The sequence below is a fragment of the Pristiophorus japonicus genome, chromosome 1, assembly GCF_044704955.1.
Source record: "Pristiophorus japonicus isolate sPriJap1 chromosome 1, sPriJap1.hap1, whole genome shotgun sequence".
In the NCBI taxonomy this organism is placed as follows: Eukaryota; Metazoa; Chordata; class Chondrichthyes; family Pristiophoridae; genus Pristiophorus; species Pristiophorus japonicus.
The window spans coordinates 60,626,549-60,914,906 of NC_091977.1; the positions used below are offsets into that span (position 1 = coordinate 60,626,549).

Below are 288,358 nucleotides of genomic sequence, written 5' to 3' on the forward strand. Positions count from 1 at the left end.
ATGTTTCTATGTTTCTATAATACAGGCTGACACTTAAGTGCTGTACTGAGGGAATGCTGTCTTTTGGATGAGATGTTAAACTGAGATCCTGTCTGATCTCTCAGGTGGATGTAAAAGATCGCATGACATTATGTAAAGATGTGCAGGGGAGTTGTTCCCTATGTCTTGGCCAATATTTATCCCTCAACCAACGTCATTAAAACAGATTATTTGGTCATTTATCTCTTTTCATGTTGTTGGAGCTTGTGTGTGCAAATTGGCTACTGTGTTTTCCTACTTTACAACAGTGACGACATTACAAAATAACTTTCTAAATTGGCAGACATCCTGAGGTGGTGAAAGGTGCTATATAAACATAAGTTATTTATTTAGCTGTACATGCCACAAACATTCACAAATTGGCTATTTTTTATCCAGAGTTTACACAAATTCTGATCCATTTAATTATGATTGAAATATAAAACTATTCGGGCTAACTCAAAGTAGCACTTTAAAAGTCACTAAAGCAGATTGATGGAAGCAGAAATTACATCTGGAAGGGGCCCAACATTCCTCACGGGTAATCTGTTCTACTCTAGCTAGATTGCATCAAAAAGCAAAATCTGATTATACTAAACCATCTGGGAACAAGTTATCGGGACGGGGAAACTGGGATCTCTGCTCACCTTTCTGAAGAGTTCAGCAGTACACAAAAAACTGACCTCTTCATTTTTTACTTTTTTACTGCCCAATATAGTTTCACATTAATATAGCACAGTGGTTCTCAAACTTTGCTGGTTGGCCGACCCCTTTTTAAATCGATTATTAATCACAGACCACCGAAGTACCTTGTGAAAATATCAGAAAGAATTCACGATTAATAAGAATTTAATTCATGCTTGAGGGTTAAACCAGTAGATTCAGCTACCCTTGAACTGAAAACAACAGGCACTTCAAATAAGATGAGGATAAAAGCTCCTGAGTAGTAAAGCCAAATTCAAAGGAGTCACCATGTGTAAGAGAGTGTATGTGAATAAGGAATGTCAGTTAACAGGGTCCCTAGAAACGCTAGTGAACGAACAAAAGGTCAGTTGCAGGAATAATAGATGTAGGGCAAATGGCAGAGGGAAGTTACCTTAGCAGAAACACACTGTAGGAAACAGCAGGGGGTGGGAAGAGATGAAAAGACCTAACTGATCAAGATATGGGACACACACAGTAACGAAGACACCAATTTGGTAATAACTCATGGAGGCAAGACAGAGTTATGATAACAGAAGGATGTATATGTACAAAGATGAAATGTCAGCAGAACTGTTGAAACTGACGTGTTTAGTGAGACCGAGGGTCTAGTAAGAAGGAGGAACTGAAGGAAATCCTTATTAGGCGGGAAATTGCATTAGGGAAATTGATGGGATTGAAGGTCGATAAATCCCCAGGGCCTGATAGTCTGCATCCCAGAGTACTTAAGGAAGTAGCCCTAGAAATAGTGGATGCATTGGTGATCATTTTCCAACAGTCTATCAACTCAACATCACAGAGAGGCCCAATCTAGCCTGTATGTGAAAGACTAAGCACAAAAGGACATTGCAATTACCAAACTAATATTTCCATCAGGAAACAGTTTTCGAACATCAACCCACCCAAGACATATCAACTTTAACGAGTCCAACAAAATATTACAAAGAAGAACCAAGCCCGCCAAAATTATACAAAGGATTGTGAACAGATTGGGCGGCAAGATTAGAACCACTGAAATCGTATAACTGGCCACTGTTTTCAACAGAGGTTGGGGAGAGAGGTGGTTATTACTACCTCATCAAGACAAGTAGAGAAACCAATGCGACAGTTGTAAACTAACTTCTCCAGCCTCGAAGTCTTGAAGTCCTGAAGGAAGGAAGAACATCACCCTCTACCATTAACTATCAAAAAGATTGATAAGCATAAGTCCTTGCCTGCCCTGGAGTCTAACCTAGCTAGAGTTCGGTATTGGGAGGTGGGAGGTATAATTTTACTGCAACCCCCTTTGAATGTGTAGTGTATGGTACTTTATTAGAGTGATTTTAAGTTTGACCTTGTACCTTTCCTTATATTGTCCTTTATTAGAGTGATTGTAAGTTTGGCCGTGTATTTTCTTACTAGAGTAATAAGCCTGTATTACCTTGACTGTAATAAACCAAAGTTCTTTGCATCAAACCAGTGTCCTCTGCACTATTGTCACCCCCCCCCAAATAAATCCAGAGTACAGAACCCAAGGGAGTGGAAGCGATTTGAACCGCTCAAGTTGGTCAGAAGGGAACCTGACCCCCTCATAGAGACCACACAAACTCTCCCCCCCCCCAACCCCTTACAAAATGGCGACCGCGGTAAGATTCTGGTACACAGGGTGTGATGTAGAGAGTGCTGGTTTGGGGCAAAAATGGAAGAGAGGATTTCCTCCTATGTGTATAAGAAAGTGAATGTAACTAAGGAATGGGTGCTTAGTCTATTGCATGCTGAGCGTCCAGCTGATGCTGCAGCCCAGTGGACAGCAAGTAAAGATCACAAAGAAGCAGTAGAGAAAGCAATTTGGTTGGTCTGTCTACAGCGACAGGTCCAACTGCTAGACAGAATGAATGAAACATTACAGGCAGAGTATGGGAATGCGCAGGGAACTACCAGGAAAGGGTTATGTCAGAAGAAAGATTATCAGGAGAACTCACTAAGCTAAAACAGGAAAGGACCCAAATAATGGAAAGGTTTAAAAACAGTCAGGACTATTTTCAATGTCAGGTCACCGAGGCCAAAAGTAATGAAAAGTCACTGAGGGAGGAAAGCACTCGCCTCACCCTACAAGTAAAAGAGCTCCAGGAAAGATTAAAAGATGTGCAAGCAGCGTATAAAGTAACTAGCACTAATGGGTTTGAATCGGGAGACCATGGTCCCTGCCAGCAACAAGTTAAAAGTTTAAACCTTGCTCTGTCCAAGGCAAAAGGCATAGTATGCCTAATAAGCCCAGGTATGCCCCAGGTAAACCTGGAAGAGAAGGAAGAAACTACCTGGCCACTACCTGTGGCACCGGTCACTACACCGGTGCAGCAGCAGGAGGGGAAAATCAGTTGTGGGGCAGACAGGGATAGTGAACCACCACCACCTGTAGCACTGAGTTTCAGCTCGGCTTGGCCGCAGGGAAGAGAGGGAGGCGAGCCAGAACAGGGAGAGCCAGAACCAGGGCCAATGTGCCTGGTCCGGCAACAGAGGTTTGGCCCGCCCACCCTTAACGGGGGTTCAGGGCCCCTGGAAAGTCAGTTTGTGGTCCCCCACACTCTCCACCAGCTTAGGGCTATGATAAGCCACCTGAGAAAGCTAACTCCAAAGGGAGACACCTCAGTTCACTTTGTGGAAGTGGAACAGGCAGGGGATATTAATGGGTGCGATGATGCAGAAATGGCAAAGATGCTTCACCTATCCCTAGACAGCAAACTGTACCAGTCCCTCTCTACTGAGAGCAAAAGAGGACAGAAAACACTTGCTGCCGACCAGAAAGACATTTTAGAAGCTATGGGCTGCAATGACGGGAATCCTGTCTCTACAGTAGAGAAAACGGTGCAGCTCACAGGAGAAACCCCACAGGCTTTCGCAGACCGACTGTGGCCGGTGTACAAAAGCACCTGTAGTGGAGACATAGACAGGGATCACTTAAACCCGGATGAATTAGCACACTGGCTCCAAAGCCTAGTAGCTAACAATTTACCCAGAATAAGAACCAAGGCTGAGGCCTGATTCGACCCAAGCGATCCCTAAGCCACAGAACAGGGAGTGCTTAGACAACTGACCCTAGCTTACAGAAACTGCAGAGGGACAGAAGAGCACCCACAAAAGGGAAGGGTTCACGAAATCCGACCTAACCAAGGTAAGAGGGAATGGTGCCACGACGGGTGAAACCCCTCTGATACAAAACATACCTGCTTTGGGTGCGGAAAGAGTAGGCACTGGAGAAGGGATTGTAAAAATCCTTGGAAGAATAGCGCAGGAAAGAATTCACCAGCCCCTGCCCAAAAGACCGAGACAGATAAGCCAGTCCCTCCCCACTCGTTCGAGACCTTTTTAACTGCGCTCCGAGCCATGTTAGATGGCCCTGGAAAGGTAGCCACTGCCACCAGTACCGAAATCCCATCTGCCCCCTCCCAACCAAAACCGTGACTAGGACAGGCACAGCCTGTCCACCTGTGTGCCCTCGAGCATGATGCGTGGGGGAGACCGACCGTATAGATGGAAGTGGAAAAGGTGAAAGGGACTTACCTGTTGGACACCAGTGCCTCAAGCACCCTTATCTATGCAGCTAACCCCGCTGCCTCACCTCTGTCTAACGGGGTCCCCTACAGCTTGGTGGGTTTCACAGGCACTGAACAGACTGGCTCATTCTCCGTACCGCTCTCCATTCATTTAGGTACACTCCACACTAAGTGGACTTGTGTCTTGATGAAGTAGGAGCAGGAAGGGAGAGGAATCCTGGGGGCTGACTTCATCCTAGGCCATGGGATCCTAGTGGATTTAAGAAACCACTGTCTTTGGGGGTCAGTCTGTACGGGACAGGAGAGTGAGATGATGGTTATCCCGGGAGAAACCGGGAAACGGGACGGTGTGCACCATGAAACCAAAGGAGGGTTACGACCTTGAATCGCTGGTCAGTAACACCCCTGCAGAATATCAAGAATATGTGAGGAAAAACCTTGCAGCTTTTGCCACTCACAAACATGAATCTGGGAGAATAAATGGGGTCGAGGTTAGCATAGATGGGGACCCCATGACCGACCACAGAAACAGTACAACTTCCCCAGGGAGGCGGAGGCAGACATGGAAACAGCCTTGGGTTCGCTGGTTAAACAGCGGGTATTGAGACCAATAGCTACCCATGTGAACTCTCCATTGTGGCCAGTTAAGAAACCGGACAACTACTGGAGAGCCACAGTGGACTATCGAGTACTCAACCGTAACATCCCCTCCTGTGCACCCACTGCTGCTGCTGTCGCCGACCTCATTGGAAGTATCCCAGCCTCCGTGACCACCTTCACAGAGCTGGATATTTCCAACGGGTTCTGGTCCATACCGTTAAGAAGGGAAAATCAGTACAAGTTTGCTTTTACCTTTAAAGGACAGCAATACACTTGGAACTGTCTCCCTCAGGGCTTCCACAACAGCCCCAGTATTTTCTATCAGTGTATGGTCAACTGTTTAAAGAGTTTCAGCAGACCCCAGCAATTAGTTCGGTATGAAGATGACCAGCTCCTGTTCACTGCTGGCTGAACTGCTGGAGCTGCTGAAAGAAGAAGGATTTAAAGTAAACCCCAAGAAGGCACAGATCGGCCTGAAGGAAGTAAAATTCCTGGGACTGGCTATGCGTGCTGGGGAGAGAGCTATTGACAAAGCTAGAAGGGAAGCAGTGCAGAAGTTACCTGCCCCCAACACAGGAGTAAGATCTTTTCTAGGGCTAACCGGGTACTGCAGAGATTTCATTGAGGATTATGCAGCCACCGCAGCCCCTCTGCTCCGATTCCTACACAAGGGAGTGGAGTGGGAATGGGACAAAGGTTGCGAGGCAGCATTTATCCAACTCCAGAAAGGTCTGCAGACCGCGCCAGCTCTAGGGGCCATAGATGGGGGTAAAGAGTTTTTCCTGGAGGTAGCAGCCAGTGGGGACAGCCTGAGTGCAGTACTGCTCCCAAGAGTGGCACGGCCCGCTGAGACCAGTGGTCTACTCCTCCAGGATACACACGGACGTGGAGAAGGGATACTCCAACTGTGAGCGGCACCTCCTAGCCACTCACTAGGCTGTGAAAGGATCACTGATCTTCACAGGGGTTCCCCATCACATTCCTTACCCACCATATGCCCACCCAAATGCTCCTGGACAGGAGAATTAAGGATGGGACAGTGAGCAGTGCCCGCATTGCTCACTGGATCCTGCTCCTCTCTCAAATGGACCTAAGGGTAAAGGGTCTCTGCGAGCCAAGACTCGCAGCCAACATGATTTATCCAGGGGCAGTCCACCGGTGTTGCGTAGAAGAGGTATGGTAAATTAACATAGGCTTTCGGGCTGGGTTATACCCGACAGGCCGAGAGATCTATGTGGACGGTTCAAGCACAGTAGCTGCGGGTGAACGACTCACAGGCTGTGGAGTTTATGACCCCGAGGCAGGCATTGCCCTGGCGATTAAACTTCCCAGTACTATGAGCGCCCAGCACGCTGAACTGTCTGCGGTGGTGTATGTAGTCACACACCCCGAAGAATTCCCTACCCCATACTCAATTTGCTTGGACAGTATGTTCACCTACAATTCGTGTATGGAGTACCTGGCTATTTGGTCCCGCCGCGGATACGCATCCGCAGATGGGAGACCCCTGGCAATTAAGCCCCTACTGGAAAATATAATAAAGCCATAGGGGAGGAAGGGAATATCTACATACATAAGGTGAAGGCACATTCCACCACAGAACCCCGTAGTGAGGGAAACCAGCAAGCTGACATGTTAGCCAAGCAAGGAGTCCACACGGGGAAGCTCTGGGATCCGTACAACTCAGGACCCATAGCAGCAGTCAGGGGCAGGATGGGGACGGCAGGGAAGGCAGTGATAGCTTTACCCCCGGACCTAAAAACGGTTCAGACCCAAGACCCCGTCCTCAAAACTGTCCTGAACACGCTAGCTAAAGGGGAAAGGACAGACAGCCTGTACGGCACCGCAGCAATTGCCATTAAAGAAGGCATGCTGTTCAGGGGGGAGCAATGGGTAGTACCGCAACAACACCAGAGAGAATTCCTCCAGCTGGCCCACGAGGGTCCAGGAGCAGGACACCTCGGACCTGAGACCACTTGGCAACGAGTGGAATAGGCAGGGTGGTGGCCAGGACTCCGGGAAGACGTCCTCGAGTTCTGTGCTAGCTGTCTGGTGTGCGCGGCCAACAACCCCAACCCCCAGAAAAGAAAGGTGTCTATGGGACATATCAGGAGGGTAGAGGGACCCTGGCAGTCGATCCAGATTAATTATATCGGGCCCCTCCTCACTGCCCAGGGAGGTTACAAGTACTGCCTAGTATTAGTGGATGTATTCACCAAATGGGTGGAAGCCTTCCCATGCCGAACAGCCACTGCCCTTGGAACAGCTAGGATCCTGGTCAGAGAAGTGTTCTCCTGATGGGGACTACCGCAATACGTGGAGTCCGACCAAGGGAGTCATTTCACCGGGCAGGTGATGCAGGAGACCCTTAAGGTACTCCGCATCAGAGGAAAATAGCATGTAGCCCACAACCCGCAGTCATCCAGGCCTGTGGAGCGTTTAAATCGTACTATCAAAGAAAGGCTGCGCAAAGAGACAGGGGACTCACCCAAAGGGTGGGTAGTGTTCCTACCACTGGGCCTCATGGGGATCCGGGCCAGCCAGTCAAAGAGCACGGGGTACTCCCCGTACGAGCCATGCGAATCCCCATTCATGTGTTAGCCCCGGTACTCACAGAAGGTCAGCTTAGGGAAGCGAAACGGGACAGCTTTTTAAAAATATTTTTTTTTTTTGGAGTGTTTTTGTGGGTTTTTTTGGGGCATTAAAATTATATATTTTACAAATGCCCCCTATAAAAAGGGAGGGGGGTACTAAAAATCCGACAATTAAAACAAATTAAACTTTAAAACATGTAAAATCAAATTAAAATTTGGTTGCCGGGGGTAACGATGCACTCCAGCCCCTCCGGCGTCCACCTCTCATGGAAGGCCGCGAGTGTACCGGTGGACACCGCGTGCTCCATCTCCAAGGACACCCTGGCCCGGATGTAAGCACGGGAGAGAGGCAGGCAGTCGGGCTGAATGACCCCCTCGACCGCCCATTGCCTGGACCGGCTGATGGCACCCTTGGCCGTGCCCAGGAGCAGTCCTACAAGGAGGCCCATGGACCTACCCGCTCCCCTCCGCACAGGGTGCCCAAAGATCAGGAGTGTGGGACTGAAGTGCAGCCAGAAATTGAGGAGCAGCCCCTTTAAATAATGGAACAGGGGCTGTAACCTCGTGCATTCAATAAAAACATGGAACACGGACTCCTCCAGACCGCAGAAATTGCAGGCGGCCTGGGAGCCCGTGAACCGGCTTAAAAATTTATTGCACGGGACTGCTCCGTGCACCACCCTTCAGGCCAAGTCCCCGATAAATAGTGGGAGGACTCCCGCGTAGAGTGCACTCCATCGGGGACCCCCGCCTCCTCCGGACGGCAAGATGGTACGCCATGGCGTGTCTGGACGGCAGATGAGGATGGCAAGGTTGAGAGTGTGCAGGAGCAGCCCGTACAGGAAAACCCCTCCGCGCGGAACTGAAAGACGTGGAAGAATCCCTCATTGAATGATGTTCAGGACGAAGAGCACCGATCGTAACCGCCGGGGGTGGCACCCCAGGCGTGGATGAACTCGCCCATGAGGGAAGATGGCCAGGGTGGCAGGGATCTAATTCTACCCGCTACTCCAGCCAGGAAGGTTTTATCTCACTTCCATGCCCCCAGATGCAGATCATCGCTGCCCGAGTCAGTGTTACAGAGGGAAAACATGTGTGTTTGACTTGCAAAGGGAACATTCCCCTGGGAGGATGGTGGTGGCTCAGAAAACTCAACAAGGATGCATGGGACCAGGAATCGGACTGGGAAAGACTTAGTAATGATACATACCGCACCATCATGGGGACACGGGGAGGAGTAAAAGTGTGTTGGGACAAATGGTGGGAATCCGAACAAGGAATTTATGTTTGCATGTGGGGATCAGAGAGTATTTTTCCCGCAGGCATATCGATCGCCTTCGCCAGGCAATGGCAAGATGAAGGGGAAGGGATGGGGTGGGATTCTAGCCTACACGGGTGCGCGGTCCCACACTCCCCACTCCCAATTAATGCCACCGAACTCAGAGCACACATTAAGAAACACCTACCAACAACCCCGCCAATATGCACAGTAATAGAAAGGTGGCCGACCACCAGCAAGGGACCTGGAAATGGATTAGTATTGGTACTGACCGAAAAGGTGTTATACGAGGGGATACATTATGCAGTAGCTTCAGTAATATTAAACCTTACCGAGGTACACCTGCCTGCATGGTGTCCGAAGGAAACAGAGCTGCAATACCAGGCCCTACTTAGAGACATGTTCAAGAAATTTTATGAATTAGATTTTGGTTTTCACTACCTACAATACAGCAGCCTCTGTAATAAATAGCCTAGATGATATAGAGCTGCAAACACAGATAAACAGTTTAAAGACCCAATTGAGAAAAATTCTAAAATAGGAGAACACCGTAATAGGTTCAGAACTACACGAGGACCAAGCTATATGACTATTGTGTTCCTAACACAGATGAGACTGCACATAGGGAGGTTAAAGTAACAGTGACCTCAGTCTTTATTAAGACACTCCAGAGTGAGGAACAGGCCTTAGGGGCCGGCTTATATACAATGCTCCCAAGGGATGCTGGGATCCCTTGGGACTTCAGGGGATGCGCTTCCTGGTGGCGCAATATGGGAGTGCATGCTTTACAGATACACAACATCATTTTCCCCCCCCCGCCCCCAAAGTCAAAGTGAAAACTATTTACAAGGTGAGGCGGTCGGGAGCCTTTCTTTCCCTGGTGGACTGCCTCGGTACAAATGTCTGTTCTGGTGTGTTGGCTGTGCCCTCGCTGGGCTGGCGTGTTGTTGGCCCTGCAGAGGTGCTGGGTGAGCCTGGCCTTGCTGGGCTGTTGGGCGTGATGGGTTCAATTTCCTGGTCCGGGGTGGTGTAGTTGATTCTTTGGGTGTGTGTTGTGGGCTCGAAAAAGGTGGTGTCTGCTGTGGGTTGTTCAGGGCAGTCTGTGAACTGTAGCCTCGTTTGGTCCAGGTGCTTTCTGCAAATTTGTCCATTGTCTAGTTTGACTACAAACACCCTACTCCCTTCTTTAGCTATCACCGTGCCCGCGATCCACTTGGGACCATGTCCATAGTTTAGCACGTACACAGGGTCATTCAGATCAATTTCCCGTGACACAGTGGCGTGACCATCATTTACATTTTGTTGCTGCCACCTGCTCTCTACCTGATCATGCAGGTTGGGGTGCACCAGCGAGAGTCTGCTTTTAAGTGTCCTTTTCATGAGTAGCTCAGCCGGGGGCACCCCTGTGAGCGAGTGGGGTCTCGTGCGGTAGCTGAGCAGTACTTGGGACAGGCGGGTTTGGAGTGAGCCTTCTGTGACTCGTTTAAAGCTCTGTTTGATTGTTTGTACTGTCCGCTCTGCCTGCCCATTGGAGGCTGGTTAAAACAGGGCCGAGGTGGCATGTTTGATCCCATTGCGGGTCATGAATTCTTTAAATTCGGCACTAGTGAAACATGGCCCGTTGTCACTGACCAGTATGTCAGGCTGGCCTTGGGTGACAAACGTGGCCCTCAGGCTTTCAATGGTGGCGGTGGCGGTGCTTCCCTACATTATGTCACTTTCAATCCATTATGTCACTTTCAATCCATCCACCACCACCAGGAACATTTTACTGAGACACGGGCCTGCATAGACAACATCGATCCTCGACCATGGTCTGGAGGGCCAGGACCACAAACTTAGTGGTGCCCCTCTGGGCGCGTTGCTCAACTGAGCACACACGCGGCATTGCCGTACACAGGACCCTAAGTCAGAGTCGATACCAGGCCACCAGATGTGGGATCTGACTATCGCTTTCATCATTACTATACCCGGGTGTGTGCTGTGGAGATCCAAGATGAACATCTCCCTGCCCTTTTTGGGTACCACTACACGGTTACCCCACAAAAAGTAGTCTGCCCGAATGGACAGCTCGTCATTTCGCCCCTGGAATGGCTTGATTGGCTCTTGCATTTCAACGGGGATGCTGCCCCAGCTCCCATGCAGTATACAGTTTTTTTACTAGGGACAGCAGAGGATCTTGGCTGGTCCAAGTCCTAATCTGGCGGGCCGTGACAGGTGATTTATCATTTTCATACGCTTCCATGACCATCAACAAGTCTGCGGGCTGTGCTACCATCAACAGGTTTGCAGGCTGCACCATTTCTACCCCCGTGGTGGGCAATGGTAGCTGACTGAGAGCATCCGCACAGTTCTCGGTGCCTGGCCTATGGCAGATGGTATAGTTATACGCTCATAGCGCGAGTGCCCACCTTTGTATGCGGGCTGAGGCATTAGTATTTATCCCCTTGTTTTCAGCGAACAGGGATACGAGGGGCTTGTGATCGGTTTCCAGCTCAAATTTGAGGCCAAACAGGTACTGATGCATTTTCTTTACCCCGAACACACATGCTAATGCCTCTTTCTCAATCATGCTGTAGGCCCTCTCAGCGTTAGACAAGCTCCTGGAGGCATAGGCGACAGGTTGCAACTTGCCCGCAACGTTAGCTTGTTGTAATACACACCCGACTCCGTACTACGATGCATCACATGCCAGCACAAGTCTTTTACACGGGTTATACAATACAAGCAGCTTGTTGGAGCACAAAATGTGTCTGGCGCTCTCAAAAGCAATTACTTGTTTTTTCCCCATACCAAGTTCTCACCTTTACGCAATAACACATGTAGGGGCTCTAAGAGGGTGCTTAACCCTGTTAGGAAGTTACCAAAATATTTGAGTCCCAGGAAAGGCCGCAGCTCCGTGACATTCTGTGGCCTGGGCGGGTTCCTGATAGCCTCTGTCTTGGCGTCTGTGGGCCAAATGCCATCCGCCGCGATCTTTCTCCCCAAAAACTCCACTTCTGTTGCCATGAAGACGCATTTCGACCTTTTCAGCCGCAGCCCTAAGCGATCCAGTCGCTGGAGGACCTCCTCCAGGTTTTGTAGGTGCTTGACAGAAAAGTTTCCAATACCTGGCTCAAAAAGGGAAGGAAATTTGTTGAGAACCTGGGTACATGAGGCCTCATCGACATGAGATAGTGCTCGGATGTCATCCCAGTTCCAGCGGATTTTGCCCAGCCAGCTCCTTCCAAGCAGTGTGGGGCCATGCCCGGGACAATCCAGAGTGGCAGTTCGTGCACTGTGCCCTTGTAGGTGACCTTGATCATGGCACTGCTCAGAACAGTGATGAGCTCTTTGGTGTATATTCTCAGTTTTGTGTGGATGGGGCTCAGGGCTGGTCTGAATGTCTTGTTGCACCACAGTCTCTCAAACATCTTTTTACTCATGATGGATTGGCTAGCGCCAGTGTCCAGTTCCATGGCTACAAGTAAGTCATTCAATTTTACATTTAGCATTATGGGTGGAATTTCGTTGGAAATGTGTGCACCCCATGTACTTCAGCATCTGCCTCCTCTCTCTAAGGCTCGAAATTGCTTTGATCCACCATGGACCGATCTTCCTCTGCCACGTGGTGGTTAGCAGGTTTTGCAGAGCTTGCAGCTCGTCTGCAAGCTTGTTGGAGGTGCCCCATTGTTCCACAGCTCTTGCAAACATACCCTTTGAAGCAGCACGAATAGGCTGAATGGAAGCCACCACAATGCCAACAAGGTGTGAATTGCCTTGCATTCATCCTTTGTTGCGGACTCTGAGTTCTCTGGGTCACCTGAGACCTGCTGGCAGTTGCAGACTCGTAGTTTCTGCCCTGTACATTTCTGCTCGCAAGCACAGTTCCAGTTATTTTATGAACATTGCTAGCACTTGTGTGCTGACAGATTTAAGTGGTGTTATCACTGGTGGACATAAACGTCTGTGCTATCGCAATAGCCTTACTGAGGGTTAGTGTCTCTACCGTCAAACGTTTTCGTAGGATGTTCTCGTGGCCAATGCCCAGTACAAAAAAGTCTCTGAGCATCTGCTCCAGGTAGCCATCAAACTCACATTGTCCTGCAAGTCGCCTTAGCTCGGTGACGTTGCTCGCCACTTCTTGACCTTCAGATCGCTGACACGTGTAGAACCGATACCTCGCCATCAGCACGCTCTCCCTCGGGTTAAGATGCTCCCAAACCAGTCTACACAGCTCCTCATATGACTTATCTGTGGGTTTCACTGGAGCCAGAAGATTCTTCATGAGACTGTAGGTTGGTGCCCCGCAGACCATGGGGAGGACCGCTCTCCTTTTTGCAGCGCTTCCTTCTCCATCCAGCTTGTTGGCTACAAAGTACTGGTCTAGCTGTTCGACATAGGCTTCCCAGTCCTCACCCTCCAAGAACTTCTCCAGGATGCCCACAGTTTGCTGCATCTTTGCGTTGGATTCATATACTCGTCGCCAGTTATTGTGTTCCTAACACAGATGAGACTGCACACGGAGGTTAAAGTAACAGTGACCTCAGTCTTTATTAAGACACTCCAGAGTGAGGGGCAGGCCTTAGGGGCAGGCTTATATACAGTGCTCCCAAGGGATGCTGGTATCCCTTGGGACTTCAGGGGATGCACGCCCTGGTGGCGCAATATGGGAGTGCATGCTTTACAGATACATAACAATGACTGTCCATTTAAAAGAAATACTGGCTGAGCTGGAAAAACATGCACAGACAGTGAATGCACTTATACGGGAGGATAGAAATGCTTCAGACCAGGTTGCACAGAACGAGCTGTGCGTACTATATGGGGCATGGTTGTTGGGCAAGGGCCGCAATAACCTGGAGGATTTAAAACAAGGTGTAGTCCCCTCTTGGATCAGCAACAAGCACCTCACAGCCCTCCACCCATACAGCAATTCACTAAGCCCATGCCAGCTCTGTCTAGCTTCTGAAGCCTACCCTGTCTCAGTAGACTGTGGGAAATCTAACCACACTATTATGGGAATAGTATTAAGGATGCCAGTCATGGGTGGGACAGCCCGACCCGCACCGGTATACCGGGTGGAGAACATTGGAGGTTTTCAGGGAGGTGCACACATTCGTTTCGCAGCGGTCCCAAACTATGTCATAAAGTGGGAGCACTCTGTAATGGGTACTGACCTCTCCGGGTGCTGGAGCCGGGCTGCACATGTAATACTGTGTCCCCAGTACTTGAGTGCCCATTCAAAGTCACAGTGTGGATTTAAAGCTGCTGGCGCACAACCTATTAACTGCACCATGGAAGTAATGGCACAAGACCATGTCCCTCCACAGGTAGCATACATAGAGGTGGGACATATTGTGTCATCACCAGTGCGCCCCACTACCAACATGGACACTTGCAGTTTTTGCTTCAAACCTGAGGCATCAGTTCAAGTGGCCCAGGAACAGATTGTTCCCATTCCTGAACCCTCCACTGTCCACCTCACTTTGAAGGAAAACATTACAAACCTACAGGATTATGTTGTACATTTTGGCTATGCAATTCCCCCTCTACCCGAACATCTTACCGCTCTGCTAAAAGCTGTAATTATCTCACAAACACTTCTACACTCTAGAACAGAAAACCATTGAGATAGGGAAAAAGATTCTCGATCACCATTCCACCTTGGTGGGACCTTTTCAGAAATATAGAGGTCCCAGTCTGGATCTGAATCGCTTCCCAATGTTTAGTTATTTCTCAACTCGCGATTGTACTTTACTTATGGTGTCTCATCTGTGTCAGGCACCAAACGTTCCTTGGCCGAACTTGGGAATCGCGCAGGAAGTGGGTGACACCATACTACCATGTTTAATTTGTGTTTGATTTTACCTGCTGTAAACCGCAACATCGCGAGTGTTCTAAGAGTGTTACTTAAATATTTTGACTATACCTTAATTTTACTGAACTTAAACGTGTTTGACTATGGACCTTTATGCTATTGGAGAATGTGTTACTATGTGTTTTTATTTTACTTTACTTAAAGTTGTGTATGACTGTATACCATCATTTTACTGTGAAAATTGAGTAAAAGAGGGACATCAAAACCCCTCTATGCTGTAACCGAATTGTAATGACTGTGTTCGCTTATATACTGCATTGCATTTCAACGGCTGATGCAGGGTAATGTTTAGCTAGTATAAATGCAGGGAAGGTTGACTCTCAGGAGCAGGAATTTTGCTGGAATGTCAACAGGGGGGAAAGAAGGAATGCAAAATTAACAAGAAACCCCCTTCTGTGTTTGGGCTCATTCGAAAGGAAATTTAATTTGGGACTATCTACCGAAAAGTTTGGAACTCTAAAGTGCTTATAGAAAAAACCATGAACTTTAATAGAATTATGAACTTTTACAAGACAAATTCAAGCCTGTGGGCGGACCTCGGGAACAAAAGAAGTCCACTTGATTATTGGAACTGTCTGGGTGTGAGGACTGAGTTAATCTATCTGGAAGAATGAGTATTTGAAAATCCTTCTCCACAAGAGACATTACCATCACAAAATCACCCAGAGGTAGCTCCCCATCAACATGGGTCTGGACAAACCATTTCAGCATATACATCACAAAGAGGCCCAATCCAGCCTGTATGTGAAAGACTAAGCACAAAAGGACATTGCAATTACCAAACTAATATTTCCATCAGGAAACAGTTTTCGATCATCAACCCACCCAAGACATATCAACTTTAACGAGCCCAACAAAATATTACAAAGAAGAACCAAGCCCGCCAAAATTATACAAAGGATTGTGAACAGATTGGGCAGCAAGATTAGAACCACTGAAATCGTATAACTGGCTACTGTTTTCAACAGAGGTTGGGGAGAGAGGTGGTTGCTACTACTTCATCAAGACAAGGAGAGAAACCAATGCGACAGTTGTAAACTAACTTCTCCAGCCTCGAAGTCTTGAAGTCCTGAAGGAAGGAAGAACATCACCCTCTACCATTAACTATCAAAAAGATTGGTAAGCATAAGTCCCTGCCTGCCCTGGAGTCTAACCTAGCTAGAATTAGGTATTGGGAGGTGGGAGGTATAATTTTACTGCAACCCCCTTTGAATGCGTAGTGTATGGTACTTTGTTCGAGTGATTTTAAGTTTGACCTTGTACCTTTCCTTATATTGTCCTTTATTAGAGTGATTGTAAGTTTGGCCATGTATTTTCTTACGAGAGTAATAAGCCTGTATTACCTTGATTGTAATAAAACCAAAGTTCTTTGCATCAACCCAGTGTCCTCTGCACTTTTGTTACCCCCCCGCCACCAAATAAATCCAGAGTACAGAACCTAAGGGTGAAGGCCAATAAATCCCCGGGGCCTGATAGTCTGCATCGCAGAGTACTTAAGGAAGTAGCCCTAGAAATAGTGGATGTATTGGTGATCATTTTCCAACAGTCTATCAACTCTGGATCAGTTCCTATGGACCAGAGGGTAGCTAATGTAACACCACTTTTTAAGAAAGGAGGGAGAGAGAAAACTGTTAGCCTGACATCAGTAGTGGGGAAAATGTTGGAATCAATTATTAAAGATGAAATAGCAGCGCATTTGGAAAGCAGTGATGGGATCGGTCCAAGTCAGCATGGATTTATGAAAGGAAAATCCTGCTTGACAAATCTTCTAGAATTTTTTGACAATGTAACTGGTAGAGTGGACAAGGGAGAACCAGTGGATGTGGTGTATTTAGACTTTCAAAAGGCTTTTGACAAGGTCCCACACAAGAGATTGGTGTGAAAAATTAAAGCACATGGTATTGGGGGTAATGTACTGATGTGGATAAAGAACTGGTTGGCAGATAGGAAGCAGAGAGTCGGGATTTCAGAATGGCAGGCAGTGACTAGTGGGGTGCCGCAGGGCTCACTGCTGGGACCCCAGCTATTTACAATATACATTAATGATTTAGATGAAGGAATTGAGTGTAATATATCCAAGTTTGCAGATGACACTAAGCTGGGTGGCGGTGTGAGCTGTGAGGAGGACGCTAGGAGGCTGCAGGGTGATTTGGACAGGTTAGGTGAGTGGGCAAACGCAGATGCAGTATAATGTGGATAAATGTGAGGTTATCCACTTTGGTGGCAAAAACACAAAGGCAGAATATTATCTGAATGGCAGCAGATTAGGAAAAGGAGAGATGCAATGAGACCGGTTGTCATGGTACATCAATCATTGAAAGTTGGCATGCAAGTCCAGCAGGCGGTGAAGAAGGCAAATGGTATGTTGGCCTTCATAGCTCGAGGATTTGAGTATAGAAGTAGGGAGGTCTTACTCCAGTTGTACAGGGTCTAAGTGAGATCTCACCTGGAATATTGTGTTCAGTTTTGGTCTCCTAACCTGACGAAGGACGTTCTTGCTATTGAGGGAGTGCAGCGAAGGTTCACCAAACTGATTCCCAGGATGGCAGGACTGACATATGAGGAGAGACTGGATCGACTGGGCCTGTATTCACTGGAGTTTAGAAGGATGAGAGGGGATCTCATAGAAACATATAAGATTCTGATGGGACTGGACAGGTCAGATGCAGGAAGAATGTTCCCGATGTTGGGGAAGTCAAGAACCAGGGGACATAGTCTAAGGATAAGGGGTAAGCCATTTAGGACTGAGATGAGGAGAAACTTCTTCACTCAGAGTTGTTAACCTGTGGAATTCCCTACTGCAGAGAGTTGTTGATGCCAGTTCATTGGATATATTCAAGAGGGAGTTAGATATGGCCCTTGTGGCTAAAGGAATCAAGGGGTATGGAGAGAAAGCAGGAACGGGGTACTGAAGGAATGATCAGCCATGATCTTATTGAATGGTGGTGCAGGCTCGAAGGGCCGAACGGCCTACTCCTGCATCTATTTTCTATGTTTCAATGTTTCTATGTTTAGCTGAGATAAGAAAACTAGACACAAGGTTTTGAAGGAAGTTCGCGAGCAGGATCCTGGGTTAAAATCCCTAAGCTCAAGTCGGATGGAGACTGATCACTTCGGACCGAATCGGGTAATATCTATATAGGTTGTGAGTCCTATATTCTGTAGTAACTAATGAGCAGTGTTTGTTAAAGCATTTATTAAAGATAAGTTGGCTTGTGAATCTAGTGTCATCGTCATTTGTTCAGGTTAAGCTGACTGTGGGAACCCTAAAAGGAAAATTGCAAACCTATTTGTTCAATCTTTCGAACATCTAGCGAATTCGGCACAACAAAGTGGCAACCCCAGATAGGACATTTAAAATATTGTTTTGGACAAAATATATCACAGTCAGGGTGTGAACAATATCTGTTAGAGTCAGATAAGGTGTAAAGCAGTAGCTATGGCGGACATGACGCGACTAAGGGGGAGACCTCCCAGGATTGGGAAGAACAGTTTAACCAGTTAATGGTAGAGAAATATAAGGACTGGGCGGTGATGATTTCCGGTCCAAGTTTCAAGGGAGGTCAGACCTTCTTTGAATACAACAATGAAAAGGGAAAAAAGAAACTAAAAGATTTTCAATATTCTCTGATGGCAGCCTGTTACTCTGAACTAATGAGCGAGCGAGCATTAACGCACAGTCAGGGTCAGACCCAACACCAATTGCAGTCTGAGTTAGACCAACTCCGGAATCAGGTTAAAAATTTGCAAAAGGCAAATGAGGAGTTACGTAGTGATAAAAGATTGCACACTCTCCATATGGCCTCTAGTATGACTACAGTCGATGCAAGTAATCAAAAAGTACGCCGAATGCAGGAACAATTCGACGAGTCCGCTATGCCCTAGAAGAAAAGTGTCAGGATTTGAGATCAGCCCTAAAGGTCATACAACAGTCTCACCAGTGGGAAAAATATGATAAAACGGATCATACCCACTGTCGTCAGGAAAGTATTAGAGTCACAATTATCTTCAGACAAAGGCATAATATGCGCTTTCTCCAACGGAGGCGGAGAGGGTATCGACTACTCAAGTCTGGCCAAGGCGCCCCAGAACTGTGAGAGGAACCGATCAGGGGAAGGGGACTACGGCCCCTCTGACCCATCATGGTATGGTCCCCCGCCATCCTATAGAAATGATAAAGGTCCTATTGCTCCAGAGGAGCTGCAACCCCCGCTGCCCATGAACCCTATAGTCACTGTTCGGAAACAGGAAAGGACCGACGGTCAAGTGGCAGATGCTGCGCCCAAAGGACCTATCAATTATGCCATTCCTTTTTCCCTCTCCCAATTGAATGATATTGCTAAAAACGTACCTAAGACTAATTATGATTTATGGAAGGCCGTGGTTCTCCAGGCCTCCGAGACTCGGGGGCTAGATGAGGGAGAGCTGAGGAAACTAGTGACCCTGTGTTTGGGACCCATTCTATTCGGGGCCATGCCCCAAATGCAGAGAACAGGGCTAGGGCACCCTAGTTGAAATGTGGATTGCAATAAAGGAGGCGGCGAGAGTTAGCGGCAAGAATCCCGTTATGGAACGAGCAGAATTTACACAGGGGAATGAAGAACACCCCTGCGCTTATTCAGAACGCTTGTGGGTGGTTTTCTGTAACCTGATGGGAACATTGGACTGTGCCAATCTGGACGATGGTCCTCGTGCCACATAGTTTAAGTCCCTCATTTCCCATGCCTCCGAGTCCGGTAGAAGGGCAGTTAGGCTCTTCGACCCTACCGATAATACCCATAATGAAACCTGGATCTTGAGGCGCATGACCAGAGCTTGGCAGGATGATCAAAATCAACCCCCTCCTTAACCAAAAGGTAGAACCCATGCTATCCGATCCAGCCCAAGTAGAGCTGACCCTCCAGCATGGAGGACTGAGGGACCTCCAAGGTACCCAGCAGCAAACCAGGGAAATAAGGGATATGGGCCACCAAGGGGGCCCTGTTATATTTGCAGAAAGGCGGGGCATTGGCAAAGGGAGTGTCAGGCGCCAAAAAGAAGTAACCAGTCCGGCGCTGTGGGAGGCGCCGGGAGAATGGCACCTTCCATGAGCGACCGGGACTCGAGCCCGGGGACCACCAATGACTGGGCCCGACCTCGGAGATCGTGTGTGAGGCAGGATATGACAATCATGGACGGCCTATCATCCCAGGTGTCGAAGGAGGTCATGACACAATGTTTTTATGGGATACAGGCGGATCCAGAACGTGTCTGGGAAACCAGCACTCTCTCTCGCACAACGACTTAACTAATCAGGAAATTCTTCTTAGCGGCTTTACCGATCATGAGCAGACTGCTACAATCACTCAGCCATTGGAGATTTAATTGGAAAGTTTTAAATTTAAGCATGCCTGCCTGTCGGTGCCACAGATGCAGAGGGAATTGGCAATAATTGGTATTGACTTCATGAGAATATATAATTTGGCTTATGACCCAGCAAACCGCTGTATTTGGAGAATGTGCGAAACTTGTGTTGACGGACTAATACCCACGGGGTCGTATGATGCGTGTGCATGCTGCATGAAAACTCTTACTTTTGTTCCTTCTACCTAACAGAAGACCCAGCGATACAGCACACGTTAACCCAAAACTCAAATGTTTTTGCCACCCACAAACACGAGTGTGGCCGGATGGCAGGACCGGTCTCAGTCATGGGACCCGATCCCCCGTCCCAGAAGCAGGATAACATTCCTGTCGAGGCAGGAAAGGACTTAGATAATATTATTCACAGTCCCTTGAATCAAGGCGTGCTCCGATCCATTGCTTCTACCAATAACTCACCCATTTGGCCCGTTCAAAAACCCGATAAATCATGGAGAATGACTATAGATTACCGAGCCTTGAGTAATGTTGTGCCGTCTGTGGCACCCACTGTTGCCACTGCCCCTGAGACCGCTTTACAACTCTTCCCAACTGCGAGAATCTTTACTATTGGACATCAATAATGGATTTTGGTCCGTTCCCTTAACAAAAGAGTGCCAGTACAAATTTGCTTTACTCACAAAGGACAGCAGTATACTCGGACCCGGTTACCTCAAGGGTTCCACAACAGCCCCTCGATATTCTCAACCCTACTGGCCAATAGTTTGAAGGAGTTTTCCCAGTCTTCAGCACTCGTTCAGTACGTAGATGATATCCTCCTCCAAACTGACACCATGGGGAACACAAGATCCTGTTACAAGAACTATTAGAAACCCTCCACCAGATCAGGGTAAAAGTGAACACTAGAAAGGCGCAGATTGCCAAATGGTCAGCGCATTACCTAGGAATGCACGTCAGCGAGGGACTAAGAGAGGTGATGGACGGACGAAAAAGGTCCATCTCCAAGTTGCCTGTCCCCACAGATGTAAAATCCCTCTGGTCCTTTCTGGGGATCGCCGGATATTGCCGGGACCATATTGAGGACTACTCTTTACTGGCAAAACCATTTTATGACTTACTGAAGAAGAGAGTGGCATGGAAATGGTCCCAACCACATACGAATGCTTTTACCCAGCTAAAATTAGCGTTGACTCAAGCCCCTTCCCTACTCAGTCCCAACATGTCTGAGTTTTTATCTAGAGACTGCCGCCTGTGAGGCTGGCTTATCAGCAGTATTATTACAGGAACACTCTGAGAAGCTCCGGCCTATTGGGTCTAGAGTTATGACCCCTGTTGAGTTAGCGTTCTCACCCTGTGAGAAAACCTTACTCAGTGGGTTTAGGGCTGTGCACAAATTATCTTCAATCATTGGACTTAACCCTTTGATTATCCTAACCCGCCTATTAAAATATTTATGGATGGTAGCCTTAAAGATGGCTCTGTCAGTTCACAACGATTAGCCAGATGGACATTATTCCTTCAAGGGAGGGATATCAATGTTAAATACTAGCCTAAATTAATGAACTTAGCGCAGAACATGCTGTACCCAGGGGACCCGCACGAATGTAAAATTTTGTCATCAAGTGACCTTGATGGCCCCTTTCAGACAAAATTTAGGGAGGGTGACGGCGACCAGAAAATAAAAACCCACATCTGTATAGATGGTTCATCAGCTGTGGTTAACGGACAACAATGTACCAGATTTGGGGTGGTAATTATGACTGAGGATGGGAAAAGAGTTATAGAACAGACCCCTATAAAATTGAGCGGACACAAGGGAGCGTAAATAGCCGAATTAAGTGCCATTGCCTATGTAGTAATGCACCCCGAATCATTTCCTCCACCAGTGATAATCCATTCAGACAGTAGTTACACCTGCAACAGTTTGACAGACTTTTTGCCCACTTGGCAAGCCAGAGGTTTTATCTCGGCAGAAAGAAAACCACTAACAACCGGCTCGCTCCTCAAGGTTATCTTTGACGCAGCCATCTAGAACTAAGGACAGTATGTAATCAAAACGGTCAAATCTCATACAAAAACCACTCTGTTAGGGAACCAGTTAGCTGATGGGACAGCAAAGCAAGGAGCCATCGATGGCTACCCATGGGACCCCCTACCAGGGAGCACGAATATACCAACAGAAATTCTCTCGGCTGTCAAGGTATCCTCCAAAACTGTTATAGATTTAAAGGAAAGTCAAGGTACAGATCCAGACTTAAATGCTATTCAGTTGGGAAAACCCTATCCTGACCCCTACAGTCACCATAGAACAGGTCTAACCTTGCAACAAGGTGTGGTGCTGAAAGAGGAAAAATATGTCGTCCCAAAGATAGAGAGGGCCGAAATGATTTACCAATTCCATGATGTGGGAGGGCACCAGGGAACAGACAGGGCTTTGGGGAAGTACAAAAACTAGGCCAAGTTGGGACACACTCGACAAGGGACTCAACTCCAGATAGATTACATAGGCCCATTGTTCCCTTGCTCGGGAGGAAAGAAATACATCCTGGTAATTGTAGATGTGTTTTCAAAATGGATTGAGGCCTTTCCAACTAATAACAATTTGGCTGCCATCACCACAAAAATCCTAATGGAAGAAGTATTCTCCCAATGGGGGGAATTGCCGGAAGGTATCGATTCAGATCAGGGGACCCGCTTTACAGGAAAAGGTATGCAAATGGTCATGCAGTTAGCTGGGATAAAACAGAAATTCCACGTCGCATACCACCCAGAGTCCAGTGGAATAGTGGAGAGAATGAACAGAACTTTAAAAACTATGATGTGCAAAATGGTCCAACAAAATCACATCTCCTGGAATCGGGCACTCCCCTATGTATTAATGGCTATCCGTAATACGGTATCTGCATCTACCAGCTATTCACCACGTAAATTAATGACTGGGAGAATTATGAGATGGATCGAAGCCTTCATGGGATTAGACTTAAATGAAATCCAGAAAACCTCCTTGTCCTCCGAGAAATACATGTCCAATTTGGTAAAACACTTGGAGGCCAACAAAATGATGGCTGCAGTAAACATGGGAAATAGGCATCAAAAGAGCAAGGCCTACTTTGATGGGAAGTGTAGGGGGTGATCGATCTGTCAGCTTGCCTTCCTGACCCAGAGCGGTTGCAAGTCGCTCACACTCCCTGGTTCTCGAACTTGGATTTAGTGCAGCAGACAACTGTTTTGTACAAAGCAGGTATGGATTTTATTCAAGAAAGCAAATAACACAAATACACTCCAATAAAACTTAAAATCTTACAAAAATGTTCTAAACAATGGGGAATACTACACAACAGAAATACCTCCCACCTTCCACTCACTCTCTAACTAGGTCAAACTCTAGGGCTCCAGGGATTCATGTTCACCAAATCCTTCCTTTGATAGCTAGGCTTCGGGGTTCCTTGGTTATAGCTAGTTTGCCTTGCCGTACCCCGGACGTGGTAGAAGACCTGTGCTGCATATTGAAGCCAGTTGGGGCGAGTTCTTTTCTCCGATGTTTCTTCCTGTGGTTTCTCGCCGTGTACTCTCGATCTTGTTGTTCCGAAATGCTTGGTCAGAAAAGTTCTTTCTGTGATGGTCAGAACAGAGAGTTTCCTCTTCTTTGTCTTTCTGATACGATAGGCCCTCAGTTTATACTCTGAGAGGCTCCTTAATCTTTGCGCCAAATTTAAAGTTTCCTTTGTTTAAGTTTGCTGCCCAGCTAACTGAAACTTGACAAAGTGTTGTTAATCTGGCATTGATAGACTTTTCTGAGCTGACGAGCTCTTGTCAATTGTTGAAATTATCCTTTGGTTTCTAGTCGCAATATTAAAGTTAATTTCTGGTGTCGAGTTGTCTGTCTGGGTCCCAGCTTTCTATACAGGCCAGAAAGGTGATTAGCATTATGCATGTGTTGGATGGGTTTTTGTGCTTGGATTGAAACTGTACTTCCTTGGGTCGATTGTTGAAATGTAAATGTCTTCGAGGGGGCAGGTTTCGAGGGTAAACAGTTCCCCAGACAATTTGATTAACACAAATGTCCCCAGACAGCTTGATTAGCTTCAATATCCAAATTGGCCTTTTAGAGGTTGAACCCACCCCTTTTCTTGTAGCCCTTTTCTCACAAACCCAAAATTCACCTTTTAAAAATCCCAAACTTGGTTAAAACTCGTAGATTTCTTCCATAAGCATGTTAGGACCCCAAACTTTCTGCTTAATAGTCCCAAATCTAATTTCCTTTTCAATGAGTCCAAACACTGGGGGGTTTCCATGAATATTGGAATCTTGCAGAAGGCCCACCCCTGGGAATTAAAGGTCCAAAGGGAAGGAACCTTTTTGACCCCTAAATACACTGGACCTTTCAGTGTCATGGAAAAAGCTAGCACCTCCGTGTATAAGATTATGGATGGACACGGGAAATACTAACCAGTTGAAACCTTTTGGGAAAATGGGCTCCTTCCATATGCACCATGTCATGTTGGACGCAGGGGAGGATGATGCTGAATGCCCAGCCAATGCCGGGCTCCCCGTGCTGGGAGTTCTCGAGCCGGCGAACATGAATAGGGGGCGGGGCCCAGCACTGAATTGGGATCCAACTCTGATGATTCAATTGAAGTCCTTGCCCAGGAATTAGAGGTTGTTTTTGGAACCTCCTAGGATGGCTTCCCGAATTCCATTTTTAATCCGACCTGTCGCCTGGACTAGACACCATCCTCGACACCCGTCCAGTCCAGGGTGAACCAAATGGTTGCATCGGTTATCTAAATAAGATAGAACTGTAAATAGGAGCATATAGTACTCTTGATTTTCTTTTTGTTGAAGGTTAGACCCTGGATCCAAAAGTCAGGACATTGCATGAATCCGAAAGGCGCAGAGGAAATAGAACATGAAGGAGATCCTGATCCTCATCCTACTCTGAATAGTTGAGGGCAGGCCAGTCAACCTATGCTCCAACAAGCTAAACAGCCATGATGGTCGGAAGGTGGTCATAGAAGGTAGCCAACTACCAATATGCTTCACTTGCCGAGAAGAGCCAAGTACCCTACAGTTACACAAGAGCATGCAGGACATTAGTAAACAACAAGGATTAAGCAATCCCTCATGCCTACTGTCATGGAACCAGACACATTTGTGCCACAACTTCACCACCAACACTTTAGCACAACCAGTGACGGTGTTGTGTGAAAGGGTGAATGACTGTGTAAACATGTCCTGTTATAGAATTCTCAATTATGATAATCGTAGAATACCTCCACCGAGGGGCTGCACGGACCTGGGAAAACAGAAAATAGAGATACGCAACCCCCCGGCAACTACCACTTTGGCCCCGGTTATGCCCACACCTACACCCAAGATTTTGGAAAGCCCCAAACACGAGCTTGGACCCAAGGGAGGAGTAATATTAAAAAACATGACTAAAGTTGTTTATGATAATGTACAATGTGAATTAATACCTATTGTACTGAATATAACTAATGTACAATTACCCGATTGGTGTCCGAAGGGAACTAAAAGATTGTATCAGGACTTGATTTCAATGTTGCTCAAGGAAGAGGTAGAAGGGAATCAGGGAAATGAAACAAAGGCAGCTAGGAAAAGGAGTAAAAGAGAGTTATTGAATGATGTAGGGACAGTCTATGGAGCAGGAATGGCCACCGTAAATACTCTAGATATAACTAATTTGAACTCCAAGGTTGTAACCTTAACCCAGCAAGTCAAAACATTATTGGAGGAACTGAATAATAACCAAAGACAGGAATCACAGGCAGGACAGGAAAGTATAGAGATCCAAACACAACAGGTGATGGTCTTAGAAGGATATGCCCGAACTATTAATCAACTTATTAACACAGCCAAAAAGTCGTCGAGCAAAACCCAACAACAAACACTGTGCGTGATATATGGCAATTGGATGTTGGAGCAGTTGAGAGAAAACTTAATGCTGGCAAAATGCGAGGAAGTGCCCACTTGGATCAACAATACTCAAATCCATGGTCTGATAAAGCAGAATGTTCCTGCTGCAATTAGTGACCTTGAACAATGAAAACTCAGCAGGTTATGGTTCAATGAGGAATGTACCGGCCCCCGTGGAAGAACTGCTGTAGGGATGGTGATAGGAATCCCCACGATAGGACGCCAGGAAGGGATGCCGTTATTTGAGGTGCAAACCATAGGCACTATACAAAAAGGAATATGGGTGGCCGTGGCACAAATGATGCCATATGCTGTGAAGCAGGATGGTACTTTAGTGGGAACTGCATTGGTACAATGTGCCACTATGGAAAGGACAGTGGTATGCCCATACAAACTTTACCCATCCCACACCGCTCGATGCGGATTTAAGGGAAGCATGGCCGTAAATTGCTCCCTTGGGTCCCAGCTCGTGTTTGGGGCAGTCCCAAACCTTGGGTGTAGGTGTGGGTGTAACCGGGGCCAGAGTGGTAGTTGCCGGGGGATTGCATATTTCTATTTTCCGTTTTCCCAGGTCCGTGCAGCCCCTCGGTGGAGGTTTTACCACCACCGAAACTAGTTGCCACAATAGAAATAAGGACTGTCATATCCAAAACCCAACCATCTGCACGCATCCCCTGATACCGATGAGAATAGGGAATGAGGAAATTATCAACATCCAGAAGCATGCAACTATCAATCTTAATGCATCAATAGATCTGAAGAATCGCTTGACAGAATATTTCACAAAAATCGACATCAATATCCAGTTAGAAGAAGAACATTTAATGGAAATTAGAGATAAGCTTGATCTTGTTTATAAAATCTACGAAAGAGTGGAAATGAATACCCAGGACGTTGACCGAAAGATTAAACGAATCAAAATCAATACTTGGTGGGATGATCTTTGGAATTGGGGTGAAAATGTGAACATACACCCCTAGGTGGAGACTCGCATCGCACCTGACTGTAATCACGATCGTTTTGGTGTTCGTATGCCTATGTATTACCTGGGTTAGCATGATACGACTGGAGAAAAGATTAAAGTTCCGAGTCGAGTCAGTGGAAGTGTATCAAGCATTGAGACAGTCTCAACAGAAGTGGCAGTCAAAACCCAGGCCAACAACGAAGGAAATGGACGATGAATATGATGGTATGAGGGTGTAAAGAGGAAGAAGGGTCTGTAACAGGAAAAGGGAAAGATGCGGATGGTATAGAGGCAGTGCGATGATTCGATATGAATTACGAAGACTCACTAACTTAAAGAGTTCAGCCAGACCCAAAACCATGGTGATCAAATCATTTGGTCAAATGATAATGAGCAAAGGGAGGAATGTGGAAATATCAGAAAGAATTCACGATTAATAAGAATTTAATTCATGCTTGAGGGTTAAACCAGTAGAACACAACAGGCACTTCAAAGGAGATGAGGATAAAAGCTGTCAAATAGTAAAGCCAAATTCAAAGGAATCACCATGTGTAAAAGAGCGTGTGTGAATAAAGAATGTCAGTTAACAGGGTCCCTAGAAACGCTAGTGAACGAACAAAAGGTCAGTTGCAGGAATAAGAGATGTAGGCCAAATGGCAGAGGGAAGTTACCTTAGCAGAAACACACTGTAGGAAACAGCAGGGGGTGGGAAGAGATGAAACGACCTAACTGATCAAGATATGGGACACACACAGTAACGAAGACACCAATTTGGTAATAACTCATGGAGGCAAGACAGAGTTACGATAACAGAAGGATGTATATGTACAAAGATGAAATGTCAGCAGAATCTGTCGAAACCAACACGTGTTTAACTGAGAGAAGAAAGGGTATAACTAGGCACAAGGTTTTGAAGGAAGTTAGCGAGAACCTAGGAGCAACACTCGACAGCAGGAACCTGAGGTAGAATTCCTAAGTTGAAATTGGACAGAGATTAATCACCTTGGGCTGAATCGGGTAATATCTATATAGGTTGTGAGTCCTATATTCTGTAGTAACTAGTGAGCAGTGTCTGTTAAAGCATTTATTAAAGATAAATTGGCTTGTGATTCTGGTGTCGTAGTCTTTTGTTCAGTTAAACGTACTGTGGGAACCCTAAAAGGAAAATTGCGAACCTATTTGTTCGATCTTTTGAACATCGAGAGAATTCGGCACAATATACCCCTTTTCAAATTGATTAGTAATCGACACTGCCCCCCCCCCACCCACCTAAATGATAATACTATATAATACTCATAATATGAAAGCGCTGCATGTAAAGAGTGTTTTAATAATTCTTTTAAGAAAACAGGTATTTACTTACAGATATCGGTGAGATGGGTGTGCCTGCTTTTCACTGCAGAGTCTGTCTATCCTTGTGTGATGTTTGACAACTTATTTCTATGTCTCCTTTCGCTAACATCTCTTCAACCTTCCAGTAAGCCAGATGTCACTTGAGCTCCTCCAGTTACTCCCATCATCATCATAGGTGGTCCCCCGAACAAGGATGACTTGCTTCCATGAGTTCACAGGTGTTTCGATGAAGGACCTAATGTTTCAGTCCTGAACTCCAATTGAGAGGGTGGAAGATGCCTGTACGTGAATTTTTTTAATGTGTGGTGACCGTTGCACACCAGCCACCACACGGGCTTGACAGTGCTAGGTCTTGGTCCAGTGGCAAGATTAACCAAGACGACTAGAGACCTGCTCTGCTGCACGGACCTAGCGCGCACACATATCGCAGTGTGGGCTGGCCCGTGCTGCCCCTGGGCCCTCAGCTCTTCTGGGTCCTTCACCCTCATCAGTCGCACCTCTGCCATGATCTCTCGCCGCTCCTCCGCCATAGACATTCACCGCATCTTGCCACAAACACTCGCCGTTCATCCGCCCTGACCTTCCCACTCCTCTGAACCTGGGTCCTGCTGATTTCCCTGCCCATGCTCCAAAATGGCGACCAGGGTTTTGATGACATTGCCCATCTCAAAATCGTCGCACACTTGGAGCAGCTCGCGCTGGAGGTTGAAGTGGTATGCTGCTCCAGCTCTTATACTTGCCGACCTGAGGAGCTGTTCTCTCACAGTACCCAATGCAATCTTAGTAAATCATGTTCTATTCACTAACGTGGCCTTTTTACCCAGCATTCCCATTACTCCAATGATTCCATGGTTAAATACAATCACATGTGTGACACTCTTCCCAGACCAGGAAGGTCTGAGGTTAGATCCATGGTCTCCAGTGACTTGGTTGGTGTCAAAGAGTGCAGAGGATCACTACAATTGGTGTCAGTATCCTACCCCAAGAAGAGAAAAGGGGCAAAATTTCCCAATCCTGATTACTATCCAAAGACTCCTGCTGGAAGTGTACTTGTGTGGGCACTGACGAGGACAACATCAGCCCAGCTGTAATAGCATAACCAATACTTAGTATCCAGGTTCACACAAAGAATGGACATATGAACAAAGTACCGCAGGGCAGACATCACCTATGCCACAACTTGGTAGCTTCAGGTCAGGAAGGGAGAAAATTAGATGACAATCAAAATACACCTAGTTACTCCTTCATGTTTCATTTTGGTAGGTGTCCATTTACGATTCAGCACCCAATTACAAAGATTTGTTAATTTGTGGCCCCTATCCCTAAAAACTCTTTTGATCATTCCTTTTGGTTCAATTTAGCTTGGTCCCCCTTTAGCTAGATCTCTACACTCAATTCTAAATGCTTGGATTTGCCCACCCCAAAAATGTTTAATTTCTGAAAAATGCCATTTCAGCAAATCGGAAATATCAATTCACGTACATAAAATTTAATTCAACGATTTGTTTATGTTTGCTTGCTCAACTTGAAATAGCTGATTCACCAATTCAAGTAGGCTGCTCCTCAATGGATTAAGAGTAATAGTATCAATTTCATCCAGGACTCAGTGAGGCGGATTGATTTGGAATCATGTTTGGATGCTCAGGATGATTCAAATTTTACTTAATGCAATCTGAAGGATGATACATGCTGCATTTACCAGCCGAATTTAAGCCCATGCATTACATAGTAGGGGTGTGTGTAGATAAGATCTAATCTCTCTGTACAGTTTTGGTCTCCTTACTTAAAAAAATGATATACTTGCCTTAGTGGGAGTGCAACAAAGGTTCACTAGACTGATTCCTGGGATAAGGAGATTGTCCTATGAGGAGAGATTGAGTAGACTAGGCCTCTATTCCCCAGAGTTCAGAAGAATGAGAGATGATCTCATTGAAACATATAAAATTCTTAAAAGGTAGATTCAGGGAGGATATTTCCCCTGGCTGGAGAGTCTAGAACTAGGGGCCACAGTCCCAAAATAAGGGGTTGGCCATTTAGGACTGAGATGAGGAGAAATTTCTTCACTCAAAGGGTTGTGAATCTTTGGAATTCTCTACCCCAGAGAATTGTGAATGCTGAGTCGTTGAGTATATTCAAGACAGAGATCGATAGATTTTTGGATACTAAGGGAATCAAGGGATATGGGGATAGTGCGGGAAGGTGATGTTGAGGTTGAAAATCAGCCATGATCTTTTTGAATGGTGGTGCAGCCTCGAAGGGCCGAATGGCCTACTCCTACTCCTATTTCTTATGTTCTTATAAATAATGTAGGACATTTGGGTGGAAGTCACTATTTATTCAGCTTTAATAAGCTTTCCCTCAGTTTCCTTGACATTTTTGAGACCTCTTGCGATCCACCAGCCTAGTCAGGAGGTGATTAGTTGTTCAAGTTCTACAAGAGGCTCATGGGACTGAGGTAGTCTCTCCTCTCATGACAGCTTGTCCATGGCCAGGAGCCAGTGCTAGATGCTTCTCTGGAGCTTGTTCTTGGGAAGCCTGGTGTTGCCTCTCACACTCCACTGGTATAGGGTGCTGAATGGGAAGGTCGTAAACCTGTTATCTGCTGCAATCCTGGTAGACTCCAGCCATTGCCATTCCACTGGACCCAGGATCCATGGGATGGCTGAGGTAATGGCAGCTATCAGTTACTGCAATCCCTGAGACACAGCGTTCACCACGGTTCAGAAGCCGCAACTCATGCTATGCTCCATTCTATGCCCTATTGCCTAGAGCTGTAATCTGAACTTCTGTGGCGATGCAAACACCTATTTGTCTCTGGTCCCTTCTTAACTAGAGCTCTGATTTGATTGAATGGTGGAACAGACCTGAGGGGCTGAAAGGCTGTAACTATGCCCGTATGGTCGTGATTTCGGGAGTTCCGAGAGGTCGTGAATTCTGTGAGTTCGGGAGTTCCAAGGGATCATGAGTTCGGGAGTTCCAAGAGGTCGAGAGGTCGGGAGGTCTGAGGAGCAGGAGGCCCGAAGGTCGGTAAGGATTTCAATTCTGACGAGTCGGGAGGTCAGTAAGGCCCTGAGGTCGGCGAGTCGGTAAGGCCCTGAGGTCGGCGAGTCAGGAGGTCGGTGAGTCGGGAGGTTGGCGAGTCGGTAAGGCCCTGATGTCGGCGAGTCGGGAGGTCGGTGAGTCGGGAGGTCGGCGAGTTGGTAAGGCCCTGAGGTCAGCGAGTTGGTAAGGCCCTGAGGTCGGCGAGTCGATAAGGCCCTGAGGTCGGTGAGGTGGGAGATTGGCGAGTCGGTAAGGCCCTGAGGTCAGCGGGTCGGCGAGTCGGTGAGTTGGGAGGTCGGCGAATAGGTAGGCCCTGTAAGGTCTGCGACTCGGGAGTTCGGAGACCGGGAGTTTGGAGGCCTCAGAGGTCGGTGAGATGAGTTGGTAAGTAGCTCTCTTTTCTCTATTTCTTTTAAGTTGGGAGTTCGGAGGCCGAGAGGTCGGAAGCCACAGAGGTCGATGAGTTCGGGAGGCCACTGAGGTTAGTGAGGTGAGTTGGTAAGTATCTCTCTTTTCTCTATTTCCTTTTAAGTAGATTTTAAACTAGATAAGTCTAACTAGAGAGATGGCAGTGCAGCTCAGTCCCGTGGAGTGCACATCCTGCGGCATGTGGGAAGTCCTGGACGCTTCATGCAGCCTAGATAACCATGTGTGCAGGAGGTGTCTCCAGCTTCAATTGCTCGAGCTCTGTGTTTCGGAACTGGAGCAGCGGGTGGAGTCAATAAGATGCATCCGTGAGGCTGAGAACTACGTAGCTAGCACGTTTCAGGAGGTGATCACCCCGCAGCTTAAAGGCATACAGGTAGAGGGGAAGTGGGTGACCACCAGATGTAGTAAGTGTGCTATGCAGGTAACGCAGGAGTCCATCTCGCTTTCAAACCAATATTCACTTCTGAGTATTGGTAAGGATGATGGTGCCTCTGGGGAGTGCAGCCAGAGCCAATTCCATGGCACCACGGGTGGCTCAGCTGCACAGGGGGGAGGAATGAAGAACAAAAGAGCCTAAGTGATAGGGGATTCTATAGTTAGGGGAACAGACAGACGTTTCTGTGACTGTAGACGTGATTCCCGAATGGTTTTATGCCTCCCTGGTGCCAGGGTCAAGGATGTCACAGAGCGGACGCAGGGCATCCTTCGGGGGGGAGAGTAAACAGCTAGAGGTCGTGGTCCATATCGGGACCAACGACATAGGTAAAATAAGGGATGAGGTCTTACAGGAAGAATTCAGGGAGCTAGGAAGAAAATTAAAGGGTAGGACCTCAAAGGTAGTAATCTCTGGATTACTACCGATGCCACGTGCTAATGAGTACAAAAATAGAAGGATAGAGAGGATGAACACGTGGCTGGAAAGTTGGTGTAGGAGGGAGGGTGTTAAATTCTTGAGGCATAGGGACCGCTTCTGGGGGAGATAGGACCTGTACAAACTGGATGAGTTGCACCTCAACAGCGCCAGGACCAATATCCTCACGGGGAGTTTTGCTAATGCTGCTGGGGAGAATTTAAATTAGCTTGGCAGGGGGATGGAAACCTGAGAACGAATTCAAAAGGGAAGGACGTAAAGCTGAAATTGGATAGCAAGAATCTGGAAAGCAAACCTGCAAGACAGAGGAAACAGAGTTTAGTATGTAATAAGCAAGGAGGTCTTCCTGTGCTGAATGGTATATATTTTAATGCAAGGAGTATAGCGAATAAGGCGGATGAGCTAAGAGCACAGGTAGACACTTGGGAATATGACATTATAGCCATTACAGAAACATGGCTGAAAGAGAGACAGGTTTGGCAGATCAATATTCCTGGCTATAGGATTTTTAGACAAGATAGAGAGGGGGGTAAAAAGGCGAGGGTGGGTTGCGGGGGGTTGGGAGGGGGTGTTGCGATACTGATTAAAGAAACTATTACAGCGGTGAGGAGGAATGATATGTTAGAGGGATCATTAAATGAGGCCATGTAGATCGAATTGAAAAATAAAAAAGGGGAGATCACACTGCTGGACATGTATTATAGACCCCCTAATAGTGGGAAGGGAATAGAGGAGCAAATATGTAGGCAAATTGCTGTGAAGTCCAAAAACGAAAGGGTAGTAATTGTAGGGGAATTTAACTATCCTAATATTGATTGGGACAAATTTAGTGTGAAGGGTATAGAGGGTGCGGAATTCTTGAAATGCATTCAAGAGAACTTTTTTAGTCAGTATGTAGCAAGTCCAACATGAGAGGGGGCAGTCTTGGATTTACTTTTGGGCAATGAAGCTGGGCAAGTTGAAGGGGTATTACTGGGAGAGCACTTGGGTGACAGTGACCATAATTCAGTCAGATTCAAGTTGGTTATGGATAAGGACAAGAATAGGCCTGGAATAAAAGTTCCGAATTGGGGAAAACCTAATTTTGCTAAGTTAAGGAGTGATTTGGCCATGGTGAGCTGGAAACAGCTACATGTGGGTAAATCAGTGTCGGAACAGTGGGAGACATTCAAGGAGGAGATCCGGAAGGCTCAGGCCAAACATGTGCCCTTAAAGAAAAAAGCTGTGAAATATAATTCTAGAGCCCCTGGATGTCTAGGGACTTACAGGGGTGGGTTAAGAAAAAAAGGGACTCTTATGTCATATATCAACGGCTAATCACTATAGATTCTTTAGAGGAATAAATAAAGTTAAGAGGCAAAATTAAAAAGGATATTAGGAATGCTAAGAGCATGAGAAATTCTTGGCCAGTAAAATTAAGGAAAATCCTAAGATGTTTTATAAACATATTAAGAGTAAGAGGGTAACTAAAGAAAGGGTAGGGCCTATTAGAGACCATGAGGGTAATCTTTGTGTGGAGGTGGAAGATGTTGGGAGGGTTCTTAATAAAAATTTTGCATGTTTTCACATACTGCTATCAAGGAGGAGTGTGATATTCTGGATGAAATGAATATAGTGAGAGAGGAAGTATTAAGGGGGTTAGCAGCTTTGAAAGTTGATAAGTCCCCAGGCCCGAATGAAATACATCCCAGGCTGTTTAGCAAAGTAAAAGAGGAAATAGCAGAGGCCTTGACCATCATTTTCCAGTTCTATTTGGATCTGGGCATGGTACCGGAGGATTGGAGGACTGCTAATGTAGTACCCTTGTTTAAGAAGGAAGGGATAGGCCTGTCAGCCTAACCTCGGTGGTAGGAAAATTATTGGAAAAAGTCCTGAAAGACAGGATAAATCTGCATTTTGAAATGCAAGGATTAATTAGGGACAGTCAGCATGGATTTGTTAAGGGAAGATCGTGTCTGACTAACCTGATTGAATTTTTTGAGGAGGTAACCAAGAGGGTCGATGAGGGTAGTGCGTACGATGTAGTATATATGTACTTTAGCAAAGCTTTTGATAAGGTCCCACATGGTAAACTGGTCATGAAGCTTAAAGCCCATGAATACAGGGTAAAGTTTCAAGTTGGATCCAAAATTGGCTTGGAGGTAGGAAGCAAAGGATAATGATTGATTCTGACTGGAAGGATGTTTCCAGTGGGGTTCCGCAGGGCTCAGTACTGGGACCCTTGCTTTTTGTGGTATATATCAACGATTTAGATTTGAATATAGGGAGTATGATTAAGAAATTTGCAGACGACACTAAAATTGGCTGTGTGGTTGATAATGAAGAGGAAAGTCATGGGCTGCAGAAGGATATCAATCTACTGGTCAGGTGGGCAGAGTAGTGGCAAATGGAATTTAATTCAGAGAAGTGTGAGGTGTTGCACTTTGGGAGCACTAATAAGGAAAGGGTATATACATTAAGCGGTAGGCCACTTAATAGTGTAGATGAACAAAGGGACCTTGGAGTGCTTATCCACAGATCCCTGAAAGTAGAAGGCCAGGTGGATAAGGTGGTTAAGACGGCATATGGAATGCTTGCCTTTATTGGCCTAGGCATAGAATATAAGAGCAGGGAGTTTAAGCTTAAATTGTATAATACTTTAGTTACGCCACAGCTGGAGTATTGCGTGCAGTTCTGGTCGCCGTATTATAGGAAGGACATGATTGCACTAGAGAGAGTGCAGAGGAGATTTACTAGGATGCTGCCTGGAATGGAGAATCTTAGTTATGAGGACAGATTGGATAGGCTGGCTTTTGTTCCTATTGGAACAGAGGAGGTTGAGAGGAGACCTCATTGAGGTGTACAAAATATTGAGGGGCCTGGACATAGTGGATAGTAAGGGTGTATTTCCATTAGTGGAGAGGGCTATTATGAGGGGGCATAGTTTTAAGGTGGTTAGTGGAAGATTTAGAAGGGATTTGAGGGGGGGCTTCTTTACGCCGAGGGTTGTGGGGATCTGGAACTCGCTGCCTGGAAGAGTGGTGGATCCAGAAACCCTCACCACTTTTAAGAGATGGTTGGATGGGCACTTAAAGTGCAGTAACCTGCTGGGTTATGGACCTAGAGCTGGTAATTGGGATTAGATTGGATGACCTTTTGTTGGACGGAGCAGACATAATGGTAAGTACTGCAGGGAATAGAATATGGTCAGGGTGATCTCCTGGACTAGTTTCGATTGCCTGGACGGGTCGGAGAGGAATTTTACCAGATGTTTTCTCCTTAAATTGGCCTGGATTTTTATCTGGTTTTTGCCTCTCCCAGTTGGGGTGGAGTGCAGAATGTTTCAGTATAAGGGGTATCGCAGTTGTGGGGAGGTGGATTGGTTGGGCTGGGTGCTCTTTGCCTTTCCGTCATTGTTCATAGGTTTATATGTAACCTTTAGGGCTGCTGACCAAGGGCCATGTGGCTCTTTGTCAGTCGACGCGGCCACAATGGGCCGGAATGGCCTCCTTCTGCGCTGTAAATTTCTATGTTTCTATGTTTCTATGTTTCACTTCAGGTTCCAGTGAAACTGCCATTTACACCATCAGTGCCTGTAAGAAAAGCAGCGCTTCTGTGAGTTACTGCATAGACTCGAGTATCACATCACATCCAGGAACATAGGAACAGGAGTAGGCCATTTAGCCCCTCGAGCCTGTTCCGACATTCAGTGAGATCATGGTTGATCTGCAACCGGACTCCATATACCCACCTTTGCAACATATCCTTTAACACCTTTGGTTAACAGATATCTATCAATCTCAGATTTAAAATTAACAATTGACTCAGCATCAACTGCCATTTGCAGAAGAGAGTTCCAAACTTCTACCACCCTTTGCATGAAGAAATATTTCCTAACCTCACTCCTGAAAGGTCTGGCTCTAATTTCTAGGCTATGTTCCCTAGTCCCAGATTCCCCAACAAGTGGAAATAGTTTCTGTGTCAGCTGTGGCTTAGAGGGTAGCATACTTATATCTGAGTCAGAAGGTGCAGTGCTGAGGGTGCTGCACTGTTGGAGGTGCTGTCTTTCAGGTAAGATGTTAAACCGAGGCCGGTCTGCTCTCTCAGATGAACGTAAAAGATCCCTTGGCACTATTTCGAAGAAGAGCAGCGACGTTATCTCTGGTGTTGGCCAATATTTATCCCTCAATCAACATAACGAAACAGATAATCTGGTCATTATCACATTGCTGTTTGTGGGAGCTTCCTGTGCGCAAATTAGTTGCTATGTTTCCCACATTACTTCAAAAGTATTTCATTGGCTGTAAAGGCTTTGAGACATCCGGTGGTCGTAAAAGTCACTGTAGAAATGCAAATCCTCCTTTTTCTTTCTTTACACTATCTGTTCCCCTTAATATCTTGAAAATGTCCATCAAATCACTCCTTAATCTTCTAAATTCCAAAGAATACAACCCTAGTTTGTGTAATCTGTCCTTGTAAAGTAACTCTTGGAGTCCAGATATCATTCTAGTAAATCTACGCTGCACTCCCTCCAAGGCCAAAATAACCTTCCTATGGTGTAGTGTCCATGAATGAACACAGCACTCCAGGTGTAGTCTAACCAGAGCTTTGTATAGCTGCAGGTAGACTTCTACCCCCTTGTATACTAGTCCTCTAGATATAAAGGCCAGAATTCCATTACCATTTTTGATTATCTTTTGTACCCGTTCATGACATATTAATGATCTATGTACCTGGACCCCCGTCTTTTTGGGCCTCCACTGCTTCTAGCTTTTCAGCATTTCAAAAGTACTCTGATTTATTCTTTTTAGTTCCAAAGCGGATGATCCATTTGCCACAGTTTTGCCCATTCACTTAATCTATTAATATCTCTTTGTAATGTTATGCTTCCATCTACACTGAAAAGAAAAGAAAGACTTGCATTTATATAGCACCTTTCATGACCACTGGATGTCTCAAAGTGTTTTACAGCCAATTAAGTACTTTGGAGTGTAGTCACTAGTTACAATGCCGCCTATTTTCGTGTCATCGGCAAAGTACATAGAGATATGTAGCTCTCTATCCCATCATATAAATCGTTAATAAATATTGTGAATAGTTGAGGCTCCAATACAGATCCCTGTGGAACACCAGTAATGACATCCTGCATATGCATATGAGGCTGTTACCGTGGAGGAAGCGGATTTGTGTATGTAATTGCTGTGAGGGGAGATGTGTGGTCATAGTAAGATGCCAAGTAAAAGACACTCTTAAACAGGTTGCATTGTGAATGGTTAGTTGAGCAAGTGTTACTTTGTGAAGGTGAAGAGTGCGCTGATGCCCAGGGTTGCCAAGGAAGAAAAGGAGAGGGTGTCAAGCATGGTACCTTGCCAGCCCTGTGAGGTCAATTAACATTTTGCAGCACTGGTCTGCAATCCTAGGGTTGAGAGATGCCTGCGCCAACTTACCCCATGTGAGATTTCTGGGTGGTTTGTGGCATGCATGCCCAGGAGTCAATGCCTCTTGCCTTTAATTTCCACCAGTCACATCCTGTGGATTGTGGAGTGGGTGAGCATGTGAGCTCATTAAACTTCTTCCTGCACTGCATCCAGGTCCTTTGTGCTAAACTGCTGGCATTCACCACAGCGGCTATCTGCTCCAAATGGACTATACACATTTGCCTGGAGGGTCTCCTAGCCCCCTGTGGAATCAACACCTCTCTCCTCAAATTAACCTACATAAGAACATAAGAAAAAGGAGCTGGGGTAGGCCATTTGGCCCCTTGAGCCTACTCCGCTATTCAATAGGATCATGGCTGATTTGATCGTGGGCTCAACTCCACTTCCCTACCTGCTCCCTACAACCCTTTACTTCCTTATCGCTCAAAAATATGTCTATCTCCGCCTTAAATATATTCAATGACCCAGCCTCCACAGCTCTCTGGGGCAGATAATTCCACAGATTTACAACCTTCTGAGAGAAGAAGTTCCTCCTCATCTCAGTTTTAAATGGGCAACCCCTTATTCTAAAACTATGCACCCTACTTCTAGATTCCCCCACGAGGGTTAACATTCTCTTTGCATCTACCTTGTCGAACTCCCTCAGTATCTTTTATGTCTCAATAAGATCACCTCTCATTCTTCTGAACTCCAATGAGTACAGGCCCAACCTCTTCTGAAGTCAACCCCTTCATCATAGGAATCAACCTAGTGAACCTTCTCTGAACTGCCTCCAATGAAAGCATATCCCTCCTTATATAAGGAGACCAAAACTGCATCCAGATCATTGGTGCTAAACTGCTGGCATTCACCACAGCGGCTATCTGCTCCAAATGGACTATACACATTTGCCTGGAGGGCTTCTTGGCCCACTTCGTGCACCAAGACCTCTGCATTGGAGAACCTTGGCGCAAATACCTCTCTCTCCCCTGTTGTGACAATTTTAGTTTTCTCCTCCTCTCACTCTCTTCTCCAGCCAGTTCAATGGGCTGCTGCAGGCAGAATGCACCTCCCCTTTAAGAGCTGTAGACTGCCTTTAAGATGTACAGGCTAGCTTTCATTGGTGCTTGCCTCGCATGAACTTGGGCCCCCTGATGAGCGTTCAGCCACTCAACAGTACGTTCAGCACTGGGCTGAAGGCTGCGATCATTCTAATCAGCAGGCAGCATGAAGTTTGCATGCTGCGTGCATTCCTTTGAATGGGTATGAGATCATCATGCATCGACATTCCTAGCAAATTTTTTGAGGGAAACAGATTTCTAGGCCTTTATCTCTATCTACCCTATCAACTTCTTTAATCATCATAAACACCTCAATTAGATCACCCCTTAATCATCTATATTCAAGGAACACAAGCCTAGTCTATGCAACCTCTTCTCATAATTTAACTCTGTTAGCCCTGGCATTATTCTGATGAATCTGCCCAGCACTCTCGCCAGTGCAGTGAAATTATTAGAGTGAAATGAAAAAGTTAAGGACTGTTATTCTCTTACCTATTTGTCCCCCGATCCACTGCTGAAGATGGAGGGCTGAGCTGTTTATTTAAAGGCTGCACTCAAGTTTCCATATAGTTCAGCTGCTTACACCTGTTTTATACGGGTTTTACACCAATGGGTATGCAAATGAGACATCCCAGTAAACACACATGCAACTCCCTCTGCAGGCCACTGTCGGGCAAGAATTTTTTTTAAAGAGGCAACAGTGGTGTAACTGATTTTGAGGAAACTCTTGACCTTGTTCTATGCTGAATTTGCCTGCTGAATGATCGGGCTGCTACATTTTGCCTCAGTGCTCCTGGGTTTAGTCAGGACTCCTTCTCCTGATTATCAGCGATTGCTGCTAGAAGTGCATATGTGCAGATGTCAGGTGAAGACAGGATTGAGCTTGGTTGTGATGCTTCATATAGTCACTCTAGGTCACTTGGGTGAATTTTTAGAACTGCAACGTCTTCAGCTTGAGAGTGATTTAGCTAAATATGAAACTAGGGTCCTAAATCTGTACAAAGCAAACTACGTAGGTATGAGAGGCGAGTTGGCTAAAGTAGGTTGGTAACTAGATATGACAGCAGAAAAGCAATGGCAAACATTTAGAGCAATAATTCATAATTTGCAACGAATAAAAAGAATAAAAACACCATAGAAAAATAGTCCACCTGTGGCTAACAAGAGAAATTAAAGATAGTATTAGATTAAAAGAAGAGGCCTATAATGTTGCCAAAAAGAGCAGTAAGCCTGAGGATTGGGAGGATTTTAGAATTCAGCAAAAGAGGACCAAGAAATTGATAAAGAAAGGGAAAATAGAATATGAGGGTAACCTACCAAGGGACATAAAAACAGACTGTAAAAGCTTCCATAGGTATGTAAAAAGGAAAAGATTAGCTGAGACAGGAGAAATTATAATGGAGAATAAGAAAATAGCAGAGAAATTAAACAAATACTTTGTGTCTGTCTTCACAGAAGAATACATAAAAACATTCTGGAAATAGCAAAGAACCAAGGATCTAGTGAGAATAAGGAACTGCAGAGAAATTAGTATTAGTAAAGAAATAGAACTGGAGAAATGAATGGGACTGAAAGCCGATAGATGCCCAATGACTTGATGGCCTACATCCTAGGTTTTTAAAGAGGTGGCTATAGAGATAGTGGATGCATTGGTTGTCATCTTCCAAAATTCCATAGATTCTGGAATGGTTCCCTCCGATTGGAAGGTAGCAAATGTAACCCCGCAATTTTTTTAAGTTGGGAGAGAGATAACAGGAAACTATAGACCAGTTAGCCTGACATCAGTAGTAGAGAAAATGCTAGAATCTATTATTAAGGACATGGTAACAGGGCACTTAGAAAGTAATAATAGGATTTGGCAGAGTCAGCATAGATTTATGAAAGGGAAATCGTGTTTGACAAATCTGTTAGAGTTTTTTGAGTATGTAACTAACATGATAGATAAGGGGGAACCAGTGGATGTAGTCTATTTGGATTATCAGAAGGCATTCAAGAAGGTACCACAAAAGAGGTTATTAAACAAAATTAGGGCTCATGGGATTGGGGGTAATATACTAGTATGGATTAAGGATTGGTTAACGAACAGAAAACAGAGAGTAGGAATAAATGGGTCATTTTTGGGCTGGCTGGCTGTAACTAATGGGGTACCACGAGGATCAGTGCTTGGGCCTCAACTATTTATAATCTATATCAATGATTTGGATGAAGGAATCAAATGTAATATATCCAAGTTTGCTGATGATACAAAGCTAGGTGGGACAGAAAGTTGTGAGGGGGATGCAAAGAGGCTTCAAGGAGATATAGACAGGTTAAGTGAATGGGCAAGAACATGGCAAATGGAATATAATGTGGAGACATGTGAAGTTATCCATTTTGATAGGGAAAATGGAAAAGCAGAGTATTTTTTAAATGGTGAGAGATTGGGAAATGTTGGTGTTTAGAGTGGCCCGAGTGTCCTTGCACATGGATCGCTGAAAGTTAATATGCAGGTATAGCAAGCAATTAGGAAACATAGAAACATAGAAACATAGAAAATAGGTGCAGGAGTAGGCCATTCGGCCCTTTGAGTCTGCACCGCCATTCAATCAGTTCATGGCTGAACATGCAACTTCAGTACCCAATTCCTGCTTTCTCGCCATAACCTTTGATCCCCCTAGTAGTAAGGACTACATCTAACTCCTTTTTGAATATATTTAGTGAATTGGCCTCAACAACTTTCTGTGGTAGAGAATTCCACAGGTTCACCACTTTCTGGGTGAAGAGGTTTCTCCTCATCTCAGTCCTAAATGGCTTAGCCCTTATCCTTAGACAGTGACCCCTGGTTCTGGACTTCCCCAACATTGGGAACATTCTCCCTGCATCTAACCTGTCTAAACCCATCAGAATTTTAAACGTTTCGATGAGATCCCCTCTCATTCTTCTGAACTCCAGTGAATACAAGCCCAATTGATCCAGTCTTTCTTGATATGTCAGTCCCGCCATCCCGGGAATCAGTCTGGTGAACCTTCGCTGCACTCCCTCAATAGCAAGAATGTCCTTCCTCAAGTTAGGAGACCAAAACTGTACACAATACTCCAGTTGTGGCCTCACCAAGGCCCTGTAGAACTGTAGTAACACCTCCCTGCCCCTGTACTCAAATCCTCTCGCTATGAAGGCCAACATGCCATTTGCCTTCTTAACCGCCTGCTGTACCTGCATGTCAACCTTCAATGACTGATGTACCATGACACACCAGGTCTCGTTGCACCTCCCCTTTTCCTAATCTGTCACCATTCAGATAATAGTCTGTCTCTCTGTTTTTACCACCAAAGTGGATAACCTCACATTTATCCACATTATACTTCATCTGCCATGCATTTGCCCACTCACCTAACCTATCCAAGTCACTCTGCAGCCTCATAGCATCCTCCTCGCAGCTCACACTGCCACCCAACTTAGTGTCATCCGCAAATTGGAGATACTACATTTAATCCCCTCGTCTAAATCATTAATGTACAATGTAAACAGCTGGGGCCCCAGCACAGAACCTTGCGGTGCCCCACTAGTCACTGCCTGCCATTCTGAAAAGTACCCATTTACTCCTACTCTTTGCTTCCTGTCTTCCAACCAGTTCTCAATCCATGTCAGCACACTACCCCCAATCCCATGTGCTTTAACTTTGCACATTAATCTCTTGTGTGGGACCTTGTCGAAAGCCTTCTGAAAGTCCAAATACACCACATCAACTGGTTCTCCCTTGTCCACTTTACTGGAAACATCCTCAAAAAATTCCAGAAGATTTGTCAAGCATGATTTCCCTTTCACAAATCCATGCTGACTTGGACCTATCATGTCACCTCTTTCCAAATGCGCTGCTATGACATCCTTAATAATTGATTCCATCATTTTACCCACTACTGATGTCAGGCTGACCGGTCTATAATTTCCTGTTTTCTCTCTCCCTCCTTTTTTAAAAAGTGGGGTTACATTGGCTACCCTCCACTCTATAGGAACTGATCCAGAGTCCATGGAATGTTGGAAAATGACTGTCAATGCATCCGCTATTTCCAAGGCCACCTCCTTAAGTACTCTGGGATGCAGTCCATCAGACCCTGGGGATTTATCGGCCTTCAATCCCATCAATTTCCCCAACACAATTTCCCAACTAATAAGGATTTCCCTCAGTTCCTCCTTCTTACTAGACCCTCTGACCCCTTTTATATCCGGAAGATTGTTTGTGTCCTCCTTAGTGAATACCAAACCAAAGTACTTGTTCAATTGGCCTTCATTGCAAAAGGATTTGAGATAAGAGTAAAGATGTCTTACTGCAATTAGAAAGAGCCTTGGTGATACCACACCTGGAGTATTGTGTACAGTTTTGCTCTCCTTACCTAAGGATATACTTGTCACAGAGGGAGTGCAACGAAGGTTCACCTGACTGATTCCTGGGATGGGGGGATTGTCCTATGAGGAGAGATTGAGTAGACTAGGCCTATATTCTCTTGAGTTTAGAAGAATGAGAGGTGATCTCATTGAAACATACAAAATTCTCATTGGGCTTCACAGGGTGGATGCAGGGAGAATGTTTACGCTGGCTGGGGAATCTAGAACCAGTGATCACAGTCTCAGAATAAAGGGTTGGCCATTTAGGACTGAGATGAGGAGAAATTTCTTCACTCAGCGGGTGGTGAACCTTTGGAATTCTCTACCCCAGAGGACTATAGATGCTCAGTCATTGAGTATATTCAAGGCAGGGAATGATAGTTTTTGGCATATTAAGGGAATCAAGGGATATGGGGAAAGTGAAGTTAAGGTCGATCAGCCATGATCTTATTGAATGGCCGAACAGGTTCGAAGGGCTGAATGGCCTACTCCTGCTCCTATTTCTTATGTTCGTATGTTCTCATTATGTTCTCGAGATATCCCAAAGTACTTCACAGCCAATCATTTACCTTTAAAGTGCAGTAGCTGTTGCAGACAATTTATGCATGGGCAGATCCCACAAACAGCAACTGAGATGACTAGCATGTTGAAGCTCTATTTGGTAGAGGGAGAAATGTTGTTCATAGCACCGGGGAAACTCTTTGCTCTTCTTCCAATTGTGCCTGATCTTCCTTTACCTGGGTAGATACAGAGAGATGATTTTGTCTGGTGAGAGAATTCAGAAAAAGGGAGCACAATCTTAACATGAGAGCTAGATCATTCAGGGGGGCAATCAGGAGCAATTTTTCACACAAGGGGTAGTAGGAATGTGGATTCTCTTCACCCAAAGGCTGCGGATGCTGGGACAATTGGAGCTTTCAGGGCTGAGATTGATCGATTTTTCTTACTCAAGGATACCAAGGGACATGGAGCAAAGGCAGGTAATGGAGTTGAGGTATGGATCAGCCATGAGCTAACTGAACGGCGGAGCAGGTTGGAGGAGCTGAACAGCTTACTCCTGTTATTCTGTTCCAATTTGAACAGCTCGACTGGGTTCAGGCTATAGGGTTGATGCCGAGGAGATCGTCTGGAACAAGACAGTACTCCTCAGTGCAATCTGAAGTGTCAGCCTGGAATATGAGCTCAAGTCCTAAGGAATTAACATTACGATGTTATATCAATACTGTTAGAAACATTCACTGAGCTAAATGCCATTTACGAATTCACTCATTAAAAAATTAATTTAATTTGGATTGAGATACAGCTGCTATAATATTGCTTGTAGTTCTCGGAGGATGAAAGAATTGAAGGTACTGAGTGTGGCTGGAGCAGAGAGCTGCCAGTTTATAGGAATAAGACTGCCCCCCACTCTAAACACACCAAAGTACCGTTTGAGAGGGTGACTATTTATCAATCTTCACTCCTAACATCTGTCCTGTTTATGGACTGTTCTCAAATGCTTTCATTTGCAGAAAGCCAGCACCACTGGTCCAACAGGTCACGGGTAAGAAGTTCGCTGCTCTCCCTGCGCCGATCGATCTGTAGCCCGGCTTTTGCACCGGCTTCTGCGGGACAGGGAGTGTGCTGCCTTCTCTCGCTGCCTGCCGAGTGCAGGCTGGGGGGTGGGCTCTGGCTGATCTCAGCCTATCCACTCCCAGGATGTGTCATTGCATCAAACTACGCGCTCGCCCCCTCCTCACGGAGATTTAAAAGAAGCGGGGTCTGCTCTTCAGTTGGAGTCCGGACTTTGCACTGGCTCCAGTTGATGGCAAGCTAAGAGAAGCCGATCCACCACACTTGGCATCGCGCTCACCTACAACCACTGGGCATCCCACCATCCAGAAGACTCGGAGCTCATCTCCCAAGAAGATGGGCACTTTGACACCGAATTACACCAGCAGTTGGGTCAACCAGAGCCAGGCAAGTTCCGACAACCAAAGTCGACTGCCTCTGGCCAACTCCACCAACCAGTTCGTGCAGCCCTATTGGCAGATCACCCTCTGGTCCATAGCCTACGGCTCGGTGGTGGCCGTGGCGGTCTTTGGCAACCTCATCGTGATCTGGATCATCTTGGCTCACAAGAGGATGAGGACGGTGACGAACTATTTCCTGGTAAACCTCGCCTTCTCCGACGCCTCCATGGCCGCCTTCAACACCTTGGTCAATTTCATTTACGCCGTTCACAACGATTGGTATTTCGGGGAGACTTACTGCCGCTTCCACAACTTCTTCCCCATCGCCGCCGTGTTCGCCAGCATCTACTCCATGGCCGCGATCGCTGTGGACAGGTAAGGGCAGGGGAGCTAAAAACAGAAAAGGCTGAAAATACTCAGCGGGTCAGGCAGCATCTGTGGAGAGAGAGAGAGAGAGAGAGAGTAGTTTCAGGTGGATGGGTGGGGAGCTGCCCCTCCAACTCGCAGGCATGGGTCGGGAAGCCCATAAATAAAGATCGCCAGTTGTCCTTCCATCCCACAGCTGAAGGTGTGGAATATCCTATCCCCCTCTTCGTACAGGTGAGGGTCGGTTGACTCTTCCAGGTCTGCAATCCGCCGACTTGTTCATTTCAGGTCAGTTGCGATCTATCAACAAGCGCTTGGGTCACTGGGCAGGACTGGCCAGCAGTAAAGCACAGACCGACAACTCACTGCCAAGCCGAAATAAAGCGTCCTCAATATTTTTGCACAAGAAAAATGGGATCTTCGAGAATTCCCCAAAAAGGTGACTTTTTCTTCCCCCCACAATAGCGCCGAAAGTAGAGATCAAACTTCAATACTCCCGGTGTGTTTATCCAACGGAGGGATTCTCAACACTCTGAGTTTCGACGGAATCTGATTAAAGAGGATTTTGTCCAAAGACCAGAAATGTAACCTCGACAATTGAAAATGTAAACATGCTCTAGTTTAGAGAGTAATGAAGAACAAATCAGATTATGAAGAGTTTTGAGAGGGTTTAGCAGTGGTTTGCAGTGGTTGATGAATCTGTAACAAGGGGAGACAGACTGTGGATTACTGCTGGAAATATGGAGCATTAGAGCAGGGAATGGTTTACCACAAGGGGCTACTGAGGCAGAGACAATAAAAGGAATTTGAAAAGGGAATTGGATAAGGATTGGAAAAGGATTTGGGCAAAAGGCAGGTTAGATAGAGGGCTCCGTTGACGAGCCCATCAGCTGAACGCTTGGCGATCGTGGCATTCCTTTTATAAAGTCAATGGTCCAGCAATTGCATATTTAAATCCTTTTCAAAAACAGTATCCGACCACAATACAAACATCCACTTTAAAAAGCTGTTTCTTTCAGTTTCTGATCGGTTTGCTAAACTAAATGGTCCAGGTGCTGCTGGAAAAATAACTCGTGTGTTAATGACGCGGGGCATTATTAATGTAGAAATTTGGCCAGCAAATTCAACAACAGAAACTTGTATTTATATAGCGCCTTTAACGTAGTGAAACGTCCCAAAACGCTTCACAAGAGTGTTGAGGAGAAATTAGGGCAAGTAATCAAAAGCTTAGTCAAAGAGGTAGGTTTTAAGGAGCGTCTTGAAGGAGGAGAGAAAAGTAGTGGTGGAGAGGTTTAGGGAGGGAATCCTAAGCTTGGGACAGAGGCAACAGAAGGTGCCACCAATGGTGGAACAATTGCAATCAGGGCTGATCAAGGGTTCAGGGGGTTAAGATAAACTGAGTTGTGAATCTCTAGAACATGTTGGTCGATTTATGCCGCTCCGCCGTTTGCCTTGCATAATTGGCATCTTGCCCTCAACCACCCGGTTATTTTTAAGAGCTTCCTGGATTTGCACATTAATTACCATTAAACTTGCCATAGAAAGTTTAAGTCTGGTAATTAAGAAAGAAAAACTTACATTTGTACAGCGCCTTTCACGACCACCGGACATCACAGCCGATGAAATAATTTTGAAATGTAGTCACTGTTGTAATGTAGGAAATTAAGAGTGTAAGTACATTTTTACCAATGTGATAATTGTTAATCCAGTGCTGACTCTTCTTACAGGCAATTGTCTATGTAAGAATCAGCATGTGCCCCATTTTATAGAGGCACAACAAATAAAAACTATAAATTAACAGAAATTTTAATGGAACCTTTGTAAAGTAACTTAAAATGTTATTGTCGGGGGTGATGAAGCACCCCAGTCCTTCCGGTGCCCAGTGGTCATGGAAGGCCTCGGGCGTGCTCCATCTCCAGGGACACCCGGGTGCGAATGTATTAATGCAGTGCTGGCCCAGATAGGGAACAATATAAAGGGGGAGAAATTCACACAGTTTGTACCCGCAGGGGCGCAAACAACTTCTTGCGCGGGGCCACTACCGACTTCCGTGAAATACCACGAGAGTTAGCGGAGGAACTAACTAGTAGCGCCCTGGGCCGCTGTGCTAGCGATGATGATGTCATCACCATGCGTAGCGACCTGTTTTGAGCCGGACTGAAAATTCGGTAGCGCCCCGTGAGGCTTCCATGGGCAATGCCCGCTCCAGTCTCGCAGGTCGTGAACTGGGCTTCAGTCCGCTCGTAGGGCGAAAATTAAAGGGGAGGTGCGGCGCTGACTTTTTCGAAAAATGGCCTTGCCCTCCTGAAATCGTGGGGTCTGTGCCATGATGTTGCAGCCCAGCACTCTGCTTCTGTGCTGGGCTGCCACGGCACCCCACTCCCCAGTGGTATAATGGTGGCCCCATCTACCTGGTGCAGAGTTGGCAGGGTGCCCTCCCCTTTAACGGAAGGGGAGGGCCCTGTGCTCGCGTCACATGGCTCTCCGCAGTTAGCGTCCCAGTCCCGTCCCAATTCACGTGGTTAATGTCCCAGTCCCACCCCAATTCCCACGGTTAGCGCCCCAGTCCTACCTCAATTATCGTGGTTAGCATCCCAGTCCCACCCCAATTCCCATGGTTAGCGCCCCAGTCCTACCTCAATTACCGTGGTTAATGTCCCAGTCCCACCCCAATTCCCACAGTTAGCATCCCAGTCCTACCTCAATTACCATGGATAGCATCCCAGTCACACCTCAATTCATGTGGTAGCGTCCCAGTCCCACCCCAATTCCCACGGTTAGCGCTCCAGTCACACACTAATTCCCAAGGCTGGCGCCCCAGTCCCACCCCAATTCCTGTGATTAGTGCCCGAGTCCCACCCCAATTCCCATGATTAACATCCCAGTCCCACCCCAATTTCCATGGTTAATGTCCCAGTCCCGCCCCTGAGAAGAAATGGAGCACGCGACATTGCGCTCCACTTCTTGTCAGGGTCGGTAACCCCAATTTCGCTGCCGGGACGGGACCTCTGCGGCGGGCGCAGACAGTCCCGCCTTGCAGTGGTTACTGGGGTGGTACCAAATTTCGCCCCCAGGGTATTCAATCTCATTCATGCATGCAGTAAATTGTTAGGGATATTACAAATGCCATGTTTAAAAAAAAAATCTTTCTATTCCTTTCTGTCTCTTTTTTTCTCTCCTTAATCCAATCTTTCTTTCCCTCTCATTATTTATTTTTCTGGATCTGATTTTGAATCTAATTCACCTTCTCCATCCTTCCTCTGTTTCTTTCTCAATCCTTAAATCTCTTTGGTTAAGGAGATACACTGTTGGTCTCAGATGCCATGGTGCCTCACTATGTTGTTATCAGTTCACGCTTTCAGTAAGTTAAGCTGCAAAAAAAGTTTGTGCTTAAGGGTGCGGAAAAAAGTCTTAACTAACGAAGCACTCCAGCGAGATCTGGCCCAATATTTTGCAGTTTGAATCATTGCTAAAAGACACGAGTACAGCGAATAAGATACACAGCACTCCTTCAGGAAAAATAACTCATCAAAGTAGGATACCAGCTCGAAAATAGGCACTTCATAAGAAATTGATAGATTAGGAGAGAGAGAATGGAAGGGGCGACTGGAAGCAAATGGGCTTGTTTTGGAGGTGGGAATGGAGATAGCGAAGCAAAGTGATCTGGAGAGGATAGCAGAGAGAAGAGAGAGGCCGACCACCCGACCATATGTTTCTGTACGGGGAGGGCGTGTGCCCTCCAAAGCTGATTTCTCAGTAGCTTGATTTGAACACTCGTAAACATAGTGCTGGGTTTCCGTAAAGAAAAGAAAGACTTGCATATATATCGTGCATTTCATGACCACTGGACGTATCAAGGCATTTTACAGCCAATGAAGAACTTTTGGAGTGTAGTTACTGTTGTAATGTAGGAAATGTGGCAGCCAATTTGCACACAAGCAAGCTCCCACAAACTGCAATGTGATAATGACCAGAAAATCTGTTGTTTTGTTATTTTGATTGAGGATAAATATTGGCCAGGACACCAGGGATAACGCCCCTGATTTTCTTCGAAATAGTGCCATGGGATCTTTTATGTCCACCTGAGAGAGCAAATGTTTAACTTCTCACCCGAAAGACGGCACCTCCAATAGTGTAGCATTCCTTCAGCACTCTACTGGAGTGTCAGTCTAGAATTTTGTGCTCAAGTCCTTACAGTGGGACTTGAACCTATAACCTTCTGACTCAGAGGATAGAGTGCTACCCACTGACTCTCACCAGACCAAAATAACGCCAGAAACTGGTGTAACAATGCAACTCTGTAAAATAGAAATATAGAAAATAGGTGCAGGAGTAGGCCATTTAGCACATCGAGCCTGCACCACCATTTAATATCATGGCTGATCATGCATTTCAGTACCCCATTCCTGCTTTCTCTCCATACGCCTTGATCCCTTTAGCCGTAAGGGCCACATCTAACTCCCTTTTGAATATATCTAACGAACTGGCCTCAACAACTTTCTGTGGTAGAGAATTCTGCAGGTTCATAATTCTCTGGGTGAAGAAGTTTCTCCTCATCTCGGTCCTAAATGGCTTACCCCTTATCCTTAGACTGTGACCCCTGGTTCTGGACTTCCCCAACATCGGGAACATTCTTCCTGCATCTAACCTGTCCAGTCCTGTCAGAATTTTATATGTTTCTATGAGATCCCCTCTCATTCTTCTAAATTCCATTGAATATAAGCCTAGTCGATCCAGTCATTATTCATATGTCAGTCCTGTCATCAGTCTGGTGAACCTTCGCTGCATTCTCTCAATAGCAAGAATGTCCTTCTTCAGATTAGGAGACCAAAACTGTATATTCAAGATGTGATCTCAGCAAGGCCCTGTATAACTGTATTAAGACCTCCCTGCTCCGATAGTCAAATCCTCTCGCTATGAAGGCCAACGTGCCATTTGCCTTCTTCACCGCCTGCTGTACCTGTCCACGCACCTAACCTGTCCAGTCACCCTGCACCCTCTTAGCGTCCTCCTCACAGCTCACACTGCCACTCAGCTTAGTGTCATCTGCAAGCTTGGAGATATTACACTCAATTCCTTTGTCTAAATCATTAATGTATCTTGGAAATAGCTGGGATCCCAGCACTGAACCTTGCGGTACCCCATTAGTCACTGCCTGCCATTCTGAAAAGGACCCGTTTATTCCTACTCTTTGTTTCCTGTCTGCCAACAGTTCTCTATCCACATCAATACATTACCCCCAATACCATGTGCTTTAATTTTGCACACTAATCTCTTGTGTGGGACCTTGTCAAAAGCCTTTTGAAAGTCTAAATACACCACATCCACTGGCTCCCCCTTGTCCACTCTACTAGTTAGATCCTCAAAAAACTCCAGAAGATTTGTCAAGCATGATTTCCCTTTCATAAATCCATGCTGACTTGGACTGATTCTGTCACTGCTTTCCAAATGCCCTGCTATTACATCTTTAATAATTGATTCCAATATTTTCCCCACCACCGATGTCAGGCTGACCGGTCTACTCTCTTCCTCCTTTTTTTTAAAAGTGGTGTTACATTAGCTACCCTCCAGTCCATAGGAACTGATCCAGAGTCGAGAGAATGTTGGAAATTGACCACCAATGTATCCACTATTTCTAGGGCCACTTCCTTAAGTACTCTGGGATGCAGACTATCAGGCCCCGGGGATTTATCGGCCTTCAATCCCATCAATTTTCCTAACACAATTTGCTGACTAATAAGGATTTACTTTCGTTCCTCCTTCTCGCTAGACCCTCGGTCACCTAATAGATCCAGAAGGTTATTTGTGTCTTCCTTAGTGAAGGCAGAACCAAAGTATTTGTTCAATTGGTCTGCCATTTCTTTGTTCCCCATTATAAATTCACCTGATTCTGACTGCACTAATCTTCACTAATCTTTTTTTCTTCACGTATCGGTAGAAGCTTTTGCAGTCAGTTTTTACGTTCCCTGCAAGCCTACTATCATATTCTATTCCCCACCTCCTAATTAAACCCTTTTCCTCCTCTGCTGAATTCTAAATTTCTCCCAGTCCTCAGGTTTGCTGCTTTTTTTGGCCAATTTATATGCCTCTTCCTTGGATTTAACACTATCCCTAATTTCTCTTGTAAGCCATACTTGAGCCACTTTCCCTGTTTCATTTTTACACCAGATAGGGATGTACAATTGTTGAAGTTCATCCATGTGATTTTTAAATGTCTGCCATTGCCTATCCACCGTCAAGCCTTTAAGTATCATTCGCCAGTCTATCCTAGCCAAATCACATCTCAAACCTTCAAAGTTACCTTTCTTTAAGTTCAGAACTCTAGTCTCTGAATTAACTGTGTCACTCTCCATCTTAATGAAGAATTCTACCATATTATGGGCACTCTTCCCCAAGGGGCTTCGCACAACAAGATTGCTAATTAATCCTCTCTCATTGCACATCACCCAGTCTAGGATGGCCAGTTCTCGAGTTGGTTCCTCGACATATTGATCTAGAAAACCATCCCTTGTACACTTCAAGAAATCCTCCTCCACCATATGGCTACCAATTTGTTTAGCCCAATCTATATGTAGATTAAATTCACCCATGATGACTGCTGTACCTTTATCGCACGCATCCCTAATTTCCTGTTTGGTGCATTCCCCAACCTCACTATAGAAACATAGAAACATAGAAAATAGGTGCAGGAGCAGGCCATTCAGCCCTTCGAGCCTGCACCGCCATTCAATATTATCATGGCTGATCATGCAACTTCAGTACCCCACACCCGCCTTCTCTCCAGACCCCCTGATCTCCTTAGCCATAAGGGCCACATCTAACTCCCTCTTGAATATATCCAACGAACTGGACTCAACAACTTTCTGGGTGAAAAAGTTTCTCCTCAGCTCGGTCCTATATGGCTTACACCTTAGCCTTACACTGTAACCCCTGGTTCTGGACTTCCCCAACATCAGGAACATTCTTCCTGCAACTAAACTGTCCAGTCCCGTCATAATTTTATATGTTTCTATGAGATCCCCTCTCATTCTTCTAAATTCCAGTGAGTATAAGCCTAGCTGATCCAGTCTTTCTTCATATGTCAGTCCTGCCATCCCGGGAATTAGTCTGGTGAACCTTCTCTCAATAGCAAACACGTCCTTCCTCAGATTAGGAGACCAAAACTGCACACGATACTCAAGGTGTGGTCTCACCAAGGCCCTGTACAACTGCATTAAGACCTCCCTGCTCCTTTACTCAAATCCCCTTGCTATGAAGGTCAACATGCCATTTGCTTTCTTTACTGCCTGCTGTACCTGCATGCCTACCTTCAGTGACTGATGTACCATGATCTCTTTGCACCTTTTACTAATCTGTCATCATTCAGAAAATATTCTGCCTTCCTGTTTTTGCCACCAAAGTGGATAACCTCACATTTATCCACATTATACTGCATCTGCCATGCATTTGCCCATCCACCTAACCTGTCCAGGTCACCCTGCAGCCTCTTAGCATCCTCCTCACAGCTTACACTGCCACCCAGCTTAGTGTCATCTGCAAACTTGGAGATCTTACATTCAATTCCTTCGTCTAAATCATTAATGTATATTGTAAATAGCTGAACCTTGTGGCACCCCAATAGTCACTGCCTGCCATTCTGAAAAGGACCTGTTTATTCCCACTCTTTGTTTCCTGTCTGTCAACCAGTTCTCTATCCACATCAGTACATTACCCCCAATACCATGTGCCTTAATTTTGCACACGAATCTCTTGTTTGGGACCTTGTCAAAAGCCTTTTGAAAGTCCAAATACACCACATCCACTGGTTCTCCCTTATCCACTCTGCTAGTTACATCCTTAAAAAACTCTAGATTATTTGTCAAGCATGATTTCCCTTTCATAAATCCATGCTGACTTGGACCGATCCTGCCACTGCTTTCCAAACGCGCTGCTATTACATCTATAATAATTGATTCCAGCATTTTCCCCACCACCGATGTCAGACTAACCGGTCTATAATTCCCTGTTTTCTTGCTCCCTCTTTTTTTAAAAAGTGGTGTTACATTAGCTCCCCTCCAATCCATAGGTACTAATGCAGAGTCCATGGAATTTTGGAAAATGATCACCAATGCATCTACTATTTCTAAGGCCATTTCCTTAAGTACTCTGGGATGCAGACTATCAGGCCCTGGAGAGTTATCAGCCTTCAATCCCATCAGTTTCCCTAACACAATTTCCTGGTGGATTGGAAAAATAGATTAAAAGGTATGGTAGTAGATAAGCAGTGGCTAGCATTTAACGAACTATTTCATAATTCTCAACAAAAATACATTCCATTGAGAAACAAAAACTACACAGGAAAAGTGATCCATCCGTGGCTAACTAAAGAAGTTAAGGATAGCAATAGATTGACAGAAGAAGCTTATAATGTTGTGAAGAATAGTAGTAAGCCTGAGGATTGGGAGAGTTTCAGAAACCAGCAAAGAATTACCAAAAATTTGATAAAAAGTGAAAAAATAGATTTTGAGAGATAACTAGCAAGAAATATAAAAACAGATCATAAGAGCTTTTACAAGTATGTAAAAAAGAAGAGATTAGCAAAAGTAAACATTGGTCCCTTAGATGCTGAGGCAGTAAAAACTATTATGGGGAATAAGGAAATGGCAGAAACATTAAACAAATATTTTGTATGTGTCTTCATAGTAGAGGATGCAAAAAGCATACCTAAAATGGTGGGAAACCAAGGGTCGAATGAGGGTGAGGAATTTAATGAAATTCTTATAAGTAGAGAAAAAGAACTAGAGAAACTAATGAGACTAAAAGCCAACAAATCCCCTGGACCTGACACCGACCTCCTAGGGTTCTAAAAGAAGTGGCAGCAGAGATAGTGGATGCATTGGTTTTGATCTTTCAAAATTCCCTAGATTCTAGAATGGTCCCAGCAGATTGGAAGGTAGCAAATATAACACAGCTATTCAAGAAAGGAAGAAGGGAGAAAACAGGAATTATGGGCCAATTAGCCTGAAATCATTGTCAAGAAAATGCTGGAATCCATTGTTAAGGAAGTGATATCAGGGCCCTTAGAAAATCACAACTTTATTAGGCAGAGTCAGCATGTGAAAGAAAAATCACAGTTGACAAATGTAGTTTTTGGAGGACATAACTAGCAAGTTAGATAAAGGGGAACCAGTGGATGATTATTACACAAGATAAAGGCTCATGGGATTGGAGATAATGTATTAGCATGGATAGAGGATTGGTTAACGGACAGAAAACAGACAGAAGGGATAAACAGGTCTTTTTCAGGTTGGCAGGCTGTAACTAGTGGGGTGCCTCAAGGATCAGTGCTGGGTCCTTAGCTATTTACAATCTATATTAATGACCTAGATGATGGGACCGAGTGTAATGTATCTAAGTTTGCTGACAATACAAAGCTCGGTGGGACAGTAAGCTATGAGGAGAATTGCAAAGGGATATAGATAGACTAAGTGAGTGGGCAGTAAGGTGGCAGATGGAATATAATGTATGGAAATGTGAGTTTATTCATTTTAGTAGGAAGAATAAAAAAACAGAACATTTTTTAAATGTTGAAAAACTTTTAAATGTTGGTGTTCAGAGAGATTTGGGTGTCCTTGTGCAAGAAACAAAGAAAGCTAGCATGCAGGTACAGCAAGCACTAAGGAAGGAAAATGTCATGTTGTCCTTTATTGCAAGAGTATAAGAGTAAGGAAGTCTTGCAACAATTGTATAGGGCCTTGGTGAGACCACACCTGGAGTTCTTTGCATAGTTTTGGTCTCCTCATCTAAGGAAGGATATACAGGTACTTGCCTTGGAGGCGGTGCAACGAAGGTTCACTAGATTGATTTCTGGGATGAGAGGGCTGTCTTATGATGAGAGATTGTGTAGAATGGGGCTATACTCTCTGGAGTTTAGAAGAATGAGAGGTGATCTCATTGAAACATAAAAGATTCTGAAGGGGGTTGACAGGGTAGATGCTGAGAGGTTGTTTCCCCTGGCTGGAGTGTCTAGAACTAGGGGGCACAGTCTCAGGATAAGGGATAGGCCATTTAAGGCAGAGATGAGGAGGAATTTCTTCACTCAGAGGGTTGTAAATCTTTGGAATTATCTGCCCCAGAGGGCTGTGGATGCTGAGTCTCTGAATATATTAAAGGCTGAGATGGATAGATTTTTGGGGTCTAGGAGAATCAAGGGATATAGAGACCGGGCGGGAAAGTGGAGTTGAGGTTGATAATCAGCCATGATCATACTGAATGGCGGAGCAGGCTCGAGAGGCTGTATAGATTACTCCTGCTCCTATTGCTTATGTTCTTAATCGTGGGCTGGATTCTATCCCACAATGACCCCTTGTTCAAGACAATTTGACATTACATACCAGCTCAAAGTACTCACTTTCACATTTTATTTATCCAACTTTACACTGCAAACTGGAGTGATTAGGCCATTCAATTACACTCAACAGGATGAGAGATAATCTTCTGATTTTGGCTCCCAGGTGTATGATTTTCCGAGTGTAGAAGATCGTGCCTGGAATTCCATGGAATTTCCAATATGAGGTCTCAGCAAGTGAGGCTCCCTGTTGAGATTGCAAAGCTGGAAAATTACTTCAGTAATGTACTCTGTGTGCAATGTTGAAGAAAAATTATTTTACTAAGCTGTAGATAGTGGCTAAAACTTGTAATGACAGTGTGGCAGATGACATAGCCAAATTGAATGGGAATGTTTGCACAACAATTTAGATTGATAAAAGTTGACCGGAAAAGTATCACCAAAAATAATGAACAGGAAGCATGCATCCTTTTGTATGATTTTCAATATAATATATAGTTAAACAAATCTTCAATTTTACACGGGGCAAAATATACCTCCAAGCTATGGTATATCTGCATAATTCATTTGGGTCTATTGATTGGATCAATATGAAATACGCAACATATACCATCTATGTGACACTGTTGGGTAGAAATTACAAGCCCAGAGGAAATGTTGCATTGAAACAGTGATGTTGCTTTCACAAATGATTCCTCACAGCTGACTTTTAGAACAGCAAAAAAGAGAACTCTGGGCTGATGAGTTATGATGTTCTTTGGCACAAATGAAAGTTTCTGTGAATCATATTGTTTATTCAATGGTTCCTGGAATCGTATGCAAGCTTTAAATTATATCTAAAGTACTGTGCCAAAACCCGAGTTACAAATCCTAACTGCGTGTGCACCTACATGTGTATATTGGTATGTATGTGTGTGTGCGCGCTATTGGCTGCTGCTAACTGTGATTTCCAAATGATAGCAAAGTAACAATCACCCCTATTAATCCCTCCCACTAAATAAGTACATTTCTTTTGGTGACATAGCATCTGCTATCAGTATTTATTGTCGACATGTACTTACTGTTTCTACGGACCCGGGAAGGCATCGGAAAAGTTGGTTTTCAGTGCGCAATACACATGCGCTGAAAACCAGCTTTTCTGATCTGTCAAGCTGGAAGTTTGGGCTATTTACCCATACCTTGCACGGCAAATGTCCTCAAAACTCTTGCACCTGAAAAAGAAGGTGCATAGCCTACTTTTACAGGCATAAGAGTTTAAAAATATAGAAAAAACATGATTAAAATAAAAATTTTAAAAACACATTTATGTTAAAACCCTGCCCACTCAGATAATGCTATTTTAAACCCTAACCGTAACTTTTTAAAAAAATGGGTAATTATTTTTCTTTAAAAAACGTGTCACATTTTTAATTTCTATTAGTTTATTGTGTGAGGTGTTTTAAAATGTTTTATGTAGTGTTTGTGCATTTTGGGCTTTTCCTCATTCATTGTAATTAATAATTAATTCTAGTCACTGGCAAGGTCAGCACTTACTGCCCATTCCCAGTTGTCCATAAGAAGGGGGAGGTGGGCCGCCTTCTTCAAGCAATGCAATCCGTGTGGTAAAGGTGCTCCCACAATACTGTTGGGTAAGAAGTTCTAGGATTTTGACCCAGCAAATGAAGGAACAGCGATTATATGCCCAAGTCAGGATGATGTGTGACCTGGAAGGGAACTTGGAGGTGATGATGCTCCCATGTATCTGCTGCCCTTATCCTTCTAAATGTTGAACGTCATTGGTTTGGAAGGTGCTGCTAAAGAAGCCTTGGTGAGTGGCCGCCATGCATCCTATAGTACAGCCACAGTAAGGCAATGGTAGAGGTGGCGGATGAGATGCTGATCAAGCAGATTGCGTTGTCCTGGATGCTGTCCAGTTCCTTGAGTGTAGTTGCAGTTGCACTCATCCAGGCAAGTGGCGAGTATATCAGCTGTACTTGTCCAGGTAAGTGGAGAGTATATCATCATACTCCTGATTGTGCCTTGTAGGCGATGAAGAGACTCTGGTAAGTCAGTAGGTAAGGCTTTCGCCACAGAATACTCAGCCTCTGGCCTTTTATTCAAATTCAACAACGATAACAACATAAGAATTAGGAGTTGGCCTTACGGTCCCTCGAGCCTGCTCCAACATATCCATTTATTCCCGAGACTCCAATATTCTAGCTATCTCAGCTTTGAATATACTCAATGGGCCCAAATTTCCCCAAGAGTTGCCTCGTTTTTTTTTGGAGTAAGTAACTTTTTTAGGAGTAACATAAAAATCGCAAATTTCCCCATTTAACTTGCTCCAATGTAAGTCAGTTAGTTAGGTTTTTTTCTAGTTTAGTTTGTTCTCTCCAAAAGGAGGTGTGACAAGCCACTTATGCCTCTTCTGGCCATAGAAGCAAATTTGGCCAGCTGAAAGTTACTCCAAACTAACTTAGGCCAGTGCATGTGGCCACTTTTGTAGGCACAGAAAAACCTTAACTACATTTAAGAAATCAGCGCAGGTAGCCAGAGATGGAGGTGGGGGGGGTGGCTGCGGGGGGAGGTGAGTTAGAGCATTCTAAAGCATTAAAGACCTTCAGTTGTGTACAGACCTCCAAACATAGTAGTGATGTTGGGGAGGGTATCAAACAGGAAATTAGGGGTGCATGCAATAAAGGTGCAGCAGTTATAATGGGTGACTTTAATATGCACATAGATTGGGCTAGCCAAACTGGAAGCAATACGATGGAGGAGGATTTCCTGGGTGCATAAGGGATGGTTTTCTAGACCAATATGTCGAGGAACCAACTAGGGGGGAGGCCATCTTAGACTGGGTGTTGTGTAATGAGAGAGGATTAATTAGCAATCTCGTTGTGCAAGGCCCCTTGGGGAAGAGTGACCATAATATGGTGGAATTCTGCATTAGGATGGAGAATGAAACAGTTAATTCAGAGACCATGGTCCAGAACTTAAAGAAGGGTAACTTTGAAGGTATGAGGCGTGAATTGGCTAGGATAGATTGGCGAATGATACTTAAGGGGTTGACTGTGGATGGGCAATGGCAGACATTTAGAGACCGCATGGATGAACTACAACAATTGTACATTCCTGTCTGCCGTAAAAATAAAAAAGGGAAGGTGGCTCAACCGTGGCTATCAAGGGAAATCAGGGATAGTATTAAAGCCAAGGAAGTGGCATACAAATTGGCCAGAAATAGCAGCGAACCCGGGGACTGGGAGAAATTTAGAAAGCAGCAGAGGAGGACAAAGGGTTTGATTAGGGCAGGGAAAATGGAGTATGAGAAGAAGCTTGCAGGGAACATTAAGACGGACTGCAAAAGCTTCTATAGATATGTAAAGAGAAAAAGGTTAGTAAAGACAAACGTAGGTCCCCTGCAGTCAGAATCAGGGGAAGTCATAACAGGGAACAAAGAAATGGCAGACCAATTGAACAAGTACTTTGGTTCGGTATTCACTAAGGAGGACACAAACAACCTTCCGGATATAAAAGGGGTCAGAGGGTCTAGTAAGGAGAAGGAACTGAGGGAAATCTTTATTAGTCGGGAAATTGTGTTGGGGAAATTGATGGGATTGAAGGCCGATAAATCCCCAGGGCCTGATGGACTGCATCCCAGAGTACTTAAGGAGGAGGTCTTGGAAATAGCGGATGCATTGACAGTCATTTTCCAACATTCCATTGACTCTGGATCAGTTCCTACCGAGTGGAGGGTAGCCAATGTAACCCTACTTTTTAAAAAAGGAGGGAGAGAGAAAACAGGGAATTATAGACCTGTCAGCCAGATCTCAGTAGTGGGTAAAATGATGGAATCAATTATTAAGGATGTCATAGCAGCGCATTTGGAAAGAGGTGGCATGATAGGTCCAAGTCAGCATGGATTTGTGAAAGGGAAATCATGCTTGACAAATCTTCTGGAATTTTTTGAGGATGTTTCCAGTAGAGTGGACAAGGGAGAACCAGTTGATGTATATTTGGACTTTCAGAAGGCTTTCGACAAGGTCCCACATTAAGAGATTAGTGTGCAAAGTTAAAGCACATGGGATTGGGGGTAGTGTGCTGACGTGGATTGAGAACTGGTTGTCAGACAGGAAGCAAAGAGTAGGAGTAAATGGGTACTTTTCAGAATGGCAGGCAGTGACTAGTGGGATACCGCAAGGTTCTGTGCTGGGGCCCCAGCTGTTTACATTGTACAATAATGATTTAGACGAGGGGATTAAATGTAGTATCTCCAAATTTGCGGATGACACTAAGTTGGGTGGCAGTGTGAGCTGCGAGGAGGATGCTATGAGGCTGCAGAGTGACTTGGATCGGTTAGGTGAGTGGGCAAATGCATGGCAGATGAAATATAATGTGGATAAATGTGAGATTATCCACTTTGGTAGTAAAAACAGAGAGACAGACTATTATCTGAATGGTGACAGATTAGGAAAAGGGGAGGTGCAACGAGACCTGGGTGTCATGGTACATCAGTCATTGAAGGTTGGCATGCAGGTACAGCAGGCAGTTAAGAAAGCAAATGGCATGTTGGCCTTCATAGCGAGCGGATTTGAGTACAGGGGCAGGGAGGTGTTGCTACAGTTGTACAGGGCCTTGGTGAGGCCACACCTGGAGTATTGTGTACAGTTTTGGTCTCCTAATTTGAGGAAGGACATTCTTGCTATTGAGGGAGTGCAGCAAAGGTTCAGCAGACTGATTCCCGGGATGGTGGGACTGACCTATCAAGAAAGATTGGATCAACTGGGCTTGTATTCACTGGAGTTCAGAAGAATGAGAGGGGACCTCATAGAAACGTTTAAGATTCTGACGGGTTTAGACAGGTTAGATGCAGGAAGTTGGGGAAGTCCAAAACCAGGGGTCACAGTCTAAGGATAAGGGGTAAGCCATTTAGGACCGAGATGAGGAGAAACTTCTTCACCCAGAGAGTGGTGAACCTGTGGAATTCTCTACCACAGAAAGTTGTTGAGGCCAATTCACTAAATGTATTCAAAAGGGAGTTAGATGAAGTCCTTACTACTAGGGGGATCAAGGGGTATGGTGAGAAAGCAGGAATGGGGTACTGAAGTTGCATGTTCAGCCATGAACTCATTGAATGGCAGTGCAGGCTAGAAGGGCCGAATGGCCTACTCCTGCACCTATTTTCTATGTTTCTATGTTTCTATGTAACATCAGCACAACATTACAACATCTTCAGCACAACAGCTGCACAACATCATCAAAAATAAATGAAAGATAAATCAGCTGCTGAAAATAGAGCAGTCCTACCTTGCCGACTGCAGAATGCACCGGCTAGCCCTCCCACCAGGGTTCGGGGTGGCAGACATGCATGACTGTAGAGGTGATGGATTTTTACTTTTTACAGTGGGCCCTAAATATTGCGTGGTCCTAATGGAGCATGATTCTGTTTTAATGCAAAATATCTTTTATTGGAAATTTTACAGTGCACTTCAACGACAACAACAACAACAACAACAGCAAAGAAAGGCTGCACCCTTCCCTCACCCACATCTCGAGGGAAGTGCACTTCCTCATCGGGTCGGTGATGGTGGTGGGGGGGGAGGGGGGGGGGTTGGGGGCCTGGCTTGGGTCCGACCAGTGGCTGGTGCGTGGATTGAAGTGAGAGTGGCATTTGAGTCTCCGGCCTTTGTGCCCTTATTGCAGAAGCTAGCTCCCTCATGGCATCTGCCATCGTCTGCACACCCTATGAAATGATCGCCCTCACTTCCCGTCTTAGTGCAGAGATTTCACCCGGCAGCATTGCGACCTCATCACTCACCCCACTGACGGCCGCCACGAGTGATCTTGTGAGGGCATTGGTCTCCTCACCCAATGGAACAACCTGATTAACCTCTGCTGAGGGCTGCATCTCAGGAGAGACTGGTTGGCTTCTCCTTCCCCTCACCGTGGGTCTGCCTAGTGGCCCCCCTCCAGTGCGAGGGGCAGGCTGGGGCGGTGGGGGACTGGGTGTCCCAAGATGCATTTCCCGACCGCCACTGGGACACATGACCTCGGAACGTGTGAACCCATGGAATGTTGCCGAGGAGCTCATGGAGGGTTCTGGCCGTGTGATGCCCTGTGCTGTGTCCTGATCCATATCGCGGTCAGCATTCTTCCGTGAACACATTTCCATGGACTCCTCCTCCCCCCACCCGCTTTGGTCTGGAGCGCACGCATCTGGATCCTCTGGTGGATCTTCAGGATCTTGAGGAGTGTCTTCTTCTTCTGCAAAATACAACAGAACAGTCAAATGGTTAGCAGCATAGAAGAGGACAAGATGGGTGGCATGAGTAGTCTCACGCATAGCAGACCAGTCAGCAGATTGATTTGAAGGGCAACTGTGCATTTTAATACTCACCCTCACCTTCGTGTGTGGGTCCAGCTTGTGCAGAGCTGATTCTTTTTCTACTGGTACGACTCAGCAAGACAGCAACCCTCTGTTCCAGGGGTGTCAGTTGGTGCAGATTTGGCGGAACTCCTACTGTTCTAGTTCTCTCCCTTTTGTTCTGGGTCAATTTCTTCTGCAAAGATAAAAGTATTAATTTTCGGACATGGTGCGCTTCTGATGGGTGGGACGCATACAGATGGTCACATTTTCCATTGCAATTCAATTTAAAGATGAAGATATTACTTACACTCACTACCTGATCAATGTCCTGCCATTTCTTCTTGCACTGGCTTCCAGATCTTGCGGTGTTGACCCCAGCAGAGTATTCTTCTGGAACGAGTTTCCATTTTTTTCTCATTTCCTTGGATGAAACTTTTGACAGACCACTCTTGCTGATATCCAGCTCCAGCCATTTCTCCTCAATTACAGTCACTAATTTGTCCACTTCCTCATGGAGGAAATTCTTGGTTTGTCTTGCACACTCTTGCGCAATTCGTCTATTGGACTCAAACGCAGGTAATGTTCAAAAATCATACTTTGCACCTTTCTTCCACCTATCCAGCACTCCTTTCCACTCTCTCAGCAACACAAAAGTCAATATCAAAGCTTACCTTTTATATATGCTCCATTACCAATGATTCTGAGGACGCTCTCCCTTTAATTGGCAGATTGCCAAGCTTCCTGTTGCACTGCGCATGCGCGGAAGCTGGACCGCCCATTGCGCATGCGCGCACACTCCAACGGTCATGCATCCCCCTGCCGGCACTCCACAAAACGCTGAGTCCAAGCACCGCCCCACCCGCGTTGAGCAAGTGCGGCCGAAGCTCCGTACCTCTCCCTCCCCCAGGCTCTGCAGTGCCATGTTGATGGATCCGGACAACGAGGGAGCGGCCAAATTGAGAGGTAAATTTTTGGCGCTTTTTTCCCCCATGAAGTCAGCGCACCATATCTAACTACGCCGCTCTAAGCGGCTGGGGAAATTTGGGGCCAATGACTCAGCATCCACAACACTTTGGGGTAGAGAATTCCAAAGATTCACCACCCTCTGAGTGAAGAAATTCCTCCTCATCTCAGTCTTAAATGGGCACCCCTTTATCCTGAGATTACCCCCCCCTCATTCTAGTCTCTCCAGCCAGGAGAAACAACCTCTCAGCATCTACCCTGTCAGTCCCCCTTGGAATCTTGTATGTTTCAGTGAGATTAACTCTCATTCTTCTCAACTCTAGAGTGCAAAGGTCCAATCTGCTCGATCTCTCCTCATAGGACAACCCTCTCATCCCAGAAATCAATATAGTGAACCTTCGTTGCACAGCTCTATGTAAGTATGTCCTTCCTCAGATAAGGAGAACAAAACTGTGCAAAGTACTCCAGGTGTGGTCTCACCAAAGCCTTGTACAATGTTAGCAAGCCCAACATGCCATTTGCCTTCCTAATTGCTTGTTGTACCTGCATGCTAACTCACTGTGATTCCTGTAGGAGGATTCCAAAATCTCTCAACATCAATATTTAATAGTTTCTCACCATTTAAAAAAGATTCTGTTTTTCTATTCTTTCTTCCAACGTGAATAACCTCACATTTCCCCACATTATACTCCATCTGCTGCCTTATTGCCCACTCACTTAACCTGTCTATATCCCTTTGCAGGCTCTTTGTGCCCTCCTCAGAGCTTACTTTCCCGCTGAGCTTTGTATCATCAGCAAACTTGGATATATTACACCCTGTCCCTTCATCTAAGTCATTAGTACAGATTGTAAATAGCCGAGGCCCAAGCACTGATCCTTGTGGCACCCCACTAGTACCAGCCTGCTAACCTAAAAATTATCCCTACTCTCTGTTGTCTGTCCATTAGCCATTCCTCTATCCATATTACCCCTAACCCCATGAGCCCTTATCTTGTGCAACAACCTTTTATGTGGCACCTTATCGAATGCCTTTTGGAAATCCAAATATACGAGATTCAGTGGTTCCGCTTTATCTATAAACATAGAAACATAGAAAATAGGTGCAGGAGTAGGCCATTCAGCCCTTTGAGCCTGCACCACCATTCAATAAGATCAAGGCTGATAATTCCCTCAGTACCCCTTTCCTGCTTTCTCTCCATACCCCTTTATCCCTTTAGCCGTAAGGGCCTTATCTAACTCCCTCTTGAATATATCCAATGAACTGGCATCAACAACTCTCTGTGGCAGGGAATTCCACAGGTTAACAACTCTCGGAGTGAAGAAGTTTCTCCTCATCTCAGTCCTAAATGGTCTACCCCTTATCCTAAGACTGTGTCCCCTGGTTCTGTACTTCCCCAACATCGGGAACAATCTACCCGCATCTAATCTGTCCCATCCCGTCAGAATCTTGTATGTTTCTATGAGATCCCCTCTCATCCTTCTAAACTCCAATGTATAAAGGCCGAGTTGATCCAGTCTCTCCTCATATGTCAGTCCGGCCATCCCGGGAATCAGTCTGGTGAACCTTCGCTGCACTCCCTCAACAGCAAGAACGTCCTTCTAGTCTACCCTGCTAGTTATATCCTCAAAAAAGTCTAATAGATTTGTCAAACACAGTTTCCCTTTTGTAAAACCATGTTGGCTCTGCCTAATTATAGATGATTTTTTAAGTGCCTTGATACCATCTCCTTAACAATGGATTCCAGCATTTTCCTGATTACTGATGTCAGACTAACTGGCCTGTAGTTCCCTGTTTTCTCTCTTTTCTCCTTTCTTGAATAGCGGGGTTACATTTGCTACTTTCCGATCTGCTCGGACTGTTCCAGAATCTCAGGAATTTTGGAAGATCACAACCAATGCATCCACGATCTCTGCAGCCATCTCTTTTAGAACCCTAGGACACAGGACATCAAGTCCAGGGGATTTGTCAGCTTTTAGTCCCATTAGTTTCTCAAGTACTTTTTCTTTACTGTTCATTAATTATGTTAAGTTCCTCATTCTCATTAGCTCCTTTGTTGCCCACTATTTTTGGTATGCTTTTTATGTCTTTTACTGTGAAGACAGATACAAAATATTTGTTGAAAGTCTCTCACATTTCCTTATTCCCCATTTTAAATTTCTCCTGTCTCAGCCTCTAAGGCACCAATGTTTACTTTTGCTACTCTCTTCCTTTTTACATACTTGTGGAAGCTCTTATAATCTGTTTTTATATTTTTTGCTAGTTTACTCTGGTATTCTATTTCTCCCCTTTAATCAATGTTTTTTTTTGGTCATCCTTTGTTGGTTTCAAAAGCTCTCCCAATTCTCAGGTTTACTGTTATTCTTTGCAACATTACAAGCATCTTCTTTTAATTTAATTCCATCCTTAACTTCTTTAGTTAGCCACGGAGGAACCACTTTTCTTATGGAGTTTTTATTTCTTAATGAAATATATATTCAGTGGGAATTTTGGTATAGTTCTTTAAATGTGTGCCACTGCTTATCTACAGTCATATCTTTTATCTAATTTTCCAATCTACCTTAGCCAATGCACCGCTCATACCTATGTAATTGGCTTTATTTAAGTAGAAGGGGAAGAAATTGCCCCTTCCCTTGAGGTCTGTTACTGCTGGAAATTCGGCGGCCGTGCTACGGAGTGCAATGGCCGCTGATTTTTCGTGTAATGGCCGCCATTTTGAAAATTCTGCTCCTGCGGTATCCCGGTGGTGACCCACTCCCCCTATTACCGTTCTGCTGCCACCGATCCGTCCTAAGTGCATCATCAGAGCGCGCACCTCTCATGTTCCCCCGCCCCCCCGCCGATGGCAAAATTCCGCCGAAAAAGTCTTGCTCCTGCCGCTTGGTGCTACCAGCAGCTTTTTCTGCCGTTGCACTGAGCTTGGAGTCCTCCTAAAATGGCGGTGCAGCTGCCATTAAAGGGGAGGACCTACTGCTGCTGCCGCCATGTATTTTGTTTTGTCAGCTAACTGCCATGTCGAGCCAACAATTATGCTCCCTCCCGCTGGCCCGGCCGAAACCCTCCCTGGTGGCCCAGTGGACCGAACTTAAAGAATCATGCATGCCCTTCCCTTTAAGAGAAGGGGAGAGCTGTGGTGACACGGTGCCATGATGACGCCATATGCTGATGGCTGACAGCGGTGGCACTACACCGGTCCCCAACTTCCGCCCCTCTAGACTGCGAACTTCCGCTTACTACCACACATCATCCCCCATTATGACCGACTTACGGTCCGCTGAAAAAAAAGCCAAAGATCGGAATTTCACTCAAGTGGCCACTGCATCCACCGCGCCGGTAAAAACAATAGAAACACAGTAGGTGCGCCTCGTTTCCATCAGTGGGCAATTTCGGCCCCAAGATTCTAGTTTTGGATTTAGAATTTAATATTGAGATTCAGAGTGAAATATTATATTATGATCACTCCTCTGTAGAGGATCCTTTACTATTATAGAAACATTGTTTCTTGTGCCCACCCACACTGATTCTACTTCCTGATCTTCTGAGCCAAGATCCTTACTCAGTACGGTCCTTATGTCATCCTTTATTATCAGGGCTACCACACACCGCCATTTCCATTCTGTCTGTCTTCGAAACATCAAATACCCTGTAATATTTAGTTCCCAACCTTTGTCATCTTCCAACCACAACTCTTTAATGGCTATTTGTGCCACTAATTTGTCTATCTTATTATGAATCGTTCATGCATTCAGATAATGAGCCTTTAATGTTAACTTTTTATTATTATTCCCTGCTTTCACCTTATTCACTGATGCACTATTATATAGAAACATAGAAAATAGGTGCAGGAGTAAGCCATTCGGTCCTTCGATCCTGCACCACCATTCAATAAGATCATGGCTGATCATTCACCTCGGTACCCCTTTCCTGCTTTCTCTCCTTCCCTCTTGATCCCTTTAGCCGTAAGGGCCATATCTAACTCCTCTTGAATATATCCAATGAACTGGCATCAACAACTCTCTGTGGTAGGGAATTCCACAGGTTAACAACTCTCTGAGTGAAGAGATTTCTCCTCATATCAGTCCTAAATGGCTTGCTCCTTATCCTTAGTCTATGTCCCCTGGTTCTGGACTTCTCCAACATCGGGAGCATTGTTCCTGCATCTAGCCTGTCCAGTCCCGTCAGAATTTTACATGTTTCTATGAGATCCCGTCTCATCCTTCTAAACTCCAGTGAATACAGGCCCAGTCGATCCAGTCTCTCCTCATATGTCAGTACTGCCATCCCGGGAATCAGTCTGGTGAACCTTCGCTCCACTCCCTCAATAACAAGAACATCCTTTCTCAGATTAGGAGACCAAAACTGAACACAATATTCCAGGTGAGGCCTCACTAAAGCCCTGTACAACTGCAGTAAAACCTCCCTGCTCCTATACTCAAATCCCCTAGCTATGAAGGCCAACATACCATTTGTCTACTTTACTGCCTGCTGTACCTGCATGCCAACTTTCAATGAGTGATGTACCATGACACCCAGGTCTCGTTGCACCTCCCCTCTTCCTAATCTGCCGCCATTCAGATAATATTCTGTCTTGTGTTTTTGCCACCAAAGTGGATAACCTCACATTTATCCACATTATACTGCAGCTGCCACGCGTTTGCCCACTTACCTAACCTGTTCAAGTAACCCTGCAGCTTTTTAGCATCCTCCTCACAGCTCACACTGCCACCCAGCTTAGTGTCCTCTGCAATCTTGGAGATATTACACTCAATTTCCTCATCCAAATCAGTAATGTATATTGTAAATAGCTGGGGTCCCAGCACTAAGCCCTGCGGCACCTCACTAGTCACTGCCTGCTATTCTGAAAAGGACCCGTTTATCCCTACTCTCTGCTTCCTGTCTGCCAACCAATTCTCTATCCACGTCAGTACATTACCCCCAATACCATGTGCTTTAATTTTGCACACCAATCTCTTGAGTGGGACTTTGTCAAAACTCTTTTGAAAGTCCAAATACATCACATCCAATGGTTTTCCCTTGTCCACTCTACTAGTTACATCCTCAAGAAATTCTAGAAGATTTGTCAAGCAGGATTCCCCTTTCATAAATCCATGCTGACTTGGACTGAGCCCTTCACTGCTTTCCAAATGTGCTGCTATTTCATCTTTAATAACTGATTCCAACATTTTCCCCACTACTGATGTCAGGCTAAGTGGTCTATAGTTACCCGTTTTCTCTCTCCCTCCTTTCTTAAAAAGTGGTGTTACATTAGCTATCCTCCAGTCCATAGGAACCGATCCAGAGTCAATAGATTGTTGGAAAATGATCACCAATGCATCCACTAGTTCTAGGGCTACTTCTTTAAGTACTCTGGGATGCAGACTATCATGCCCCGGGGATTTATCGGCCTTCAATCCCATCAATTTCCCTAACACAATTTCCCATCTAAAAAGGATTTCCTTCAGTTCCTCCTTCTCACTAGACCCACGATCCCCTAGTATTTCTGGAAGGTTATTTGTGTCTTCCTTCGTGAAGACAGAACCAAAGTATTTGCTTAACTGGTCCGCCATTTCTTTGTTTCCCATTATAAATTCATCTGAATCTGACTGCAAGGGACCTACGTTTGTTTTCACGAATCTGTTTCTCTTCCTATATCTATAGAAGCTTTTTCAGTCAGTTTTTATGTTCCCAGCAGGCTTCCTCTCATACTTTATTTTCCCCCTCCTAATTAAACCCTTTGTCCTTCTCTGCTGTATTACAAAATTCTCCCAGGCCTCAATTTTGCTGCTTTTTCTGGCCAATTTATATGCCTCTTCCTTGGATTTAACACTATCCTTAATTTCCCTTGTTAGTCACGTTTGAACCACCTTCCCTGTTTTATTTTTACTCCAGACAGGGATGTATAATTGTTGAAGTTCATCCATGTGATCTTTAAATGTTTGCCATTGCCTATCCACTGTCAAACCTTTAAGTATCATTCGCCAGTCTATTCAAGCCAATTCACGTCTCATACCATCGAAGTTACCTTTCCTTAAGTTCAGGACCCTAGTTTCTGAATTAACTGTGTCACTCTCCATCTTACTAAAGAATTCTACCATATCATGCTCACTCTTCCCCAAGGAGCCTCACACAACAAGATTGTTAATTAGTCCTTTCTCATTACACATCACCCAGTCTAGGATGGCCAGCCCTCTAGTTTGATTCGTCGACATATTGGTCGAGAAAACCATCCCTAATACACTCCAGGAAATTCTCCTCCACCGCGTTGCTAACAGTTTGTAGATTAATATGTAGATCAATATGTAGATTAAAGTCACCCATGATAACTGCTGTACCTTTATTGCACGCATCCCTAATTTCTTGTTTGATGCTGTCCCCAACCTCACTTCTACTGTTTGGTCGTCTGTACACATCTCCCACTAGCGTTTTCTGCCGTTTGGTATTCCATAGCTCCACCCATACAGATTCCACATCATCCAAGTTAATGTCCTTCCTTAGTATTGCATTAATTTCCTCTTTAACCAGCAACGTCACCCCACCTCCTTTTCCTTTCTGCCTATCCTTCCGAAATGTTGAATACCCCTGGATGTTGAGTTCCCAGCCTTGGTCACCCTGGAGTCATGTCTCCGTGATGCCAATTACATCATATCCGTTAACTGCTATCTGCACAGTTAATTCGTCCACCTTATTCCGAATACTCCTTGCATTCAGGCACAGAGCCTTCAGGCTTGTCTTTCTAACACACTTTGCCCCTTTAGAATTTTGCTGTAATGTGGCCCTTTTTGCTTTTTGCCTTGGATTTCTCTGCCCTCCGCTTTTACTTTTCTTCTTTCTATCTTTTGCTTCTGTCTCCATTTTACTTCCCTCTGTATTCCCTGCATAGGTTCCCATCCCCCTGCGATATTAGTTTCACCCCTCCCTAGCAGCACTAGCAAACACTTCCCCTAGGACATTGGTTCCGGTCCTGCCCAGGTGCAGACCATCTGGTTTGTACTGGTCCCACCTCCCCCAGAACCGATTCCAATGTCCCAGGAATCCCTCCCTTCTGCACCACTCCTCAAGCCACGTATTCATCTGAGCTATCCTGCGATTCCTACTCTGACTTGCACGTGGCACTGGCAGCAATCCTGATATTACTTTGAGGTCCTACTTGTTAATTTTGCTCCTAGCTCCCTAAATTCGTCTTGTAGGACCTCATCCCATTTTTTACCTATATCGTTGGTACCTATATGCAGCACGATAATTGGCTGTTCACCCTCCCTCTTCAAAATGTCCTGCACCTGCTCCGAGACATCCTTGACCCTTGCACCAGGGAGGCAACATACCATCCTGGAGTCTCGGTTGCAGCCTCAGAAACGTCTATCTATTCCCCTTACAATAGAATTCCCTACCACGATAGCTCTCCCACTCTTTTTCCTGCCCTTCTGTGCAACAGAGCCACTCACCGTGCCATGAACCTGTCTGCTGCTGCTCTCCCCTGATGAGTTATCCCCCTCAACAGTACCCAAAGCGGTGTATGTTTTGCAGCGGGATGACCGCAGGGGACCCCTGCACTACCTTCCTTCCACTGCTCTTCCTGTTGGTCACCCATCCCCTATCTAGCTGTGTACCCTTTACCTGCGGTGTGACCAACTCACTAAACGTGCTATTCACGACTATTCGTGCTATTCGTGGATGCTTCAGAGTAAATCCACCCCCGGCTCCAGTGCCGCAATGCGGTCTGTCAGGTGCTGCAGGCAGATGCACTTCCAGCAAATATAGTCATCAGGGACACTGGAAGCGTCCCTGACTTCCCACATAGCACAGGAGGAGCATAACACGTGTCTGAGCTCTCCTGCCATGACTTAACCCTTAGATTAATTTAATTTGGCAACAACAATGCCAAAAGTTTCCGTACTGATAAAGAAAAGAAAAAGAAAAACTACTCACCAATCACCAGCCAATCACTTACCCCTTTGGCTGTGATGTCACCTTTCGATTTCTTTCCACTTCTTTTTTGCTTTCTCTCCCTGCAGGCCTCCCGACTCGACGCTGCTCCATTACTGTTAATCTCTCTGTTCCTGTCGCACTCTGCTTATCTTTACCCAAATTGCTACACTGCTCCATTGCTTTGACTTTTCTCTTTAGATTTCTAAATTTCCCCTCACTTGACCCCTCCTACCCCCACCCCACATTTTTGTTTAAAGCCCTATCTACAGTCCTAGTTATTCGATTCGCCAGGTTTGAGTGGAGCCCATCCCAAAATAACAGCTCCATCTTTCCCCAGTACTGGTGCTAGTGCTGAAACTGAAACCCCTTCCTCCCACACCACTCTTTGAGCCATGTATTTAACTCTCTGATCTGCTTGAACAAATACTTGGTTTTGTCTTCACTAAGGAAGACACGAATAACCTCCCGAAAATACTAGGGGACCGAGGGTCTAGCGAGAAGGGGGAACTGAGGGAAATCCTTATCAGTCAGGAAATGGTGTTAGGGAAATTGAAGGGACTGAAGGCTGATAAATCCCCAGGGCCTGATAGTCTGTATCCCAGAGTACTTAAGGAAATGGCCCTAGAAATAGTCGATGCATTGGTGATCATTTTCCAACATTCCATGGACTCTGGATCAGTTTCTATGGATTGGAGGGTAGCTAATGTAACCCCACTTTTTAAAAATAAGGGAGAGAGAAAACGGAATTATAGACCGGTTAGCCTGACATCGGTGGTGAGGAAAATGCTGGAATCAATTAAAGATGTAATAGCAGCGCATCTGGAAAGCAGTGATAGGATCGGTCCAAGTCAGCATGGATTTATGAAAGGGAAATCAGGCTTGACAAATCTCCTGGAGTTTTTTGACTATGCAACTAGTAGAGTGGATAAGGGAGAACCAGTGGATGTGGTGTATTTGGACTTTCAAAAGGCTTTTGACAAGGTCCCACACAAGGGGTTAGTGTGCAAAATTAAGGCACATGGTATTGGGGGTAATGTATTGACGTGGATAGAGAACTGATTGGCAGATAGGAAGCAAAGAGTGGGAATAAACGGGTCCTTTTCAGAATGGCAGGCAGTGACAAGTGGGGTGCCACAGGGTTCAGTGCTGGGATCCCAGCTATTTACAATATACATTAATGATTTAGACGAAGGAATTGATTGTAATATCTCCAACTTGCAGATGACACTAAGCTGGGTGGCAGGGCAAGCTGCAAGGAGGATGCTAAGAGGCTGCAGGGGGACTTGGACAGGTTAAGTGAATGGGCAATGCATGGCAGATGCAGTACAATGTGAATAAATGTGTGGTTATCCACTTTGGTGGCAAAAACAGGAAGGCAGAATATTATCTGAATGGTGATAGATTAGGAAAAGGGGAGGTGCAAAGAGACCAGGTTGTCATGATACATCAGTCACTGAAGGTAGGCATGCAGGTACAGCAGGCAGTAAAGAAAGCAAATGGCATGCTGGCCTTCATAGTGAAGGGATTTGAGTATAGGAGCAGGGAGGTCTTAATGCAGTTGTACAGGGCCTTGGTGAGGCCTCACCTGGAATATTGTGTTCAGTTTTGGTCTCCTAATCTGAGGAAGGACGTGCTTGCTATTGAGGGAGTGCAGCGAAGATTCACCAGACTGAATCCCGGGATGGCGGGACTGACAAATGAGGAAAAACTGGATCGGCTAGGCTTATACACACTGGAATTTAGAAGAATGAGAGATGATCTCATAGAAATTTATAAAATTCTGACGGGACTGGACAGGTTCGATGCAGGTAGAATGTTCCCGATGTTGGGGAAGTCCAGAACCAGGGGTCACAGTCTAAAGATAAGGGGTAAGCCATATAAGACCGAGATGAGGAGAAACTTTTTTACCCAGAGAGTTGTGAACCTGTGGAATTCTTTGCCACAGAAAGTTGTTGAGTCCAGTTCGTTGGACATATTCAAAAGGGAATTAGATGTGGCCCTTGCAGCTAAAGGGATCAAGGGGTATGGAGAGAAGGCAGGGTTGGGATACTGAGGTTGCATAATCAGCCATGATCATATTGAATGGCAGTGCAGGCTCGAAGGGCCGAATGACTTGCTCCTGCACCTATTTTCGATGTTTCTATGTCCCTCTACCAATTTGTGTTTGGCTCGGGTAACAATTCAGAGATTTTTACCTTTGAGGTTCTGCATTTTAACTTGGACCCTAGCTCGTCAAACTCTCTCAGCAGAAACTCATACCTAGTTTTACCTATGTCGTTGGTTCCTACATGGACCACGACAACTGGATCCTCTCCCTTCCACTCCAAATTCTTCTCCAGCCATAAGGAGTATCATTAACCTGGGCACCAGGTAGGCAACGCAGCTTTCAGAATTCCCGGTCACATCTGCAGAGAACAGCATTTATTCCCCCTGACTAACCCGTACTCTACCACTACAGCATTCCTTTTCACTTCCCCCACTTGTATTGCCTCCTGTACCACAGAGCTGTGGTAATTTTGCTCATCCACCCTGCAGACTTTGTCTTCATTCACACAGCTAACAAGACCCTCGTACCTGTTGGATCAGGGCAAAGCCCGAGGCTCATCCAGCATTGCACCTGGGGTCCCTTACCTGCCTGACTAGCAGTCACACCTGCCTGACTAGCAGTCACACCTGCCTGACTAGCAGTCACCCCTCCTGTCTCTGACCACTAACAAGACCTGTACCACTACCTAACCTAAGTGGTGTGACTGCCCCCTGTGTTCAGGTAACCCTCCCTGATGTCCCATAATGTCTGAACCTTGGACTCCAGCTCAACAACTCTGAGCTGAAGTTCTTCAAGATGCAGACACTAATTGCAGACATGGCCATCTGGGATCACGACGCTCTCAACAAACTCCCACATGCTGCAGTTACAACACATCACCTGTTAGAAATTAGGGATGTCCAAAATGTATATGGTTATGCAAACAAAACTGTGACATGAATAATGCTGTGTTTACATGATTGTGTTAGGACTGGAGACAAAAAGTCTCTTCAGATAGTATTAGAATAATTAGATAGATGCAGGCGCCACTTTGTAGAAATTAGCCAATTTGTTGATATTAGCTTATCTCTGATCTTTTAAATAATCAGGATCGACTGCAAAACAATATGGTGTGTATATTGTGTTTAGTCAGAGTTTAAGATGGAATATAACACATTAGTTAAACAGCAAAAACATATGACCGTGACAAGCAGCTGGTACCGGACCCGATCGTACAGACGGCTGGCTTACGGTCTTTCTTCCTCTCTTTTACAGCCTCCAAGAGTGTTAACTAAGGGAGTTCTCCACTTCACCGTCTGTGAGAATAAGCCTTCATGGTGTTCCTTTTATTCTCTTTTTAGGGGTGGGCCTCAGATGGAATATTGACAAGACCATTTAACCTTTCGAGGTTCCCCTAAAAACTCAGTACCCAATGGGTCGTCAAGTTTGTTGTCTCAATTCTTGAAACAAATCCTCCCCTAAAGGGGTCTCATGATCTTGTTCACGTGTCGTTCCTGTTTATACTTTCTGAAGGTTCCTCCATTGGAATTCATCTTGTCTCTCTTGTCTGGTGCAACCAGTACAACCTTAAACCCTCTTAATTATCTTCACAAGCAGTTCTGTTAAGCTAACTCCAATTCCTACCTTAGCAATATAATTTGACTATTTGTAATAATAGAAGAACTGTAGGCATTGTGCCTACATATTAGAGATACATAAACAAAGTTGAAATCCTACTTGAAAATAGCAGATAGTTGCTTGGAAAGAAGATTATATATAGCTATCATAGTGCAGAATGCTATAACTTCTGCAGGGAACCAAAAACATAAGCATACTCTAAGCATCTATCTAGTTATTCTAATATTAATCTGAAGAGACTTTTTGCCGCTAGTTCTAACACAATCATATAAACTCAGCATAATTTGTGCCACAGTTTTGTTTGCATAACCATAAAAATTTGGGACATACCTGCACTGTCGTCCCTATATAACCTTGTTTTATTTATTCAATGAATTACATTTATGCATTTAATTAACTTAGCTTGCAGTTTTTTTATGAATTACTAGTTTAAGCTATTGGTAGATTAAATTAAATATTTACCTGTAACACAAACCACTACAAGTATTGGAGGCAAAAAACAATCCCTCCTTTCCCCCTATGCTCCAAATTCCCAGCTTTTAAGTGCACTCGGTTAAAGACCACTCTATGCAGACCACTCAACAACTTGCATTTAACGAATACATTTGGCATGGAAAGATGTGCTGAAGTGCTTATCAGATCTTCCATAAGTCGCTAACTTCTAGAATGGTCCCAGCAGATTGGAAAGTAGCAATTGTAAACCCGCTATTCAAGAAAGGAGGGAGAGAGAAAACTGCAAACTATAGGTCAGTTAGTAGGGAAAATGCTAGAATCTATTATTAAGGACGCGGTAACAGAGCACTTGGAAAATCACTATGATTAGGCAGCGTCAACACGGTTTTATGAAAGGGAAATCAGGTTTGACAAATGTACGAGTGTTTTTTGAGGGTGTAACTAACAGGGTAGATAAAGTGGAACCAGTGGTTGTAGTATATTTGGATTTTCAGAAGGCATTTGAGAAGATGCTACACAAGAATAGAATTTATGGGATTAGGGCTAATATTATTAGTATGGATTGTGGATTGGTTAATGGACAGAAAACAGAGAGTAGGAACAAATGAGTAATTGGCAGGGTGTAACTATGTGGAGTGCCACAAGGAGCAGTGCTTGGGCATCAGCTATTTACAATCTATATTAATGACTTGAATGAGGAGACCGAGTGCACTGACATTGCAAAGCTAGGTGGGAAAGTAAGCTGTGAGGAGGATACAATGGCCCAAAAATTCCTTACCTTATCGCCACTAGTGAGTTAGCGCCGCAATCCTGGCAAAAACCGGCAGCCGCCACTCTAACACCCTTCTCTGGTGCAAGACTCAGCTGCCACCATCTTGCTGAAGGCCTTAGTGCTGCCGATAGCAGTGCTAGCCCTGGAGGTGCAATTGTCGAGAGCTTAACATCACACTCTGCATACTTTGGCTTCAGCGCTGGGTCCTAAGCTCACTCTGAAAAGCAAGCGTGCAGCAGACTGATAGCGATGCTGTCAGCACTTCTTAAAGGGACATACACATTTTCAGATAAATTTCCATTTAAGCTTTTGGACTTTTTGGACTTGTTTTATAATGTGATTGAAATAGTGGCTTAGTGCGATACATGATGTTTTTTAAGTGTGCAAGGAGTGCTGCTGGATGCTCAGATGGTAAAGGAAGGCCTCTGAGAAAACAGAAAATGCTGGAAATACTCATCGGGTCAGGCAGCATCCATGGAGAGAAAAGCAGATTTCACATCCCTGGTCAAGATGCTGCCTGACCTGCTGAGTATTCGCAGCATTTTATGCTTTTATTTCAGATTTACAGCATCCGCTCGCAGAGGGAAGAGGAATGGAATCCAGACAGCCCGTTCCTGGCCGGGATATCTGGGATGGAATCATCTGCCTGCGATACCAATGACCACAACCACAATTCCATCTTCAACATTTGTCCCAAACCTTGTCTTCCATTTGTTACTGACCATCATAGCATCTTCTTGGCCACAATACTGAAATAAAAGCCACCACAAAGCAAACTTTCCAATCCACCTATATACGTCTATCCATCCAATATGACATCAAGAAATCAATACATTAAAATTATGATTCCATTAGTTTTGTGTATGCCATTGCCTATCCTACTGATGTCATGCAGTGCTACCCCAGAGGCTGCAGCATGGCCAATGGAAGGCTGCTGACTTCTAGTGGGGGGGCACTGCAAATGGCCTTGCTCATCGACCTTGAGGAGCTGGTGGCTGGGAGTGTTAAATTGAGTGACGGTTCTCCTTCCTCTTACTCTTCTTCCTCTTCTTGCTCTTCTTCTTGTTAGCCAGAGGTGCATCCGAGGAGGATAACGTATGAGGATGCAAGCATCGTGTATCCTTTCAGCCCCGCCACTGGCCAAGGGCTCAGCTATATCCCTGCCAAGAATGGCCAGCACTGTCTCCTCCAAGGACTGAAGTGAAGCTAGCAATGTGAGGTGTGCCTCATGTTTGGTCAGGCTTGTTGGTCAGCGAGTGGGGGCGAAGGGTGGAGTTGTACACTGAGCAGTGTGTGAGGCTAGTGGTGCAGTTGGTAGGAGACGGCTTTTGAAGATGCATTCATTGACCTTGACCACTGCACAAAGCTAGGTGCCCCTACCCTGGCTTGCTGAGCCATTTGTGTTAGTGCTGAAGCACTTCTAACATTTTTTGGGGAAGGCAATTCAGCTTTAAGATCTGAAGGCTCCAATTTGAGAATTGATTTGAGCTGTAAAGGCTAAAATCTGCCTATTTTTACATGATTTTAAGTTTTTCATTTCAGAAGGCAGTTTCCCTTTAAGGGACTAAACTGCTTTCTGAAATAATGGCGAGAATACTTTTCTTACTGCAATGATGCTGTGGCCATGCTACATTGGAGCCTCTTGCCGGGACTAACGCCACTAAAACTGCCTTGCCCGGTAAGTTTAGTGCTGGGCTAATGTTAATTAGCCACCGGTGCCAATTTACCAGTCCTACCAGAGCCATCAATTTCGGCAGCTGTTAACACTGGCTCAAGGTGGCATCAACAGGTTTTTACCGATGTTGAATTTCTCGGCCAATGAGCTTGCAAAGGATATAGACCGGTTAAGTGAGTGGCCAATAAGGTGGCAGATGGAATAGAATGTGGGCAAATGTGAATTTATCCACTTTGGGAGGAGGAATGGAAAAATAGAATATTTTTTAAAAGGTGAGAGACTAGTAAATGTTAGGATTTAGAGGGATTGGGTGACCTAGCCCAGCAGTCTGCACGGCCCCCAGTCTGCGAGCACCATCGGAAGGAGCAGTGAGGAGGCATACCACTCCAGGGAGCAGTACGTGCTGGAGCAGGAGAGCAACGGCAGTGATGATTGATGTCACCAAGGTCCAGGTCGGTGATTGGAGCGTGGGCAGGTACAGCAGGAGCGGCGAGGTCGGGGCGAAGGAGCAGCAAGGTCGGGGCGAAGGAGCGGCGAGAGATTGTAGAGGGACATGATCGGAGCCCAGGAGAGGTGTGAGTTCGGGGCCCAGAAGAGGCTAGGGCTCAGGGGCAGCACGGGCCAGCCCACACTGCGATATGTGTGCGCACTAGGTCCATGCAGCAGAGCTGGTTAATCCTTGTTACTGGACCAAGACCTAGCTCTGTCAAGCCCGTGTGGTGGCTGGTGTGCAATGGTCACCAGATGTTAAAAAATCCAAGCTCAGGCATCTTCCACCCTTCAAGATTTAGTTCAGACCTGGAATTTTAGGTCCATCGTTGAAACACCTGTGAACTTTTTGATGTGGAAGCAAGTCATCCTCAATTCAAGGGATTGCCTATGATGATGACATAAGTCACAAAGTTAACATGCAGGTACAGTAAGCAATTAGGAAGGCAAATGGTATGTTAGCCTTTATTTCAAGGGCATTGGGGTCTAAGAGTAAGGAAGTCTTGTTGCAATTATATAGGGCTTTGGTGGGACTACAGTGTACAGCTTTGGTCTCCTTACCTAAGGAAGGTTATGCTTGTCTTAGAGGGGGTGCAACAAAGGTTCACGAGACTGATTCCTGGGATGAGATATACTATGAGGAGAGATTGAGTAGAATGGGCCTATATTCTCTGGAGTTTAGAAGAATGCGAGGTGATCTAATTGAAATATATAAAATTCTTAGAGGGCTTGACAGGGTAGATGCTGGGAGGCTGTTTCCCTTGGCTGGAGAGTCCAGAAATTGGGGTCACAGACTCGGGATAAAGGGTCGGCCATTTAGGACTGAGGAGGAATTTCTTCACTCTGAGGATTGTGAATCTTTGGACTTCTTTACGGCAGAGGGCTGTGGAGGCTCCGTCATTGGGTAAATTCAAGACAGAGACCGATAGATTTTTGGGCGCGAAGGGAATCTAGGGATATGGAGATAAAGCGGGAAAGTGGAGTTCAGACATAATTTAATTGAATGGTGGAGCAGGCTGGAGGGGCCATATGGCCTACTTCTGTTCCTATTTCTTATGATCTTATGTAATTGATATAAAGAAATGCATTTGTACTGCAATCAGTAATCATTCAGTATGGATCTCAAAATATGCGAAAAATTATTGCGTTGGCTGTCAGCAGAATTAAACCAAAAACTGATTTAACATGTTTGTATATAGTGTACAATAGGAATACATTTTGAAGATAGGTAACTGGAACCCATCAAAAAAGTGGGCTTCCATGGATAAATAGAACAGAACAAAAATGAGCTTTATAAAAGGAGGAATATATGATAAACTTTCCAGATATATTAAGGCTGTAATCTTGTCTTGGAATTTGGGTGGTAGTCACAAACCATTTCAGCCTCATTCTTGCAATTTCTGATGCTCTTGAACCCTTTAGCAAAATGACTTCCTTTATTCGTTATTCACAATTAATGCAACACATCATGGTGATCTATTTAGGGTGGTTTTTAAAAATTAATTCTTAGGATGCATTTACATCTAAAAATAGTGTTGGGAATAAATTAAATTGTTCCAGTTATGGTAGTGTAGTTGTGTTACTGGACTAGTGATCCAAAGGCCAACATTTGTTGCCCTGAGAAGGTGGTGGTGGACCACTGCATTCATAGCAGTCTGATACTGTGTGGCTTACTAGGCTGCTTCAGGGGGCAGTTAAGAGGCAACCACATTGGTATCAGGCTGGAGTCACGTTATAGACCAGGCCAGGTAAGGATGGCAAATTTTTTTCCCAGTGAGCTAGTAGGGTACTTGTGACAATCCAACAGCTTCACGGTCACATTTACTGATAACCAGCTTTTTATTTCCAAATTTGGAAAGACATGGATTAATCAAGGACAGTCAGCATGGATTTGTTAAGAGAAGGTTGTGTCTGAATAACTTGATTTAATTTTTCAAGGAGGTAATGAGGAGGGTTGATGAAGGCAGTGCGTATGAAGTAGTGTATATGGATTTTAGCAAAGCTTTTTTTGATAAGGTCCCACATGGCAGACTGGTCACGAAAGTAAAAGCCCATGGGATCCAGAGCAAAGTGGCAAGTTGGATCCAAAATTGGCTCAGAGACAGGAAGCAAAGGTTAAAGGTTATGGGTGTCTTTGTGACTGGAAGGCTGCATCCAGTGGGGTTTTGCAGGAATCTGTGCTGGGCCCCTTGCTTTTTGTGGTTTATAATCAATTACTTGGACTTGAATGTTGGATGTATGATTAAAAGGTTTGCAGATGACACTGAAATAGGCTGTGTGGTTGATAATGAAGAAGAAAGCTGTGGACTGCAGGAAATATCAATCTACTGGTCAGCTGGGCAGAACAGTGGCAAATGGAATTCAATCCGGATAAGTGTGAGGTAATGCATTTGGGGAGGTCTAACAAGGCAAGGGAATGCACATTAAATGGTATGACACTGAAAATTGTAGAGGAACAAAGGGACCTTGGAGTGCAGGTCCAAAGATTCCTGAAGGTAGCAGGCCAGGTAGATAAGGTGGTTAAGAAGGCATATGGAATACTTGCCTTTATTAGTCGAGGCATGGAATACAAGAGAAAGGATGTTATGCTTGAATTGTATAAAACACTGGTTAGGCCACAGCTGGAGTACTGTGTGCAGTTCTGGTCACCACATTACAGGAAAGGTGTGTTTGCACTGGAAATGGTGCAGAGGAGATTTACAAGAATGTTGCCTGGACTGGAGAATTTTGGATATGAGGAAAGATTGGAGATGCTGGGTCTATTTTCTTTGGAATAGAGGAGGCTGAGGGGAGACTTTATTGAGGTGTATAAAATTATGAGGGTCCTGGATAGAAAGAACCTGTTTCCCTTAGCAGAGGGGTCAACAATCAGAGGACATAGATTTAAAGTATTTGAGGGGAGGTTTAGAGGAGATATGAGGGAAATTTCTTCACCCAGGAGGTGGTGTAGGACTGGAACTCACTGGCTGAAAGGGTGGTATAGGCATAAAGCCTGACCACATTTAGAAAATACTTGGATGTGCGTTTAAAGCGCTATAATCTACATGGCTACGGACCAAGAGCTGGAAAGTGGGATTAGGCTGGATAGCTCTTAGTCAGCTGGGGGGACGCAATGGGCTGAAATGGCCTCCTTCCGTGCTGTAAATTTCCATGGGCCCGAATTTCGTCGACCTACCACCCACACCAGCCAAGCTACCGCTCAAAAATCCCAGTTTGGAGGAAAAAAATCAGGGACCACCGACCTACCGCCCAACTACCGTCCAGTGGAAACTTCATCGGAGAAGTACCGCTGGCGGCAGTCCATACTGCCCACCCAGGGAAAAATCGCCAAAAACACAAGTTTCATTGTTAGGATCCTGTAAGATCATGTTATTATCCGCCAGAAAGACGGTTGTGAAAAAGGTGGTCTTACCTGGATCTTGAGTGGATGGTATAGAAATAATAGAAACATAGAAAATAGGTGCAGGAGTAGGCCATTCGGCCCTTCGAGCCTGCACCACCATTCAATATGATCATGGCTGACCATGCAACTTCAGTACCCCATTCCTGCTTTCTCTCCATCCCCCTTGATCCCTTTAGCCGTAAGGACCATATCTAACTCCCTTTTGAATATATCTAACGAACTGGCCTCAACAACTTTCTGTGGTAGAGAATTTCACAGGTTCACAATTCTCTGAGTGAAGAAGTTTCTCCTCATCTCGGTCCTAAATGGCTTACCCCTTATCCTTAGACTGTGGCCCCTGGTTCTGGACTTCCCCAACATCGGGAACATTCTTCCTGCATCTAACCTGTCCAATCCCGTCAGAATTTTATATGTTTCTATGAGATCCCCTCTCATTCTTCTAAATTCCAGTGAATATAAGCCTAGTCGATCCAGTCTTTCTTCATATGTCAGTCCCGCCATCCCAGGAATCAGTCTGGTGAAACTTCGCTGCACTCCCTCAATGGCAAGAATGTCCTTTCTCTGATTAGGAGAACAAAACTGTACACAATATTCAAGGTGTGGCCACACCAGGGCCCTGTACAACTGCAGTAAAACCTCCCTGCTCCTATAGTCAAATCCTCTCGCTACGAAGGCCAACATGCCATTTGCCTTCTTCATTGCCTGCTGTACCTGCATGCCAACTTTCAATGACTGATGTACCATGATATCCAGGTCTCGTTGCACCTCACCTTTTACTAATCTGTCACATAGAAACATAGAAACATAGAAAATAGGTGCAGGAGCAGGCCATTCAGCCCTTCTAGCCTGCACCGCCATTCAATGAGTTCATGGCTGAACATGAAACTTCAGTACCCTCTTCCTGCTTTCTCGCCATAACCCTTGATCCCCCGAGTAGTAAGGACTTCATCTAACTCCCTTTTGAATATATTTAGTGAATTGGCCTCAACTACTTTCTGTGGTAGAGAATTCCACAGGTTCACCACTCTGGGTGAAGAAGTTTCTCCTCATCTCGGTCCTAAATGGCTTACCCCTTATCCTCAGACTGTGACCCCTGGTTCTGGACTTCCCCAACATTGGGAACATTCTTCCTGCATCTAACCTGTCTAAACCCGTCAGAATTTTAAACGTTTCTATGAGGTCCCCTCTCATTCTTCTGAACTCCAGTGAATACAAGCCCAGTTGATCCAGTCTTTCTTGATAGGTCAGTCCCGCCATCCCGGGAATCAGTCTGGTGAACCTTCGCTGCACTCCCTCAATAGCAAGAATGTCCTTCCTCAAGTTAGGAGACCAAAACTGTACACAATACTCCAGGTGTGGCCTCACCAAGGCCCTGTACAACTGTAGCAACACCTCCCTGCCTCTGTATTCAAATCCCCTCGCTATGAAGGCCAACATGCCATTTGCTTTCTTAACCGCCTGCTGTACCTGCATGCTAACCTTCAATGACTGATGTACCATGACACCCAGGTCTCGTTGCACCTTCCCTTTTCCTAATCTGTCACCATTCAGATAATATTCTGCCTTCCTATTTTTGCCACCAAAGTGGATAACCTCACATTTATCTACATTATACTGCATCTGCCATGCATTTGCCCACTCACCTAACCAGTCCAAGTCACCCTGCAGCCTCTTAGCATCCTCCTCACAGCTCACACCACCACCCAGCTTAGTGTCATCTGCAAACTGGGAGATAATACATTCAATTCCTTCAGCTAAATCATTGATGTATATTTTAAATAGCTGGGGTCCCAGCACTGAACCCTGCGGCACCCTACTGGTCACTGCCTGCCATTCTGAAAAGGACCCGTTTATTCCGACTCTCTGCTTCTTGTCTGCCAACCAGTTCTCTATCCACGTCAATACATTACCCCCAAAACCACGTGCTTTAATTTTGCACACTAATCTCTTGTGTGGGACCTTGTCAAAAGCCTTTTGAAAGTCCAAATACACCACATCCACTGGTGTCCACTCTACTAGTGACATCCTCAAAAAATTCTAGAAGATTTGTCAAGCATGATTTCCCTTTCATAAATCCATGCTGACTTGGACCGATCCTGTCACTGCTTTCCAAATGCCCTGCTATTTCATCTTTAATAATTGATTCCAACATTTTCCCCACCACTGATGTCAGGCCAACCGGTCTATAATTCCCTGTTTTATCTCTCCCTCCTTTTTTAAAAAGTGGGGTTATATTAGCGACCCTCCAATCCATAGGAACTGATCCAGAATCTATAGAATGTTGGAAAATTACCACCAATGCATCCACTATTTCGAGGGCCACTTCCTTAAGTACTCTGGGATGCAGACTATCAGGTCCTGGGGAGTTATCAGCCTTCAATCCCATCAATTTCCCTCACACAATTACCGGACTAATAAGGATTTCCTTCAGTTCCTCCTTCTCGCTAGACCCTCGGTCCCCTAGTATTTCCAGAAGGTTATTTGTGTCTTTCTTAGTGAAGGCAGAGTCAAAGTATTTGTTGAATTGATCTGCCATTTCTTTGTTCCCCATTATAAATTCACCTGATTCTGACTGCAAGGGACCTACATTTGTCTTCACTAATCTTTGGTTTTCACATATCTATAGAAGCTTTTGCAGTCAGTTTTTATGTTCCCTGCAAGCTAACTCTCATACTCTATTTTCCTCCTCCTAATTAAACCCTTTGTCCTCCTCTGCTGAATTCTAAATTTCTCCCAGTCCTCAGATTTGCTGCTTTTTCTGGCCAATTTATATGCCTCTTCCTTGGAATTAACACTATCCCTAATTTCCCTTGTTAGCCACGGTTGAGCCACCTTCCCGGTATGGACAATAGAGCTGAGCCATCCAGAACAGTAGATCCCAGGTCAGATTTTAATCGCTGCTGCAATATGTTTCCCTCAGAAAAAGATGATGAAGTTAAAATGTGGGGAAGAAATTAAACATGAGCTCCGAATTACAGTAAAGGCTCCATGGACTTGTGGTATAAGGGTCTTGACACAACTGCATACACAGAAACATAGAACATAGAAATTAGCTGCAGGAGCAGGCCATTCGGCCCTTCAAGCCTGCACCACCATTCACTAAGATCATGGCTGATCATTCAACCTCAGTACCCCTTTCCTGCTTTCTCTCCATACCCTTTGATCCCTTTGGCCGTAATGGGCCATACCTAACTCCCTTTTGAATATATCTAACGAACTGGCCTCAACAACTTTCTGTGGTAGAGAATTCCACAGGTTCACAATTCTCTGAGTGAAGAAGTTTCTCCTCATCTCGGTCCTAAATGGCTTAACCCTTATTCTTAGACTGTGACCCCTGGTTCTGGAACTCCCCAGCAACGGGAAAATTCTTCCTGCCTCTAACCTGTCCGATCCCGTCAGAATTTTATATGATTCTATGAGATCCCCTCTCATTCTTCTAAACTCCAGTGGATACAAGCCCAGTTGATCCAGTCTCTCCTCATATGTCAGTACTGCCATCCCGCGAATCAGTCTGGTGAACCTTCGCTGCATTCCCTCAATAGCAAGAACGTCCTTCCTCAGATTAAGAGACCAAAACTGAACACAATATTCTCGGTGTGGCCTCACCAAGGCTCTGTACAACTGCAGTAAGACCGCCCTGCTCCTATACTGAAATCCAGCCTTTCTTCATATGTCAGTCCCGCCATCCCAGGAATCAGTCTGGTGAAACTTCGCTGCACTCCCTCAATGGCAAGAATGTCCTTTCTCTGATTAGGAGAACAAAACTGTACACAATATTCAAGGTGTGGCCACACCAGGGCCCTGTACAACTGCAGTAAAACCTCCCTGCTCCTATAGTCAAATCCTCTCGCTACGAAGGCCAACATGCCATTTGCCTTCTTCATTGCCTGCTGTACCTGCATGCCAACTTTCAATGACCGATGTACCATGATATCCAGGTCTCGTTGCACCTCCCCTTTTACTAATCTGTCACATAGAAACATAGAAACATAGAAAATAGGTACAGGAGCAGGCCATACAGCCCTTCTAGCCTGCACCGCCATTCAATGAGTTCATGGCTGAACATGAAACTTCAGTACCCCCTTCCTGCTTTCTCGCCATAACCCTTGATCCCCCGAGTAGTAAGGACTTCATCTAACTCCCTTTTGAATATATTTAGTGAATTGGCCTCAACTACTTTCTGTGGTAGAGAATTCCACAGGTTCACCACTCTGGGTGAAGAAGTTTCTCCTCATCTCGGTCCTAAATGGCTTACCCCTTATCCTCAGACTGTGACCCCTGGTTCTGGACTTCCCCAACATTGGGAACATTCTTCCTGCATCTAACCTGTCTAAACCCGTCAGAATTTTAAACGTTTCTATGAGGTCCCCTCTCATTCTTCTGAACTCCAGTGAATACAAGCCCAGTTGATCCAGTCTTTCTTGATAGGTCAGTCCCGCCATCCCGGGAATCAGTCTGGTGAACCTTCGCTGCACTCCCTCAATAGCAAGAATGTCCTTCCTCAAGTTAGGAGACCAAAACTGTACACAATACTCCAGGTGTGGCCTCACCAAGGCCCTGTACAACTGTAGCAACACCTCCCTGCCTCTGTATTCAAATCCCCTCGCTATGAAGGCCAACATGCCATTTGCTTTCTTAACCGCCTGCTGTACCTGCATGCTAACCTTCAATGACTGATGTACCATGACACCCAGGTCTCGTTGCACCTTCCCTTTTCCTAATCTGTCACCATTCAGATAATATTCTGCCTTCCTATTTTTGCCACCAAAGTGGATAACCTCACATTTATCTACATTATACTGCATCTGCCATGCATTTGCCCACTCACCTAACCAGTCCAAGTCACCCTGCAGCCTCTTAGCATCCTCCTCACAGCTCACACCACCACCCAGCTTAGTGTCATCTGCAAACTGGGAGATAATACATTCAATTCCTTCAGCTAAATCATTGATGTATATTTTAAATAGCTGGGGTCCCAGCACTGAACCCTGCGGCACCCTACTGGTCACTGCCTGCCATTCTGAAAAGGACCCGTTTATTCCGACTCTCTGCTTCTTGTCTGCCAACCAGTTCTCTATCCACGTCAATACATTACCCCCAAAACCACGTGCTTTAATTTTGCACACTAATCTCTTGTGTGGGACCTTGTCAAAAGCCTTTTGAAAGTCCAAATACACCACATCCACTGGTGTCCACTCTACTAGTGACATCCTCAAAAAATTCTAGAAGATTTGTCAAGCATGATTTCCCTTTCATAAATCCATGCTGACTTGGACCGATCCTGTCACTGCTTTCCAAATGCCCTGCTATTTCATCTTTAATAATTGATTCCAACATTTTCCCCACCACTGATGTCAGGCCAACCGGTCTATAATTCCCTGTTTTCTCTCTCCCTCCTTTTTTAAAAAGTGGGGTTATATTAGCGACCCTCCAATCCATAGGAACTGATCCAGAATCTATAGAATGTTGGAAAATTACCACCAATGCATCCACTATTTCGAGGGCCACTTCCTTAAGTACTCTGGGATGCAGACTATCAGGTCCTGGGGAGTTATCGGCCTTCAATCCCATCAATTTCCCTCACACAATTACCGGACTAATAAGGATTTCCTTCAGTTCCTCCTTCTCGCTAGACCCTCGGTCCCCTAGTATTTCCAGAAGGTTATTTGTGTCTTTCTTAGTGAAGGCAGAGCCAAAGTATTTGTTGAATTGATCTGCCATTTCTTTGTTCCCCATTATAAATTCACCTGATTCTGACTGCAAGGGACCTACATTTGTCTTCACTAATCTTTGGTTTTCACATATCTATAGAAGCTTTTGCAGTCAGTTTTTATGTTCCCTGCAAGCTAACTCTCATACTCTATTTTCCTCCTCCTAATTAAACCCTTTGTCCTCCTCTGCTGAATTCTAAATTTCTCCCAGTCCTCAGATTTGCTGCTTTTTCTGGCCAATTTATATGCCTCTTCCTTGGAATTAACACTATCCCTAATTTCCCTTGTTAGCCACGGTTGAGCCACCTTCCCGGTATGGACAATAGAGCTGAGCCATCCAGAACAGTAGATCCCAGGTCAGATTTTAATCGCTGCTGCAATATGTTTCCCTCAGAAAAAGATGATGAAGTTAAAATGTGGGGAAGAAATTAAACATGAGCTCCGAATTACAGTAAAGGCTCCATGGACTTGTGGTATAAGGGTCTTGACACAACTGCATACACAGAAACATAGAACATAGAAATTAGCTGCAGGAGCAGGCCATTCGGCCCTTCAAGCCTGCACCACCATTCACTAAGATCATGGCTGATCATTCAACCTCAGTACCCCTTTCCTGCTTTCTCTCCATACCCTTTGATCCCTTTGGCCGTAATGGGCCATACCTAACTCCCTTTTGAATATATCTAACGAACTGGCCTCAACAACTTTCTGTGGTAGAGAATTCCACAGGTTCACAATTCTCTGAGTGAAGAAGTTTCTCCTCATCTCGGTCCTAAATGGCTTAACCCTTATTCTTAGACTGTGACCCCTGGTTCTGGAACTCCCCAGCAACGGGAAAATTCTTCCTGCCTCTAACCTGTCCGATCCCGTCAGAATTTTATATGATTCTATGAGATCCCCTCTCATTCTTCTAAACTCCAGTGGATACAAGCCCAGTTGATCCAGTCTCTCCTCATATGTCAGTACTGCCATCCCGCGAATCAGTCTGGTGAACCTTCGCTGCATTCCCTCAATAGCAAGAACGTCCTTCCTCAGATTAAGAGACCAAAACTGAACACAATATTCTCGGTGTGGCCTCACCAAGGCTCTGTACAACTGCAGTAAGACCGCCCTGCTCCTATACTGAAATCCAGCCTTTCTTCATATGTCAGTCCCGCCATCCCAGGAATCAGTCTGGTGAAACTTCGCTGCACTCCCTCAATGGCAAGAATGTCCTTTCTCTGATTAGGAGAACAAAACTGTACACAATATTCAAGGTGTGGCCACACCAGGGCCCTGTACAACTGCAGTAAAACCTCCCTGCTCCTATAGTCAAATCCTCTCGCTACGAAGGCCAACATGCCATTTGCCTTCTTCATTGCCTGCTGTACCTGCATGCCAACTTTCAATGACCGATGTACCATGATATCCAGGTCTCGTTGCACCTCCCCTTTTACTAATCTGTCACATAGAAACATAGAAACATAGAAAATAGGTACAGGAGCAGGCCATACAGCCCTTCTAGCCTGCACCGCCATTCAATGAGTTCATGGCTGAACATGAAACTTCAGTACCCCCTTCCTGCTTTCTCGCCATAACCCTTGATCCCCCGAGTAGTAAGGACTTCATCTAACTCCCTTTTGAATATATTTAGTGAATTGGCCTCAACTACTTTCTGTGGTAGAGAATTCCACAGGTTCACCACTCTGGGTGAAGAAGTTTCTCCTCATCTCGGTCCTAAATGGCTTACCCCTTATCCTCAGACTGTGACCCCTGGTTCTGGACTTCCCCAACATTGGGAACATTCTTCCTGCATCTAACCTGTCTAAACCCGTCAGAATTTTAAACGTTTCTATGAGGTCCCCTCTCATTCTTCTGAACTCCAGTGAATACAAGCCCAGTTGATCCAGTCTTTCTTGATAGGTCAGTCCCGCCATCCCGGGAATCAGTCTGGTGAACCTTCGCTGCACTCCCTCAATAGCAAGAATGTCCTTCCTCAAGTTAGGAGACCAAAACTGTACACAATACTCCAGGTGTGGCCTCACCAAGGCCCTGTACAACTGTAGCAACACCTCCCTGCCTCTGTATTCAAATCCCCTCGCTATGAAGGCCAACATGCCATTTGCTTTCTTAACCGCCTGCTGTACCTGCATGCTAACCTTCAATGACTGATGTACCATGACACCCAGGTCTCGTTGCACCTTCCCTTTTCCTAATCTGTCACCATTCAGATAATATTCTGCCTTCCTATTTTTGCCACCAAAGTGGATAACCTCACATTTATCTACATTATACTGCATCTGCCATGCATTTGCCCACTCACCTAACCAGTCCAAGTCACCCTGCAGCCTCTTAGCATCCTCCTCACAGCTCACACCACCACCCAGCTTAGTGTCATCTGCAAACTGGGAGATAATACATTCAATTCCTTCAGCTAAATCATTGATGTATATTTTAAATAGCTGGGGTCCCAGCACTGAACCCTGCGGCACCCTACTGGTCACTGCCTGCCATTCTGAAAAGGACCCGTTTATTCCGACTCTCTGCTTCTTGTCTGCCAACCAGTTCTCTATCCACGTCAATACATTACCCCCAAAACCACGTGCTTTAATTTTGCACACTAATCTCTTGTGTGGGACCTTGTCAAAAGCCTTTTGAAAGTCCAAATACACCACATCCACTGGTGTCCACTCTACTAGTGACATCCTCAAAAAATTCTAGAAGATTTGTCAAGCATGATTTCCCTTTCATAAATCCATGCTGACTTGGACCGATCCTGTCACTGCTTTCCAAATGCCCTGCTATTTCATCTTTAATAATTGATTCCAACATTTTCCCCACCACTGATGTCAGGCCAACCGGTCTATAATTCCCTGTTTTCTCTCTCCCTCCTTTTTTAAAAAGTGGGGTTATATTAGCGACCCTCCAATCCATAGGAACTGATCCAGAATCTATAGAATGTTGGAAAATTACCACCAATGCATCCACTATTTCGAGGGCCACTTCCTTAAGTACTCTGGGATGCAGACTATCAGGTCCTGGGGAGTTATCGGCCTTCAATCCCATCAATTTCCCTCACACAATTACCGGACTAATAAGGATTTCCTTCAGTTCCTCCTTCTCGCTAGACCCTCGGTCCCCTAGTATTTCCAGAAGGTTATTTGTGTCTTTCTTAGTGAAGGCAGAGTCAAAGTATTTGTTGAATTGATCTGCCATTTCTTTGTTCCCCATTATAAATTCACCTGATTCTGACTGCAAGGGACCTACATTTGTCTTCACTAATCTTTGGTTTTCACATATCTATAGAAGCTTTTGCAGTCAGTTTTTATGTTCCCTGCAAGCTAACTCTCATACTCTATTTTCCTCCTCCTAATTAAACCCTTTGTCCTCCTCTGCTGAATTCTAAATTTCTCCCAGTCCTCAGATTTGCTGCTTTTTCTGGCCAATTTATATGCCTCTTCCTTGGAATTAACACTATCCCTAATTTCCCTTGTTAGCCACGGTTGAGCCACCTTCCCGGTATGGACAATAGAGCTGAGCCATCCAGAACAGTAGATCCCAGGTCAGATTTTAATCGCTGCTGCAATATGTTTCCCTCAGAAAAAGATGATGAAGTTAAAATGTGGGGAAGAAATTAAACATGAGCTCCGAATTACAGTAAAGGCTCCATGGACTTGTGGTATAAGGGTCTTGACACAACTGCATACACAGAAACATAGAACATAGAAATTAGCTGCAGGAGCAGGCCATTCGGCCCTTCAAGCCTGCACCACCATTCACTAAGATCATGGCTGATCATTCAACCTCAGTACCCCTTTCCTGCTTTCTCTCCATACCCTTTGATCCCTTTGGCCGTAATGGGCCATACCTAACTCCCTTTTGAATATATCTAACGAACTGGCCTCAACAACTTTCTGTGGTAGAGAATTCCACAGGTTCACAATTCTCTGAGTGAAGAAGTTTCTCCTCATCTCGGTCCTAAATGGCTTAACCCTTATTCTTAGACTGTGACCCCTGGTTCTGGAACTCCCCAGCAACGGGAAAATTCTTCCTGCCTCTAACCTGTCCGATCCCGTCAGAATTTTATATGATTCTATGAGATCCCCTCTCATTCTTCTAAACTCCAGTGGATACAAGCCCAGTTGATCCAGTCTCTCCTCATATGTCAGTACTGCCATCCCGCGAATCAGTCTGGTGAACCTTCGCTGCATTCCCTCAATAGCAAGAACGTCCTTCCTCAGATTAAGAGACCAAAACTGAACACAATATTCTCGGTGTGGCCTCACCAAGGCTCTGTACAACTGCAGTAAGACCGCCCTGCTCCTATACTGAAATCCAGCCTTTCTTCATATGTCAGTCCATTTGTCTTCTTCACCGCCTGCTGTACCTGCATGCCAACCTTCAATGACTGATGTACCATGACACCCAGATCTCGTTGCATCTCCCCTTTTCCTAATCTGTCACCATTCAGATAATATTCTGTCTTCCTGTTTTTGCCACCAAGGTGGATAACCTCACATTTATCCACATTATACTGCATCTGCCATGCATTTGCCCACTCATCTAACCTGTCCAAGTCACCCTGCAGCCTCTTAGCATCCTCCTCACAGCTCACACCACCACCCAGCTTAGTGTCATCTGCCAACTGGGAGAAAATACATTCAATTCCTTCAGCTAAATCATTGATGTATATTTTAAATAGCTGGGGTCCCAGCACTGAACCCTGCGGCATCCTACTGGTCACTGCCTGCCATTCTGAAAAGGACCCGTTTATTCCGACTCTCTGCTTCTTGTCTGCCAACCAGTTCTCTATCCACTTCAATACATTACCCCCAAAACCATGTGCTTTAATTTTGCACGCTAATCTCTTGTGTGGGACCTTGTCAAAAGCCTTTTGAAAGTCCAAATACACCACATCCACTGGTTCTCCCTTGTCCACTCTACTAGTGATATCCTCAAAATTCTATATTAGCGACCCTCCAATCCATAGGAACTGATCCAGAATCTATAGAATGTTGGAAAATTACCACCAATGCATCCACTATTTCTAGGGCCACTTCCTTAAGTATTCTGGGATGCAGCCTTTCAGGCCCTGGGGATTTATCGGCCTTCAATCCCATCAATTTCCCTAACACAATTTCCTGACTAATAAGGATTTCCTTCAGTTCCTCTTTTTCGCTAGACCTTCGAACCCCTAGTGTTTCCGAAAGGTTATTTGTGTCTTCCTTAGTGAAGATAGATCCAAAGTATTTGTTCAATTGGTCTGCCATTTCTTTGTTCCACATTATAAATTCATCTGATACAAAAGAGATTTAGTCACACCCTGTGAGTCTCCAGAGGTAATGAGTTCATATGAAAGTATATAGCCAATAATAAAATCCTGTAAGTTTCTCTTGGGTGCTAGGATCAGATCTTGACAAGAACATTTGCTCAAATACAGAAGTAGCAAATATTTATATATATATTCAACTGCTATAATTTGATTCAATAACATGTGATGTTAGGGGTGGGGTTCAGTGATCTGTTAGCTCAAAAACTGGACACTCAAATGCCAACCATAATGTTTGGCCTCCAAGTTCTGGAACTATCTGTCATTCAAAGCCACCCATCCTGGATTGGTGAACCTTACTTGTCTCAGCTAAATGACGTAATGTCAGGACCCATTAAAAAATCACATCATAACTGTAAGGCAACATTTTTAGCACACTGCACTACATTTAAAGGACATTTGTATGTTTTTCAACGTATACCCCTCATTATCTAAAAGTTAGACATTGACCAAGAGTGGCAAAAAAATGTGTCTGTATTGAATTGTATAACATTCAAACATGTCAAGCAAAATATTTAACATTATTTCAAAAAACAGTACAGTTAGCATCAAAAGGCAACATCTTAAACAGCAACAACAACAACATGAACAATATGTACAAACATCACCAACACCCAACCCTCTATCACTCCTACCACCTCTCTTCCCCCGACCGCCCTCCAAGTGAGCCCCATTCTTCTCTTGATGGGTTGGCCATTCCCACGCCGACCCGCACCCCTGCCCCTCACCACGTCGGTACCAGCACATGGTGCAGCAGCGCACCCGGAGCGCTGTTGTCGTGTTCGTCGGGGAGAGAATGGAGGCGGTGAGATGGAAGGCGCTGGCATCTCCCGACCCTCTGGTTCTGTCGGCCTGGCTGGTATGGCATGGGGGGGGGCGGGGGTTCCATGCCATATCCCAAGACCATCGATTGCCGCATGGCATTGACAGAATCGATGGTTCGCTGCATTGTGGTGATCAGCAGCGACATACTGTTGGTATGCTGCTCTGCAAATGAGACGATGTTGGCAGCTATGCAAGCCATGGCCTGGAGGAGATCTCTACCTAGGTCGACGCTTGTCCTCGACAGCTGAACCATTTCCTCCATTGCTTCCACCCGTCTTGCATCATCATCTCCTTGCTGCATCAACCTGGGTGGATGCGGTTTGCTGGCTTTACCGGCACAGGTGCAGTGCTTCGCAATGCTTGGTCGCGCTTTCTCCGAGTCAAAGCGCAAAAACTTGGACCCCGATACTGATGTTGTGCGCATAGGTGGTACACATGTCAAAAGGATGGAGTCCTCCTCTTCCACCTCATCGAGCTCAAGTGGGACAAACACTGGGCCTTCTCCCTGCTCTTCCGCCTGGTCTTTGTCTCTGTGGGTTGCGGAGTTGGATGCGGGGGCTATGGGGAATGTTGAGTGGGGGGGAAGGAGCTACTGGGCCGGGCTCCTGATGAGGTCATGGTGTTGGTGTTGCACATGGCCTTTGCGTCCCAGAGGTGTATGGGGTGCCTAAGTCGGTGCTCTCCAATTCATCATCTGCAAATACAATACAACATTTCAGTGTTTAGCAATGGGTGGGGGCGGGGTTGGTAATGCTGACATGACTACCGTGATGTATCACAGTCTTATTTCAAGGACTACCATGGCTACATCACCACATCCTAAATGGCCGACAGACAATACACTAAAATGCATATTACATCACATTACATGACCTTGCATGACATGACCGTAACACCGACCGGAGATTATGAGCGACTTACCATGCTCTGACACGGGATCGGCACCACCATGTGTGGTGGCACGGGGTGGTCACCCACCAACACTAAGGCACGTTCCTCGATGTCAGTCACTTCGATGACCTCTGGTGGGCCCCCTCCCCGTGCCACACTGCTTTGAGGCGTTGGCTGTTCTTTTCCTCTGCAGAAATAAAAGTTGCAATCCTTAATCGGTTTGCAGATGCAACACACACACACACACACACACACACACACACAACGGCTATATATATTTTTTCAGTAGTACGGGTGTACAACAATAAGATCTTTATTTACTCTTGCTGTCGCTACATCGTTCCATCGCTTCCTGCACTGGTCTCCATCACAAACCACTGCAGACATGGCCTCCCCAATTTCTGACCAAATTTGTTTATATTGGGGCGTGGCTGGCTTGCCACAACCATCCCGGCTGAGCTCTCTGTAACAGCGCTCCATCTCAGAGACAAGTGCCTCCAACTCATCATCTGTAAACCAGGGAGCTCTGAGCCTCCCTGCACTGGACTTCCTGGCAGCTTTTCTACCACCCATGATGGGTTTTCAAGGTGGATTCTCTTCCCTCTCTCTCTCAATGACTTCCCTCTGTAACTGTCAGGTGCAATTCACTCACGAGATTTTTATGCGGATGCGCAGCTGACCCCTCAGCCCCAATCGCGGGAAAAGTGAGGCCATCAGTTCAAAAAACTACAAAATGTTTTTTGTAAATCTCGCGCATGCGCAGTACACGGCCGCCGATCTTTCCCGAGTCAAGAGGCCTGCACCTACCACCGACTCCTGCTGCCGTCCGCTACCAGCCGATGCTTCCCACAGCCTGCCGCTCCCGCTGGCAAAACCGGGATGAATCTCGTGCCCAATCGGTCCCAACGGTAGCGGCCGGTAAAAAATCACGCTGAAAAACTGGCGGAATTTAGGTTTGATCAAATTTGGGCCCTTTGATTCTATGATTTGTAAAACAAAATTCAAATTCTCAAACTGCCATGGTGGGATTTGACCTCTTGTTCTCTAGATTATTAATCAAGGCCTATGGATCACTAGTCATGTAACACAACTACACTACCATATCTGTGAAATTTATTTTATAACCAACAATTTATTTTATATCCCCTGTCTTTTTAGTTTAAACCCTCCCCAACTGCACTAGGACATCGGTTCCGGTCCTGCCCAGGTGCAGACCGTCTGGTTTGTACTGGTCCCACCTACCCCAGAACCAGTTCCAATGTCCCAGGAATTTGAATCCCTCCCCCTTGCACCATTCCTCAAGCCACGTATTCATCTGAGCTATCCTGCAATTCCTACTCTGACTAGCATGTGGCAATGGTAGAAATCCTGAGATTACTACCTTTGAGGTCCTACTTTTTAATTTAACTCCTAGCTCCCTAAATTCAGCTTGTAGGACCACATCCTGTTTTTTGCCTATATCATTGGTACCTATATGCACCATGACAGCTGGCTGTTCACCCTCCCCCTCCAGAATGCGCTGCAGCCGCTCCGAGACATCCTTGACCCTTGCACCAGGGAGGCAACATACCATCCTGGAGTCTCATTTGCGGCCGCAGAAACGTCTATCTATTCCCCTTTCAATAGAATCCACTATAGCTCTCCCATTCTTTTTCCTGCCCTCCTGTGCAGCAGAACCACCCTTGGTGCCATGGACTTGGTTGCTGCCGCCTTCCTATGATGAGTCATCTCCCCCAACAGTACCCAAGGTGGTGTATCTGTTTTGGAGGGAGATGACCGCAGAGGACCCTTGCACTACCTTCCTTCCACTGCTTTTCCTGATGGTCACCCAGTCCCTATTTGCCCGTGTAACCTTTACCTGCGGTGTGACCAACTCACTAAACATGCAATTCACGACATCCTCAGCATCACGGATGCTCCAGAGGGAATCCATGCGCAGCTCCAGTGCCGCAATGCGGTCTGTCAGGAGCTGCAGCTGGATACACTTCCTGCACATGTAGTCGTCAGGGACACTGGAAGCATCCCTGATTTCCCACATAGCACAGGAGGAGCATGACGCGGGTCTGGGCTCTCCTGCCTTGATTTAACCCTTAAATTAACCTAATTGATAACAACGCCATAAGTTAACTATTGCTCAGAAAAGAAAAAGAAAAACGTGTCAGCGCTGGCTCAGTTTTAGCACCCCCCTCCACCCCCGAGTCAGAAGGTTGTGGGTCCAAGTTCCACCGCAGAGACTTGAGTACATAATCTACAATGACATTCCGGTGCAGTACCGTGGGAGTGCTGCACTGCTGGAGGTGCTATTTTTTGGATGTGATGTTAAATGGAGGTCATGTAAAAGATCCCATGGCCTTATTCAAAGAACAGCAGGGGTGTACTCCCCAGTATCCTGGCCAATATTTATCCCTCAACCAACATCACTAAAACTGACTACCTGGTCAATTACTGTTTGTGGAACCTTGCTGTGTGCAGATTGTCTGCTGCATTTCCTTTTTTACAAAAGTGACTACAGTTCAGAAGTACTTAATTGGCTGTAAAACACTTTGGGACATCCTGAGGTTGTGAAAGGCGCTATATAAAATCAAGTCTTTCTTTCCTTTTATAAATAAAGGCCGTCGGGTTCATAGATTCATAGTTTAGAAATTGGATACAGCAAAGGCTATGGGCCCTGACGATATCCCGGCTATCGTGCTGAAAAACTAGCTGCGCCTCTAGCCAAGCTGTTCCAGTACAGCTACAACGCTGGCATCTACCTGACAATGTGGAAAACTGCTCAGTTAGGTATTGTCCTCAAAAAGCAGGACAAATACAATCCGGCCAATTACTCTCAATCATCAGCAAAGTGATGGAAGGTGTCATCAACAATGCTCTCAAGCGACAGTTACCAATAACCTGTTCACCAATGCTCAGTTTGGATTCCGCCAGGACCACTTGGCTCCACCACATCATGAGTACCTTCACCACAAGGATTGCAGTGGTTCAAGAAGGCAGCTCCTCACCACCTTCTTGAGGGCAATTAGGAATGGGCAATAAATGCCAGCCTTGCCAGCAATGCCCACATCCCAAAAATGAATAAAAAGAAAATTCCTTGGAGCTGCTTCTCCTCCACCGGCCGAAACTTGTGCGGAATCTCCATTTCCGGCGCAGTTGCGGGAGCAGCACCGAGGAAATTCTCAGCCAAAAAATAAAACATGAAACCCGAAGCGTAGACTTTCCCAGTGCGCAATGCTTGCCAGTGGGAGTATGTATTGTGTATAGGAAAGGCCATTAAAAAGGCACCGGGATTCTGAGTTTCATATGTAAAGCCCTTGAATGTGAAAGAAAGGAAGTGATGTTGAATTTGTATAAAACATTAGTTAGGTCACAGCTGGAGTATTATGTGCAGTTGTGGACACCACTTTATAGGAAGGGTGTTGGAGCCATGGAAAGGGGATAGCAATGGTTCACTGAAGTGAGGATCGCAATGCACTTTGCCAGGATGTGTTCCCGATGGGTGAGGCATCTCACCAGGAGACAGCATGTTTATCCTTGTGTATAGTAAAAATGCAAGAATGACAGGATTAGCAGCGGCTACTATGGTACAATCGGACATAGGAACATTAATAGGCCATTCTGCCCCTCAAGCCTGTCCGCCATCTAGTTAGATCAATGACTGATCTAAACCTCATCTCCATTTACTCACCTTTGCTCCATATTTCTTGATACCTTTACCAAATAAAAAAAACTATCTCCATTTTAAAAATGTTAATTGACCCAGCATCCAGTCTCCTGGGGCAGAGATTTCCAGATTCTACTGTTTGTGGCAGTGAACTCTGGGGCTTTAGATTACAGGGATAAAACCAGCAGAAAGAAGAGTAGATAGCTAGGAGATGGGGAAGGACAATGCACAGAAATATGCTGGAGAGAATGGAGCTAATAGCTAAGGCAATTTATAATTATAATCACACTTTTAACATAAACGGAGGTGAAACAAAAAAGTATAAAGGAATGAGCACCAACTCACAGAGGGAGAGTTTAGGAGACAGGAACAAAATTGAAAATTTGGGCTTCGAGGTTTTTGTTTGAAGGTCAGAGACATAGAGATGTTTAGGGAGGGAGCCCCAGAGATTAGAGCTAGGGTGGCTGAATGCATGGCCATCAATGGTGGGGCAAATGGATGGAGTGGGCATCTACAAAAGGTGAGGGTTGGAGGAACAAGGAACACAGGAGAAGGTTGTCGAGGTAGGGTGGGCAGGACCGACGGCAACAAACCTATAGCGATTATCATCATCATCATAGCTCCTTCAAAGTGTTGCTTGGTGGATAGTTCGTCTCCATCTATCACAGACTTCAGCTCTCCTTGTGCCGAGATGATCCCTATATTCTGGGAGTCAGCAGTATTCTGGGAGTCAGCAGTAACAGTCAAGCTACAGCTAACATAGAACAGGAACACTCCGGGCAGGACAAGATCGGGAGCATTGGTTTGAAAGCGGTCTCGCTGTGATTGGTGCAGCCTAGTCAAGTCGCTGTTTCTGTATGTATGAAATATATTCAAATTACCAGCCATTCCACCAGAACAAGTTCGATTACACGAAACATCTTGAAGTCTGGAGACTAAAGATTGTTTATAGATTTGCAAAGTTGGCACGGTTCTAAGAGTTATCCATTTAAGTTCTTAATGGAGGAAGCATTTGTGAAAAATATTTAATCTACAAAAAATACGTTGCTGCACAAAATGAAGACAAAGTAGTTTCCAGGGGAAAGCAGCTTAGGGTGAGAAGTGCACTAATTTCACAAGAGGTCTATACTTAAGGACAGTAAGAAACATAAACATAGAAAATAGGTGCAGGAGTAGGCCATTCGGCCCTTCTAGCCTGCACCGCCATTCAATGAGTTCATGGCTGAACATTCAACTTCAGTACCCCATTCCTGCTTTCTCGCCATACCCCTTGATCCCCCTAGCAGTAAGGACCTCATCTAACTCCTTTTTGAATATATTTAGTGAATTGGCCTCAACAACTTTCTGTGGTAGAGAATTCCACAGGTTCACCACTCTCTGGGTGAAGAAGTTCCTCCGCATCTCGGTCCTAAATGGCTTACCCCTTATCCTTAGACTGTGACCCCTGGTTCTGGACTTCCCCAACATTGGGAACATTCTTCCTGCATCTAACCTGTCTAACCCCGTCAGAATTTTATATGTTTCTATGAGGTCCCCTCTCATTCTTCTGAACTCCAGTGAATACAAGCCCAGTTGATCCAGTCTTTCTTGATAGGTCAGTCCCGCCATCCCGGGAATCAGTCTGGTGAACCTTCGCTGCACTCCCTCAATAGCAAGAATGTCCTTCCTCAGGTTAGGAGACCAAAACTGTACACAATACTCCAGGTGTGGCCTCACCAATGCCCTGTACAACTGTAGCAACACCTCCCTGCCCCTGTACTCAAATCCCCTTGCTATGAAGGCCAACATGCCATTTGCTTTCTTAACCGCCTGCTGTACCTGCAAGCCAACCTTCAATGACTGATGTACCATGACACCCAGGTCTCTTTGCACCTCCCCTTTTCCTAATCTGTCACCATTCAGATAATAGTCTGTCTCTCTGTTTTTACCACCAAAGTGGATAACCTCACATTTATCCACATTATACTTCATCTGCCATGCATTTGCCCACTCACCTAACCTATCCAAGTCGCTCTGCAGCCTCACAGCATCCTCCTCGCAGCTCACACTGCCACCCAACTTAGTGTCATCCGCAAATTTGGAGATACTACATTTAATCCCCTCATCTAAATCATTAATGTACAGTGTAAACAGCTGGGGCCCCAGCACAGAACCTTGCGGTACCCCACTAGTCACTGCCTGCCATTCTGAAAAGTACCCATTTACTCCTACTCTTTGCTTCCTGTCTGACAACCAGTTCTCAATCCATGTCAGTACACTACCCCCAATCCCATGTGCTCTAACTTTGCACATCAATCTCTTGTGTGGGACCTTGTCGAACGCCTTCTGAAAGTCCAAATATACCACATCAACTGGTTCTCCCTTATCCACTCTACTGGAAACATCCTCAAAAAATTCCAGAAGATTTGTCAAGCATGATTTCCCTTTCACAAATCCATGCTGACTTGGACCTATCATGTCACCTCTTTCCAAATGCACTGCTATGACATCCTTAATAATTGATTCCATCATTTTACCCACTACCGATGTCAGGCTGACCGGTCTATAATTCCCTGTTTTCTCTCTCCCTCCTTTTTTAAAAAGTGGGGTTACATTGGCTACCCTCCACTCCATAGGAACTGATCCAGAGTCAATGGAATGTTGGAAAATGACTGTCAACGCATCCACTATTTCCAAGGCCACCTCCTTAAGTACTCTGGGATGCAGTCCATCAGGCCCTGGGGATTTATCGGCCTTCAATCCCATCAATTTCCCCAACACAATTTCCCGGCTAATAAGGATTTCCCTCAGTTCCTCCTCCTTACTAGACCCCCCGACCCCTTTTATAACCGGAAGGTTGTTTGTGTCCTCCTTCGTGAATACCGAACCAAAGTACTTGTTCAATTGGTCCGCCATTTCTTTGTTCCCCGTTATGACTTCCCCTGATTCTGACTGCAGGGGACCTACATTTGTCTTTACTAACCTTTTTCTCTTTACATATCTATAGAAACTTTTGCAATCCGTCTTAATGTTCCCTGCAAGCTTCTTCTCATACTCCATTTTCCCTGCCCTAATCAAACCCTTTGTCCTCCTCTGCTGAGTTCTAAATTTCTCCCAGTCCCCAGGTTCGCTGCTATTTCTGGCCAATTTGTATGCCACTTCCTTGGCTTTAATACTATCCCTGATTTCCCTTGATAGCCACGGTTGAGCCACCTTCCCTTTTTTATTTCTATGCCAGACAGGAATGTACAATTGTTGTAGTTCATCCATGCGGTCTCTAAATGTCTGCCATTGCCCATCCACAGTCAACCCCTTAAGTATCATTCGCCAATCCATCTCAGCCAATTCACGCCTCATACCTTCAAAGTTAGCCTTCTTTAAGTTCTGGACCATGGTCTCTGAATTAACTGTTTCATTCTCCATCCTAATGCAGAATTCCACCATATTATGGTCACTCTTCCCCAAGGGGCCTCGCACAACGAGATTGCTAATTAATCCTTTCTCATTACATAACACCCAGTCAAAGATGGCCTCCCCCCTAGTTGGTTCCTCGACATATTGGTCTAAAAAAACATCCCTTATGCACTCCAGAAAATCCTCCTCCACCGTATTGCTTCCAGTTTGGTTAGCCCAATCTATGTGCATATTAAAGTCACCCATTATAACTGCTGCACCTTTATTGCACGCACCCCTAATTTCCTGTTTGATGCCCTCCCCAACATCACTACTACTGTTTGGAGGTCTGTACACAACTCCCACTAACGTTAAGCATAGATGCCTCTCATTCAAAGGACTCTAAGGTCTTTTAAATCACTGCTTTTCATATTCCTTTTGTTAAATACACTGTGACCAGGCATGGAGACAACAGGAAGTTCTGATAACGAGCGACACAAGGCAGATTGCTGTATTCTTTAGTTATTACCTACTTGTACTTGCTGCAAGAAAAAGGGTTGTAAGTGCCGAGAATGTGAAATAAATACAGAAAATGCTGGAAATACGCAGGTCAGTCGGAACAGGCTTGAGGGGCTGAATGGCCTACTCCTGTTCCTGTGTCAGTCAGCATCTGAATGGGATGTTTAATGGCTATGGTGTAGCCCTTTACTTTGGTCATTTCTGCTGAAAGGTCTGCACCATTTTTAAAAAAAAAAATGAATGTTACATTTTCAGCCCACTTCTGGGTGATCCTGGACACAGGGTTTCCCTGGCGAGGCTGCCACCAAGCGGCAACTTCACCACGACTGGTTAAAATGTAATCGGGGTCGGAATGATGCCATCAGACCCTGGCTATTGAACTTCAACGAGGCCCTTTGTCTGCCTGAGACGAAGGCTTTGTAGGTTACACTAAAATGGAGTGAAGCCAATATTTTAACCCCCACAAGCCCCTTTCTTGTCAGGCATGGAGGGTTGAAATTGGGGCTTTAGAGTGGGATTGCATGCGGGTGGTGGCGTTTTGGATGGGCTGTAATTTGTGACTGGCAGAACCTGGAACATTGGAATAATGGGGTCTAGAAGCCACCAAGACATGAATGAGGACTCTAATGACAGCTGGGCTGAGGTCGAGGGGAGTTGGCCAATGTGAAGAAATTGCTCCTCATCTCTGTTTTAAATGGACGACCCCTTATTCTAAGATCGTGTCCTCTAGTTCTAGTCCCCCCCATCAGTGGAAATGTTTTTTTGTAAACTTGTATATACTTTGTACAGCCAACAGAGGGCTCATCCCCTGGAGTCCAAAAGGATCCCACAATCCCTTGAGAGCAAAGATACATAAGGAGGCCTCACAGGCTGGAGAGACATTCTGGAGACCAGCAATAAAAGACTACGGTCACACTTTACTTTGAGCTCACAGCATCCAGTCAGACTCATTCTTCGTACATAACAACTGGCGACGAGATACAAATGACGAACCCAATGATGCAAAGAACAGTGGACATTCTGGAGAAATTTTCGGAGGGAGATGATTGGGATACCTTCATGGAGCGACTCGACCAATACTTTGTGGAGATGGAACTTTGTAGTTTTGGTGGGGGCTAATAGGCCATTCAGCCCCTTGAGCCTGTTCCGCCATTCAGTTAGATCATGGCTGATCTGTACTTCAACTCCATTTGCCAGCCTTTGTTCCATATCTCTTGATACCATCTGAGGCTCAACTCTGGATCAAATGGGACACAGAAGTTGTAAAGTGCCTGGGAGAGAGATGGAATTTGGGGCAAAGAGTTTTAAGAACATAAGAACATAAGAAATAGGAACAGGAGTAGGCCATACGGCCCCTCGAGCCTGCTCCACCATTCAATAAGATCATGGCTGATCTGATAATGGACCCAGCTCCAATTCCCTGCCCGCTCCCCCTAACTCATTATCCCCTTATCGTTTAAGAAATTATCTATTTCTGTCTTAAATTTATTCAATGTCCCAACTTCCACAGCTCTCTGAGGCAGCGAATTCCACATACTTAAAACCCTCTAAGTGAAGAAATTTCTCCTCATCTCTGTTTTAAATGGACGATCCCTTATTCTAAGATCGTGTCCTCTAGTTCTAGTCCCCCCCATCAGTGGAAATGTTTTTTTGTAAACTTGTATATACTTTGTACAGCCAACAGAGGGCTCATCCCCTGGAGTCCAAAAGGATCCCACAGTCCCTTGAGAGCAAAGGTACATAAGGAGGCTTCACAGGCTGGAGAGACATTCTGGAGACCTGCAATAAAAGATTACGGTCACACTTTACTTTGAGCTCACAGCATCCAGTCAGACTCATTCTTCGTACATAACAACTGGCGACGAGATACAAATGACGAACCCAATGATGCAAAGAACAGTGGACATTCTGGAGAAATTTTCGGAGGGAGATGATTGGGATACCTTCATGGAGCGACTCAACCAATACTTTGTGGCCAACGAGCTGGAAGGAGAAGTGAACACTGCCAAACGAAGGGCGATTCTCCTCCCACCATCTGCGGGGCACCAACGTACGGCCTCATGAAAAACCTGCTTGCTCCAGCATAACCCACAGAGAAATCGTACAATGATTTGTGCACACTGGTCCGGGAGCAGCTGAACCCAAAGGTTCTGATGGCGAGGTACCAGTTCTACATCTACAAAAGGTCTGAAGGTCAGGATGGGGCGAGTTATGTTGCCGAGCTAAGACGTCTTGCAGGACATTGCGAATTTGAAGGACATTTGGAGCACATGCTCAGACGTTTTCGTACTTGGCATTGGCCATGAAATGATTCTTCGTAAACTGTTGACTGTAGAGACCCCAACTTTGAGTAAGGCTATAGTGATAGCCCAGGCGTTCATTGCCACCAGTGACAATACTAAACAAATCTCTCAGCACATGACTGCTGCTACAAGTACTGTGAACAAAGTGATGTTGTTTTCAAATCGCAATGTACAGGACAGGCCCCACATGCCTGCAGCCACACATCCGCAGATATCTGAGTCCACCATCAAGGGTGATGAAAGCAAGGCCATTAACACCTTGTTGGCGATGCGGGGTGATCATCATTTCTATTCATGCCGCTTCAAAGGGTACATTTGCAAGGGCTGTGGAACAATGGGACACCTGCAACGTATGTGCAGGCGAGCTGCAAATTCTGTTAAACCTGCAAACCACCATTATGCAGAGGAGAACAGATCCACGGTGAATCAAGACGAACCAGAACCTCAGACCGAGGAGGCAGAAGTATATGGGGGTGCACACATTCACCACAAAGTGTCCCCTGATAATGCTGAAGGTTGAACTAAATGGACTCCGGGTGCCAACGGAGCTGGACGCGGGCGTGAGCCAGTCCATTATGAGCAAAAAGACTTTCAAAAAATTGTAGTGCAGCAAGGCCTCAAGGCCAGTCTTGACTCCAATTCGCACAAAACTGAGAACTTACACAAAGGAACTGATTCCCATTATCGACATTGCTACTGTAAAAGTCTCCTACGATGCACAAGCTACCACTCTGGGTGGTACCGGGCAATGGTCCCACGCTGCTTGGTAGGAGCTGGCTGGGAAAGATACGCTGGAACTGGGACGACGTCCGAGCGCTATCGCCTGCTGATGACACTTCGTGTGCCCAGGTCTTAAACAAGTTCCCTTCGCTGTTCGAACCAGGCATCGGCAAGTTCCAAGGAGCAAAAGTGCAGATTCACCTAATTCCTTGGGCCCGACCCATCCATCACAAGGCGAGAGCAGTATGATGAGAGAAAGGGTAGAGATCGAGCTAGATCGGCTGCAAAGAGAGGGCATCGTTTCTCCCTGCAGGACCAATACCCACTACCAAAGGCCGATGACCTTTTTGCTACACTAGCGGGAGGAAAGACGTTCATGAAGCTGGACTTGACCTCGGCTTACATGACACAGGAGCTGGAGGAATCATTGAAGGCCCTCACCTGCATCAACACGCACAAAGGTCTCTTCATTTATAACTGATGCCCATTTGGAATTCGATCAGCGGCGGCGATATTCCAGAGAAACATGGAGAGCTTACTGAAGTCAGTCCCACGCACAGTGGTCTTCCAGGGCGACATCTTGGTTACAGGTCGGGACACAAGTGAGCATCTGAAGAACCTGGACGAGGTCCTTAGTCGACTCAACCGTGTGGGGCCCAGGTTGAAACGCTCGAAGTGCGTTTTTCTGGCACCTGAAGTAGAGTTCCTGAGGAGAAGAATCGCGGCGGATGGCATCAGGCCCACTGATTCAAAGATGGAGGCAATCGAGAATGCACCGAGGCCACAGAACGTGACGGAGCTGCGGTGGTTTCTAGGACTCCTGAACTATTTTGGCAACTTCTTACCAGGTCTCAGCACACTGTTAGAACCACTGCATGCCTTACTGCATAGAGGGGACAAATGGGTTTGGGGCAAAAGCCAAGAAAATGCCTTTGTAAAAGATAGAAAATTGTTATGCTCAAACAAGTTGCTTGTGTTGTATGATCCATGTAAGTGTTTGGTACTAGCATGTGATGCGTCGTCGTATGGCGTCGGGTGTGTATTGCAACAAGCTAATGATTTTGGGAAATTGCAACCAGTTGCTTATGCATCCAGGAGTCTGTCTAAGGCTGAGAGAGCTGATAGCATGATTGAAAAAGAAGCATTAGTGTGTGTCCATGGGGTAAAGAAAATGCATCAATATCTTTTTGGGCTAAAATTTGAATTGGAAACTGACCATAAGTCACTGATAACCCTGTTTTCCGAGAGTAAAGGGATAAATACTAATGCATCAGCCTACATCCAGAGATGGGTGCTCACATTGTCCGCACACAACTACGCCATCCGCCATAGGCCAGGCACAGAAAACTGTGCCGATGCTCTCAGTAGGCTGCCATTGTCCACCACGGGGGTGGAAATGGCGCAGCCCGCAGATTTATTCATGGTTATGCAAGTATTTGAGAGTGAGCAATCACCCGTCACAGCCTGACAGATTAGACCTGGACGAGCCAGGACCCCTTACTGTCCCTAGTTAAAAACTGTGTGCTTCACAGGAGCTGGTCCAGTATCCCAGTGGAAATGCAAGAAGAGATAAAGCCGTTCCTGTGGCGCAAAGATGAAATGTCTATACAGGCAGACTTCTTTCTGTGGGGAAATCGGGTAGTGGTTCCCAAGAAGGGCAGAGACACCTTCATCAGTGACCTCCACAGTACCCACCCAGGCATCGTAATGATAAAAGCGATAGCCAGATCCCACGTGTGGTGACCCGGTATTGATGCGGACTTAGAGTTCTGCGTTCACAGATGTAATACATGCTCGCAGTTAATTAATGCACCCATGGAGGCGCCACTAGGTTTATGATCTTGGCCCTCCAAACCATGGTCTAGGGTCTATGTCGACTATGCAGGCCCGTTCTTGGGTAAAATATTCCTTGTGGTTGTAGATGCGTACTCCAAATGGATTGAATGTGAGATAATGTCGGCAACACGTCCGCTGCCACCACTGAAAGCCTGCGGGCCATGTTTGCCACGCATGGACTACCCGATGCCCTTGTGAGCGACAATGGGCCATGTTTTACCAGTGTCGAGTTCAAAGTATTCATGACCCGTAACGGGATCAAACATGTCACATCTGCCCCATTCAAACCAGCATCCAATGGTCAGGCAGAGAGAGCAGTGCAAACCATCAAGCAGGGCTTGAAGAGGGTAACTGAAGGCTCATTGCAGACTCGCCTATCCCGAGTCCTACTCAGTTACTACACAAGACCCCACTCGCTCACTGGGATTCCACCTGCTGAACTGCTTATGAAAAGGGCACTTAAGACAAGACTCTCGTTAGTTCACCCTGATCTACATGAATAGGTAGAGAGTAGGTGGCTACAACAAAATACATATCATGATAGCGCAAATGTGTCACGTGAAATTGAAATCAATGATCCCGTAATTGTATTGAATAATGGACAAGGTCCTAAGTGGCTTCCTGGCACCGTTGTGGCCAAAGAGGGGAGCAGGATGTTTTGGGTCAAACTTTCAAATGGACTCATTCACCGGAAACACTTGGACCAAATTAAACTCAGATTCACGGACTATCCTGAGCAACCCACTTTGGACCCTACCTTATTTGACCCCCCCAACATACACACCAATGGCAACCGACACCGTGGTTGGCCACGAAACAAAACCCATCATCCGCAGCAGCCCAGCAGGACTCACCACACCAGGCAGCCCAGCAAGGCCAGCTGCACAACAGCCCAGCGAGGGCTCAACAGACGGTTCACCAATACCAGCATCTGCACTGAGACGATCAAGCAGGCAAAGAAGGGCCCCAGTTCATCTCACCTTAAAATAGTTGCACTTTTGAATTTGGGGGGGGTGGGGGGAGTGTTGTTACATATATAAACTTGTATATATTTTGTACAGCCACCAGAGGGCTCATCCCCTGGAGTCCCAAGGGATCCCACAATCCCTTGGGAGCACAGGTACTTAAGGAGGCCTCACAGGCTGGAGAGACACTCTGGAGACCTGCAATAAAAGAATAAGGTCACACTTTACTTTGAGCTCACAGCATCCAGTCAGACTCGTTATTCATACATAACAGGAAAAATTCTCTCTGCATCCGCCTTGTCAAGACCCCTCATAATCTTATATGTTTCGATAAGGTTAGTTAGTTAGAGACTCCTGTGCCTCGTGGCACATCATGCCTTGCATCTAGCAGATCGTGGTTCCCTACAGTTGATGTTCATATTTTCACGTCAGTAACAGACTCGTTTCTGGGATTTTTCTGCAACAAAAGAAACTTGCTTACCTAGAGTGTAGAACTCACTACCACAAGGAATAGTTGAGGCGAATAGCATAGATACATTTAAGGGTAGGGTAAATAAATACATGATGGAGAAAGGAATAGAAAGATATCAAGGTTAGAGGAAGCAGGTTGGGAGGAGGCTCATGTGGAGGATAAATACCGGCATTGACCAGTTAGGCTACATGGTCTGTTTCTGTACTATACATTCTATGTTAAAAACAAAAGGCATTTTCATGTGCCTCTCCATGAACTGCATTGTCTTGCATCATAGCACGTGAAGGGTTTAAATATGTGGATGTCCCCTCCAGTGGCCACCCTGTGGCAGGCACTTTATGGCAATTTCTCAAGCAAGAAGATAGATTAATAAGGAGAAGGCTAACAGTTGCGGAGTGTGTGTCAGATGGAATGGGAGAGTTGAGGAAGAGATGTGAGAGTATGATGCTGTTAAAGTGGAGGAAGAAGTTTTAGGATTGTGCATGGGCATGCAAGTAATTGTTATTGGAAGAGTTGGATAGTCATATTGCAAGATCCCAAGTTTGAGCCCCTTTAGCCAGGGTGCATTGTGAAGTGTTAAGTTGTACAAGTGTGGCTTTAAGAGGGTGAAGTGTGTGCTGGTGCCCACGGTGGGCAAGGAAGAAAAGGAAGAGTATGCAGTGTGTTACCAGCCGAGGTGAGGCCATTGAATGTTTTGCAGCACTGTTTTATAGTGCTGGGGGTGAAGGTGTTGGCACTCAGTGCTGCCTCTCTCCAGATGGCACGGGTGATATTTCTGGCAGGCTTGCTGTCACACACACTCTCATGTACTGCACCTGCTGCCTTCAGTTTCTTCTAGGAGGGCTTAGAGGTCAGAATCGGTGAGTCCTGTGTTCTTCCTCTCCTGCTTAGTGCCAGGCCCTGCTGCCTTGTCTGGTGCTCCTGTTGTAGACACTGTTGAAAAGACTGAGACATGCAGTGAAGTTATCTGAGAGTCAAGTGAGTGAGCCAAGCATTGCTCCTTCCTTACCTGGTTATCCCCCTGTCTGATGCTGAAGTGTGTAGCCACAACTGTCTTTTTAAAGGCTGCATTCCAGTTTCCATGAACTCCAACAAAAATAACATGGATGCTGAAATTCCGATGTCCCAGGTCCGTACGAAGTTTCTATGGACCCGGGAAGGCATCGGAAAAGCAGGTTTTCAGAGCGCAATGCGCATGCGCTGAAAACTGACTTTTCCGATATGTCATGTTTCTGGTTTGACAGATCCTCTGTATCTCGGGAGTGAGGATACTTGCAGGGCAAGATTTCTGATATTTACGCATATCTTGGCCTGCAAATGTCCTCAAAAATTCGCGCCTGAAAAAGCAGGCGTATAGCCTACTTTTACAGGCGCAAGTGTTTAAAAATACACAAACAAATGTTCAAATAAAGTTATAAAAACACATTTTATTGTTAAAAACCCTCCCCACAACGATAAGTTTATTTTAAGGCAGAATTAAAAAAACTTCTTAAAAAGTCGGGAAAATATTTTTTTATAAGAACTTTCATTTATGAATCTTAAATATTTTTTATTAGTGTTTTGTGTGTTTGCGGGGGGCGTGGATTTCTCATTCATAATAATGGAAACTCCAACTTACGGAGTTTCCATTATTATGAATGAGAAAATACAGTACCTTGATTGGCTGCCCAGAGCCATGTGACTCCAGCTCCAGGCCTGCGCACGTCTCAACGTGCACGTGCTCCGATGCGTAGGAGTGAAGGCCTCAGGATCGGAAGTTCATGCGGGCGCAGCAGGAACAAGTAGGTGTGCATCTTTTTTAACTTTTTCAGTCGTTTGCCCACGGGAAGACCTCGATCGGAATTGCAGGCCCCATATGGTATTTACGCCAATCACTACATCAATGAGTATGCAAATGAGCTGACCCAGGAAACATTTGTGTTAATACCTCTCTTGATTGCCACTAGCTGCAAATCTTTTTTTTAAGGTGTAAAAGCAATGCAACTCACTGCATAGAAATCTATCTCATAAATAACAAGGTGGGGGTGGAATCCCCGATCTTCTGTCGTGACTTTGGCTCATCAGCGGGAGATTGAAGACGTGTTGTGGAAACTACTGCCGCACATCTGGGTTTCCATTCAGCCCAGTGTTTATCATTCTACAGCGTAAAGCTTTCAAGTCTGAACTTGTTAGTGTTCCCTGTGCTGAAAGCCAGATGTTTGGACTTGGCTGGAAGCTCTTGAAAACTGTAACTATCAGCCTTGACTGGAAGAAAGCAGGGCTGTAGTCAGTGAGCACAATCGATGAGAAATATTCCAGTCACGACCAGCTGTTTACTTTGTATGAGGGACGAGGTAAAAGCTCTTTGTGAATTATCTCTTATTAAAAGCCAAGAGAGCTTTAGACCGCCCTGGCAGTGTGGCCAGTGGCATAGGGCAGGGATGGCCAATCATTTTCCCTTTGTAGGCCACTTGGTACATATCAAAGAGCATTGGGGGTGAAATGTAAAGGGAGGTTTGCTTCTTGCTGCCCATGTTGGGAAATTTCTTGGCGTCCTGTGATTTTCCATCCTTGAAGATGGATGAACAGAAAATCATGGGCAGAGGATGTGCTATTGTCCAAAATGTGGTGCCACTGTCAGCCTTGGTACAATTGTAACACTCTGTGTCAGAAGGTTGCGTTCCAGCCCCACTTCAGGCACTTAAGCTGTTGCCTAGTGCAATACTGAGGGAATGCTGCATTGTCGGAGATTCTGTGGAGGGGCGGTGGGGGGGGGGGGCGGGTTGGGAGGGGTTGAACTTTCAGATGACCTGCGGCTAGTCTGTTTTGAGGGCTGGGCCTCATTACCAATTTTCCAGCGCACTACGCGCCTCGAACTAGTGTCTCACTGCAGCTCGCTGGTGCAATATTGGGTGGAGAGAGAGTCCTGACATCAGCCACCACTCTGAGCTGAGACCACAGCACCTCTCCCAAATCTCTGCACCCCTCTTTTTTTGGCAATATTAAGCTCGCTTCCAAAAGCATGTTGACCAGTACCTTGGGAAGAACCCTGGGCACGTCCCCAAAGCTGCCTTGTTGGGGAGGAGACAGGCAAAAGACTTGCCAGGCTCCCCACTCATCCCTAACTGGAAGCTGGGCTGTTTTGCAGGCTGTGTGGCATCCCAGCCGATCCAGGTTTCCATCCAAATTGTACTCTTTCTTCTGGGCAACCAGCCCAACTTCTGCCCTCCCACCCCACTGGATGTTTTTGGGACTATATCTTCAGATGACCATTGATAGTACCTTGTTTAATGTTCTCAATTATTCTCCCTATTTTTCTTTTTGGGATGCTTAGTCTGTAACTATCTGGATTGTTCCTCACTTCTTTTTAGGAAGTTGGAATCACATTTGCTTTTCTTTGCATTATTTCTCAGATATTACTTTAGTACCTAAAATAGCAGCGCAAGTATCACTAATTTACTTCTTGGGCGCTCTAAGATGTAATCCATCTGGCTCAGGATGCTTGTAGATATTTAATATTTCAAGCTATTGCATAACATATGTCTAATTAACATTGTTTTCTTCATAGCTGGCATTTGGCCTGTTTTGTGAAAAATGCATTTTAAACATCTTCTTGGCCATCCGTGCTGATTCTAATGTATTCCATAATGGACCTCCCAATTCTTTGACCATACTTAATATTTATTTCGCTGAAAAATGTATTGATAGAACGTGCTTTTGTCTATCTGTTTCCTTCCTTTCCTAATAGCAATGCTTAGGTACTTTGAACTGTCTTTTTATCTGAATCTCAACCCTCCTTACTGCTTCGAGTAAATTCACTGAACTGACACTTCCAACAGGAAACCATGCTTAAAGACATTGGGACTGAAATTCAGGGTCCGGATAAGGCCTGTTACTGCCATTTTACAGCAGCCATGCAGCGGAATTCAATGGCTGCCAATTTCTGGTCCAATGACCACCGCAAGCTAAATTAAGCAGGGGGGTTTTCTGGCGGTCCCCACTTCTGCTCCACCACTGCTGAGCGACCGTAAGTGCGTCACCAGTGTGTGCACTGCCGGGAACCCCTACCTCCATCCATATTCAGCCCGAAAAATCGAATCCCCGCCGAGCTTTCTCTGTCGGTGCACCTTCAATTCTGACTGCGAGCCCTGGCTGCGTGACAACCATTAAAGGCAAGGGCCCACTGTCGCGGCCGCCATTTTTTTTTTGCCTGCCGACTTCCATGTTGGCCGGACTATTGTGCCCCCGGGTTCGGCCGGGCCGCCAATAGGCAGCCTGGCACCCCCTCTTGGGTGCCAGGCTGTTGACCCAGTTGAAACCCTCCATGGTGACCCAGTGGCCAATAATAGAAACATAGAAACATAGAAAATAGGTGCAGGAGTAGGCCATCCAGCCCTTTGAGCCTGCACCACCATTCAATGAGTTCATGGCTGATCATTCCTTCAGTACCCTGTTCCCGCTTTCTCTCCATACGCCTTGATCTCTTTAGCCGCAAGGGCCATATCTAACTCCCTCTTGAATATATCCAATGAACTGGCATCAACAACTCTCAACAACTCGTAGATATTCGTTGATTATCTCCCCTTTAAAGCAGGGGAGAGACATGGTGACGCAGATGCGCAATGACATCACCCCCGCTCTGCCGCTGAGTGACAGCGACGGAGAATCCGTCCCGCCCCCACTTACGTCCCTCACCAGCACTTACTGCCGGCACTTCCGCCCCATTATGACCGGTGTCCAGTCCGCTCTGGAAAAAATGACAAACAGATGAAAGTCAATCGATAGCCCGCCTCATTGCACCCCATGGTAAAAATGTTTTAAAAACGGAATGTGCACCAGCTTCCTGGAAGGCATGAATTTCTGCCCCAATGTGTGTTGGAGAGAGGCTACAACACTATAGCGCTTATTCATTGCGCTATGCCCCCCGTCGAATGTGGCTCCCCACTGAGAGTGCTGGATTGGTGAATTTACTCTCTTGTGTCTATATATATTCTGAAGTACTTTTTTTGGTTGCTTCGAACCAATTTATCTGGCCACTTCAGTGTAGGTCTTGCTACATCTTTCCTTCTTCTGGTTACAATGTGTTTTATTTTTCTCTTAAAGTAATTTAAATTACAATCCATTTGTTTTCTGTTGTTTTAATGTAACACCACCTTTTTAAAAAGCAGGGAGAGAGAAAACGGATAATTATAGACCAGTTAGCCTGACATCAGTAGTGGGGAAAATGTTGGAATCAATCCTTAAGGATGAAATAGCAGCACATTTGGAAAGCAGTGATAGGATTGGTCTCAAGTCAGCATGGATTTATGAAGGGGAAATCATGCTTGACAAATCTTCTGGAATTTTTTGAGGATGTAGCCAGTAGAGTGGACAGAGGAGAACCAGTGGATGTCATGTATTTGGACTTTCAAAAGGCTGTTGACAAGGTCCCACACAAGAGACTGGTGTGCAAAATCAAAGCACATGGTATTGGGGGTAATGTACTGATGTGGATAGAGAACTGGTTGGCAGACAGGAAGCAGAGAGTAGGGATTAACGGGTCCTTTTTAGAATAGCAGGTAGTGACTAGTGGAGTGCCATAGGGCTCAGTGCTGGGACCCCAGCTCTTTACAATATATATGAATGATTTCGATGGAATTGAGTGTAATATCTCCAAGTTTGCAGATGACACTAAACTGGGTGGCGGTGTGAGCTGTGAGGAGGACGCTAAAAGGCTGCAGGGTGATTTGGACAGGTTAGGCGAGTGGGCAAGTACATGGCAAATGCAGTATAATGTGGATAAATGTGAGGTTATCCACTTTGGGGGCAAAAACACAAAGGCAGAATATTATCTGAATGGCGGCAGATTAGGAAAAGGGGAGGTGCAGCGAGACCTGGGCGTCATGATTCATCAGTCATTGAAGGTTGGCATGCAGGTACAGCAGGTGGTGAAGAAGGCAAATGTTATGTTGGCCTTCATAGCTAGGGGATTTGAGTATAGGAGCAGGGAAACATAGAAATATAGAAACATAGAAAATAGGTGCAGGAGCAGGCCATTCAGCCCTTCTAGCCTGCACCGCCATTCAATGAGTTCATGGCTGAACATGAAACTTCAGTACCCCCTTCCTGCTTTCTCGCCATACCCCTTGATCCCTCGAGTAGTAAGGACTTCATCTAACTCCCTTTTGAATATATTTAGTGAATTGGCCTCAACTACTTTCTGTGGCAGAGAATTCCACAGCTTCACCACTCTCTGGGTGAAGAAGTTTCTCCTCATCTCGGTCCTAAATGGCTTACCCCTTATCCTTAGACTGTGACCCCTGGTTCTGGACTTCCCCAACATTGGGAACATTCTTCCTGCATCCAACCTATCCAAACCCGTCAGAATTTTAAACGTTTCTATGAGGTCCCCTCTCACTCTTCTGAACTCCAGTAAATACAAGCCCAGTTGATCCAGTCTTTCTTGATAGGTCAGTCCCACCATCCCGGGAATCAGTCTGGTGAATCTTCGCTGCACTCCCTCAATAGCAAGAACGTCCTTCCTCAAGTTAGGAGACCAAAACTGTACACAATACTCCAGGTGTGGCCTCACCAAGACCCTATACAACTGTAGCAACACCTCCCTGCCCCTGTACTCAAATCCCCTCGCTATGAAGGCCAGCATGCCATTTGCTTTCTTAACCGCCTGCTGTACCTGCATGCCAACCTTCAATGACTGATGTACCATGACACCCATGTCTCGCTGCACCTTCCCCCTTCCTAATCTGTCACCATTCAGATAATAGTCTGTCTCTCTGTTTTTACGACCAAAGTGGATAACCTCACATTTATCCACATTATACGTCATCTGCCACGCATTTTCCCACTCACCTAACCTATCCAAGTCACTCTGCAGCCTCATAGCATCCTCCTCGCAGCTCACACTGCCACCCAACTTAGTGTCATCCGCAAATTTGGAGATACTACATTTAATCCCCTCGTCTAAATCATTAATGTACAATGTAAACAGCTGGGGCCCCAGCACAGAACCTTGCGGTACCCCACTAGTCACTGCCTGCCATTCTGAAAAGTCCCCATTTACTCCTACTCTTTGCTTCCTGTCTGACAACCAGTTCTCAATCCACGTCAGCACACTACCCCCAATCCCATGTGCTTTAACTTTGCACATTAATCTCCTGTGTGGGACCTTGCCGAAAGCCTTCTGAAAGTCCAAATATACCACATCAACTGGTTCTCCTTTGTCCACTTTACTGGAAACATCCTCAAAAAATTCCAGAAGATTTGTCAAGCATGATCTCCCTTTCACAAATCCATGCTGACTTGGACCTATCATGTCACAATTTTCCAAATGCGCTGCTATGACATCCTTAACAATTGATTCCATCATTTTACCCACTACTGAGGTCAGGCTGACCGGTCTATAATTCCCTGCTTTCTCTCTCCCTCCTTTTTTAAAAAGTGGGGTTACATTGGCTACCCTCCACTCGATAGGAACTGATCCAGAGTCAATGGAATGTTGGAAAATGACTGTCAATGCATCCGCTATTTCCAAGGCCATCTCCTTAAGTACTCTGGGATGCAGTCCATCAGGCCCTGGGGATTTATCGGCCTTCAATCCCATCAATTTCCCCAACACAATTTCCCGACTAATAAAGATTTCCCTCAGTTCCTCCTCCTTACTAGACCCTCTGACCCCTTTTATATCCGGAAGGTTGTTTGTGTCCTCCTTAGTGAATACTGAACCAAAGTTGGTCTGCCATTTCTTTGTTCCCCATTATGACTTCCCCTGATTCTGACTGCAGGGGACCTACGTTTGTCTTTACTAACCTTTTTCTCTTTACATACCTATAGAAACTTTTGCAATCCGTCTTAATGTTCCCTGCAAGCTTCTTCTCGTACTCCATTTTCCCTGCCCTAATCAAACCCTTTGTCCTCCTCTGCTGAGTTCTAAATTTCTCCCAGTCCCCAGGTTCGCTGCTATTTCTGGCCAATTTGTATGCCACTTCCTTGGCTTTAATACTATGGCCTGATTTCCCTAGATAGCCACGGTTGAGCCACCTTCCCTTTTTTATTTTTACGCCAGACAGGAATGTACAATTGTTGTAATTCATCCATGCGGTCTCTAAATGTCTGCCATTGCCCATCCACAGTCAACCCCTTAAGTATCATTCGCCAATCTATCTTAGCCAATTCACGCCTCATACCTTCAAAGTTACCCTTCTTTAAGTTCTGGACCATGGTCTCTGAATTAACTGTTTCATTCTCCATCCTAATGCAGAATTCCACCATATTATGGTCACTCTTCCCCAAGGGGCCTCGCACAATGATATTGTTAATTAATCCTCTCTCATTACACAACACCCAGTCTAAGATGGCCTCACCCCTAGTTGTTTCCTCGACATATTGGTCTAGAAAACCATCCCTTATGCACTCCAGGAAATCCTCCTCCACCGTATTGCTTCCAGTTTGGCTAGCCCAATCTATGTGCATATTAAAGTCACCCATTATAACTGCTGCACCTTTATTGCATGCACTCCTAATTTCCTGTTTGATGCCCACCTCAACATAACTACTACTGTTTGGAGGTCTGTACACAACTCCCATTAACGTTTTTTGCCCTTTAGTGTTCTGCAGCTCTACCCATATAGATTCCACATCATCCAAGCTAATGTCTTTCCTAACTATTGCATTAATCTCCTCTTTAACCAGCAATGCTACCCCACCTCCTTTTCCTTTTTTTCTATCCTTCCTGAATGTTGAATACCCCTGGATGTTGAGTTCTTACTGCAGTTGTACAGGGCCTTGGGTGAGGCCCCACCTGGAATATTGTGCTCAGTTTTGGTCTCCTAATCTGAGGAAGGATGTTCTTGCTATTGAGGGAGTGCAGCGGAGGTTCACCAGATTGATTCCTGGGATGGCAGGACTGTCATATGAGGAGAGACTGGATCGACTGGGCTTGTATTCACTGGAGTTTAGAAGGATGAGAGGGGATCTCACAGAAACGTATAAAATTCTGACGGGACTAGACAGGTTAGATGCAGGAAGAATGTTCCCGACGTTGGGGAAGTCCAGAACCAGGGGACATAGTCTTAGGATAAGGGGTAGGCCATTTAGGACTAAGATGAGGAGGAACTTCTTCACTCAGTGAGCTGTTAACCTGTGGAATTCCCTACCTCAGAGAGTTGTTGATGCCAGTCCATTAGATATATTCAAGAGGGAGTTAGATATGGCCCTTGCGGCTCAAGGGACCAAGGGGTATGGAGAGAAAGCAGGAACGGGGTACTGAAGGAATGATCAGCCATGATCTTATTGAATGGTGGTGCAGGCTCAAAGGGCCGGATGGCCTACTCCTGCACCTATTTTCTATGTTTCTATGTTTTTATGTTTATTTTTGTTGGCTTCCCAATTAATCTTTCCTCGGGTTTTTTGCATAACTCCAAAATGTGCTCTTCTGAAGATTGGCAGCAAAATATTTTGGCCTAATTCTGCAATTCCAAACACCCATTGAGGAGCTGCACTCATAGGGAGGGAGGGCAGCGCTGTATTCATATCTGTGACTTGCCCTCCCTTCCAGCTTGGTCCCCTGCTGGGAGTGAGGGATTGTGCAGTTAACTGTCGTTTCTTTCACAGCAATGTAGAACCTAACTACACAGCAATCACTAGATCCCTGGTGCCCATATAACTTGCAAGCTACTAACCAATTCGGGTGAATCGCTAAATACTTAACTTACTGTGTCAAGAACTAATCCCCTTTTTTCTCAAAAAAATCCACTTTCCTAATTGTATTAGCCATGGTGCCAGCCGTGGCTCAGTGGTACAGGTGCAATGTCCCGAATCTGGAATTCCAAAAACTAGAATTTTCCGAAAACCGGACATTTCGGCGAGCGGTGAGGAGCGGAGGAGCGGCGGGCAGCGAGGTCCGACATCCAGCAAAACCCGAATTCCGGCACAGATTCAGCCCGTGGCGAGGTTCGATATCCGGCAAAACCCGGCAAAATCAGACTATTGATTTTCTTGTCTGAAATCCGGAAAAATCCAAGATCCAACATGAACTCAGTCCTGAGGATTCCGGATTTCGGATGTTATACCTGTTGTACTCTTGCCTCTGAGTCAGAAGGTTGAGGGTTCGAGTCTCACACACTAACACACACAATTGAATGCAAATCACACAAAATAAAATCAGTTGAAATGGAGGGCCGCTTAAAAATAAGTTCCATTTAACTGCTGATTAATGTTTGATCTAAATGTAAAAATGGAAGTAAAAGAAAAAGAGACTTGCATTTATACAGCACCTCTCCTGACCTCAGGACGTCCCAATGCGCCTTACAGCCAAAGAAGTAATTTTTTCAAGTGTAGTCACTGTTGTAATGTAGGAAGTCATCTCAAGAGGGTCAGAACTTACTTAGTCATTTCTTCACTAGTTTGCTGACGATACAAAGATGGGAGGAAAAGCAATGTGTGAAGAGGACACAAAACCTGCAAAAGGACATAGACAGACTAAGTGAGTGGGCAAATATTTGGCAGATGGAGTCTAATGTTGGAAAGTGTGAGGTTATGCACTTTGGCAGAAAAAATAGAAAAGCAAATTGTAATTTAAATGAAGAAAAATTGCAAAGTGCTGCAGTACAGCGGGACCTGGGGGTCCTGGTGCAAGAAACATAAAAGGATAGTATGCAGGTACAGCAAGTGTTCAGGAAGGCAAATGGTATCTTGTCCTTTATTGCAAAGGGGATGGAGCATAAAAGCCGGTAAGTCTTCCTACAGCTATATAAAGTATTGGTGAGGGCACACCTGGAATACTGTGTATAGTTTTGGTTTCCATATTTAAGAAAGGATATACTTGCTTTGGAGACAGTTCAGAGAAGGTTCACTAGGTTGATTCCGGAGATGAGGGGATTGACTTATGAGGAAAGGTTGAGGAGGTTGGGCCTCTGTTCATTGGAATACAGAAGAATGAGAGGTGATCTTATCGAAACGTATAAGATTATGAGGGGGCTTGACAAGGTGGATGCAGAGAGGATGTTTCCACTGATGGGGGAGACTAGAACTAGAGGGCACGATCTTAGAATAAGGGGCCACCCATTTAAAACTGAGATGAGGAGGAATTTCTTCTCTCAGAGGGTTGTAAATCTGTGGAATTCGCTGCCTCAGAGAAGCTGGGTCATTGAATAAATTTAAGAGAGAGAGATAGACAGTTTCTTTCCCAATATGGGGAGTGGGCAGGGAAGTGGAGCTGAGTCCATGATCAGATCAGCCATGATCTCATTGAATGGCGGAGCAGGCTCGAGGGGCCGTTTGGCCTACTCCTGCTCCTACTTCTTATGTCCTTATTATGTTCTTATGTTCATGAGGAAATGGCTCAAAAAAATGTCGAGTCATGATATTTGCCAGTTGGATTGTTTCAATAAAGAATATTTCTACATGTCATTCTGGTACAAATAAGCTACGAGTCAAATTTATGCTTTCATAAACAATTGGTTTTGGCATAGGTATGATGCTTCTTTAACTTTTGATGTCTTTTATTTATTTTCTATAACTTGCCTTCCATTTCAACAGTCTGACCCAGTGGGTTGACCATCCAGTATCCTTTAGCAGGAGGATAGCGAGCCAATAAATTCCAGACACTCCAATCTGTCCGTCAGCTATGAGAATTGTTGATTCTCGTTCATTCAAAAATTTATTTTGCATCAACACACATGGTTGTCTGATTAACGGAGCCGGAAGGATTCATCTGTCATTGGGAAAATGCTGGAATCCATCAATAGGGAAGTAGTAGCAGGTCATTTAGAAAATCATTATGCAGTCAAGCAGTCAGCATGGCTTTATGAAAGGGAAATCATGGTTGACATATTTGCTGGAATTCTTTGAGGATGTACTGAGCAGGGTGGATAAAGAGGAACCAATAGATGACATGTATTTGGATTTCCAGAAGGCATTCGATAAGATGCCACATAAAAGGTTACTGCACAAGATAAGAGTTCATGGGGCTGGGGGTAATATATTCGCTGTTGGCCCATGCTGCGCCACTCCTGGGCCTCGACCGCGCTGCTGTGTCCCGATCTCGCTCCGCTCCTGGGTCCCGACTTCACTGCTGGGTCCTGACCTCGCTCTGCTCCTGGGACACGGCCTCGCTCTGCTCCTGGGACCCGGCCTCGCTCCGCTTCTGGGACCCGGCCTCGCTCCATTCCTGGGACCCGGCCTCGCTCTGCTCCTGCATCCCGACCTCGCTCCGCTGCTGCATCCCGACCTCGCTCCGCTGCTGCATCCCGACCTCGCTCCGCTCCTGGTTCCCGACTTCACTGCTGGGTCCTGACCTCGCTCTGCTGCTGGGACCCGGCCTCACTCTGCTCCTGGGACCCGGCCTCGCTCTGCTCCTGGGACCCGGCCTCGCTCCATTCCTGGGACCCGGCCTCGCTCTGCTCCTGCATCCCGACCTCGCTCCGCTCCTGGGTCCCGACTTCACTGCTGGGTCCTGACCTCGCTCTGCTCCTGGGACCCGGCCTCGCTCCATTCCTGGGACCCGGCCTCGCTCTGCTCCTGCGTCCTGACCTCGCTCCGCTGCTGCATCCCGACCTCGCTCCGCTCCTGGGTCACGACTTCACTGCTGGGACCTGACCTCGCTCCGCTTCTGGGACACGGCCTCACTCTGCTCCTGGGACCCGGCCTCGCTCCGTTTCTGGGACCCGGCCTCGCTCCACTCCTGGGACCCGGCCTCGCTCTGCTCCTGCGTCCTGACCTCGCTCCGCTGCTGGGACACTGCCTCGCTCCACTGCTGGGACACGGCCTCACTCTGCTTCTGCGTCCTGACCTCGCTCCGCTGCTGGGACACGGCCTCGCTCCGCTGCTGGGACCCGGCCTCGCTCCACTGCTGGGACCTGGCCTCGCTCTGCTCCTGCGTCCTGACCTCGCTCCGCTGCTGGGACACGGCCTCGCTCCGCTGCTGGGACCCGGCCTCGCTCCGCTGCTGGGACCCGGTCTCGCTACGCTGCTGGGACCCGGCCTCGCTCCGCTTCTGGGACCCGGCCTCGCTCCGCTCCTGCGTCCTGACCTCGCTCCGCTTCTGGGACCCGGCTTCGCTCCGCTCCTGCGTCCTGACCTCGCTCCGCTGCTTGGACCCGGCCTCGCTCTGCTCCTGCGTCCCGACCTCGCTCCGCTCCTGCGTCCCAATCTCACAGCAAGATACACAGCCAATCAGCTACCTGGTTTCCGGTGACATCATACTTCGATTTTGTCCCCCTCTTGGATCGGCCCGTGCTGCTCCTCTTATGTTCCGCTGCTGATGTCACCTCCCAGGTCAGATCGATGCCAGGCTGGGTCCTGGGGTGCTGCTCCTCTTAACCAACGTCAGTGTTCTCACTCAGGCCAATATCCCCAGCATCGAAGCATTGACCACACTCGATCAGCTCCGATGGATGGGCCACATTATCCACATGCCCAATATTAGATTCCCAAAACAAGTGCTCTACTCAGAGCTCCGATACGGCAAGCAAGCCACAGGTGTGCAGAGGAAGCGTTTCAAGGAAATCCTCAGAGCCTCCTTGAAAAAGTGCAACATCCCCACTGACACCTTGGAATCCCTGGCCCAACACCGCTCAAAATGGAGGAGAAGCATCCGGGAAGGCACCGAACACGGGTCTCTTCACCGGGAGCAACCAGAAGCCAAGCGCATCCATGGTAAGCAGTGCACGACAACCCAAGCACCCCACCCACCATCCCTTCAATCACCATCTGCCCTACCTATGACAGAGACTGTAGGTCCCACATTGGACTCATCAGTCACCTGAGAACTCATAGTAGAGTAGAAGCAAGTCATTCTCGAGTCCGGGGAACAGCTTCAGAAGAAGAATATATTAGCGTGGATAGAGCATTGGCTAACTAACAGAAAACAGAGTCAGGATAAATCTGTCATTTTCAGGTTGGCAAACTATAACTAGTTGGGTGCCACAAGGATCAGTACTGGAGCCTCAACGATTTACAATCTATATTAATGACTTGGATGAAAGGACCGAGTGTAATGTAGTCAACTTTGCTGATGATACAAAGATAGGTGGGAAAACAAGTTGTGAGGAGGACGCAAGTAATCTGCAAAGGGATATAGACAGGCTAAGTGAATGGGCAAAAATTTGGCAGATAGAGCATAATGTGGGAAAGTGTGAGGTTATCCACTTTGGTAGGAAAAATAAAAAAGCTAATTATTATTAAAATGAGGAGAGATTACAAAATGCAGCGGTACAGAGGGATCTGGGGGTCCTTGTACATGAAACACAAAAAGTTAGCGTGCGGGTACTGCAAGTAATTAGGAGGGCAAATGGAATGTTGGCCTTTATTGCAAGGGGGATAATGTATAAGAGTTGGGAAGTTCTGCTACAACTGTACAGGGTATTGGTGAGGCCACACCTAGAGTACTGCATACAGTTTTGGTCTCCTTATTTAAGGAGGGATATATTTATATTGGAGGCAGTTCACAGAAGGTTCACGAGGTTGATTCTTGAGTTGAAAGGGCTGTCCTTTGAAGAAAGGTTGAGCAGGTTGGGCCTATACTCATTGGAGTTTAGAAGACTGAGAGGTGATCTTATTGAAACATATTCACTTCTGAGGGGGCTTGACAGGGTAGACGCAGAGAGGATGTTTCCGCTCATGGGGGAATCTAGAACTAGGGGGCATAGTTTCAGAATAAGTGGTTGCCCATTTAAGATGGGGAGGAGGAATTTCTTACATAAGAACATAAGAACATAAGAATTAGGAACAGGAGTAGGCCATCTAGCCCCTCAAGCCTGCTCCACCATTCAATAAGATGATGGCTGATCTGGCCGTGGACTCAGCTCCACTTACCCGCCCGCTCCCCGTAACCCTTAATTCCCTTATTGGTTAAAAATCTATCTATCTGTGATTTGAATACATTCAATGAGCTAGCCTCAACTGCTTCCTTGGGCAGAGTATTCCACAGATTCACAACCCTCTGGGAGAAGAAATTCCTTCTCAACTCGGTTTTAAATTGGCTCCCCCGTATTTTGAGGCTGTGCCCCCTAGTTCTAGTCTCCCCGACCAGTGGAAACAACCTCTCTGCCTCTATCTTGTCTATCCCTTTCATTATTTAAAATGTTTCTATAAGATCACCCCTCATCCTTCTGAACTCCAACGAGTAAAGACCCAGTCTACTCAATCTATCATCATAAGGTAACCCCCTCATCTCTGGAATCAGCCTAGTGAATCGTCTCTGTACCCCCTCCAAAGCTAGTATATCCTTCCTTAAGTAAGGTGACCAAAACTGCATGCAGTACTCCAGGTGCGGCCTCACCAATACCCTATACATTTACAGCAGGACCTCCCTTTTGTACTCCATCCCTCTCGCAATGAAGGCCAACATTCCATTCGCCTTCCTGATTACCTGCTGTACCTTCTCTGAGGGTCGTGAATCTTTGTAATTCTCTGCCCCAGAGAGCTGTGGAGGCTGTCTCATTGAATGTATTCAAGGTGGAGATAGACAGATTTTTGAATGATGAGGGAGTTAAGGGTTATGGGGACTGGGCGGGGTAGTGGAATTGAGGCCAAGATCAGATCAGTCATGATCTTATTGAATGGCAGAGCAGGCTCGAGGGGCCAAATCACCTACTCCTGCTCCTATTGCTTATATTATTATGTTTTTATGATTCGTTTGGCTAAAGTTAAGATTGATCTACAAGAAGAATTAAGAAACTTAGTGGCAACTGTATGTCAGAGAATTGGGGCCAGTGTTGTAGCAGAACCCCTCTTCCGCGGTTACATCTGAGCCAAGGTGTCCCTGGAGATGGAGCACGCGGTGTCCACCGGTACGCTCATGGTCTTCGGTGAGAGGTGGGCGCCGGATAGACTGGAGTGCATCGTCAATCCTGGCAACCAAATTTTGATTTGATTTAAGTTACTGCCAAAGTTAATTTGTTTATTGTGTCAGGTTTAGTGCCCCCCCACCCTTTTTAATCAGGGGGCACTTACATAGAAACATAGAAAATAGGTGCAGGAGTAGGCCATTCGGCCATTCGAGCCTGCACTACCATTCAATAAGATCATGACTGATCATTCACCTCAGTACCCCTTTCCTGCTTTCTCTCCATACCCCTTGATCCCTTTAGCCATAAGGGGCATATCTAACTCCCCCTTGAATATATCCAATGAACTGGCATCAACAACTCCCTGCGGTAGGGAATTCCACAGGTTAACAACTCTCTGAGTGAAGAAGTTTCTCCTCATCTCAGTCCTAAATGGCTTACCCCTTATCCTTCGACTACTCCTGCACCTATTTTCTATGTTCCCATAACCCTTAACTCCCTTATCATTCAAAAATCTGGTTCTGGACTTCTGGACTTCCCCAACATCGGGAACATTCTTCCTGCATCTAACCTGTCCAGTCCCGTCAGAATTTTATATGTTTCTATGCAATCCCCTCTCATCCTTCTCAACTCCAGTGAATACAGGCCCAGTCGATCCAGTCTCTCCTCATATGTCAGTCCTGCCATCCCAGGAATCAGTCTGGTGAACTTTCGCTGCACTCCCTCAACAGCAACAACGTCCTTCCTCAGATTAGGAGACCAAAACTGAACACAATATTCCAGGTGAGGCCTCACCAAGGCCCTGTACAACTGCAGTAAGACCTCCCTGCTCCTATACTCAAATCCCCTAGCTATGAAGGCCAACATACCATTTGCCTTCTTCACCGCCTGCTGAACCTCCATGCCAACTTTCAATGACTGATGTACCATGACACCCAGGTCTCGCTACACCACCCCTTTTCCTAATCTGCCGCCATTCAGATAATATTCTGCCTTCGTGTTTTTGCCACCAAAGTGGATAAACTCACGTTTATCCACATTATACTGCATCTGCCACACGTTTGCCCACTCACCTAACCTGTCCAAGTCACCCTGCAGCCTTTTAGCATCCTCCTCACAGCTCACACTGCCATCCAGCTCAGTGTCATCTGCAAACTTCGACATATTACATTCAATTCCATCATCCAAATCATTAATGTATATTGTAAAAAGCTGGGGGCGCAGCACTGAACCTTGTGGAACCCCAATAGTCACTGCCTGCCATACTGAAAAGGACCCACTTATTCCCACGCTTTGTTTACTGTCTGCCAACCAGTTCTCTATCCACGTCAGTACATTACCCCCAATACCATGTGCTTTAATTTTGCACACCAATCTCTTGTGTGGGACCTTGTCAAAAGCCTTTTGAAAGTCCAAATACACCACATCCACTGGTTCTCCCTTGTCCACTCTACTAGTTACATCCTCAAAAAATTCTAAAAGATTTGTCAAGCAGGATTTCCCTTTCATAAATCCATGCTGACTTGGGCCGATCCCGTCACTGCTTTCCAAAAGTGCTGCTATTTCATCTTTAATAATTGATTCCAACATTTTCCCCACTGCTGATGTCAGGCTAACCGGTCTATAATTACCCGTTTTCTCTCTCCCTCCTTTCTTAAAAAGTGGTGTTACATTAGCTACCCTCCAGTCCATAGGAACCAATCCAGAGTCGATAGACTGTTGGAAAATGATCACCAATGCATCCACTATTTCTCGGGCTACTTCCTTAAGTACTCTGGGACGCAGACTATCAGGCCCCGGGGATTTATCGGCCTGCAATCCCATCAAGTTCCCCAACACCATTTCCCGCATAATAAGGATTTCCTTCAATTCCTCCTTCTCACTAGACCCTCGGTCCCCTAGTATTTCCGGAAGGTTATTTGTGTCTTCCTTCGTGAAGATAGATCCAAAGTATTTGTTTAACTGGTCTGCCATTTCTTTGTACCCCATTACAAATTCACCTAAATCTGACTGCAAGGGACCTACGTTTGTTTTCACTAATCTTTGTCTCTTCATATATCTATAGAAACTTTTGCAGTCAGTTTTTATGTTCCCAGCAAGCTATATGCCTCTTCCTTGGATTTAACACTATCCTTAATTTTCCTTGTTAGCCACGGTTGAGCCACCTTCCCCATTTTATTTTTACTCCAGACAGGAATGTACAATTGTTGAAGTTCATCCATGTGATCTTTAAATGTTTGCCATTGTCTATCCACCGTCAACCCTTTAAGTATCACTCGCCAGTCTATTCTAGCCAATTCACGTCTCATACCATCGAAGTTACCTTTCCTTAATTTCAAGACCCTTGTCTCTGAATTAACTGTGTCACTCTCCATCTTACTAAAGAATTCTACCATATTATGGTCACTCTTCCCCACGGGGCCTCGCACAACAAGATTGCTAATTAGTCCTTACACATTACACATTACCCAGTCTAGGATGGCCAGACCTCTAGTTGGTTCCTCGACATATTGGTCTGGAAAACCATCCCTAATACACTCCAGGAAATTCTCCTCCACCGCATTGCTACCAGTTTGGTTAGTCCAATCAATATGTAGATTAAAGTCACCCATGATAACTGCTGTACCTTTATTGCACGCATCCCTAATTTCTTGATTGATGCTGTCCCCAACCTCACTACTACTGTTTGGTGGTCTGTACACAACTCCCACTAGCGTTTTCTGCCGTTTGGTATTCTGTAGCTCCACCCATCCCGATTTCACATCATCCAAGCTAATGTCCTTCCTTACTATTGCATTAATTTCCTCTTTAACCAGCAACGCCACCCCACCTCCTTTTCCTTTCTGTCTATCCTTCCGAAATGTTGAATACCCCTGGATGTTGAGTTCCCAGGCTTGATCGCCCTGGAGCCATGTCTCTGTGATGCCAATTACATCATATCCGGTAACTGCTATTTGCGCAGTTAATTCGTCCACCTTATTCCGAATACTCGTCGCATTCAGGCACAGAGCCTTCAGGCTTGTCTTTTTAACACCCTTTGCCCCTTTAGGATTTTGCTGGAATGTGGCCCTTTTTGCCTTGGGTTTCTCTGCCCTCCACTTTTACTTTTATACTTTCTATCTCTTGCTTCTGTCCCCATTCTACTTCCCTCTGTCTCCCTGCATAGGTTCCCATCCCCCTGCCATATTAGTTTAACTCCTCCCCAACAGCACTAGCAAACACTCCCCCTAGGACATTGGTTCTGGTCCTGCCCAGGTGCAGACCGTCCGGTTTGTACTGGTCCCACCTCCCCCAGAACTGGTTCCAGTGTCCCAGGAATTTGAATTCCTCCCTTCTGCACCACTCCTCAAGCCACGTATTCATCTGAGCTATCCTGCGATTCCTACTCTGACTAGCACGTGGCACTGGTAGCAATCCTGGGATTATTACTTTTGAGGTCCTACTTTTTAATTCAGCTCCTAGCTCCCTAAATTCGTCTTGTAGGACCTCGTCCCATTTTTTACCTATATCATTGGTACCTATATGCACCGCGACAACTGGCTGTTCACCCTCCCTTTTCAGAATGTCGTGCACCCGCTCCGAGACATCCTTGACCCTTGCACCAGGGAGGCAACATACCATCCTGGAGTCTCGGTTGCAGCCGCAGAAACGTCTATCTATTCCCCTCACCATTGAATCCCCAATCACTATCGCTCTCCCACTCTTTTTCCTGCCCTCCTGTGCAGCAGAGCCACCTACAGTGCCATGAACTTGGCTGCTGCTGCCCTCCCCTGATGAGTCATCCCCCTCAACAGTACCCAAAGCGGTGTATGTTTTGCAGCGGGATGACCGCAAGGGACCCCTGCATTATCTTCCTTCCACTGCTCTTCCCGTTGGTCACCCATCCCCTATCTGGCTGTGTATCCTTTACCTGTGGTGTGGCCAACTCACTAAACGTGCTATTCACGTCATTCTCAGCTTCATGGATGCTCCAGAGTAAATCCACCCGCAGCTCCAGTGCCGCAACGCGGTCTGTCAGGAGCTGCAGGCGGATGCACTTGCCGCATATGTAGTCATCAGGGACACTGGAAGCGTCCCTGACTTCCCACATAGCACAGGAGGAGCATAACATGTATCTGAGCTCTCCTGCCATGACTTAACCCCTAGATCAACTTAATTTGGCAACAACAATGCTAAAGGTTACTTATTGATAAAGAAAAGGAAAAGAAAAAGTACTCACCAATCACTTACCCCCTTGACTGTGACGTCACCTTTCGATTTCTTTCTACTTTTTTTTTGCCTCCTTGCTGCAGCTGACCTCCCGACGCTGCTCCCCGACTGTATCATTTGTGTTTTTGGTGCCCTCAAAAAAAAAAAACAAGGGGGCACTTGAATGAAAGTTTCTAGAGTGTGACCCCTCTTTAATCAGGGGGCACTTACTTATTGTCTTCAACAAAATAGTTGTAGCAGAACTGCTTGCACAATATGTAGATGGAGAAAGCAAGACAACATTAAGGCTGAAAAGAATAAAAGAGGTGAGGTAGTCGTGATTGCAGAACATCACGCTTGGGTTTTAAAGCCTGATTATTGGAGGAGGAAAGAAAAACTGAGGGAATTAGTGGTAGTTAGAGGAAGAATGTTGGCCATGACACCAGGAGAATTCCGTGCACTGATTAATGCTCCGGAACTAAACAAGCTGATGTCTCAGCTGACTGGCAATAATGCGGCATTCCTGTACTGGAGCATCAGCCTTGATTGTGATTCTCAAGCTTCCGCTTTTCATTTTGAACCCACGACCTTCCGACCCAAAGGTAAAAGTGCTGCCAACCGAGTCACGTTGACACTCGAGGGTAATTTGGCTTTGCGCTCTTTGCTGGCGGAGCGCGCTCAGTGTGATTTGCTCACCGTTTAAATTAATGATTGGAAATTCATATTTCATTCACATCCAAATTTCTGATGTGCGATCATGGAAGGTGTGGCTCCTGAACAGGATTGCAAGAAGAGGAAAGTTAACTCCACAGAACAAAGCTTGCCGGAATTGCTGAAAGCTACTCATGCCTCACTTACCTCAGTCCTGGTTGTTTGTCTCATCTTGTTCAAGACAGGGCTAATGAACACACCTGAACTTGCCCCTCTCCCCCCCCCCCCCATGGTTCCCCCCATGAATCCCCCCATGATTCCCCCCATGGTTCCCCCCATGATTCCCCCCATGATTCCCCCCATGATTTCCCCCATGATTACGTGCATACTCTACAACAGTGTGGGGTAACAATAGAATGGTCCTTATTTTCCTCTTACCCCTCCTCTTGTTTCTCATCCTCCACCTCCTCGATCTTCCAGACCTAATGGCACATGAAGTACCCCATTTCTTCCACTTTTTTTTTTACATCCAGCAGATCGTGCTCTGAGTCGTTTCAGTATCAAAGTCCCTACTTGACATGAATAGATCATTAGCCTGACTCACAGGCCGTACCAGGAGAACCGGCTAGATAACAATCTTCTTCCATCAGATGTGACTACCCCACTGGTGTCAACCCAGCATTCAGAGGTCTGAGTTCTGGTCTCCTGTTGACCAGGGTTTCTAGAAGTTTAATGACTGAAAGTGTTAAGTATGGAAGAACTCCACAAGACTGATTGCTGTGAGCTAAAACTGATGTGACCTTAGTCTCTTTAATACAACTCCAGAGTGCCTAAGCAGCATGGCAGACAACCTTTTATACTCCCTTGCACAAGGTGTGCAGGTGACCCTTGGGCCCTCTGGTGGCAAGTCTTACACAGTTACAATGTTTACATACATAACATCACTCCCCCACAAAGTCATTGATATAAATTATTTATAAGTTGAGACGATCCGGGGCTCTACGCTCCCTGGTTGATCATTTGAGTTCAAACTCTGGAATGGGTGAGTTGGTCGGACCATTGCTGCACTGTGGCGTGGCTGGTCTGACAGGATTGTTGGGAATGGTGGGTTCATCCTCTTGATTGACAGCGAGGTCGATTGCTGGTTGGGTGTGTGTTGGTGGATCAATGATGGTGATGTCCTCTTCAGATTGTTCCTGGTTGTCGGTGAACCGCAGCTTGGTCTGATCCAAATGCTTTCTGCACGTTTGTCCATTCAATAGTTTGATTATAAACACTCTATTCCCCTCCTTGGCCAAGACAGTGCCAGCGACCCATTTAGGACCATGACCGTAATTCAGGACAAACACAGGGTCGTTAACATCAATGTCACGCGATACAGCCGCGCAATCGTGGTATATGTTTTGCCGGTGATGCCGGGTTTCCACATGATCATTGAGATCCAGGTGGACTAGGGAGAGCCTGGTTTTGAGTGCTCTCTTCATTAACAATTCTGCAGGCGGTATCCCAGTGAGCGAGTGAGGTCGCGTCCGGTAGCTGAGCAGAACCCGAGATAAACGGGTCTGCAAGGAGCCTTCCGTCACGCGTTTCAAGCTCTGTTTGAAAGTTTGGACTGCTAGTCCATTGGATGCGGGCTTAAACGGGGCAGACATGACATGCTTGATGCCATTGTGGGTCATAAACTCGTTGAATTCCAAGCTGGTGAAACACGGTCTATTGTGACTGACAAGGACGTCGGGCAAGCCATAGGTGGCGAACATCGCCCGGAGGCATTCAATGGTGGCAGTGGATGTGCTGGATGACATTATTACGCATTCAATCAATTTAGAGTAAGCGTCCACTACAACTAAAAACATCTTTCTGAGCAAGGGGCCAGCAAAATCTACGTGGATCCTGGACCACAGTTTGGAGGGCCATGACCACAGACTCAATGGAGCCTCCCTTGGTGCATTCCGAGAGTCCGAGAGGCGGGAGTGCATGGCGTTGGTGAGGCCTATAAAGGCCCAGGTGTGTGGAGAGGCGGCGGCAGTCCGAGAGGCGGGAGTGCGTGGCGTTGGTGAGGCCTATAAAGGCCCAGGTGCGTGGAGAGGCAGCGGCAGTCCGAGAGGCGGGAGTGCGTGGCGTTGGTGAGGCCTATAAAGGCCCAGGTGCATGGAGAGGCAGCGGCAGTCCGAGAGGCGGGAGTGCGTGGCGTTGGTGAGGCCTATAAAGGCCCAGGTGCGTGGAGAGGCAGCGGCAGTCCGAGAGGAGGGAGTGCGTGGCGTTGGTGAGGCCTATAAAGGCCCAGGTGCGTGGAGAGGCAGCGGCAGTCCGAGAGGAGGGAGTGCGTGGCATTGGTGAGGCCTATAAAGGCCCAGGTGCGTGGAGAGGCAGCGGCAGTCCGAGAGGCGGGAGTGCGTGGCGTTGGTGAGGCCTATAAAGGCCCAGGTGCGTGGAGAGGCAGCGGCAGTCCGAGAGGCGGGAGTGCGTGGCGTTGGTGAGGCCTATAAAGGCCCAGGTGCGTGGAGAGGCATGGCCGGTGCAGCTCCAGCGGGGAAAGAAGGTAAAAAAGAAGTAGAAATAAATCAAAAGGTGACGTCACAGCCAAGGGGGTAAGTGATTGGCGAGTAGCTTTTCTTTTTCCTTTTTATATCAGTAAGTAACCTGTTAACATTGTTGTTGCCAATTTAAGTGTATCTAAGGGTTAAGTCATGGCAGGAGAGCTTGGTCACGTGATATGCTCCTCCTGTACCATGTGGGAACTCAGGGACACTTCCGGTGTCCCTGACGACTACATCTGCGGGAAGTGTATCCGCCTCCAGCTCCTGACGGACCGCGTTGCGGAATTGGAGCTGAGGGTGGATTCACTCTGGAGCAGGCACGATGCTGAGAATGACATGAGTAGCACGTGTAGCGAGTTGGTCTTACCGCAGGTGAAGGGTCCACAGCCAGCTAGGGAATGGAAGACCAGCAGGAAGAACAGTGCAAGGAAGGTAGTGCAGGGGTCCCCTGTGGTCATCCCCCTGCAAAACAGATACAATGCTTTGAGTACTGTTGAGGGGGATGACTCATCAGGGGAGGGCAGCAGAAGCCAAGTTCATGGCACCGTGGCTGGCTCTGTTGCACAGGAGGGCAGGAAAAAGAGTGGGAGAGCGATAGTAATAGGGGATTCAATTGTAAGGGGAATAGATAGGCATTTCTGCGGCTGCAACCGAGACTCCAGGATGGTATGTTGCCTCCCTGGTGCAAGGGTCAAGGATGTCTCGGAGCGGGTGCAGGACATTCTAAAAAGGGAGGGAGAACAGCCAGTTGTCGTGGTGCACATTGGTACCAACGACATAAGTAAAAAAAGGGACGAGGTCCTACGAGACGAATTTAAGGAGCTAGGAGCTAAATTAAAAAGTAGGACCTCAAAAGTAGTAATCTTGGGATTGCTACCAGTGCCACATGCTAGTCAGAGTAGGAATCGCAGGATAGCGCAGATGAATACGTGGCTTGAGCAGTGGTGCAGCAGGGAGGGATTCAAATTCCTGGGGCATTGGAACAGGTTCTGGGGGAGGTGGGACCAGTACAAACCGGACGGTCTGCACCTGGGCAGGACCGGAACCAATGTCCTAGGGGGAGTGTTTGCTAGTGCTGTTGGGGAGGAGTTAAACTAATATGGCAGGAGGATGGGAACCAATGCAGGGAGACAGAGGGAAACAAAAAGGAGACAAAAGCAAAAGACAGAAAGGAGATGAGTAAAAGTGGAGGGCAGAGAAACCCAAGGCAAAAAACAAAAAGGGCCACTGAATATAAAGGGACTGCAGGAGGGGTCAAAACTAGAAATCATGGTTTAAAAACTAGGATTAAAGTACTCTACCTAAACGCACGCAGCATTCGAAATAAAGTAAATGAGTTGACGGCACAAATCATTACAAATGGGTATGATTTGGTGGCCATTACAGAAATTTGGTTGCAGGGTGGCCAAGACTGGGAATTAAACATACAGGGGTATTTGACAATTCAGAAGGATAGACAAGAAGGGAAAGGAGGTGGGGTAGCTCTATTAATAAAGAATGATATCAGGGCAGTTGTAAGAGAAGATATTGGCTCAAATGAACAAAATGTTGAATCATTGTGGGTGGAGATTAGAGATAGTAAGGGGAAAAAGTCACTGGTGGGCATAGTTTAAAGGCCCCCAAACAATAACTTCACGGTGGGGCGGGCAATAATCAAGGGAATAGTGGAGGCATGTGAAAAAGGAACGGCAGTAGTCATGGGGGATTTTAATCTACATATCGATTGGTCAACTCAAATCGCACGGGGTAGCCTGGAGGAGGCATTCATAGAATGCACACGGGATTGTTTCTTCGAACAGTATGTTACAGAACCTACAAGTTGCAAGCTATCTTAGATCTGGTCCTGTGTAATGAGACAGGAAAAATAAACGATCTCCTAGTAAAAGATTCTCTCGGAATGAGCGATCACAGTATGGTTGAATTTGAAATACAGATTGAGGGTGAGGAAGTTGTGTCAGAAACGAGCATACTATGCTTAAACAAAGGGGACTACAGTGGAATGAGGGCAGAGTTGGCTAAGGTAGACTGGAAACACAGATTAAGCGGTGGCACAATTGAGGAACAGTGGAGGACTTTTAAGGAGCTCTTTCATAATGCGCAACAAAAATATATTCCAGTGAAAAAGAAGGGTGGTAAGAGAAGGGATAACCAACTGTGGATAACCAAGGAAATAAAGGAGAGTATCAAATCAAAGACCAATGCGTATAAGGTGGCCAAGGTTAGTGGGAAACTAGAGGATTGGGAAAATTTTAAACAACAGCAAAGAATGACTAAAAAAGCAATAAAGAAAGTAAAGATAGATTACGAAGGTAAACTTGCACAAAACATAAAAACAGATAGTAAAAGCTTTTACAGATATATAAAACGGAAAAGAGTGACTAAAGTAAATGTTGGTCCCTCAGATGATAAGGGGGATTTAATAATGGGAAATGTGGAAATGGCTGAGACCTTAAACAATTATTTTGCTTCGGTCTTCACAGTGGAAGACACAAAAACCATGCCAAAAATTGCTGGTCACAGGAATGTGGGAAGGGAGGACCTTGAGACAATCACTATCACTAGGGGGGTAGTGCTGGACAGGCTAATGGGACTCAAGGTAGACAAGTCCCCTGGTCCTGATGAAATGCATCCCAGGGTATTAAGAGATGGCGGAAGTTATAGCAGATGCATTCGTTATAATCTACCAAAATTCTCTGGACTCTGGGGAGGTACCAGCGGATTGGAAAGCAGCTAATGTAACGCCTCTGTTCAAAAAAAGGGGGCAGACAAAAATCAGGTAACTATAGGCCGGTTAGTTTAACATCTGTAGTGGGGAAAATGCTTGAAACTATCATTAAGGAAGAAATAGCGGGAAATCTAGATAGGAATAGTGCAATCAAGCAGACGCAGCATGGATTCGTGAAGGGGAAATCATGTTTAACTAATTTACTGGAATTCTTTGAGGATATAACGAGCATGGTGGATAGAGGTGTACCGATGGATGTGGTGTATTTAGATTTCCAAAAGGCATTCGATAAGGTGCCACACAAAAGGTTACTGCAGAAGATAGAGGTACGCGGAGTCAGAGGAAATGTATTAGCATGGATAGAGAATTGGCTGGCGAACAGAAAGCAGAGAGTCGGGATAAATGGGTCCTTTTCAGGGTGGAAATCGGTGGTTAGTGGTGTTCCACAAGGATCGGTGCTGGGACCACAACTGTTTACAATATACATAGATGACCTGGAAGAGGGGACAGAGTGTAGTGTAACAAAATTTGCAGATGACACAAAGATTAGTGGGAAAGCGGGTTGTGTAGAGGACACAGAGAGGCTGCAAAGAGATTTGGATAGGTTAAGCGAATGGGCTAAGGTTTGGCAGATGGAATACAATGTCGGAAAGTGTGAGGTCATCCATCTTGGGAAAAAAAACAGTAAAAGGGAATATTATTTGAATGGGGAGAAATTACAACATGCTGAGGTGTAGAGGGACCTGGGGGTCCATGTGCATGAAACTCTTTTGAGTTTACCTGAAAATAAACATAAACATTAAAACCATGCCACCCGCCTGGGTGACACAGCAGACATTTTCAAGGCCCCTTTTTTTTTTTTGGTTTTTTTTGGGGCGCTAAAATCAAATTTTTCCAGTGCCCCCTATAAAAGGGGAGGGGGACACTAAAAGCACCGGCAATGAAAACAAATTAAATTTAAAACGTAAAATCAAATTAAAATGTGGTTGCCGGGCGTGATGATGCACTCCAGTCCCTCCGGTGCCCACCTCTCGCGGAAGGCCGCGAGCGTACCGGTGGACACCGCGTGCTCCATCTCCAAGGACACCCTGGACCGGATGTAAGAGCGGAAGAGAGGCAGGCAGTCAGGTTGAACGACCCCCTCGACCGCCCGCTGCCTGGACCGGCTGATGGCACCCTTGGCCGTGCCCAGGAGCAGTCCTACGAGGAGGCCTTCGGACCTACCCGCTCCACTCCGCACAGGGTGCCCAAAGATCAGGAGAGTGGGACTGAAGTGCAGCCAGAATTTCAGAACCGCAGAAATTGCAGGCGGTCTGGGAGTCCGTGAACCAGCTTAAAAATTTATTGCACGGCACTGCTCCGTGCACCACCCTCCAGGCCAAGTCCCCGATGAATAGAGGGAGGACCCCTGCGTAGAGTGCCCTCCATCGGGGACCCCCGCCTCCTCCGGACGGCAAGATGGTACGCCATGGCGTGTCCGGACGGCCGGCGAGGATGGCAAAGTTGAGAGTGTGCAGGAGCAGCCCATACAGGAAACCCCTCCGCGCGGAACTGAAAGGCACGGAGGGGATTTCCCCGAGGCGGCTCAAGTTGTGAGGCGCCGGCCCCCGAGGGAGGTTCCGGGGTTTGGCGCCGATGAGGAATTCCGTCCGGACGGGGGTCAGTTCGGACGGGATCTCCCCACTTGCTTGAGCCTCCTCGATGCACCTAACGGAGTCAGGGCCCAGAGCTGTTTTTAGCGACTCGATGGCATCGGCCGCGTGGCGGACGTTGGCAGAGTTTAGGCGCCGCGCCAGCGTGTCTGGCGCCATCCAGCCCGCTCCTCCGCCATCGAGCAGGTCCCTGACCCTGGTCACCTCACCAGCCACAGCCCTCTCTTCCGACCGCCACATAAAACCTCGGTCGTGGAGGTACGGATTCCCGAGCAGCGGCTCCTGCAGGACGGCCGCCACTCTAGCCGGCGGAGAGCTGCGCTTGGTGGAGACTTTGTTCCAGACCCTGATGAGTTCCCTGTAAAAGACAGGCAGCTCCCGGAGGGTGGTCCTGGCACCCCCCAAGTTCACAAACAGGAGCTGCGTGTCATAATTGAGGTCGCGCTGCTGGCGGAAGAAATACCTCGCCAGAGCACACCACCTAGGAGGGGGCTCGACGTAAAGGTATCTCTGCAGGGTCTGAAGACGGAAAGTCGCGAGCTGGGCGCTGACGCACACCAACGACTGACCGCCCTCCTCAAGCGGGAGACTCAAGACCGCAGCAGAGACCCAGTGCTTCCTGTTGTTCCAGAAGAAGTCCACCAGCTTCTTCTGTATCTTGGCGACAAACGCAGGGGGAGGGGTCAAAGTGACTAGCCGGTACCACAACATTGCGGCCACCAGCTGGTTTATGACTAGCGCTCGACCCCTGTAGGACAGCACTCGGAGCAGTCCTGTCCAGCGCCCTAGGCGAGCGGTGACCTTGGCCTCCAGCTCCTGCCAGTTCGCCGGCCAGGCTCCCTCGTCAGGGCTAAGGTAGACTCCCAGATAGAGGAGATGAGTCGTGCTCCAGGCAAAAGGCCTGAGCTCCTCCGGCAGGGAGTCCACCCGCCACTGACCCACCAGGAGTCCGGAACATTTCTCCCAGTTGATCCTGGCGGAGGACGCGGTCGAGTAAATCTCCTGGCACTCACGCATCCTCCGCAGGTCAGCGGGATCCTCTACCGCGAGGAGCACGTCATCGGCATAAGCCGAGAGGACGACCTCCACGCCCGGCCCTTGCAGAGCCAGTCCCGTCAACCTCGTCCGCAAGAGGCGCAGGAAAGGCTCCACGCAAACGGCGTATAACTGGCCGGACATGGGGCATCCCTGGCGCACCCCTCTCCTAAAGCGAAGGGGCGCCGTCAAGGACACTCCGCGGCGGCGTACAAAAGTCGGATCCGGGCGACAAAATGCGTCCCGAACCCGAAAGCGCGCAGAGTTCCGAGCAGATAGTCGTAATCCACCCTGTCGAACGCCTTCTCTTGGTCGAGGGATAGGAAGGCGACCGACAGACCAGCCTCCTGGGAACAATGGATGAGGTCCCGGACCAGATGGATGTTATCGTGGATTGTCCGGCCCGGGACCGTGTAGGACTGGTCGGGGTGGATCATGTGGTCCAGCACGGCACCAAGGCGAGCAGACATCGCCCTGGCGAAGATTTTGTAGTCCGTGCTGAGGAGGGATACCGGGCGCCAGTTCTTAAGGAGGCGGAGATCGCCCTTCTTAGGCAGTAGGACGATGACTGCCCTGCGCCAAGAGAGGGGCATCTCCCCGGTCGCCAGACTTTCCCCCAGGACCCGCGCGTAGTCGCCCCCCAGGACGTCCCAGAACGCCCTGTGGAACTCCACGGTCAGCCCGTCCAGCCCCGGGGATTTTCCCCTCGAGAGCCGGGCGAGGGCACCGGTCAGCTCCGCCAGGCTTAGCGGAGCTTCCAGATTTTCGGCGCCCTCCGGGCTGACCTTCGGCAGGTCCTCCCACAAAACTCTACGCGCTTCCTCGCTGGACGGATCCGGAGAGAACAGAGCCCCGTAATATTCACGGGCCCTGTTGTTGACGCCCTCCGGATCCGAGACGAGAGAGCCGTCGTCGGCCAGCAGCGTCAAGAGCTGCTTACGGACACTCTGCCTTTTTTCCAGCGAGTAGAAGAAGGGGGAGTCGCGGTCCAGATCCCGCAGGAACCGGATCCGCGACCTCACGAACGCGCCTCGGGACCCGACGAGCTGCAGGTCCTTCAGCGCGGCCTTCTTCGCTTCGTACACCGTCCGCAGGGCCGGGTCCTGGACGACTTGACCGAGACGGGCTTCCAGGTCGAGCACCTCTTTTTCTAGGCGCCCGACTCTGGCCGCCCGCCTCTTGGTCGACCCTCTCGCGTACTCTTGACAGAAGACGCAGACGTGAGCCTTGCCCATGTCCCACCATAGCCTCAAGGAGGGGAAGCCCCCCTGCTTCCTTCTCCAGTCGGACCAGAATCGACGGAACGAGTCCTGGAACCGCACGTCCTCCAGCAGCCGATTGTTAAAGTGCCAGTACGCGGACCCCGTCCTCGCGCGGAGCGAAGCGAGCTCCGCCCACACCAGGTGGTGGTCCGAACACGGCACCGGCCGCATGGAGGCCGCCGGGACGCAGGAAACGTATGCCCGAGACACGTAAAGGCGGTCGACTCTAGACCATCCAACTCCAGGCCTCACCCAAGTAAAGGCGCTGGAGTCGGGGTGGAGATTTCGCCAGACGTCCACCAAGTCGAAGGACCCGACCAGGTCCCTCAACTTCTCCATCGCCGTCATGCACTGCGGGGCACCGGAGCGGTCCCTCGCCTCGAGGGTGCAGTTAAAATCCCCCCCGAGGACAATGCAGTCGCCGACGTCGACGGAGCCAAGAAGAGCGGACACCTCTTCAAAGAAGCGCGTTTGCTGCGGGCCGGGCTGAGGGGCGTACATGTTCACGAGATGGAGCGGCACGTCCCCCAGGCGAACCGTTACGTGCAGCAAGCGGCCTGGCACGGGCTCCTCGACCCCCAAGATCTCCGGCTGAAAATGCGGGCCCAGCAAGATGGCCACCCCACTAGAAATGGCGGTGAGGTGGCTCATGCGGACCTCTCCTTGCCATTCCAGGAGCCACGTGGCTTCGTCTCCCGGAACGGTGTGGGTTTCTTGCAGGAAGCACACCGCATATTTCCCCTCCCGCAGGAGCGAAAAATTGTCAAATCTACGGCGTGCCCCTCTGCCGCCGTTGATGTTGAGGCTGGCTATGGTTATCTTCATGGCAAAAGCATAGTGCAACCTCTACCTTAACCTATTGTGGGGGAGGGAGCGGAGTCTTTTGTTGAACTCAGCTCACTCCGCAGCCCAGCGAGGAGTCCCTCGAGCTCGCGCAGCTCAAGGTGTTGCGCCTTTGTCAAGGGCCCGCCCTCGGCCAAGGTTTTAACGGCGGCACGGACGGACCCCTTGATCAGCTCTGGCTCGGACCATTTTTCCAGGGCCAGTCGGGCTTGGTTGCAGCAACCCCGGCTCTGGGCCAAAAAGTCCCGGAGTTCCTTTCCAGGAATGAGGATGGTCTCGGCGGCGGCCGCGAGCAGATCCACCGCCTCGCTGGCGGTGGTCTCCAGGTTTTCACCCGCGTCCCCCACCGCGTCCCCGTCCTCCTCCGGGAGGTGGCCGCCAGCAACTGGCCCATCGACCGCACAAGGTACGGCAAATGACCCGGCCGCTCCAACCGGCCCTGGCTCTGCCCCGATCCCACCCCCAGGATCGTCGGCAGAGGAGTCCCCACTGGGCTCTTTTAAAAATGGTGCTGGGCGCCCCAGGAACCGGGGAACAAGGAGAGACCCGGCCATAGGAAATCCCCAGGCTCCCCAAGTGCTCCAGCTCCAAAGCAAGGGGCGAGGGTGGGTGTTCCTCCCCCTCCCCGCTGCCACCCACCGGCCCAGCACCTACAGTGTCATAAAAAACATTTGTTTCGGTTTCTGCCGGGTCGAGCGACTCCCGGGGGAAGTTGGGTATTGGCTGGGCGGGCTCAGGTTCGGCCTTTTCGGCCCTGCCCGCCTCAGTCCCCGGGACGCCCGGCCCGGCGGCAATGCATTCCTCCGCGGTCCCCACGCCCCCCACGACAGGCAGATCTTCCACGCCATCCCCGGGAGGCAGAGGCTGGGCAGCCTCGACTGTCTCACCCTCCCCGGGGACAGACTCCTCCCGCCTACGGCGCTGCTTGGGGGCGCTGGTGGGGGACGCGGGACACGCGGCGGGCACCGACTCCTCCGCGGAGGGATGTTGTTCCCCCTCCGCCTTTTGTTGCTGGAGGTGCGCTGAGGCAGCGAGACCTCCATGTCTGCCGAGGCCTCCCGCTCCGCCCCCCTCTTTTTCTTTTCTTGCCCGCGCCCGGGCCCCTCTGCGGTGTTGTTCAAGGGCTCGGGCACGGGCTCCGGGCACCCCGCGCTCGCCGGTGGCTGGGTTGGGACGAGCGCGGTGGTCAATCTTTCTGGTGCACTGAGGGGACCCGCCTCTCGATGTTTCTCCTTGTTCCGCACCTTGTTTCCGTTCGGACGCTCTCCCTCCCCCCTGCCGGAGGCCCTGAAAACAAAAGCCTCCGACGATGCCCGCGCACCTACGGCTCCCGGCACGCGGACGCAACTAGGGGGAGGGGTGGCGGCGGCGCCAGCCTTGGCCGCCTTCGGTGGTTTGGCGGCCTTGGAGGCGGGGCAGTTCTTGCGAACGTGCCCCACCTCCCTGCAGGCATGGCACCGCACGCCGTCCGACGTCCAAAAGACGCGGTAGGCAGTCCCCTCGTGCACCACATTAAAGTTCCCCTCCGTTGTCTCCTCCCGCGCCAGCCGGACGGAAGGAGAACACGTGGCGCAGGCTGCTCTCCCTGAGGCCGAGCGGTATGGGGTTGATCCCTGACCTTACCTCCCCCAGTTGGTGTCGGTGAGGGAGGAGGAGCTCAGCGGGAACAAAGGGCGGGACGTTTGAAACGATGACCCTCTGCGCGGTGGCCTCGAGAGGGTCCACCGGCAGGAACGTCCCGCCCACCGTGAGCCCCTTTTCGAGGGCCAGGGACACCGCCCGCTCCGACCCCAGGAAGAAAACAGCCTTCCCAGACATCTTGGAGGCCGCGACAATGGCCGAGGGGCCGACTACCCCAGCCATCGCCCGCACGCACTCCTCAATGCTCATTGTGGGGTGAGTGTAGCTCTTGACCCCGTGTTTTCTGGTAATTAATCTGAATGGTGGCAGGGCAGCGGGTGGCGCAGGAGGTGCCGTGGAAGCGGTTGCCACCTGCGCATATGCCTTCGCTGGCCCTGCCACTGGCGTGGATGGGGTCGCCATCACGGGGTCCCTTTAAGGGCTACACCCACCCCAAAGTCACAGGCCTTAATGGTCTTAATTGGCCTCTTATCTAAAAGACTGAGCAGAGGAGCTCTTAACGAGGCACATCTCCCCTAGTTGGCAATTGGGGAGGGGCCTTGCTCCCTCAGCTCAGTTGTCTCAATTGTTTTGTTGTTTTTTTTTTAATTTAGGAGGAAGGGGTCTCAGAGAGAGAGGGGAGAAACAGAGAGTAACGGAGAAAGAGAGAGGGGGGTGGGAGGGGGTTGTAAGTGGGGGGGAACTGCGAGGGCAGGTCTCCCCTCGCAGCTGTGGGTGGGTGCACTCCCCAGATGGCAAAACACAAAAACACAGTCTTTGGATTGGTCTTCAGGTGGGGGGAGAAGACGTCTTCACCTGGGGCAGCTAGAGCCACCAGGCACACACGCCTAACGATGTTCAGTGGGTGATTAAAGAAATCTTCAGCCTGGTAACTCCAGCTATCCCAGGCTAGGCAATTGCGGGGGGGGGGGGGTTCAGTTGTGTGTGGGGCCTAGTTGTAGCAAGGCCCCCACACACACTTTCACACACACACACCCCCCGCGATGTTCCGGCCCTCAGTGGTCTTCTTTCCTCCCCCCACCGATACAACAAAGTCTCTTGGGAAATGCACCCACACCCACCTGTAGAAATAGTAGAGTCTCCCTCCTTCCACACTGGATGTTGTTTTGGTCTTTCCCCCTCTCTCCAACTCCTTGTAGAAATGGTAAAAGTGAGTAAAAGTTTTCTTTTCTCCTCCTCTCCCTCTGGGTGAAAGTTGGTGGTGAAGCCCCTTCCTTCCTTCTCTTCCTGGGCTGTTCTCAGGGCCTTCCAGGCAGGAGCTAAGGTTGATAGCTGCTCTCCTCACTGCAGCTCAGCTCCAACTGAGCAGAACACGCCTCCACTGCTCTACCATTGGTTCCTTGTGCATGAAACTCTTTTTGGAGTTTATCTGCAAAACAAAACACGTTAAACCGTGCCATCCGACCTGGGTGACACACCAGACATTTACAAGGCCCTTTTTTTCCTTTTTTTGGTTTTTTTTTTGGTTTTTTTTTTCTTCTTTTTTGGGGGTTTTTTTTGGGCACTAAAATCAAATTTTTCCAGTGCCCCCTATAAAAGGGGAGGGGGACACTAAAAGCACCGGCAATTAAAACAAATTAAACTTTAAAACGTAAAATCAAATTAAAATTTGGTTGCCGGGCGTGATGATGCACTCCAGTCCCTCCGGTGCCCACCTCTCGCGGAAGGCCGCGAGCGTACCGGTGGACACCGCGTGCTCCATCTCCAAGGACACCCTGGACCGGATGTAAGAGCGGAAGAGAGGCAGGCAGTCAGGTTGAACGACCCCCTCGACCGCCCGCTGCCTGGACCGGCTGATGGCACCCTTGGCCGTGCCCAGGAGCAGTCCTACGAGGAGGCCTTCGGACCTACCCGCTCCCCTCCGCACAGGGTGCCCAAAGATCAGGAGAGTGGGACTGAAGTGCAGCCAGAATTTCAGGAGCAGCCCCTTCAAATAATGGAACAGGGGCTGCAACCTCGTGCACTCAATAAAAACATGGAACACGGACTCCTCCAGACCGCAGAAATTGCAGGCGGCCTGGGAGTCCGTGAACCGGCTTAAAAATTTATTGCACGGCACTGCTCCGTGCACCACCCTCCAGGCCAAGTCCCCGATGAATAGTGGGAGGACCCCTGCGTAGAGTGCCCTCCATCGGGGACCCCCGCCTCCTCCGGACGGCAAGATGGTACGCCATGGCGTGTCCGGACGGCAGGCGAGGATGGCAAAGTTGAGAGTGTGCAGGAGCAGCCCGTACAAGAAACCCCTCCGCGCAGAACTGAAATGCACGGAGGGGATTTCCCCGAGGCGGCTCAAGTTGTGAGGCGCCGGCCCCCGAGGGAGGTTCCGGGGTTTGGCACCGATGAGGAATTCCGTCCGGACGGGGGTCAGTTCGGACGGGATCTCCCCACGTGCTTGAGCCTCCTCGATGCACCTAACGGAGTCAGGGCCCAGAGCTGTTTTTAGCGACTCGATGGCATCGGCCGCGTGGCGGACGTTGGCAGAGTTTAGGCGCCGCGCCAGCGTGTCTGGCGCCATCCAGCCCGCTCCTCCGCCATCGAGCAGGTCCCTGACCCTGGTCACCTCACCAGCCACAGCCCTCTCTTCCGACCGCCACATAAAACCTCTGCCGTGGAGGTACGGATTCCCGAGCAGCGGTTCCTGCAGGACGGCCGCCACTCCAGCCGGCGGAGAGCTGCGCTTGGTGGAGACTTTGTTCCAGACCCTGATGAGTTCCCTGTAAAAGACAGGCAGCTGCCGGAGGGCGGTCCTGGCACCCCCCAAGTTCACAAACAGGAGCTGCGTGTCATAATTGAGGTCGCGCTGCTGGCGGAAGAAATACCTCGCCAGAACGCATCACCTAGGAGGGGGCTCGACGTAAAGGTATCTCTGCAGGGTCTGAAGATGGAAAGTCGCGAGCTGGGCGCTGACGCACACCAACGACTGACCGCCCTCTTCAAGCGGGAGACTCAAGACCGCGGCAGAGACCCAGTGCTTCCTGTTGTTCCAGAAGAAGTCCACCAGCTTCTTCTGTATCTTGGCGACAAACGCAGGGGGAGGGGTCAAAGTGACCAGCCGGTACCACAACATTGCGGCCACCAGCTGGATTATGACTAGTGCTCGACCCCTGTAGGACAGCAGTCCTGTCCAGCGCCCTAGGCGAGCGGCGACCTTGGCCTCCAGCTCCTGCCAGTTCGCCGGCCAGGCTCCCTCGTCGGGGCTAAGGTAGACTCCCAGATAGAGGAGATGGGTCGTGCTCCAGGCAAAAGGCCTGAGCTCCTCCGGCAGGGAGTCCACCCGCCACTGACCCACCAGGAGTCCGGAACATTTCTCCCAGTTGATCCTGGCGGAGGACGCGGCCGAGTAAATCTCCTGGCACTCACGCATCCTCCGCAGGTCAGCGGGATCCTCTACCGCGAGGAGCACGTCATCGGCGTAAGCCGAGAGGACGACCTCCACGCCCGGCCCTTGCAGAGCCAGTCCCGTCAACCTCGTCCGCAAGAGGCGCAGGAAAGGCTCCACGCAAACGGCGTATAACTGGCCGGACATGGGGCATCCCTGGCGCACCCCTCTCCTAAAGCGAAGGGGCGCCGTCAAGGACCCGTTAACCTTAATCAGACACTCCGCGGCGGCGTACAAAAGTCGGATCCGGGCGACGAAATGCGTCCCGAACCCGAAAGCGCGCAGAGTTCCGAGCAGATAGTCGTGATCCACCCTGTCGAACGCCTTCTCTTGGTCGAGGGATAGGAAGGCGACCGACAGACCAGCCTCCTGGGAACAATGGATGAGGTCCCGGACCAGATGGATGTTATCGTGGATTGTCCGGCCCGGGACCGTGTAGGACTGGTCGGGGTGGATCATGTGGTCCAGCACGGCACCAAGGCGAGCAGACATCACCCTGGCGAAGATTTTGTAGTCCGTGCTGAGGAGGGAGACCGGGCGCCAGTTCTTAAGGAGGCGGAGATCGCCCTTCTTAGGCAGCAGGACGATGACTGCCCTGCGCCAAGAGAGGGGCATCTCCCCGGTCGCCAGACTTTCCCCCAGGACCCGCGCGTAGTCGCTCCCCAGGACGTCCCAGAACGCCCTGTGGAACTCCACGGTCAGCCCGTCCAGCCCCGGGGATTTTCCCCTCGAGAGCCGGGCGAGGGCACCGGTCAGCTCCGCCAGGCTTAGCGGAGCTTCCAGATTTTCGGCGCCCTCCGGGCTGACCTTCGGCAGGTCCTCCCACAAAACTCTACGCGCTTCCTCGCTGGACGGATCCGGAGAGAACAGAGCCCCGTAATATTCACGGGCCCTGTTGTTGACGCCCTCCGGGTCCGAGACGAGAGAGCCGTCGTCGGCCAGCAGCGTCAAGAGCTGCTTACGGACACTCTGCCTTTTTTCCAGCGAGTAGAAGAAGGGGGAGCCGCGGTCCAGATCCCGCAGGAACCGGATCCGCGACCTCACGAACGCGCCTCGGGACCCGACGAGCTGCAGGTCCTTCAGCGCGGCCTTCTTCGCTTCGTACACCGTCCGCAGGGCCGGGTCCTGGACGACTTGACCGAGACGGGCTTCCAGGTCGAGCACCTCTTTTTCTAGGCGCCCGACTCTGGCCGCCCGCCTCTTGGTCGACCCCCTCGCGTACTCTTGACAGAAGACGCGGACGTGAGCCTTGCCCACGTCCCACCATAGCCTCAAGGAGGGGAAGCCCCCCTGCTTCCTTCTCCAGTCGGACCAGAATCGACGGAACGAGTCCTGGAACCGCACGTCCTCCAGCAGCCGGTTGTTAAAGTGCCAGTACGCGGACCCCGTCCTCGCGCGGAGCGAAGCGAGCTCCGCCCACACCAGGTGGTGGTCCGAACACGGCACCGGCCGCATGGAGGCCGCCGGGACGCAGGAAACGTACGCCCGAGACACGTAAAGGCGGTCGACTCTAGACCATCCAACTCCAGGCCTCACCCAAGTAAAGGCGCTGGAGTCGGGGTGGAGATTTCGCCAGACGTCCACCAAGTCGAAGGACCCGACCAGGTCCCTCAACTTCTCCATCGCCGTCATGCACTGCGGGGCACCGGAGCGGTCCCTCGCCTCGAGGGTGCAGTTAAAATCCCCCCCCGAGGACAATGCAGTCGCCGACGTCGACGGAGCCAAGAAGAGCGGACACCTCTTCAAAGAAGCGCGTTTGCTGCGGGCCGGGCTGAGGGGCGTACACGTTCACGAGATGGAGCGGCACGTCCCCCAGGCGAACCGTTACGTGCAGCAAGCGGCCTGGCACGGGCTCCTCGACCCCCAAGATCTCCGGCTGAAAATGCGGGCCCAGCAAGATGGCCACCCCACTAGAAATGGCGGTGAGGTGGCTCATGCGGACCTCTCCTTGCCATTCCAGGAGCCACGGAACGGTGTGGGTTTCTTGCAGGAAGCACACCACATATTTCCCCTCCCGCAGGAGCGAAAAATTGTCAAATCTACGGCGTGCCCCTCTGCCCCCGTTGATGTTGAGGCTGGCTATGGTTATCTTCATGACAAAAGCATAGTGCAACCTCTACCTTAACCTATTGTGGGGGGGGGAGCGGAGTCTTTTGTTGACCTCCACTCCCTCCGCAGCCCAGCGAGGAGTCCCTCGAGCTCGCGCAGCTCAAGGTGTTGCGCCTTTGTCAAGGGCCCGCCCGCGGCCAAGGTTTTGACGGCGGCGCGGACGGACCCCTTGATCAGCTCTGGCTCGGACCATTTTTCCAGGGCCAGTCGGGCTTGGTTGCAGCGACCCTGGCTCTGGGCCAAAAAGTCCCGGAGTTCCTTTGCAGGAATGAGGATGGTCTCGGCGGCGGCCGCGAGCAGATCCACCGCCTCGCTGGCGGTGGTCTCTAGGTCTTCACCCGCGTCCCCCACCGAGTCCCCGTCCTCCTCCGGGAGGTGGCCGCCAGCAGCCGGCCCATCGACCGCACAAGGTACGGCAAATGAACCGGCCGCTCCAACCGGCCCTGGCTCTGCACCGATCCCACCCCCAGGATCGTCGGCAGAGGAGTCCCCACTGGGCTCTTTTAAAAATGGTGCTGGGTCGGGAAATGACAGCGGAAGGGGTTCCCCCTCCGCCCCAGGAACCGGGGAACAAGGAGAGACCCGGCCATAGGAAATCCCCAGGCTCCCCAAGTGCACCAGCTCCAAAGCAAGGGGCGAGGGTGGGTGTTCCTCCCCCTCCCCGCTGCCACCCCCCGGCCCAGCATCTACAGTGTCATTAAAATCAATAAATTGTGTTTCTGCCGGGTCGAGCGACTCCCGGGGGAAGTTGGGTATTGGCTGGGCGGGCTCAGGTTCGGCCTTTTCGGCCCCGCCCGCCTCAGTCCCCGGGACGCCCGACCCGGCGGCAATGCATTCCTCCGCGATCCCCACGCCCCCCACGACAGGCAGATCTTCCACGCCATCCCCGGGAGGCAGAGGCTGGGCAGCCTCGACTGTCTCACCCTCCCCGGGGACAGACTCCTCTCGCCTACAGCGCAGCTTGGGGGCGCTGGTTGGGGACGCGGGACACGCGGCGGGCACCGACTCCTCCGCGGAGGGATGTTGTTCCCCCTCCGCCTCATCGGAGCCGTGCCTCCTTTTGTTCCTGGGGGCGCGCGGAGTCAGGGAGACCTCCATGTCTGCCGAGGCCTCCCGCTCCGACCCCCCCTTTTCCTTTTCTTGCCCGCGCCCGGGCCCCTCTGTGGTGTTGTTCAAGGGCTCGGGCACGGGCTCGGGGCACCCCGCGCTCGCCGGTGACGGGGTTGGGCTGAGCGCGGTGGTCAAATTATCTGGCGCACTGAGGGGACACGCCTCTTGATGTTTTGCCTTCTTCCGCGCCTTCTTTCCGGTCGGACGCTCTCCCTCCCCCCCGCCGGAGGCCCTGAAAACAAAGGCCTCCGACGATGCCCGCGCACCTACGGCTCCCGGCACGCGGACGCAACTAGGGGGAGGGGTGGCGGCGGCGCCAGCCTTGGCCGCCTTCGGTGGTTTGGCGGCCTTGGAGGCGGGGAAGTTCTTACGAACGTGCCCCACCTCCCTGCAGGCATGGCACTGCACGCCGTCCGACGTCCAAAAGACGCGGTAGGCAGTCCCCTCGTGCACCACATTAAAGTTCCCCTCCGTCGTCTCCTCCCGCGCCAGCCGGACAAAGAGCTGGCGGCGGAAGGAGAACACGTGGCGCAGGCTGCTCTCCCTGAGGCCGAGCGGTATGGGGTTGATCCCCGACCTTACCTCCCCAGTTGGTGTAGGTGAGGGAGGAGGGGCTCAGCGGGAACAAAGGGCGCGACGTTCGATATGATGACCCTCTGCGCGGTGGCCTCGAGAGGGTCCACCGGCAGGAACGTCCCGCCCACCGTGAGCCCCTTTTCGAGGGCCAGGGACACCGCCCGCTCCGACCCCAGGAAGAACACGGCCTTCCCAGACATCTTGGAGGCTGCGACAATGGCCGAGGGGCCGACTACCCCAGCCATCGCCCGCACGCACTCCTCAATGCTCATTGTGGGGTGAGTGTAGCTCTTGACCCCGTGTTTTTTAGTGATTAATCTGAAAGGTGGCAGGGCAGCGGGTGGCGCAGGAGGTGCCGTGGAAGCGGTTGCCACCTGCGCATATGTCCTCGCTGGCCCTGCCACCGGCGTGGATGGGGTCGCCATCACGGGGTCCCTTTAAGGGCTACACCCACCCCAAAGTCACAGGCCTTAATGGTCTTAATTGGCCTCATTTGATTAGACTGAGCAGAGGAGCCCTTAATGAGGTACCTCTCCCCTAGTTGGCAATTGGGGAGGGGCCTTGCTCCCTCTGCTCAGTTGTCTCAATTGTTTGTTTGTTGTTTTTTAATTGATTTGGGAGGAAAAGGGCTCTCAGAGAGAGAGGGGAGAATCAGAGTAACAGGGAAAGAGAGAGGGGGGTGGGAAGCGGGGGGGGAACTGCGAGGGCAGGTCTCCCCTCGCAGCTGTGGGTGGGTGCACTCCCCAGATGGCAAAACACACAAGCACAGTCTTTGGGTTGGTCTTCAGGTGGGGGGAGAAGATGTCTTCACCTGGGGTAGCTGGAGCCACCAGGCACACACTCCTAACGATGTTAATTGGGTAAATGAGAAAAAACTTCAGCCTGGTAGCTCCAGCTATCCCAGGCTAGGCAAATGTTGGGGGTGGGGGGGTTCCAATTGTGGGGGGGGCCTAGTTGTAAGCACGGCCCCCACGCACACTTCCACACACACACACACCCCCCGCGATGTTCCGGCCCTCAGTGGTCTTCTTTCCTCCCCCCACCGATACAACAAAGTCTGTTTGGGAAATGCACCCACACCCACCTGTAGAAAGTGTAGAGTCTCCCTCCTTCCACACTGTATGTTGTTGGTCTTTTCCCCCTCTCTCCAACTCTTTGTAGAATGGTAAAAAGATGTACAAAGTTTTCTGTTCTCCTCCTCTCCCTCTGGGTGAAAGTTGATGGTGAAGCCCCTTCCTTCCTTCTCTTCCTGGGCTGTTCTCAGGGCTCTCCAGGCAGGAGCACAGGTTGATAGCTGCTCCTCTCACTGCTCTCAGCTCCAACTGAGCAGGACATGCCTCCACTGCTCCACGATTGGTTCCTTGTGCATGAATCCCAAAAAGTTAGTTTGCAGGTGCAGCAGGTAATCAGGAAGGCGAATGGAATGTTGGCCTTCATTGCGAAAGGGATGGAGTACAAAAGCAGGGAGGTCCTGCTGCAATTGTACAGGGTATTGGTGAGGCCGCAGCTGGAGTACTGCGTGCAGTTTTGGTCACCTTACTTAAGGAAGGATATACTGGCTTTGGAGGGGGTACAGAGACGATTCACTAGGCTGATTCCGGAGATGAGGGGGTTACCTTGTGATGATAGATTGAGTAGACTGGGTATTTACTCGTTGGAGTTCAGAAGGATGAGGGGTGATCTTATAGAAACATTTAAAATAATGAAAGGGATAGACAGGATAGAGGCAGAGAGGTTGTTTCCACTGGTCGGGGAGACTAGAACTAGGGGGCACAGCCTCAAAATACGGGGGAGCCAATTTAAAACCGAGTTGAGGAGGAATTTCTTCTCCCAGAGGGTTGTGAATCTGTGGAATTCTCTGCCCAAGGAAACAGTTGAGGCTAGCTCATTGAATGTATTCAAATCACAGATAGATAGATTTTTAACCAATAAGGGAATTAAGGGTTACGGGGAGTGGGCGGGTAAGTGGAGCTGAGTCCACGACCAGATCAGCCATGATCTTACTGAATGGCGGAGCAGGTCCGAGGGGCTAGATGGTCTACTCCTGTTACTAATTCTTATGTTCTTATGTTCTTATTGCTCAATTGTAAGCACGTGTTCCACTGGTGTACGCACGACTCTAAGTCCGACTCAATGCTGGGCCACCAAACATGCGACCTGGCTATAGCTTTCATCATGACAATGCCTGGGTGGGTATTGTGTAGCTCGCGTATCAACTTTTCCCTGCCTTTTTTTGACAAAACCACAAGATTACCCCACAAGAGACAATCTGACTGGATGGACATTTCATCTTCGCGTCGGTGAAACAGCTTAATTTCATCTTGCATTTCCCCAGAAACGGCCGACCAGCTCCCATTGAAGACACAACTTTTTACAAGTGATAGTACAGGATTCTGGCTGGTCCAGGTCCTGATCTGGCGAGCAGTGACGGATGATCCCTCGCTCTCAAAAGCATCCATGACCAGAAGCAAGTCTGTGGGCTGCGCCATTTCCACCCCGGTAGTGGGCAATGGTAGCTGACTGAGGGCCTCAGCACAGTTCTCCGTGCCTGGTCTGTGGCAGATAACATAATCATAGGCGGACAATGTTAGTGCCCATCTTTGGATGCGGGATGAAGCATAGGTATTTATACCTTTGCTTTCTGAAAACAACAAAATGAGCAGTTTGTGGTCGGTTTCAAGCTCAAACCGAAGACCAAATAGGTATTGGTGCATTTTCTTAATTCCATATACACATGCAGACGCATCTTTCTCGACCATATTGTAGGCTTCTTTCAGCCTTAGACAGACTTCTGGACGCGTATGCAACCGGTTGAAGTTTACCCGATACATTGGTTTGCTGTAATACACAGCCGACCTCGTACGAAGATGCATCACAAGCTAGTACTAATTGGTTACACGGGTCATACAGTATAAGTAACTTATTAGAACAAAGTAGTTTTCTGACCTTCTCAAAGGCTGTCTCTTGAGATTTACCCCAAGCCCAGTCGTCACCCTTATGTAGCAACATGTGCAACGGTTCCAGCAAAGTGCTTAACCCGGGTAGAAAGGTACCAAAATAGTTGAGGAGTCTCAGGAACGAACGCAGCTCCGTCACGTTCTGTGGTTATGTATTCTTGATGGTCTCTGTCTTTTAGTCTGTGGGTCTGATACCGTCTGCCGCAATCTTTCTCCCCAAAAATTCGACCTCTGGCGCCAGGAAAACACACTTGGAGCATTTCAGCCTGAGTCCCACTCTGTCTAGTTGACTTAGAACCTCTTCCATGTTGTGCAGGTGTTCAGTGTGTCACGACCGGTGATCAGGATGTCGTCTTGAAACACAACGGTGCATGGAACTGATTTCAGCAGACTCTCCATATTCTTCTGGAAGGTGGCAGCAGCCGAGCGAATCCCAAAAGGACACCTGGGGTATATAAACAGTCCTTTGTGCGTGTTGATGCATGTCAATCTTTTCAAAGATTCAGCCAGCTCCTGTGTCATGTTGGCGGAGGTTAGGTCCAACTTGGTGAATGACTTCCCCCTGCTAACATTGCGAACAGGTCATCCGCCTTGGTAGCGGGTACTGATCCTGTAACGAGACTTTGTTCATCGTTACCTTGTAGTCTCCGCAGATTCTGACCGCGCCATCGCTTTCCGGGTACTGATCCTGTAACGAGACTTTGTTCATCGTTACCTTGTAGTCTCCGCAGATTCTGACCGCGCCATCGCTTTTCAACACTGGAACAATTGGATTGGCCCACTCGTTGAATTCGACTGGAGATATGATTCCCTGTCATTGAAGTCTGTCCAGTTCGATCTCGACTTTCTCCTTCATCATATATGGAACCACTTGAGCCTTGTGATGAACGAGCCTTGCATCGGGGACTAGATGGATCTGCACCTTGGCGCCTGTGAAGTTGCCGATGCCTGGTTGAAATAGTGATGGAAACTTGCTCAGCACTTGGGTGCACGAGGCATCATCCACTGAAGATAGTGCTTTGATGTCGTCCCAGTTCCATCGAATCTTTCCCAGCCAGCTTCTGCCGAATAGCATTGGGCCATCGCCTGGTACAATCCACAGTGATAAATCATGCACAGCTCCATCGTACGATATCTTAACTGCCGCACTGCCAATGAATGGTATGAGCTCTTTGGTGTAGGTGTGCAGCTTTGTCTGAATCGGGCTCAGTTTGGGCCTTTGTGCCTTGTTGCCCCACAGTTTCTCAAAAGCCATCTGGCTCATAATTGACTGACTCACCCCCGTGTCCAACTCTATTGATACCGGAATACCGTTCAATTTGACTTTCAGCATGATAGGAGGGCTCTTGGTGGTGAAGGTGTGTACCCCATACACTTCTTCTTCGGGTTGAGTTGCCTCTCTTGTTTGTTCTGCGTGATCTGCGCCGGCTCGATCATTCTTTGCCGACTCTGCCACGTGGTGAGTCGCAGCACTTTTGCACATTTGCTTGAGGTGCCCCATTGTTTCACAGCCTTTGCACACATAGTGCTTGAATCGACATTGATGGGCTCGATGATTACCCCCGCAGCGCCAACATGGTGTTAATGGATTTGCATTCACACCCAATAGCGGACTCTGAGTCATCCTAGGCCTTGCAGCTGCAGACGTGTAGGCCCTGTCATATGCAGTTCTGCCTGCTAGCGACGTTATTTTATGCACAGTACTTGCCGGTGAGCTTCGATGCTGGGAAGATATCTGACTGGTATTATCGCTCGTGGATATGAATGTCTGGGCTATCGTGATGGTCTTGCTCAGGTCGAGAGATTCGGCGGCCAGCAGCTTGCGAAGAATAACCTCGTGGCCGATGCCAAGCACAAAAAAGTCCCGCAGCATTTCCCCCAAAAATCCAGCAAATTCACAAGTTCCCACAAGGCGTCTCAGGTCGACGACATAACTCGCCACGTCCTGACCCGCGGAGCAGTGGTGCGTGTAGAAGCGATATCTGGCCACTAGATGCTCTCCTTCGGATTCAGGTGTTCCCGAACCAGTGTACACAACTCTGTATATGTCTTCTCCATTGGTTTCTCCGGTGCTAGCAGATTCTTGATGAGGCTGTATATTGTGGACCCACACACGGTGAGGAGAATCGCCCTGCGCTTGATCGCTGTATCGTCCCCATCCAGCTCGTTGGCCACAAAGTACTGGTCGAGACTCTCAATGAAGGCTTCCCAATCATCACCCTCTACAAATCTCTCTAAAATACCAACAGCAGCCATGACCGTGTGAAAGTTTGTAATCTGTTAATCGTCGCCAATTGTTAAGTATAGAAGAACTCCACAAGACTGAGTACTGTGAGCTAAAACTGATGTGACCTTAGTCTCTTTAATACAACTCCAGAGTGCCTAAGCAGCATGACAGACAGCCTTTTATATTCCCTTGCACGAGGTGTGCAGGTGACCCTTGGGCCTCCAACTGTTTTGCCCTCTGGTGGCAACTCTTACACAGTTACAATGTTTATATACATAACAGAAAGCATTTGAGGTTTTATGATTCCTGTAGAAATAGAATCATAGGGGCCAAAATTGGTGAAACATAAGTTCCGCCCGTTTTTTGGCGGTCCCCGGGCAGTGCGTCATTTTTTTACCGCCTGGTACCGCTGAGGCCGAATGGGTGGGAATTTTGTCCCACTTTTCTTGGCGGTAACCAAAGCAGAGTGCAGCGGGCGGTGTGCAGCAGAGGAGGCCTTTTGACTCGGGAATCTTCGGCTCCCGAGCTGTGTGTACGCGCGTGCTGCTGTCAAGCTCCGCCCCCCCGAGAGGCCAGAGACTGCTGGCCTGAGATCACTGTGGCGGGGGGGGGGGGGGGTTGAAGACATCGCTGTGGGGATGGGGTTGGGGGAAGAAATCACTGTGGGGGGGAGAGATTAGAGTGGGGGGGGAAGAGATCGCTGTAGGGGGCGGGGTTGGGGGAAGAAATCACTGTGGGGGGGGAGAGATTAGAGTGGGGGGGAAGAGATCGCTGTAGGGGGAGGGGGAATAGATTGCTGTGGGGGGAGAGACTAGGGTGTGGGAGAGAGACTGGGGCTGAGAAAGACTGGGGGGGTGAGAGAGAGAGAGACTGGGGGGTAGGGGTGAGAGAGAGAGAGACTGGTATGCAATTCCGGCGGTATATCATGAATTTTGCATTCTTGAGCGGTATGTCAGCAGTCTGCATGGGCGGGCGGTGTACATACCGTCCGATGGTATGTCATTAATGAAATTTCCGCCGGGCGGTATGTCGGTGGTATGTACCTGTTTTTTGACGAAACTTGTGTTTTTGGGCAGTAAATGAGCGGTATTGGGCGGTATGTCGATGAATTTCGGCCCCATAGAAACTTACAGCATAGAAGGAGGCCATTTGTCCCATCATGCTTGTGCTGGCTCTTTGAAAGAGCAGTCATGCTTTGTCCCACATTCCCGTTTTTTGTCCGTAACCCAGTAAGTTCCTCATCCTCCAGTACCTGTCCAACTCCCTTTTTAAAATGATTGATGGGATCAGCTACCATCACCTTTTCAAGTAGCGTGTTCCAGATCCCAACAACTGAGTGAAAAATAATTCTTCTTGTCTCCCCTCTTGATCTTTATCCGATGATTTTGAAGCTGTGACCTCACCTCAAAGAGAACAGACTTAACTTTTCCAACCTCTCCTCACAACTGAAGACCCTCATCCCTGGTAACATCCTGGTCATTTTTAACATTTATATATGTGATGTGGGATCACTGTCAAGGTCAGCATCTATTGCCCATCCCTAATTGCCCTTGAGAAGCCACCACCGTAAACTGCTGCCATCCATAGGGTAAGTGACTTTGTCATAGTGGTTTGGTACAACTGAGGGCAGTTAAGAGTCAACCACATTGCTGCGGGTCTGGAGTCGCGTATAGGCCAGACCAGGTGAGAATGGCAAGTTTCCTTCCCGAGAGGGGCATTAGTGATCCAGATGGGACGACAATCCGATGTTTTCATGATCACCATTACTGATACTAGCTTTTATATTCCAGATTTATTTAATTAAATTCCCCAACTCCCGTGATGGGATTTGAACTCGCGTCTCCGGATCATTAGTGCGGGCCACTGGATTACTAGTCCAGTGACGTAACCACAATGCTACTGTACCCTTTCTAAAATCTTTACATCTTTCCTGAAGTGTTGGTGCCCAGAATTGTCCACAATACTCCAGCTGAGGCCTAACCAGTGATTTATAAAGTTCCAGCATGCTCTCTTTGCTTTTATATTCTATTCCTCTATTTATAAACACAAGTAACCCATATGCTTTTTAACAACCTTATTAACTTGGTCTGCCCCTTTTAAGGATTTGTGTATATGGACACCAAGGTCACTCTGCTCATCTTCATTTACTGGGCCCGATTTGGTGAAGGCCTCCGCCCGCCGAAGTGCTGCCCAAAGGACCGCCGATGGCTGCCGAGGTACCTGCCGGTACTTTGGGCAGGGTTTTCATCAAAAAGGTCCTTCAATGGGCAGCGGGCGGCAAATGAGGGACTTATGCTTCCAATCTGGATGGCAGCCGGCGGGAGCTCCCAATCACGGTGGCAAAGATGTCGCTGAGGATGGAGTCGGGCCAACGGAGGGTCGAAGACCGGCAAAGAAAAAGCATTAAAAAAAAATTTTCAAAAAAAACATTGGAACACCGTCAGGGGACCCCATACCAGTAAGTCCCTGTAAAGAAAAAATTTAAAAAACGTTTACTCACCTTTTTTTTCAGCTCTTCATACCTACCGTCGGGGACAGACCAGCCTCCTCGCTGTGGTCCACCCCCGTTCTGGCGCCGACTCCCGCCCGCACCAATCTGGCATCTCGGCGGGCGGGAGTCCACTTATGCCACTTGGCCGTCCGCTGATGTCAGCGGGTGGTTCCAGCGACTCTCCCCTCCCGCCCGCTTCAGACCAGATCGAAACTGGCATTGAGCGGAACACGAGGAGGAACACGTTGGCGGCATTCAGCGGCAGTGGGCGGTGAGTGCATCAATTTTGCGCCCACAGTCTTTCCATATTATTCCTCCTGAAGTGCATCACCTCACACTTCTCCACATTGAACTTTAACTGCCGTGCTTCTGCCCATTTCACCATCCTGAAGCCTATAACTATCCTCATCGTGACCTACTACTTTGTTTCCCTTTCCTGTTCCTGAAAGCTGCATAGGGACCCAAGGATATTGCTCACCCTACTGATTGCTTATGCTAGTGGCTATTAATCATGTGTGAGACTTAACAGTGATGGTCTGCGGGCAATTCTTCTGTATTGGCATTGGAACAGCACATCCAATCCCAATCCAGTCCTCAACCAATTCTCCCGCCTACTTTCAGCAGGATAATGAGCAAGAGTGATGGCCAATTTTCCCTTCCCCAACTGAAGGGTCTTGAATCTAAATCCATTACCACTGCCCAGTTGAAATCACCTAACGTAGCACATACTGAACCCGACCTGGAAACTTGCCTAGCTCAGCTACTCACTTTGCTTCGATGGGATGAAAATTCCAAGGAAAAATCCCTGAAAAATTAATGAAAAAAAACATATTGTTCCCAATTAAGTGCAGGGAATGGTATGAATGTAACCTACTAAATTCACTGTAAAAAGGTGTAACCCATTGATTTTCTTTTCTGTTTTTGAAGGTACATGGCCATTATACATCCTTTACAGCCAAGGCTGTCAGCAACCACAACTAAAGTCATCATTGCAAGTATCTGGAGCCTGGCTGTTATTCTTGCGTTCCCTCAGTGCTATTACTCAGAAATCAAGCAGCAGCCAGGGCGCGTTCTCTGCCTTCTGAACTGGCCAGGCGATTTCATGTAAGTGCAAGCTGACTTTGCATGAGTGTTTACTGTAAGCAAAGCAATGCTACATATCCTTTGCGGGGGTGGGAGATCGGAGGGTGGGGCTTGTGGTTGGGAGATTAGAGGCTGGCGTGTGGGGTGGAGTGAGATCGGGGGGGCGGGGGTGGAGAGGTTGGGTGAGAGATCAGTTGCGGGGGCGGGGGAGGTGGAGATCATAGGCCTGTGTGTGTCAATATGGGGGGCGGGGGCGGGAAATCGAAGGCCTCTGTGTGTCGGTATCGGGGGGGGGGGGGCGCTGGAGATCGGTGGCCTGGTGGGGAAGATTGGGGCAGGGAGGGGAGAGCGGAAGGTTAGGGGTTGTCTGATCGCGGGGGTTGGTGAAGCATGTAAACTAGATCCACCAAGTAAGTGGAAAAGCACTTAACCTCCTGGATCCAGCAGTCCTTTCCTCCCTTTAGCCGCCGGGTTGCCAGAGACTCGGGGAAAACCGGCCAGCCAGGGTTAAATTTGAAATGGTGCATAATATGAAGCGCGCAGCCTCATTATAATATTTAAATTGCCAGACCCCCCACCCCACTCCTCCTGGGAACGTTTTTAAAATGTATTTGTTCACAGAATGTGGGCGTCGTTGGCAAGGCTGGCATTTATTGCCCATTCCAAATTGTCCACTCCACTGGTGGTGGGGAGCCACAGTCCTTGTGGCAAAGGTACTCCCACAGTGCTGACTATGTTGTAGTGGTTTTGGTACAACTGAGTGGTTTGCTCCGCCATTTCACAGGACAGTTAAGAGTCAACCACATTGCTGTAGGTCACAGAGAAGTCAGACCGGGAAAGGACGGCAGATTTCCTTCCTTAAAGGACATTTGTGAGCGAGTTGGGTTTTTCCGACAATCCAGTAGTTTCATGGTCACCATCACTGATTCTAGCTTTTTTTAAATTTAAGTTCTCCCAGCTGCCGTGGTGGGATTTGAACTTATGTCTTGGGATTATTAGTCCAAGACTCTGGATTTCTAGTCCAGTAACATAACCACTATGCTACCATAACCGAGTTGGTTGCCTGCCCTCTGTCCTGCCTCCATTAAAACCGAAAGCAGGCGTGTTGGGGTTGGGATTCAGAATTTTAACACTTTAACCTCCCACCCATCTGTTTTTTGGAGGTGAAATTTCCCCCCAATGGCTGACAAGTTGGATCTCTCACTGATACTGGGTGATACAGGCCTCATGGATTAAATATTCTAAGATTACACACCTCATTGAGTTGTGGGTGGGTACCAGGATTGAGTGGGCACAAGCTGTGGTGGGGGAGGGGTGGTTTGGGGTGGAACAGCCATAGGGGAAATGTATTTATACAATGATGGCTCCCAATGTAATCTTGCATCTCCCATGATATTCACACTGACATTTTTAATCTGTGTGGAATTTTTCCTAGACGTTTCTGTTCCCATTAATAACTGTCTGCTGAGTGCCCGCAAATGTGCACGGGGGCTAAATTGGGCCTTTTAGTGCCTACTTTTTAACTACACGGCCACATGAGGATTGAAAATGGGATCCGAGATACGGTTGTACACTTCTGATAGGAGGTGCGCATGTCGCCATCTTGGCAAAGGGGTGTGTGCACCTCAGGAGTGCCATCAGCATGCAGAGCAGCGGGATGGTGACGTGAATGTGTGTGCAATGCTGATTTCTTGCCATGCTATCATTTTCGAACTGCACACTCCAGCCGTGCAAGATTAAGACAGGGCGTGGGCTGAACACGACATTAAACGGAATGAAGGAATTCCCACCAGCACTATTTAAACGGATCATAAACTACTTGCAACTGAGTTGCTGGATTATTTCTTCTGGCTGCTGGTGCAATTTTACGTGATTTTGGAGCTTTCCTAAACTTGGCTAAAGTTTGAATAGGCTACAGGTAATAGTCTGGATGGTGTTGAACACTTTTTTGTGGTCATTTAAAATCTTATTCTGAAAGAAGTTGCTTCTAGACGTGGATGGCCCTCTGGGAATTGAACATGAATGCAAGAATGAAGAGAGGCCACGCAGAGCAGGACAAACTGCTAGAAGAGGGAGGAGGAGGGGTTGAGCGAGAAGGGCTCTCAGCAGGAGGCCATATTTGCTGAGGATCTTCAGGGAGCAATTCTCTTACCACAACTTCAGGGACGTCTTCGCTTCACAAAAGAGCAGTTGGTGAAATCTGCCAACTGCTGCAGTTTTTATCTTTGCTAGAAGCTGTTTGGGCTGCAGTGAAAATGTTTGTGCTGAATCCAGTGGCCACCGCTTTGGGGTCAACTGGCCGACCCGACCCAAATTCAGGTCGGGGATTTTTTGGCCTGGACCCGATACCGCCCAATTCTGATGACCAGCGAAAACTTAAAAAATCTTCCGACCAATATTCAGCTGCAGAAATCAATCCCCCGCTTCACGGTGACCCCGACAGGTTTGCCTGTTGGTGCACCCTCTGAAGACTCTGTACAGCCCTTCAAGGGGAGAGCCCATTGCCGCGGCCGCCATGTAATAATTTTTGCCGGCCGACTTCCCGATCAGCTGGCAAAATAGTGCCCCCGGGTTCAGCCGGGCCACCAACGAGCAGCCTGGCACACCCCTCTTGGGTGCCAGGCCGCTGACCCGGCTGAAACCCTCCCTGGTGGCCCAGTGGCCGAAGATAAAAAATGACAGAATCTCTTCCCTTTAACGGAGGGGAGAGAGCGTGGTGACGCACACACGCTGAGACGTCACCACTATTCCACCACTAATTGACAGCGGCGGAGTCCCGGTCCAACCGATATTCAGCCACTCACATCAAGGATCCGTGCGGTAAGTACAAAGAAAAAAGTTATTGGTGTGCCAGCTTTCTTGTGCTGCTGAATTTCAGTCCCAATCTGTTTAATATTAATGTCTAGAGTTAGGGGGCTTAATTGTATTTTTCTTGCTGCTTTGCCAGCCTGTTTGTTGTCAGGGGAGGGCAAGGAAACTTGGAACTTCTCTCGCCAATAAACAAACTTGTTCACCGTGGCAGTTTCCTGGTGTATGTATGGACAGAAAATTTCCAGTAGGCAGAACATTTTCCCCCCCAGTAGCGAGGAACTGAGTATCAACATGGCTTCATCAAATGGGAAGGAACTGCTGTCAAACTCATCAGCAACCGCCTTGCAGGCCGAGGTCAAGGAAGACCACAATATCCTAAGGGTTAAGCTTACACATGGAACTATTTCTAGCCCAGATGTCCATTCCTTTTCTCGCAATGGTGCATTGAGGGAGTGTACCCCTCTGGATCAATTTAGAAAACAGCTTTCAATTCATGTGCTTTTACTCACTCTCACACACTTAGCACTGTTACAAGCCTCGCACCCTCAACTCACAGCTCACACACACTGGCGGCCACATCACCCAAATATATTGCAGGACGCTCACTGAGGCTCTTTCTTGCAGGAGAAGGTGGCGCATAACTGGAGGCAGCAGGAAAGAACTGGAGGAGGACAAGCGCGCCGACACATTTTAACCTCCATGGAGGACACAGTGCTGGCCATTATGGGAAGGGGCATCGCTGAGACCATGGCCACTGGCAGGACTGGAGGGATCAATGTTATGGGTACACCTGATCCTCCTTCTCTCTTCCCACTTCCCCCTCATTCCAAAAGCTCTTCTTACTCAAGCTGCAGATGGTGCAAGCACGCAATTATAACTTTCCCTTTACCCCTCACCACAACCCAACCCTTATCCCTTTTTCATTTCAGATAACCAAGAACTGGAATCTTCCCAGTCAGAGGAAGAAGACAGTGAATATGAAGAGACACCGTCATTCGATCTTACACTCGCAGCCACCAGATCAGAGGCGGATATTGTGCATATTTTAGAGGCTAGGAGAGAGAAATGATCTGCATATGGGGAGACACCAAGCGCCAGTGCACAGGAGCCAGGGTGGGGGGAAAGGATAGAGCAGGTGCCAGCTTGCTGGAAAGAGAGGTTGCAGAGTAATTCTGCTGTAGAGGAGTCAGCTGAGAACTTCGATGAGATACAGAAAGTTGATGTACAGAGCCAAATGCTTGGTGCATTGAAAGTCTGTGCACAACGCATGGAGGATTACAGCTCCAACTTGGCACAGGGCTTTACGCAAAGCTTGAGATCCCATCCTTTTCAATATGGAATGGGTGGTCACTTCCATCAGAACACCTGTGGAACCCAGCGTGATGCAGCGTCTGATGGCCAATGTCACAACTTCCATTTAGGTCACAAGCTTGGCTTCTCCTTCTTAAGGTGATGAATTTCAAGAACTTTATCCAGCATCTGGTTTGACTTCTCAGTTCCCACCATCTGCTGTTGGGAATCAGTGCACTGATTCTCTTAATCGCTCTCCCTTGCAAGTGCGTTTCCATGAGATCAGACACCATCCGCCTCGCGCTTCCACGAGGAAACCTTCTAGCCTCGAAGCCAGCTGGTGGGCCCGGTATTTCAGTGGTCTGGAGCCAAGTTCTGCCCTGGAACATTTGGTTTCTGGTCACAGTCTGCTGGCCAAATGTTGTTGAGGCCCATCCAGCCTCCAAAATGGACCAGGCCTCTCACCAGGATCTATCGAGCAACAGATCGAGCACTCTGCTGGCTGACTCCCCGAAGACACCAGCGGGAAAAAAATCTAACATCTTAAGTCTATAGAGCTCCTTTCACACCCTCAGGACATCCCAAAGTGCTTTACACTTCAAAAGTACTTCACTGGCAGTAGTCATTATTGTAATGTAGGAAATGCAGCAACCAATTTATACACAGCAAGGTCCCACAACCAGCAATGAGATAAATGACCAGATAATCTGTTATGATGGTGTTGGTTGAGGGATAAATGTTGGCCAGTACACTGCGGGGCCGAAATTGCCGAAAGGGGGCGCACTCACCGATCTTGAAGATTTTTCTTCGTCCCAATCCATGGGGAGGAGAGTAGAGCGAAATTCAGCTCTTTGTAATTTTTTTTTGTTCTGGGCGGTGAAGTCGGATGGCGGCGGGGCAGGAATGCATGGGGAGCGGGGTGGACGTTGGTATGTCTCATCAGCTACACTGATGCGTGGCAATGTCCCTCCCCTTCAAGGGGATGGCCACTGCGAACACTGCAGCCACGTTAATGGCACCCACTGAGCCACCAGGGAGGGTTTCGGCAGGCCAGCGGTCCGGTACCCAAAAGGGGATGCCGGGCTGCCTGTTAGCGGCCCGCCGAAACCCATGGCCACCATTGTTGGGCCGACTTCAGAGTCGGACGGTAATTAAAATAAAATGGCCGCAGCAGCAGTGCGCCCTCCCCTTTACGGACGGACGTGTTGCCCAGCCTCAGGCAGCTTCCCGCAGGGGAAACTGTCGGGGGCATCGAGTGGCGGCCGATCTGGTCCCGTGGGGCAATTTCCCATGCGGGGTGGAAAGGGGGTCGCCGGGGTGGGAACACCAGTGGGGCTGGAACGTCCCCAGCCCCCCAAAAAATGAGGGCAATGTCGCGATTGTTGGCGACTCTGCACCAACCGAGCGGTGAGTGCTTTCCGCACCGTCTCGCCTCTTTGAGGCAGTAATGGCTCCTTAAAAAAGGCCAATTTTGGCCCCCGCATCTCTTCACATACTGCCATGAGATCGTTTATGTCCACCTGAGAGAGCTGACAGGGACCTCGGTTTAATGTCTCAGCCCAAAGACTCCTCCGCTGATAGTGCAGCACTCCCCCAGTACTGTACTGAAGTGTCAGCTTAGGTTATGTGCCCAAGTGTCTGGAGTAATGTTTTAACCTCTGACCTTCTGACTTAGAGACCAGAGTGCTACCTCTGAGCCGTGGCTAGATTAGTCCTTTCCTGCACAGCAGTGGAAAACTAGCTATCTGAAAACTTTGAGTCTCTTCACAAAACATGCTTTTCCTCGGGTCGATGTTCTTCATAAATTCCTAAACTCTGACCGTGAAATGTTGGTGCTAACTCAATTCTTCACATTGACAAGTGCATGTCTCAGGATTTTGTTAAAGACTAAACTATTTTTAAACTAAACACTTTTTAAACTAAATATGTTGAATTTGCGCTGTGTGATAATATAAATAATTGAGATTTTGTTGTCAACAACACATTCTTTTTCAAAATATCACACCATAGAATTACATTGGCATCCTTTAACACTTTCACTAATATACTGCACAGATTGTTCAAGACGTGTCCTACACATTCTGGATGATACAGGATAGACTTTTTGAGATCTGATTTAATGCAATTTACCCCTGTAGTGCGTGACCCGACTGCCCAATATACACTCCTGGACGGCGAGGCTCCCCAATACAGCAGCATAGATTTGTACAATTATTCCCAAAATATCCTCTAGTCCTGTAACTGCTAATGCATATATTCAGATTTGCATTGCCAGCCTATCCCCTTGGTCATTGGCAGAAGCCTGCAGGGAAAAGGAGGGACCCGGAGGGACCCTGTTTCATGGAGTTCTCTGCCGTATAAAGGTCAGAACTTCCACCTGCCCCATTGCGTGGCAAGTAACAGGCTGGGGTCAGGGGTGACCCCCTCAGTCGGAGATCCCACCCCTGACCAGCTGAGGGGTCCTGACGTTACAGTGACAGACAGTGAGGTGGGCCCTCATAAGGAACCCTGAAGAGAAAGACATTTTTTTACATATTTCCAGGCTCAACTCCTTTTCTTGAGGGTGGTTGAGCAGAGAAGTGCCGAAGTCAGGGGATGGGGGCACAGGTAACTCTACACACTCCCTATCCCCAAAGTTATGCTTCCTTCAGCATACCCCATGCTGATGAAGTGGCCTCCTGCTGATCCAATTAATGATCGTCAGTGCTGGAAGGCACTGGTAGGGAGCACCATCCCATAGTGACATATTTAGTGATTTGTGAGGAACATAACTGCCACATAAGTAGTTTATCATACAATCCTAGAATCTTACAGCACAGAAGATTGTTATTCGACCAATCGTGCCTTTGAAAGAGCTATCCAATTAGTCCCACTCCCAGCTCGCTGCCTTAAAAAGAAACATTCTCTTTATCTCCCCCCTGGCTCTTTTAACTTAATAGTATAATATCATTCAGTGGGAGGTTAGTTTGGTGCATATGGAAGAGATACTTCAACTGCACCAACATTTGCAAATTGTTCAATTCAAAAGTGGCTAGTGAGGCAGAGACTATAACATCATTTTAAAAGGAATTGGTAAGTATTTGAAAAGGAAGAATATTAATGGATTGGAGATAGGATAGGGCAATTCCTCAAGTGGAGATCTCCAGTGGGAGACCCAGCACTGGCACGGGTACCATGAGTCAAATGGCCTCCTTCTGCGCTGCAATTCCTTTGATTCTATGAAAAAGATCCCATTTAAAGATGAGTGGGAGACGGCTTTCAATGTTTAAAGAAAGACTTGCCTTTATATAATGCCTTTCATGACCTCAGGACAGCCCAAAGCACTTTGCAGCCAATGAAGTACTTTTGAAGTGTCGTCACAGTTATAATGTAAGAAACGCAGCAGCCAATATTTGTGCCCAGCAAGGTCCCACAAACAGCAATGAGATAGCTGCCAAATAATCTGTTTTATCTGGTTTCTGACCTTCTTTCCCCACTGCCCCGCCCCGGGTTCCTGACCTTCTACCCTTGCCCAAGTTCCTCCCCCACCGCCATAGATGTGTGTTGGGTCACAGATTGTTAACCAGTTTTTTGGGTATGAAGTGAATCGTGACAGTATCGTGACTTTCGGATTTCAACCAATCTTATCATCTAGATCACATTCTTGCACTCAACCCCGCCCCCCCCCCACTTTAGACCTGGATCACGTTCTTCCGCCATCCCCTTTGTGATCTCTGTACTCTTTCTCCCCCCACCACCCCCGCCTCATGAGTTCCTGACCTCCTCTCTCCATCCCCTCCAATTCCCCCTATCTCCCTCTCTCTCTCCCCTTCCGATCTCTCCCTCTCTCCCCACCCTCCAATCTCCCCCTCTCTCTCCCTCCAATGTCCCTCTCTCTCCCCCTCCCCCTCTCCCTCCGATCCCCCTTTCCCTCCGATCTCCCCCTCTCTCTCTCCCTCCCACTGAACTCCCTCTCTCCCCCCCATCTCGCCTTCTCTCTCCCTGTCTCCCCCCTCTCCCCGTCTCAGTCTCTCTCTCCCCCGTCTCCCTCTCTCCATCTCCCTCCAATCTCTCCCTCCCTCCAATTTCTCCCTCCCTCCAATCTCCCCTCTCTCTCTCCCCATCTCTCCCCTTTTAATCCAAGCTTCTCCAGGGCCTTGATCCATGGAGCTGAACAAAGTGTGAGCCCACATTGCACTGCACTGTGGGGTACTACGTATGTGCTAACTGACCTCAGTGCCAGCATGCATGCGCAGAAGGGCACGAAAATGTTTGTGCAGGTAACCACTTTGATAAGTATTGGCCAGGACAATGGGGAGATCATAAGAACATAAGAACATAAGAAATAGGAGCAGGAGTAGGCCATTTGGCCCCTCAAGCCTGTTCTGCCATTCAATAAGATCATGGCTGATCTGATCCTGGCCTCAACTCCACTTCCCCGCCTCCACGGCTCTTAGTTGAAATAGTCCCATGGGATCTCTTGCATCTACCTTAGAAAGCAGATGGGGCCTCGGTTTAATGTCTCATCCAAAAGATGACACATGTGACAGTGTAGCACTCCCTCAGCCTGGATTATGTGCCCAAATCTCTGGAGTGGGACTTCAACCCACAACCTTCTAACTCAGTGTGAGGAGTGCTACCACTGAGCCACGGCTGGCACCTTATGCATTTCTCTTAAGTAGACTGTAATTCTCTTAGCTTCCTTAATCTCAAGTCAATCTTTCAGTGTATGTGCATCAGATAAGCACAACTGGGATGTCTTGAAGACTGTGCTAAGTTGTGAATCTTTAGCTTGTAGCAGCCTACTGTTTATTGATGGAGGGATGAAAAAGTTAGGCTGAAGGGCAGTCACAACTGCAACGTGAGAGGAGGTGGTCGATTCCACACAAATCTACTGTACGGCCTCTCAGTGGCCTTGGTTGAGTGTACTGGGCCAAGCACCATAGGGAAACATATCGTCTTTGTCATATATCCTACATGGCTACTGTTTGTACTATCACAAGGTGTGCCACCAGGGGGCACAGCTGTGGGAGACTTGTAGGTTACCTGTACAGGTGTGCCTGGCCTAATATAAAAGGCAGGCCACCAGGTGTGATCCTCGCTCTGGAGTTATCAATAAAGGACTGTCACTACAGTTCAAGTACAACACATTGCCTCGTGGAGTCATTATCAGAGCATCCAAGGACACAACAGTCTTCGTCCTAATTTCTCTTAATCAACAACTTGCACCACTTCCTCATTTATGGCTTTCAACCTTGATGGTGTCCTTCACAATGGACAGTCCCCTTCAACAATAGGAACTTTAGGGACAAGATGTGAACACCAAGCAGGAATTTATGGGTGAGACACTGTTCGAGGCTTCTCAAGGTGAGGTGTGAAGTAGCAAGGCAAAATGACTTTTGAAGAGATTTCTGGAATGCAAGGGCATTGTGACTGAGAGATTAGGCCTTGAAGTTGGAGCAGAGGAAATGGAAGACGACTAGTAATGTAGAGTCAGGGAACTGAGAATGTGGGATTGGAGATGTGTAGTGCAGATCCCTCAAATAAGGTGGATGAAGATGTGGAGGGATTTGAGGTCAGTTTGGCTGGGCACAGGCAGCCAGCGTGAGGATAGGGCTGATAAGAGTGCAGGACGGGAGAGGGTTCAGACCACAGAGCTCTGGATTAGCTGACAGTTGTGGAGGAGGTAATGTCGATGAGGTGAACATCTGAGAAATAAATAAAGAGAGTAGTTGCTATTTTCCTTTGGAGAATAGTGGAGGGATTCACAGACTGATTAACAGTCTGACAGGCTACAACGTGAATACTCCTTCCATGGCCATCCTTGTACCAGCCAATAGGGTGGTTAATCCTATACAGCATGAGGATTTGCTGGGCTCCCACAAGCCAAATAATGTTGGAGGGGGGTGTGCATGGGACACCCAATGCGAGTATCCTGCTGGATATCAACCCCGAATTCCGAGCCGGAGGCAAGCAAATGACTGTCTCCATTTGCCGGAACAGTGTGGAGCAGGGGTTCAAACCCTGCACCTTCTGCCTCTGAGGTGGGAACGCTACCACTACAACAAAAACAACTTGTATTTAAGCAGCGCCTTTAACGTGGTCAAACGTCCCAAGGGGCTTCACAGGGGTATTATGTGATAACGTTTTGACACCGAGCCGCATAAGTAGAAATTAGCGCAGGTGACCAAAAGCTTGGTCAAAGAGATGTGTTTTAAGGAACGTCTTGAAGGAAGAAAGAGAGGTAGAGAGGTGGAGAGGTTTAGGCAGGGAGCTCCAGAGCTTGGGGCCGAGGCACCAGAATGCACGGCGACCAATGGTTGCGCGATTACAGAGGGGATGCTCGGAGGGTAGAATTAGAGGAGCGCAGACATCTCGGGGGTGGGGGGGGTGGGTTATAGGGCTGGAGGAGATTACAGAAATAGGGAGGGGTGAGGCCATGGAGGGATTTGAAAATGAGGTTGAAAGTTTTGAAATCGGGCTCACTTCTAGTGAAGGAGGTGAGATGGGGGAATAACTGGCAAATGTTGGAAATATGGCAGTTTTGGCAATGGCTTGGGATTTGGGGTTTATAAAAAAAGATTCAGCACAGCTTGAACAGAACACCAAGGTTGCTTGTGAATGAAATCAGACTGAGGAGCCAGGTAGGTTAGTGGGTTAGTGCCAGAAGCACACCAATGCTGATGAGAATCAGACAACACTGAGCTGTGAGAATTTCCTGATTATCGGCTGCAATTGCTGTCCCTTTGGATACCGGTTTGTTATTATTTATTATTCGTCTTTCTCTTACAGATACCAAATCGCCGTGCTTATCCTGGTCTACCTGCTGCCATTAGTTGTGATGGCTATTACCTACACCATCGTTGGAATCACGCTGTGGGGCGGAGAGATTCCCGGTGACACATCGGAGAACTACCACGAGCAGTTCAAAGCCAAACGAAAGGTTAAAACAAAATATGTTATGAATATTCAGAAGCAATTAAAATTGGTTTTGTCTGACAGAATTTGTCACCGTTCAATGTATTGTTGAATGTCACTTGGTGTGAAATGTACCTGAAGTTGACAGCTGTGAGACAAACAATTCCACAATGGGATGGGACGTCCAAGCTTTCTGTCCGTGATGCACACTCCAGGTGCATAACATGGAGTTACAGGGCGCACATATCATTTTAAATCGATGTTCCCATTAATTTACATATAATCTCACGTTGCTGATATTAAGAATTCCTGCATCTCGCATCTGTCTGTCACACTCAAAAGTCAAGGGGGCCGAAATTGCCCCCGCCCAAAATGGGGTGCACGCACCCCGTTTCAATGGTTTTTACCGCTGCAGTGGTTGAGGTCGCCTCTTGAGCAAAATTCCGCTCTTTGCTGTTTTTTAAAATTCGGATCTGGAAGTCGCTCTTCATGGGGGCCATTATGCGGCGGTGGCAACACTAGAAGGGCGGAAATTGGGGAGGTGCAGAGTGGCCACCGCGATGACCTAATCACTGCGCCGCGTCACCACGGCTCTCCCCTTCACTTAAAGAGGAGAGTCTCTGCCATTTTTAAACTTTGGTCCACTGGGGCACCAGGGAGGGTTTCAGCCAGGCCAGCAGCATGGCACCCAAGAGGGGGCATAATTGTCGGGCCAAGCTGGCAGTCAGCTGACAAAAAAAAAAACATGGTGGCAGTGGCAGTTTATCCCTGCCTTTAAGGGAAGCCGCACTGCCATTGCAAAAGGCCTCAGCCTCACTGGACCACCGGTAAAAGCAGGTTGTGGCTCTGCCGGGTGGGCCAAACATTTTCACGGTGGAATTTCGCCATTGGGGGCGGGGAGGGGGTAGATCGACGGTGCGCACTTTGATGACACACTTAACACAGATTGGTAGCAGCGGAGTGGTAGGGGGTGAAGTAGATAACACACGAGCAGAATTTCGATAATGGCGGCCATTACATGAAAAGTCGGCGGCCATTGCTCTCCGCAGCATATTAAGAGGCCTTAAGGAAAGTGGCAATTTTGGCCCCAAGGAATTTCTTCAGAGCAACAGTCCAAACTTGGAGTCCTCTTCACTGGCGGGCTCTTGACACTTCTCCAGATATTGGGCCTTGGGCCTCACCATTCAGGTGTGAGGGAGCAAACTATAACAACACCCCTCCCCCCCCCAACTCCCCTTCCCCACGCACCAAAAATGGTCACAGCCCAATTTCTAACCCAAAGCTTTCAGCTACTTTACTGATGGCTCACATTTTTTGTTTCTTTCCCTGATAAGTAAAGCGTGAAATAAAAAAGTATTCATCGCTGGAAAATGTAATCTGAATGTTATTATCGACATTCAAAGAAATGGTGATGCAGAACAATATTGATGAGAATCCATATGGTCAGTTCAAAGAGGCAGAGCACTCCGTTTCAAGAATTCATCTTTCATGACCTATGAGTCATTTGTCTTGGTGTTTTAAGACCTAGCTTGGTTCTCGGAAACAAGCTCAGAAAATAAAACTGTCACTTAATTTGACAAAAATTAGCACTAAACTAACAGTCTCAATCAGAAGGGCCGATATGGGAAAGAAAAGATTCATGGTGTTCTTTTGAGGTTTTAGGTAACTTGTTGGTGAGAAAAGAGGGAGCGTTCCCCTCCACCTGTCCTGTTCTGTATTTGAGCTGGGAATGCTTTATTAGATTTCTAATGAATTCCAACCTTCTTCCTTCTCAAGTCTTGTGCTATTTATTCCACTAGCTAAAATTGTTCATTGCACATCTTTTAATACTATTCAAAATCTTGTCCAACCTCAGAAACCCATCAATGTAAGTAATTTCTTTTACCTCAATATATGATCGGTAGAATTGCAGCCTGGGTTGCCTCGGCTTTGTAATCTATAGTTAATTTTGAAATAAAAATGGGAGTATCGCAGTGTCGGTGAGACCTGGCTTAAACTGATGCTTTTGGGAGAGAAGTGACAGAATTTTATTTGCATAGAGCCTTTCACAAACTCCGGATGATCCAAGGTGCTTTGCAACCAATGTAGTGCTTTGAAGTGTTGTCACTGTGTTATAATGTAGGGAAACATGGGTAATTTGCTCATAGCATCATTATCATCATAGGCAGTCCCTCGGGGTCAAGGATGAGTACTCAAGTGACTGATGAACTAATTTTAAATGGTGGAAGATGCCTGTGCGTAAATTATTTTAATGCGTGGTGGCCATTGCACACCAGCCACCACATGGGCTTGACAGAGCAAGGTCTTGGTCCAGTGGCAAGGGGATCCAAGATGACTGGAGACCAGGCTCCGTTGCATGTGCCAATACATACACACAAACTCAAACATATTCCTACTGTCCTCATTCCCACAGGACCTCTCTCTACATGGAATTCATAGTACACAATGTGAGCCTCATGACCTCACAGCCTCGCTATTTTCCCTTGCTGCGCCTTCCCTTGGTCTTGTCCATGCTGCTCCATCTCTAGGCTCTGACCTCTCTGCTCCTCCATGCCTCGTCCACCCTCTCCTCTCTGCTTCCGACCTCCGGACATTGCCCGTCCCGACCTCCGGATCTCGCCGGTCCTGACCTCCGCTCCTCGCCGCTTCCGACCTCCGCTCCTCACTCCTGAATATACCCAAAGATTGTGCCTCCACGTCTGTTGCGTCATGCTGCAAGCCCCTTTTGACACTCGTGGACCCAGCAATGATGGCAGCAGTCTGAGCTTCCACTGCAGCAGTGAAAATTGGGTCACTTCCACTTGTGCTCCAATGGAAGCTGCAAGGTCACCCATCACCCATCACACCCACCATCATATTTGAGTCCACAAGGTGTCTGTAATTTATGCACCTGTGAGTATGTGCACAGGTTTGTTGAGTTGTGAGTGGCTTAGCCAATCACGTGATGTTCACAAGACTCAATAAAACCCCAGCCAGTTGGGTTCAGGGCATCCACGATGAGGCAGGTGGTCGTGAACCTGGTGGATGAACTGGTAATGTGTAGTGTGATTGTTAAACCTTTGCTAATAAACCAATTAGTTCTTAATAGCAATGTGTTGCTATAAATTCTTAAGCAAAGAACCCATGAAGCAAATACATTACAGCGTGTAATGAAGTTGCCCATCATTTCCATCCTGGAACTCATGTGCTCCAAGCTCTGCAAAAAACCCTGTGCAATGTTGGAGCTGGCTCCTTGATACTGACAAGAGGCTCTCTAGTCAGCTTCTCACTGCACCGAGCCTTTCCGTGTGGATGCCCATCACCCTTCTCCTGAAGGCCGCCCCATCGAGCTCATCATCTGAGTCGTGCGGAGCAGAACTCATGCGCAAACTTGCCCACCGGGGAGCTGGCACCTGAGCTACCCTTTCACCCTGGCCTGGCTGCAGCCCACTCGTGCCCAGTGACTCACCACGTGCAGATCCAACCTTGATCATACCCTCTAGTCAGCACAGTGCCATTTTTGAGCTTGTATCTGAGGCAGCGCTGATGTGTCATCTTCTCCTTGGTCAGTCTCATCCCCATGTTCAGGGATAGGCTGGCTAGGTTGCAATTGTTGTGTAGCAGAAAGGCACTAGGGTCTGGTTGTGGTGATGGGGGCGGGGGAGGTGGGGGTGGGGAAGCAAGAAATAAGAAATCCATGCATCAGTAGCTTGTAGGTGAGAAAAGATTATGGGATGTGAGAAGAAGGATTAGGTATGAGCCTATCATCAAAATCAGTGATGCTTGCCACTTCTCCAAACGCCACGGAGTCTGTCACAGCCCCTCCAAATATTCCTCCAGGTCAGTTAGGTTCTCAACCCTCACTTGCCCCCCTCCCGTCTGCTGTCGCTCTCTGCTGTTATGAGCCACATTTGCCTGCAACAGAAAGGGAAATGTGTCAGTGAGTGTAGTGCTATTTGTTTGGGTGATGTTCTCGCCATGGTTGAATAGCTGACAGTGTATGCAAGGTGTGAGATGTGGGTGTGAGTGTTTGTTTGCGGGTGAGGTGAAGCTATAAATGTACGCTATGAGTCCTGTTTGGTAAAGATTGTTGATTGTTGAGTGACGGGGGTGTGGTGCATTGAGAAATGTGTGAGGCTTGTGGTGCAGATGGTGGGAGATGCCATTTACTGACGCCTTCACTCACCTTGACCAGCTGTGTGAGATGATCAAAAATTTTACTGCATTGGATCCAGGTCCTGGGGACAACAATCATCACAGTCACAAATTGAGCTATCTTCTCCCAGATCTTTCTGTTGTTCAATCTTGAAGGCCTCTTGCCCATGCGCGTGTAGGACATCCTGTCGTCAATGGAGCCCCAGGACCAAGGCCTCCAGTGCAGCATCTGAAAAACATTTTGCCCTTTATTTAGTGTGTTGTGCAATGCATTGCTTTCACCTCAAAATAAGGTGCTCTGCAACAAAGCACCACCCCTTTAAGTAGCGGACAAAGCCTAGGCTATTTTTAATATTCGTTCCTGGGATGTGGGCATCGCTGCCAAGGCCAGCATTTATTGCCCATCCCTAATTGCCCTTGAGAAGGTGATGATGAGCTGCCTTCTTGAACCGCTGCAGTCCGTGTGGTGAAGGTACCCCCACAGTGCTGTTAGGGAGGGAGTTCAAGGATTTTGACCCAGCGACGATGAAGGAACGGCGATATAGTTCCAAGTCAGGTTGGTTGTAACTTGGGAGGGGAACTTGCAGGTGGTGGTGTTCCCTTGTGCCTGCTGCCCTTGTCCTTCTAGGTAGTAGAGTTTGCATGTTTGGGAGGTGCTGTTGAAGAAGCTTTGGTGAGTTGCTGCAATGCATCTTGTATGTGGTATACATTGCAGCCATTGTGGTGGAGGGAGTGAATGTTTAAGGTGGTGGGGTGCCAATCAAGCGGGCTGCTTTGTCCTGGATGGTGTCGAGGTTCTTGAGTGTTGTTGGAGCTGCAGTCATCCAGGCAAGTGGAGAGTATTCCATCACACTCCTGACTTGTGCCTTGTAGATGGTGGAAAGGCTTTGGGGAGTCAGGAGATAAGACACTCGTTGCAGAATATCCAGGCTCTGACCTGCTCTTGTTGCCATAGTATTTATATGGCTGGTCCAGTTAAGTTTCTGGTCAATGGTGACCCCAGGATGTTGATGGTGGGGGATTCGGCGATGGTAATTCCATTGAATGTCAAGGGGTGGTGCTTGGACTCTTGCTTGTCTGAGATAGTCATTGCCTGGCACTTCTGTGGCGCGAATGTTACTTGCCATTTATCAGCCCAAGCCTGAATGTTGTCCAGGTCTTGCTGCATGCGGGCATGGACTGTTCCATTATCTGAGGAACTGTGAATGGAACTGAACTTTGTGCAATCATCAGCGAACATCCCCACTTCTGACCTTAATGATGGAAAGAAGGTAATTGATGAAGCAGCTGAAGATGGTTTGGCCAAGGACACTGCCCTAATGAACTCCTGCCCTCTCAGGTGGATATAAACGATCCCATTGCACTATTTTGAAGAAGAGCAGGGGAGTTATCCCCGATGTCCTGGCCAATATTCATCCCTCAATCAACATAACAAAAAAATAGATTATCTGGTCAATATCGCATTGCTGTTTGTGGGAGCTTGCTTGTGCGCAAATTGGCTGCCACGTTTCCTACATTACAACAGTGACTACACTCCAAAAGCACTTCATTGGCTGTAAAGTGCTTTGAGACATCCGGTGGCCATGAAAGGCGCTATATAAATGCAAGTCTTTCTTTTATATACATATTGATGAGCTCTCAAATGGTCAATGTAATTAGAATCTTGGCAGTAGTCATTGTGATTTGATTGTCAAAGACATCGCTTGGGCCCATATCCTTTCCTGTTAAACGTCACACTTGCTTTACTGCCACTTTTTTACCAAAGAAAGGACCACGGGACATCCCAAAGTGTTTTACAGCCAATGAATTACTTTTGAAGGATAGTCAACTGTCTTAATGTAGGAAACACAGCGGTTAATTTGCACACAGCAAGGTCCCACAAACAGCAATGTGATTATCAGCAGTAAATCTGGTTATTAGTTATGTTGACTGAGGGATAAATATTATCCAGGACACCGGGGAGAACCTACTTTTCATAGAATCATTGGACCCAAGTTTGCCCAGGAGTTGCTCTGTTTTTTTTGGAGCAACTTGATTTTTCTGTAGTATCTTAAAAATCCCCATTCTGCACATTCAATTTGTGCCAGTGTAAGTGAGTTAGTTAGGATTTTTTTTAGTTTAGTTATTTTTTCAAAAGGGGGCATTTCCAGCCACCTATGCCCGATTTGGCCATTTAAGCCACTCTGGACAGCTAATAGTTGCTCCAAACTAACTTAGGCCAGCGTATGTGGCCACTTGTGGCCGTACAGAAAACCCTTTTGTAGAGTTAAGAAATCAGCGCAGGTAGGTACTTGATGACTTGACTAAAGAATGTGAATAGCATCAAACAGCTATACAGGACTGACAAACTTCGCAAAGTTAATTTACTATACAACAGAAGCATTCATGGAAGCTTAAGCTACAAAAATAAAAGAAGTAAAGAGACAAAACATATTTACATAATTTTTTCAAAGTAGCACAAAAAAATAGAAGTACCTCCTGCTCATAGGAAAATATTTTCATCAACAAGGTTAAGGAAAGTCTTCAGTAAGCTCATTAAAATTACTGGCTACACAGTTATCACACCTTCCACCGACACACCCCTCACGCCCATCAAAAATCTCCTCTCTTCCCCCCACCCCACCATTAAAACTCTCCTCGCTCCTCCCCCCGGATCAAAACTGTCCTCCTCCCCCCATCTAAACTCTCCTCCCCACCATCAAAAATCTCCTCTCTTCCCCCCACCCCCCTATTAAAACTCTCCTCGCTCCTCCCCCCGGATCAAAACTCTCCTCCTCCCCCCCATCAAAACTCTCCTCTCTCCTCCACCCCCCATCAAAACTCTCCTCTCTCCTCCTCCCGCATCAAAACTCTCCTCCTTCCCCCCCCATCAAAACTCTCCTCCTTCCCCCCCATCAAAACTCTCCTCCTTCCCTCCCCCCCATCTAAACTCTCCTCTCTCCTCCCCCCCATCAAAACTCTCCTCCTTCCCCCCCCATCAAAACCCTCCTCCTTCCCCCCATCAAAACTCTCCTCCTTCCCTCCCCCCATCAAAACTCTCCTCCTCCCCCCCCCCATCAAAACTCTCCTCCTTCTCCCCCATCAAAACTCTCCTTTCTCCTCCCCCCCCATCTAAACTCTCCTCTCTCCTCCCCCGATCAAAACTCTCCTCCTTCCCCCCACATCAAAACTCTCCTCCTTCCCCCCTCCATCAAAACTCTCCTCCTTCCCCCACCATCAAAACTCTCCTCTCTCCTCCACCCCCCATCAAAACTCTCCTCTCTCCTCCCCCCCATCAAAACTCTCCTCCTTCCCCCCCCATCAAAACTCTCCTCCTTCCCCCCATCAAAACTCTCCTCCTTCCCTCCCCCCATCTAAACTCTCCTCTCTCCTCCCCCCCCATCAAAACTCTCCTCCTTCCCCCCCCATCAAAACCCTCCTCCTTCCCCCCCCATCAAAACTCTCCTCCTTCCCTCCCCCCCATCAAAACTCTCCTCCTTCCCCCCCCATCAAAACTCTCCTCTCTCCTCCCCCCATCAAAACTCTCCTCCTTCCCCCCCATCAAAACTCTCCTCCTTCCCCCCTCTATCAAAACTCTCCTCCTTCCCCCCCCATCAAAACTCTCCTCCTCCCCCCCCCCATCAAAACTCTCCTCATTCCCGCCCCCCTCATCAAAACTCTCCTCCTTCCCCCCCATCAAAACTCTCCTCCTTCCCCCCCCATCAAAACTCTCCTCATTGCCCCCCCATTAAAACTCTCCTCCTTCCCCCCCCATCAAAACTCTCTTCCTTCCCCCCCCCATCAAAACCCTCCTCCTTCCCCCCCATCAAAACTCTCCTACTTCCCTCCCCCCCATCAAAACCCTCCTCCTTCCACCCCCACCCCCCCCACCGATCAAAACTCTTTCTCCCGCCCCCACCCCCCGATCAAAAGTCTCCTCAGCGTGGGAAGGCAATGGGCTGGCCTGTGCGGCAGGCCACTCGGCCCGGGATAGGGGCAGGACGCGTCGTGTCCCACACTGCAGGCACGCATCATCACAATCATGAGAGGAGCTACTGCGCATGGGCAAATGCTCTACTGCGCATGCGGACAGCTGCCGGCACTCTTTTAGGCACAGAGCCCTAGCTCCGCCCCCCCAATGGACTTGCCATGCCGCGCCAAGCCCCGGGAGAGTTGGCAGAGGGACCAAAATCCCGGGACATCTTTTTGGCGCCGTTTGGATTGTAGGAAGTCAGCACATCTCACATGAGTGCGCCAAAAAAAACAGGAGGGCCAAATTTTGGCCCATAGAATCTTACAGCACAGAAGGAGACCATACAGCCCATCGTGCCTATGCCGGCTCTTTGAAAGAGCTGTTCAATTAATCCCACTCCCCTGCTCTTTCCCCATAGCCCTGCAATTTTCTCGCCTTCAAATATTTATCCAAATCCCTTTTGAAATTTATGATTGCATCTGCTTCCATCACCCTTTTAGGCAGTGCATTCCAGATCTTTTACCAATTAGCTTATATCTAAAATATATGTATTTTACCAATTAGCTTATATCTTATTATAATAGAGTAAATAAGTAGAAACTGTTTCTACTAGAAACTGCCAGCAGAAACAGTTTCTACTTATCTACTCTATCAAAACCCTCCATGATATTCAATGCCTCTATTAAATCGCCCCCTTTAACCTTTTCTGCTCAAAGGAGAACAATCCCAGTTTCACTAGTCTATCCACAGAACTGAAGTCCCTTATCCTCGGTAACATTCTATTAAATGTCCTCTGCACCCTCTCCAGAGTCTTGACATCCTTCCTAAAGTGTGGTCTCCAGAATTGGACACAGTACTCCAGCTGAGGCCTAACCACTGATTTGTAAAGGTTTAGCATAACTTCCTTTATTTTGTACTCTATGCCTCTATCTATAAAGCCAAGGATCTTGTTTGCTTTTTTTTAACAACCTTATCAACTTGTCCTGTTACCTTCTGGTCCCTCTGTTCCTGCACCCCTTTTAAAATTGGACCATTTTAGTTTATATTGCCTCTCCTGAAAGTTGCTTCCAAAATGCATCACTTCACACTTCTCTGTGTTAAATTTCATCTGCCATGTGTCTGCCCAGTTCACCAGTCTGTTTGTGTCCTCCTGAAACCTGCTACTATCCTCCTCACTGTTTACTACTTTTCCGAGTTTCGTGTCATCTGCAAACTGTAATATTACGTCCTGTTTACACAAGTCCAGGTAATTAATATGAATCAATAAGCGTAGTGATCCTAATACTAATCCCTGGGGGCACAACTGTATACCCCCCTCTAGTCTGGAAAAAAAACATTCGCCACTACTCTCTGCTCTCTTAGCCAATTTCATATCTGCATTGCCAATGTCCCTTTAATCCATGGACTTCAATTTTGCTAACATGTCTATTTAGTGATCCTTTAACAAATGCTTTTTGAAACTCCATATACACATCAACGGCACTACCCTCTCTGTTACTTCATCAAAGAACGCAATCAAGTTAGTCTTTGCCTGCAACAAATCAGTGCTGGCTGTCATTGATTAACCCGTGTTTTTCCAAGTGACTATTCATTTTGTCCGGGATTATTGTCTCGAAAAGTTCCCCCCCCCACCAACATTAGGCTGACTAGCCTGTAGTTATCTGGTTTATCCTTTTCACCATTTTTGAACAGGCTTGTAACATTTGCAACCCTCTAGTCCCCGGCACCATTCCCATAGCTAAGGAATATTGGAAGGTTGTGGCCTGATCTTCTGCAACTTACTTCTCTCAGCAACCGAGGATGCATCTGGACCGGGTGACTTTTCTACTTTGTGTGCTACCAATCTTTTAAGTACTTTCACTTTATCTGTTTTTATCCTATCCAATTTCTCTATGCCTAACTCCTTTACTTTGACACTGGTAGCATCCTCTTCTTTTGTGAAAACAGATGAAAAATACTTATTCAGTATCTCAGCCATGATCTCTGCCTCCACAAAAAGATTTTTTTTTGATTCCTAATTGGCCCACCCTTCCTTTGACTATCATTTTACTATTTACTAATTAAATATTAGAAATAGTGCCATGGGTGCTTTTACACCTACATAAGAGTGCTGGCGGGGCCTCAGTTTAAATTTCTCATCCAAAAATTGTCACCTCCATCACTGTCTGTCAGCCCAGATTATCTGTTCAAGTCCATGAAGCCAGACTTGATCCCACGGCTGTCTGACTCATAGGTGAGAGTGCTACCAACTGAGCCACGGCTGACACTCTGACAAAGTGGCGAGAAGTGAGAGTGTTGTGTTAGGTTAATAAATAAAATTAGGGCTCATGGAATTGGCAGTAATTTCCTAGCATGGATTGAGGATTGGTTAGCAGACAGAAAACAGAGAGTAGGAATAAACGGGTCATTTTTGGTTTGACAGGTTATGACTAATGTGGTCCCGCAAGGATTGGTGCTTGGGCCTCAGCTAGTCACAATCTATATCAATGGTTTGGATGAGGGGATCAATTGTAATACATCCAAATTTGCTGATGATACAAAGCTAGGTGGGAATGTAAGTTGTGAGGAGGATGCAAAGAGGCTTCCAGGGAATATAGACAGGCTAAGAGAGTGGGAAAGAGCATGGCAAATGGAATATAATGTGGAGAAATGTGAAATTATGCACTTTGGTAGGAAAAATAGAAAAACAGAGTATTTTTTAAATGGTGAGAGATTGGGAAATGTTGGTGTTCAGAGGGAGCTGGGTGTCCTTGTACCCGAATCTCTGAAAGTTAACATGCAGATTGTGATATATTCACAGAGCACAACACACACAGCTCCTAACATGGCAAGCAGCTCTCTCGGAAGCCTCCGGAAATCTGCCTGGTTCTGTTTATTATTAACCCTGCACTTGCAGTACACAATACGTCCACATCCACAGTGTGGCGCTACAAACATTACAAGCTCACAGACATTACACTTCTCCCTCCTAAATGAAGAAGCCGTCATAATAAACATCATACATAACTTTCATGTTTATACATCACAAAGGATATAAACTTTTTTTTCCATATTTACAAATTTAACTTTAACACTTGTTTTCTGTTTCGAAGAGGATACCTTCACTCTTGAACAGAATCTTCCAAACATCGTGTCGATTTCACACTCATTCGAGGCTCATCCTGAGGAACGTTTTCCTCTATGAAATTTCCTTAATTTTCATTTGAACTCACTCTAACTTCAGGCTCTTTGGTTTCCTGACTCGGACTCAGACTTTCATTCTGATTCTCTCCTGGATTTGTTTCCAGTACATTGGATTTAGGATTTGCTACTGGTGTATCAAAACTATGTGATGAGTCAGAAATAATTGAATCATTCCCACCTTCAACTCCTTCCATGTCTGTAGGTAAAATATGATCAATATGAACAAACCTAACCTGTCCATTATCAAATATCTTTACTAAATATGTGCGAGGACCACATATCTTCACCACTCTTCCTGGTAACCACTTTAACCATTTATGGTGATGGTTCTTCACTCTCACCTTCTGGTTTAATTTCACACTTCTCTCTTTTACTCTACCTCTATCATTATTCTCTTTCTGTCTTAATTGTGTTTCTTCTACGGACTGTGCCAAATTTGGCTTTAACAACGAGAATCTGATTCGTGGCTATCGTTTGAGAAATAACACTGCTGGTGTTCTACCAGTAGTTGTATGAGGAGCATTTCAATATGTAATCAAAAAATTAGCCAATTTGTGATCCAATGACAACTGTCGTTTCCTTGGATTTGGATCTAACATTTGTTTTATAAGGGCACATTTTACAATTTGTACAGTGCGCTCTGCTGCACCATTCGAGCAGGATGGTATGGTGGAACCTTGGTATGTTTCACACCATTTTTGCTCGTGAATTGTGCAAATTCTTCTGAACGAAATTGTGGTCCATTATCCAAAACTATTTCTTCAGGGAGGCCAAATGAAGAAAATAATTTTTGTAAAATGTCCAATGTTTTACTTGTTATTTTCCACATTGGAAACACCTCAACCCACTTCGAATGGCTATCAATCACAATGAACAATTGTTGTCCTTCTAACTCAGCAAAATCAATATGTAGCCTTTGTCACACCCTGGGAGGCCATTTCCATGGCTGTAATGGTACTCATGGTGGTTGCTTGCTTACCGATTGACATGTCGTACACTGATTCACAATGTACTCTATATCTTTAGCAAGACCTGGTCACCATAAATAACTGCATGCAAAACTCTTGGTCAAGCACATTCCCAGGTGCTGGTCATGGAGGTCTCCTAATAATTTGGACCTGAATTTATTTGGTATAACCACTCTTGCACCCCACATGATACAATCTTTATTGACCAATAATTCATTCCTACGAATGAAGAATGGATGTGTACCTTTGTCTGTTACCTGGTTTGACCATCCATTTGCAATATACTCATACACCTTTGATATTACTGGGTCATGTTTGGTTGCTCTACCAATCTCTTCAGCTGTGACTGGCAGTTCATCAATGTATGAAAAATAAAACACTTCTTCCCCATCGAGTGTAACTTGTGATGGGGAAGGCAATCTAGACATTGCATCAGCATTACTGTGATCAGCTGATCGTCTGTATTCAATATCATATGTATATGCTGACAAAATCAAAGCCCATCTCTGCATTCGGGCTGCAGCTAATGTTGGAACTGGGGACTTTGGATGGAGGATTGCTGTTAGGGGCTTATGGTCCATAACGATGGTAAACTTATGACCATACAGTATTTGTGAAACTTCTTGACCTCAAAAGTTAATGCCAAAGCTTCCCTTTCAATTTGCGCATAATTACTCTCACTGGCACTGAGAGTGCGTGAAACAAAAGCAATTGGTCTCTCCTCCCCACTACTTAATACATGAGAGATCACTGCCCCAACTCCATATGGAGAGGCATCACACACTAGCTTAATCTGCTTAGATATGTCACAGTGAACTAACATGATGCTTTCTACCAATTTGCTTTTACACTCCTTGAATGCTGTATCGCATTCTTTTGACCACTTCCAATGGATCTCTTTTTTCAAAAGTTCATTCAGTTGAACTGTAGCCAAATTTGGTAGGAACTTCCCATAATAGTTCAAAAGACCCAAAAATGAACGAAGTTCAGTGACATTCCTGGGAGTGGGTGCATTTCTGATCGCATCCAATTTTTTCATGGTTGGATGTAAACCATCTTTGTCTACTCTGTACCCTAAGTACTCCACTGAGTTTTTAAATAACTCACACTTACGAGCAGACACTCGTACTCTGTGCTTCTCTAGCCGTTTGAGGACTTCATTCAATATGTTATTATGAATTTGCCTATTTGGTGCTGAAATTAGTATGTCATCCAAATAACATACTACCCCTTCAATACCTTGCAAAATCTGGTTCATCACCCCTTGGAATATGGCAGAGGTGAAAGACACTCCAAACGGTAGCCTATTAAATTGATATAGGCCTAGATGACTATTTATAGTCAAACATGACTTGGACTCCTCATCTCGATCAAGCTGTAAGTAGGCATTCATAAGATCTAGTTTTGAGAAGATCTGACCACCTCTCAGTGTTGTGAACAAATCTATATTCGGCAATGTATTGGGGACATTACCCTCTAGAACCTGGTTTATGATTACTTTATAATCACCACACAATCTTACTTTACCATCAGACTTAGGTACAACAACAATGGGTGTAGCCCAATTACGTCAATCTATCTTACAAATAATGTTTTCAGTCTCTAGTCTTTTGAGTTCTTGCTCAACTTTCCCCTTGATTACATATGGTGCGGAACGTGGCTTGTAGTAAACCGATCTAGCATCCTTCTGTAACCTGACACTCGCCTTGAAGCCTTGGATCGGACTGCCTGTTTCGTAGAACCCCTTCAGATACTTCTTGATAACTTCATCCGTTGATGAAAATCTCGCTTCCACACAGAAAATCTTACTCCAATCCAGCTTCGGTGAGCTCAACCAAGTTCTTCCTAGTAAGGCAGTCTTGTCTCCTTTCACTACTATTAGAGGCAAGTTCTGAAATTGATCTTTATATTTCATCGGTATGGTGATACGACTTACCACAGGAATTTTCTCTCCTGAGTAGCCTCGCAGCTCTATCTTGGATTTCTCCAGTTGAAAATCACGCAATTTGTCGCGGTACAGTGACTCCGGTACTACACTCACAGATGCACCCGTGTCAATTTCCATTGGTATCTTGAATCCCGCAACATCCATGTGGATTTTGATGCTTTCCGAATCGCTGTCCGTTAACCTCGTGCTCCTGATGATGTGTAACTCTAACATCTCCTCGTCCTGTTGTTGCTCCTCCATGCTATGTAGTCTCTTGGGATTTCTACTCATAGCTTTGAATGCTGGACTCATAGCTTTAAAAGCTGGTTTACCCTTCAGTCGGCATGCCTTTGCAAGATGCCCAGTCTTCCTGCAGAAGAAACACTCTGCCTTCACGTATGGACAACTTTGAGCAATGTGTTGTCCCAGGCACCTGTAGCACGACTTCGACACTCTCTTCAAATTTCCAGTTTCTGAGACTTTGGGCCCCCGCCGTCTTTTACTTTGAACCTGCAGGTGATTTACCTCAGTTAACTGACGACCGTAATTATTATTTAATTCTCGGGAATATTGTTCGGCCATGCCCATCGACCTCGCTGTCTGACAAGCAATCTCAAAAGTCAAGTCATCTGTCGTCAATAACTTCCTTCTGATCACATTATTTTTCATCCCACAAACAAAATGATCCCGTAATGTGTGGTTTTGAAAGTTTACAAAATTACAGTGCAGCGATAGCTTTTTTAATGCTACGATGTAATCACTGATATGTTCATCAGCCTTTTGATTCCGAATCCCAAATCGATAGCTTTCAGCAATTTATAACGGTTTGGGGTTACAGTGCTGCTGCAGCTTCATTAAATTCTCTTTAAGCATGTGTCCTTTGGCTCATCAGGCACAAGCAGATTTACAAGAGTGCCATATAATGCCGGAACTGCCTCCGATAAGAAGATCGCTCTCTTACATTCCAACACAGCCCAGTTCTGGACTGCATTGTCTGGAACTTCGATTATGTTATTTGCAATGAAATACATTTCTAGCCAATCCACATACGCTTTAAAATGTTCCCGATCATGTCTATATTTCCCCCAAACGTCCGATTACACCTGCCATTTTAATCTCTAGCTGTTCACACCGTGTGCTGTATTTTACCTCAGATTTTGTAGCTTTTTTTCCAAAGACAGAAACTTCCAAAGTCACTCTGTCAGCTGGCTGAATCCTTCACCAACAAAATTTAAGCTTTAAATCATCCGAAAAAAATCCCATCTCACCGCCAAATGTGATATATTCACAGAGCACAACACACACAGCGCCTAACATGGCAGGCAGCTCTCTCGGAAGCCTCCCGAAATCTACCTGGTTCTGTTATTATTAACCCTGCACTTGCAGTACACAATACATCCACATCCACAGTGTGGAGCTACAAACATTACAAGCTTACAGACATTACACAGATAAAGCAAGCAATTAAGAAAGCAAATGTATGTTGGCCTTTATTACAAGAGGATTTGAGTATAAGAGTAAAGGGGATAGAAATGGCCCCCAGCCTGAAATGCTCCCACCCCGTTTTGGGGTTTTTACCGCAGCTTGAGCGACATTCGACTCTTTATTTTTTTTTTGTTTTGATCCGGAAGTCGGTCTTAATGGGGGCGATGAATGCACCTGAGAGGCAAAAACGCGGCATTGACAGCAACTGGGGGTTGGACGTTGGGCGCGGAATGCAGAGAGCCTTCGTGATTTCAAAACTTTGACCCACTGGGCCATCAAGGAGGGTTTCGGTCAGGCCAGCGGCCTGGCACTCAAGACGGGGTGCCAGGCTGCCTATTGGTAGCCCGGCCGAACCTGGGGGCATAATTGTCAGCCCTATCTGGCAGTCGGCCAACAAAAAGCATGGCGGCAGCAGTATTGCACCCTCCCCTTTAAGGGAAGCCGCTCCGCTGCTGCAGAGGGCCACAGCCTCACTGGACCACCGGGAAAAAGCTTGTTTTGGCACCACCAGGCAGGCTGAAGATTTTCCATGGGGAATGTCGCCGTTGCGGGGGGTTAGAGCAGCGGTGCGTAGGATGATGATGCGCTTAAGACGGATTGGTAAGGGGGGGATCAGGGCGCCACCGGGAAAACTCGGGAAGGCAATTGGACTAGCAGCAGCCATTCCACCCCACAGCGTGGCCGCCAATTTGTGATGGTAACACATCATCATAGGCAGTCCCTCGGAATTGAGGAGGACTTGCTTCCACTCCCAAAGTGAGTTCTTTGATGGCCGATACGAGAGCCGCAGACCCTGTTACAGGTGGGACAGACATTCGTCGAGGGAAGGGGTTGGTGGGGCTGGTTTGCCGCATGCTTCTTCTGCTGCCTGCACTTGATGGTAACAGACCTTAAGCAGAGGGGTAATTGTGGCCCCAAGATATCTTATTGCAATTATATAGGGCCCTGGTGAGACCACACCTGGAGTATTGTGTACAGTTTTGGTCTCCTTACCTAAGGAAGGATATACTTGCATGGAGAGGGTGCAACGAAGGTTCACCAGGCTGATTCCTGGGATGGGGGGATTGTCCTATGAGGAGAGATTGAGGAGACTAGGCCTATATTCACTAGAGTTTAGAAGAATGAGAGGTGATCTCATTGAAACATACAAAATTCTTACAGGGCTTGACAGGGTAGATGCAGGGAGGATCTTTTCTCTGGCTGGGGAGTCTAGAACCAAGGGCCACAGTCTCAGAATAAGGGGTTGGCCATTTAGGACTGAGATGAGGAGAAATGTCTTCACTCGGAGGGTGGTGAATCTTTGGAATTCCCTATCCCAGAGGGTTGTGAAGTCTCGGTCGTTGAATATTGATCGATAGATTTTTGGATATTAAGGGAATCAAGGGATATGGGGATAGTGCAGGAAAGTGTTGAAGTAGAAGATCAGCCATGATCTTATTGAATGGTGGAGCAGGCTCGAGGGGCTGAATGGCCTACTCCTGCTCCTATTTCTTATGTTCTTATGTTCTTATGTCATAATTTTCAAATCGACCTCTTGAGTTTATGCTAATATTATCCTTCAAGTATCCTTTTACGCCAGGATAGAAACAAAGAAACAGAAATTTACAGCGCAGAAGGAGGCCATTTTGACCCATCGTGTTTGCGCCGGCCGACAAAGAGCCATACGGCCCTTGATCAGCAGCCCTAAAGGTTACATATAAACCTATGAACAATGACGGAAAGGCAAAGAGCACCCAGCCCAACCAATCCACCTCACCACAACTGCGACACCCCTTATACCAAAACATTCTACACTCCACCCCAACCAGAGCCATGTGATCTCCTGGGAGAGTCAAAAACCAGATAAAAACCCAGGCCAATTTAGGGAGAAAAAATTCTGTGAAAATTCCTCTCCGACCTATCCAAGCGGTCGAAACTAGTCCAGGAGATCGCCCTGGCCGTATTCTATTCCCTGCAGTACTTACCATTGCTTAATGAATATAATCTGATCAAATAATGCTGATAACAAACTTGCCTTTAATGCTTACTTATATTGAAACCAGGACCAGAAGAGAAAATGTGGACAATAGGAAAGGAAGAGGTGACATACAGCACAGAGAATAATTGAAAGTGACTGCGAGAACATGACTGACTGTGAATTCAACTGGACTGGAAGACTGCGCTATATTTATCACTGCCTGACCATGCTTTGATTGCATGACTACCTTCTGGGAGATAAATATTAATGCTTCTACTTGTTAGATTCTCGATTGTGAAAGGAATGAGTTTTAGTGCTGTTGACAGGGTTTGTCAGATCTGTAGGCATCAGACAGACAACAGATCAAGCTTTTTGGATTGTTCATCAAGTTTCTGACAAACCCGTTTTATTTCAACAACAACTTGCATTTATATAGAACCTTTAACATAGGAAAACATCTGGAGGGGCTTCACGGAGATGTCATCAACAAAATTGACGGCAAGTCACAGATATTCGTAAGGGTGACCAAAAGCTTAGTTAAAGGGATGCATTTAAGGAGGATCTTGAAGGAGGAGAGTAGGATAGAGAAGTGGAGGAGTTTAGGGAGCGAATTCCACAATGTGGAGCCTGGGCAGCTGAAGACCCAGCCACCAATGTTGGAGCGATTTTGTGGGGCGGGAGGGCATGAGACCAAAGTTGGAGAAACGGAGAGTTCTGAGGGTATTAGGGCTGGAGGAAATTAGAGATAGGGAAGGGTGAGGTCATGAAGGGATTTGAACATGAAGATGTGAATTTTAAAGTTGCTGGGAAATAGGGAGCCAATGTCGTTGAGCGAAGTGCGGAGTTGCTGAGAGGGACATTGAAATCACCAAGGATGAGGAATTGCTAAGTGCAATATCTCAGTGAGAAACATGGGGTGGAGCTGGTGTGGGAGACAATGAGCAAATTAACGAATGGAGGTTGAAAGGGATGAGCTTGAATTAAAAGCTAAAACCTAAAGATAGTCAATGAATAAAGCAGGTATGAACTTTGCAGAGATTGCAAGTATGAGAATTGGTGCAGTGGACAGTGCTCTTCTGAGGTTAAGGAGCGTTGTGGGGGGCAAAAGTACAGATGGCTTTAATCTTCACTGGGCCCGTGTTATGGCTGACATGGTATAGCTTGATACTGACATTAAACGGGCAAGTTAAACGCGCAAAATTTTGTCCATCAGGAGCGCATATTGGGAAATACAGCTGCACTGTTTTCTGTTCATTTTAAAGGCCTTTTCTGCAGGCACATCTCCTCTTGTGTGCAATTAATATCAATAATCAAGGGTCATGGACTGCCTGGGGAGAGTCTCTTTCATATCAGAGTCCATCTCCTTTTGGTGAATCTGGCCCTTTGTGTTTTATTCAGACACACATACTATTTTATGACAGTGGTGTTAATGCATTATCACCTTCAGCAGTCATCAACTGCACTTCCTGTCAAACTAAGGAATGATTTGTATGTCTCAACTTACCAGCAGCATTAAATTTAAATGCAGTGGATCAGAACACACACGGTGTTTAATGTTTTGAAATGAGCCCCTCTCAATTTAGATATTAAAGTAAAAACTTCATTGGCTGTAGTCACTACTGTAATGTATCAATTGATATACATTAATGATTTAGAGGAAGGAATTGAATGTAATATCTCCAAGTTTGCAGATGACACTAAGCTGGGTACAGTGTGAGCTGTAAGGAGGATGCTAAGAGGCTGCAGGGTGACTTGGATAGGTTAGGTGAGTGGGCAAATGCATGGCAGATGCAGTATAATGTGGATAAATGTGAGGTTATCCACTTTGGTGGCAAAAACAGGAAGACAGAATATTATCTGAATGGTGACAGATTAGGAAAAGGGGAGGTGCAACGAGACCTGGGTGTCATGGTACATCAGTCATTGAAGTTTGGCATGCAGGTACAGCAGGCGGTGAAGAAGACAAATGGCATGTTGGCCTTCATAGCTAGAGGATTTGAGTATAAGAGCAGGGAGGTCTTACTGCAGTTGTACAGAGCCTTGGTGAGGCCACACCTGGAATATTGAGTTGAGTTTTGGTCTCCTAATCTGAGGAAGGGCGTTCTTGCCATTGAGGGAGTACAGCGAAGGTTCACCACATTGATTCCCTCAACCAACATCACTAATACACAGATTATCTGATCATTATCTCATTGCTGTTTATGGGACCTTGCTGTGCTTAAATTGGCTGTCACATAGAAACATAGAAACATAGAAATTAGGTGCAGGAGCAGGCCATTCGGCCCTTCAAGCCTGCACCGCCATTCAATAAGATCATGACTGATCATTCAACCTCAGTACTCCTTTCCTGCTTTCTTTCCATACCCCTTGATCCCTTTGATCTTAAGGGCCAGATCTAACTCCCTTTTGAATATATCTAACGAACTGGCCTCAACAATTCCACAGGTTAACCACTGTCTGAGTGAAGAAGTTTCTCCTCATCTCAGTCCTAAATGGCTTACCCCTTATTCTTAGACTGTGACCCCTGGTTCTGGAACTCCCCAGCGACGGGAACATTCTTCCTGCCTCTAAACTGTCCAATCCCGTCAGAATTTTATATGTTTCTAAGAGATCCCCTCTCATTCTTCTAAACTCCAGTGGATACAAGCCCAGTTGATCCAGTCTCTTCTCATATATCATATGATTTAGATGAAGGAATTGAATGTAATATCTCCAAGTTTGCAGATGACACTAAACTGGGTGGCGGTGTGAACTGTGAGGAGGATGCTAAAAGGCTGCAGGGTGACTTGGACAGGTTAGGTGAGTGGGCAAATGCATGGTAGATGCAGTATAATGCGGATAAATGTGAGGTTATACACTTTGGTGGCAAAAACAGGAAGACAGAATATTATCTGAATGGTGACAGATTAAGAAAAAGGGAGATGCAATGAGACCTGGGTGTCATGGGACATCAGTCATTGAAGTTTGGCATGCAGGTACAGCAGTCAGTGAAGAAGGCAAATGGTATGTTGACCTTCATAGCTAGAGGATTTGAGTATAGCAGCAGGGAGGTCTTACTGCAGTTGTACAGAGCCTTGGTGAGGCCACACCTGGAATATTGAGTTCAATTTTGCCAGGACACCAGACTACTGAAAGCTCCCAGGGTAGAGATGGACTGTGGGTTATATTGGAGTTATATTGGAGCCCTAAGCACTGTGGGTGATATCGGGGTTCCTAAGCATTTTGGGTGATATTGTGGTCCCCAGGCATTGTGGGTGAAATTGGGGTCCCCAGGCATTGTGCGTGATACCAGGGTCCCCAGGCATTGTGGGTGATATCGGGGTCCCCAAGCACTGTATGTGATATTGAGGTTCCCAAGCATTGTGGGTGATATCAGGATCCCCAGGAATTGTGGGTGATAATCGGGGCCCCAGGCACTGTGGGTAATATTGAGGTCCCCAAGCACTATGGGTGATATCAGGATCCCCAAGTACTGTGGGTAATATTGGGGTCCCCAAGTATTGTGGGTAATATCAGGGTCCCCAAGTATTGTGGGTAATATTGGGGTCCCCAAGTATTGCGCGTGATATTGGAGCCCCAAAGCATTGTGGGTAATATTGGGGTCCCCAAGCATTGTGGATAATATCAGAGTCCCCAAGCACTGTGGATGATATTGGGGTCCCCAAGCATTGTGGGTGATATCGGGGTTCCCAAGCATTGTGGGTGATATCGGGGTCCCCAAGCATTGTTGGTGATATTGGGGTTCCTAAACATTGTGAGTGATACTGGGGTCCCCAAGCACTGTGGGTAATATCAGGGTCCCCAGGCATTGTGGGTAATATCGGGGTCCCCAGGCATTGTGGGTAATAGCGGGGTCCCCAAGCATTGTGGGTGATATTGGGATCCCCAAGCATTGTGGGTGATATTGGGGTTCCCAAGCATCGTGGGTGATATTGGGGTCCCTAAGCACTGTGGGTGATGTTTCAGGTGCTACATTATCTTGATCACCTGAATTATTCAGGGTGTGCATCAATGCAGGAAACTCACATTATCCAACTTTTACATGGGGGCAGGGATATGGGTAATGTGCTCAGTGGAGATTTGATGGATGTAACTTCAGAGTTTGCAAATAATTGAGGAAATTTGCACGCACCGAGGTTCTGGCATAAAATCAGCTTTAGTCATTTATGCATGAATTTTCACGGGGGAAAAAATGGTGCCACTCCGTACTTTCGCCAAAACATTCCAGGAAATTTGAGACCAGTTGACGTCTCTTCAGTGTAGATGTTACTTTTCAATAAAAACCTGGTCTTTTGTTTTGGAATGGTGAACAATCCGTGTAGACATATCTCATTCTTATCATTATAAATGTCAGCGATGTAAACTGTATTGCCCACCTACATTGGTTCGATGGGCTGAATGACCTCCTTCTGAGCTGTAACCATTCTATGATTCTATGGTCTCAGCCTCGGCTCAGCTGAGTAAGAAGGTTGTGGGTTCAAGCACCGCTCCAGAGACTTCAGTGCAGTACTTGCGATGTGCTGCACTGTCGGAGGTGCTGTCTTTTGGACGAGATGTTAAACCGAGATCCTGTCTGCCCTCTCAGGTGGATGTAAAAGAACCTACAGCACAACTCCATCCACCAACACCAAAAAAGTTGATCTGTTCATTTTCAGTTTAGGGATTTTGCTGTCTGCAAATTGGCTGTGCATTCTCCTACGTTACAACAGTGATGACCTTCAAACGTATTTCATTGGCTGTATAATGCTTTAGGACATGCTGAGGTTGTGAAAGGCACTGTAAAAATGAGTTTCTTTCCTTTTTAGATGTGAGTTATGTCACTATGCCACAACTTTAGATGCTTCTATGATTATAATACACTTCCTTATCTGCACTTCTCCTGTAGATTGTTAAAATGATGATTGTGGTGGTGTGCACTTTCACCATTTGCTGGCTGCCTTACCACATCTTCTTTATCGTGACCAAACAGTACCCACAAGTCGGCAGCTGGAAGCCCATACAACAGGTTTACTTAGCTGTGTTCTTACTGGCAATGAGTTCCAACATGCACAATCCCATCATATACTGCTGCCTAAACAGCCGGTAAGTCAGGAACTCTGGGTTGGGGACGGGGATGTGGGGAATCTTTCTACTCAGCATTTGAATGTATATGTTCAGAAATGGTTTGTAATTGGTTCCCTGCCCTTGTCATAAATGCTTGGTGGCCTTTTTGGAAATTCCTCAAAACAGATTACAGACTTAAAGAGCTTGTTTTTTGTGGTCACACAGTTAGTTTTAACTTTTATTTTCTTCACTCAGAAATAGGTCAAGTGTTGATTCTCAGTTCAAAAGGGAGTCTTCCCATCCTTTCAGCAATCTAGTGGGTAAATGCTGACCCGGTCAGGTCAGGAAGGTCCCACTTTCGTTCACTTGGTTTGACGAGCTAGTTTGGCCATGACAGTGATGGGGTTGCACAACTTACAGCAACGTTCCTGGGAGAAGTAAGGGAAAACCTGGCCAGGATTCTCACTCCTGGTCACTTCCAGTAATCCCTGCTGGAAGCATGCGAGCGTGTTGTGAGCACTGGTTGAGAACTAGGCTCAACCTGCTGACTTGGTCGAACATCCTGTGATTTTTAGTGTCCAGGCTGCCTATGAAAAATAGCTATGTGGGTGGAAATAACCCCAATAACGCACCGCCCACCCGCATGAATCGTTGCTTCAGGAGAGGGGCAACAGTTCGAAACTGGGCAAAGGGTAAAATGAGTTCTCCGGTAAGGAATGATGAATTTTCGGGTGTCGGACTCCATCTGATACAGTCAGTTCAAGACTAGTCCAATGTTCATGGTTGGACCGGTAACAGCCGTGAGTCGGGAGTTCCTGTGCCAGGCGTGGAAGTCCCACCCCGCGACCTATAGTCAGCTTACCACCCCCGGGAACAAGTGGAGCGCAAAATATCGCACTCCACTTGCTCAGTGGAGCAGGAGCGGGGCAGAAAGACTCCGCGAAGGGCGTAGCGCTACGCAGTAGGTCACATACGGTGCTAGACATGGCCCTCCACTTCATTAAAGGGGAGGGCCAAGCTGCTGACTCTGCGGGCGAGAAATGGGCCCATCTCTGGACCACCAGGGAGCGGGGCGCCATGGCAGCAGTCTGGCGCACAAGCAGAGCACAGAAGGCTGCGATCGATAAGTTAGACATTTTTTTTATACACTCCCCACCTCCCTTTAATTATTGCCCCGCAAGCAGCCTCCAGTCTGTGGCAGCTTCAGGGGGAGTTACCGGATTTTCGATCTGGGGCGGAAATGGGTCACTGCGCATGGTGATGATGTCATCAGCTCTGGCGCAGCAGAGTGAGACGCTACAGGTTGGAGTGGGCCGCTGGCGGTCACCGCCGCCACCACTCAACTCCCAGGCGAAAAGTCGCTTTAGCCCGTTAGCTACGCCTTGCTGAACTTAGAATATCAAAACTTCTGCCACATGATCCTGGAACATTTATCAGAGAAATATATAAACGGGTATACAAAGAGATGACCCTTCATGATAGATAGATGTGTATATTACACACATTTTTAATTTGCCGGCTTGGATAGTTATGAAGGTACAATCGTGAGGGCGATGAGGGGGTGAATTTTTTTATAGCAGAAGTTAGAATGCATTGCCTGAAAGGGTGGCGGCACCAGATTCAGTAGTAACATTCAAAAGCAAATTGGATATTTACTTGAAGGGAAAACATTTACAGGGCTATGGTGAAAGAGCAGGGAGGGGGGATTAATTGGATAACTGTACCATAGCAACATAGAAACATAGAAAATAGGTGCAGGAGTAGGCCATTCGGCCCTTCGAGCCTGCACCACCATTCAATAGATCATGGCTGATCATGCAACTTCAGTACCCCATTCCTGCTTTCTCTCTATACCCCTTGATCCCTTTAGCCGTAAGGGCCACATCTAACTCCCTTTTGAATATATCTAACGAACTGGCCTCAATAACTTTCTGTGGTAGAGAATTCCACAGGTTCACAATTCTCTGAGTGAAGAAGTTTCTCCTCATCTCGGTCCTAAATGGTTTACCCCTTATCCTTAGATTGTGACCCCTGGTTCAGGACTTCCTGCATCCTCCAATCCCATCAGAATTTTATATGTTTCTATGAGATCCCCTCTCATTCTTCTAAATTTCAGTGAATATAAGCCTAGTCGATCCAGTCTTTCTTCATATATCAGTCCTGTCATCCCGGGAATCAAACTGATGAACTTTCGCTGCACTCCCTCAATAGCAAGAATGTCCTTTCTTAAATTAGGAGACCAAATCTGTACACAATATTCAAAGTGTGGCCTCACCTAGGCCCTGTATAACTGCAGTAAGACCTCCCTGCTCCTATACACAATTCCTCTCGCTTTGAAGGCCAACATGCCATTTGCCTTCTTCACCGCCTGCTGTACCTGTATGCCAACTTTCAATGACTGATGTACCATGACACCCAGGTCTCTTTGCACCTCCCCTTTTCCTAATCTGTCACCATTCAGATAATATTCTGACTTCGTGTTTTTCCCACCAAAGTGGATAACCTCACACTTATCAACACTATACTGCATCTGCCATGTATTTGCCCACTCACCTAACCTGTCCAAGTCACCCTGCAGCCTCTTAGCATCCTCCTCACAGCTCACACTGCCACCCAGCTTAGTGTCATCTCCAAACTTGGAGCTATTACATTCAATTCCTTCATCTAAATCATTAATGTATATTGTAAATAGCTGGGGTCCCAGCACTGAACCTAGCGGTACCCTACTAGTCACTGCCTGCCATTCTGAAAAGGACCCGTTTATTCCTACTCTTTGCTTCCTGTCTGCCAACCTGTTCTCTATCCACGTCAATACATTACCCCCAATACCATGTGCTTCAATTTTGCACACTAATCTCTTGTATGGGACCTTGTCAAAAGCCTTTTGAAAGTCCAAATACACTACATCCACTGGTTCTCCCTTGTCCACTCTACTAGTTACATCCTCAAAAAATTCTAGAAGATTTGTCAAGCATGATTTCCCTTTCATAAATCCATGCTGACTTAGACCAAATGGCCTCCTTCTGTGCTGTATAATTCTATGATTCTATGATAGAGAAATAAACATGACGAGGTTTAGGTTGTGTGGAGCAGCCATTCATGAGGACAAAGTAGCAGTTAGTTGCAATCAAACTCCACTGCCTGGAATTTCCATGAGTATTTATGTCGTTCCTGCCGATCTCCAGCTGAGGTTACGGGACCTAAATGCATCGGGTGGTGCTGTAGGGTCAATGTTTTTCAGATAACTATATCTGGGGACAGAGCCTCCACCCACTCGTACAAGGTCATCCATGACATGATTAAGGGGGTCAGGGTAAGGACTCCATAAGTCAGGAGTTCTTGTGCCCTGGCTTCAGTTGGAGCCCGTGTGGGTTGGCGCAGGTACAGCTGATCAATGGAGGTGGGTGTAGGGCCCAGCTGAGGATCGGATCCTGGATCTCTCCATCCCCCCTTCTTCCCACACCCCCGCCACCCCAGCCCTCCGCAGGAAGATGAGGAGCTAAAGGTTTGTTTATATATAAAATTGCAAGTGGCCTCCTGACCCAGAGAGCTGCTGAGGCAGCTTCGCCCCTTTCTGGGGGCGAGGGAAACCTAGCACTGCTCCTCATCCAGCAAGCTTTGGCTGGCATTTTTTGCCTCTTTGCGGGGGCGGGGGTGGTGGGGGCGGGGGCGGGGGAAGGGTCATCTTGAACCCTCCTGCAAACAAAGACCTGCTCCTTGCGTTCCCACCCTCTGACCTCTTGAGCCTCGGCGGGGTCAGCAGCGGAGACGTTGGGAATGTGCATCCTGCCACTTACGCGGTTGTGACTGAGTTTCAGTCCCTATAATTTATGGGGTGCACGTCACAGAAGATCAGGATGCATGGATGACCTCAGCATTCTCTTTGTTTATGTGCTTGCAGATTTCGAGCAGGGTTCAAGAAGGCTTTCCAATGGTGCCCCTTCATTGAATTTTCCAGCTATGATGAACTGGAACTACAATCGGCCAGGTTTCAGCCTGCCCGACAGAACAGCGCTTATACCATCTCCCGCATGGAGTCCAACATGACGGTGGAGTTTGACACATCCGAAAATGACAGTGTGGGGGCTTACAGCAAAAAGGGCGCAGCTTCACGAAATATGAGTTTCAATGGACACTCTCGAAGTAATTCCAAAAACACTTCCAGGAGTTCGAGCTTCTTCAGTCAAACAAACACCTCTTTGGATGAATACTCGTAGAGCAGTAGATTATGTTGTCTCATTAGTCAACTGGGCATGCTCAATTGGTGCAGTTCAACATGGAAGCTGGTTCCTTTGTATCAATTTGGCTCAGTTGGTGGCACTCTCCCCTCTTGAGACAGACGGCCATTCTCTAGCCCTACTCTAGCACTGGATCCTGTAATCTAGGCTGGTGCTGCATTGTCAGGGGTGCCATCCTTTGGATAAGATTAAAATGGGGCCAATTTTCATGGTCTCCACCGGGTGGAAGCAGAGCTGAACATACCGCTCCAATCCCGTTATCAATTCCGACCCGCCATGGAAATAGCCAGCCAGATTCCCCGCCTGTTTCAGGGAGGAGCCTCCTCTGACTCTGCAGGTCAGGGGACCTTCGCTGTTTGTAGGACTCCGATGCAATTTTCACGCACCAATGGGTGGAGCGAGCACAGTATGCATGTTCTGCCCATTGGTACTAGGCATAGAGCAGCCTACCGAGCGGTCCTTAAAGGGACCACTGCAGGCTGCTCAGGAAACATCTGCAGGGCCAGCATTGATGAACTGCCCATAAGCACCAGGTGGCGCAATCACACCGCCTGCTTGATGTCTATCCAAAATTAAATTTATCCCTATTAAGGAGAGGCTCAGCCTCTTCAGGTGGGCATCAAACTGCCCCCCCCCCCCCCGCCCCCCATGCCCTGTGGCACTATTTAAGGCAGAACAGACAGCTGTCCTGACCAATAGCTATCCCTCAACAAACAGCATATAAAGAGATGAATTGATCATTTTCTGTTTCTGGGATCTTGCTGCATGCAATTTTGGCTGCCACCTTTTCCCACAAAACAACAGTGACTACGCTTCCAAAAGTGAATCATTGAAACTGTGGAGTGCTTGGGGATATGCTGAGGGTGTGAAAGGAGCTATCTAATTGCAAGTTTGTTCTTTTCTTTTCCCTACAAAAAATGAATGGAAGTAGGAATCGAGCCCATGGTGTACTGGACACCTTTTGGAAATACTCAGTAGAAGTAGGATGTCTCTCTGTAGGTGTTATTTTTGTCCCCCCATTAGTGAGTGTGTAAGTATTGTTTTATCAAAATAGAAAGGCGTTGGGTTTGAAATTATATTGCTTTTATTAGTCCATCAAGCATATTTAAAAGTAAATGTATGGATGGGAATTCTACCACTGGCAAAGTGAGAGTTGAGGGAAGATGTTCTGGTGTGTGCAGCAGCTCATTTTCTGCCTGTCTGTTTTTTCTCATTGTGTAAATTTCTCGAGTAATAACTGAGATTCTGCAGGTAACTCCATTTGAGCTTTGCCAACAGGCTAAAGGAATGGGATCTTATGTTAAATTCCTTAGCCTTGCCGTTCCCTCGAAGGCATTGGTAGAGAGTACTCATCCAGAGCAGAGAAGGGAATGAGAAGACGTAGACAGTGAACTAGAACAAACAAGAGTGTGTGGGACAGCATAGACGCTGAAACAGCAGGCAGCATGGAGAGCAGCGGTAAACCCAGACTGCCCGGTGAGCAAGTGTTCCACATGTCACACACATCAGATGGTTGCAAAGGGCAACTGTCACCGTTGGTATCAAGCCAATCAGTTACATTTCTATGATACTGCTGATCTCCACATGAGAAAGCAAAAAGACATACATTGCAATGTGAATGACTATGTACACAGGGTCAGCATGTTACTGAAATGACAACTGAAGTTTACTAGACTCGCTGAAGTTCAATCAGCTGTTGTGGAGTGAGGATATTTCAGCTTTCTACAGGGGAGGGGGGGAAAGTATTCAAATTCAGAATTCAAAGGCAACTTTAAATGTACCAACAGGTCTCGCTGCTTGTCATCTGTTGTACTTTCATTGGCTGCTCTTAGTGTAAGTAATGATGTATCAGCAGCTGTAACAGTGAACAGTTGTTCATTGCCCAGTGACAAGCAGGTACTGTCAGTGTTCTAAGGCACTGAGCTTTTTTTAACATGACTTATAGAATCCTATACTGATAGTCAGTAATATAATTGTGTTTTATCCCCATTGTATGTGCAAAATGTTAAGTATTAATTATTAAATAAGGATATTCATGACGCCATGCTATTCTTTATATGGTAGCTATTTATTGATACTGAGGCTCAGATCAGTTAAAGGTCATGCAGAATAATGACCCACAATTAATATTGGTGTTTATTACCATTTTCTTTCATGTCCTATGTCCTGTTATATTTGGTTCAACATGGCTGCATCTGATTTTGGATATGAGCAAAACAAAACTGTGCTCATTCCTTTTCGATTCCACTTCCCACACAAAGCCAGCGAGTGTTGCATGCATTAGCACTTTCAGTACTCATATTGCAAATTAATGAACATTTTCAAGATACAAGGCTTTTTAAAAAGTTATTCATTCTCGGGATGTGGGTATTGCAATACCGGCATTTATTGCACATCCCTAGTTGTCCGAGAAGTTGGTGGTGGGCCTTCTTCTTGAACGGTTGCATTTTTAATGGTTTTTAATAGAACTGTGTGTCTTGCTAGGTCACTTCAGATGGCAATTAGGAGTGAACCACATTGGCATGGGACTGGACCAGATAAAGACATAAGAACATAAGAAGTAGGAATAGGTTATACGGCCCCTCGAGCCTGCTCCGCCATTCAATAAGATCATGACTGATCTGATTTTGGCCTCAACTCACTTTCCTGCCTGTTCCCCATAACCCTATAATTCAAGAAACTGTCTATCTCAGCCTTGAATATATTCAAAGACCCAGCCTCCACAGCTCTCTGGGGTAGAGAATTCCAAAGATTCATAACACTTCCTCATCTCTGTCTTAAATGGACGACCCTTAGTTCTGGATTCCCCCTCAGAATCTTATATGTTTCAATAAGATCACCTCTCATTTTTCTAAACTCCAATGAGTCCAGATCCAATCTGCTCAACCTTTCTTCATAAGACAACCCCTTCATCCCAGGAATCAGCATAGTGAACCTTCTCTGAACTGCTGCCACTGCAAGTATATCCTTCCATAAATAAGGAGATCAAAACTGTACGTAGTTCTCTAGGTGTGGTCTCACCAATGCCCTGTACAGTTGCAGCAAAACTTCCCTACTTTTATACTCTATCCCCCTTGCAATAAAGGCCAACATTCCATTTACCTTTCTAATTACTTGCAGTACCTGCATACTAATATTTTGTGTTTCATGTACAAAGACATCCCGATCCTTCTGTACAGCTGCTCTCTGTAGTCTCTCCCATTTAAATAATATTTTGCTTTTCTATTCCTCCTACCAAAGTGGATAACCTCACATTTTCCCACATTATACTCCATCTGCCCATTTTTTTCCCACTCACTTAACCTACCGATATCGCTTTGTAGACTCTTTGTGGCTGAAATTCCCCTCCATCTGAAACGGGACGCACCTATCGATTTCGAAGGGTTCTGTCCACCCCAATGCATAGAGCGGACAATCCAAAGAAATTCAGGTATTAGTGTGTTTTTTTTGGAGTGGAGCGGAAGTGGCCTCATCATCGGAGCGGAAGTGAGGTCGGGTTGGAGTAGCCGCCACTCGTGGAGGGCCTCTGCAAACTCTGCAGCCACTTTAGTGGCAAACAATGGGCCACCAGGGAGGGTTTCGGCCAGGCCGAGTACATAATTGTGGGCCCGACCTGGCAGTCAGCCAACAATAAAAATTAAAATGGAGTTGCCGGTAGTGTCATTTCCCTTTTAAGGGCGGCCATGCCGCCCAGCCACAGAAAGGGTACCGACAGAAAAAGCCATCGGGGGCACCTACCGGTGGTAGCACTGCTCCCATGGGGCAATTTCCCAAAGAGGCAATTTTGCACAGGGCAACTTTGGAAAGGGGTCGCCACCGGTCAGTAAGGGGTCGGTGCGAGCACGACGTGGCGGGAAAATAAGCAGGGCGGTCCCCTACACTGCTCCAGAACTGAAGGAGGGCAACATCCGAAATGGCGACCTCTCCACGGCGACTCAGCAGCCAGTGGCCATGGGCTTTATAGAAAGGGGCAATTCGGCCCCAAATGTCTTCCTCACAACTTGCTTTCCCACCTATGTTGTATGATCAGAAAATTTGGCTACAATACATTCGGTCCCTTCATCCAAGTCATTAATATAGATTGTAAATAGTTGAGGCCCCAGCACTGATCCCTTTGGCACCCCACTTGTTACAGTTTGCCAACCTGAAAATAACCCATTTATTCCGACTCTGTTTTCTGTTAGTTAGCCAATCCTTTACCCATGCTAATATATTATCCCCAACACCATGAGCTCTTGTGTAGTAACCTTTTGTGTGGCACCTTATTGAATGCCTTTTGGAAATCCAAATACACTACATCTACTGGTTCTCCCTTATCCACCCTGCTCATTACATCCTCAAAGAACTCTAATAAATTTGTCAAACATGATTTCCCTTTCATAAAACCATGTTGAATCTACTTGATTGTATTATGATTTTCTAAATGTCCTGTTACTATTTCCTTAATAATGGATTCCAGCATTTCCCTAATGACAGATGTTAGGCTAACCAGCCTATAGTTTCCTGCTTTCTGCCTCCTTCTTTTCTTGAATAGGGGTGTTACATTTGTAGTTTTCCAATCTGCTGGGACCTTTCCAGAATCTAGGGAATTTTGGAAGATTACAACCTATGCATCCATTATCTCTGCAGCCACTTCTTTTAAGACCCTAGGATGCAGGCCATCAGGTCCAGGGGACTTGTCAGCCTTTAGTCCCATTAGTTGGCCTAGTACTTTATCTCCAGTGATAATTATTGCTTTAATTTGCTCCCTCCTTTTTTCCCCCTGATTTTCAACTGTTATTGGGATGCTTTTAGTGTCTTCTACCATGAAGACAGATACAAAATATTTGTTCAAAGTCTATTTTATTTCCTTGTTTCCCATTATTAATTCCCCAGTCTCATCCTCTAAGGGACCAATTTTTACTTTAGCTACTCTCTTCCTTTTAATATACTTGTATAAACTCTTACTGTCTGTTATTGTATTTCTTGCTAGTTTAATCTCAATCTATTTTCTCCTTCTTTATTATTTTTTTAGTCATCCATTGTTGGTTTCTAAAATGTTCCCAATCTTCTAGTCTACCACTAATCTTCTTTTGTTTCAATTTGATGCTATCCTTAACTTCTTTAGTTAGCCACAAATGGTTCATCCTTCTCATAGTTTTTCTATCTCAATGGAATATATCTTTGTTGAGAATTATGAAATATCTCCTTAAATGTCTGCCACTGCTTATCTACCGTCTGACCTTTTAATCTATTTTCCCAATCCACTTTAGCCAACTCTGTCTTCATACCTTTGTAATTGCCTTTATTTAGGTTTAAGACACTAGTTTCAGACCCAAGTTTCTCGCCTACAAACTGAATGTGAAATTCTGTTATGTTATAATCACTCTTCCCTAGAGGATCCTTTACTATGAGATTATTAATTAATCCTGTTTCATTACACATTACCAGATCTAAAATATCCTGTTCCCTGGTTGGTTCCACAATGTATTGTTCTAAGAAACTGTCCCAAATATACTCTATGAACTCATCCTCAAGGCTACCTTGATTTGATTTGCCAATTTGATTTGTCCAATCAATATGAAGATTAAAGTTGCCCACGATTTTTGCAGTACCTCTGTTACAAGCTCCCATTATTTCTTGATTTATACTTTTTCCTATGGTGTAGCTACTGTTAGGGGCCCTATAACTTACTCCCACCAGTGATTTATTTCCCTTGCTATTTCTTATCTCCACCCAAACTGAGTCTACATCTTGATCTTCCGAGCCAAGATCATTTCTCACTACTGCACTGATGTCATGCTTTATTAACAGAACTACCCCTTTCTTTTTCCTTTCTGCCTATCCTTCCGAAATGTCAAGTACCCCTGAATATTCAGTTCCCAGCCTTGGCAATCTTGAAACCACATCTCTGTAATGGCTATCAGATCATACCCATTTATTTCTATTTGTGCCATCAATTCATCTATCTTGTCACGAATGCTGTGTGCATTCAGTTAAAGAGTCTTTAATTTTGTCTTTTTACCATTATCATTTTCCCGACTCTGACCCTATTTGCTGGTGCACTTTTACGGCAGGTTTCCTTCCCCAAAGGACATTAGTGAACCAGTTGGATTCTTACAACAATCTCACAGCTTCATGGTAACTGATAATTCTTTTTCTCCAGATTTTTAAAAAACAAATTAAAATTCTTAAACTGCCATGGTGGGATTTGAACTTGTGTTCTCTGGATTAACTTGTCTAGTAATATAACCACTGGACTACCGTACCCCACAATGCTTGTAAGACCTCCCCCATCTCAGGGGAATAAATTCCATTCACTATTGCACCCTCACTAACACGTCATCCATCACAAGACATATGTGATTAGCTTCTCACAGTTTAAAAGTGTACTAACCTGGAAGTTCTGGAAGTTGGAGTGGGTATATTAAATTTATCAAAAAAACACTGCAAGGCGCACTCCTGCAAACAACAGCTGTAATATAGACTGCAGTGTTTTATATCCAACGCAAGTTCAAGGCCATCTGGGTTCATCAGTTTTCCAAGGTGTTCAGCTAAGCCAATCAGAACAAAAAACAGCAAGGGTGTAAAGGTTCCTCTGGGGTGTCCCGAACTCCTGCTGTAACTTGGATGGAAGATCAACGGGAACGCATCATTAGCAGGTTTGCAGATGTCACACCTCTAAGTCCATCGTTCGTGATGTGAGAAATGCAAACCTGCTGCATGGATCATTTGTGGGTTTGCTCCACTCCTGATTCCTCAGCGGCCCCCATGACTGCCAACTCCAGGTCAATCATTTATTTTTTTAAAACATCCTGTAGATCAGGAATGCTCAAATCCCACGGGAACCACGAGCATTCTCTTGATATATCCTTGTTGGATGTTATTGTTAAAGTCTACACCCATTCCACGCAGGGTTTAATTCAGTCAGGGTTTAATGTGTGTTGTGTATCTGTAAAGCATGCACTCCCATGTTCCGCCACCAGGGAGCTCATCCCCTGAAGTCCCAAGGGATCCCAGCATTCCTTGGGAGCACTGTATCTAAACCAGCCCCTAAGGCCTGTTCCTCACTCTGGAGTGTCTGATTAAACACTGAGGTCACTGTTACTTTAACCTCCCTGTGTGCAGCCTCATCTGTGTTAGGAACACAATGATTGGTGACGAGAATACGAATCCAACGCAAAGATGCAGCAAACTGTGGGCATCCTGGAGAAGTTCTCGGAGGGTGAGGACTGGGAAACCTATATTGAACGGCTAGACCAGTACCTTGTAGCCAACGAGCTGGACGGAGAAGAAAGCGCTGCAAAAAGAAGAGCGGTCCTCCTCACAGTCTGCGGGGCACCGACCTACAGCCTTATGAAGAATCTTCTGGCTCCGGTGAAATCCACAGATAAGTCGTATGAGGAGCAGTGTACATTGATTCGGGAGCATTTTAACCCGAGAAGGAGCGTGCTGATGGCGAGGTATCGGTTCTGCACGTGCCAGTGATCTGAAGGTCAGGAAGTGGCGAGCTACGTCGGCGAGCTAAGGACAATGTGAGTTTGATGGCTACCTGGAGCAAATGCTCAGAGACTTTTTTGGACTGGGCATTGGCCATGAGACCACCCTACGAAAACTTTTGACTGGAGATACACCGACCCTCAGTAAGGCCATTGCGATAGCACAGGTGTTTATGTCCACCAGTGACCAGGGGACACAGTCTAAGGATAAGGGGGAAGCCATTTAGGACCGAGATGAGGAGGAATTTCTTCACCCAGAGAGTGGTGAACCTGTGGAATTCTCTACCACAGAAAGTTGTTGAGGCCAATTCACTAAATATATTCAAAAAGGAGTAAAATGAAGTCCTTACTACTAGGGGAATCAAGGGGTATGGTGAGAAAGCAGGAATGGGGTACTGAAGTTGCATGTTCAGCCATGAACTCATTGAATGGCGGTGCAAGCTAGAAGGGCCGAATGGCCTACTCCTGCACCTATTTTCTATGTTTCTATGTTTCTATGATAACACTAAACAAATCTCTCAGCACACAAGTTCTAGCAATGTTCATAAATTAACTGGAATTGTATTTGCGAGCAGAAATGTACAGGGCAGAGACCACGCGTCTGCAACTGCCAGCAGGCCTCAGGTGAACCAGATGACTCAGAGTCCCCAATAAAGGATGAATGCAAGGCAATTCACATGTTGTTGGTGTTGTGGAGGCCTCGATACAGCCTATTCATGCCTCTTCAAAGGGTATGTTTGCAAGAGCTGTGGAACAATGGGGCACCTCCAACGAGTTTGCAAATGAGCTGCAAGCTCTGCAAAACCTGCTAACCACCACGTGGCAGAGGAAGATTGGTCCATGGTGGATCAAAGCAATTTCGAGCCTCAGAGAGATGAGGCAGATGCTGAAGGACACAGGGTACACACATTTTTGACGAAATGTCCACCTATAATGCTAAACATAAAATTGAATGGCTTACTCGTAGCCATGGAACTGGACACTGGCACTAGCCAATCCATCATGAGTAAAAAGATGTTTGAGAGACTGTGGTGCAACAAGGCACTCAGACCAGCCCTGAGCCCCATCCACACAAAACTGAGAACGTACACCAAAAAGCTTATCACTGTCCTGGGCAGCGCCGTGGTCAAGGTCACCTACGAGGGCACGGTGCACAAACTGCCACTCTGGATTGTCCCAGGCGATGGCCCCACACTGCTTGGAAGGAGCTGGCTGGGCAAAATCCGCTGGAACTGGGATGACATCCGAGCGCTATTACATGTCGATGATGCCTCATGTACCCAGGTTCTTAACAAATTTCCTTCCCTTTTTGAGCCAGGCATTGGAAACTTTTCTGGGGCGAAGGTGCAGATCCACTTGGTCCCAGAGGCACAACACATTCACCACAAGGCGCGAGCATGATGAGGGAGAGAGTGGAAATCGAGCTGGACAGGCTGCAACGCGAGGGCATCATCTCCCCAGTGGAATTCAGCGAGTGGGCCAGCCCGATTGTTCCAGTATTCAAAAGTGATGGCACGATCAGGATTTGCGGCGATTCTAAAGTAACTATTAATCGTTTCTCGCTACAGGACCAATACCCGCTACCTAAGGCAGACAACCTATTTGCGACACTGGCAGGAGGCAAGACGTTCACCAAGCTCGACCTGACTTCGGCCTACATGAGGCAGGAGCTGGAGCAGACTTCGAAGGGCCTCACCTGCATCAGCACGCACAAGGGACTGTTCATCTACAACAGATGCCCGTTTGGAATTTGGTCGGCTGCAGCGATCTTCCAGAGAAACATGGAGAGCCTACTCAAGTCGATACCACGCACAGAGGTTTTTCAGGACAACATATTGGTCACGGGTCGGGACACCGCCGAGCACCTACAAAACCTGGAGGAGGTCCTCCAGAGACTGGAACACGCAGGACTGCGGCTGAAGAGGTCGAAATGCGTCTTCATGGCAACAGAAGTGGAGTTTTTGGGGAGAAAGATCGTGGCGGACAGCATTCGGCCCACAGATGCCAAGACAGAGGCTATCAGGAACGCGCCTAGGCGACAGAACATCACGAAGCTGCAGTCGTTCCTGGGACTCCTCAACTATTTTGGTAACTTTCTACCGGGGTTAAGCACCCTTTTAGAGCCGCTACATGTGTTATTACGCAAAGGTGAGAACTGGGTATGGGGAAAAAAAATAAGTAATTGCTTTTGAGAAAGCCAGAAACATTTTATGCTCCAACAAGCTGCTTGTATTGTATATGCAGTGTAAAAGACTTGTGCTAGCATGTGACTCATCGACGTACGGAGTCGGGAAGTTGCAACCTGTCGCCTATGCTTCCAGGAGGGCCGAGAGGGCCGACAGCATGATTGAGAAAGAGGCATTAGCGTGTGTGTTCAGGGTAAAGAAAATGCATCAGTACCTGTTTGGCCTCAAATTTGAGCTGGAAACCGATCACAAGCCCGTCACATCCCTGTTCACTGAAAACAAGGGGATAAATACTAATGCCTCAGCCCGCATACAAAGTTGGGCACTCATGCTATCAGTGTATAACTATACCATCCGCCACAGGCCAGGCACCGAGAACTGTGTGGATGCTCTCAGTTGGCTACCATTGCCCACCACGGGGGTGGAAATGGCGCAGCCTGCAAACTTGTTGATGGTGGCGCAGCTCGCAGACTTGTTGATGGTCATGGAAGCGTTTGAAAATGATAAATCACCTGTCATGGCCCGCCAGATTAGGACTTGGACCAGCCAAGATCCTCTGCTGTCCCTGGTAAAAAAAACTGTGTACTGCATGGGAGCTGGGCCAGCAACCCCGTTGAAATGCAAGAGCCAATCAAGCCATTCCAGTGGTGAAAGGACGAGCTGTCCATTCAGGCAGACTGCCTGTTGTGGGATAACTGCGTAGTGCAACCAAAAAAGGGCAGGGAGACTTTCATCTCGGATCTCCACAGCACACACCCGGGTATAGTAATGATGAGAGCGATGGCCTGATCCCACGTGTGGTGGCTCGGTATCGAGTCTGACTTAGAGTCCTGTGTACGGCAATGCAGCATAAGTGCTCAGTTGAGCAACACGCCCAGAGAGGCACCACTAAGTTAGTGGTCCTGGCCCTCCAGACCATAGTCGAGGATCCATGTCGACTATGCGAGCCCGTTTCTCGGTAAAATGTTCCTGGTGGTGGTGGATGCTTTTTCAAAATAGATTGAATGTAAAATAATGTCGGGAAGCACCGCCACCGCCACCATTGAAAGTCTGAGGGCCATGTTTGCCACCCACGGACTGCCTGACATACTGGTCAGTGACAACGGGCTATGTTTCACCAGTGCCGAATTTAAAGAATTCATGACCCGCAATGGGATCAAACATGTCACCTCGGCCCCGTTTAAACCAGCCTCCAATGGGCAGGCAGACCAGGCAGCACAAGACATCAAACAGAGCCTTAAACGAGTCACAGAAGGCTCACTCCAAACTCGCCTGTCCGGAGTACTGCTCAGCTACCGCACGAGACCCCACTCGCTCACAGGGGTGCCCCCGGCTGAGCTACTCGTGAAAAGGACACTTAAAACCAGACTCTCACTGCTTTACCCCAACCTGCATGATCAGGTAGAGAGCAGGCGGCAGCAACAAAATGTAAACGATGGTCGCGTCACTGTGTCACAGGAAATTGATCTGAATGACCCTGTGTATGTGCTAAACTATGGACATGGCCCCCAAGTGGATCGCGGGCACAGTGATAGCTAAAGAAGGGAATAGGGTGTTGTAGTCAAACTAGACAATGGACAAATTTGCAGAAAGCACCTGGACCAAACGAGGCTGCGGTTCACAGACTGCCCTGAACAACCCACAGCAGACACCACCTTTTTTGAGTCCACAACACACACCCAAAGGATCAACGGCACCACGCCGGACCAGGAAATCGAACCCATCACGCCCAACAGCTCAGCAAGGCCAGGCTCACCTAGCAGCCCTGCAGGGCCAACAACACGCCAGCCCAGCGAGGGCACAGCCAACACACCAGAACAGACATTTGTACCAAAGCGGTCCACCAGGGAAAGAAAGGGTCCCGACCGCCTCACCTTGTAAATAGTTTTCACTTTGACTTTGCAGGGGGGAGTGATGTTGTGTATCTGTAAAGCATGCACTCCCATGTTCCGCCACCAGGGAACTCATCCCCTGAAGTCCCAAGGGATCCCAGCATCCCTTGGGAGCACTGTATATAAGCCGGCCCTTAAGGCCTGTTCCTCACTCTGGAGTGTCTTATTAAAGACTGAGGTCACTGTTACTTTAACCTCCCTGTGTGCAGCCTCATCTGTGTTAGGAACACAATAATGTGGACACCGTCAGCATTTATTGCCCATCATTAATTGCCTTCGAGAAGGTGGTGGTGAGCCGCCATCTTGAATACAACTGCGTGGCTTGCTAATTCATTTCAGAGGACAGTTAAGAGTCAACCACATTGCAGTGGGTCTGGAGTCACATATATGCCAGACCGGACATATTCAGTTCCAGTTTCAGTTTATCATATTGGTTCATTTTGAGCTCGGTTCTGGAGAGGGCTCATCGACTTCATGTTAAAATGAAACTCTTCAACCCCAACCTCATTCACTAACTTCTTAGCCTTTCATCAGTCTCTATGGAGGAAGGGATGTCGACACTCCCCGAGCCTTCCCTCATCCCAGTTTCATACAAAATTGATCGGCAAAGATAGACTAGCTGGTCCATCAAGCCTGTCCCATACGCATGATGGCTGGAGCATCATAACAAAACATTTCTCTCCCCCGGCCCCCCTGCCATGCAATATCCTGGGAGAGACAAAAAAAAAGAGGGAAAAGAACAGTGCCAATATGGGAAAAAATACTCTCGCAGCTTCCTCTCTGACCCCCCCAGGCAATCAAAAACAGACCAGGAGATCACTTGGACCAAATGTTATCTTTAAAAACACTTGCCTTCTATATGATGCAATCTCTGCCCCAGTCAACAACCAGATCAGCTCCCTCAAATCCCTATGGATTCTCTAGCCACTCACTTGTTCTGTTTCCCCAATCACCTGAATTCTGGATCTGCACTCCCGTTGGGAGGACTTCGCTTCCCCACCCCCACGAGGCGTGATTTTGTCAAATTCGCCCGAACCGTTCATTCATTCTTTCCTTGTCCCATCTCTTTATCTCATGTCACAGCTCCAGAGATCACACACGGCCCTGAATTTCTTCAGACTTTGTGCAACACCCCAACCTTGTCGAAGGGTCAGCGAAAACCCCCTTTTCTGCTGCATCTCCGACAGAGTTACAGCAGAGAAGCTCAGGGTTATATATTACATAATACAGAATATAAGAAACAGCAGAAAGGGTGGAAGTGAGGATACTGGAACTAGCCACATGCTGAGACGCCGATTGAACTATCATACCGTATTTATTGGTCATGGTGTGCTCCCCTCTACGCCGGGGAGACCAAACACAGATTTTAGGTGACTGCTTTGCTGAACACCTCCATTCTATTCACATGTGTGACTCTGAATTCCCCATCACTTTCCATTTCAACTCTCCATCCCACTCACACCCTGACCTCTCTGTATTTGGCCTTTGTCACTGTCCCAATGAATCTCAACGCAAGCTCGAGGAACAGCACTTCATCTTTCTACTGTGCACAGTGCAGCTCTCTGACCTTAACATTGACATTAACAACTTCAGACCTTAACCACAGCTCCTATTTTCTCTCTGGTAGTCAGTGCTGGCAACGTGGGATTGGTGTGCCGGTGTTTCCGGGGATGGGGGAAGAGAGTGGGTTGGCACTTGGGGTGGGCACATCCTACTGGTGGGTGGTCTGTGCCCTTGGTGTCGACCTGCTTCCTTTTCTTTTGCATCAGACTCCCAGGTCACTCAACCCGTTCCGTCTTGCTGGTTTATCGTGCTTCCCTTTCTACTTACCCCTCTAATTATTCAAACACTCGCTGTGCCTCGCAGATGTATTTTCTTTCTTTGGGCTCTTTTCTTTTGTCTCCTGCTAATATCCCATCTGCCATTTAGCCATCTCCTGTCCTGCACCCAAGCACTTCACAGCTCATCCTATTTATTTTCATGTGTGCATCTGTTTCTCTCCCCTTGCCACTTTGACCTTGTGCTCCTTTTTAAATGCCGCTCATCTGTAACATCTCCCAGTCTTCAGGAAAGGCCAATGCCTTGAAACGTTGACTGCTGTTTCTCCACAGAAGCTGCCTGACCTGTTCAGTGTATCCAGCTCTTTCTGATTATATTATACTGATTAAGTTGTGTCGAGCCTGATTGTTATGTCGTAGTTATGAGCACATGTAGCCTGTAAGATGCAGTTGCAAAGGCTTCAATTTTAAATGTATTTTTAAAAATGTATTTAAACGTTGTCATTGGCCCCTACAGGCACGTATGAAGTGCGAATGAGCCTAAACCCAGAACTTACGATCTGTCAAGAATCCTCTTGACAGATCGCATGCATCCAAAAGTAAAGGGCCTCCGCGGGTGGAGAATTGGGTTATTTGCCCAACTTCTGCCCAGCGAATGCCCTTGAAATTCTTATGACTGATAAAAGCAGGCATAAGGCTTGCTTTTATCAGCATAAGACATTTAAAGGACAGAAAATACATTTTGTTTCAATAATTTAAACATTTAAAATCCTGTTAAGTAAAGTAAATTTATTTTAGACCCTTTAAAATATGTAAATTTATTTTTCAAAAAATTAAATTTTTGTTTTAAACAATTAATTCATTCTATTTTGATTAATTTTAAATATGTGATTATAAAAAAAAATGATATTAAGTGTTTGTGTGTTTTGGGGGGTTTGTGTGTGTTTATGGTGATTCTGGAATAACCATAAGTATGAATGAGAATACCCCTACTTGGATTGGTTGGGCCGGCCCATGTGATCCCACGGATGCGTGTGAAACACTTACATCCCTGGAATACATGGGCCTCTACTCAGGCCTACACGTGGAGTCCCAGGATCAGAAGTCTCTGAACCTCCCGGACCACCAGGTAGATTCGTAAAAATTTTTCAGGTCGAAGGCATCCGCCTGCAGGAAGTCTCTGACCACAATTTCTGGGCCATTATTTAACTTGTGATATTTTCTAGGGCGTGTATTGAGATATGGCTTTAACCTTTTAAAGGCGTCGACTTTCTTTACAGCTTACAAGATTTATGTTGTGTAACATGAGTAGCGTAACTGCAACATTCTTTATTGTAAGTTATTAAAGTTATTAAGTGAAACACAGGAATACTTTGAACGGTGCAATTGTGTTCTTCAGTGCAGATTCTGCGAGTAAATGTGAAAAGTGTAACCTTGATATATTTTATTATATGTTTCAAAAATACACTTGGTCTGAGTTTTAATGCACGGTGTTGTTAATGCAAATAAAACCAAAAACACAGAGCAAATATAGGATCAAAAAGTGTGACATCCATTGTACACAAATGTAAGTAGCAACACCGATGGAGACAAAATACAGGGAAAGTATCTCCTGACTTGCGTTGCCATGGAAAAAGCAAGGGGCATGAAGCAAAACAAGTAGGTCGAGTATGGAGAAGTTCACGTAACAGGTTTTGGGTATGTAAGCGTCGGAAACAAAGTTCTTCTGTGCAGCCTCACTCCATGCCTCCAATCTCGCCTCTTCCATCTCCTCATCATAACAAATGGATTCCCATTAGGAAATCTGCACCCCAATCCAAAGCTGTGAAAAACTGGCTAAGTCTCAGCCTTGGCTCAGTTGGTAGCACTCTCAGCTCTCAGTTAGAAGGTTATGGGTTCAAGTCCCACACCAGAGACTTGAGCATGTAATCCAGGCTGGCACTCCAGCACCATGCTGAGGGAGCACCAGGACTGGAAAACACAGGGTGGAGTTTCGGCAGAGCCAGATTTCCCCTCAGGGGCATCGCCCCTGTGCAATCACTAGCCCTCAGGTTGAATCTAGATAGAGCACCAGATTCGGATTGAAGAGGGTGATACACCAGCCCCCTCACCCCCACCCCAAACACACACCTCGCTGTTAATGTTAACTGTTCATAGTTTGGGACACTGCTGAACCACACAGGCAGGGATTGTACTGATAAACTACACAAGTAGGGATGGTACTGATTAAAAAATTGAGCAGACCCTATCGGGAGAAGCAGATTAGCAGATGGAAACAGCATGCGAGAACTGGCAACAGCAGATAGCAGACAAAGAGCAAAAAACACAAAGGGCTAGACTTTCCATTATTTTTGCATGTATATCGCCCTCTTAACGTCCATTTTAACACTGAAATGAGGTATATCACCCATTTAGCCACAAAATGGAAACTAACGCCCATTTCTCGGTCACTTATCGCCGAGCGTTATTTTCGGCATGTATTTAACGCTGACAAAAAAAATACCGCCCGACCACACTTTGTTTTGGTGGAAAGATAAAAAATGGGCGAAACCAACGCCCATAATATCGGCCAGCGTTACTTTCGGCATTTAATTAATGGCGAGATTTAATAATACCGCCCGCCCACTTTTTTTTATCGTAAAGATCAGATTTGCCGAAACTACGCCCAAAATATCGCCGACCGTTATTTCAGCATCTCGCACACATATCGCCGAAAATATCGCTCGTCAAAAAAAACACTGTGATAAAGTTGCTCTCACCTGAACTAATCACAGTGGTATGGACGCCATTTTGTAAATCGCAAGTCGCTTCATATAAAAGGCTGCTTCAACTTCGGGGGAGTTTTGATGTACTCTGGAGTTCTTTTAAGGTGCTGCAAACATCTGAACAAACATCTTATCATACGGTGGACGATTGAAATTTAGTTTAGGTGTCTTAGTGGGGAAATTTATTGTTTGTGAACAATAGGTATAATAATGATAGGTCCCATTCCAATAATTGTCATTTCTCAGCCTATGCTGCAGACAAGAGATGGCAGAAGATATATTCAACAGCATTATGTGCCCAAGGTAAGACGTGCTAGACTGATGAAGAGGACCAGACATTTCACCCACCGCACTTACAGGGAGAAGCGGTCTTACCTCAACTTGTCCGATAACACCTGCCTTAGGAGACTGCGCTTTCACAAAGAGGTTATCAGTGAGATATGCCAGCTCATCAGGAGAGACCTGCAGCCCGCCAGCACCATCAGGACCACACTGTCCATCAAGGTCAAGGTCATGGCGGCACTTTTGTTCTATGCGTCGGGCTCTTTTCAGGCCTCAGCTGGTGACATTTGAGCTATATCTCAGCATGCCTCACATTGCTGCATTCGATAGGTCACTGAAGCCCTGTACGCACGCAGGAGGGACTTGATCAGTTTCCTGATGACCATGGAGGCTCAGAGTGAGAGGGCTCTAGGATTCTACCGAATAGCACACTTCCCCAAGGTGCAATAGACTGTACGCACATCGCGATGCGGGCACCTTTTCAGGATGCAGAGGTTTTTCGGTACCGGAAGGGATTCCACTCCCTGAATGTGCAACTCGTTGTCGACCATCAACAAATTATAATGGCCGTCAATGCCAAATTTCCGGGCAGCATCAATGATGCTCACATCCTGCGTGAGAGCGCTGTATCTGACATCTTTACCAGTCAGCCACAGGGTCAATGCTACATGCTCGGTGACAAAGGATATGGCCTCGCCACCTGGCTGATGACCCCCCTGCGTAAATCCCACGCAGAAGCCGAGAAGCAATAAAACGAGAGCCACAGAGCCACACGCAATATCATCGAGAAAACCACTGGAGTGCTTAAGCAGCGCTTTAGATGCCTGGACCACTCAGGAGGCAAGCTACAATACCACCCTGAGCAGGTAGTTCAATTCATGGTGGTGTGCTCCATGCTGCACAACTTGGCTATCAGGAGGGGACAAGAATTGCCAGAAGGGACTGACGGTCCACCTCAGGAGAGAGAGAGGAAGAGGAGGATGAGAAGGTGACCTTGGCCAGACAATCAGGCTGGCGCTGAAACTATTGTGGATCTGTAAAGCATGCACTCCCATGTTCCGCCACCAGGGAGCTCATCCCCTGAAGTCCCAAGGGATCCCAGCATCCCTTGGGAGCACTGTATATAAGCCGGCCCCTAAGGCCTGTTCCTCACTCTGGAGTGTCTTATTAAAGACTGAGGTCACTGTTACTTTAACCTCCCTGTGTGCAGCCTCATCTGTGTTAGGAACACAACAACTGGCGACGAGTATACAAATCCAACGCAAAGATGCAGCAAACTGTGGGCATCCTGGAGAAGTTCTCGGAGGGTGAGGACTGGAAAGCCTATGTCGGACGGCTAGACCAGTACTTTGTAGCCAACGAGCTGGATGGAGAAGGAAACGCTGCAAAAAGGAGAGCGGTCCTCCTCACAGTCCGCGGGGCACCGGCCTACAGCCTCATGAAGAATCTTCTGGCTCCGGTGAAACCCACAGATAAATCGAATGAGGAGCATCTTAACCCGAGAGAGAGTGTGCTGATGGCGAGGTATCGGTTCTACACGTACCAGCGAGCTGAAGGTCAGGAAGTGGCGAGCAACGTTGCCGAGCTAAGGCGACTTGCAGGACAATGTGAGTTTGATGGCTACCTGGAGCAGATGCTCAGATACTTTTTTGTACTGGGTATTGGCCACAAGGCCATCCTACGAAAACCTTTGACTGTAGAGACACCGACCCTCAGTAAGGCCATTGCGATAGAACAGGCGTTTATGTCCACCAGTGATAACACCAAACAAATCTCTCAGCACACAAGTGCTAGCAATGTTCATAAATTAACTGGAACTGTGTTTGCGAGCAGAAATGTACAGGGCACAACCCACGAGTCTGCAACTGCCAGCAGGCCTCAGGTGACCCAGATGACTCAGAGTCCCCAATAAAGGATGAATGCAAGATAATTAACATCTTGTTGGTGTATGGAGGCCTCCATTCAGCCTATTCATGCCGCTTTAAAGGGTACGTGTGCAAGAGCTGTGGAACAATGGGCACCTCCAACGAGCTTGCAAATGAGCTGCAAGCTCTGCAAAACCTGCTAACCACCACGTGGCAGAGGAAGATTGGTCCATGGTGGATCAAAGCAATTTCGAGCCTCAGAGAGATGAGGCAGATGCTGAAGGACACAGGGTACACACATTTTTGACGAAATGTCCACCTATAATGCTAAACATAAAATTGAATGGCTTACTCGTAGCCATGGAACTGGACACTGGCACTAGCCAATCCATCATGAGTAAAAAGATGTTTGAGAGACTGTGGTGCAACAAGGCACTCAGACCAGCCCTGAGCCCCATCCACACAAAACTGAGAACGTACACCAAAAAGCTTATCACTGTCCTGGGCAGCGCCGTGGTCAAGGTCACCTACGAGGGCACGGTGCACAAACTGCCACTCTGGATTGTCCCAGGCGATGGCCCCACACTGCTTGGAAGGAGCTGGCTGGGCAAAATCCGCTGGAACTGGGATGACATCCGAGCGCTATTACATGTCGATGATGCCTCATGTACCCAGGTTCTTAACAAATTTCCTTCCCTTTTTGAGCCAGGCATTGGAAACTTTTCTGGGGCGAAGGTGCAGATCCACTTGGTCCCAGAGGCACAACACATTCACCACAAGGCGCGAGCATGATGAGGGAGAGAGTGGAAATCGAGCTGGACAGGCTGCAATGCGAGGGCATCATCTCCCCAGTGGAATTCAGCGAGTGGTCCAGCCCGATTGTTCCAGTACTCAAAAGTGATGGCACGATCAGGATTTGCGGTGATTATAAAGTAACTATTAATTGTTTCTCGCTACAGGACCAATACCCGCTACCGAAGGCAGACGACCTATTTGCGACGCTAGCAGGAGGCAACATGTTCACCAAGCTCGACCTGACTTCGGCCTACATGATGCAGGAGCTGGAGCAGTCTTCGAAGGGCTTCACCTGCATCAATACGCACAAGGAACTGTTCATCTACAACAGATGTTCGTTTGGAATTCGGTCGGCTGCAGCGATCTTCCAGAGAAACATGGAGAGCCTACTCAAGTCGGTATCACACATGGTGGTCTTTCAGGACGACATACTGGTCACGGGTCGGGACACCAACGAACAGCTACAAAACCTGGAGGAGGTCCTCCAGCGACTGGATCGCCTCGGGCTGCGGCTGAAGAGGTCGAAATGCATCTTCATGGCAACAGAAGTGGAGTTTTTGGGGAGAAAGATCGCGGCGGACGGCAAGACAGAGGCTATCAGGAACACGCCCAGGCCACAGAATGTCACGAAGCTGCGGTCGTTCTGGGACTCCTCAACTATTTTGGTAACTTCCTACCGGGGTTAAGCACCCTTTTAGAGCCCCTACATGTGTTATTGCAGAAAGGTGAGAACTGGGTATGGGGAAAAAAACAAGTAATTGCTTTTGAGAAAGCCAGAGACATTTTATGCTCCAACAAGCTGCTTGTATTGTATAACCCATGTAAAAGACTTGTGCTAGCATGTGACGTGTCGTCGTACGGAGTCGAGTGTGTATTACAACAAGCTAGCGTTGCGGGGAAGTTACAACCTGTCGCCTATGCTTCCAGGAGCTTGTCGAAGGCCAAAAGGGACTACAGCATGATTGAGAAAGAGGCATTAGCATGTGTGTTTGGGGTAAAGAAAATGCATCAGTACCTGTTTGGCCTCAAAAATGAGCTGGAAACCGATCACAAGCCCCTCACATCCCTGTTCGCTGAAAACAAGGGGATAAATACTAATGCCTCAGCCCGCATACAAAGGTGGGCACTCGCGCTATCAGCGTATAACTATACCATCCGTCACAGGCCAGACACCGAGAACTGTGCGGATGCTCTCAGTCGGCTACCATTGCCCACCACGGGGGTGGAAATGGCGCAGCCTGCAGACTTGTTGATGGTCATGGAAGCGTTTGAAAATGATAAATCGCCTGTCACGGCCCGCCAGATTAGGACTTGACCAGCCAAGATCCTCTGCTGTCCCAAGTAAAAAAACTATGTACTGCATGGGAGCTGGGCCAGCATCCCCGTTGAAATGCAAGAGCCAATCAAGCCGTTCCAGCGCTGAAAGGACGAGCTGTCCATTCAGGCAGACTGCCTGTTGTGGGGTAACCGCGTAGTGCTACCAAAAAAGAGCCGGGAGACGTTCATCTCGGATCTCCACAGCACACACCCGGGTATAGTAATGATGAAAGCGATAGCCAGATCCCACGTGTGGTGGCCCGGTATCGACTCTGACTTAGAGTACTGTGTACGTCAATGCAGCGTATGTGCTCAGTTGAGCAACGCGCCCAGAGAGGCACCACTAAGTTTGTGGTCCTGGCCCTCTAGACCATGGTCGAGGATCCATGTCGACTATGCGGGCCCGTTTCTCGGTAAAATGTTCCTGGTGGTGGTGGATGCTTTTTCAAAATGGATTGAATGTAAAATAATGTCGGGAAGCACTGCCACCGCCACCATTGAAAGCCTGAGGGCCATGTTTGCCACCCACGGCCTGCATAACATACTGGTCAGTGACAACGGGCCATGTTTCACCAGTGCCGAATTTAAAGAATTCATGACCCGCAATGGGATCAAACATGTCACCTCGGCCCCATTTAAACCAACCTCCAATGGGCAGGCAGAGTGGGCAGTACAAACCATCAAACAGAGCCTTAAATGAGTCACAGAAGGCTCACTCCAAACCCGCCTGTCCCGAGTACCACTCAGCAATGCACGAGACCCCACTCGCTCACAGGGGTGCCCCCGGCTGAGCTACTCATGAAAAGGACACTTAAAACCAGACTCTCGCTGGTTCACCCCAACCTGCATGATCAGGTAGAGAGCAGGCGGCAGCAACAAAATGTAAACGATGGTCGCGCAACTGTGTCACGGGAAATTGATCTGAATGACCTTGTGCACGTGCTAAACTATGGACATGGTCGCAAGTAGATTGCGGGCACGGTGATAGCTAAAGAAGGGAATAGGGTGTTTGCAGCCAAACTAGACAATGGACAAATTTGCAGAAAGCACCTGGACCAAACGAGGCTGTGGTTCATAAACTGCCCTGAACAACCCACAGCAGACACCGCATTTTTCGAGCCCACAATACACACCCAAAGGATCAATGGCACCACGCCGGACCAGGAAATCGAACCCATCACGCCCAACAGCCCAGCAAGGCCAGGCTCAACCCGCCAGCCCAGCGAGGGCACAGCCAACACACCAGAACAGACATTTGTACTGAGGCGGTCCACCAGGGAAAGAAAGGCTCCCGATTGCCTCACCTTGTAAATAGATTTCACTTTGAGGTTGGGTGGGGGAGTGATGTTGTGTATCTGTAAAGCATGCACTCCCATGTTCCGCCACCAGGGAGCTCATCCCCTGAAGTCCCAAGGGATCCCAGCATCCCTTGGGAGCACTGTATATAAGCCGGCCCCTAAGGCCTGTTCCTCATTCTGTAGTGTCTTATTAAAGACTGAGGTCACTGTTACTTTAATCTCCCTGTGTGCAGCCTCATCTGTGTTTGGAACACACTGGAAACCATGCCTCCGCCCCTTTCTAGACTGCAGGAACGGGCCCGTGGTGGTTACATAGCTGCAACACTGCTGGGTGTGCAGGTCATACATCAATGGTGTGCATCACTTTGGTGACAGTTAAAGTTTAAGTTCATTCAAGTTAAGTGTAATTATACCCTTTGATGTTAAGGAATCACCAGTGTGTAACAGTTCAGCTATCTGAGACAATATGCAGCAAGGTTATGTTAAATAAAAAACATTTAATCCGAACAATTGTGTGAAATCATAATTTTAACTGTTAAAAACACCCCACCCCTCAACAAATTTATCACATTTACATCAATCAAATGGTCAACATTTCCAGCAACACAGAACACAAATACAAACCAACAAGGTAGCCCCTTCCCCGCTTCCCCAAACTGCCCAACAAAATTGCTGCAACAACATGGAAATATTACCAAGCCATCACCTGCAGCCATGCACCTCACTTTCCTTGCCCCCCCCCACCTTCTTCTGCCCACCTCTAAACCTTCCCCTTGCATTCCTAACTCCACGCCGCCTTGCTGAGGAGCTCCTCAGGCGCTGCTTCGATGCAGGGGGGGATGATTGCAGAACCGGTGGTTAGACGGATACGGGAGAGGACGGTCCCAAGGTGGGAACGTGCAATGAGCCAGAAGCAAGATCTTCCTCCTGGCTCTCATGTCGTTGCAATGGAGGTGCGACACCTTGGGGTCCAATGCTGTGCTCTGGGACCACTGGTAGACCTCTGCCATCAGTGTTTCTGGCTATCACCTCCAGGGCCTCTGCCATCATGATTTAGAGAACACTTTTATTAATCATCTATCACATAGTATTGATCGGATATGAGTGGGTGTGGCATCTATTGACTTTACATCACACAATGGTGTATACTTTACTCACATGGCATCACATCAGGTTCTGCAGCTGCATGCGTGGCCGATCAGGGGTGGCTCCCCATTAGGGCCAGCACCCGCTCCTCGATGTCTGTCAGCTCGCTGATGACTGATGACCCGTCACCCGTTCGCCTCTGCTTGGCCCTAATCTCGGAAAGCTTCTTCTGTAAAAAGTAACAACAGCACAACATGGCATGATACCATTGCATGATATCATTGCTAGATACTGTCACAGAGACTGATACAACACATGTAATTATGATTATTATGAAACTTATCATTCTTTACTTAATGACGTACACCGTGAAGGCAGGCTTTGAGAACAACATTCCCGGTATATGTGCAAGACTCAGGGTGGGTGTGCAAGACATCACATCTGATTTTAATCACTCATTACACTTACAAATCAAATTATATTGATATATAAGTACATGTAAATAAATGTAATATTTACTCTGGCAGATCCGACAAGGTCATTCCAGCGCTTGCGGCATTGGTTGCCCTCATGCACCTCGTTGGTTGCCAACGAGACCATCTCAGCTATCTCAGTCCATATCCTTTGGTAGGCCTTTGGCATGGGCTTCCCACGCCCACCCTGGCTCAATTGACTCCAGCGTGACTTGACCTCCTGCATGAGGGAGGCATTTGCCTCGTCCGAGAATCTCATTGCTCTTTTTCGTCTTCCCAATTGTTCCTCTCCCAGCTCACTGCTTTCACCAGCATCAGTCTCCACAGTGTGCTGTGTTGCATCCTCCATCCCTTCCATTGTAACAATCAAATTTCCGCAAATATCTCGGTGGGAACAACTTAGTTTTTGCTCAGAATTCTTTCTGCTGGTCGTAAATCTCCCTCCTACCTCCCAAAACAGCCAAACAAGCACAAAACACCACACCCACATACGTTTTCAGTTCCTTTCTGCTCCCTCTCTCTCTGTCTCCTCTTCTGCACATGTAATGATGACCCCTGACCTCTGGAAATGCGGGAAATGAGCATTGCCATGCCATTGCTATGGACGGCGACACTTTATGGCTGAACGTCAAAAAAATTTAACGCTAATGCCCATTTCAGATCGCTCGCGGTAACGGCCATTTTAAAACATAGAAAGTTAGAGTTTTGAAAATGAGCGATAATCCGGTGATCACAAAACCCATATTTATCGCCCACGCTGGAGATAACGCCCATTTTTAGGCGATCTGCAAAAAGTGGAAAGTCTAGCCCAAAAGTGACGTCACAGTCAGCAAAGAGTGTGGAGCGGCACAGCTAAGTTACAGATAAATACTTAGCTTATTGATTAGTGTTTTTGGTGGTTATTGTAAGTAGTTAGTTTATTGGTTAGTGTTTTTGGTGGTTAGTGTTTTTTTTTGTGGTGAGAGTTTGTATTTTGGTGTTTGCTAAACAGTTAAATAGTCTTGAAGCTGAAACAAATCTATAAATAAATGTTATCTATAAATAAGTATGGACTAACATATGGCAGAGCAAGTCGCATGCATGGACTGCAGTATGTGGGAGTTTGTGGACAGCGAGACTGTCTCGAGCGAACACGTCTGGAGTATATATCTCCATCTCGAATCTCTCCGGCTCAGAATCTTTGAGCTGCAGCGCGAGTTGGAGACACTCTGATACATAAGGGAGTGGGAGGAGTTTCTGGATAGTTTGTCTCAGAGCTCGGTCACATCTCAAAGACAGGTGCACGATCAGACTGCCGTTAGCATGACCGATAATGTACAGAGTAAGGGGAAACCAGGTGAGATATAGATGGAGGATGCGCAGAGAGCGATCGTATCCAACAGGTACAATGTACTTGCTACTTGTGAGGGTGAGGATGAAGAATGTCGGAAGGACAGTCAGAATGCTGCCAATGGCACCGTGGAGCAGGGTGCTGTCCAGAGGGATGAGGAGAGGAAGCATAATGTGGTAGTTGTAGGGAATTCAATAATTAAGGGGATGGATAGCATCCTTTGTAAGCAGGATCGAGAGTCCCACATGGTATCTTGCCTACCTGGTGCCAGGGTGAGGGACATCTCAAACCGGCTTGAAAGGATATTGTAGAAGGAGGGGGACAACAACATAGGAAAGAGTCGGCAAGAGTTCCTGTTCAGAGAGTACCAGGAGCTAAATTTAAAAAACAGGTCCAATCTCTGTTAAACACCACAGGCAGCGATGGTACAGATAAACAACACAGACATTGGACTGAACTTTAATGTGGACGAACGGGTGGGTTTGCGTGTAGGTGGTGGTTAAAATCGGTGAAATTGACCGCTTAGGAAGCCAACTCCAATCCATCGACTTCCGCATTTCACTCCAGTGTGTTGGGTTGCGTGCAACCCCCTTGGGAGAGGCAAATTGTCAATTTCATTATGCTAATCGCTCAATTAGAACGATATTGACACACTGTTTTGACTTTAACGTTGGGTCCAAGGGTTTCCCGGGCTTCCTGAAACTCGCAAGTGAAACCAACGCGAGTACACAGCGGTAATTGAGGGGCTAAAGCAATCTCAGTCAAAAATGCCACTAAATAATTAGTATTCACAGCTGCTTTCTTACCTGCTCGTGGGAAAGGCTTTGTTCATAAAATTTTTGCTGAGAGGTTACTGTGAGTGGAATTTCCACTTCCACAATCCCTTATGCCATCATCTCTCTCATGAACCAGCCGAACACTTTGCTGGAGAACACTTTGGTGCAGACCAGTGAGGCCCTGTAAGCCCAAGGCGAAGGTATCTATCTGTCAACCGATTTAAGGTGACAGATTTTTATTTTTATTCATTCATGGGATGTGGGCATCGCTGGCAAGGCCGGCATTTATTGCCCATCCCTGTTTGCCCTCAAGAAGCTGGTGGTGAGCTGCCTTCTTGAAATGCTGCAGTCCTTGAGGTGAAGGTACTCCCATAGTGCAATTGGGGAGAAAGTTCAGGATTTTGACCCAGCGACAATGAAGGGTTGCCGATATATTTCCAAATCAGGAAGGTGTGTGACTTGGAGGAGATCTTGGAGGTGATGGTGTTCCCATGCAACTGCTGCCCTTGTCCTTCTAGGTGGCAATGGTCGTGGGTTTGGGAGGTGCTGTCAAAGGAGCCTTGGTGAGTTGCTGCAGAGCATCTTGTAGATGGTACACACTGCAGCCACGGTACGCCAATGGTGGAGGGAGTGAATGTTGAAGGTGGTGGATGGGATGCCAACCAAGCAGGTTGCTTTGTCGTGGATGGTGTTGAGCATCTTGAGTGTTGTAAGACTGGGGAGACACTCATCAAGGACACCGAGGCAGTCAGGACCCGCTGGAAGAAGCATTTCGAAGATCGCGTTAACCGAGACTCTGCCTTTGACTTGAGTGTCCTCGACTCCATCTCGCAGCATGCTACCCGCCACCATCTCATCAAAACCCCAGCCATGCATGAGGTAGAAAAGGCCATTCGTCAGCTCAAGAACAACAAGGCATCAGGAGCAGATGGAATCCCCTCTGCGGCACTAAAGTATGGCGGAGAGACACTATTGGCACGAATTCATGACCTCATCTCTCTCATCTGGAAGGAAGAGAGCATGCCGGGAGATTTCAGAGATGCACTAATCGTGACCATCTTTTAAAAAAGGGGACAAGTCCGACTGCAACAACTACAGAGGAATCTCCCTGTTATCAGCCACTGGGAAAGTCGTCGCTCAAATCCTCCTCAACCGTCTTCTACCTGTAGCTGAGGAACTCCTCCTGGAGTCAGTGCAGATTTCATCCTCTACAGGGTACAACGGACATGATTTTTGCAGTGCAATAGCTGCAAGAAAAATGCAGGGAACAGCACCAACCCTTCTACATGGCCTTCTGTGACATCACAAAGACCTTTGACACTGTCAACCGTGAGGGAATATGGAGCGTCCTCCTCTGTTTCGACTGGCCCCAAAGGTTCGTCACCATCCTCCGCCTGCTCCACGATGACATGCAGGCCGTGATTCTGACCAATGGATCCATCACAGACCCAATCCACGTCTGGATTGGGGTCAAGCAAGACTGCGTCATCGCCCCAACCCTCTTCTCAATCTTCCTCGCTGCAATGCTCCACCTCACACTCAACAAGCTCCTCACTGGAGTGGAACTAAACTACAGAAGCAGTGGGAATCTGTTCAACCTTCATCACCTCCAGGCCAGATCCAAGACTGTCCCAACCTCTGTCATCGAACTACAGTACGCGAACGACGCTTGTGTCTGCGCACGTTCAGAGACTGAACTCCAAGTCATAGTCAACATCTTCACTAAGGCGTATGAAAGCATGGGCCTTACACTAAACATCCGAAAGACAAAGGTCCTCCACCAACTTGACCCCGCCACACAGCACTGCCCCCCAGTCATCAAGATCCATGGTACGACCCTGGACAACGTAGACCACTTTCCATACCTCGGGAGCATATTATCAGCAAGGGCAGACATTGATGACGGGATTCAACATTGTCTCCAACGCGCCAGCTCAGCCTTCGGCCGTTTGAGAAAAAGAGTATTCGAAGATCAGGCCCTTAAATCTGCCACCAAGCTCCTGGTCTACAGGGCTGCAGTGATACCCGCCCTTCTGTATGGCTCAAAGACATGAACCATATACAGTAGACACTTCAAATCGCTGGAGAAATATCACCAACGATGTCTCCGCAAGATTCTGCAAATCCCCTGGGACGCACAAACGTTAGCGTCCTCGATCAGGCCAACATCCCCAGCATCGAAGCACTGATCACACTCGACCAGCTCCGCTGGGCGGACCACATTCTTTGCATGCCTGAAACAAGACTCCCAATGCAAGTGCTCTACTCGGAACTCCTACATGGCAAGCAAGCCCAAGGTGGACAGAGGAAACGTTTCAAGGACACCCTCAAAGCCTTCTTGATAAAATGCAACATACACACTGACACCTGGGAGTCCCTGGCCAAAGACTGCCCTAAGTGGAGGAACTGCATCTGGGAGGGTGCTGAGCACCTCCAGTCTCATCGCCAAGAGCATGCAGAAACCAAACGTAGGCAGCGGAAGGAGCGTGCGGCAAACCAGTCCCACCCGCCCTTTCCTTCAACGACTGTCTGTCCCACCTGTGACAGAGATTGTAATTCACTTAAGAACTCACTTTTAGAGTGGAATCAAGTCTTCCTCGATTTCGAGGGACTGATGATGAATGAGCATCTTGAGTGTTGTTGGAGCTGCACTCATTCAGGCAAGTGGAGAGTATTCCATCACATTCCTAACTTGTGCCTTGTAGATGATGGAAAGGCTTTGGGGAGTCAAGGGGTGAGACACTTGTCGCAGAATACCCAGCCTCCGCCCTACTCTTGTAGCCACTGTATTAATGTGACTGGTTCAGTTAAGTTTCCGGTGACCCCCAGGATGTTGATGCTGGGGGAATTTGGTGATGGTAATGCCGTTGAATAGCAAGGGGCTGTGGTTAGACTCTCATGAAGCATGGACTGCTTCATTATCTGAGGAGTTGTGACTGGAACTGACCACTGTGCCATCATCAGAGAACATCCCCACTATGAACTTATGATGGAGGGAAAGTCATTGATGAAGCATCTGAAGATGGTTGGGCCTAGGACATTGCCCTGAGGAACTCCTGCAGCGATGTCCTGGAGTTGAGATGATTGGCCTCCAACAACCACAACCATCTTCATTTGTGCTAGGTTTGAGTCCAGCTGGTGGAGAGTTTTCCCCCTGATTCCCATTGTCTTAAACTTTACTATGCCTCCTTGATGCCACACTGAAGGCAAATGTCAGCTTGATGTCAAGGGCAGGCACTCTCACCTCACTTCTGGAATTCAGTTCTTTTGTCCATGTTTGGACCAAGGCTGTAATGAGGTCTGGGGCCGAGTGGTCCTGGCAGAATCGAAACTGAGCATTGGTGAGCAGGTTATTGGTGAGTTAGTGCCACTTGACAGCATTGTCAACGAACCCTTCCATCACTTTGCTGATGATTGAGAGTAGACTAATGGGGTGGTAATTTGGCTGGATTGGATTTGCTCTGCTGTTTGTAGACAGGACATACTGTTGTGTATGGAGAAAGAGTCAGACTGAACATTGTGAGCTCAAAGTAAAGTGTGACCTTAGTCTTTTATTGCAGGTCTCCAGAGTGCCTCTCCAACCTGTGAAGCCTCCGTAAATACCTGTGCTCCCAAGGGATTATGGAATCCCTTAGGACTCCAGGGGATGAGCCCTCTGGTGGCTGTACAGAGTAAATACAAGTCCACATATATAACAACACTCTTCCCCCAAAGTCAATAGTGTAACTATTTGCAATGTGAGTCAATCTGGGGCCCGACTTGCCCTGGTTGATCGTCTCGGTGTGAAAGCTGGTGTTGTTGGATCATTTGTTGGGCCCTCGCTGGGATACTGTGCAGCTGGTCTTGCTAGGCTGCCTAGTGTGTTGGGCCCTTCAGGGCTGCTGTGGATGATGGGTTCTGCTTTGTGGTCAGCCGTGGTGCCGGGTGCTACTGGTGTGTATGTTGGGGGATCAAAAAAGGTAGGATCCAAGGTGGGTTGCTCAGGATAGTCCGTGAATCTGAGTTTGATTTGGTCCAAGTGTTTCCGGTGAATGAGTCCATTTGAAAGTTTGACCCGAAACACCCTGCTCCCCTCTTTGGCCACGACAGTGCCAAGAAGCCACTTGGGACCTTGTCTATAATTTAATACAAATACAGGATCATTGATTTCAATCTCGCGTGACACATTTGCACTATCATGGTTTGCACTTTGTTGAAGCCGCCTGCTCTCTACCTGTTCATGTAGATCAGGGTGAACTAACGAGAGCCTTTCTTAAGTGCTCTTTTCATGCGCAGTTCAGCAGGTGGGATCCCAGTGAGTGAGTGTGGTCTCGTGCGATAGCTAAGCAGGGCTCGGGATAGGTGAGTCTGCAGTGAGCCTTCAGTTACCCTCTTCAAGCCTTGCTTGATGGTTTGCACTGCTCTCTCTGCCTGACCATTGAACGTTGGTTTAAACGAGGCAGATGTGACATGTTTGATCCCGTTACGGGTCATGAATTCTTTGAACTCAACACTGGTAAAACATGGCCCGTTGTCGCTCACCAGGACATTGGGTAAGCCATGTGTGACAAACATGACCGGCAGGATTTCAGTGGTGGCAGCGGACATGCTAGCCGGCATTATCTCACATTCAATCCACTTGGAGTACGCGTCTACAACCACGAGGAACATTTTACCCAAGAATGGGCCTGCATAGTCGACGTGTACCCTAGACCACGGTTTGGAGGGCCAAGACCATAAGCTTAGCGGTGCCTCTCTGGGTACATTGTTTAACTGCGAGCATGCATTACATCTGTGAACGCAGGTCTCTAAGTCCGCACCGATACTGGGCCACCATACGTGGGATCTGGCTATCGCTTTCATCATTACGATGCCTGGGTGGGTACTATGGAGGTCATTGATGAAGGTGTCTCTGCCCTTCTTGGGGACCACTACTCGATTGCCCCACAGAAGGCAGTCTGCCTGTATAGACATTTCACCTTTGCGCCACTGGAACGGCTTTATCTCTTCCTGCACTTCCACTGGGACACTGGACCAGCTCCCGTGAAGCACACAGTTTTTAGCTAGGGACAGTAAGGGGTCCTGGCTCGTCCAAGTTCTAACCTGCCGGGCAGTGACGGGTGATTGCTCACTCTCAAATGCTTCCATAATCATGGCTAGATCTGCGGGCTGCGCTCTTTCCACCCCCATGGTGGGCAATGGCAGCCTACTGAGAGCATCGGTGCAGTTTTCTGTGCCTGGCCTGTGGCGGATGCTGTAGTTGTATGCGGACAACGTGAGTGCCTATCTTTGGATGCTGGCCAATGCGTTGGTATTTATCCCTTTACTCTCGAAAAACAGGGATACAAGTGGCTTATGGTCAGTTTCCAATTCGAATTTTAGCCCAAACTGGTATTGATGCATTTTCTTTACCCCATAGACACACGCTAATGCTTCTTTTTCAATCATGCTGTAGGCTCTCTCAGTCTTGGACAGACTCCTGGATGCATAAGCAACCAGTTGCAGTTTCCCGAAATCATTAGCTTGTTGCAATACACACCCGACGCCATATGACGACGCATCACATGCTAGTACCAAACGCTTACATGGATCATACAACACAAGCAATTTGTTTGCGCATAACAATTTTCTCGCTTTTACAAAGGCATTTTCTTGGCTTTTGCCCCAAACCCATTCGCCCCCTTTTCATAGTAAGATATGTAGTGGTTCTAGCAGGGTGCTGAGACCTGGTAAGAAGTTACCAAAGTAGTTCAAGCGTCCCAGAAACGAACGCAGCTCCGTCACGTTCTATGGCCTCGGTGCGTTCTCGATTGCCTCCGTCTTCGCATTGGTGGGTCTGATGCCGTCCGCCGCAATCCTCCTTCCCAAGAACTCCACTTCAGGCGCCAGGAAAACGCACTTCGAGCGTTTTAGCCTGAGCCCCACATGGTCGAGTCGACTAAGAGCCTCCTCCAGGTTCTGCAGATGCTCGACTGTCTTCCGACCTGTGACTAAGATGTCGTCCTGGAAGACCACGGTGTGCGGGACCGACTTCAGTAAACTTTCCATGTTTCTCTGGAATATCGCCACTGCTGATTGGATTCCAAATGGGCATCTGTTATAAGCAAAAAGACCCTTGTGTGTGTTGATGCAGGTGAAGGCCTTCGATGATTTCTCCAGTTCTTGCATCATGTAGGCTGAAGTCAGATCTAGCTGAACATCTTTCCTCCCGCCAGCGTTGCAAAGAGGTCGACGGCCTTTGGTAGTGGGTATTAGTCCTGCAGGGAGAAACGATTGATAGTTACTTAGTAATCGCCACAGATTCTGACGGTGCCGTCTCCCTTGAGGACTGGGACAATAGGACTGGCCCACTCGCTGAATTCGATCGGTGAAATGATGCCCTCTCTTTGCAGCTGGTCTAGCTCAATCTCTACCCTTTCTCTCATCATGTACGGTACTGCTCTCGCCTTGTGATGGACAGGTCGCGCTCCCGGAATTAGGTGGATCTGCACTTTTGCTTCTTGGAATTTCCCGATGCCTGACACAAAGGAAATTTGTTTAAGACCTAAACACACGAAGTATCATCAGCGAGCGATAGCGCTCGGACGTCATCCCAGTTCTAGTGTATTGTTCCCAGCCACCTCCTGCCGAGCAGCGTGAGACCATCGACCGGTACCACCCAGAGTGGTAGCTTGTGCACGGCTCCATCGTAGGAGACCTTTACGGTAGCACTGCCGATTACAAGAATCAGTTCTTTCGTGTAAGTTCTTAGTTTTGAGCGAATTGGAGTTAAGACTGGCCTTGAAGCCTTGTTGCACCACAACCTGTCGAACGTCTTTTTGCCCATGATGGACTGGCTCGCGCCTGTGTCCAGCTCCATTGACACCGGGAGTCCATTTAGTTCAACATTCAGCATTATCGGGGGACAATTCGTGATGAATGTGTGCCCCCCATGTACCTCTGCCTCCTCTATCTGAGGCTCTGGTTCACCGTGATCCTTCGTGGATCTGTCCTCCTCTCCAACATGGTGGTTTGCAGGTTTAACAGACTTAGCAGCTCACCTGCACACTCGTTGGAGGTTCCCATTGTTCCACAGCCCTTGCAAACGTATTCTTTGAATCGGCATGAATGGAAATGACGATCACCCCCGCAGCACCAGTAAGGTGTTAATGGCCTTGCATTCATCACATTTGATGGTGGACTCTGAGACATCTGCGGACGTGTAGCTGCAGGTATGTGTGACCTGCCCTGTACATTATGATTCGAAAACAACATCACTTTGTTCACAGTACTTGTAGCAGCACTTGTGTGCTGAGAGATTTGCTTCATATTGTCACTGGTGGCAATGAACACCTGGGCTATCGCTATGGCCTTACTCCAGGCTGGGGTCTCTACAGTCAAAAGTTCGCGAAGTATGGTTTTGTGGCCAATGCCAAGTACGAAAAAGTCTCTGAGCATGTGCTCCAAATGTCCTTCAAATTCGCAATGTCCTGCAAGGAGTCTTAGCTCGACGACATAACTCGCCACTTCCTGGCCTTCAGAGCTTTTTTAGGTGTAGAACCGGTACCTAGGCATCAGAATGCTTTCCTTTAGGTTCAAATGCTCTCGGACCAGTGTGCACAAATCGTCGTACGATTTCTCCGTGGGTTTCGCTGGAGTGAGCAGATTCTTCATGAGGCCATACGTTGGTGCCCCACAGACGGTGAGGAGGATCACCCTTCGTTTAGCAGCACTCTCTTCCCCATCTAGCTCGTTGGCCGCGAAGTATTGGTCGAGTCGCTTGACAAAAGTTTCCCAATCATCTCCCTTCGAAAATTTCTCCAGGATGCCCACTGTTCTCTACATCTTTGGGTTCGCTACCTGTATCTCGTCGGCAGTTGTTGTGTATGGAGAAAGAGTCAGACTGAACTCTGTGAGCTCAAAGTAAAATGTGACTTTAGTCTTTTATTGCAAGTCTCCAGAGTGCCTCTCCAACCTGTGAAGCCTCCTTAAATACCTGTGCTCCCAAGGGATTATGGGATCCCTTAGGACTCCAGGGGATGAGCCCTCTGGTGGCTGCACAGAGTAAATACAAGTCCACGTGTATAACACATACCTTGGCTGTTTTCCACATTGCTGGGTAGATGCCAATGCTGTAGCTGTACTGGGACAGCTTGGCTAGAGGCGCAGCTAGTTCTAGAGCACAACAGCTGGTGAGAACAAGGTCAGGTAGGTTTTTCCCTTGTGTTGGTTCTCTCACCAGCTGCCACAGGCCCAGTCTGGCAACGACGTCCTTCTGAACTCGACCAGCTCGGTCAGTAGTGGTGCTACTGAGATACTCTTGGTGATGGACATTGAAGTCCCCCACCCACTCTGTACCCTTGCTATCCTCAGTTTTTATTACAAATGGCGTTCAACATGGAGGAGTACCGATTCACCAGCTGAGGGAGGGCAGTTGGTGGTAATCAGTAGGAGATTTCCCTGCTTGTTTGACCTGATGGAATGAAACTTCATGGGGTCCGGAGTCAATGTTGAGGACCCCCAGGGCCAGTCCTTCCCGACTGTGTACCATTATGCCGCCACCTCGGGTCGGTCTGTCCTGCCGGTGGGACAGAACATACCCAGGGATGGTGATGGAGGATTCTGAGACATTGGCTGAAAGTTATGATTCTGTGAGAATGATTGTCAGGCTGTTGCTTGACTAGTCTGTGGGACAGCTCTCCCAATTTTGGCACAAGTCTCCAGATGTTAGCGAGAAGGACTTTGCAGAGTTGACCGGGCTGGGTGTGCCATTGTCGTGTCTGAATCCGGTGCCAAGGTCAATACTGGATGGTCCGTCCAGTTTTCTTATTATTATAGTTTTTTGTAGCAATTTGGTCCAATTCATTAGCTTGCTCGGCCATTTCAGATGGCGGCTAAGAGTCAACCACGTTGCTTTGTGTCTGGAATCACTCACACGCCAAACCGGGTAAGGACAGCAGATTGCCTTCCCTACGGGACATTAATGCATTGAAATATCACTCTAATTGAGCAAGTACATATGTCAATTGGCAACCCGCCTCTCCTGATGGGGTTATGCACACGCAGCCTAACATGCTGGAGTGAAATGCGGAAGTTGGCGGGTCGGAGCCAGCTTCCCGACAGGTTGTCAGTTTCACCAGCCACCCACTCCCAAACCCACACACTCCTGCACGTTAAAATTCAGCCCATTCAGTCAAATAAAAGAGCGCTAGGTATCCATCACTGGCAATGAGTCTACGCAAGGGGCTATGACGTCCCATTGAGTCACAGAGTTGCTCATTCATTTGCACCGATGTGATAAACATTCCATGCGCATTGTCATAAGAACATCAGAAATAGGAGCAGGAGTACGCCATTTGGCCCCTCGAGCCTGCTCTGCCATTCAATAAGATCATGGCTGATCTGATCATGGACTCAGCTCCACTTCCCTGCCCGCTCCCCATAACCCTTTACTCCCTCATCACTCAAAAATCTGTCTATCTCCGCCTTAAATATATTCCTGCCTCCACAGTTCTCTGGGGCAGAGAATTCCACAGATTTACAACCCTCTGAGAGAAGAAATTCCTCCTCATCTCAGTTTTAAATGGGCGGCTCCTTATTCTAAGACTATGTCCCCTAGTTTTAGTTTCCCCTATAAGTGGAAACATCCTCTCTGCATCCACCTTGTTGAGCCCCCTCATTATCTTATAAGTTTCAATAAGATCACCTCTCATTCTTCTGAACTCCAATATATATAGGTCCAACCTACTCAACCTATCCTCATAAGTCAACCTCCTCATCTCCAGAATCAACCTAATGAACCTTCTCTGAACAGCCTCCAATGCAAGTATATCCTTCCTTAAATACGGAGAGCAAAACTGTATGCAGTACTCCAGATGTGGCCTCACCAATACCCTATATAGTTGTAGCAGGACTTCTCTGCTTTTATACTCCATTTCCCTTGCAATAAAGGCCAACATTCCATTTGCCTTCCTGATTACTTGCTGTACCTGCATACTAACTGTTTGTGTTTCATGCAGAAGGATCCTGAGGTCCCTCTGTACTGCAGCACTTTGCAATTTTACTCCATTTAAATTATAATTTGCTTTTCTATTATTTCTGACAAAGTGGATAACCTCACATTTTCCCACATTGTACTCCATCTGCCAAATGTTTGCCCATTCACTTAGCCTGTCTATATCCCTTTGCAGATTCTTTGTGTCCTCCTCACAATTTGCTTTCCCATCCATCTTTTTTTATCATCAGCAAACTTGGCTATGTTACACTCGGTCCCTTCATCCAAGTCATTAATATAGATTGTAAATAGTTGAGGATCCAGCACCGATCCCTGTAGCACCCCACTAATCACTGTTTACCAACCAGAAAATGACCCATTTATCCCGACTCTCTGTTTTCTGTTAGTTAGCCAATCCTCTATCCATGCTAATATATTTCCCCCAACCCCAAGAGCTTTTATCTTATACAGTAACCTCTTATGTATAGTATTAGTATTAGGTATTCCCTTGTATCGAGGATGACCCGCTTCCACACCAAAAAGGGATGAGTTCACGGGTGTTTCAGTGAGGGACCTGACATTCTAGGTCCCGAACTACATACTGAAGGGTGGAAGATGCCTGTGCGTGGATTCTTTTAACGTGGGGTGACCATTGCACACCAGCCACCACACGGGCTTGACAGAGCTAGGTCTTGATCCAGTGTCAAGGGTTAAGCAAGATGACTGGAGACCAAGCTCTGCTGCACGGAGCTAGTGCACACACATGCTCCTACTATCCATAGATCGCAGTGTGGGCTGGCTCGTGCTGCCCCTGGGCCCTCGCCTCTTCTGGGCCCCGATCATGATGCTCCTGGGCCTCGATCTCTCACTGCTCCTCCGCCCCAGTCAAAAATGGAGCAGTTAGTAACAGGATATTAATTAGTCTCCTCTTATCTTGGAGACATCAAATATCAACACTGTTATTTGAAATATCAAAATATTAAACTCCAGCCTATTGAAGGGTTATTAACATCAGCAGAAACAAACGCCAACTAATAGAATGAACACATCAGTAGGGATGTGAATAACAGCAGTATCCAACCCCTGCTGTCACTTGTAAACTCGCTGGTGTCTCAGCAGGTTGGGTGACTGAGTGAATCCCTTCCCACACACACTGAGCAGGTGAACGGTCTCTCCCCAGTGTGAACTCGCTGGGGTTTTAGCAGGTCGGATGACTGAGTGAATCCCTTCCCACACTCCGAGCAGGTGAACGGTCTCTCCCCAGTGTGAACTCGCTGGTGAGTCAGCAGGTCGGATGACTCTGTGAACCCCTTCCCACACTCAGAGTAGGTGAACGGTCTCTCCTCAGTGTGAACTCGCTGGTGTGTCAGCAGGTTGTATGACTTCGTGAATCCGTGGAAATGTGGGGACTGTGGGAAGGGATTCAGTTCCCTGTCTGACCTGGAAATTCATCGACGCAGTCACACTGGGGAGAGGCCGTTCACCTGCTCCATGTGTGGAAAGGAACCTCTTATGTGGCACCTTATCGAATGCTTTCTGGAAATCCAAATACACCACATCCACTGGTTCCCCCCTTATCCACCCTGCTCGTTACATCCTCAAAGAACTCCAGCAAATTTGTCAAATATGATTTCCCTTTCATAAAACCATGCTGACTCTGCTTGATTGAATCATGCTTTTCCAAATGTCCCGCTACTGCTTCCTTAATAATAGACTCCAGCATTTTCCCAACCACAGATGTTAGGCTAATTGGTCTATAGTTTCCTGCTTTTTGCCTGCCTCCTTTTTTAAATAGGGGCATTACATTGGTGGTTTTCCAATCTTCTGGGACCACCCCAGAATCCAGGGAATTTTGGTAGATCACAAGCAATGCATCCTCTCTGCAGCCACTTCTCTCAAGACCCTAGCCATCAGGTCCGCTCCTGATGGCTAGGGTCATCCCATTATTTTATCTAGTACTACTTCATTAGTGATAGTAATTGTATTAAGTTCCTCCCTACCTATTATCCACTATTGGGATGTTTTTAGTGTCTTCTACCGTGAAGACCAATACAAAATATTTGGTCAACGTCTCTGCCATTTCCCTGTTCTCCATTATTAATTCCCCAATCTCATCCTCCAGGGGACCAACATTTACTTTAGCCACTCTTTTCCTTTTTATGTACCTGTAGAAACTGTTAATATCTGTTTTTATATTTTGTGCTAGTTTACTTTTAAAATTTATCTTCCCTCTCTTAATCATTTTTTTTAGTAGTTCTCTGCTGGCTTTTAAAAATTTCCCAATCCTCTAGCCTCCCACTAGTCTTGGCCACAGTGTATGCCTTTGTTTTCAGTTTGACACCCTCCCTTATTTCCTTAGTTAGCCACGGATGGTTATCCCTTCTCTTACAGTCTTTCCTTCTCATTGGGATCTATTTTTGTTGTGAGATATGAAATATCTCCTTAAATGTCTGCCACTGCTCATCAACCGTCCCATACTTTAATCTATTTTCCCAGTCCACTTTAGCCAACTCTGCCCTCATACCTTTGTAGTCTCCTTTATTTAAGCTTAGGATCCTGGTTTGAGAATCAACTTTCTCAGCCTCTAACTGAATTTGAAATTCAACCATATTATGGTCACTCATTCCTAGAGTATCTTTTACTGTGAGATCATTTATTAATCCTGCCTCATTACATAGTACTAGATCTAAGATAGCCTGCTCCCTGGTTGGGTCCGCAACATACTGTTCAAGGAAACTATCCCGGATACACTCTATGAACTCCTCCTCAAGGCTGCCCTGGCCAATTTGCTTTATCCAATCAATGTGAAGGTTAAAATCACCCATGATTATTGCCATTCCTTTATTTCATGATTTATACTCCATCCAACAGTGTAGCTACTGTTAGGGGGCTATAGACTACGCCCACCAGCGACTTTTTCCCCTTATTATTCCTTATCTCCACCCAAACTGATTCAACATCTTGATCTGTTATGTATTGTCCAGGTACATTAAATGTATAAGTACAATGGTGCACCACAGAGGGCGCTGTGGTGGGAGACCTGAAAGTACCTGCAAGACAGAGTATAAAAGACTGCCCACCACACCAGAGAGCCACTCTGGAGTTACACAATAAAGGACCAAGGTCACAGCAGTTACTACAACACCAGACCGTGTGGAGTCAGTGGTTTGAGTGCTACACACATCACATTGGCGACAAGGACACAGACGAACTTCACGCAACCATGGCTACTCTGGGCTCGTTAAAGGATTTTACGGTGGGCAATGATTGGGAGGCCTTTACGGAAAGGCTTGAGTACTATTTCACAGCAAATGACCTGACGGGGAACACGGATGCACTGAGAGAGAAGCGTAAGGCTTTCCAGTTGTGGCGATGAGGTTTACTGTCTCGTCAGGGATTTGCTGGCACCCGAGAGCGCCAGGGACAAGTCATATGAGGAGCTGATTGTACTCATTCATGACCAAGGAGAGCATCCTCACGGCCCGGCACAAATTCTACCTCCACTGCAGACCTGAGGGCCAGGATGTCACCAAATATGCTGCGGACCTCAGGAGACTCACGCGCCGTGTGATTTTGGCACACACCTTGACGAGGCTTTGCGAGACGTTTTTGTTATGGGGATTGGCCATGAGGGTCTCCTTCACAGGCTGCTATCCATTGATCCTACAGTCACCCTGAAGCAAGCCATCACCATCAGCAGGGCATTTATGACTTTGACTTGCAGCACCAAGCAGATGTTCCACAAGTCTCGAACCCGGCAGGCACTGTCCACAGGATAGAGCCCGTCACGGACAAAACTGCAGAACGTGGCTCTGCCCAGGGCAGGGAGCATGGACCTCGGGGTCCTGGAACTCAGAGTCCACCGAGGTGGGCTAATAGAGCAGCACCATGCTGGCACTGTGGAGGGAGCCATGGGACTCACCTGTGCAGGTTTGTGGAGTATACATGCAATACCTGCCACACGAAAGGCCACCTTCAGCGTATGTGCAAAAGAAACCTGACTCACCGTGTGGCTGAGGAGATGGAGAGGATCCAGCATCGAGCGAGGAGCAGGCAGAAGAAGATGAGGCGTTTGGACTGTATACGTGTACCAACGGTTCGGCCCTGGTGACTATGGAAGTCAAGATTAACGGAGTCCCAGTGAGTATGGAAGTAGATACTGGATCGGGTCCATCGTTGATGAGTCAAGAAACTTTTGATAAACTGTGGGTCAACCCAGCTGCACGACCCAAGCTGGTCCCGGTCACGGCGAAGCTGCCTACCTACACCAAGGAACTGATAACCGTTCTTGGCAGAGTGGATGTGCAGGTATCTCATGGGGGCGAGATGCACGGTTTACCTTTGTGGGTCATTGCAGGCGATGGGCCGACGCTTCTCGGCAGGAGGTGGATGGGAAAGGTTCGTGGGAGCTGGGAAGACTTCATTCTTCCACAGACTGCTGTTCCCCGGGTTCCCAAAGAGCAGCCCTGACCGAGCTGAAGGAAAATGAAGCTGTTCATCTGCAGCCTAAATCCACACACAGGCGACAGCAGCCCAGAACTCCTGACCTCAAGCAGTCCTGCAGCCTCAGCCTCCACAGACGAGCAGACCCTGGAAGAGCAGTCTTGTAGGCGCGGGCCGATCGCTGGGGTGCGGGCCAGCGGGGCACTACGGGCGATGAGTGGGAGGTCCATCGGTGGCCAAAGAATCCGGGGGGCCCACGCAGAGGAAAAGTCGGGCGGCAGTAGCGGCTACGGTGGTGGCGGCCACGGCGGCCGCAGGAGAGGCAGCTACGGCAGCCGCAGGAGGGGCGGCAGTTGCGGGGACAGCGATAGGAGCGGAGGCAACAGCGGCGGCGGAGGCTACGGCAGCGGCAGAGGCTACGGCGGCGGCTGGTGTGACTTGGGAGAACGCGAGCCAGTGCAGCGGATGCGGCAGCAATTACGGGGGCCGCTCTCACAAGGACTATGACTGATCGAGTCCAGGGAGCCACTTCTGCCAGAGTCAAGATAAGTTGCTCTGGGCCGTTTTTCTTCTTTCTTTCTTCTTTGTTCCTTCTGTTCCTTCTTCGCCAGCGAGCCCAAGATGGTTGTGAGCCTCGTGGCAGCAGAGCTCTGCAGACAACGGCCAGCAGAGCAACTAAAATGGAGGCGCCCAGTGGAAGCCTCGTGGGAACCACAAGATGGCATCTTAAAATGGAATGCACCCGGGAGTCTTAAAAGGGCCTTACACCGTTGGCGGTTCCCACAAAGAGACTTTTGTAAGGCAAGAGCGAGTTTAAATGAGCTATGTGAATGTAAGAATTCGGATTTATGATAAGAGTTAATATTTTAATGCTGAATGGTTACTGTGTTGAAAATAATGGATATGAACTACGAAAAGAGTTAATACCACGAGATACAAGTAAAAGGGTAATGGATCTGTGACTAACGACTAATGGACTAATGCGATTTTCGATTTATGTGATTCATGCAATGATTCAGCGGCTGCAGATGAGCAGCCAAGGCGACCACTTTCTGGAAACAGAGGCAACACACCAGTTGCAATACCCTGTCTCAGCTCAGCCCATTACCTCGGGCAAAAAGGGGCAGTATACCGCCACCATACCTCACCCAGAGGAGCTGGGATTAAATAACTGTCCAGTGTACCTGCAGCCTTTTGACATAACATCTGTACCACATATTATATGTACCATATAAATGTACTGTCTCTGTATACCTGCTTTCTTTTGGAGGTTATGCTTGTGTACTTTATCACCCATGTAAGAACTGCAAACACCACATGCTTGCACCGGATCGCAAGCATAATCTCCACATGGGGGGGAGGGGGGAGAGGGAAGTGGATGGTCATGGACTCACACTCACAAATCAACCAGGACGAACAAGGCCGAGGTTACCGGCAATGGCTTTTGGAACTGGGGGGGAGTGAGATGTTATGTATTGTCCAGGTACATTAAATATATAAGTACAATGGTGCGCCACAGAGGGCGCTGTGGTGGGAGACCTGAAAGTACCTGCAAGACAGAGTATAAAAGGCTGCCCACCACACCTGAGAGCCACGCTGGAGTTACACAATAAAGGACTAAGGTCACAGCAGTTACTACAACACCAGACCGTGTGGAGTCAGTGGTTTGAGTGCTACATACATCACATGATCCTCTGAGCCAATATCGTTTCTCACTAATGCACTGATCCTATCCTTTATTAACAGAGCTACCCAACCTCCTTTTCCTTTCTGTCTATCCTTCCGAATTATCAAATGCCCCTGAATTTTCAGTGTCATGGCAACAAATAATGCAAGACACTCCAGGACTTCAAGGGCACATTCTGTATGAATAAAATTGTTTACTGCTGCATGTTGAGCGTGTGCCGTCTTCATTGAAGTAAACAAAAGCTGCAATAAGAGCAGCACCACCTAAACCCATATCACCAGTCAGATACATCACAAAAATACACACAAACACGTGTGCGTGCTCAAACAGACACAACACACACACGTATATATTGGTGGCGAGGAGGATGAATGCATCATTGAGTGCTATTGCCTACACATCAACCAATGCGTATAAGGTGGCCAAGGTTAGTGGGAAACTAGAAGATTGGGAAAATTTTAAACGACAGCAAAGAATGACTAAGAAAGCAATAAAGAAAGGAAAGATAGATTACGAAAGTAAACTTGCGCAAAACATAAAATTAGATAGTAAAAGCTTTGACAGATATATAAAATGGAAAAGAGTGACTAAAGTAAATGTTGGTCCCTTAGAAGATGAGAAGGGGGATTTAATAATGGGAAATGTGGAAACGGCTGAGACCTTAAACAATTATTTTGCTTCGGTCTTCACAGTGGAAGACACAAAAACCATGCCAAAAATTGCTGGTCACGGGAATGTGGGAAGGGAGGACCTTGAGATAATCACTATCACTAGGGGGGGTAGTGCTGGACAGGCTAATGGGACTCAAGGTAGGCAAGTCCCCTGGTCCAGATGAAATGCATCCCAGGGTATTAAAAGAGATGGCGGAAGTTATAGCAGATGCATTCGTTATAATCTAACAAAATTGTCTGGACTCTGGGGAGGTACCAGCGGATTGGAAAGCAGCTAATGTAACGCCTCTGTTTAAAAAAGGGGTCAGAAAAAAGGCAGGTAACTATAGGTCGGTTAGTTTAACATCTGCAGTAGGGAAAATGCATGAAGCTATCATTAAGGAAGAATTAGCGGGACATCTAGATAGGAATAGTGCAATCAAGCAGACGCAGCATGGATTCATGAAGGGGAAATCATGTTTAACTAATTTACTAGAATTCTTTGAGGATATAACGAGCATGGTGGATAGAGGTGTACCGATGGATGTGGTGTATTTAGATTTCCAAAAGGCATTCTATAAGGTGCCACACAAAAGGTTACTGCAGAAGATAAAGGTACGTGGAATCGGAGGAACTGTATTAGCATGGATCGAGAATTGGCTGGCTAACGGAAAGCAGAGAGTCGGGATAAATGGGTCCTTTTCGGGTTGGAAATCGGTGGTTAGTGGTGTTCCACAGGGATCAGTACTGGGACCACAACTGTTTACAATATACATAGATGACCTGGAAGAGGGGACAGAGTGTCGTGTAACAAAATTTGCAGATGTCACAAAGATTAGTGGGAAAGCGGGTTGTGTAGAGGACACAGAGAGGCTGCAAAGAGATTTGAATAGGTTAAGCGAATGGGCTAAGGTTTGGCAGATGGAATACAATGTCGGAAAGTGTGAGGTCATCCACCTTGGGAAAAAAAACAGTAAAAGGGAATATTATTTGAATGGGGAGAAATTACAACATGCTGTGGTGCAGAGGGACCTGGGGGTCCATGTGCATGAATTCCAAGAAGTTAGTTTGCAGGTGCAGCAGGTAATCAGGAAGGCGAATGGAATGTTGGCCTTCATTGCGAAAGGGATGGAGTACAAAAGCACGGAGGTCCTGCTGCAACTGTACAGGGTATTGGTGAGGCCGCACCTGGAGTACTGCGTGCAGTTTTGGTCACTTTACTTAAGGAAGGATATACTAGCCTTGGAGGGGGTACAGAGACGATTCACTAGGCTGATTCCGGAGATGAGGGGGTTACCTTATGATGATAGATTGAGTAGACTGGGTCTTTACTCGTTGGAGTTCAGAAGGATGAGGGGTGATCTTATAGAAACATTTAAAATAATGAAAAGGATAGACAAGATAGAGGCAGAGAGGTTGTTTCCACTGGTCGGGGAGACTTGAACTAGGGGGCACGGCCTCAAAATACGGGGGAGCCAATTTAAAACCGAGTTGCGAAGGAATTTCTTCTCCCAGAGGGTTGTGAATCTGTGGAATTCTCTGTCCAAGGAAGCAGTTGAGGCTAGCTCATTGAATGTATTCAAATCACAGATAGATAGATTTTTAACCAATAAGGGAATTAAGGGTTATGGGGAGCGGGCGGGTAAGTGGAGCTGAGTCCACGGCCAGATCAGCCATGATCTTGTTGAATGGCGGAGCAGGCTCGAGGGGCTAGATGGCCTACTCCTGTTCCTAATTCTTATGCTCTTATGTTCTTCCTGTCTTTTCAGGTGGATGTAATTTGCTGCGTGCAAATTGGCTGCTGCGTTTCCTATATTACAACAGTGTCTACCCTTCAAATGTACTTTATTGGGTGTGAAGCGCTTTGGGATGTCTTGAGGATATGAAAGGTGCTATATAAATGCAAGTTCATAAACTTGCTGCTTCTTTCTTTATAATAAGCAATGCACATCAAACACGGAGTAGGTCTGAGGCCTCTGCACCCAGTTATTACAGGACGTCTACAATAACATTATCAGCTCTGTGTTCACCACATCAGATTGCCTGTGAATAAATGAATCATGGGTGTTGCTAAGGTAACAAGCATTGGCTTGTACCACTTTGTACTACTCACCATCTGCATGTCGAATGGAATGCTTCCGACCACATACACATCGGACCTGTAGCTGGGAATGTGACTGTCAATGTGCATAGTGTCAATGACCCTTCACTCTGGGACAAGTTGGTACATTTCGACATTGCTGTAGTCCTTGGTGCTGTCAAGGCGTGCTCATGAGAACACATATCAGAAAACCATGTAGGGGTGGCTTTTCTGTCATGAGCTGTGTGATTGCCTGATATATGCTCCCATCAAGTGAGGCTCCCTGCCTGAGTTGCAGAAGCAAAATATCTGCCCTGCTGCTCCTTGCTGGATTTAACAAGTCCATGCCTTGGCATGCAGGACAACAGTCATTATTCAAAGGCAGAGCATCCCTACGTATCAACTGGCCCTTGTCGTGGCATCATTTTGATGCTTCAAAGTGACCCAGGGCATATATAACAACAACAACTGATATTTATATAGCTCCTTTAATGTAGTAAAACATCAAAATGCTTCACAGGAGTGTAATCAGACAAAAATTGACACTGAGCCACAGAAGGAGATATTAACACAGGTTAAATTTTGGTCAAAGTTTTAAGGAGCATCTTAAAGGAGGAGCGCATGGTGGAGAGGCAGAAAGATTTAGAGAGGGATTTCCAAAGCTTCGGGCCTAGATGGCTGAAGGCACGGCTTCCAATGGTGGGATGAAAGAAATGAGGGCATGCATAAGAGGCCAGAGTTGTATGAATGCAGAGTTGGCCCATTTAATGACATTGTTAGCTTTGTGGCTGCTAACAGGGCCACTGCATTGTGGACTGAGTTGATAGTTGTGCAAAAGGTAGGCAGCACAGGTCAAACATAGTGCTCTTTAATAGCTATAGGCTTCTCCCTATGGTGACTGTAACCGAGCTGGGCCTGAAGTGTTGAAGAGGAAGTCTTTTGTTTGCACTGCGATGAACCTTTGCCGGTCCTTGCAGCAGCTGCCCCTTCACTTCAAAGCCAACCAGTGGCCTGCCAATGTTCTTGCTTTCAGAGATGCCATTCTGAGCTGTTGGGTGAAGCAGTTCTACACGCAGTTCAACACAAACCAATTCTCCAGCACATCAGGGTCTACTCTGCAGCACCCTTGGTAACACTGCTTTGTTAATCCAACGGTTACTTAGCAAATCCAAGGGTTAGGGGGAAATCCCAGCATTCATCCACCCTGACATGTGTTTAGCACACAATAGCCAGCTTAAAAACAAATGAGTAACCATCCCCTAATATTCTAACAAATAAATAATTAAATCATTCTACCTTCACTCCAAATTCATTCCTCTAATCTGCCGTGCTTAATTCATCCACCCATGCATAATTCCTTACATTCCATATCAAATCCAACGTGTCTAAATTTGAATTTAAAATGAGTAATTCATTTGCTGCTACTCCAAGCCCACTGACCAAATAAACAAATAAATATATAATTATCATCCATTTATACATGAATTCATTAAATCCCTCACAATCATTTCAGGTCTTCATTTCCCTCACCACTCATTGAGAGTCCTCGTGGAATAATGGACTAGTCATAGCATTTGATGGCAAAGCACCCAGGAAAAATCCCAGAATGTAATTTAATAAAAATGGAAGTTGCCTTATTCTGTCACTTTGACCCTGATGTTATCCCCTATGTAGTTGCAACACCTTACCCTGGAAATGCATTGGTCCGTTTACAACAGTGTTGTGTCCCAAAGATGGTACGTGCACCCACCAACCACCTCCTCCCACCTGCTGTGCTCTAAAACGTGGGGTCAGCTTGTTAAAACTCGCCAAGGCTTCTTCGACAGCATCTCCCAAACCCATGACCTCTACCACCTAGAAGGACAAGCAGTAGGCACATGGGAACACGCAACCCTCCAAGTCACAAACCATCCTGACTCGTCATTGAGTCAAAATCCTGGAACGCCTCCCTATCAGCACTGTGGGAGTATCTTCACAGCAAGGGCAGCAGCGGTTCAAGAAGGCAGCTCACCATCACCCTCGCAAGGACAATTAGGGATGGGCAGTAAATGCGGCTTTGCCAGCGACGCCCACATTCCGTGAGCAAATTTTGATAAATACCTTGTGGCAATACCCTAGCGCAATTCCAGTGTAACATGGGAGTACTGCGATGCGGAGACAGATGGAAACTACTGGTGCGGCCTCTAAAGAAGACAAAATGGTTGAAGATTGCAGCAGCAGTCTGGGTCGTGATCCTGAGGGTGGACTGAGAGGACTGTCCAGCTGTTGTGGTGGCTGGCTCATGTAAGGTTTTGTCTTTTACTGAAGGAGAACGCAGAGCCATCCAAAGAAAGGTAGAAAAGCTGAGCTTCAAATGGAGCAGAGGAGAGAAAGACTACTGGGTGCTCATGGGAGGAAACCACAGAAAAGGTAACTTGGATGTCATGTGAAGGGGAAGGCAGTGACTGTCTCACCCTTAGGATTGTAGACCAGTACAGGAAAAAGGTCAATGACCTGATGATGTGATGATGGGAGGCAAAGTAACACAAGGTAACACAAGATCCCATCTCTTTCTTGGGCAACAATATACTATTAACCATCTAATATGAGTTCCTGCACAAGTCCTCCTGTTCGTTGCACTGTGGTTCAGGGGTTTCCTAACTCTGTATCCTACGGGAGATGATATCATCTCACCTAAAAGGAACTACTTGCACGTACAAGTTTAAAACCCCTTCATAGAAACATAAGAACAAGAGTAGGCCATTCAGCCCCATGAGCCTGTTCCACCATTCAATTAGCTCACGGCTGATCTGCACCTCGACCCCATTTACCTGTCTTTGCTACATATCAGTTCACACCCTTACCTAACAAAAATCTAGCAACTTCAGTCTTGAAAATTTCAATTGACCCAGCATTCCCAGCTTTTTGAGCGAGTGACTTCTAGATTTTCACTATCCTTTGTGTGAAAAAGTGCTTCCTTATTGCACTTCTAAATGACTTAGATCTAATTTTAAGATTGTGCTCCATTGTGCAAGATTCCCCCACCAGAGGAAATTGTTTCTCTGTATCTACCCTATTAAATTCCTTATCATTTTAAACACCTTAATTAGATCATCCCTCAACCTTCTAACCCTTCCAAGGACAATATATCCTTCCTGAGGTGCAGTGTCCAAAATTGGACGCAGTACTCCAGATGGGGTCTGATCATGGCTCGGTACAACTGAAGCATAACTTCCTCACTTTTGAATTCTAACTACTTAGAGATAACATTTCAATAGCCTTTTTGATTACTTTTTGTGCCTGTGAACTAGCTTTTAGTGATTTCTGTACTTGGATCCTTACATCTCTCTACTCCTTCACAGTTCCATGCCTCTCACCATTGAGAAAATAATTATGATTTGTCTTTCTTGGATCTAAAATGGATGACCTCGCATATTGAAATCCATCTGCCACAGTTTTACCCACTCACTTAATCTTTCTATAGAAACACAGAAACATAGAAATTTACAGCGTAGAAGGAGGCCATTTCGGCCCATCATATCCGCGCTGGCCGACAAAGAGCCGCACGGCCCTCGGTCAGCAGCTCTGAAGGTTACATAAAAACTTATGAACAATGAACAATGGCGGAAAGGTAAAGAGCACCAACCCAACTAGTCCACACCACACAACTGCGACACCCCTTACACTGAAATATTCTACACTCCACCCAAACGGAGCCATGCGATCTCCTGGGAGAGGCAAAAACCAGATTAAAAACCCAGGCCAATTGGGGAAGGAAATCTGGGAAAATTCCTCTCCGACCCATCCAGGCGATCGAAACTAGTCCAGGAGATCACTCTGGCTATATTCGATTCCTTGCAGTACTTACCATCGTATCTGCGCCGGCCAACAAGAGGTTATCCAGCCTAATCCCAATTACCAGCTCTAGGTCCATAACCCTGCAGGCTACAGCATTTTAAGTGACCATCCAAGCACCTTTTAAATATGGTGAGGGTTTCTGCAACCACCACCCTTCCAGGCAGTGATTTCCAGACCCTCACAACTCTCTGCGTGAAGAAGCCACCCCTCAAATCCCCTCTGAACCTTCCACCAGCCACCTTAAAACTATGCCCCCTCATAATTGACCCGTCCATCAATGGAAATAGGCCCTTGTTTTCACTATATCCAGGCCCCTCAAAATTTTGTACATCTCAATGAGGTCTCCTCTCAACCTCCTCTGTTCCAATGAGAACAAACCCAGCTTATCCAATCTGTCCTCATAGTTAAGATTCTCCATTCCAGGCAGCATCCTAGTAAATCTCCTCTGCACCCTCTCTAGTGCAATCACGTCCTTCCTATAATACGGCGACCAGAACTGCACGCAGTACTCCAGCTGTGGCCTAACCGGAGTATTATACAATTTAAGCATAACCTCCCTGCTCTTGTATTCTATGCCTCGGCTAATAAAGGCAAGCATTCCGTATGCCTTCTTAACCACCTTATCCACCTGGCCTGCTACTTTCAGGGATCTGTGGACAAGTACTCCAAGGTCCCTTTGTTCATCTACACTATTAAGTGGCCTACCGCTTAACTGTGCACCCTTTCCTTAGTAGCCTCCCAAAGTGCATTACCTCACACTTGTCCGAATTAAATTCCATTTGCCACTGCTCTGCCCACCTGACCAATAGATTGAAATCCTCCATAACTTTCCTCTTCATTATCAACTACACAGCCAATTTTTGTATCACCTGCAAACTTCTTAATCATACTCCCTATATTCAAATCTAAGTCATTGATATATACCACAAAAAGCAAGGGACCCAGACTGAGCACTTCAGAACCCCACTGGAAACATCCTTCCAGTAATAAAAACATCCATCAACTATGTCCCTTTTTAACTTCCTGCTGCCATCGACACAACTTACTGTATCTCTTAACTTAGTGTCATCTCAAACGTGGACATACAACTCCCTATTCTTTCATCCAAGTCATTGACATATATAGTGAAAAGCTGAGAGACCAGGACAGGTCCCTGAGAACACCACATGTCAAATCCCGCTGATCACAGTACATTCCCTTTATCCCCATTCTCTATCTCCTACCTCCCAACCAATTTACAACCCATGTCACAAGGTTACCTCTAATGCTTTTATTTTTGCTAATTATGTCTTGTGCATCATCATCATAGGCAGTCCCTCGGAATCAAGGAAGACTTGCTTCCACTCTTAACATGAGTTCTTAGGTGGTTGTACAGTCCAATACGAGCACCACAGTCTCTGTCACAGGTGAGAAAGATAGTCGTTGAGGGAAGGGGTGGGTGGGACTCGTTTGCCGCACGCTCTTTCCGCAGCCTGCACTTGATTTCTGCAATCTCTTGAAGTGCTCAGCGCCCTCCCAGATGCACTTCCTCCACTTAGGGTGGTCTTTGGCCAGGGACTCCCAGGTGTCAGTGGGAATGTTGCAATGGATCATGGAGGCTTTGAGGGTGTCCTTGTAGTGTTTCCGCTGCTCACCTTTGGCTCGCTTGCCGTGAATGAGTTCCGAGTAGAGCGCTTGCTTTGGGAGTCTCGTGTCTGGCATGCGGACAATGTGGCCTGCTCAGTGGAGCTGATCAAGTGTGGCCAATGCTTCGATGCTGGGGATGTTGGCCTGGTCGAGGACGCTAATGTTGGTGCGTCTGTCCTCCCAGGGGATTTGTAGGATCTTGTGGAGACATCGTTGGTGGTATTTCTCCAGCAACTTGAAGTATCTACTGTACATGGTCCATGTTTCTGAGCCATACAGGAGGGCGGGTATTACTACAGCCCTATAGACCATTTTTGAAGGCCTGGTCTTCAAACACTCTTTTCCTCAGGCTGCACTGGCACACTGGAGGCGGTGTTCGATCTCGTCGTCAATGCCTGCTCTTGTTGACAGGAGGCTCCTGAGATGAGAGAAATGGTCCATGATGTCCAGGACCGCACCGTGGATCTTAATGACTGGAGGGCAGTGCTGTGTGGCGAGGACAGGCTAGTGGAGGACCTTTGTCTTACTGATGTTTAGCGTAAGGCCCATGCTTTCGTACGCCTCAGTAACTACGTCGACTATGTCCTGGAGTTCAGCCTGCGTGTGTGCACAGACGCAGGCGTCGTCAGCGTACTGTAGCTCTACGACAGATGTTGGGACGGTCTTGGACCTGGCCTGGAGATGGCGAAGGTTGAACAGGTTCCCACTGGTTCTGTAGTTTAGTTCCACTCCAGCGGGGAGCTTGTCAACTGTGAGGTGGAACATGGCAGCGAGGAAGATTGAGAAGAGGGTTGGGGCGATGACGCAGCCCTGCTTGACCCCGGTCCGGACGTGGATTGGGTCTGTAATGGATCTGTCAGTAAGGATCATGGTGGAGGATGGTGACGTACTTTTGGGGGCATCTGAAATGGAGGAGGACACTCCATAGACCCTTGCGGTTGACGTGATCTTGTGCAGAACCTTATTGAATGTCTTATGGAAGTCCATATGGAAAATATCCACAGACCCTCCCCTATTCACTCTGTTAATGACCTCCTCAAAAAAATCAACTGGATTAGTTAGACATGACGGGGTGGTGGAATTTAGCATCCAAGAAGGGCTGGGTTTTGGTTGGGTGGGAAGTAAAAAATGTCAAATCTGACCCTAACCCGCCCACTTCAATGGAAATGCGTTAGGGGCGGTTGATCAATCCCATCTCAGCAGGCGGAATGCTCATTGAGATCTTTTAAGGAGGATGCTTTTTTTTATCTTTAACCCATGTTGGTCTGTTTCCCTGGGCTCGGGAATCATGGCAGGTAAAAGAAAGCGGTAAGGACTGAATCCATAACGTAAGAGCATTTAGAGCACTGTTTGCGGGACAGGAGGAGCATTAGTGTTTCCTCCAGGGCCAACAAGCAAGCCTCTACCCCCACCATGATCACAGAACTCCCTCTGATCACTGACCTTCCAACAATTACCAACCCCTCCACGATCACCCCCCAACCTCGATCTTCTCCCTGACTACTATCTTCTCCGTTCCCTGGCTGTGGCCTTGTGCTGAAGCTTTCCCACCCGATAAGCAGGCAAGCTATCAATCAAACTGGTTGTTCAGCGGTGAAAAACCTTAAAAAACATCCTCCTGTTCATTTTAGCTGGAACTCCTCGCTCCCACTCCCTCCTTGCCTCCCTGTAAATATTGGGGCCGACGTATCTGACAAACTTGATTGAGTTCTTTGGGTTGAAGGTAGTACATTTCATGTTGTGTATATCGACTTTCAAAGGCATTTGATAAAGTACCACATGATAGAGTTGTTAGTAAAATTAAAGCCCATAGGATTAAAGGGGCAGTGGCAGCATGGATACAAAATTGGTCAAGAGACAGAAAGCTGAGAGTAGCGGTGACTGGTTGTTTTTCATGCTGGAGTGATGTATACAGTGGTGTCCCCACCAGGGGCCGGTATTAGGACCACTGCTGTTTTTGATATATATTAATGATCTGGACTTGGGTATGCAGGGCATAATTTCTAAGTGTGCAGTCGACGTAAAACTGGGAAATGTAGTAAACAGTTTGGAGGAGAGTAGCAGAACTCTGGAGGATATAGACAGGCTAGTAAAATGGGCAGACACGTGGCAGATGCAGTTTAATGCAGAGAAGTGTGAAATGATGCATTTTGGAAGGAAGAATGAGGAGAGGCAATATAAATTATATGGTACAATTTTAAAGAGAGTGCAGAAACAGAGAAACCTGGGGTTTCACATTCGCAAATGTTTGATAGTGGCAGGACAAGTTGCTAAAGCTATTCAAAAAGCATATGGGATCCTGAGCTTTATAAATCAAGGCAATGAGTACAAAAGCAAGGAAGTTATACTAAAACTTTATATATCACTGGTTAAGCCCCAGCAAGAGTTTTGTGTCCAATTCTGGGCACCACACTTTAGGAAAGATGTCAAGGTCTTGGAAAGGATGTAGAAGAGGTTTTGTAGAATTATACCAGGAATGAGAGACTTTAGTTATGTGGAGAGACTAGAGAAACTGAGACTGCTCTGCTTAAAGCAGAGAAGGTTAATGGAACATTTAATGAGGTAATAAGGAGAAACTGTTTCCACTGGCAGGAGGGTCGGTAAACAGAGGACACAGGTTTAAGGTAACTACGAAAAGAATCAAAGGAGATTGAGTATATGTAGGCACCTTTAGTAATGACGCCACGAGGCAGGGTATGGTACTTAAACTTTGCGGACCTGCAGTCCTTTATTAGAAGCTCCTGAGTGCTGACAACAAGCTGTGTGTTCCTTTTTATACTGGATTACCTGCCGTGTGCAGACAACCCCTGGGTCTCCAGCAACAGCACCCTCGAGTGTACTGGTAAGGTGTGTACAGTACAAGGATACATTCAATGTTGCATGAGTGTTACAGACATCACACAGTGAACAGGCATGCCTACACAACAATACTCCCCCCTGAGCATTTTTCAAATCCTAGTTGTCATGACCAGGGGAGGTGATCAGTGGTGAGCTGTGGGAGGTTGTGGTGAGGGTTGTGTGGTTGCCAGATGTGACCCCTGTGCTTGAGGCTGGCCTCATACGTTTCCTCTCCCTCACACACAAACCAAGTGGGTGTCACTGTTGTGGGATCCCTCGGGGAGGTAGCCACAGCAGCAGTGGGTGGTGTGTATACACTGATGTGGGTAGGGTGGTGGGCAGGGCCACAAGACTGGGTGGGCTCCTTGTCCACCAATGGGGATGAGGGTCAGGTCATCCCAGGGTTTGCTAGGGAAGCTGGAGTGTATTAGCCTCATGCTTCTGGTGTTGGCCCTGGTGGCCAGGGGCTGTAGGGCTGGTCTGGTGCCGGTTGCCATTGGTGGTGGTTGGGCTGCTCATTGATCACTGTCCCTGTAATGGGTCTGCTCCCACTGCCTGTGTGTGTGTCCTGCAAGGGGCATCACATTCATTTCAAAGGTCCAGGCTACATGGTCAGGTAGCCTGCTGGTCTCCCACAGGGGGATTCCATTGGCATTAGCATGGTCCCTGTAGGATCCAATGTCCTTTGGCAATTTCCTACCGGTATACATGACACCTTGGCTCTGATCACACATAGACGAGCCTGCATTATATATTCTAGCACTTGCATCACTTTTGGGTGTCCTGGTTTCAACAGACATGGTTACATTAGGCATTTCACAATCTCTATCATTCTTGTTAAGCATAATAAACTTGTTCTTAACCTTACTGTCACCTGCATTCATCTCATTAGTCACATTAGTTAAACCAGCATCACAATTCATGGTTACATTGCATACATTTTCATACTTGCATCCTTTAATTGCATCTTTAGCTTTAAAGTCCGTATACTCAAATAGTTGGAACTTCCCCTTTAAATTTTTTTGGTTACCGGTCTCCTTTAAGGGAGCTTTCAAATCTGATTGGCCGCTCGATGTCACATGATGCTCCTCCATGTTAACTCGTGGCATGGAGGAGGCCATTTTGAATGCAGGTCTGCTGCTTGGTGTGCTGCAGCCATTTTGTGGAGCTCTTTTCTTCCACGTTCTTGTGGTGCTGCAGTCATTCTGTGATCTTGCTGCAGACAAGCTGTGGTGCTCTATTCTTCCACAGCACCACTTCGCCAGATGTGGACCCGGTTCATCCAATTCCTGCTCAGCAGCGTGGGACCGTCGCCGGCTACAATCCACAGGGAGAGTTTGTGCAACACGCCGTCCTGGAAGACCTGGACGTCTACACTGCCAACGATTTGGATTTTACCTTTGGTATAGGTGAGCATCTTTGCCTGGACAGGAGACAGTTTTGGTCGAGTGGCAGGATTCCTCCAAATTCTTTCAAAGGTCTTTTGGCTTATCACAGACTGGCTCGCCCCTGTGTCGATCTCCATGGAGACTGGGACCTCGTTGATGTCCACTTCCATCATCCACGGAGAACTTCCGGTGGAGCAAGTAAAGATTCCATACTCTTCTCCCAGGGTTAGAGCAGCTTCATCTTCATCTGTGTCGGAGCCCCGGTGATTAGCCAACTCATCAGAGACACAGTGAGTACAGCCTTTTCTGCACATTCTCTGAAGGTGCCCTTTTTCTTTGCAGCCTTTGCATGCATAGTCTTGTTAGCGGCACTGGTGGGCCCTGTGGTTTCCTCCACAGCGCCAGCACGGGGCCATCCGGTTTGCCCCATGTGGCGGACTCAGGGTTGCGGAACTCGGGGCAGCATTTCTGCCGTTAGAAGTATCCATGCGGTGCACTGCGCTCGCCGGTTTAGAGTCCTGGGTCAGTATTCACCTGGAGTTGCTGGCCGAAACCATGTAGGCCTGGCTCACTTGAATTGTTTACTGCAGGGTGACCGTGATGTCAGCCGAGAACAATTTGTGTAGGAGGCCTTCGTGGTTGATTCCGATGACAAATATGTCCCTTAGTGCTTCATTAAGGTGGTCGCCAAACTCACACGGTGCAGCTAGTCTTCTTAGGTGTGCAGCATACTTGCCAATTTCTTGGCCCTCAGGTCGCCGGTAAATGTAGAACCGGTGCCTGCTGTGAGGATGCTTTCTTTCGGTTTTAGTTGTTCCTGTATGATTGTTACAAGTTGCTCATTGCTCTTGGTGGTTGTCTTCTCCGGGGCTAGTAAGTCCCTGACGAGACCATAGATGGTGGGCCCACAACTGTTAAGCAGGATGGCCCTGCGTTTGTTCAGTCGTGTGGCCGGTGTGTCCCCGTCCAGGTCGTTGGCTATAAAGAAGTGTTCCAATCTTTCCACAAAAGCATCCCAATCTTCCCCCTCTGTAAATTGCTGAAAATTGCTGAGGTTAGACATGTTGACCGTGTAGTTCGTGATCCCGTATCCCCGTCGCCAGTTGCAATGTATGTAGGCACCTTTAGTAATAACTCCATGAGGCAGGGTATGGTGCTTAAACTGTGCAGACCTGCAGTCCCTAATTAGCAGCTCCTGAGTGCTGACAACAAGCTGTGTGTTCCTTTTTATACTGGGTGACCTGCCATGTGCAGGCAACCCCTGGTTCTCCAGCAACAGCACCCTCTAGTATACCGGTAAGGTGTGTACAGGTCAAGGGTACATTCAATATTGCATGACAGTGTTACAGACATCACACAGTGAACAGGCATGCCTACACAACAGGAGAGATGAGAAAAAATGACACAGCAAGCTGTTATGATCTGGAATGCACTGCCTGAAAGGAAGCAGAATCAATAGTAACTTTCAAAAGTCAATTGGATATATAGTTGAAAAGGAAAAATTTACAGGGCTCTGGGGAAAGAGCGGGGAAGTGGGACTAATTGGATAGCTCTTTCAAAGAGCCGGCACAGATATGATAGGCCGAATGGTCTCCTTCTGTGCTGTACGATTCTATGATTCTAAGGCAGTTAAATTAGATACGACCCAAAAACAGGTGCAGGGATCCTGTTACGTGATTAACCCATTTCCGTTCATTGTGTTGCTGGCAATATGTTAAATTCGTGCTCCCTGATGTTTTAAATGATTGCTGTGTGCAGCCAGCACTACCCACAATGTTCAATCGCTGCACACACTAACAGGGGGCCTGATATCTCGAGTGGCTAGCTGTACTTAAAGGTAGCCTACAACTCTTAAAGGGGAGGTGCATTAAGGCTAGAATAGGTGGTGGGAGTCCTATGTGAACTGAATCTGCACTATCAACGTTTGAAGAATGGCTGAACATGGGAGAGAGCGTGCACCAATAGCCTCATCCACTGCTCAATTCACTACACCCTATTACTCACCAACCCCAACAATCTCTATTAATCAGCACGCAACCCTACCATTCATATGTTTTACCTCACCCTCATTTAGCACTGTTTTAGTCAAGCACTCACAACTCACAGCTCGCACACTGACAGCTATTCAATCAGGATAGCCACATCACCCAAACATATTGCACAGAACTCAGACACGCTTCCCTCTTTCTTGCAGCAGGTGGCTCATGACAGGAGGCAGCAGAAAAAGAACTTGGGAGTGGGGGGGGGGGCGGGGGAGGACAAGCACTCCTGCATGTTTCAGCACCCATAGAGGAGATGATGCTGGCCATTATGGGAAGGGCTATTGCTGAGGCCGTGGCCACTGGTGGGGCTGAAGCAATTGATCATGAGGGTATTCGCATACCTAATCCTCCTTCTCTCATCCTACTTCTCTCTCATCCCTCAAACTCTTCTGATTGAGAAGCTGGAGTAAGCACCCTTGTCCCTTTTTTATTTCCAATATCCTAGGCTTGCAACAGTGCTAAGTGTGTGAGGCTAAGGTAAAGCATATGAGTTTTAGGGTTGAGTCCTGATTGATAGATATTGTTGGTAGGTGAGTGATGGAGATGTAATCATTTGAGCAGTGGATGAGGCCAGTGGTGCAGTTGGTAGGATATTCCATTTGAAGAGGAACTCACTCACCTTAACAATTCGTGTCAGATCATTGAACTTTTTCCTGCACGCCATCCATGTTTGAGGAGCAACACTCCTGACACTAAACTCTGACACTCTTTCTTACCACTGCCTCCTTAAAATGTGTCTGGAGGCCACCTGCCCCCGCTATGGATACAGGACATCTCTCCTCCATTCCACTTTTTCCACCAAGGCCTCCTGTGCAGTGTCTGAAAACCTTGGTGCACACTCTCTCACATGGTCAGTCAGTCGTCACTCCTTCACAGGACACTTTTGAAAAACTCCCACCACTTCCCGCAGCCTCAATGCACCTCCCCTTTAAGAATAGCGCTTTGAGTAGCGCTGCCCACTTGCAATATTGGGCCTCCTGCTGATGCGTGCAACCCATGAATAGCAGGGGTGTGCTGGCTGCATGCAGCAATAATTTAAAACAGCAGGCAGCACAAATTTAACATGCTGCCTTTGCCCATTTTTGGGGGTTATCAATAACTCAATGGCCTTGATATTTACAGGGATGCAGGGAGGGTGTGAGGGAGTGTGGTAGTGTGGGGACAATATGCAAGGCTGGAGATGCAGAGGTGCTGCCGAATTTGACAGCAGGATCTCATTATAATTGTTTCTTCTGTTTTCCACCTGGCAGATGTCCAAATGGACAGGCATGCCAGCTGCGGGGAGGGAAAATCAACAGCAGGAGGCCGTAGCCTTGGGGATGGTCCCCAGCGATCCGGAGATCAAGGCTTACGGAGTGGTGAGAGAACCATTGGAGAGGGAAAAGCTAGTGATTGGGACTTGGGGAGTTGGAAGAAAGAGGCAATTAGGAGAGGGGAAGGTTGGTGGAGCTGCAGAATACCAAAGGGCAGAAAATATTAGTGGTAATTGTGTACAGACCACCAAACAGTAGTGGTGAGGTTGGGAACAGCATCAAACAAGAAATTAGGGATGCGTGCAATAAGGGTACAGCAGTTATCATGGGCGACTTTAATCTACATATTGATTGGGCTAACCAAATTGGTAGTAATGCGGTGGAGGAGGATTTCCTGGAGTGTATTAGGGATGGTTTTCTCGACCAATATGTCGAGGAACCAACTAGAGAGCTGGCCATCCTAGACTGGGTGATGTGTAATGAGAAGGGACTAATTAGCAATCTTGTTGTGCGAGGCCCCTTGGGGAAGAGTGACCACAATAGGTAGAATTCTTTATTAAGATGGAGAGTAACATAGTTAATTCAGAAACTAGGGTCCTGAACTTAAGGAAAGGTAACTTCGATGGGATGAGGTGTGAATTGGTTAGAATAGACGGGCAAATGATACTTAAAGGGTTGATGGTGGATAGGCAATGGCAAACATTTAAAGATCACATGGATGAACTTCAACAATTGTACATCCCTGTCTGGAGTAAAAATAAAACGGGGAAGGTGGCTCAACCGTGGCTAACAAGGGAAATTAAAGATAATGTTAAATCCAAGGAAGAGGCATATAAATTGGCCAGAAAAAGCAGCAAACCTGAGGACTGGAAGAAATTTAGAATTCAGCAGAGGAGGACTAAGGGTTGTTAGATCTCTTAATTTCCAATGAAATACGAACTCCGATTGTAGTTTTAACTTTTTAATCTTGTGAGAGAGCAACAGACTGCTGGCTGATTGCCAGTTCCTTTGTCTTACTGAAACCACATGGTCAAAATGGCTGTATTTATACCTGGATCAATTTACAGAAAAGAACTCGCCTTCTTTGACCTTATTGGCTCACTACCCAAGGGTCCTAAAATGTCAAGTTGATTGATGGCTTAATGCAACATGCTACCACTCATATAGCATCTCTGACTGGTTGTCTGAATTTTCACAGCCTGTCTAAATGCAGCCTGTTTGAATTCTCTATCAATCCCCCCTTTGATTCTTTCACAAACTGAATCATAAAACATCAGGTATCACTGGTTAAACATTCTACAAAATAATTTCATACATGTTAATAGAGTTTCCTTCTAAAATTTGTTGATGTGTTTCGCCACATGTCCGGACTAGTAGCTTCCACACAAATTTACACCAACCCGAGTTCCATCGTGGCCACAATGGAAGTCTGGTTTTAGTAGGTTAATTAACCTTATTCCAATTTAATCCAAATCAATATCTTAATTCAACCAGTAAACAACCTTTCCTGAAGCATAACATACCCCTGTGCCACGTACAGACGGTCTGCTGGGACCTGCAAGGTGTCTCACCTGCGGGACAGCAGCTACAGCTGCCTGGTCGCAACAACATTTAATCAACATAAACAAACAATATAAAAGTAAAAGGTATTTACATGTAATTCCCTTGCTACCCTACTATTTCCCTTTGGTGCAGAGGGTCGGCTAGTAAGAAGTAGGCCTATGCCTAGAATACCTACAATCAATAATACAGTAAATTTATACATTTTCACGAAAAGTAATTGTCCTTATTAGATTTCAGCTTCAGTTACACGTGCTCGTTTAACGTGTGAAGCGTGGATCCAGGCTTTCTTTCCTTGGACTTTAACAGCTGCCTAGGTGGTCAATAACACTTGATAAGGTCCCTCCCACTTGGCATCCAAAGGTTCTTTATGCAACTTTTTCACATACACCCAGACTCCCGGGATGATGTCGTGTCCTCCTTCGGGTGGATTACCCCAAGCTGCCGATACCTGTCGGGAAACAGAACTAATAGCATTGGTTAAGTTCTGACAGTATGATAACAAAGTGTCACTCATTAAGTGAACATCAGCTTTCCGTAAATCGATAGTTCCTGGCAGTGACATGGGTCTTCCTGTTATAATTTCAAATGGACTTAGACCTGTAGTTCTGTTCAGGGTTGCCCTAATGCTACATAGCACTATTGGTAGTGCCTGGGGCCATGGTATTCCTTCTTGGTGATATTTGGCAAGCCGTTGTTTCAGAGTTTGATTCATTCACTCTACTTGTCCTGATGATTGTGGATGATAAGGACAGTGTAAATCCCACATAATGTTCAGTAACCTACAGACTTCTTGGCAGACAGCACCTGTGAAGTGTGTTCCCTGATCTGAGTCAATGCTACTCGGGACTCCCCATCGGGGAATGTAATCCTTGCACAAGACCTTTGCAGTGTGATTGGCTGTGGCTCTTTTAGTTGGGACAGCTTCTACCCATCTAGAGAATCTGTCGACCATGACAAGAATGTTAGTGTATCCTTGGCATGAAGGAAGAGATATATAATCAACCTGCAGATGCTGGAATGGTCCGACAGGGGCAGGGGGCCTCAGTTGGGGCATTACCGTGATGGGTCCAGAATTATTTTTCTGCCAGACCACACAGCGGTCTGTTACCAGCTGGGCATGTTTTTTAAATCCCCGATCCCACCAGCTTTTCTGGAACCGTGCCGTCATCTGTTGTGAGGCCAAGTGTCCCCATGAGTGGATCTGTTGGGCTAAAAAAGGCATAAGCGCTTGTGGCGCGACTGGCTTGTCGGTAACTCTTTGTCTCCAGACACCATCTTCGCAGAGCTTAATTCCTGCCTCAATCCATGTCCATTTTTCCTCTTGGGAGCACTCGCTTTGCATTCTTTGAAGGTCTCGTGTCACAGTCCTGAGTGCTTTCAATCTGCACATCTGTGTTGGTTCTTCTGGAGGAACGCCCTGTGAGGCGGCATCTTTAGCTGCCTGGTCAGCTAGGGCATTTCCCTGTGCTTCTGTGGTATTTTCCTTGGTATGGGCCTTACACTTCAGGATGGACACTTCCTGAGGTAATTGTATGGCCTCCAGTAAGTCTCGGACTTCTTTTCCATTTCGGATAGGTGTACCAGCAGCAGTGAGGAATCCTCTTTTCCGCCATAACGTACCAAAGTCGTGAGCGACTCCAAAAGCATAACGCGAATCTGTGTAGACATTAGCTGTCTGTCCTTCTGCTATTCGACATGCTTCTGACAGGGCCCGTAACTCGGCCTGTTGTGCTGACGTTCCTGAGGATAAACATCCTTTTGCCACTACCTCATATAAGGTTGTAACTGCCCATCCTGCTTTTCTGGTACCATTGTCAACAAAGGAAGAACCATCTGTAAACAGGATGAGGTCTGGGTTGTGCAGAGGCTCCTCTGCTGCTAAGGCTGCTTCTTCTGTTTCTTTTAAAATCTCCACGCAGTCATGCTCTTCACATTCTCCCCCCTCTTGCTCCCTCGATTCTGACATCGGGAGCATAGTTGCGGGATTAACCGGGCTGGCCCAGACGATATGGAGATTAGGAGCTTCCAAAACTGCTGTCCAGCGGGTCCATCTTGCTGCCGTCACCTGAGACATTCTATTTATAGACAGCAAAGCGTGTACGGTGTGGGGACACTTGACAATCAGCTTTTGGTTGAGGACTAGACCCGCAGTGATCATTACCGCTCGACATGTAGCTTCCATGGCCCTAAGGCAACTTCCCCATCCGAGGGCTACCGCATCCAGTTTTGCCGAATAATAGCCAATAGGTCTTTGCCAATCCCCATGTTCTTGTGTCAGTATAGCTGTCATATATCTTTCTTTCTCATGGACAAACAGGGTAAATGGCTTACCACTGTCGGGGATTCCCAGAGCCGGTGCCGAACACAAAGCCTTTTTCAAACTCAGGAAGGCCTCTTGCTGTTCTTTAGTGAGGGTGATGGCTTCTTTAGAGGCACATTTCCCCTTTAAAATATCATTCAATGGCTGAGCAAGCTGTGTGAAGGAGTCAATCCAATTTCTGTTAAAGTTACACAATCCCAAAAAAGATCTTAGTTCCTGAATAGTGGTGGGTTTTTTAGCAGCCCGAATGGCTGCAGTTCTATCCTGGGTAAGTTCTCTCTTTCCTTGTGAAATCTTTTGTCCCAGGTATACAACCTCTTCTTGGGATATTTGTGCTTTGTCGATGCTGGCTTTATGTCCATTCAGCCGAAGGTGATCCAGCAAAGTTCGTAGATCTTGTTCATGCTGTTCTTCCGTGTTTGAAGCTAGCAAGATATCGTCTACATATTGGATGACTGTGGATGACAGGGGAGGTAATTCTTGCAAATGACTTTGTAAAGCCATGTGGAATACCGTAGGGCTGTTGTGGAAACCCTGCGGTAACCAGGTCCAAGTATACTGTTGTCCTTGGACCGTGAAAGCAAACCACTGTCGAATCTCCGGTGCCAGAGGCACCGACCAAAATCCGTTGGCCATATCTATAACCGAGAAATATTTATGTTCCGGTTTGAGGGCATTAAAAATGGTGGAGGGATCTGCGACCAAAGGAGCTTTTTGATCAATACACTGGTTAGCTTTCCTATAATCGACAGTCAAACGCCAAGTCTCATTAGATTTCTGTACCGGCCACACGGGGCTATTGGAGGAGCTATGCGTTTTAATAAGCACCCCTTGTTTCTCCAATTGCTGAATAACCGGTAAGATTCCCGCGATGGCAGTTGGACTGATGGGATACTGTATAGTGCATGGAGGCTTGGTCCCGGTAAATGACGCAGGCTCCATCTGGAGTAGGCCACAATCGTTCTTATCTTCAGCCCATATCGGGTGTTCCTTCAATTCTTCTTTCTTCAAAGTTCTAATTGACCATGTGACCCGACCATCCTCGAAATGCAACGATGAATCTACTTGGATTAGAACGTCCATTCCCAAAAGGTGTTGATCTACTGGGCCTATCCAGACCGGCGTGGTTAGTTCATGTGGACCCAGCCCTATAAGTACCGGTGTTGTCCTTTTAATTTCCATTTTATGGCCCCCAACTCCATAGGCTGTACCATCCAACGGCAAAAAGTCTCCATATTGTAGGGGTAAGCATGTTAATTCCACCCCTGTGTCTAAAAGACAGTCCACATCCTTATCGCCCACCCTCACAGTTATATATAGCCCATCTCCTCTTTGTTGTATTAGTGTGAGGAGGGGGGCCAGGGTGAACTCTAATTGTTTTTTGCTATCCCAAGTAACTCCTTCTGTTGTTGTATTGTCAGTCGCTTAAATGCTTCTATGAGGTCGTTATCTTGTGACAAGCCTGGCTTGTTGGCTGAATTGTATCCCTGGCTGCGTCCTCTTCCCCAGCCACGACCTTGCTGTTTTGCCCTGCACGTCTTGGCCCAGTGACCTTCTTTCCCACAATAATGACATTTTCCGGGTAATTTTCTGAATGACTGTTTATCGGAATCCTGGGATTTCCATCCCATAGTCTGTACAGCTCGGACTTTAGCTCCCATATCCCGATCTAATTGGTTACATCGATCCACCAATGCTGCAAAGGTAGTTCCTCTACCTTCCCAGTCCGGTAACACTACCTTAAGCATTTTGGTCAGTTCTGGCTTTAGACCTGCCACGAAAGCTACTTTCAGGGGTCCAAACGCTTGTTCATCCATTTCCTCATCCGTATTATTCATACCAGAATGTTCTAGCCACGTGCATCTAAACTGCTCGTCATACTCCAGGACCTCCTCTGTTCCTTTCTGTTGGCAAGCTGCAATTTTTCCCCAGTCTGTCTTAGCTGGACTGAAGGCTTGCAGCCAGTGTTTAATCGCCTCCCATCCTGCGTCTAATTCTTGCTCATTCTGCCCCAAAGCTTCATCTACCTTGTCGTGCAATTTTCTTCCCTGTGTTTTTGGCACCATTATGGTCCAAATTTGCACTCCGACCCAGGGATGAAGTTGATATATATTTCTTAAGCGGTCCAATTGGTCCCACGTTTTTACTCCCCCTTTCTTTGGATTGGGCAATTCCTTGGACCATTTATCAATTTTCTCTGGGTCTGCCGGATCATGAACTAAGTATTCTTCGTACACCCTTCTCTTTGTTTTTTGGGTTCCGCCCTCATCCGCAGTCTCTTCTGATTTGACTGCAACTCATCTTTTTTTAAACGGGGCAAAGTGCACCCCTAATTCTTCATCATCCTCCGACACTGTATCATCAGAGGATTCAGAAACCGTATCTATTCCTCGGTCGTGTCTTCGGGTTTGCGCTTTTAATTTATCCAAACATGGGTACCCTGGTAATTGATCAATACATTTTCCTTTTCCTATTACTGTCTCTTGACCAAATAATTTTTTCCATTCTTTAATTTCACCTTTAAGATCTTTAACTTCCGCTTCCAGCTTTTCAAGTTCAAGCTTTTTCTGTCGCAGCTGTGCACAAACAGCTTGCAATTGATCCTTTGTACTGGTCAGTTCTCGATCATGTTGGGAACGCATTATAATTTCATTCCGGTTTCGAATCTGGCCCATAACGGCTAGGGACCATCTAGTTCGCTCTTTATTTTTCATACATGTCGTTTTTCCCCAGACCCTTTTAATCTCGTCCAAGGACCATTGTCCTTTGGAGGTTCCGTACTTTTGTTCGATCTTAATACAGGTTTTAGATAAGTTGAATTGTTGCTCTATGTATTCTTTCAACTTTTCGAGAATTAAATGTAGCGAAACTTCAGGTGGTGCCTGCCCACCTTTAACAGTTGTAGGCAATTCTTTGCTCTTATCTCCTGCTGCCATTTCTTTACTGAGTTCTTTACTGGGGTCTCGAGTTGTAGGATTGCTAGCCGATCAATAGGTCGGTGATTAATTAACTAACACACCGCCGAAGTTTAGACATCTATGGGACCTCAAGCCGACTACCAACCGGAGGGTTCGCAAACTGGAGGCTTTCGGAATCGCGTAGAAGGAGAGGTGAATTTAGACTTTTGACCGAGGACTTTTTAAAAAGAGGAGTCCTTACCTCAATATGTAGGTCCGATGTCCAAAATTCAGTTTCTTTCCTCAGCGACCCTGCTCACAGCGCCAAAATTGTTAGATCTCTTAATTTCCAATAAAATACGAACTCCGATTGTAGTTTTAACTTTTTAATCTTGGCAGAGAGCAACAAACTGCTGGCTGATTGCCAGTTCCTTTGTCTTACTGAAACCATATGGTCAAAATGGCTGTATTTATACCTGGATCAATTTACAGAAAAGAACTTGCCTTCTTTGACCTTATTGGCTCACTACCCAAGGGTCCTAAAATGTCAAGTTGATTGATGGATGAATGCAACATGCTACCACTCATATAGCATCTCTGACTTGTTGTCTGTGAATTTTCACAGCCTGTCTAAATGCAGCCTGTTTGAATTCTCTATCAGGGTTTAATTAAGAAGGGGAAAATAGAATACGAGAGGAAGCTTGCCGGGAACATAAAAACTGACTGCAAAAGCTTCTATAGATATGTGAAGAATAAAAGATTAGTGAAGACAAACGTAGGTCCCTTGCAGTCGGATTCAGTTGAATTTATAATGGTGAACAAAGAAATAGCAGACCAATTGAACAAATACTTTGGTTCTGTCTTCACGAAGGAAGACACAAATAAACTTCCAGATGTACTAGGAGACCGAGGGTCTACTGAGAAGGAGGAACTGAAGGATATCCTTATTAGCCAGGAAATTGTGTTAGGGAAATTGATGGGATTGAAGGCCGATAAATCCCCGGGGTCTGATAGTCTGCATCCCAGAGTACTTAAGGAAGTGGCCCGAGAAATAGTGGATGTATTTTTAAAAAAGGAGGGAGAGAGAAAACAGGGAATTATAGACCGGTTAGCCTGACATCAGTAGTGGGGAAAATGTTGGAATCAATTATTAAAGATGAAATAGTAGTGCATTTGGAAAGCAGTGACAGGATCAGTCCAAGTCAGCATGGATTTATGAAAGGGAAACCATTCTTGACAAATCTTCTAGAATTTTTTGAGGATGTACTAGTGGAGTGGGCAAGGGAAAACCAGTGGATGTGGTGTATTTGGACTTTCAAAAGGCTTTTGACAATGTCCCACACAAGAGATTGGGGTACAAATTAAAGCACATGGTATTGGGGGTAATGAATTGACGTGGATAGAGAACTGGTTGGCAGACAGGAAGCAGAGAGTCGGGATAAACGGGTCCTTTTCAGAATGGCAGGCAGTGACTAATGGGGTGCCGCAGTGCTCAGTGCTGGGACCCCAGCTATTTACAATATACATCAATGATATAGATGAAGGAATTGAGTGTAATATCTCCAAGTTTACAGATGACACTAAGCTGGGTGGCAGTGTGAGCTGTGAGGAGGATGCTCAGAGGCTGCAGGCTTTATGGACAGGTTAGGTGAGTGGGCAAATGCATGGCAGATGCAGTATGTGGATAAATGTGAGGTTATCCACTTTGGTAGCAAAAACATGAAGGCAGAATATTATCTGAATGGTGGCAGATTAGGAAAAGGGGAGGCGGTGTAGCGAGACCTGGGTGTCATGGTACATCAATCATTGAAGGTTGGCATGCAGGTGCAGCAGGCGGTAAAGAAAGCAAATGGCATGTTGGCCTTCATAGCTAGAGGATTTGAGTATCGGAGCAGGGAGGTCTTGCTGCAGCTGTACAGGGCTTTAGTGAGGCCGCACCTGGAATATTGTGTTAAGTTTTAGTCTCCTAATCTGAGGAAGGACGTTCTTGCTATTGAGGGAGTTCAGCGAAGGTTCACCAGATTGATTCCCGGGATGGCAGGACTGACATATGAGGAGAGACTGAATCAACTGGGCCTGTATTCACTGGAGTTTCGAAGAATGAGAGGGAATCTCATAGAAACATATAAAATTCTGACGGGACTGGACAGGTTAGATGCAGAAAGAATGTTCCTGATGTTGGGGGAGTCTAGAACCAGGGGTCACAGTCTAAGGATAAGGGGTAAGCCATTTAGGACTGAGATGAGAAGAAACTTCTTCACTCAGAGAGTTGTTAACCTGTGAAATTCACTTCCGCAGAGAGTTGTTGATGCCAGTTCGTTAGGTATATTCAAGAGGGAGTTGGATATGGCCCTCACGGCTAAAGGGATCAAAGATTATGGACAGAAAGCAGGAAAGGGGTGCTGAGGTGAATGATCAGCCATGATCTTATTGAATGGTGGTTCAGGCTCGAAGGGCCGAATGGCCTATTCCTGCATCTATTTTCTATGTTTCTATGTTTCTATGTAAGACTCTAAAGTCACTGCAGAATGAATAAATGTGCAGATTTGCTTTTGGGGGTAATTTTAACCTTCACTGTTTGGGCCGTTAAACTGGCCAAGGGGATTGCCCGTCTGTTATAGAAGCCATCCAATTGTCAATTCCTTTGAGGAGATGAGCATCGGCGGATCCTGGAACAAGTGGCTGATTCTTTCGCCAGCTTATCGCCCCAGTGATGAAGATTGAAAACTCTGTATCTGCCTCATTGAACAGTAAATGACTGCCTTAATGTAAATTTAGTTTTAATTTTAGCCAGCAAAATCACGACCACAAATTATCTTTTTTAAATCACTGAGAAAATAAGTAATAAATTATTCAGAAATAAACGTTGAACAAAAGCTTCTTCGACAGCTCCTCCGAAACACGCAACCGCCATCACCTAGAAAGACAAGGGCAGCAGGGGTATGTGAACTGAAGCGGGTAGTGTGTGAGTCAGCTTCACCTCTGACTTTCTGAGCGGTTTGACTCGCTCCCACTCTCTCCCACAGGAAGTCCAGAAAGTTGGCAGGGGGATATGGAAGCTCAACATGAAACTGTTGACCCCAGAAAATGTTGAAGAATTCAAGAGGGATTACAAAGGTTGGAGAACCGTAAAACCCCTCTGTCATTCCCCGATGCACCGGGAAACAATCAAGGCAAACATCAAGAGGTTCTTCATCTTCAAAGGTGTTTAGGAGGCGAGAGGAAGACAGAGGAAATTGTCCCAACTCCAGAAGAGTATGCAAAACCTGCTCCTGTTGCAGTCGATGGGGGTCGATGTCGTGGAGGAACTCCAAGAGGTGAAGGGCCAGCAAGCCTCGCTCTTTGCCTCAGAGTTCTCCAAAATCATCTTCCGCTCCAGAGTCCGCTCTATCGAGCAGGATGAGACGTGTTCGCGTTTCTTCTTCCAAAAGGTACACAGGGGGAGCTCTGTGATCACTAGCCTAAAGGAAGAAGATGGTTCTGTGACGTCTTCGCAGCCCGACATGCTGAGGATTAGCAAATCCTTCTATGCCAGGCTGTACGACGTCAAGCCCACAGACCGCGTGGCCTCCCAGTCTTTCCTGTCGTCTATCTCAGAGGTCTTAGACGACAGCGAGCGGGAGAGTCTGGACCACCCGCTAACTCTGGACGAGCTGACAAAGGCTGTCCGGTCCCTCGCGACCAGTAAAACTCCCGGAAGCGACTGCTTACCGGTCGAGTTGTATTTGGCTCTGTGGGACTGGATGGACCCAGACCTGCTGGAAGTGTACGAGGGTATACTTCTGGCCGGCAGCATGTCAGAATCAATGAGGAAATACATCATCACCCTCATCTACAAGCAGAATGGGGAGAGGGAGGAAATCAAAAACTGGCGGCCCATTTCGCTGCTCAATGTGGACTACAAGATCCTGTCAAAGGTCATCGCCAACAGGATCAAGTCTGCTCTGGAGCTGGTGATCCACCCGGACCAGACCTGCGCTGTCCCCGGCAGGAAGATCTCTGATAGCCTCGTGCTACTCAGGGGTATGATCGCCTACATGCGGGACAGGAGGGTGGACACCTGTTTAATCAGCTTGGACCAGGAGAAGGCCTTTGACAGGATATCGCACACGTACCTGATGGACGTGCTCTCCAAGATGGGGTTTGGGGAGGGTATCCGCAATTGGATCCAACTGCTCTACACGGACATCAGTAGCACAGTTCTAATCAACGGGTGGGAAACTGAAAGCTTTCCGATCAGGTCTGGAGTCAGGCAAGGCTGTCCCCTCTCCTCTGTCTTGTTTGTGTGCTACATTGAGCCCTTTGCCGAGTCCATTAGAGGGGTGATGATCCCAGGCAGCGGAGGCGCTCAGGTCAAGACCTCCCTGTACATGGACGACGTCACCGTCTTTTGCTCGGATCCGCAGTCGGTCTGTAGATTGCTCAAAATCTGCGACCAGTTTGAACTGGCCTCAGGAGCGAAGGTCAATTGCAGCAAAAGCTAGGCCATGTTCTTTGGCAACTGGGCCGACCGATCCTTTATTCCCTTCACCGTTAAGCCAGATTACCTGAAGGTGTTGGGAATATGGTTCGGAGCGGACGGGGTGTGCGCCAAAAACTGGGAAGAGCGTATCGCCAAAGTGAAACAAAAACTGGGATGGTGGAAGCTGCACTTCCTCTCCATGGCAGGAAAGAACCTGATCATCAGGAGTGAGGTGCTCTCGGTGTTGTTGCACGTGGCGCAGATCTGGCCCATCCCTCACTCCCGTGCCGCGGCAGTCACCCGGGCTGTCTTCCACTTTGTCTGGAGGTCCAAAATGGACCGTGTCCGCAGAGACACAATGTACAAATCTCTGGACAGTGGAGGAAAGGATGTTCCGAACGTGGCCCTCATCCTGATGGCCACCTTTGTGTGCAGCTGCATCAAGCTGTGCACAGACCCCCAGTACGCAAACACCAAGTGTCACTATGTGCTGAGGTTCTACCTGTCCCCGGTGTTGCGAAGGATGGGTCTGGCCACGCTGCCGCGAAACGCCCCACCAGTTGCACCATGCCTGTCCACCTGTCCTTCGTGGAAAAGTTTTTCAAAAAAAACCCTTTGACCACAAAGCCATAAAGCAGTGGTCGGCACGTAAGGTCCTAGATGCCCTACGAAAGTAGGAGAGGGTGGACCCTGTCAGGTGGTTCCCCAACCAGACTGGCAAACTCATCTGGCAGAACCTCTCATCGCCAGAGCTTTCACACAAGCACCAAGACGTAGCTTGGTTGGCGGTGAGGAGGGCCCTACCCGTCAGATCCTTCATGCACAGCCGGGGTTTCAGAGACACGGCACTCTGCCCCCGAGTTGGCTGTGGTGCGGATGAGACTCTCATCCATCTCCTTCAGGATTGCCCCTTTGCAAGGCAGGTCTGGAAGGAAATGCAGTGGTTGCTGTCGAGGTTCATCCCAAGCAGCTCCATAACACAGGACTCTGTGCTCTACGGGCTGTTCCCAGGGACACACACCGAGACAGACATCACCTGCTGCTGGAGGGCCATCAACTCGGTGAAAGACGCACTTTGGTCTTGCCGAAACTTGCTGGTCTTCCAGAGCAAGATGTCCATGTCTGCGTGTTACAGACTGGCGCAATCCAAAATCCAGGAGTACGTGCTGAGGAACGCACTAAAAATTGGTGCAGTCACCACAAAGGCACGGTGGGGAAGAGCCACAGTTTAAAGCCCTTCCGCCACGGTAAACCCAGGGGCTGGAATCAGTATAAAACTCCCCTCGGGCTGTACTTGTAAACTTTTTGGATACATAGAGCACCGTGATCTGAAAAAACCTATGTAGTGCCATGTATAATGCAAGTTCTGTTTAGTAATGTATGTTGCAAAGAAATGTAACTCTACCCTCACCCATTCCGTGTACCATAAAGTGCCACTAGTACAGTAATTTGATGACTGTATTACAATGTATCCTGGATTGTACTGAAATGTACCTCGAAATGTAAAGCAAGCAAATGCATTGAACGGAACTGCCGTTAGTATCCAAATGTATTGCATGGAATTGCTGACCGCATCCAAATATACTGAACTGCTTTCCAATGTATTGTGCAAATTTTTATATGAATAAAGTATATATTGAAATTTAAAAAAGACTCGCTCCCACTCCCTCGATTCTGGATCTTGGATTTATGTGGGGACGTGACAAAAGTGCAGCAGACAACTGGTTTTGGTGCAAGAAACTTTTGGTTTTATTCAAGAAATAAATATAATATTATAATGCACTGCCGAAATCTTACATTCTCTAAATAGGAAACACTTTAATATACACAAGGAAAATACAGCAGAAAATATCTCCCCCTTCCCAATCCCTATCTCTAGCTAAGTTGAACTCTAGGGTACCAGGGATAATGCTCACCAATCCTTCCTTTGGACAGTTGATGGTGGTTCACGATTTCGGGGTTCGCTGGATTCCGTAGATTCTGCCTGCTGTACCCCGAATGTGGTAGAAGACCTCTAACTGTGTTCTCCTTCAGTTGGGGTGTGTCCACTGATGGGGTAGGGCGCGTGTTGGATGTATGGGGTAAGTACCCACTTTTCTTCTTGCAGAGATCGGGTTTTGAGTTACTTTACGTAAGGTTTTACCCGTTGGCAGGTCAGGAACAGATTGTAAAGTGGAAAACTTTTGAATCTCTGAGTTTCTTCCAAGTTGGTTTTTGCCAAAATTTGTCAGTCGCGATGGCTCAGTATTACCAAGTTGGTTGATGGTAATGCTTTGTTGGTAGTTTCGTAAGGCTCTTGTTGCCACGATGTGTCCGATGATGTTCTGGGCCACTGAAGCTGTTTAAAGATGTCACTGAACTCAGTTGCACTGTAGAACTCTTGACTGCACCGTCTCGACTTGACTTAACTGTAAGACAGGCCCTCAATTATACCTTGAGAGGCCTTCTAATCTGCGCTCCTATTCGACCCCCGTTCTTTGTTTAATTTTTTGGCGGGCTTGTCAACGGTAACCTGATTAAAATGTGTCAATGTTGCGAAAAATGGTTTCGGGACTGCTGTACTCACTATTCATGAGCTGATGAGCTCCCAGCTATTGTTAAAGTTATACTCTGGTTTCGAGTTGCCTGTCTGGGTCCGAGATTTCTCTGCAGGTTGGAAAGGTGATTAGACTTATGCATGTGTTGAATGGGTCCTGTGATTAAGGTGGGGACTGCTCTTCCGTGGGTCGATTGTTGGAACTGTTAATGTCTTCTAGGGGGCTGACTGAGGTTAAACAATTCCCCCAGATAATTTGATTAACTCCAATATCCAAACTGGCTTTACAGAGGCCGTTCCCATCTCCTGGTTTGCAGATTTTTTTCCTTTACAGGCCCAACATGCACCTTTAAAGTTCCAAACCTTGGTTTTCGACCTTCAATCTCCCTCTCTTAGGCCCAACATGTATTTTATCGTCCCAAAACTTGTTTAAAAGAGTCCAAAGTTATTCTCCTAGGGTTTCTTCAAGCAGTGTGGGATCTGTGAATTTTAAGAATTCTTACAGAACACCACTAGCTCCATGTTCCCCTCCAAGTCACACAAGCCGTTCCTTCATTGTCACTGGATCAAAATCATGGAACTCCCTCCCTAACAGGACTGCAGCGGTTCAAGAAGAAGGCTCACCACCACCAAGGGCAATTAGGTATGGGCAATAAATGACGGCCTTACCAGCGACACCCACATCCCAAGAATGATTAATAGAAGGAAAAAACTGCTGCAAATGTGTAATCAGTACGGTCAAAAGTTTATAGTGGTTGTCTGCCTCTTTGTGCTTCTCCCTCTCTGTCGCATGCACATACACATACACATACACATGCTCACATACCCTCTCACACACAGTTCACACACTTTCACACACACACAAGCACTCTCACGTGTACACTCACACATACAAACACACACAAACTCTCACACACTCACACACACTCACACACACACTCACACACACATACAGGGCCTGATTACGGGCCTGATGGGCCTGGAGCAAACTGATCCAAATGGGCCGATAGTTATGTTCATTCAATACATTACGTATATGATTCTGATTCTGAGTATTAAAACTTAGGCCAGTATATTCAACAATGAAAGCATATATGTATCAAGTAGGTATATATTCTGGTTCTGGTAACATTGCAATACTAGATTCCTATACCTATATACAAATAGTAAAGATTTTGTCTCTGCAAAAATAGGTATGTACACATTAGGCCAATAAATAATATTTTCCTCGGTCTTGTTTTTCCTCTCTTATTGTCTATTCTATTCAGCCTATTTGGGAGGCCTTATATTTTTTGCCCTATATTTATTTGGTGAGCCTATGTTCCTTGGTGGGCCTGGTCTGCAGCCCTATCCGTTCCATGGTTATTCCGCCCCTGCACACATAAACACTCAAAACCAAAATCACATGAAGAAAGGTTCTGAAATGTGTCTCCAAATTTTCTTCAAATAATTTAGAAAAACAACTTAACAGATACTGTTATTAGCTAAAGAAGAGCCTTCTACCCGCTGGGCCGACAAAATGCATCTGATGCCTCCTGGGGAATTGTGCACGACATAAGTTGAGAATGCAGGATCTGCCTTTAGCCCAGTGGGAGCTAAAGCCAATCGAGCCCGGGAATTTTAGTCGGAGGCCTGGTAAGCACCTCATTTCGATGCTGCCGATCAGCTGCTCCCCTGTGTTGGGCAGAAAGCGACAGCTGGCCAGCGGGGGAGGGAGGGAGCAAAGATCGGACGATCCGGAGGCCGCCCACTGGCACCAAGAGAAGGTTGCTGGAAGCAAGGACATTTGTGGAAGGGCGGAGCTCCGAGGGTCTCACAGCTGGGGAGTGCAGGCAGCCCAGGGCAGCAAACGACCAGACTTTCCTTGTGGGGCCTAGAGGGGCACTCCTGCTCTTCAATTCCGATTTTCTGCTGTTTTATTTTGAGCCAATCTACGAAGTGTGACATCAAAGGTACAATGGCAAGTGTTATGTTCAAGGAAGTGCAGCGTAGAGGTCCCGTCCTGCATGAGAACACCAGCGGCAGGTCTGGGCCATAAAAGGAGCGGAGGTGTGGCACCTGGGAGCAGCGTGGAGGCCCCGACCTGCATGAGAACACCAGCGGCAGGTCGGGGCCATAAAAGGTGCGGAGGTGCGGCACCTGGGAGCAGCGTGGAGGCATACCACTTCAGGGAGCAGCACAAGCTGTGACGGCAACGAAAAGTGACGTCATCAAGGTCCAGGTTGGTGATTGGAGCATGGGCAGATACAGCAGGAGCGGCGAGGTCGGGGCGAAGGAGCGGCGAGAGACTGTGGAGGGATGTGATCGGGTCCCAGGAGAGGCGTGAGTTCGGGGCCAGGGGTCCAGGGGCAGCACGGGTCAGCTCACACTGCGATATGTGTGCGCACTATATCCATGCAGCAGAGCAGGTCTCCAGTCGTCTTGGATAGCCCTTGCCACTGGACCAAGACCGAGCTCTGTCAAGCCTGTGTGGTGGCTGCTGTGCAAAGGTCACCACATGTTAAAAAAATCCACGCACAGGTATCTTCCACCTTTCAGGATGTAGTTCAAGACCTGGAATATTAGGTCCTTCATTGAAACACCTGTGAACTCATCCTTTTTTGGCGTGGAAACAAGTCATCCTCATTTCGAAGGACTGCCTATGATGATGATGATGAAAGGAAGTTGGTGTAACACCTACTGAAAGTTCATGTACATGCAAGTCTTTTACTGTATTATATCAATGGACATACAGGATTGAGGTAGGAGAAAGAAAGAAGGAAGCGAAGGAAAGGGAAGGAGAGGAAGAAGGAAAGAAAGAACTACGCAAACAAAGCATTAATAATCTGCCTTCTGCACAAACGGGTGGCTGAATGGCCCACTCCTGTACCTATGTTTCTAAGTCTCCTGTAGCCTCTTAGAATCATTCAATGCTCTGCAATTTAAGCACTGTGTGATTTCCCGAACCACAGTCAGACTCCTCCTGGATCCTGAGGATGTCGATCTCCCTGTCAAATGGTGCAAAGCTCTTCCAGCACTGCTGGAGCGAAGCACAACCTCCTTGTGCATAACATTTAAGTAAGGGGAAACTAAATGATATCTGAGTCATGAAGTTCCTGAACCTTAAATGCTTTTTGTTGAGTGTAATATATTGATAATGTTCACGATTGTCCAATTGGAAACTTAAAGTTGTACTAGAGTGGGAAAGAACTTCAGACCCTCATACAACTTCTGTCTTTACTGCTGAATTAATGGTCTGAAGGGTTGTAGATTTTAATTATGTGGAGCAACCCGGCCGTTGCAGATGTTGTACAGCGATAATATGATTAGACATGACTGAAAGTCTATCTGATTAGTTTGTCTCGTAGCTCTCTCAGCAGCTGCCTGTGATGCAGCTGTGTCCCACTGAAGTTAATCATCAGTGTTATTGCCACTTAAACCATGACTGCAGGATGAGCTGGTAAGAAGGCACATTCACGATTGATGTTAGGAAGCAAACACAGAGTAATTCATACCTGGACTGACTTATCTCTGTGTAGGGTAGCGAGGGCAAAAAACCTAGAGTCATTCATGTTATGTATTGTCCAGGCACATTAAATGTATAAGTACAATGGTGTGCCACAGAGGGCGCTGTGGTGGGAGACCTGAAAGTTCCTGCAAGACAGAGTATAAAAGGCTGCCCACCACACCTGAGAGGCACTCTGGAGTTACACAATAAAGGACTAAGGTCACAGCAGTTACTACAACACGAGACCGTGTGGAGTCAGTGATATTATGTGCTACATATACCACGTTGGCGACAAGGACACGGACGAACTTCACGCAACCATGGCTACTCTGGGCTCGCTAAAGGATTTTACCATGGGCAATGATTGGGAGGCCTTTACGGAAAGGCTCGAGTACTACTTCACAGCAAATGACCTGACGGGGAACACGGACGCACTGAGAGAGAAGCGTAAGGCGATATTGCTTTCCAGTTGTGGTGATGAGGTTTACTGTCTCGTCAGGGATTTGCTGGCACCCGCAAGCACCAGGGACAAGTCATATGAGGAGCTGATCGCACTCATTCGTGACCAACTGAAACCGAAGGAGAGCGTCCTCACGGCCCGGCACAAATTCAACCACCACTGCAGACCTGAGGGCCAGGATGTCACCAAATATGCTGCGGACCTCAGGAGACTCACGGTGCCATGTGATTTTGGCACACACCTTGACGACGCGTTGCGAGACGTCTTTGTTATGGGGATTGGCCATGAGGGTCTCCTTCACAGGCTGCTATCCACTGAACCCACAGTCACCCTGAAGCAAGCCATCACCATCAGCAGGGCATTTATGACCTCGACGTGCAGCACCAAGCAGAGGATCCACACAGTCTCGAACCCGGCAGGCACTGTCCACAGGATTGCACCCGCCATGGACAAAACTGCAGAACGTGGCTCTGCCCAGGGCAGGGAGCATGGACCTTGGGGTCTTGGAACTCAGAGTCCGCCGAGGGGGGCTAATCGAGTAGCACCATGCTGGCGCTGCGGAGGAAGACATGAGGCTCACCGGTGCAGGTTTTCTGAGTATACGTGCAATACCTGCCACACGAAAGGCCACCTTCAGCGTATGTGCAAAAGAAACCTGACTCACCATCTGGCTGAGGAGATGGAGAGGATCCACCATCCAGCGAGGAACAGGCAGAAGAAGATGAGGTGTTGTTTGGACTGTATACGTGTACCGACAATTCGGCACCAGTGATTATGGAAGTCAAGATCAATAAGATCCCAGTGAGTATAGAAGTGGACACTGGATCGGGTCCGTCGTTGATGAGTCAGAGAACTTTTGAAAAACTGTGGGTCAACCCAGCTGCACGACCCAAGCTGGTCCCGATCACGGTGAATCTGTGCACCTACACTAGGGAACTGATACTTGTTCTTGGCAGAGCGGATGTGCAGGTATCTCACGGGGGCGAGACACACGGTTTACCTTTGTGGGTCATTGCAGGTGATGGGCCGATGCTTCTCGGCAGGAGGTGGATGGGGAAGGTCCGTGGGAGCTGGGAAGACTTCATTCCTCCACAGCCTGCTGTTCCCCGGGTTCCCAAAGAGCAGCGCCGACCGAGCTGGAGGAGAAAGAAGCCGTTCATCGGCAGTCTAAATCCCCACACAGGCGACAGCAGCCCAGAACTCCTGACCTCAAGCAGTCCTGTAGCCTCAGCCTCCACAGACGAGCAGACCCTGGAAGAGCAGGCATTGATCGGGAAATCCATCGACGGACGACAAATGGGGGGGCCCACGCGGAGAGAAAGTCAGGCGGTGGTCGCGGCTACGGTGGAGGCCGGGAGGGCGTTGGCTGAAACGGCAGGAGAGGAGGCTACAGCGGCGGTGGAGGCTACAGCGACGGCAGGTATGACCCGGGAGAACACGACAGCTACTCAGGTGGGCACAAGAGCCAGAGCGGCGGATTAGGCAGCAGTTATGGCAGTTACGGAGGCCACAGGGACTATGACTGATCGAATCCACAGAACCATTTCTGCCACGATTCAAGATTCAATCGTTCTTGGTCGTTTTTCTTCTTTTTTCCTTCTTTACCCCTTCTAGTTCTTCCTAAAACGCCATGCCAGCGAGCTCAAGAGCAATAGAGTTCAGCAGAACAAAGGCAAGCAGAACAACTAAAATTGTGGCACCCAGTGGAAGCCTCGTGGGAACCACAAGATGGCGTCTTAAAAGGGAAATGCACCCAGGCGCCTTAAAAGGGCCTTACACCATTGGCGGTCCCCACAAAAAGACTTTTGTAAGGCAAAAGTGAGTCTAATTGAGTAATGTGATTTGTATGATGACGTGATTTAGGATAAGAGTTAATATTTTGATGCTATATGGGTACTGTGTTTAAAATGATGGATATGAATGATTTACGAAAAGAGTTAATACCACGAGGTACAAGTAAAGGGGTTAAGGGGTCCTTGACTAACATGCCTAATGGACCACGGCGATTTTCGATTTTACGTGATTCATGCAATGGTTCAGCGGCTGCAGATGAGCCGCTAAGGTGATTACTGAGAACAGAGGCAACGCACTAGTTGCAATACCCTGTCTCAGCACAGCCCATTACCTCGGGCAAAAAGGGGCAGCATACCGCCACCGTACCTCACCCAGTGAGTTGGGATTAAATAATTGTTCAGTGTACCTGCAACCTTTTGACATAACATCTGTACCATACAATATATGTACCATACAAATGTACTGTCCATGTATACCTGCTTTCTGTTGGAGGTTATACTCGTGACTTCATCACCTATGTAAGGACTGCTAATACTACATGCTTGCACTGGATCGCAAGCATAATCTCCTACATTGGGGTGGGGGGGAAGAGGGAAGTGGATGGTCATGGACTCACACTCACAAATCAACCAGGATGAACAAGGCCGAGGTTACTGGCAGTGGCTCTTGGAACTGGGGGGGAGTGAGATGTTATGTATTGTCCAGGTACATTAAATGTATAAGTACAATGGTGTGCCACAGAGGGCGCTGTGGTGGGAGACCTGAAAGTACCTGCAAGACAGCGTATAAAAGGCTGCCCACCACACCTGAGAGGCATTCTGGAGTTACACAATAAAGGACTAAGGTCACAGCAGTTACTACAACACCAGACCGTGTGGAGTCAGTGATTTGAGTGCTACATACACCACAATTCAAGACGCAGTGGGATGCTTTGATGAGGGGGACTGAAGGTTTCAACAGAAGAATGAGTCTTATCTTAACTAATCTTTGATGGTTGTGAACTTCATTGCAGTGGTGAAGGAGCAAGTGGAGGCGACAACTCAGAAGTGCAGCATCCTTTGGAGTAGGACACACAGGGTTGCAGAGGAGATTTACAAGAATGTTGCCTGGACTGGAGAATTTTGGCTATGAGGAAAAATTGGAAATGCTGGGTCTGTTTTCTTTGGAACAGAGCAGGCTACGGGGAGACCTGATTGAGGTGTATACAATTATGAGTGGCCTGGATAGAGTGGATAGGAAGGACCTGTTTCCCTTGGCAGAGGGGTCAACAACCAGGGGCATAGATTTAAAGTAATTGGTGAGAGGTTTCTTCTCTTAGGCAGTCCCTCGGAGTCGAGGATGATTTGCTTCCACACTAAAAATGAGTTCTCCGGTGACTGATGAGACCAATGCAAAATCCTACAGTCTCTGTCACAGGTGGGGCAGACGATGGTTGAAGGAACAGGTGGGTGAGGTGCCTGGGTTGCCGTGCGCTCCTTCCGCTGTTGACACTTGGCTTCAGCTTTCTCTCAGCGAAGAGACTCAAGGTATTCAGTGCCTTCCCGGATGTTTTTCCTCCACTTTGGGTGGTCTTGGGCCAGGGATTCCCAAATGTCAGTGGGGATGTTGCACTTTTTCAAGGAGGCTTTGAGGGTGTCCTTGAAGCATTTGCTCTGCCCACCTGGGGCTCGCTTGCCGTGTTGAAGCTCCGAGTAGAGCGCTTGTTTTGGGAGTCTCATGTCAGGCATGCAGACGATATGGCCCGTCCAGCAGAGTTGATCGAGCGTGGTCAATGCTTCCATGCTGGGGATATTGGCCTGAGCGAGAACACTGACATTGGTGCGCCTATCCTGCCAATGTTTTGAGGTGCATACTGTACATAGTCCATGTCTCTGAGCCATATAGGAGGGCGGGTATCACTACTGCTCTGTAGACCATGAGCTTGGTGCCGGGTTTGAGGTCCTGGTCTTCAAACACTCTCTTCCTCAGGTGACCGAAGGCTGCACTGGAGCCGGTGTTGGACCTCACCGTTGATGTCTATGATATCAAGGTATGGAAAATGGTTCATGTTGTCCAATGGGGAGGTTTAGTGCAGATATGAGGGGAAATTTCTTCACCCAGAGGGTGGTGGGGGTCTGGAACTCACTGCCTGAAAGAATGATAGAGGCAAGAACCCTCACCATATTTAAAAGACACTTGGATGTGCACTTAAAGTGCCGTAACATAGAGGGCTACGGACAAAAGAGCTGGAAAGTGGGATTAGGCTGGATAGCTCTTGGTCAGCCGGCACAGACACGATGGGCCGAAATGGCCTCCTTCCATGCTGTAAATTTCTATGATTCTATGATATGCCTACCGCAGCTACAGAGTGTACCATCACTTGGTCACATATCCTGGGCTTTTTCCAAGAAGCCGTATACAAGGAGGCACACATTTGGCAGAGTACACCAGTAGTGCAAGTAATAGTTAATAATATTAAATAATAATAATTATTATTATTAATAACATTTACTAATATTATACTGTCAGCAAGTAGTGAGCAGGATATGGATTGATAGGCAAATACGAGATGGGAAGCTGTTTTTTCCAGAGCCCCAAACAACACAACTCTTTAGAGCAGAAACCTTCAGACAGTCAATTATTGGAGTAGAAATCTGCTGGCATTTGCCTTGATTCTTTTCTCCTTCGAGATTCTCTTGAAGCAATTGGAAGGCTGCGGATAGCAAGGTAAATCCCTTGTTGCCGTGGATCATTACCCTTCTATTGGTGATTAGGTTGAACCCTTTGTCGCTGGCCTCATTGGGCATAATCTAATTTCTAGGCCAGTGTGCGCTCCATATTGAGCAGCAGAAAGTCGACTTGTGTAAATTATCTCAGTAGCTTAATATGGGGCATTCTAAAAATGGTGTGTTTGTGCATGTGTCAGGTACCCATCATTAGACCAGTTGTTTGGGCCCTAACCTCCTCAGGCCTTTTCGCCAGGAGTAAGTTCCAGGATCTACTCCATTCCAACCTCTGCCACTGGCCCCACCAGCATATTGAGGAGCAGAGTAAGTTCCCTAATTTATGGCAGATGCCCACACCAGCATGGGTGATAGATAGATTTCTAGAAACAAAAGGCATCAACGGGTATGGGGGAAAAGCAGGAATATGGTGTTGAGATAGAGGATCAGCTATGATCATATTGAATGGCGGTGCAGACTCGAAGGACCGAATGGCCTACTACTGCTCCTATTTTCTATGTTTCTATGGTGTATCCACCAGTGCAGGAGAGGTGGGTAACATGGCACTGGGGAGCAACTCGGATCTGTGCCTACAGCATCAGCCCCAGCCCTAGCTTTAGCCCCAACTCCAGCCCCAACCCCAGCTCCAGCCTCAGGCCCAGTGCCCAACCCCTAACCCCAACCCGAGCCTCAACCCCAGGCCCGGTTCTCCAGGGAACCCCCCAAATAGACTGCTGGTGAGGCTACTATGCATTGTTCCTCCTGACATACCGTCACTCGGCATAACCCAGGCCAGGAGCGAGAAAAATCCTGACCTGAGAATTCACTTCCCCAGCTATGCTCGGTCTGATTTGAGCTGGACGGAGGTTCCATCCCCAATAGAATTCCCAAACACCCCCCCCAATGTCCCCCCGGAAGCTGAGAGTAAAGACCTGGCATATCCACATCCTTCCCGAAGTCCCAGGCTTTCTACTGCACGCCTGATTGACTTCTGCTGGAAAAACCTGTGGAAATTCAGGGCTGTAGTGTGGCATTATTGATATACAGTAATAAATTCTCCTCCCTGGGTTGATGGGTTACTCAACTGTTCCATAAGATGTTTATAATTTGTCTCCTGCTACACAAATCTGCACCCAAAGAACCCAGTACGTGGCCAAATGGTTTCAATAAATGATAGATTTAAACTGTGCATGGCGCTTTAATCCATCCTTTATTTCATCGTCTGATCACAAGGGGGCACTGGGTGTGGGTCAAAGGTTGGTGGGTTATAGTGACTGTTTTTTTAAAAATAACTTGTAGAGTAGAGAACATTGTCTTAGTTTTGAGACATTGAGAGTGAAATCGGTCTTGGGCAGTAGTGAATCGGCCGCCTGTTTTACAATCCGTCCAATTCTCTTTCCCATTGAAGTGATTTTTAACTCCATTAATCCCACTGCTTCTTAATTCTTCACTGTAGTGTGATAGGAACAGGAGTAGGCTATTCAGCTACTCGAGTCTGCCATTCAATTGGATCATGGCTGATCTGTACCTCAAACCCATTTGTGCACCTTTGCTCCATATCCCATGACACCCTTACCCAACAAAAAATTATTGGCCTCAATGTTGGACGCTTCAGTTGTTCCAACATTCATAGCTTTTTGGAGAAGAAAGTTCCAGATTTCTACAACTTTTTGTGTGAAATAGTGCTTCCTGATCTCACTTCTGAATGGTCATCAATGTGCACTATTAATACACAGGAGGGATAATTTTAACCCTACTCGCCCAGTGGAAACGGGGTGGGCAGGAATCTATGTGCCACTGAAGGTACCCCATCAAGAACCTGTGAAGTTCATCAACAAGGAAGGGAACCATTCAATGAATGTCATGATCTTTTGCGATGCCAAACTGCAAATCATGAAAGTTAAGGCAGAGTATTCGGGGAGCACATATGCTGCATTTGTCCTTTGACACTCAAAGTTATATGACTCGTTCACCAGGGAAGGACAAAGAGATGGATGGATTTATGGGGATAAGGTCTACGTGCTGAAGCTGTGGCTGATGACATCATTCCGCATCACCAACAATACAGCACAGCAATGGTACAACCATGCGCACGCCAAGTGGTGCAGAGGACAACAGGGACAACTGAAATCAAGCTACCAGTGCCTGAACAGGTCTGGGGGTATTTAGTAGTACTTGCCTAGCAATGTGGCGAGGATTGTGATGGTCAGCTGTACACTGTTCAATTGTGCCCTGCAATTAACCTGGTAGAGGAGACGTCAGTCGATGTGGAGGGTGCCAACCCATATATTGGTGGGGTCGTTCCCATCCCTGCGCCTCTCCCCACCACTACCCGCCCCCCCCCCCCCCACCCCATCCCCCGAGGCAGGTGTGGCTGCGGCAGGCAAAGTGGCTAGAAATCTGCTGGTGGCTCTGACATTCAGACAATGACCAGCAATACACCTCCTCTCCTCAACCCTCAACACCCCCGCTCCCCCCAAGGAGAACTCACAAAAGGAGAGACTGACAAAACTGAAAGTCAAGTAGTGAAAATGTGAGGTTATTCACTTTGGTAGGAATAATAGGAGAACAGAATGGGGGAGAAATTCACCGTTTTAGGTGCTAATTTTTAAAAATTTGAAAAGTTGGCGCCAGGCACTAACGATTTCAAACGTTGAAAAAATTCACCATTTGCCCTCCAAGAAGGAAGTGGAGCGCTAAAATCCAGTGCTCCACTTACTTCTTGGAGCGCAATCGACAGCAGGTAGGGCGGAGACTTCAGTAACACTGCACTCTGGGTCGTGCAGTGCTGCCGCGTTCAAAGGCTGCTTCCCTCCTTTAAAGGGAAGGGCCACCGCTGCAGGCTTGTAAATGTCGATTCTTTTCTCTCAATCTGGTTCAGTAAAATTACTGAGTCGAATACCTCTTGTGCTTTGAACAAAGCAGTCTTTATTTTACCGGCCGGCAAGACTTATCAGACAGAGGATATACATTCTCGATCGAGCGTACACACTCCCTACGGATAAGTGAAGTTACATCGTAAAGCGACAACAGTTATACATTCTCGGCAAAAGATAACAAGATAGGGCTAGAGTGACATCCTAGTTCAACCTATCTCTTTTGGTCCCTCTTTCCCTTTGTCCACTCATAAGCCGACCTAAGTATGGTCTGATTTTAAACAAAGACCTTCTGTTAATGTTTCAGGTTAATAACATGATTTAATAAGACCTTGAGGTTTTTCTGCAAGCTGTGGGTTTTGTTTCAATATGTGTTAGTGTTGTAACATTTCGCAGTCTCGAGTCCGAGATGTCATGGCTATTCCTCCATGAATTCTTTGTTAGCTTATACTGTCCCTATACAATTCCCACGTTCTCAACTTCAATGTCTCTATACATTTTAAACATTCACATTCCCCCCTTTTATCATTCCATGATAACACTTAGGATCATTCTAGGAGTAAAATGTATAGGGAATGTGAACACACCTAATATCCAGAAAAGTTCCCATTTTGCGCATAAACATAGGACATGTAGCTCTCGTCTCTGTCTCCCCTCCCATGCGCCGAAACTGTCATATATCAACACTATTATACAGACTGTGACATACAGACAGTTTCATCTTATGGCTCAGGATTCAGATAAATAGTCCAATTATTTTGCTGATTAAAAGAGTTCAGTTTTCCCATCTCTCTTCTCAGGTCACCGTCGGTGTAGCTGGCTGTCTATCACTACGGGTAAAAGTTCAAACTGGTCCACGTTCCAATTAGGATGCCAACGGCCTTGTTCAGCTATGGAGAAGAGGAAGTCTGGAACAGAAACAGGAGTTAGAATAACCAGTAAAATAGGTTCGTTAGAGGGTGGTGAGCTTGCAGTGGTGCAGGTGAACCCAGGCACTTTTCCCCTCAACCTTGGCTGCAGTGGGGGTAGTGAGTAACACCTGAAAAGGCCCCTCCCATTGTGGCTCTAATCCCTTCCGAATCCATACTTCCCTGGTGCCACAAGGGACAATTCGGGTAAAACTGGGAGGTCGAGGAGAGCATCTTGAACCTGGTTGTGAACTAGTCGCAGAGCCTGAGTCAGCGAAAGAACATAAGTGGTCATCAGTCGAGCTGAGATCTCATATCTAGGAACAATTTCCCTCATTAACACCTTAACAGCAGTTTGAGCCTTATTGTCCAGGTTAGGGTAGGCTTCAATCCATCTGCTAAACACATCTACTATTACTAACACATATTTGTAACACTGAACTTTTTGCAACTCAATGTAGTCCAACTGAAATGTCTCAAAGAGACCTTCGGGTAGGGGCTTTTTACCCCAATCACAGGGGACTCCCTTCCCTGGATTATGTTGCTGGCCAACCAGGCAACGACTACTGATGTTCTGGGTGAGCGCCTGGAGTCTAGGGTGCCACCAAGTAGTCAAAAGTGTGTCACTCGTGGTCCTTGCTCCACAATGAATAGCAAAATGCATACATTCAATAACCCATAGAGCCAACTTGTCAGACATGCAAGTCTGTTCCACGGGAGTGGTCCAGAGTTTAGAAACATTGTCATAAGTACATGCATAATGTTTCCATAACAGTTTATCTTTTTCAGGAGCGTCCTCCTGTGCTTTTATAACATCTTGGATGGTTGGCATTGTTTTTTTTCGAGGCTAACTTATCCTTCGCAGGATTTTTAGTCTGACTCATAATTTTGGGCACTACCATCTGTTGGTCACGAGAGGCCTGTTTGGCCTCTTGGTCAGGACAACGATTCCCTATATCAACCAGAGAATTTCCGGTAGTGTGGGCGGTACATTTGACAATGGCAATGCGTTTGGGGAACATGAGGGCTTGCAACAAATCAGATACTAGCTGTTTATGAGATATCTCATTCCCCTGTGAGGTTAGGAATCCCCTATTTTTCCATAATTGTTCGAAATCATGGGCCTCCCCAAAGGCATACCTAGAGTCGGTATAGATATTGACTTTGAGATCTTTGGCCAAGATACAGGCTCGGGTGAGGGCGAATAGTTCAGCTTGTTGAGCAGAATAGGCGGTTTCAAAAGCGGCAGATTCCAAGACCTGATTCTCCTGGTTTACTATGGCGTATCCTGAGATTCGTGTATCTTCTGGATTAATAGAAGTACTTCCGTCAACATACATAAACAATCATGACTGGGTTCTTCCTCATCTTGGGGTGGCTCAGTAAGAATACAGTCTGGATCTTCCATTGGTACATCAACTAAATCTTCCCTGACTGATGTGGCCTCTTAAATTAAAGATAAGCAATCATGACTGGGTTCTTCCTCATCTTGGGGTGGCTCAGTAAGAAAACAGGCCGGATTAATTGCAGTACAGTGCCGAAAGGTCAGTTTAGGATTGCCTGTGATTTCAGTGGGTTCTGTCGGATAGAGGGCCAGTCCACATTGCCCTGCACTGCGATCTCAATCGGATCAATGGGAGTATAACCCACTTGGGAGGGGTCCTCTGCCCACACATGAGGATCCACATAGTCAGGTATGTCCGAGCCAGTATGATGCTGTAGAGTCGTTAAGACCTTCTCGGGGTCCCCATGAAATTGGACTGTTCGGCCATGTTTTACGATTTGCACATCCCGGCTGGTAGGGTCAGCCTCATCTATGGCCTTGCGTACCATAACTCTCAAATCTTTAGCATGGTGAGGGGCTAATACTTCACGAGCAATATGCGGTGCCATTGTTAGGGGCTGTTTCCACAGATTCTTATCCTCTTCCACAAAATCTGCCTCTCTTTCCAGTCCAGTCACTTTAGCCCTTAATAGAATTCCCTTCACGTCCCCTTCGTGATCCTGATAAAAATTCTGCAGGTCCTGATTCTTTCCACTGGGATCGTATGCTAGGGTCACGTGATAGGGTGCCTGCGGCAGGTCCAGAGACCACCACTGAGGGGTTCTAGTGGTATAATACTGCCGCTTAAGGGTTTCCTGTTTTACAATAATCCCATCATCTCCACACTCCAAATGCAACTGGAATTTGCAGAGGAGGTCTCTAGCCATCAAGTTACAGTCCAGATTGGTTGTGATAACAACTCGATGTTCCACCGATTCTTCCTGGTAACCCATTTTAACCGGTTCTGACACTGGGAATGTCGAGATTTGTCCCAGGAATCCTGAAAGTTCCTGTGTTTCAGTAGAGGCAGGGAGTTTAAGCTTTGATTGTACAGAAGACATGAAGGCTCCCATATCTATCAAAAAGGGTTGCCACTCATTCAGAATGGGTTCGTCGTCCGGGGAGGATCCCTGCACAATCAAGCTGCGTAGTCAATCGGGGGACAATTGACCAAAGGGGTTGTTCTGGGAGAAGTTAGTGTAAGATCCTCCTCTCCCCCCTTTCCCCCCTCCTCTTCCTCCTCTTCCTCCTCTTCCTTTTCCATGCTGACGGTAGGGGCAATTTTTATTCCAATGTCCTTACTGCCCACAATTAAAACAGTCAATTCCTCTTATCCAGTCCCGGCCTCTTCCCATACCATGCCGGGGACAATAGGGAGGTTTATTAGCAGGGCTCGGGCAGTTTGGTTGTTTAGTATAACCGTATCCTTGCTTATCCATCCAATCCTGTATGCAACACTGCGGTTCTATTGATCCTTCCTCCCGAGATGGCTCTTCCTTTCTAGTCACGTATTCAGTCTTGACCCGGGTTGGGGGCGCACCTCCCCCCTCCCCTTTCTTTTCCTGCCAATAATATCTAACTGCCCTTTCCATTTGTCCGGATAGCGTGAGCAATCAAATAGTTGTTCGAAGATCACATAGACATCTATAGTGGGGTGGTCTGCAGCTTGTTGTGCATTAGGGTTTGGCATTGTTCTGACAGGGAATTGGTGTCAGGATTTTGGGATCTTGGAAATCATTCCTAGGTCGGAGGATGTTTCGGAGCTGTCTGACTGCTTGACAGTTCTGCGTCTCGATCGGCGGGGGTGTTTGCTATGTCTTTCACAACTTGGACTGGTAGATTGACTACAAGATTTACGGGACTGTCTGTGATATCGAGATATAGTTCTGCCCTTTCGAGTGTGAGATCTGGTCCTTTCGGCTATATTGCTTGTGAACTGGGGATCCGAATCGCTATCAGAGGATGAGGAGTCAGTTTGGGTTTGTTGCTTTGGTGGTATGGGGTTATTTTTAACTCCTCTCGCCGGAGTGTAAGGTGGAGGGTGTTGGGAAGAGGACTGGAGCAAGGGGCAAGGGGGTGCGGGAGGCACCGTTGGGCGCTGAGTCAGTGACCACTCATCAATTTCATCATCAGCCTCGGTTAACACAAAGCCAGCCATTTTACTACATAGTCGGTCAATACCTTTCTCAGAGGTCCCAGAGGATCTCTTAGTAAATTTTTCGTGCGCACATTCTTTTTTTTTAAGACGTCTACAGTTTTAACATGTGTTCCCTCTGTCAATGAAAGTCCTAATTTATTTGGCAACTTGACAGAAGTGATGCATCTTTTAAATTTTTTTTTTACAATCCCTGTGCTTTTTTTTTACTACCTCTACGCTTCTAGTGCCACCTAGAGGCCATTGATCATCTCCCAATAATTTGTTCAGGGCTCCTGATAATTTTCTAAAGTCTTCAGCTCTTTCAGGGAATTCTTCACATAACTTTTGTAGCAGACTACCCGCATCCGTTGTTTTATCCAACTGATTACCCATTATCGTGTCGTTACGCGTTCACGTAGTCGTGCGATTTAAACAAACTTAAAACGAACAGACTTTACTGAAAAACAGACTTAACAAACGTACTAATCTAACACAAAGCCGCGTCGCCCCGCGGCTCACGTCACCACGCGATTCCAACTAAACAAACTTAACAAACTTTAACACAAAGCCGCGTCGCCCCGCAGCTCGCGTTTCCACGTGATTCCACCTAAACAAGCTTAACAAACTTAACACAAAGCCGCGTTGCCCCGCGGCTCGCATTTCCACGCAATTCCACCTAAACAAGCTTAACAAACTCAACAATAAACGGACTTACTGAAATCAGCACTGACTTTCGCGGTTCGCGTTGCTGCGCATTCGCGTCGGACCACGTTTACTCGCGCGCGCGCGCTCGCGCCGCCGTACGTCTCACGTCACCACGCGTTTACGTTGCCGTACGTCTGCGTCTGCCTTCCTCCACTCGGCCGCACGCTCGCGCCGCTGCGCGTCTCGCGTTGTTGTGCATCAGCGCTGCTGCGCGTTCGCGTCGGCCCTCCTCTCGGCCGCACGCTCGCGCCGCCGCGCGTCTCGCGTCGTTGCGCGTAAGCGCCGCTGCGCGTTCGCGTCGGCCCTACCTTCCGAGTTGCTGCGGGATTTAAATTCAATCAGTGCCTAGACGGGCCAAGTGATATACAAGGTCGACGTCGTACCTGAATTGAACACCTATCCTCTATTTTATTCCCTGTGAGCCTAATTTTTCTAAATTTGATTTCTTATGAGCCTTATTTAATTTCTTTTAGTCTCCAAATTTCCCTATCCTTTCGCGTCACTGCGCAGTTTAAATGCAATCAGTCAATGAAATCCCTAATTTAATGGAGTTTTTCTGCCTACTGGACAGGAGTGATTTTTTTCTTTTAGACTGCAGTGAAATTTTTCTCATAATTTAAAATCTCAGAACATTTTGTTTTCAGCACCTATTTAGTACGTTACTTTTTTTTGTCTTTTCCATAACTAGAGAGAAGTCTGGCACGTAGGCTGTGGACTGCTTTTCGTTATCTCAATTGTTCCAGCCTCAAGGTCGTGTTATTTAATATAATATATATATTTTTGAATCCTTTTGAATCCATCTCAGTTGTTTTGCTGTGCTTTCTCTGAATGTTTTCTTTTTCAACAAGTTTTTCTTTTTTTTTTCAACAAACCTATCCTTTGTGCATTTCCTGGCTCCGTAACTTATCATCCGAATATATGTAATTCAATAAGGTTCACACTCTTAAACTTCCCACATACAGGACAACACTACGAAGGGTTAAAACAAACTTTCATTCTGTTTGAGATAAGACAAACCACAACTCCCCAGCTTTTTTTTTTACAGTAAAAATCACAGAAGCATTTCTCATTTAAACAGACTTTCACAAGAGTCTCTTTTCTTTCCTCTTAATTTTTGGATCCATGATTGATCATCTATCCCTATCTAGCTCTAACTATAACCTATCTTTCCAAGTCGCCGCTTGGTTTGCGTCATCGCGCAATTTCCCTATCTCTATCCCTATTCTAAGTTTGAAAGGTATTCACCAGATTGTCCTGGATCTCGTTCAGACACTACCTGAGAACCAGCGAGTGGCTAAACTTTCCTCAGACTTTTGAAACCGGGGGAAACTGGAGCGGTATTGAAATCATACTCACTCCAGTGGCCACTTTCCCCTCGTCTCGTCCAAGGCTAGTCTGGCTCTTAATTCGCAAGTTTTCGGCAGTCGTCCGTTGAGATCCCACTTCTGACACCAAATGTAAATGTAGATTCTTTTCTCTCAATCTGGTTCAGTAAAATTACTGAGTCGAATACCCCTTGTGCTTTGAACAAAGCAGTCTTTATTTTACCGGCCGGCAAGACTTATCAGACAGAGGATATACATTCTCGATCGAGCGTACACACTCCCTACGGATAAGTGAAGTTACATCGTAAAGCGACAACAGTTATACATTCTCGGCAAAAGATAACAAGATAGGGCTAGAGTGACATCCTAGTTCAACCTATCTCTTTTGGTCCCTCTTTCCCTTTGTCCACTCATAAGCCGACCTAAGTATGGTCTGATTTTAAACAAAGACCTTCTGTTAATGTTTCAGGTTAATAACATGATTTAATAAGACCTTGAGGTTTTTCTGCAAGCTGTGGGTTTTGTTTCAATATGTGTTAGTGTTGTAACATTTCGCAGTCTCGAGTCCGAGATGTCATGGCTATTCCTCCATGAATTCTTTGTTAGCTTATACTGTCCCTATACAATTCCCACGTTCTCAACTTCAATGTCTCTATACATTTTAAACATTCACATTCTCTGCAATTAATACAGCACCCACCTGGACCACCATGGCAGCCATGAGTCCACACGATCAGCCTGCCACTCAAGCAGATTGGTGGGCCGATCGATCGCGGGCGGGGACCTGCGAAATAAACTGGAACAAGAATGGCATGTTTTTTTTTACTTACCTCGGCCACCTCATCTTTAGCTGATGACATCACCTCATCATCAGAGAGTGAGGTAAAAGATCAGCCATGATCTTATTGAACAACGGAGCAGACTCGAGGGGCTATATGGCCTATTCCTGTTCCTAATTCTAATGTTATTATCTTCTTATGTAATAGCATTAAGAGTAATAAATAAAAATAACTATCAATAAATAACACCGCCAATGATAAAACCACACAATATTAATAAAATGTAATAAGAATAGCAATGTGAACTATTTACAAAACTAGCGCCCTCACAGTCATGCCTTTTAATATGTGCAGATGCAATCCATCCGGACCAAGGCTTTTATCCTTTCTAAGTTTAATTAGTTTATCAATGACCTCTTTCTGTCTTGTAGGTCTTTATATCTTTTTTGATCTCCTCTTTATGGGCCCAAGTTTCCACAGGATATAAAACGGGCGTCCCTCCGAGCTGGGCGCCCGTTTTTCGCGCCTAAAATGGCGCCAGAAAAAAAACGCGCTATTCTCGAGCGCTTTGCAGCTCCTTTTCTGTTTGGCGCGGCGCCCAGGGGGGCAGAGCCTACACTCGCGCCGATTTTGTAAGTGGGAGGGGGCGGGTACTATTTAAATTAGTTTTTTTCCTGCCGGCAACGCTGCGCGTGCGCGTTGGAGCGTTCGCGCATGCTCAGTGGGAAAAAAAACATTGGCACTCGGCCATTTTTGTAGTTCTTTGTAGCTGTTTAATTTTTGAACATTTTTTAATAAAATCACATTGCCATCAGCACATAGGCACTGAGGCTACCCTTCTCACTGTCTCCTTCCCCTCCCTCCCCTCCACAAAAACAGCCCGCTGTCTCCTTCCCCTCCCTCCCCTCCACAACAACAGCCCGCTGTCTCCTTCCCCTCCCTCCCCTCCACAACAACAACCCGCTGTCTCCTTCCCCTCCCTCCCCTCCACAACAACAACCCGCTGTCTCCTTCCCCTCCCTCCCCTCCACAACAACAGCCCGCTGTCTCCTTCCCCTCCCTCCCCTCCACAACAACAACCCGCTGTCTCCTTCCCCTCCCTCCCCTCCACAACAACAGCCCGCTGTCTCCTTCCCCTCCCTCCCCTCCACAACAACAACCCGTTGTCTCCTTCCCCTCCCTCCCCTCCGCGGCAACAAACCGCTGTCTCCTTCCCCTCCCTCCCCTCAACAACAAACCGCTTTCTCCTCCCCTCCCCCTCCCACTCAGCGGCACGAATGGCTTTCTCCCCCCCCCCCCCCCCAACTCCCGCTCAGCGGCACGAACGGCTGCAGAATTCTCCCTGGCTGAAGCACTTTCACACAGGTAGGAAGATGGTTTATTTAATCTTTTCTTTGCTTATAAATGTTTATTCAGGTTGGATTTATTTGTAAAATATTTGTAGAAGTATAAATAAGGATTTATTGTAGAATTTAATGAGTTCCCTCCCCCCCCACCTCGTTCTGGACGCCTGATTTTTTAATGTGTAGAACAGGTTTTTTCAGTTCTACAAAAATCTTCACTTGCTCCATTCTACTTTAGTTTGGAGTACGTTTTCACTGTGGAAACTTTCAAATCAGGCGTCAGTGGCCGGAAACGCCCCCTTTTGAAGAAAAAATTCTGTTCCAAAGTAGAACTGTTCTACCTGACTAGAACTGCGAAAAACAAAATGTGGAGAATTGCGATTTCTAAGATAGTCCGTTCTCCACCAGTTGCTCCTAAAAATCAGGCGCAAATCATGTGGAAACTTGGGCCCCTAATGTCATGTCTATCTTGTTAGTCTCTCTGGTAAATACTGAGGTGAAATAATTTCTCAATATTTCTGCCAATTCGCTGTCATTACCTGTGAGTTTGTCTTGTGCATCCCTACCTGGATTTTTCTTTTTTTATTTATGTGACTATATATCTCTTTACTTTGTTTTTTTGATTTTTATTTTCCTAGATATTTAATTTTGTAATTCCTCTGCTTGTCTAATTATATTTTTGACTTCTTTCTTAAGTCCTCATCCATGGTGTTACATTATTGGCTAGTTTGATTTTGTTCCTGGCAGAATGTATTCTGAACCATATTGATCACCTTTTTAAATATTTCCCACTGCTGTTCTATCTCTGTCGTTTATTTTCAGCTCGCCTTTCCTAGTTCCATTCTGACCCCACAAAATTAACTTTTTTCTAATCGAGTACTTTAACATAAGAACATAAGAAATAGGAGCAGGAGTAGGCCATTTGACCCCGCAAGCCTGCTCTGCCATTCAATCTGTACTTAGCCTCAAACTCCACTTTCCTGCTCAATCCCATAACATTTGACTCCCCTATTGCTCAAAAATCTGTCTATCTCCACCTTAAAAACATTCAATGAGCCAGCCTCCACAGCTCTCTGGGGTAGAGAATTCCAAAGATTCACGACCCTCTGAGAGAAGAAATTCCTCCTCATCTCCATTTTAAATGGGCGACCCCTTATTCTGAAACTATGCCCCCAAGTTCTAGATTCCCCACGAGGGGAAACATCTCTGCCTCTAGCCCCCTCAGAATCTTATATGGTTCAATAAGATCACCTCTCATTCTTCTAAACTCCATTGAGTGTAGGCCCAATCTGCTCAACCTTGCTTCAAAAGACAACCCCTTCATCTCAGGAATCAACCTCGTGAACCTTCTCTGAACTGCCTCCAAAGCTTTGGTCTTTCTCAGTCATTATTTTAAACCTTATTATCTTATGATCACAATTGCCTAGAAATTCCCCTATGTTTACTTCTCCTTTTGGCTCAGGTTCATTTCTCATTACTAGATCCAGTAGTGAATCCTCTTTTGTTGGGCTTCTTACGTATTGGGTAAGAAAGGAGCCCTGAACACACTGTAAAAACTCCATTCCCTTTTCCGCTTTGTGCCAGTTTATTTGGGGGTAGCTGAAATCTTCCATGATGTCTTTTACTCATTTCATAGATTTGCTTACATATTTCTTCCTCTACTCCCCTTCCACTATTAGATGGTCTACAGAATACCCCGATTAGTGTGATCAAATGCTTCTTCTCAATTCATGTGGATTCTGTTCCTATCTTAATGTTAGTTATGTCCCTTTTTTCCAGCATTATGTTATCTATAATTATTACAGCTACCCCATCCCCACTTCTTCCTTCCCTATCCTTTCTAAATGTGCTATATCCTGCAATAAATATGCTATATCCTGCAATAAATATGCTTTAAACTTAAGAGAAGTAGCGGCACGGATTGTGGATGAATTGGTTGTAATTTACAAAAATTTATCAAGATTCTGGCGAGGTCCCAACAGATTGGAAAACTGCAAATGTAATGGCCCTATTTAAAAAAAGGAGGCAGACAAAAAGCAGGAAACTATAGACTGGTTAGCCTAACATCTGGCATTGGGAAAATGTTGGAGTCCATGATTAAAGAAGCAGTAGCAGGACATTTGGAAAAGCAAAATTCGGTCAGGCCGAGTCTGCATGGATTTATGAAGGGGAAGTCATGTTTGACAAATTTGCTGGAATTCTTTGAGGATGTAACGAACAGGGTGGATAAAGGGGAACCAGTGGATGTGGTGTATTTCGACTTCCAGAAGGCTTTTGTCAAGGTGCTACATAAAAGGTTACTGCACAAGATAAAAGTTCACGGGGTTGGGGGTAATATATTAGCATGGATAGAGGATTGGCTAACTAACAGAAAACAGAGAGTCGGGATAAATGGTTCATTCTCGGGTTGGCAATCAGAACTAGTGGTGTGCCGCAGGGATCAGTGCTGGGACCCCAACTATTTACAATCTATATTAACAACTTGGAAGAAGGGACTGAGTGTAACGTAGCCAAGTTTGCTGACGATACAAAGATGGGAGGAAAAGCAATGTGTGAGGAGGACACAAAAAATCTGCAAAAGGACATAGACAAGCCAAGTGAGTGGGCAAAAATTTGGCAGATGGAGTATAATGTTGGAAAGTGTGAGGTCATGCACTTTGGCAGAAAAAAAATCAAAGAGCAAGTTATTATTTAAATGGAGAAAGATTTCAAAGTGCTGCAGTACAGCGGGATCTGGGGGCTCCTTGTGCATGAAACACAAAAGGATAGTATGTAGGTCCAGCAAGTGATCAGCAAGACCAATGGAATCTTGGCCTTATGCAAAGGGGATGGAATATAAAAGCAGGGAAGTCTTGCTACAGTTGTACAGGGTATTGGTGAGGTCACACCTGGAATACTGTGTGCAGTTTTGGTTTCCATATCGACAAATGGATATACTTGCTTTGGAGGCAGTTCAGAGAAGGTTCACAAGGTTGATTCCGGAGATGAGGGGGTTGTCTTATGAGGATAGATTGAGCAGGTTGGGCTTCTACTCATTGGAATTCAGAAGAATGAAAGATGATCTTATCGAAACGAATAAGATTATGAGGGGGCTTGACAAGGTGGATGCAGAGAGGATATTTCCACTGATAGAGGAGACTAGAACCACAGAGCAAAATCTCAGAATAAGGGGCCGCCCATTTAAAACTGAGATGAGGAGAAATGTCTTTTCTCAGAGGATTGTTGATCTGTG

At 47.1% G+C, this 288,358-nt stretch overlaps 2 protein-coding genes across 3 annotated transcripts; both read left to right on the forward strand.

The window, feature by feature from the left end:
* Nucleotides 1–45,471: 45,471 nt before the first annotated feature.
* Nucleotides 45,472–194,401, forward strand: LOC139280117 (neuromedin-K receptor-like). Of its 2 annotated transcripts, XM_070899749.1 has the most exons (7): nucleotides 45,472–45,689; nucleotides 156,351–156,517; nucleotides 166,062–166,068; nucleotides 166,343–166,361; nucleotides 167,377–167,529; nucleotides 189,996–190,192; nucleotides 194,055–194,401. In XM_070899749.1, the coding sequence occupies exons 1-7, from the start codon at nucleotides 45,487–45,489 to the stop codon at nucleotides 194,368–194,370; spliced, it is 1,062 nt and encodes a 353-aa protein (XP_070755850.1). In that variant the 5' UTR covers nucleotides 45,472–45,486; the 3' UTR covers nucleotides 194,371–194,401. The 2 variants fall into 2 exon arrangements, with proteins under 2 accessions (XP_070755850.1, XP_070755770.1); XM_070899669.1 differs by lacking the exons at nucleotides 166,062–166,068; nucleotides 166,343–166,361 and having other exon boundaries at nucleotides 156,351–156,527; nucleotides 167,379–167,529.
* Nucleotides 194,402–234,149: 39,748 nt separating this feature from the next.
* On the forward strand, nucleotides 234,150–234,614 carry LOC139264440 (uncharacterized). The gene has a single exon (XM_070881355.1). It carries the CDS (start codon nucleotides 234,150–234,152, stop codon nucleotides 234,612–234,614), a length of 465 nt encoding a protein of 154 aa, XP_070737456.1.
* The last annotated feature ends 53,744 nt before the right edge of the window (nucleotides 234,615–288,358 follow it).

What these genes read in the sequence shown, in the direction of transcription:
- LOC139264440 (XM_070881355.1), top strand. Translation starts at nt 234,150, where the DNA reads ATGAAGCTGTTCATCTGCAGCCTAAATCCACACACAGGCGACAGCAGC.
- LOC139280117 (XM_070899749.1), top strand. Translation starts at nt 45,487, where the DNA reads ATGAGGACGGTGACGAACTATTTCCTGGTAAACCTCGCCTTCTCCGAC. An exon ending in GCCGCGATCGCTGTGGACAG is followed by an intron (nt 45,690 to 156,350) that starts GTAAGGGCAGGG and finishes CTGTTTTTGAAG; the next exon opens with GTACATGGCCATTATACATC. An exon ending in TACTGCTGCCTAAACAGCCG is followed by an intron (nt 190,193 to 194,054) that starts GTAAGTCAGGAA and finishes ATGTGCTTGCAG; the next exon opens with ATTTCGAGCAGGGTTCAAGA.